The following is a 246,627-nucleotide window of genomic DNA, read 5'->3' on the forward strand; positions in this document are numbered from 1 at the left end:
ACACAGTTCTCTCCCATGGCCTTTACAGTCACAGCTTACTCAGCCCCTCCCCCAATGTCAGGTAACCAGTGATCTGCTCCTCGGTGTAGAGAATTCTAAGTCCCCTAAAGTTTCCTGTAAGTGTGCTGGCTTGAGTTTGTCTTTTCACTCTGTGTGTTTTTAAGATTCATTCTTGATTCACGTATCAGCAGTGACTGCCCTTTCTATGATTAGACCACCATTTCTCCATTTACTTGCTGTTCTTTCTTTTCAGCTTCTTTGCATTATGAATGTTCTTTTACAAGATTACATATGTGTGTTTGTTTTATATAATCTATATGGCTGCATACTTCACATGCCTATGCTTACATAATAACTGCGTATTTATTTGAAGGTGTGACTCAACCACAGAGCTCATGCTTGGCATGCTTGGGACACTGGATTCACTTTCCAACATAAAAACCATGAAAAGACTGCCAGAAACCCATGCCCTATCTAGTAGCTGAGGATATCCTGTACTGAGTTGTCAGTGCCCTGGCTGAGAAGCAGAAGTCAATATTAAATGTGAAGTACTTAAAGTAGATACAGAATTAGGCATGGTAGATCATACCTGTAGTCTAGCACTTGGGAAGCCAAAGCAGGAGGACTACCTTGAGGGCAGGGCCAGCCTAGGCTACATAGTGAGATCCTGTCTCAAATTAAATAAACCAGAACAAAACAAAAAAGTGAACACAGCATGATTTCCACACTGTAGAGAAGAACATCACTGATACCCTAGGAAACAAATTCTCATTGGAACATGTGACAACTTCTTTCAACAACCAAGCAGCCACAGTTATGATTAATGTAAAGCTATATACCCTGGGAGCTTTTGATGCTTCAGGGCAGATCATGACTACCAATGTCTCTAGATGTACAAATAGATGTTCTGCTGGTCTGTTCAGGTCAGTAGTCTCTCTACCCTCATTTGAAAGGTACAAGGAAAAGTAGTGACCTGAGCAAGCTCACTACTGTCCAAAGACTTGCTGTGGGGATGCAAAATGACTGAGAGACAACCCCCTCACTGGTGAGAAACTTGCCAAAATAAGCAGAAGTGACTGTTGCTGAGTTGGCAGGTGATCTGAAGTCTATCAGTATGTGGTCCTCTCTAGCCTGACACAGAAAGGCCTGAAGAACAACCGTGCCTTTGATTGACAAACCTTAGTGTTGCCCTGAAGCCTCTAGAAGCAAAGAGCTGCAGATGTGTACCTCTGTGAACGTTTCTCCAGAGCCCTGTCTGCACAGCTGGTGTTGACATCAGACTAAACGCACTGTTTAACTCAAAGGAAAGGTTAACAATTAAAATTCATTCCTGTTAAAATATGAATGCCCTGAACCACTCAATGGTGAGACCAGGGCCTGGGTGTGCAGCCTCCCTTTGCTGTCCTACTACTGGACAATTTTGAGTAACTATGTTTTCAAAAAGAGTTGACAGTGCTAAGTTCTTGCTTCTGAAAGAAAAATACTTTTGTTTGCTTAAAAGTGGGACCTGGGGGCTGGAGAGATGGCTTAGTGATTAGGAGCACTGGCTGCTCTTCCAGAGGCCCAGAGTTCAATTTCCAGCAACCACGTGGTGGCTCACAACCATCTGTAATGGGATCGGATGCCCTCTTCTGGTGTGTCTGAAGACAGCTACAATGTATTCATATAAATAAAATAAATAACCTTAAAAAAAAAAAGTGGGACTTGGTTGTGACAACTGGGCAGTAGATTAACTCCACCTTTTTTTTGTTTGGTTGGTTGGTTTTGATTTTTTGGGTTTTTTTGTTTTGTTTTGTTTTTTTAGTTTTTTTCGAGACAGGGTTTCTCTGTGTAGCCCTGGCTGTCCTGGAACTCACTCTGTAGACCAGGCTGGCCTCGAACTCAGAAATCCTCCTGCCTCTGCCTCTGCCTCTGCCTCCCAAGTGCTGGGATTAAAGGCGTGCGCCACCACCACCAGGCTAACTCCACCTGTTAAAGCTGCTCCCTGGTTTTACTTTTAGAGAGAAATCCAGGATCATTAAAATTCCCCCAGCCACTATACTTTTGAAGGAGTGGGGAGTTAAGTTTGTCATTTATTCATTTACTTTTAACTCATTAACCATTCAGCAGCTGTTGGGGAGGAAGCTACATTCCAATCCTTGGATCATTTACCAAAGATGCTCTCCACCTGGTGCTCTCTGGAAGAAGTGTGGAAATGCCTTATTGGAGAGCATACTCCACCCTTGAGGAGATCCAGTCTTTGAGGAAACCGAAAGGGTGATCGGAAGGTGTCTCTTTTCTAGGATGTACCCTATGCATGCTGGAGACTCTCATGGAAATGTTTGCATTTGTTGCTTTTAGGGGGTGGGAGGGAATTCCTAACTTCTTCCACTGATAACTGAAGAAACATTATATCTTTTGAAATGCACCAAATAGATTGCTTGTAACTTTATTTTAAAATTATGTGTAGTGTGTGTGTGTGTGTCTTATTTGTAACTATGTGTAGTGTGTATGTGTCTCTGTGTTCAGGAGTTCAGATGCTTGGAGCAAAGACATCCCTTCCCCCCTAGTTGGGAGCTACCTGCTTTGCGTGCTCTGGACAAGCAGCAGTCTTCCCAGCAGTCCTTGCTCAGCAGAGATCTGTACAGAAGTAGCATGTGGTGTACCTAGAGCCAGGCTGAAGACCTGGCAGTCAGAGAGAGGGACACTGAGAGTTAGCGCTTTACAAGTGTTTCCTCTTTCAGGTTAGGAAGGTCCAGGCCTGCTCAAACAAGAAGCAGGGGCTGTGATCATGAGAGGTCAGAAAGCCTTCCATCCTGTGGAGTCTGAGATGGAACTCAGCAGCTTTACTTGTTGAACAAGCTCACCTGCCCCACTTTTTCTTTGTAATCCATCTACTCATTGACGTGGGTAAGATGCTTCCGTTTTCAGGCTACTGTGATACTGCTTTCAATGTGGGAATCCAAAAATCCACTCAACATTCTCTTTTTGTTCTATTCCCTGGAGATGTAGAATTGCTGGCTCACATGGTAATTCTACAATTCATATTTTGGGGAAATCATTTTTCAGAGCAAAGATACAGAAATGGACTCACTAAAAAGATCTGCTGTGCCCCAGATTGGAACCACCCCTTTCAATGAGTCACCTCAGAATGTGGAGGTAACGTGGTAAGAGGGTCTGGAGTTTGCAGTTAGATCCTGGTGGCTAGAATCCAGTATGTATGTGGTCTCAGATAACGTTATAATCACAGCACATGGAAGGCAGAGATGGATTTCGGAGTTCCAGGGCAACCTGGTCTACATAGTTTCAGACTATGAAACCTAGTTTCAGGGTGTTATGGTGAAACCTTGTCTTTAAAAGGGGGTGAAAAAAAAACCCAACACCACTAGGGATGGAGAGGTGCTCTGTGGTTAAGAGCACTTGCTGCTCATCCAGAGGATGAGTGCAGTTCCCAGTACCCACATCCAGAGGCTCACAGCTGCCTGTGACTTTAGCTCCTGGGGATCTTATGTTCTCTTCTGCCTCCATAAGCACCTGCACACACATGGCATACATATGCACAGACGAACACATATACACAAAAACCACAACCACCCTGTAGAATACGTTGCAATAGTACCTTTCTCAGGGCTGTTAGGAGACTAAGGAAAAACTAAATGGGGTGACACTTGTAAGCATTAGGAGATGCCAGGCCATCCAAAGGCTCAAGTATTTTTTAAGGAAGTAACATAATCTTGAAGGTGGTAGGAAAGGTTTTAAGCAGGGGAATGACATAGATTAGTGTTGTGAAACGATCACTCCAGGGAAGACAAGGAAGATGGGCTACAGAAGATGGGCTATCACAGGCAAGTAGGCAAGTTACAGGGCTGGCACAACAAATGAGCCCAGCAAAGAGAAACGGCCTGTGCTATGCTAGAAGAGCCAGGGAGGCAGAGGAGACGCAGGCTTTCATCTGAGGAGGCGGCTCTCACCTGTATCCCAAGAGCTCAGGAGGCTGATACGGGGAATCACTTGAACCTGAGTTTGAGGACACCAGGGCAACATAAGATTCTACTGAATGACAACAAAGGAAACGCCCTGGTATTCATCTGGATGTGGATGATGGAGGAACATGGGTCCTAGGCTAGGACTCTTAGCACAGGCTAGATCAGTTTTCTTCCTCATCCTCCTATGTAGCTACTACCCCTTCTTCCCTGTCCAGTAACCCAAAGCCACCATAGCATCTTTCCATTTCAAGTTTTAATAAAGCTTAATGAAACATATTTTATCTCGTGTTTGTTTTAACCCCAGTACAAAAATACAGTTGGTGAATTGACAAAATGGCTTCATGTAGGGTTTGCAGGCTTGAGTTTCTCTAACAGCAACAGGGAAAGCATGCTTCCAGTAGGGGCTGAGTCTCTGTACACAGCCACTCTCCACACACATTCGTGCAAACAGGGGTGCCTGAGCAAAGAAGGAAGGGCACAGGGACTCAGGAAGACGTCCAGAAGTATTACCAAGACAAAGGGAGAATGCCTCCTTTAAACATTGATAATTCCCGCAATCTGTACACTATAGAAAACATACTTCCGGTTTGTTTCACTTCCGCTTGAGGACAGGAGGAGGAAATGGGTAAAGACTCAAATACTGACACGGAGTTAATAATCTCCAAGTGGCTCAAGTTTTGTATCAAATAGTTTCATTCTTTACATTCAAAGGAATGGATATTTAGGAGAGAGGGAGCAGATGACAGTCAGTCAGCCGTGCTGCTGGTCCACAGTCCAGCTTGTCAGCAGCTCTCTCCCACAGCGAGGGCTCCTTCCGGTGTAGGCAGAAGCATGGTTTCCGGTGGTTTAGCTGTTCTGGGTGGTTCTTCAGTATTCTCTCCCTGCTGCTTTTCTTCCAGAATACTCGCTCATGTCACAACTCGTCCTGAAAGTGTTTCTCTCTGAAGGCATCACCCGTCAGCCTCTCCTGAGCTTCCTTCATCCCTTGAACAACTGGAATAAAGGCAAAGGGGTGGGGTAAGTGTGGGGCATCTTTAATATCTGAAGTGTGACAACACAAACTTTAAATGTTTTAGGAGAAACAAGATAAAGATCTCCTTCTGGATTTCAGTCCTGGTGTCATAGATCTGCTTTTCCTCCTGGAGAGAATGCTACTGACATTGGATTGGTACAAAAATCAAGCAGAGAATGGATAATTCAAGTGTTTCATAAATACCAAGACACATAAAAATGCTAGTTGTTACTTTGGTTAACCTCTAGCACTCTTGCTGACTCCCGTCATGGCTGCACGTGCTCACTTGACACTCAGGGATGAGGGAACACCCTCCTGCTGCCCACTTTGGAATGTCTGGTCACACTGATCATGATGTGTGTGTAAACACGCACATATGTGCACACTGCAAGAGGAGATGATCTTTACTGAAGGGCTTAATCCTTTTTACTATTAACCAACAATAATGGAAAAAGTCAAGTTTTTTAGGAGGAAAAAAGAAGCTTAAGGAAAGAGAGTGGCAGATGAATATCTTATGAACTGACACACCCCATGTACTGACTTGTCCTTCCAGGAGGACAGTGATGTCAGTGTAAGCCTGGAAGAGGTAGCTCTAAAAAGGTAGGGGTGGCACTGGGCTGAGTCAGTCTGTCCTTGGAATCCTGCAGACCCCATATGCTTATAAAAGCACCTAACATGGTTAGTTTAGTTTTCCCCTTTATGTTTTACTTATGTTTTTGGTAAAGACAGGTTTGAATGTTTCCAGTCTCATGCCAACTAAGCCATGAGGACTCTGGGAAAAGCCTTGTGCTCACCTTTGGACTGTGTTAGTGTAGGGATGATAATAGCAAGAGTCTAAACAGAAGGTGAATCTTGAGAGACAAGTGTTTAGGACTGACAGCCCCACTGCCCTTCTCTGTGTGGAAAAGTCTGTATCTCTAGGAACCTGCATTAGGCCGGGGCAGATGCATCCTCCTGACCTGGGGCAGATATAACATCTCCGCATCCTCCCCGTTCCCATTTTAGGAATAAGAGTCCCAAGAATGGGAAACACAGAGTGACTTGGCAGGCTCACAATAGGTGACACGCGGCAACTTAGTAAGCGATTAACAGCGCAGGACATCTATTCCAACCCTGCTCTAGAATGACAGTGCTTCAAAAGCAAGAGACCAAAAAGCGAGGCAGATGTGTCAGCCTTCTTTCACCACTGGGCTAAGGCCATTCCCTCTGTCTGCAATGTGCCTTTCCCACTTTCACTAAAACTTACTCTTAGGGACTCGAGCTACATGTTTCTAGCAAGTCTTACCCTACACACACACTCTTTCATAGTGTGAAATGTCCTTGTACCTTTCTAGGGATAGATTATTATTTTGTATTACATTTTTACTGATTGTATGTGCGCGTGCAAAGCACTACTATGTGACAGCACCTATGTAGAGGTCGGAGTCAACTTGCAGGAGTCAGTTTTCTCCTTTTATTGGTGCTGGGGATTGAACTTAGGTCATCTGGTTTGGCAGCAGGTGCCTTTACCCACACAATCTTAGCAGAGCCAGAGCCAAGTTCTTGCATTGCCTGTCCATTTAGTTTAGTATCTATAAAAACTACTTTGGCTTCCTCAGCTAAGTTTGTATTCCTCTTCCTCTGGATTCTTACAGGAAGAACAGTATAGGTGTAATGGAAAAACAAATCAAATCCAATTCTGACTTACTGAGGCCAGAAGCCAGTAACTACCTGCATAAGCTCAGCCCTTTAGCTTCTAACCAGCCATCAGCATTTCCACTAGAGTTTAAGTAGCTGGAGAAAGGCTTGGTTTTAGCTGCCTGCCAATTGTATTCAATATAGGATCTAGCCAAGAGCTAGTCATGTGGACAATGTTCAGCCAACAGCTTATACAGCTAGGTTCTGTCACAGACCTTGCCCATGACCAACCATCCTTCCTCCTTTCTCTCAGAATGGTACCTTGCTCAGCACTGACGTAGAAATACTTGTAGCTGGGGTTTCCACTCTCATTGATGATCTCAGGACGCACCTTGCCACTGGGATCTATGGAAGACAAATGGTGTGAAGACCTTGGCAATCACAACAGGAAGGTATTCTGAACACGTGGCCCTCGGGAGATAAAGACCCACCTCTGCAGCCTATTATGTCACCACCCTACCTGTGAAGTTTCATGCTACAATCATAAGAAAGTACTTGTACTTCCTTGAACATAGCTCACCATCTCCACCCCATACCTTGGCAAATGCTATTCCCTTTCTGGACTGTTTGTTCCTTTTCTTCTTGATGATGATAGAATTTATACATTTCCTTATTTGTATCATCCATTAAATCTGGCCAAAAGTTTTTCTGTATATTAATTTGGGGGGGGGTTGTTTTTTGAGATAGGGTTTCATGTATTCTAGGATGGCCTCAAACTTCCTATATAATTGAGGCTGGCCTTGAACTCTTAACCTATCTTCCTGTCTTAGTTTCTAAGTGCTGGGATCATGGATGTGTGCTACCAGAGCTGGCTGCCCAAATGTTAAAATGTGAAAATGTGGTCATCCTATCTTATAAAAATTGTTGAAAGATGGCCAGGCAGTGGTGGTGCATGCCTTTAATTCCAGTGCTCAAGAGGCAGAGAGACAAGTATATCTCTGAGTTTGAGGCTAGCCTGGTCTTCAGAGCGAGCACCAGGACAGCCAGTTACACAGAGAAACCCTATCTTAAAACCAACCCCCGCCCCAAACTGTTGGAATATAAAGCTGAGTATGGTAGTGCACACCTTTAGTTCCAGCACTCCGGATGCAGTGTCAGGTGGATCTCTGAGTTTGAGGCTAGCCTGGTATAAAAGTGAGTGCCAGGATAGACAGGGTTATTATACAGAGAAACCCTGACTTGAAAACAAAACAAAACAAAGTAAGAAACTTGTTGAAAGACACATGTCTGGTTCTGTTATTCCATTGGGTTAGCTGCATACAGACCCAGGGGTAGTAACTGTTTATCTAGCCCAAGTAGTGTCTTAAATGGTGTTTGATAAATGGGTGGTGTCCAAATGACTATGAATGACTCAATGGAAGGTTGCATTCTTCATCTTGACAGATAAAAGCAGACATTTAATGGTAAAAGCATGTTCATTCTCATATTCAGATTCTTACCACCACCTCAGGATCTCTCTGTAGCCGGCCTCAAACACATGACCCTCTAGTGCTAGAATTGAGGGCACGTAGCACCTCCTTCCTGGTCCCTTCTTTTTGAATGTTTGGTTGTTGGACATGTCAGTTTGTCACCAGTAGAGTTCTAGTGCTTATCACTTCTCTCTCCCCACACCTGATCCTGTGTCACCTAACAAACTCTTTTGCCTTACCCAAGAAAAGGATGCGTGGGATATAACCCCCATCAGGACTGAAGTCTTCATCCCTGGGTTCCTCTTCATCCTGTTAAGATTAAATATAAACCATAGATAAGAACATATTCTTCCTCTCTTCAAAGCCTTTTCGTGGATTCCAGGCTTGCTCAGGCAAGGGGGCTCCATGTGATCTGCGCATGTCCCCCTGGCTATTCTCCAGCTTCATCTTCTATCTTGTTTAGGCATCTTTAGATACATGAACCTGCTTATTGTTACTGTCATTCATAAACTGGACACACTCACAACTTGGCTTCTGGACTGGCTCTGCCTGGACACACACTTCCCAATCATCTTTGGGTTCACTCCCTTTCCTGCTTCTAATTTTTGATCAGATATAATTTTCTTTTCTAGAAAGTTTTATAGTATCTTCTTTACCCTTAACTTTCGGCTGCAGAGTTCAACACCATCTTATGAATTCCATTTTACTGTTCCCCCATGCTAGAATGCTACTCTGACGAGAATGTGTTCTGTTCGCTGCTGCATGCCCAGTACCTCCATCACCTACTAGCACACAGGACCTCCTGAATGCATGAACAAGACCAACACTGTGGCTACACTTTCTTTCTTCTTTTTTTTAGTTATTTCTTTTATGTGTATGAGTATTTTGCTCCCATGTATGTCTGCACTATATGTGTGTCCGATACCCTTGGACATCAGAGGAGGGCATCAGATCCCCTGGAAATGGAGTTATAGATGATTCTTAGCCAACATTTGGGTGCTGAGACTTGAACTTGGGTCCTCTACAAAAACATCAAATGCTTTTAAACACTTAACCATCTCTCCAGCCTATGGCTATACTTTCTTACATTGGATTTCTTCACTGGAAACATCTTGTCCTCTGTGAATGGAAAATTCCAGTTTATCCCAGAAAGTAATGAGATCATGTTCATGGGAAATAAAAAGTAATTTTATAGCTTGTGGTGAGGTTCCCATTTCAGGGATTAAATAGGGTCACTTATTGAAATTGCTTTAATTAGCACTGGGGTACACTAGTTATACAGGCCAACATGTTTGATACCTCAGTGCTGACTGTTAATGTGTTCAGAAGATTCTTGGGTCTGTGTTTAAGCAAACAGTCTCTTTAAAGAACCTCAAGTCTAGAAACATCCCTGTGAGGTACTACATGATCCCACCCTTGAGGAGCATGGCCTGGAAAGGAGCACTGCTCCGTCAGGATATCTGCTTACTTACTAGGTTCTTAGGATTTTAATAAAAATCACATACTTGACTTCAGGCCTTTCTATAAAAATGGAAACAATACCAATGACCTAAAAAAATCCCTTCCAAGTCTAACTCTTGAGATTCTAAGATTCAAGACCACAAGAGCTGAACTCTGTGGTAAGTACATAAAAGATGCCTCCAAGAGCAATCAGGAAGGTTGCACATAAAAGTCTAACACAGCTGAGCATCTAGTTGAGCTCAACTGAATCACGATTTGCAGGAAGTTGTAGCCTCTATGACTGTCTATGACTGTCCATAGAACAACTATAGGAAGATATAAAACATATCATAACCAAAAGCTAAGGATGAAAAAACTCCAAATTTTAGTCACTTATTCAAATTCTACCTTCCTGATTCCTCTCCAATGCTGGACGGCTAATACATCTCTCCTGTAAACTTTAACATTAGAGGTTAAGAGAAAAACAACACACAAGTAGCCAGCTCTGTCCATTTTACTTTATATTAAATCTAAAACAATACCTTAAAATCACCCCCCCTTGGGGGGGGGTTCCTTTAAGTCTTACCTCCAGATTTACCATAACAAAATTATGGGACAGTTCTGAAATTTCTGTAGATTCTGCAAATTTGGGTTTTAAAGCTAAGGAGAGAGAGAGAGAAAAAAAAGATTTTGCAATGACAGAAACATACTCAAAAATTAATTAGTATAAACATCACTAACTCTCACTGATGGGTCAGGCATTAGCTAAATTACCATATAACTGAAACATTTTTAAGTCTAAATAACTAGGCCAGGCAGTGGTGGTGCACGCCTTTAATCCCAGCACTTGGGAGGCAGAGGCAGGCGAATTTCTGAGTTCTAGGCCAGCCTGGTCTACGGAGTGAGTTCCAGGACAGCCAGGGCTATACAGAGAAACCCTGTTTTGAAAAACAAAACAAAAAAACAAAACAAACAAACAAAACCCCCAAAACAAACAAACAAACAAAAAAAACATGGTAGAAACCAAATGGAAAAAGATATCCAAGGTTGATCTTCGATATGGCTGCCACATGAATACAAACATACATGTCCTTAACATGTATGATTAAAACAACAACTAAAACAGAAAAACAAAAATCTCCAAAATGCCTGGTGGCACACAGTTGCAGACCCGGTTCTGGGAGACTGAGGCAGAAGGGTAACTTGAACTTACTTGAGTTTAAGACCAACCTGTAAGACATAGCAAGACCTAGCTCAATTAAAAAAAAAAAAAAAAAAAAAAAAAAAAAAAGGCCAGGCATAGGGTGTGAGGCCAGCCAGGACTACATAAGACCTTGTCTCAAATAAGAATATGAAATAATAAGGACAAGTGTTTTTTATTTAAAAAATACAACCATAAAACCAGAACTGGGCACCTAGATTCTCATCCTGCTTTGGCGCTTACTTTGTTATGTGACTGCAACTTGCATCTAACTTAAGAAATAAGGACAATGGGGGGTGGGGGGTGGGGGGTGGGGCGCTGGGTGTGGCAGTACACGTCTTTAATAAGGGAGGTAACAGGAGGAGCTTGGTTAGGTTGAGGCCAGCCTGGTCTACACATTGAGTTCTGACACAGCCAGGACTACATAGTGAAACCCTGTTTCAAAAAAGAAAGGGAAACAAATTATTCCTGAGCTGAAGAGAGTAGATAAGGGTGTCCACTGCCACTCCTAATGACCTCAGTTCAATCCCTGTAACCTACATTACAGAATAGACTCCTACAAGTTGTCCTCTGACCTCCAAACACTATAAAAAAAATAAAAATGATAGCACGTGTGACTGCCACAGCACACATGGAGGTCAAAAGACAAGTGTGGAGTCTGTGCTTTCCTTTTACCTTCCTATGGGCTTCGGGAATCACTCATGCTAGACTTGCATAGCAAATGTCTTCACCCAATAAGCCATCCATCCCACTGCCCCCACTGTTTGCCTTTTATAGTTATGTTTCAGTCATTTCTACTGAAAAAGGAACCACAATGTTAGCAGTTGGTGGCAGAGAGCTGACCTTCACACTATAGTCCAGGCTGTCCCCAGACCTCACTGGAGTTCTCATGCTCCAGGCTCCCAAGTGCTGTAAGGAGGAACCCTAACTCCCCTTCTGCTTGTGTTTTTTTAAGGGGTCTCTTGGGCTGGGGGTGTAGCTCAGTTAGTAAAGTGCTTGTTCAGATGTACAGTGCTTAGATCCCCAGGACTCAGGTAGAGTGGTACATGCTAGTAACTCCAGCATTTGAGAGGTGGGAAGAGACAAGGTTTGAGGTCATCCTCCACTAAACAATGAATGTATGTTTAGCCTGGGCTACACAAGACACTGTCTCAAAACAAAACACTCATACAATAAATATAAACAAAATGCTAGGCTAAATAGATGGGTCAGTGGTTGAAAACACTTATTGCTCTTGCAGAAGACCTGAGTTTGAGTCCCAGGATCCACAGGGTGGTTCACAACTATCTGTAACTCCGATTCTAGGGGATCCACCCTCTTCTGCCCTCTGAAAGTATCAAGCATAAGTGTGGTACACATACACACATGCAGGCAAAAAAAAAAAAAAAAAACCACTCATACGAAAAATAAAATAAAAGTAAATAAAATGGGTACTAAAGCAACTAAAATTAAAAAATCCAGGTCATGTCTTTAATCCCTGTCTGGGGGAGCGGGGGGCGGGGGGGTAGTTTAAAAAAAGAAACAGGGTCTTGTAACATTTTTAAGAATTCTGGAATTTTGGTTAAGAACGTGCTTTCATTTTATTCCCAGGTGTGGAGATATGGGGCTGCTTCTCAGCAGCTAACTATGATTTGCTTTGTGCTCTAACAGAGGCATGGCTTTGCCAGGTGCAGATAATTTTGGCAATTGTGTGACTTTGGAATTCTGGGAACTTTTCAGAGGGTTCATAAAGGCTGCGGCCCTGAGAGGTGAGGTTGGTTGTGGTTTGTTAGTAGTTGTACTTAAAGAAGAAACAAAAGAGCTGGGCGGTGGTGGCGCACGCCTTTAACCCCACCACTTGGGAGGCAGAGGCAGGCGGATTTCTGAGTTTGAGGCCAGCCTGGTCTACAGAATGAGTTCCAGGACAACCAGGGCTACACAGAGAAACCCTGTCTCAAAAAACCAAAAAACCAAAAAAAAAAAAAAAAAAAAAAAAAAAAAAAAAAAAAAAAGAAAGAAACTAGATTCAGGGGTCTTTCTCTCCCTCCTTTGTCTCCTATCTAGAGATAGGAGGTAAAATTGGGGAGGAATAAAGGGTTTCAAAAAGACCTCCCACAAAGTAGCAAAGACCAGCTAAAGGGTCTCTCAGTGGAAACCATGATAGCCTTGAACTTCTGATCCTCCTGTCTCAGGTTCCCCAGTGCTGGGATTACAGGTATGCACTACAGTACCTGGCTATTACATTCCTCTTATTTATTTTTATTATGTGTATGTGTGTGGTTATGTGTATGTGTGTGGGGGTATGCACATGAATGTGAGTGCTCAAAGGTCAGAGGTGTCAAGATTCCCCTGGAGCTGGAGTCACAGCAGTTAGTTGTAAGTCGTCTGATATGGGTGCTGGGCGTTGCACTCAGGTCCTCAGGAGGAGCTGGTATGTGCTTGTAACCACTGAGTCATCTTTCTAGCCCCTTATTTATTTTTGAGACAGAGACTCACTCTGTTGTCGAAGTTGGCCTCAAACTTGTGCTCATGCTTCTGCTTTGACCTCCTGAGTGCTGGGATCACAGGCACGGGCTGCCATGCCCAACTGCACTTTTCAACTAGGGTTTTACTAGTTGTAGCATCCAGTGAAAAATAAAACCTGGAGGCCTGGCGGTGGTGGCGCACGCCTTTAGTTCCAGCACTTGGGAGGCAGAGGCAGGCGGATTTCTGAGTTCGAGGCCAGCCTGGTCTACAGAGTGAGTTTCAGGACAGCCAGGGCTACACAGAGAAACCGTCTCAAAAAACAAAAAAACAAAACAAAACAAAAACAAAAAAAAAAAAGAAAGAAAGAAAGAAAGAAAACCTGACTCGTATCACAACAGGCAGAATACAACCACAGTCAAAAATATCCCCTGGTTTTGACTGGTTCCCTCCCCTTCCCTAAACCATTTATGTCCCTCTGTACAGGATTCCAGTCTCTGCTAAGATGTATGGTCTATGACATTAAAAATTCCAGACTTGCCGGGTGGTGGTGGCGCACGCCTTTAATCCCAGCACTTGGGAGGCAGAGACAGGCGGATTTCTGAGTTCGAGGCCAGCCTGGTCTACAGAGTGAGTTCCAGGACAGCCAGGACTACACAGAGAAACCCTGTCTCGAAAAACCAAAAAAAAAAAAAAAAAAAAAAAAAAAAAAAAAAAAACAAACAAAAAACAAACAAACTCCATACTTGATAACTGTATCTTAATCTTCCCAACCCGATTCTAGCCCCCTGCAAAGACAACTGCAAACTTCATGAAGGGAGAATGTGTGGAGGATTTCGCTCAAGGCAATCCAGCATCGACACTAGCATGTCTAATACACTTGAAGCCTGACACTGGATGGAACACTACTCACCTTTGCAGGCTCCACACCAAGACTTATGGATGATTACCATCAGCGGCAAGCCACTTAAAAACAAAGAAATTACATTCTAGTAAAATCCTTCAAAAATACACTAACAAAATGATTGGTTCACAGCAAACACAGAACTGTTCTTTTTGTACATGCTTGCTGTATAAGCATGACAGGCTGAGTTTAGATCCCCAGGGCCGACAGTCACATTTTCAGTTGTCGTTACGTTCACTATGCCAACACATACAGTATTACTGACATCAAATACACAGTATTCACCACACACCACTGCTATCCTACATGATTAGCTTGCCAGGTAAGTTTTAGGTAAACTATTTAGCTATCTCACCTTAGGCCTACTAAGAGTCAGAAGAGACTGACTCATGACTGATACTGTTTGCTAACGGCTTATAAATCCCAAGTGTAAGATGAGAGGATCTAGGCGACCATAACTAAAATGCGTTGGATGTGACTATATGTTAAATACTTTGCATGCATTATACTACATACACAAATAACTCTAGTAACATTTTCTAAAAATTAGAGATATGGGCCATGCATAGTGACACACATCTTTAATGCCAGTAGTCTCAAGGCTGGTTTCTTAATTCAAGGCTAGCTTGCTCTAGTGAGTTGCTGGCTAGACAAGGTTATGTATCCCCATCCCCAATAAATAATTACATTTATTTGAGTGTGTGTGGACCCATGCACACTTCAGGGAGGGAGAGAACTAGCAAGAATGTGAGAGCATGTACACTGTGGAGCTCAGAGGTCCTCTCCTTTTATGGAGTATGTCCTGGGGATTGAACTCAGCTGGTTAGGCTTACAGGCAAGGAATCTTGGCATACCAGGACATCTCATCTGTCCTCCTTTGACTTTTGATGCAGGGTCTTTAGCTATGTAACCTAAACTAGTCTAACACTCGTGGCTACTCTCCTGCCTCAGCCTCCTGAATGCTGGAATTACAAGCATACACCATCACACTCATACAGGGTAGACACTATTAATGGGCTCATAGAAAAGAGAAAATTAATCTGTGATGCAGACCAATGGTAAAGTACTTGCTCAGCTTGCACAAGGTTTGGGTTCAATCTCCAGCCCAACTCAAAGAATCCCAAAAGATTAAGTATCTGACCACAGGGGCTGTAGAGATGGCAGCTAAAAGCAACTGACTACTCTTCCAGAGAACTCGGATTTAATTCCTGTGCCTGTATGGCAGCTTGCAGCAACTATAACTCCAGTTCCAGGGGATCTAACACTCTCATACAGACAAACATGTAGGCAAAATACCAATGCATACAAAATAAAAATACAAAAATCATTAAAAAAAAAAAAAACCCTGACTACATAAAATGTAACTTCTGCCATTGAGAACAAACAAACAAACAAACAAAAAAAGGCTGACTCGCAGACCAATGTTCTTTTTGGCCATGATAGTACCCTTTATTTAGAAGAGCCATCTAGATAAAAATATGTAGGTTTTTTTTTTAAAAAATATATTTTATGTATGAGTTCTCTATTTGCTGTATGCTTGCATGACAACAAGGCATCAAACATAAGAGGGCATCAGCATTAGAGATGTTGTGAGCCACGACCTGGTTGCTGGGAACTGAACTCAGGACCACTCGAAGAGCAGCCAATGCTCTTAATCGCTGAGCCACTATTGACAGTTCTACAACATGTAAGTTTAAACCCAAGTCAATCAATAACCAACTAGAGGAAAATCAGAAATGAAGGTTGGAAAAGGTTGTTGAGGTTGCCTAGTTCAAACCTACATTTCATACATGAATCCTTCCCGCCTTTCATATCAAAAAAGGTGGTAGATATTACCAAGGAAACAACATCAACCAAGGCAGCCCATAGTTTTCAGAGCATATATGCATATATATATATATATATATATATATGTATATGTATATGTATACGTATATGTATATATATATATATATTTAGAATGTCTTAGGCCTGTCAAACATCTATTAGTTATTCTAGAGTTAGCAAAAATAGTCTGTAGGCCAAAGTCAACCCACTGGTTGCTTCTCTACAGACAAAGACACACTTAAAACAACTTTTTTCTTCCTTTTTCTAAGATAGGATCTTACTCTGTAACTCAGGCTGACCTCAGATTTACAACAATCCTGTTATCACCTCCCAAGTGCTGGGATTACAGGTGTGAACATCATACCTAGTGAAAATTTTGATGGTTGAAAAGCAAATCTAAAATACTTTTGTGACACAACTATAATTCACACTTCTTAGAACACATTTATTTACTCTTTTCAAGTAGCAAGAGACTTCCAAGGTCTAGAACGTGTCTAAAAAGTTGCATTTGGTCCCGTGCAGACCACGATTCCACAGTGCTATTTCAAATATTAACTTTTCTACAGCTGTTCCTTCAACACCTCCTAACATCTGGTCAACAGTCAACAATCTTCACAGTCAACAATAACCACAGGTTATTCTGTGACGTCTAGCATTCATTCATTAAGCATGTTTGCACTTCACACAAACAATTTCTCCAGGTCAAAGCTAGGTCTGAAAACTGTATGGAAAATGAAAATCCAGTATTGTTTGCTTCCAACAAAACTAAGACTACAGTGATGTCTGCCTTAGACTATGCGATAAAGCACAATGCAGGTATCAGCCAAAGGTGTGTGATGATAAATGTATATATAAAATACTAAGTTGCAGGGGAAACATTAAATTACATCAAGAGTCCAGCAGACAATTTTAGAAGATTTTATTAGAGGAAATATCTTATGGTTGTCTTACACAAATATCAGTTTCCCAGAAACAGAAGATTTATCTGTGTTCGAGTTCCAGGAGAGATAGCAAGAGGCACTGTGCTCAAAAATACTTGTAGTATGAAAGGTACATCATAAATACAAAACTGTTATCTTCGGTTTTTACTTACAGTTGACTTAAAACAATTCTCCATCCCGATGGAAGGAAAACAGTGGTTTGTAGTATCCCTAAGTAGACTCCAACCGAAGGCACCTGGTATTTTTGGAGTTAGCACTCAATGCCTCAGCGTATGCGGCACACTCAAGATATAGCAGAGGCAGTTAAGAAAATGAGCCAAACTTAGCAATCGTAGTACTACAGTATGCTTTGCAGGCCTTCGCACTATTCTTTCTAGACGAAGTACAATGGAATTCTGATAAAAGCCATTGCTGCCACCCACTACCCCATTAGAGCAAACTCTGGTTCAGATACTGAAGAAACATGTTGGCCAACTGAGGCAGGTTCTCGTTGTTGGGATGCATTTTAGTATAGGAAATAAACTGGCGTCGGAGGCGACTCAATTCTGCCAAGGTCAAGGAACGGGTAAATCGGAGATGCTCTGTGGTGCCAGGAAGCTTTAATAAGTCTCCGGGTACAGCGCTCTTCTGTGCTTCCATCACAGCGGTCAACACCTGGCTGGTGGCCTGATCCAACTGGTGCAGAAAGCTGCCAGAGGCTAGGGGCTGGGACTGCGTAGACTGATGGGGTTGGGGAGCCCGATTCTCAAACAGTGCAGACCGGATCTCAGCCAGGGGCAATGGCTCTTCTAAACCCACCACGGTGAACAAGGGTCGATCCCAGCGGTTCCGGGAGTCGGGAGCCTCAAAGCGCAGCGCTAAGGACTCCAAAAGTTCTGGAGGAAAGGCACAGGCCGCCGGCTCTGCAGATTTCTCGGACTCCAGAGTCATTACAGCTGGAGGATTTGACGGCAGGATTTCCTCTGGATCCAGTTCCTTGGGGACAGCGGCCGGGACTCCCCAATTTGCTCCCGGGCTGGCGGCGGGCTGTTCCTCCACAGCGCCGGACGCCTGAGGCTTCTCTCCGTTCTCGGTGCGCGGCCTCCAGCTCACACTGACAGCCGGGTCCGGGTTCTCAGAGGCGGCAGCCACTTGGAGCCCGCGGCTCGGCCAGTACGGCCGTATGCAGTAAACTAAGCATAGCGTCGTGCGCGCGGCCCGCGCGAGGCAGTACAGTTCGTAGCGGAACCCCTTGATGTAGTTCAGGGAGTCTAGGATGACCACGTCCTGCCGGCTCAGGCGCCGCTCGACCGCCGCCCGCAGCGCAGCACGCAGCGCCTTCTCACCCGCAGAGTCGCCGTACACAGTCGAGTCCTGCGCGCCCAGCACCGAAGCATCGTCCACCACATACACCGTGCGACCCTCGCCGGTCAGTGCCCGACGTAGCTCCTCCGTACGCTGGCTCTTGCCGCTGCATGGCAGCCCGCAAACTACGACAAGCGGCATACTCTCGAGGGGTATTCACGTGCGGCTGCTTTGCGTCAACTTCCGGTATGAACCGGAAGAGAAACCCAAACTTCCTGTTTCTCTATACTCTAATAGGACCTTTTGTTTCTATGGGAAACGGGAACTCTTAACAACTAGATCAAGGACCAACATTCTCATAAAGGAAACTCAAGGATTATTGAATGGCATTAGTTATTTACACCAAACATTAAAAGCCTCAACTGAATAAGATTACCCTCCGTCAATGCACATCCCTATCTATTCATTAAATGGGATTTAATGGGCATTCAACAAAATTACTAACATTACATTTAGCATACAAAAGGCAATTTACAAATGATGTTTCTCTATTCAGGACTTCTCTTACACCTAGTAGCTCTCAGTAAATGTTTATTCATAACAACGATTTCAATCGTCAACATCCTTCCATGGTTGAGGTCAGAGATGAACAGAAAACTGTTTATTTCCCCTAAGAAAATCAAGGTTCTTACTAGGAAGCATCAAGTGTCCACACAAAGTAAACACTTCTATGAGTAGCTGTACGTTAGTGTGAAGAACAGAAGTGAAAAAGCTGCCTAGAAAACTCCTTGAAGACTTGACTGATGCTTGAATTTGTTTCTATTTGTTTAGTAGAGGGAGTGCTAGGCTAGAGTTTGTGTATGCACTCTGCTACTGCTCTAAACCCTTGGGTCAAATTATTTGATTTTGAACTTGAAAGACTAATTAAAATTTTCATCTTGGATAGGGTTGCCAAATACAATACAGGTTTTCCAATTAAATCTGATTTTGAGATTTTTTTTAAAGTTTTGTAAGCTACACGGACATTTAATTTTTCTTTGTGTAAAGTTTGAGTTTAGCTAAGTATCTTTTATTATTGTTCTTGTTGTTGTTATTATTATTAAACTTGGCAATTCTACTGCAGAAGGTTTAAAACCTCAGTGTCTTGAAACTTAGGATCTGTTTTACAACAGCAAGTACTAGTTTGGTAGGTGCAGAAGTGTAAATGTGAGTATTTCTGTGATATAATGATGATATAATATAGGACACACATGCTGGAGTAGAGTAAATCTCTAATACGGTACAGTAGACAAATGAAAGTCCACTTACTAGCAGTTTAAATACTGGAAAGTAATTTCACTTTTCTGTATTGCAATTCTCTTTTCGATAAAATGTAACAGTTATTTCATAGTTGTAGCAATCTCAGAGGCTATAAAGACTAAATAAACCAATCTTTGTAATAACACTGGCAGTTCCTTCCTTCTGTCTCCACCCTGACCCCTTAAGCTCTGGGTGTCTGTGCATAAACTAACCCTCTCTGAAACATTACACTATTTTAGCTTTAGCCTGGTAGGCAGTATATTCTGTTATGTACCGACTTGTGATCTGGGACAACTTAACTGTTGATTTATTTTTTAAAAAAGTAACAACAGTATTTCATAGAAATGTTGTGAAACTAAATATGTTAATCAGTTCAGATTATTTGACACCTGGTACACAGTGTGCTGAGTTTTTGTTATCAGGAAACTTACATAGCTCTTACGGGGCCGTGGCATGGCCCTTCATCTGAGAGCAATGCTAAGTTAATGGCTAGAAAGTTTTGTTACTATAAACAACCTGACACCATGCATGTTTGATACCTTGCAGCTGCTTCTTTCTTCCCATCTTCGAGAGTCCTCCAGTGAATATGATCTCCGAAACCTAGAAGGAAATAGCCTTATAAACATCCATAAAACAAACAAAGGACACACATACAAGAAAGAAAGGAGACATGTTTGTAATATAGCCATGAATAAAAAAAAAATTTTTTTTTCCCTCTGCTAAAAGGTTGGTGTTCAACGGCGAGCTCCACTGATTTCTGGGTAGACTGAACCATGGAATCACCTTCCCCAAGTCTGTTTTCATACCTCTAAATGAGAGAACACCATTTCATAAGGAGCTTAAATAATGATGAATCCTTTGTGAACTAACACACTATGCCAACAATATGGTGAGAATGAATGAGACTGTCCTACACAGTGAACAGGAGCATCATCACTGAAATAACAGATAGTGCAGCTTCAGACTCACAAAACCATGGATCGGTAACTCCACTTCCCATTAAGGCTGTGGAGTTTTGAATGAAGCCACCTAAGTCCCAGTCTCATCATCGATAAAAAGCAAGACATTAATTTCTACCTCAGGTAGAAATTATTGGTACAAGGATCTAATAAATGACATCAGGTGCATTAACTCTTGTTCACACAATTCAGCCAGAATGGTCTTTTTCATTTTAAAACTACATTGGTTTATTTATGTGGGCATGCATATGCCACAACCTCCATGTAGAAATCAGAGGACAACTTTCAAAAGCCAGCCCTCTCACCCAGCAGTGATGGAGCACGTCTTTAATTCCAGCAGACTAAGAGCAGGCAGGCTGATCTCTGTGAGATCCAAGGGCAGCCTGGTCTACATAGAGTAAACAGGACAGCCAGGGCTACGTGAGAGTTAAAAACAAAAACAATAAACAAACAAACGCGCACACGCTCTGCCCACTTCTGCAATCCCACTTCAGCCTTTTTCTAAGACTCAAGACACTTCTGTCTCTTTGTGCACCACAATCCTCTCCCCTTCGGGCTCCACCTCCACCTTTCTTCCCCACTCTTACACTTGGGTATAAATTTGCACAGAGGACATTTCTTCTGATAGGGGCCTGCTCTCAAACCACTCCATTCTTGTCCTAACACCACACTTCCCAGACAGAATCTTCAGACATTAGTGTGTCCATTTCCCTTACTCCAAGGAGAATTCTCTAAGTGCTGGGACCAAACCTCTTGTATCTTTCCCTGCTTCCCTAGCATTTAGCAAAACATATGTCTATTCCAAGTATTTCATAAGAGTTCTCAAAATCTTAGTAGACCAAATCACATAATCTTATGTTATATCCAGAAAATGTCAGTGATCAAAATGTTAGCTGCTATTTATTTAAATTGATTTATTCTTTCTAAATTTATGTATATATATATATACCTTTTATCCTTTCCTCTTTCACTGAGGCCTTTCTAATAAATAAATCTTACTATTTTCTTGTGTGTATGTCTATATAATTAGAGTTGTTTGCATGAGCCTGGCTGGATGGGAAATTATTGAATAGTTTTTTTTCTGCCAATGTAATAAGCCAATTCAAGCTAAATTTAAAATATAAAAGCAGATTTATTGGGGGCAGCTCTGGAGTGGGTTCACTGGTCTCAGAGAACAAAGTCAGGGAAATCTCCAGAGAGAGAGAGAGAGAGAGAGAGAGAGAGAGAGAGAGCGAGAGAGAGAGAGAGAGAGAGAGAGAGAGAGAGACAGACAGACAGACAGACAGACAGAGACAGAGACATGGATCTGAGGTGGTTGGGGTCCTTTTATCTGCAGCACACACCTGGTGTACCTGGGGGCAGCAGATGAGTGAGAGCAGGCCAGTAGAATTGCTTGTATATTAACAGGGTTAGGGGTTCCAGGTTTGGAGCCTAACATTATCTACTTGAGCTAGGGCAACTTACTAGTAGTTACACCACTGAGGAATGACTCCTTCTCCTCCAGAAACCGTTCATTAAGTTACATACCTATTGAAGGACTGAGCATGGCAAACATGGCACCAACAGGTTTTGCTTTTTATCTTTCTTCCCTTGCTAAACCATAGATACTGTTCCTAAAGCTGGTCCCCAAGGTCTACTCCCTTACTTAGTTACTTCCTCCCCCAGCTATCAAAGTATTTAAATTAAGTCGTCAGAAGCCCCCTTTGGCTATCTTAACTAACAATCAACACAGACCAACTCACCCTAGTGGGGCTTCTCCTTCCCATTATAAACTGCCTTTTGTCTGTGAGCCTTTGTCTCCTCTTTATCCAGGAGCAGTTCTTTGTCCCTCTAGGGTAGTATCCCTCTCTTGCCTTGGGCCCTTTCTCTTCTCTTTTGTCCTCATCTCCTTCCTGTCTTTGTCCCTTATTCCCCACCCTTTGTCCCTCTGGGGCAAATAGATCTCCTTTGTGCTGAGGGTGTGTCCAGTGTCAATTCTGGTCCTTTTACCCATAGCTCCTCATGGAGGATGAGGGCCTTGTGAAACCCTTGTGCAGGAGCCACAGCTGCTGTGAGTTCATTGTCACATCAACAGCTCTGTCACATCCAGAAGACAGCCATTCATAGCACTTCTTCCCATCCTCCGGGTTTTATTCGTTTTGCCACCTCTTCTGTGACATTCCTTATATCTGCTATTATTATATGAGTACAGCATATTATACAAGCCAACTCGGGTTACCTTAACAATAATTCCTCTCTCTAGATCTCCACTTTTTCAAGACTCAAATAGGTATAATAATTGTCTCTCAAAAGGTTACTGCTCAATAGCAAACAAAACAGAAAAATGTTAACGCAGTCTCAGGGTATGAACATCAGTATGGAGTAGCTTTTCTTTTCTTTACAGTTGAGGCTCCAAGAAACCAGTCAGCTACATCAGGTCTTCTCACTGCTAAAAAACTAACCTGGGGTTTAACATCTAGCCTTGTGCTCTCCTGCCCACCCTCCCTTCCTTCCTGCTTGTTTTTCAAGAGTTGGTTTCTCTGTGTAGCCCTGGCTATCCTAGAACTTGCTTTGTAGACCAGGCAGAGATCCGCTTTGCCTCTGCCTCCTGTGTGCTGGGATTAAAGGCATTGTGCCACCACAGCTTGACACCTTATGCTTTTTCAATCACTGTATTTGTCTTTCAGAAATTTATTTCCCCCACATGAACTAAAATCTAATTGTTATCAATGTTCTCTCAAAGGGAAATAAAAGCTCCCTCCTGTTAACACACAGGAGCAGTGTCCAAACCAACTACTACCATTTTTCAATCTCAACAGCATAGGCTGCTAGCAGCCATCAGGGAGGGGGTGTCATTTACCTAAGACCAAAGTTTGATTCTGAAGGGTGAATAACAGGGTGATGTTGGGAGGACCCAGGTGCCGGGTGACCGGAAGGTGCTCAACGTGTCTGTCATCACTTTATTCACAGGCCTAAAACCTGGACAACTGGCCACATGCCCAACTGAGAAGCCCACCCACAAAACAATGAAATCCCAGAGAAGCAGACTTTCAGGGTGGACTCACTACTATAGCAGAAATCCCTCCACAAACACAAAGGAAACCAACGTCAGATGAACAAGCAAAGGTGAGGTCACCCACCCCAAAAGCAAATAATCTGCTATCATGTGGCAAACTGGTGACAGTATTAGACTCTCCTGTTAAACCACTAGAGAAAAATAAAGGGTTCCAGGTCCCCAGTGCAGCTCACTCCCCAAACCTTCTTAGGGGGAAACATTCCCCATGTTTGGACTCCAAGGTAGTTAATGATGAATAATTACTGTGAGTTCACCACCACAGAGCCATAAACTGCTAAACAACAACAAAACAATTAATCAAAGTAAGATAGAAAATCATCAGAAGCAACAGAATTAGACCCTGAGGACTTTAGGGACAAGGCTTAACAACCACAGAATTAAAAAAACAAACAGAAACGACACTTGATGTGTTTAGAGAAATACCACTTAAATTCACAGAATCACAAATTAAACTGTCAAGTCTAAACCAGAAAAGGTGGCACACATTTGCAATCCCATCATTCAAGAAACAGAGATAAGAGGATCATGAGTTTAGGGCTATGCTTCGAGTCATACTAAGTTTTGAGTTTTGAGGACAGCCCAGGATTCATTCAATTCTCTTCTCAAATCAAACAACCAAACAAACAAAAGCAAGGGCAGGAGAGCCATCTCGGACAATAAAGTGCTTACATGAGGACTTGAGTTGAGCTCCAGAACCCACCTGACATGGGCTGTGATACCAGCAAGCTATTTTGTGATACTACAGCACTGACAGATGCAGGTTGTGAGAGTCTGAACTGTGCACAATGTCTCTCCCTGCAGATGCTGAGGTTCTCACACTCAGTACGGCTGTGTTTGAGGATGTCGTCTTTAAAGAGCTAATAAAGTTGGCCAGAATTAATATTAATATATTCTCTCTCTCTTTCTCTCTCTCTTTCTCTCTCTCTCCCATCCTCTTTCTCCCTGCATGTATGTCTATTTGAGGGTATCAGAAGCCCTAAAACTGGAGTTATACACAAGAGTGAGTGCCATGTGGTGCCTCCCATGTGCTGGGATTAAAGGCATTCACCATCACCATCCAGCTAGATTTTTTTTTTTTTTAAAAAACATAGCATTTTTTTTTACAATGTGTTTACAGGTATTAATTTATTTATCCTCAGAATAACCTTATGGTGTACTAACTCTATCCTTCCTCCTTACAGATAAGGAAACTGACGTTAAAGAGCTTGCCTAGGGATCCATTGCCCGTGAGAGGCAGAGCTAGAACTAGATCGGAGGTGGTTGCCTTTATAGTTAGACCCATTCACTACACTTCGCTGGGTCACTAACAACAGCTAAAGATGAAGGAAGGAGTACACCTTGAGAACCTGACTCCAGCTACAGAACACCCGGGGGTGGGGGTAGAGGTTGGGGGGGAAAGGTTGTTGCTTTGTTTTTGTTTTTCCCTTTCCTCTTGAACGATAACTTAGACAGGTAGTTTTAAGCACCTATTCTCCTGGCCACAGCTGCCCAGAACCTTTGCAGACAGTTCAGTTTCGTAAGGTGTCATCTGCAAGGCAGTTTATGCCAGCCAGCTGCAAAGGAAGCTAAAGGCTCCCACGTCAATAGCTCTCTATTCCTACCCAAGAAGATGTTTAAAATAGGAAAAGCCAGTTCTAAACACAGTATTTATGTCAATGTCCAAGTTCTTCTTCATAAAGATTATTTTAAAGATATCAGAGAAGCGTCACCCCCACGCTCCAGCTGGTGAAACCTAAATAAGGAAAGGTCAAATGTCAGAACTGGCAGCCAGGCCTGAGTTAGGCAACACTGTACCTGGAAGGTAGAGTAACAATGTAACCAAGTGATGTCTCTGTCAGAAAGTGGCCTTTCTACCATCTGTGCAAATGTTAAATATAGCTAACAAAAATATCTGTCTCATGAAGTGATGGTGGCTGTAAACAGGACATGGAGCGTAAGTGTTACTGTGCCAACTTTGAATTCCAGAGACTGAAGTCATCTATTTCTATTATAGGCAGGAGAGCACATGAATGGCCTCTTTCTAGATTCTGCATTGGAGGCCAGAGTATGCACTGGGTAAAGACATGGGCTCTGGGATTCATCTTCCTGCTCTCTACTTACTAGTTAACTCCCAATGTTTCATTTTAAACTCTTCATCTGTGAAATGGGATGATAATAAAAATATTACCCAACTCATAGTTACTATGTATGAAAAAGCCCACAGATCAGTGCCTGGAAGCTAGCAGAGCAGAAGTGAATGCTAGTGATCACACTTCTTTCCAGGTGATAAAGTTTAAACTTCTAGTCTACTGAGAACAATGAACATGTTTTCAGACACCGGAATGTTAGGGCTGCCAGGCTCTTAGGACGCATTTCTAGTTCAACTCTCACTTAGTAAATGGTCACCAGGGAAGACCAGAGCTGGCTAAATGGCCTGACCAAGATTAAAATCGAGGCCTAATAATTCCAGTCTAGTGCACACTACTCCATACCAATGTACTTCCTCTTCATAATGAAAACTGCTAGGGGAAGGTAGGAAAGGTTACTCATTGTTTCCTCTCTGCAAACAACCAAGGTATCTTCTGGAAAGAGTTAGAGCTACTTAGACATTTTGGAAGAACCATCACTCATCACAATTTTCAGAAATTCCTGACTCAGGTAGGACTTTTCACTTTTTTTAGGTGGGGTGAGTATATTTCATATGTCCAAAGAATACACACTCGATACATAAAACAAACACTTAAAATGACATTAATTCCCTTTTAGAAACAAGTATTCCTCAATGGGAGAAATAATAACAATATTTTACTTACTAGATATTTTTCAAGTGTGTGACGTGGTATTTGCTTCTTGACTTTTCATTCAATTATCACACACTAGCTCTCCCAATTGAGTTCCCTGGAATGCAGAGACACACTTGCCTGCTTCTACCTCAAGTCCTGGGATTCAAGTCTTCAATATATTTTGGAATTGTTTATTAGGCAATGATGCTAACTGAACAACATAGAACTTACTGCCTGACAAAGAACTGATTGATACTCACATAACACTTCATAATGTTATATGCACTCAACACAGTCGATTGAGCAGGGTATTTTACGTGTTGAGTGTCTGAGGTAACAATCATACCCATTTTGCAGCTGAGGAACCAAGGCTGTGAGAGATGAAGCTGTTTGTCACAGGCATCTTGTTTGGTCACTGGCAGAACACACTGAACCTCAGCTCTGCACACAGCCTAGCATCCCAGTCTCCCTCTGCCCATACAGTTGTATTCTACACATCCAGCGGCCTGTTCTACAGTCAGATCATTAGTATTTGGAATATTTTGACTTAATAGGACCCACTTTGCAGTTTTTAGCGCTTCCTTCACAGGCAGAAACCCACACATCACTTTAGAAAAACTTTTTCTCAAAAGAAAAAAGAAATAAAAGCTTTTTCTGATCTTCCTAATTCAAGTAAATGCCAGCTCCTTTCCCTCCTCAGCCTTTCTACTTCCCAGTCTACCACAGTATTATGTAAGCTGAAATTCTTTTATTAATTGGTCATGGATCTATGCTACTTTTCACTCTTTTTCTGACTTAAATATACGCCCAATGAAAGCAAGAACCTTGTCTCTAGTACAAGTCAATGATCAAAACATGGTTGATGATCAAAAATCAATACTGAACCGAGGTGACTCCATTAGGTCCATGGAATTTCCACTCAGTCTCATTGCCTACCAATGAACGTAAAAATAGAGCATTAAAAACAAACAAACAAAACAAACAAACTCTGGAGAAATAAATGGGCCAGTGGTTAAGAGAGCGCTGCTCTCTGGTAGACTCTAGTTCAGTTCCCGTGTTAGACAGCTCACAACTGCCTGTAACGCAAGCACCAGGGGCACTGACACCCTCTTCTGGCCTCCTCCGACCACACATTTACCTACACACACACACACACACACACACACACACACACACAGAGAGAGAGAGAGAGAGAGAGAGAGAGACACGTGCATATACACAAAACAATAAATCTTTGAAAAATAGAAACAGCATGATTGGACCTAGAGATGTCTCAGAAGATAAGAACAGTCGTGAAAACAACTTTAGTAACCACATAAAAGCCTGGCATGGCAACTCATGCATGTAACACTGAAAATTAGGGCTAGGGTCCCATGAGCTCACTGGCTAACTCCTCTAGCCTAAATGGTGAACTCAAATTCAATGAGACTGTTTTATAAGGTGGAGAACAAGCAGAAGAGGAAAACACCCAACATCCTCCTCTGGCCTAGTCATGTGTATCGTGCACCAAAACACACGTGGGCACATACCACACTTAAACACACACCAGCAGCAGCAGAAGAATCCCATACAGTAAGGTCAGAACACAAGATATTCAAAGCAGGGTTGGGATTCATTTAGACTCACCCAGTTAGTCAATTCGGCTGCCCCACCCCCCCAAAAAGAACTGATGAGAAGGTATTCAAGTTTAGAAAAAGGGAGGTAGGTAATACACGGAGTTGGGGTTCATACTTCCTAACCTTCATTCATAACCACACTAGCTGAGCCACACCAAAAACAACTGTTGATCTAGCAAAAGGTCTAGCCTTCATTTGGCTCTTTCTTCTGCATCTCTTGGGGGAATCGGGAACCGGGTCTTGAGGGATAGAGAGAAATGTGGTGAGATATCAGACTCAAGCGACTATCTAATACACGGGTCACCAGCGACCCTTTTTCTTCTGGAGAAAAGGTGACGGTTCCTGGAGGCGTCCCAAGCGCCTAACACGACACCTAAATGAATTCTTAAAACAACCTAGTCTTAATTTAAGGGCCATATCTTCCCAAACCCAAGAATTAAGAGCGCCCTCAAGTACAACTTCCTTGTACTCCCGACCCCAAGAAATCCCCAAAAGCAGTTGGGGAAGATAAAAAGGAATCTGAAGTGGCCTAAGGTACAGCGAAAAAAGAAAGAAAAGTGTTAAGACAAGGAGGAGGCCCGGGGTCCGAAAAGATGACAAGAACAAGGTCTGACCCTTTCCAAGCCCAGTGCGTCCGTCTGAAGAAGTGATGAGGAGCAGGAAACTGAAGCTCAGCAAACAGGTGGCTCCGAAACGACGCGACATCTCCACGGAGGTAGTTGCACAGAGCCACCGGATTGAGGGAACACAGGATTTCCAGCAGAAGCTCTGCTCTGCCCCCTTATCGCCGCTCAGCCCAACCCCTCGGATTCCCAGATTTTTTTTCTCTCCAAACACTGAAGGAAGTGATGTTAGACGGATGTGGGCGGTGCCTCGGGGGTCCGCTTAGGAATGGGGTAAGTTTAAAGGTGCAGATCACGTAGAGGGATGGGGGAGTACATTTCGAGTTTGCTTTCCCTAAATCATGGATGTTCAGGCCTAGGGACAAAGCCGGATGAGGTGGACCGAAGTGGTGGGGGCTGGGGAGAGATTCGGGAAAACCGTTGTTAATTACGTCTGACCTCCAGCCTAGCCCCTCCCTCCAATGGACCACTAACACTTAAATATTCAAAATGCAAATTATTATCTGTGAGATCAGCCTATCACAATAGAGGGCTTGGAATTTCCCGCCCCCTTGCACAAATTAAAATACCGGACAACAGTATTTCATTGTTAGATTTCTGTTTGGGATTCTGAAGACACCCGGTAAGCCCGTTTTACTGTGCGCGCGTCTGTGTCTTGCAGGCATGCACTTTGGAGGAGTGCTGGACCCTTTTTTCCCACTCGCATCCGCAGGTCTTTCACTCAGGCATGATGCAACCAACTGACATAAGCTCCAAGAAAATCATGCTTGGGGCCTTTTATTGCACAACTGACGAGGTAGTCCGGGGGAACTGGGACAAAAGTCACTGCAAACGGGTAAAGTGTAAAGCTTTCCGTTAAGGCTGTTGCGTTTTGCCGTGGGTCGAGTTACTACCTAACAAGTCAACATTCCCGACTTTCCCTCCTGACTGGAGTCCATTAGAGCTTAATGCTTAGTGAAGGACATCCAAAGTGTACACCCAAACTAGAGCCCACACCACCTTTCTGTTAAGTCCAAGACAAAAGGTAAGCGCAGACACAATGGGACGCAGAGGGGACCGCCACCTCCTCCAGGAAGCAGCGCAGGCCCCTCACCCGCCGCCAATCAGAATTATGGGGTGCGCGAGGCAGGCTGGGCTTTGTAGTTGGGAGGCGCGCGGTTGCCGTACCCACCCCCACCCCACCTCCCGCGGTCGAGGCGGGGCCGTGCGTCACGTGGGCCTCTCCCGCCGCCGCCGCTGCCGCCGCGGTCTTTCTCTGTCTCAGCTGAGGCAGCCATCTTGCTCTTGCCGCGTGCTGGTGTTGGAGGACCCTCCCCGCTGCAGGTGAGACCCCCGGCGGGCCCGCCACCCCACGGCCTCCGGCCGCTGCGCACGGTCTCCCCCCGCCCTCCCCTCTAGACACCCGCCGTCCGCTCCGGCTGCCACTTCCGCCGTGGCGCGGCGAGTGGGGGCGGAGGCGGCCGGCGGGGCCTGTCGGTTACGGGCGGCGCAGCTGGGGGTCGGCACCTGAGGGAAGGTCCCCAGCACCACCGCCCGCTGTGGAGGAACCGGGCCCGGGCTCTGGCCACGCAGGTCCAGACCCAGGAGGGTAGAACCCTCCTCGTCCCAGCACTCATTATTCACAACAACAGTGTCAGACGCTTTGAGCAGCAGATCTGTTGTCATCTCTTTTGCGCCTCCCCATCTTTAGATAGGGAAACTGAGGTTAACACCCGGCCACCAAGCTCTTGGGGCCGAACTAGGTTGCAGCGCTCTTCACTTTTTAATGGCAGTGTTTGTTTACAAGTCTCTTGATTTTTGAGACAGTTACCCATCCTTATAACCTCATCACCCTGCCTGATGACTGATCGCCAGGCACAGTGTTAACACAGCTGGTGAATGGCGGTTTCAACTTCCGTTCCCACGTTCTTTCATTATACCTAATTAGTGGTCCTCTGGAAGAATGGTAACAATAGTTACCAACTACTGAGGAGCTTACTTGAACTTGATAATCTATGCTTTAGCCTTCAACCCAGTAAAGTATGTGATAGTATGCTTTTCTTAATGCGGGAGAAACAAAACACAAGTACAAAGAAGTTAAATACCTTTCCAAAGCTCTAAGTGGTAAAACCTCACATAAAAAGTCAGGACTGAAAGTTCAAATTATTTTTATCTTTGTGTAAACATGATGTGTATGAAAGTACCTGGATGCTTATAACTTGGGCATTCAATAAATATTGATTCATTTCTTTATACTCTTTTCGGAAGTCCTTGAGAAAAGTGCAGAAAAGATTTCTTGGATATTCGACCCAGTGATCATGTGGCCCTTGAAAGTCATTTCTCCCTTAGGGACACAGAAAGGAACTTTCCAGTCCTTCATTTTCTGTTAAACTAGGTAGGCGACTAACAATTTTGTTTATAATAATTTATGCCCTGCTGCACTAACAGGTATCCCGAGATGACCTCACACATAAAACATGAATGACCGGTACATTAAAGATACCAAATAGGGATTAAACCAGGTGACCTTTGAGGTCACAGACTGAGTCTAAATTTCTTTCCTGTTTGAATCCTACACAGCCCAACTTGCTGTTGAACAAAAGGCCATATTTCTCCCCCATGCTGCTTTAAGCTTCTAGATTCCTTAAAATTACACCTTTTCCCTAAAGTACTCCTTAGGAATAAGATTTCTTAATTCTATTATACTGACCACCTGGAATGGAATTATTCCTTCATCTCCACCATAAGAAAGAGTTAATTTGGGTTTTGCTTTTGCTTCAAATAAGTCTGGACTTTTTGTCTTATCTTTCCAACTGCCATCTCTTTTCTTTAGGATTGTTACCTAAAATGCAGACTAGTCACAAAGGGCTTGTCCTGTGCTTAGTTTTAATATTCTCTCCTGACCTCCTTTTTGCAAGAAATTCCTTAAGTGGTGTGTTATTTCACTATAAGTTCATGGCTATAGTTCTTTGATGAAAATAAATATTAGTTCTTTTATGGATGTTTGAATGCAAGATTTAGGTTTATATCGGCATATTTAAGTCTACTGCACAGCTAAGATTGGCACTCACCTAAGACTGTTTGGATTCTGCACACCACTCCCATACAAGAGTTTTACCTGCTTGACCATTGTGATACAGTGTTGAACAAAGTGAGAAGCCATAGGTTCTAATTTTTATTTGTGAAATGGATTCAGCCTTACAGCAGTGATATATACAGGTCAGTTCCTTAAGTTCAATATCAGTACAAAATGGTTAGTAATTTACATGATTTTGATTCTTTTATTTTTCTTTCAAATGTAAAAAAAAAAGTATCCTCATCTGAATGATGCAATTACAAGGTTAGAATTAGCAAAAAAAAGTTTAGTAATAGCCTATTCCCTTTTTCCTTCCTTCATATCTCAGTAACGATCTGTTAAGCCACAGAACAAGTCAAACAAGATTGTTAAATTAACTTTTATTTGTTCTTAGAGCACGGTATGTTGTTTTCCACAACAGGAGTGTCACTGTCCAGGCTAGAATTCATGATTTTAGAATGTCCTTAGCATCTTCAAAAGTCAAAATTTGCATAGCTTATTTTTTTTTTGGCTTGCCCCACCAACTTAATGTAACCAAGATACATCTTTGTCAACTTGTACAGTGAGACATTTTACCTCAGATGCAATATCTTGTTAAGTGTGACATACTCTTTATCAGTACAAGGTCCAGAATGAACTGGATGCCGCAGAATCAGCAAGTATTTGGAAATCTGGTAGTTTCCCACTATTAGCATATCTGACCTTGAATAGAGGACGTGACTTACTTGTTTGTTGACAGCCTGGTAGCCCATTATTTACTTTCTTCTTTACCTAGCCTTTTTTTTGTGTGTCATATTTATTCTTTATAAGAAATATAGAATGTGATTCCAGAGAAAATGATCTATTTGAAGATTTTTGCTAATAACATTTGGTAACTGTTCTCTGCTGTGAAAGCTTTGCAAGAAAAAGCCTGCTTGCCTGAAGAGATTTCATAATTGGCTAGGTTTTTCTGAATGCCAGAGAACTGAGTCATGTATTAAGAATGGATCTTTAAGTAGGCAACTTTGAATCCCATTCATTTGCTATTTGTATATTTGGCTCCCATGTGGTATTTCATTTTTTTTTTTTTAAATAGGTTTGTGAAGCTAGAACAAGTTACCACTATATATTAAGAATAGAGACAGTATTGATATGACCATGATGTTAATGGATATTACATTAACTCAGTGAAGCAAAGGTATTGTTTGTATAAATAATTCTTTAACTTGGTAAAACAGTGAATTTAACAAATCTGTTTCCCCCCCCCCCCCCCAGATTTACCAGCAGCATGAATCAAGAAAAGTTAGCCAAACTTCAAGCTCAGGTCCGGATAGGGGGCAAGGTGAGTGTGGTGTAAGACAAACTAGTAGGAGAGCATGTGATTATGGGATAATGTCACTTCTGTGTACTTGTGGTTGTGGAGTCCAGAATCTTTTCAGTGATTAAAACTAGTCCACATTCCTGTTTGACAGGCATTTGTCTAGATCTAAAGCAGGTAACTAGAAGATGCTTCTCTCTGATGGTGCCATGAAAATAGACTCTTTTGTTTGAATCCTCACCTTGTTATTTTGGTGTGTGTGTCTTTGTGTGTACAAACGTATGTGGGCATTTGAGCATATGAAGTGCACATGCATGTGGAGGCCCAAGGTTGATGTGGGGTGGAGTTTTTGCCATTCATTCTCGTTATATATTAAGGCAGAATCTTGCCAGCTGCTTCCAAGGGTTTTTTCTGTTTTCCATCTCCCACATGCAGGGTTTACAGGGGCCACCACACCTGCCTGGCTCTTATGTGGGTTCTGGGGATCCAGACTGGCTCTCGTGCTTGTGCTTCTCTAACTGAGTCAACTCCCCAACCTCTAAGTCCTAATCTGGACCATCTGCTTATGTGACATGAATAAGTTTCCTAGTCATGGTAAACTTCCATTATTTTCCTCTGCAAAATACAAATAATCATAAAAGATGCTTCTAAAAATTAGAGCATTGTTTATAAACACCTAACATGGTATCTGACACAATGTGAATAGTTAATAAATGGTAGCAATTATGTCTCTCATTTAGGGAATGATAGATACTAGGGTTACCTTATCTTGATTAAATGTAGCTACCAAGTAGTTAGTTTCATAAGTAGTTTTAACTGGGAATGTTTGAAGTGAATATACAATATACATCTTGTAGATTGCCAGTTTTTCCTCCCAAATTCCTACTTTTTCTTTCATGCTGATGAACATGAACATAAGTTTTCGTATTCCACATACTTTAAAGCCTCATGAAGTTGTGAGCACCCAAACCTTTTGTTTTCCCTTTATTTGTGGCCCAAGGCTCAAGGAGAATACTGTACCCTCATCTTTGCACACTGCAATGTTTGCAAAAAGAGAAAGAACAATACTTACTTCATATATGGATTGATATGTAGAACGAGCAAATAGGACAATATGGAACAGGTTTTTACCATGCTTTACATTGATCATAACCACAGCTTTTGAGCTCTTGAGCGTAGACATAGAGGGAGAAGGAAAGAAGTGACTAGTACTTTTCCTCTGATAAAGTTGGATGATGACAGTATCAATGCATATTAACACTGTTAGCCACAGTGGTCACATTGTGGCACATGCAAAACTAGAGGTTTGTAACAACCAGATAAGACCTGGAAGGGACTGATGACCCCCATCACAATTAAATTTATTCATCTATTTAGTGTGTGTATGTGTGCATTTATATGTGTATATACATGTATGTATGCTTATAGACACATGGCATGTATGGGGGCCATAGGTAAGCATTATATATCTTCTGTTGCTCACTACCTTATATTTATTTGTGCATGCATACACACACACACACACACACATGATGTGTACACAGAGAGAGATCTGAGCACAACTTGCAGGAGTCAATTCTCACCTTCCACCATGTGGGTTGTGGGGATTGAACATGTGGGTTGTGGGGATTGAACTAAAGTTGACAGGCTTCAATTTGCTGAGCCATCTCACCAGACCCACCTTAAATTTTGAGATGGTTTCTCACTGAACCTGAAGCTTGCCCATTTAGCTAGACTGGCTGGTGAGTAAGCTTCTAGAATCCTTCTGTCTCCACCTTCTGATGTGGTTACTGGTGTACACTTACATCCCTACTTTTTATGTTGGTTGCCCATACTCAGTTCCGTATGTTTGACACAAGCACTTGACTTACTGAGTCATATCCTCAGCCCCATAATTATCTATTTTTAATGTAGTGGTTGGTACATGCATGAATTTATCTACTGTTAACTGGATACCTAATTTGTACCAGGCATAGTAAATAAACAAGTTTCTTGCTTTTGACATTGACGTAGTTCAACATAGAAGAGAGTCATGCTCATAAGTACAATGAAGAATAGCAAGTATTGTAATGAAGAACAAAGTGTTTTATTTAGGAGAGTCATGCGGGGATTTAAAGGATAAATAAGAATCTAATCACTAGACCAACAAATGAAAGGGTTAGTGAGAGGTAGGCTAACATGGGGAATATCATTTGCCTGTGTGCCTTTGCACATAGGGTGCTGAGAAAACAAAATTCCAGGGCTCTGCAGGCAGAGTCAGTTGGATCTCTGAGTTTGAGGCCAGCCTCACTGTTTTAGAACTGGTGGCAGTGTGAAAAATGGGATCAAATAGAGAACAGTTTCTATTTGACTGTTGCTTACAACTAAAGATGGGTGTGGGGAAATGAAGGGCATAGAGAAGAATTGAGGGTTTCCCGGGCTTTTATTTAATGTGGGACTGTGGTGTTGCCAACTATAAAATCTAGGAGATAAGGAAGATTTGTGGATTGTTATGTCTATAGACATGTTGAACTTTTTTTTTTGTTTGTTTGAGGTGGGGGACAGAATCTCACTCTAAAGTCCATGCCTCTCAGGAATTTGATGTTGACTAGACTAGCCTCAGACTTTTAAGCAGTCCTGCCTCTCTGCATTTTTGCATGCCGGGATTATAGTAACTTAGTTGAAGTACCTGAGGACCCTTTCAGTAGAGTAGCTCAGCATGGTGGCACACCCTGTAATCACAGCACTCTGGATTGCAGACTGCCTCACTAGATAGCAAGACACTGTCTCAAAACAGAAATGTAGAGCAAGCAATTAAACTAGCCCTGAGTTAGGAATGCTTCACAAGTAAATGACCATCGATGTAAATAATGATCTGTTACAACTGAATGTCACCAGAGCTTTTGTCTCCCAGTGAGATTGCTGAGAGAACCTCAGCTTCCTTCTGTAAGTTCCTGAGGACCTCTGCAGGAGCTATCAAGAGACTAAAGACCCTGTTGGCTCTTTGTCACTCCTTATTTCAGAAACTTAAACACTTTTGGTAGTATTTCAGCTCTAATGTTGGTTACATTTTTAAAAACTGACCCAGAAAATTAATCCATTTTTTAAAATAAATATATATATGTACACACACACATATGTATATATACATATATATATACACACGTGTATATATATACATGTGTATACACGTGTGTATATATATGTATATATACGTATACATACACATATATATTGTGTGTGTATGTCTCTGTGTCTGCTAGAAGACACAGAAACTAGAAAAGGACATTGGGTCCCCTGAAGCTGGAGTTCTGGGCAATTGTGAGTTGTCTGACATGGGTGCTAGGATTTGAACTGATTAGGATTTGAACAGCAACAAGTGTTCTTAACCACTGAGCAAAACACCACTCTATTTCTAGTTTCTAGTTATCAATAAAGAAGTGAACTTTTTCTGACTTAGTAAATAGTTATAATTTTTAACTTCAGGCCAAAATCCTGACTTATCATCATATATCACATCTAACTCATCCGAAGTTATTTTGTCTCATGACATTCTGACCATCCTCAGGTACTACCACAACTCTCACCATACTTGTGCACCAGCCCCCTGGCTGGTCTCATTATAGCCTCCATGTCCAATTTTCATGTAGCAATCTTAGATAGAAGTAAACAGGTCAGATAAAGTCCATGTCAGTAGTTTCCTATTGCAATGAGAATAAAATTGAGCATTGTGAGATTCTAATCTGTGGTGTGGCCCTTGTATGCCTGTCTGGTTTCATTTCCTTCTCCCTTCCTCTTTATTCACTCTGCTCTGGCCGCATGGGCACTCCTCTCTGTCTAGAAGACAAGTTCCATCTTGTTTGGTTCTGCTTGGATCCTTCCTTCCTAATTGTGGGTCTCATTTAATCTAGGAAGACAGCGCTTTGTTCTTTTAGCATTCTGATTTGTTTTGTGTTTTGTTTGTTTCATATCTTTACCCTGTTTGAAATGATCTAATTTTTTTAAGTACTTGTTGACATTTTTCTTTTGTTATAATATAGGAACTTAAGTAAAATCTTGATGCTTTCATTTTTGGATTTTTAGTCTCTGGAATACTCACTAATAGGGATTTAATTTTCAATATGTAATAGTTCCTGAGATTTTGGACCATCCTTAGATTTTATTGGCAGGGGCTGACAGGGAATCTATGAAAGTACACAATGCTTGAAAGTTGTTATAAGGCTTACAAGATGGTCTTAGGGTTATAAATTCTGTTCTATTAACAAACAGTATTTGAAACTATCATCTATTGAAATGATAAAATCTAGACATTGAAAAGAAGTAATAACTGACTACAACTGCCCTTTAGTTGTTGGCTATATATCACAACTCTGTGTGGTCTTGTTAATCACTGCCGTTTGGTTAGTTTTTCCAGTGTGGATTTTAGATTGTGGCCAGGAGGATATGGTTGCTGTAACCAGTTGTTACGTTCAGTAACACCTCTGTCTGATTATTTCCTAGGGGACAGCTCGCAGGAAGAAGAAGGTGGTACATAGGACAGCTACTGCTGATGACAAAAAGCTTCAGAGTTCACTAAAGAAACTGGCTGTGAACAATATAGCTGGTATTGAAGAGGTATGAGCACTTTGAAAACCCAAATTATAGAGAAATAGCATGTGCACAGTTCTTTTGACTTTTCACATTAAAACACCAGCTTGGAAGTCTCTAATACTTGATGTGCATGTCTCTGAAAGAGTGCAGTGGTTGGATCTGCTTTTGGATGATGACTTTAGAAGGCAGTTAAGGGCAGGTGTTTCTTCACTTTCAGGCCTAAGTATTTGCATGCATGACAGTTATGAAACTGCTCTTAAACTTCAGTGTAAATTAAGATTTCTTTTTCTGTTTTGCTTTGTTTCTGTGCACCACTCTGTATGCTGGGCTGGCCTCTAACTTATGATCTTGCCTCCTTAGTGTTGGTATTTAACAGAGTGTGTGGCCTGCTGCTTAGCGTGTTGTTTCAAGTTGTTTTTTTCTAATGATGTAGAGGTAAAGCCCAGTATTTCCTCAAGTGAGACTTTTATTTTTACCATAAATTCATCTTTCTGTACTATCAAGTCTCTATTACTTCATCCAAAAACATCTAGCAGTAGTTATATATGGATTTGATTCCCTCCTTGTCTTTCTTTCCTATTTTTATTATTTATTTTGGTATTTTCAAGACAGTGTCTCACTATGTAGCCTTAGCTGTCCTAGAACTCACTATGTAGACCGGGCTAGCCTTGAACTCAGAGATCTGCTGTCTTTGCCTCCCAAGTGCTGGCACTAAAGGCTATTTTTTTAAGCAATTGTCTCACTGGATAGTTGCTTGTTCCTCCATAGTTCTGTGATTACACTCATCTGGTTGGGTTTATTAAGATTCTTTCAAAAATGATAATTTTTAAAAGTCTATTATTTTTCTCATTGCTTTGACAAAATACTTGACCAAAGCATCATGAAGGAAGAGTTTATTTGGCTCCCAATTTGAGAGTGCAATCCATCATGGTGAGGAAAGCCAGGGCCATATTGACTGGGTCTCACTGTGTAGCCTTGGCTATCCTGGAACTTACTATGTAGACCAGGCTAGTCTTAAACTCAGAGATCTCCGTACCTCTCCCTCCAGAATGCTGGATTTAAGGCATGTATTATCCCACCTGACTATCACTGAGGTTCTTAGTAGATAAATGCTGATAATATTATCATCCCAGAGACAAGGCATGAAATGGCAGAATGCTCCACATGCATGCACATGCAAATGACTAAAATTAACTTCCTTTAAATCTACCTTCACAATCAGTATTGATAAAGTCATAGAAAATACACGACATATACATTTTCTCCTTTCAGCTCAAGGTGACAACATTCTTAGATTAAAAAAAATATGTATTCATGATAGAGAGCTGCTGATGTGGGAAATCAAAGGAAATGTTTTAAAAGTTGGTAATCTTCTACTGTGTGGATTCTAGGAGTCTTACTCAGGTCATTAGGCTTGGCAGCAAGCATCTTCACCTGCTGAGCTTTCTTACTGGCCCCAAAACTTTTATATATCTTCATTGACCTCAAATTTCAGAGAGGCTGGGTGTGGTGGTACATGCCTTTAATCTCAACGTTTGGTGGGGTAGAGGAGGGCAGAAACAAGCAGATCCCTGATTTTGAGGCTTGCCTGGTCTTCAGGGCAGCAAGGACTACACAGAGAAATCCTGTCTTTGAAAAAAAAAAAAAAAAATCAGATAGTCTCACTTATGGATATAGTAGAGAAAATAGACATCCCAAAACCTAATTTTGACTTCTCTTGGAGGATAAAGTACTTGCCAGTGTACCTGAGTCCTTGGGATTAATTGTAACAATACTAGGAATATTTATTACCCTAAGTAAGAGCCACAACTTAGTAGTAAGTTACAAGAGACACAAACTTGAGTAATACCAAAGCTAACATAATTTAAGTGTTTACGAAATGTATAGCTCTACTACTTTTCTATTCTCCAACCTATTCTTCTGTCCACCCTTAACCCTACTGAGATTTTGGAGCAGAGAGTCCTTTTTCAGTTCTCTAGTGCTCTGTGGGATGCGTCACAGTATCCCTGGCCTCTGTCCACTAATTGCTGGTAACACTCCCAACACTGTAGTGCTAACAGTCAAACATGTCCCTGAGCTGGCTGTCTTGGTCCATCCCTATAATTCCAGCCCTTGGGAGTTTGCACCCTAGTACAAGTTCATACCAGTTTTGGCTGAATGGAAAGACCCTGTCTCAAAAACAGTCACTGCCACGGTAAAAAAAAAAAAAAAAGAAAGAAAGAAAGAAAGAAAAAAGAAAAAAAATTACTTCTAAATATTGTGAGATGATTCTTTGAAGGAAAGAAAAAAATTACTGTTGGCTGAGAAACATTTGTATATAGAGAAAAAAAGTCTATTTTCCTTTTTGTATAGGTTAATTTGTGTGTGGGGGGGTTTTTTTTTTTTTTTTCATTTTTATTTTATGTAGATTAGTGTTTTGCCTACATGTGTGTCTGTTAGATTCCTCTGGAACTGGAGTTACAGGCAGTTATGAGCTGCCATGTGGTTGCTGGGAATTGAATGTAGGTCCTCTGGAAAAGCAGCCAGTGCTCTTAACCACTTAGCTATTTCTCCAGCCCCAATATTTTTTTAGAACATTTATTCATTTTTATTTTACATGTATGCATGTTTTGTCTGCAGCATCTCTGTTCACCACATGCATACCTGGTGCCCAGGGAGGTCTTAAGAGAGGGCATTAGATACCCCAAAACTAGATTTATGGGTGGTTGTGAGCCACAATGTGGATGCCGGGAACTGAACCCAGGTCTTCTGGTAGAGTAACAAGTGCTGTTAACCATTGAGCCATTTCCCCAGTCCATGTTTTGTTTTGTGAGATACGGTCTCATTATATAGCCCAGGTTAGCCTTAAGCTTTCAGTAGTCTTTCTACCTCAGCTTCCTCAGCTGGGATTTTAAGTGTAGACTACCGCATCCTGCTTTTTGTTGTTGACTTTATCCATGTAGTATCTTCAAGGACATGTATTTCTAAATGCTTGTTTTTGTTCAAATTTAGAAGAGTTTATAGATGTTTGTCTTATCTTAGCCTCCAGAGTGCTGTGTGTGTAATGTTATGTGTACATGTGTGTGGAGGTTCATGTGTTCTATCATTCTCTGCCTTACTCCTTTGAAACAGGGTATCTTACTGAATCTGGAGCTAGGCCAGCAGACAGCAAGCCCCTGCAATCCTCATGCCTCCCTCTTTCCCCCAAGTGTTAGGACTACAGGCAGCAGTGTACTTACTCCCAGCTTTCTCTACGGGTTTTGGGGATTTGAACTCAGGTTTTGCCGGGCGGTGGTGGCGCACGCCTTTAATCCCAGCACTTGGGAGGCAGAGGCAGGTGGATTTCTGAGTTCGAGGCCAGCCTGGTCTACAGAGTGAGTTCCAGGACAGCCAGGACTACACAGAGAAACCCTGTCTCGAAAAACCAAAAAAAAAAAAAAAAGAACTCAGGTTTTAATGCTTGTACAGTAAGTGATCTTCTCACCTAGCCATCTTTCTAGCTCCTGTGGTCCTTCAAATTACAAGTTATTAAAATAATTTTTCATAATGAAATAAGGACACAGTAATTTTTCTTTTTGGAGGTATTGGAAATTCAACCCTCTATTACTGAGCTACATCTTCAGACCTAGTTAGTAATTGTTAAACTACCATCATACTTACAATGCTGTGCTTTCTGTGGCCATGGTTCTGTTGCAGCTGACCTTGTCATACTGAAAGGGCTTAATGACAGTCAACACTTACTGCATGTCTACTGCATACTAACCATTTTGCCAGAGGTGGTACAGAAAGTATTATTCATAGCCTCTGTCATTTCTAAGTCACAGTCATGTGGGAAACTAATTAGACAGCTAGCCATATAAATACAAGTTACTCCATTTCAGCTTCATAGCACCTGATGAGCTGTTAGTTACAAATCAAAGAGCTAGTGCTAGAGTTTCACCAGCCCCTGGCGCCATACCTAACAAGGACTGAAATTCTAGATTTGAACTAAGGAATGTTAAAAACCAGAGATGATACTATGTTAAGATAGCTGGCTTTTGAGCTTGTCAGTTGTACTTTGTTAATTTAGCCTTTTCTCTCCTCTGTCCCTTCCACATTACCTCCCCACCCTTAAAACAGCTAATGCCCCCAAATAATGTCAGTTTCTCTTATGGCCTGGAAGAGAAGCCCAACAAGAAAGAATATTCATAAATGCATTGGTTTTGATCCTATGTTGGCTTCTTGTAGCCAGTGAGGTGTATATCCTCCACATAGCTATAATGTTTTTCTTTTCCATTTGACCTATATTCTGAGACAAGTAATTGATAAGCTTGCATAGAATTGGATTTTTCTAAACAAATGAATGTTTTTAAAAAAGAGAATGGCATAGTAGACAGGAAACCAAACAGTCGAGAAACTCTAGTTCAAGTATTTAGTTCATATTCAGTTCACACTTGGCCAGCTGTTTGTCCTTGAGTATATTGTTTACTCAATAATACTGTCCTCTATATTTACTTCTCTAGCATAAAGAACAATATAGATTTCAAATCAATTATGACATTAATGTTTATAAGTCAAGAATGTCTCAAATTCTCTAGTGTCACTTTTCATGCCCAGAAGTGTTTATAGAAATTCTTTATTGAGCCTTGTGATTTGGAGAACACCACCGAACAATTCTCCCTTTATTCTTGTCTCTTAGTAAACCCTGGGACTTGAGCAGATCCAAGGCACCCCCTTTCATACCCATTGCTAGCCTCCCAGACCTCCCTGGATTTTAGCCACTTTAACATTTAACTTTTCTACCAAAGCTGCAGTTATTTTCAGAATAATATAATTTATCTTCGAAAATTTGCTGTACATTGAGTTATGGTGCAGTTTGTTTAAAGCAGCAGTATTGAACCCTTACTGTGTATGATACACTTCAAAGAACCCAAAGAACCTTAAATACACATATTGCATAATATACAATTTTAATCCCGGCACTTCTGAGGCAGAGGCTAGTAGATTTCTGTAAATTCAAGGCCAGGAAAGACTACAAAGTGATATTGTCTCAGAACAAACAAAACAAAACATAAAAAGATCCTTAAGTATAATCCTTCTCCAGTGCTGAGAAAAGGAAGGATATAAGATTAAATAGTGATTTTTTTTTTTTGTCACACCCACACACCAAAAAAAAAAAAAAAAAAAAAAAAAAAAACAAACAACAAAAAAATAGAAGTGATTTGTGGAGTTATTTTATAATTTCCAGGAATCTATCTGTAATTTCTCTGCTTACAGTATTGCTGAAACTTTGAATCCCTTTCTCCCCTCCTTCCCTGTGCTGATGGTGGTGGTGACCCCTGTGAAGAAGAGAAGCCACTTGCCACTGACATTGAGAGCACAAAGACAAGGACAGTTCTGTACCTTTAATTAGTTAAGTGTTAACACTCCTGACCTTTTATATAATAAGCAGATAGTGCCAAGGTGACTTTTAGAATGGAATCAACCTCACGGTGAAATAACATTGTTTACACATTTAACTTGTGTAAATGAGACCATACCAACCATAAAAAAAAATGCAGAAAGGAAATACATGAGAGAGAAATAGCAGTTTAATTGCATGTATTCACTCTCCTGTTTCTGTAAGTCCCAAGACAGCAGAATAAATTAATATGAAATAATCAATTCAGATTGGTAAAAGCTAAAGAAATCATGGCAGGATGATGTTGAAGAACTCCCAGTTATTAACAAAACCTGTTCTGGTGGGTAAGTGTGTAGAACTTTGTCTGCAGAAATTAATGAAGGTGGCTGAGAAGAAATATTTAAGAATTAGAGGAAACTGTCAGGCCTGTTGGTGCAAATCTGTAGTCCCAGATACTTCAGAAGCCTGAGGCAGGAGGATCACAATTCAAGGCCAGCCTGGAAACTTAATTTATCTGAATAGCTCAGTGGTTAAGAGCACTGACTGCTCTTCCAGAGGATCTGAATTCAATTCCCAGAACCCAATGGCAGCCCACAACTGTCTGTAACTCCAGTTCCAGAGGACCTGACACCCTCACACAGACATTCATGCAAATAACAATGCACATAAAGTAAAAGTTTAAAAGGTTAAAAAAAAAATCAATCTCAAAAAGTAAAGAGCTGGGATGAACTCAGCTCAGCACCTGGAATAATACCCCAGAGGTACAAAACAAACCAGCAACACACCTTAGCCCCAGCTCACCTGAGAACAACATCACAAGATCCCCGTGTCTGATGTAAAAAGTGTGTGTGTGTGTGTGTGTATATTTATTAGAGTGGGCAAGATGCTCTTCAAAAGCCTAGTGACATGAGTTAGATCCTGAGAACCCCACAGGTAGAAGAAAGAAGAAGTGACTCTACAGTGCTGCTTTTGTGCACAGTGCTCCACATGTGCAGTCCCCATCCTGCCATGTGTGATGATAGAAATAATAAATAAAAGTTAAAAAGGAAGCTGGCAGTAGTGGTGCACACCTTTAATCTCAGCACTAAGGAAGCAGAGGCAGGCAGAGCTTGCCGCCAGCCTGGTCTACAAAGTGAGTTCTGGGAGAGCCAGGGCTACTCTGAGAAATTCTATCTTGAGAAATGGGGAGAGGGAGGAGAGGGAGGGGGAGGGGGAGGAGAAAGAGAGAGAGAGAGAGAGAGAGAGAGAGAGAGAGAGAGAGAGAGAGAGAGAGAACGAACGAACTGACAAGCTTCCTGTAAAGAATAACATGACAGGCTGGGAGAGGTGGTGGCTCAAGAGTTAGGAGTGCTTAGTGATTTTGCCAAAATCCAAGTTTGGTTCCCAGTATCCAGATAGTAGCTCACTGCTGTGCGGTGATGGCTTAAGCCTTTAATCCCAGCACTTGGAAAGCAGAGGCAGGTGGATTTCTGAGTTCGAGGCCAGCCTGGTCTACAGAGTGAGTTGTTTCAGTTCCAGGGCACCCAATGAGTTTTTTAAACCTCTGGCAGCTCCTATACACATGTAGTGCATATGTACAGGATTAAAACAAAACAAAAACCATTTTGACATATGCCTTTATTCCCAGCACTCAGAGACAAGCAGAGTTCTAGGCCAGGCAAAGATGCAGTGCGAGATTCTATTCAAAAGAAAAAAAAAAAAAGAATAACAGTAAAAACTAGGTTGAAATTTTGGTAAATTTAATGAGCATTCAAAGAAATAAAATGCTTGACTAATTAAATTTCTGTGTCATATTTGTGAATTTTTCGGTGGTTATTTTTACCACATACTTTTCCCGCCTTCCATTTTGTCTTGCTACCCCACTGATTTTGTTTTAGTAACTAATTAGTACTTTAGGATTGCTACTATGTAAGATGCCATAATTGATGCAACTGCTTTTTTTAGAGATGATTTTAGTTGAATCTAGCATATGAAATACATTGTTTTCTGTGCCCGTACAGGTGAACATGATTAAAGACGATGGAACAGTTATTCATTTCAACAATCCCAAAGTCCAAGCTTCACTCTCCGCTAACACCTTTGCAATTACTGGTCATGCAGAAGCCAAACCAATCACAGAAATGCTTCCTGGAATATTAAGTCAGCTTGGTGCAGACAGCTTGACGAGCCTTAGAAAGTTAGCTGAGCAGTTCCCACGACAAGGTATGTGTTTCAGTTCAGTACCTTTCCCTCTTCTCTGCTATTATTGAGAATAATTTTTAAAGCATCCCATCTGGAACTAGGGCTGTAGCTCACTTGACAGAGTCCTTGTACAATATGTATAACGTTCTGGTTCAATCCCCACCAGTACTGGGTGTGATGGCACACACTTGTATTTCCAGCAGAAGTTGAGGGTTATCCTCAGTTGTATAGGGAATTTGAGGTCAGCCTGTACCAGAGACTGTTTAAAAAATAAATAACAAAAGGTGTTTTACTTAAACTGAGAGTATTTTCCTCAGTAGGTAATTCTTTTAGTTTTTATAATACCATTTGTATGCTTCATAAAACTTGTAGTTTTCTACAGACTATTCAGATATAGTATTGTCAATTGCTACTATGCTTCTATGATTACCATCATAAATTTGGTAATCATCAATTCTGAATTTTCAGGTTGGTTTCGATTTCATGCATGTCTTATTGCCTCTAATCATCAGATCTCAGTAGTCGTGGTCATACTGCACAGCTAGATACTTAGATAAGTAGTAAAGAAGTCTCAAATATTTTTTTAGTTGGAAAATAATAAAGGATACCAAAGGAGAATATCTTTGTTCAGGCTTGTCAAATTCTACATTTTGCATGTAACTTTTACCTTTACTGCACATTGGAATTGCTAGCTATAGTTTATATATTTAATTCAAGTTAAAATTTTATTGTTTTTAGTGTTGGTTAAGCAAAAAAAAAAAATAGTGAATTTTATATTGGCTGTATTCAACAGCCGTATGAGGTTTAGACAAAGAGAAGATAAGTATTAGAGGTGTTTTGTGATGTTCTTTGTTCTCAGTGACTAATATTCAAATAAACTTTTTGTAGTATTGGATAGTAAAGCACCCAAACCAGAAGACATTGATGAAGAGGATGATGATGTTCCAGGTAAAGGACATTTTCTCGGTGTTAAAATTCATCTCAGACCAGTGAGACTATTCTAGTAAAGATGCTTGGTGCCAGGTCTGACATCTTGACCCTGGGACCCGTACAGTAGGAGAGAACCAGCAATGCAAGTTGTCCTCTGACATGCACATGCACACATATATACACAAATGGAACACACACATAAAATATAGTGTAACTTTTAAAACTAAGAAAAAATGATTTCTCTTCTTTCACTTACTGCATAGATGACTTTCAGAATTTTTTTTTTTTTTTTTGACTGAATTTCAATTGATTTAGAGTGAGATGGATAGTGCTAGGTTTCTAGCTAGGTATTAGCCGGCATAGAAGACCCTGGAGATGGACCCTAATCAGCCTATAAAACCAAGGACTGGAACTTCATGTCAGAAAAATGTCCCTTAAGTCCTATCTCTGCCATTACATAATACTATCTAAACCTGCTTCTAGGAATGCTAAACCTTATAAAGATTACTGTATAGCAGAGGCTGTCTGATAAAAGAACAAAGACATACTATTGCCTTCTATTTGTGTCAAACTAAACAGGCCTGTCACTCACCTGAACAGAACAAAGACCCTCAAGAAAAACTGTTTGTTCTGGGGACTTGAGAAATAGTAGACCGCCTGCCTAATATGCACTCTGGGTCACACTTACCCCTTGAGTGTATGCTCTACTTTATTACAAATGTATTTGCCTGTCTTTTATGCTCTTTCTTTGTGTTCTATCTAAATTCTTTAGACAGAGATTACAAAGACCAGGGAATCCAGTACAAAGACCAGGGAATCCAGACTGAGATCCCCATGATAGGATATACATGAATACAGAAGTCCCTTCTTCATTCAGAACTTAGGATCAGAAAATATTCCACAAAACTCTGTTGCTTGCATGTATTAAATTGAAATCACTATGATTATCAGTATATATTGTTATTGCTTAAAGTTTTTTTGCGGGGGGGTGGGGGGGGGCTAGAGAAATGACTCAGCAATTAAGAGCACTGGCTTCTTTTCCTGAGGACCTGGATTCAGTTTCCAGCATTCATATGATGGCTCAAAGCCTTCTGTAATACAAGTTCCAGGGGATCCAACACCCTCTCTTGGTCTTGAACTGCATGCTCACACACAGACATACATTCTAGCACAACACCTATATACATAGAATAATTTTTAAAAATTGTTGGCATTATAACTGACATAAAGTATTATTTACCTTAGTTATTTTTGCATACATTTTTAAAAGCCATTTCCTTAAGATTGCTGTTTTGTAGAAGTCATTATTGCTGAAATGCACTGGCTGTCATCTTTTCTGCTGTCTGACTGACTGTAGTTGCAACTGTTTTGACTCATTTGTATGTTATTTATTTTTTTTCTTTCTTCTTTTTGTCAGATCTTGTAGAAAATTTTGATGAAGCATCGAAAAATGAAGCTAACTAAAATCCTCTGGGTTTTGGAAGCTGGCATGGACTAGATTTAACAATCAGCTCTGTTGTTCCAAAGTTTTACAGACATGGAGAACATCACCTGTTATTAGTTCAGTAATATAAATATTTTGTATATTAATGATGCTGTTTGCTCAGCATTTCTCGGTCATTTGATTTTGCATTTTGCACTTCTTTCCAGGATCTATCTTCCCAGGATCTATTCTTTTGGTCAAAATATGAAGTATTGGTACAGTTTGAGGGTGGTTTTTGTTTTGGGGGGGGGGACTTTTGGTGTGTATGTATATGTATGTGTGTGGGTATGTGTGTACACAGTGGACAGCAGATTGGATAACAGTTATATCTATCCTATTCCTTCCCCCAATAGAAATAAAGCAAATCTTTACATTTGTTACTTTTTTTTTTTCTAACAAACACTGCACATAATTGATGAAAAGTGAGTATCTCTGATTTCAGAGCTGAGGAGATTCCTTCTGTTAGAAGTTTGGTGTTAATTTGTTGAATTAACTTCAATATTTTTATACATTTCTCTGGGTTGAAAATGTCCTGAAATATTTTGCCACAAGATCTGCCAGAGTCACAAGTCAGGCACCTTTGCGGCTACCTTAGACTCACTTCCCTAATCAGACCCATAAAATGTCCTTTTTTAGCTTTCTTCCTGGTGCCCTGCCTCCCTGCATATTGGTCTTTAAAGGACTGGTCAGCCTTTCATATTGCTCTTCTCTTCTGCCTAGCTTGAGACAGAAGTTTTCCATATAGAATTGAGAGCGTGCCTAATTCTTCTTTCTGTTCCTCACCTTGAGGAACAACGCCATCTTCAATGTTATATTTCCCTTCACATTTATAGTTGGTAGAGTTCAAACTGGACTTGCTAGCATGTGCTTGCTAAATAACTTTATACTCAGCTTATCCTGTTTCCTAGTTGTTCTTGGTAGCAGGTGCAGGAGTGCCTCTTTTTCAGTAAGGCTGAAGCTGGAAATGTCCTTTTGAATGAAAAGAACACGTAGGCCACATTATCTCCTGGCATAAATAGGCATTCTTTGAAATGGCACTGGCTGCAGGAGAATTTCTTCAGGCACTTTCCTATTCTTGGGCTTGAACTTACCTCTGAGTAGATCTAATTGATTGTAGCTGCTTTTAACACCCTCCTGCATGCTTAGACTAATGCTTCGAGGGAACAGTGGTAAAACACAGTATTTGTTTGTTTACCTTCTGTCAGAGAACTTGGAGGTAAGTTATATTCATTCACTCAGGTTTTCCTCTTGCTGTTCTGACAAAAGCTTGTGTTTTGACATATCAGCATTTATTATAGCCAATATTTTAGGATAAGTTTTAAAGAATCTGTTGTTTTCTGGCCCATCACCAAACTAACTGCAGCTTAATCTTGAGCATGCCAACTTTTGTTTCAAGCTAGATATCTTTCCTTAATTAAGATGCAAGACCAACAGTATATTGAGAGATCTGTAGACATGAAGGCAAATCTCCTGTTTTTTTTTCATCCAAACATTTTAATTTATTTTATAAATTTGTTGATTTTTTTCTGTTATGTTTTTATATAATATATGGACGTAACAAAATAAATAGCAGTAATAAAATAACAGTACGAAAGAGGAGATTATTTCCTCTAGTGCTTCTGTTAATTGTTGTCTACAGTTCCTTCTTTTCTATTTCTCCTCTACTCTCCATACTCAAATGAATTTTCATGTAGTTATTGTTTAATCTCATCCATTGTTAGGTCAGTATCTGTAGCTGGTCTACTTACTCCAGCATTTTGTTCCTCTGCCTGTCCAAAGGCACATATGATGAAGCAGAGGACAGCAGGCCATGCTGTAGATGAAAAGAGGGAGTATATCTAGAACTGAGAAAATTGGTGTTCTGGTTCAGATTCTGGCATTATGTTGCCTTGTCTATCCACATGACCCAGCTACTGTAAATTTCATCATCAATCCCATAAGATATTTCTGAGTGTAAACTTTGTTCTGCTCTTGCAGTTCTGTGAATCTCACTTGGGAATTCTGAAGGAGATTTTGTCATCTGTTTAAGGACGTCGTTATTTTTATTAGTACTAATAAACTTTATATACATATATCCCTTTGCATTTTGATCACATTTTAGCTTCTGAGAGTAATTCTGGTCAGTATCCCCTTATATCCTACTGTCAGCAACTCTCTATTCTGGTCTTCCTTTTGTATAAAGGATGCGTGGAGAGGTGACTCAGTGGTTAAGGGTGTACTGCCTGTGTAGAAGTTCCAGCACCAACATCAGATGGCTTACAACTGCTTGCAACTCAAGCTCCAGGCATCTGATAGACTCTTCTGGCTTCCTTGGTAACTTCACACACATTTTATAATAAAATTTAAAAAACAACTATTATTTTGTCTCATTTCTATACTTTCCCTTTTCTGAACAAAAATATACTGAAATGTTCAACAAAGAATTATATGTTTTTAAGGTAGGTAAGCATAAAATAAAGGTAAATATATGGGTGAAACTTTAGTAAACTATATAGCTCTTGGCATAAACATGAATTAGTTATATTTATAAATATATATATTTGTGTGTGTGTGTGTAGTTGCTAAATAAATGCTTTGGGTTTTTGTTGAGATAGGGTTTCTCTGTATAGCCTTGGCTGTTCTGTAATTCACTCTAGACTAGACTGGCATCAGACTCACAGAGATCTGCCTCTGACTCCTGAGCACTGTCATTAAAGATGTGCGCCACCACTGCCTGCCTTAAATATAGGCTTTTAAAATAAAGGCTAGATGTGAGTTTCCTAGGGATATAGTCCTTAAATTTTAAGAATAATTCAAGGAAATATAAGAAAGAAGAAGAAAGGAAGGAAGAAAGGGAGAAACAGTACAGACTGCAGGAAGTTGGTGTGCAGCCTGCTTTGTTTTGTTTTCAGACAGGTTTGTACTGTGTAGTCCTGGCTGGTGTGGAAGTCAGTTTGTAACTAGGCTGGCTTTAAATTCAGAGAGTTGTGCCTCCTGAATGCTGGAAGTAAAGGCATACACCACCACACCTGATTGTGTAGTCTTTTTATGATTAGTATTATTTAAGCATCTCATTTGTCTATCTGGCAGACACTCAAATAGTTGGACCCTTACCTTTATTTATTTTTCCTATCAGATGACAATTTAAGAACCAAGTACCTTAATTTATTGTTAAGTAATGAGTGCTTATAGGATTCCATTAAATTCATTTCAAGAAGCCTATGACACCAACAGAAAAAGCTATAGATGGGATCTGATTGTTTTATTCCAGTGGTTAACTCCAAGTATGGTGTGCACCCATGAAATTGTATCACAACAAGAGATAGTATGGTAGAATAGGGAAAGACAGGTTTAAGATAACCTTTCACAGAGATGCTGAAGAGGACAACTCCAAGAGCCATGGTTCATATTGCTATAGTCAGGGTACCATTTTTGAGCTACAGTATGAATTATGCCCTGTTCATAGTGATCTCTAAGCCTCTGTTTTCTCTGTAAAGAGTTTTAAGATTTAAGCAGAGGTCTTAGAATCTGCCTGAATGAGGTAAAGATGGATGATTAATGTGTATTATCTTCCAAACCATGGCAGAAAGTTATTTCCTAGGCTGTTAACTAGGCAGAACAAGGTTCTATTCTACATTGTTCTCAGCTTTGCTATTGGTTGCCTTGACACATAATTTGCCTGGGTTAATACAGCTTCCTTATTAGTATCTTTTGTGATTAATTTCCTCTACTATTCTACTCAGGCCAAGCTACCTAAACTTTTTGAGTATGTCACCCATACATTCATCTTCAGCATACCATACTGTTACTATAAAACAGTATCAAGATTATTTTTATGTATTATCATCCAGATTATAACATTGATAGATGTCATGTTGTACATCCGTTGTCTCCAACATCCAACATAGTACCCAACATTTACTCAAGAGCATAATAACTAACATACACCCACTACAAAATTATTTCATTTAATTCTCAATTTAGTAGGACAGGTATTGTCTATTTTAAAGGGGAACTAAAGAATACAGGAATTACCAAAGGTCAAACTAATTTGTAGAACTAATGTAGATCTTATATAGACATTAAATTCCAGACTCTAACTCCTTAACACCATTCCCTATTCTCTAAAAACTTTGTCTATTTGAAATACTGGGGATTGAACCTAGGGCCTCATGCATGCTATTTAAGGCCTCTACTGTTGACCTTATCCTTAATTTTAAATATTTATATTTTTATTTTATGTGTGTGGATGCTTTACCTGTATACCACATCTGTACAGTATCCACAGAGGTCAGAAGAGAGGGTCAGAATCTAGGGAATTGGAGTGAGAATGGTTGTGAGCTGCTGGTAGGGTGCTGGGAACAGAACCCAGATCTGCAAGAGCAAGTGCTTCAACGCTAAGCTCCCTCTCCAGACCAATTGTCTGTTTAAAGAAATGCTTAATAGATGGATCATCCAGGAGTTGGTAAGTGTGTCCTACCACAAGCACAGTTGTCCCAGGTGACTGGAAGAGTGGCCTTGACATCCAGCCATTCTCCAGGCCATGGTTTTGAGACCCTTGTGTTGGACTCTAAAGATCCAAAACCAGGGGACGTGCTCCTCCAGAGACACGGACGGGATTTGCTGCAATAACATGAGGTTTATTGATAAATGAATAAAAACAGTGCACTGGGGTTCCCTTGCCTGCCAGCAAGAAGAACCCCGAATGAAAGTTGGGAGCAGATTTTATACTATATTCACAGGGCTCATAAGAGCAGTTTTACCTCTTAATAACTACAAAGGCTGACTTTAACAGCCATTCCCAAGCTCATTCCCAGGCCTGGTTGCTAAGTAACTCAAATTTGCACCTTATCATTTTACAACAAAGAAGGTCAGCTTAAGTAGCTTCTGTTTACCCAGGTTTTACTGTGTTAAGGGCTCATAAACTCTTATCTTGGGTCTTCCTGGAATATTTATTTGAGTCTTTGAAACGTGCTTCTCCCAGGATGTGTCCCTGGGGGAAGTTAATATTTAAGTTTAAAACTGAAATCAGAGCTTTTTATTAATCTTCAGTTTCTACATGAGCAGATAGCTAAGCACCAAGTCCTATATCTCCATGGTGTCAAGTGTCACAAGTGCTAGAAAATAGCACATAAGTTTTTTTTTTTTTAGAAAGTATCCCAGATGAAGACAATAATCTTTATGTGTTCTAAACAAGATATGTTTCTAGTATATTGGCAAGTCCAGCTCATATCCACAGGACTTAGGCCTAGATAAGGGTTTAGGATATAGCTCAGTGGTGAAGTGCACACAGCATTCATAAGTCTGTGATGCCCTTGGTTTAATCCAAAGTAAGTATGCCTATCTGTGCAGATATACTATACTTAAGAATGTTACTTCACCTCAGCCATAGATGATCAAACCAAGGCGAGAATATCCAATCTATACAATAAGCTGGGTCAAATCATTTATTTCTGAGGATTTGTAGTTTTGTCTAAATTGAGTAAGATGATGTACCCTTGAGCTGAAACACTAATGTTGGGCTGTGTGAAAGCTGTTAAGAATATAACATAATCGGCAACCCTATCGAGAGAAGAGCCTCAGAAAATTACTATAGTTTCTGTTCCTATGATGTCAAGCTGTTCTTTTTTTCTGATTCTAAGTTGCTTACTAGCAGGATTTTTGTTTGTTTCATTTTTCCAAATAGGGTTTCTCTGTGTAGGCTGTCTGAGACGCTTTGTAGACTAGGTTGGCCTCAAACTTACAGAGATTCACTTGCGTCTGCCTCCCAAGTACTGGGGTAAAAGGCATGTGCCTGGCTACTAGCAGAATTTTTTTGTTCTTGAAAACACCTTCTGCCACTGTCACCAACAAAGCTAGCCTGAGAGACTGTTCCTGGCAACTAATGGTCCTAGAGTGAGGACATTCTAATATTCTCTACAGAATTTATTGAGGGGCATACTGTGGCATGTGGCTTGTAAATTCAAGGCCAGTCAGCTGCCCCCCACAGGGGTATATGTGGTATAGTAAAGCCACTTATCTAGCATGTGGGGGCTAGCCCTGGTCCTGAACAGATGGAAAATACTTCTTTGAAATGCTCATTGTCACTGGAGAGCCTCAAATGAGAATGGAGTTGGGATAGATCAAAGCAGTTTGTGAGTACAAAGAAAACTGCATGTAACTGTTTAGTGTGAGGAAAAACACACTTGGGGTGCCAGCAGTGGCCCTATATTTACACCTTAGTTCATTTTTCTTCCTTTAACATGTTGCAAGGATTTGGGGCAGGGAGAGAAACTCAATAACAACTAAAATATATATTGCAAACCAGGTATAGTGACATAATTTTGAGATTGAGGTGAGGGCAGAATGATCACAAATTCAAGCCCAGCCTGGACTACCTAGTGAGATCTGAGCTAGTAAAGATTGGAAGTTGAACTACAACCATTACCTGTTACTGATGAAAACACATAGTAATCACTCTTCACCAATAAAAACCTAGTATTTACTCACTTCCCCCTATGTGCCATGTTATTTCAGCAAATAAATCACCCAAGGCACATAAGGGGCAGTAGAGCTAAGGTGTAAATATAGGGCCACTGCTGGCACCCCAAGTTTGTTTGGAAGGGGGCATGGCCTTAGAGGCCAGTCCCACACCGCTGGGCAGTTCTCAGAGAGGGCTTTGGCAACTGGGAAGAGGACTGCTGTGGGCAGACGGGTGGTGTGCATCACATCTGTTAGTTTCCTAACTAGTAGGCACTTAAAGGCATTTCCTAATACCCCCACAAGCTTGACTAAAACCACACATGGCTCTTGTCTGTCTGTCTCTTCTCTGTCTGTCTTCCTTCCTTCCTTCCTTCCTTCCTTCCTTCCTTCCTTCCTTCCTTCCTTCCTTTCTCCTCTGCCCCTCTCCACTCTTAGACAGTCTATTTTGTAGCCCTGGCTGTCCTGAACTCACTATGTAGTTTTGAACTCACTAAGATCAGTCTGCCTCTGCCTCCAGAGTACTAGGATTAAAGGCATGCATCACCATGCTCAGCTTGACCCTTCTTGAAAAATAGGCGCTGAGCTGGGTAGTGGTAGTATATATGCCTTTAATTCCAGCACTTAGAAGGCAGAAGCAGTAGGATCTTTTGTGAGTTCCATGCCAGCCAGGGCCAGGGCTAGTGACACACACACATGCACACAAAGGGTTGGCATTTTCACTTTGTAGCTTTGTAAACTAAGCCTCTGAGAGGAGAATTAACCTGCCAAAAATCACATCATGTGATAGGTAGGACTTGAACCCTTTTCTAGAACTTTTTCTTTCTACTTTACATATAATCCTGACATAAGTCTTTTAAAACATCTTGTTGCTAAGTGAAGGTGAAATAAACATATACACAGAGAAAATTTGATGGGTGAAACATGATAGGAACCTCTGGCTTGATAGTCATGGGTGTATGCATGCAGTACCTTTTCCCTACATTTTTACAGGCTATACATAAGCAAGACTGTCTCTCTTTGTTAGTAAGACTTTGGTTGTCATAGCAAAACACCTGAGCAAAATCAGCAAGGAGAGGTTTGTTTTGGCTCATACAGGTTTCAGACCATCCTGGTGAGGTCTTACCTCATAGTGGCCAGGAAGCAGATGGTGAGGGAGGGAGGGGGAGGCAGTGCTGCACTACCAGGGCTTTCTCCTTTTCCTTTCTCCATCTTGGCCTCAACTTATATTTGGATGGCACCATTTACATTCAAGACAAATCTTACCCCCCCCCTTAGTTAATCCTTTCAGAAACACCTTTACACACACCCAGAGGGGTGCTTTATTAATTTCCTAGGTGCTTTTCAGACAGATCAAGTTGACAAGACTAATCATGGCCAAGGGAGATGGCTCAGCAGGTATAGGAGCTTGCCACTAAACCTAATGGCCTGAGGTTGGTTCCTGGGACTGTGGAAATAAAGACTAGAGAACTGATTCCCACAAGTTTTCCTTTGACATTCACACCCATGCATACAACAAATAACCTAAATGTAATCAAAAAAAGATTAGCTATCCCATCTCCTATTAGTCTGTTACCCAGTTAGAACCTGACCTCAATTAATGTATTTTTGTGGAATGATTCTCTTAACAATACTTCACGTTTCTATCATTGTGTAAAGACACCAGCATGACATGGAATCCCATTAGTTGTCTAACCTGAGCTGGGCCTCATCAATGACCTCCAAAGTACCTTTTCTCTACCTGCCTTATACATACATACATACATACATACATACATACATACATACATAATTCCTGTTTCTTCGGTCTGAAGTACTCTTTTCCTGTCTGATTATCCAAAGACTATGCAGAACTCAACTCAAATTGTCAGCACCTTTGTGTTCTTTGCTGTTTTTTGTTTTGTTTTTTGTTTTGTTTTGTTTGAAAGAGAGTCTCACCATGTAACTTTGGTTAACCTATAACTGACTATATAGACTAAGCTATCCTGGAAATCACAGAGATCCATCTGCCTCTGCCTCCCATGTGCTAGGATTAAAGGCGTGTATCACCATGCCCAGCTGCATTTTTAAAACATTATTTTTACTTATATTTATTTATGTTTATTTTGCCTGTGTGTATGTATCCTTTGTATCCTTATAACACTGTGTCCATAAGTCTACTTGAGCAAACAATAATGACTACCATGTGCATGCACACACTCATGAATGCTCATACTACTCTTTAGGGAAGGGATCATTAGCCCCTCTGTATAAAGAGACTAATGCAAAGATGTAAAAGGGCTTACCTAATCTCAAGGCTAGTTAATTTGTGGGTCAACTTTTCAAGCCCAGATCTATATAAATCCAAGTCATTGTAAATTTTGGGGAATGTGTATCTATAAAGATTACAATTTTTACTGGGTGGTAGAAGCATATGCCTTTAATCCCAGTACTCAGGAGAATTCCAATACTTGGGAGGTAGAAGCAGGCCAATCTCTGAGCTGGAGGCCAGCATGGGGGGTGGGGGGGAAGAGCAAGTTCCAAGATGATTACACAGAAAAAAACCCTGTCTCAAAACAAACAACAAAAAAAAAAACAACAAACCAAAAATCCAACAAAACAAACCCCAACTTTTTTGATTGTGTATATTCACTGTGAGACTGTTACGGAAGGGTGGTTTCATACACATATACTGTATATATTGAGCCTATGACCTCCCTATCCTTTGTTTTCCCCTTTCTCAGCCTATAATTGTTTTTTCTGTCTTCTCAGAGGCTGGGACTACTAATTGTGCTGTCTGTTTGTAAGGACCTATATTGAACCCAGTGAATAGTAGACAATAAATGTTTTCCTGTTGAAATAAACTGCTGTATGCAGAACACTGGATCCTATTTCCATGTTTTCACTTGAGTATTCTCCATGAGCAAGTTCCTACTTTCTATTTAAATTCTCCCCACCCTTCAGAATGCCTCTTCTGAATCCTCCCTTTACAGCCCACACAGAGCTTTCTTCCTTGTCTGAATAACACAAGCCCATGCATTCTAGCCATGGACCACAGTCCTCACTAAGTCAAACTTGTAGCGATTTACTCATGACTAACTTTTCAGGACCAGGGCAGGTCTTCTCTTGGAGACATCCCACAGCATGTCACAGGTCTAATCACATGGCTCGTGGAGTAGAAGGTTGCTTTTATCAGCCTGCACTACCGTTGGAAGGGTCCATTAGATTCTAGATGATTCTAAAAGTGACAACTACTCCTCTCTGCTTAGGAATCTCCTCTCATTGAATAGAAAGCTTTTTTTTTTTCTTTTTTCTTTTTTTTTCTTTTCTTTTTTTTTTTTTTTAATAAAGAGATACAACAAATCCACCTACTAACTCACAATGAAGATTGGAAACTGAGATGAAAATTAACCACAACAAGAGTCCACCATCATTATTCCAATTTCTTTATAAAAAAAATCAAACCAAAACATTTACTTATTAGTATAAAAGAGAAAGACAGACAGACAGAACACATGTATGGAGGTCAGAGGATACCTTGGGGGAGCTGGTTTTCTTCTTCTACCATGTGAGTACTAGGGATCAAACTCTGGTAGTCAGGTTTGTGGCTACCCATTGCCAACCTATAATTCCAAATTCTTGTTCAACTGGAACTTTTGATTATTCTACTGGAATACAACACAATTCTATTCTTGAATTCCTGGATCTAATCTGAGAATTCCTAATTCTATTAGCAATAGTTCATATTCCTCTACAAGTCTATGCAATTCATTCAATTGAGTTGTAGATGCCACTCTAGAAACACAGTCATTTATAATTAAACTCCAGATTCTATTTTGGAAGTCTTATATTCTCCCACTGAACAGATTTCACTATTTTTAAAATATCAAGTACAGATATTTTATACACATGGGTATTTTGTCTGTATGTGTGCATGTGCACTATGTGTTTACCTGATGCATGTGAAGGTCAGAGGCAGGCACTGGATGCCCTGCAACCAGATGCTTGGGTCAAGGAACTCTAAAAGATCAGCAAGTGCTCTTAATCACTGAGCCATCTCTCCAGTGCCCTACCCAAAGGCTCCACTCTTAAAGCCCAAGATGCTGCTTTTGGAATTACAACTTCTAGTTTGGCAAATCCAGATTCTTCTTTTTAAAACACTTTAGTTACATTTATTTGAATGGAGAATGCTATACGTGTGCCACAGCATTCGTGTGGTGGTCAGAAGACAAGTTGCTGGGAGTTGGCTCTCTCCTACCCTGTGGCCACAGGGATGAAACTCATCATCAGGCCTGGCAGTAAGATTCTGTGTCACTCGCTTGACGATCTCACCTGTCTCCAATTCAAACTCTATAACCTAAACTTTGAGTTTTTACTTTCTAATGACTTTAGGATCTGTTCTCCAGATCCTTAAACTTCTAACACTAGAGCTCCAGGCTCTATTCTTGGAATCACTTAACACTCTGCTTCTGTAGCCTTGCACCTTGTCTCTGTAGCCAGGATCCTATTATTGGAGTTTACATTCTACTACCACAATCCCATATTTCATTACTGGAATCCCAATTTTGAATCTTGAGGCTTGAGAACCTCAACAATTCCAGATTCAACAGTTAAAACCTTACTCTCCCAGAACTCACTATTAAAACTCAAGGATCTACTCTCAAAAGCTAAAATTTTGCTATAGGAATTAGACTTTACTCTAGAAAATATTCATTACATGACTGGAACTGGGTCTGAAGTTTCAGAATCAAGGCTAAAGTTTTAGTAACAGACTCTTGGATTGTAATTACTAAGATTAAACTGGGCTCTTCTTATTTCACAAATGAATATATTTTTTTAGATCTCCAGTTCCTCTTATGTGAGCTTTTCATTTTCACGGGAAGTATAGATTACATCACTAAAACCCAAGATGTTGCTACTGAGCTATTGTTCGTTTTATGGTAACTCCGGGTTTTACTTGATCAGCCCAATATTTACTAATGGAATCCAAGAATCAAGAAGTACTTATCACAGTGGCTAAAAGCTTGTGCTCTGGAACCAGACTACTTATGGTTGGATTCCATTTCTGTACTTCTCACAGGTATGACCTTTGGGAAGCTACTTAACCTCTCTCTGTATCTCAGTGTCCTCATCCACAAAATAGGGCTGATGATAGAACTCACCTGAGGTAGTAGTAACAAGAGTGCAAGTGAAGCATTTCAACTGATGTATGGCACATAGAAAGCAGTTAATAAATGTTAGGTGTGGTGTAATTACTATATTTTAATGACCCCCCCCACCCCAATACTTCAGACTGAGCTTGCAAGGATTCCTGTTTGAGACAGTGTCTTACTAAATTGTCTAGGCTGGCCTTGAACTTGTGATCCTCCTGAGTAGCTGAGATTACAGTCTGTGCCATTAGGCCTAACTAACATCATTACATTTTTTTTTTTTTTTTTAAGAGAGAGAGAGCAAGAAGACGGTTTATCTGTATAACCTTGGTCATCCTGGAACTCACTCTGTGGACCAGGCTGGCCTCAAACTCAGAGATTTGGTTGCCTCTCAAGTGCTGAGATTAAAGGTATGCACTATCACTACCTGGCATCCACGTTTGTCTTGAATTCTCTATGCAGCCAAGGCTGAGCTTGAATATTTTTGGGGGGGATGGGGATGGCGGTTGAGACAGGATTTTTCTGTGTAGCCCTTGGCTGTCCTGCTGTTCTAGAACTCTCTCTGTAGACAAGGCTGGCCTTGAAGTACTGGAATTAAAGGCAAAGACAATCATGCCCAGCTTTTTTTCCTTTAAATAGTTTACTTATGTTTACTTTTGTATACGCATCGGTGTTTTGCCTGCATGTATGCTTGTATGAAGATGTCAGATCCCCTGGAACTGGAGTTACAAACAGTCGTGGGCTGCCATGTGGGTGCTGGGAATTGAAACCAAGTCCCCTGGAAGAGCAGCCAGTTCTCTTAATTACTGAGCCATCTCCCTAGTCTGAACTTGAACTCTTGATCCTCCAACCTAAGCCTCTCAAGTAAAAAGAATTATAGGTGTGCACCACCACATCTGATTCGTACCATTTCTTTTTATGGCAAAGTTTAATATTAGTCTAATTATGTATTAATATACATAAATATTGTATCTCAAAAATCCACTATGACAACTCAAAGGTCTTTTCTGGAACTCAAGGTTATACTCTCTGAATCCCATATTGGTCCATATATTTCAGGTTAAACATTCAAACTACAACATTCTATTTTTGGAACTTAGGTTCCAATCTCAAAAGGCAGGATTCTAATAAGAATATTCTAAATCTAGTCTTATAATTCCAAATTCTACTCCAGGCTCTTCTGAGATTCTGGAGGTCTACTGTCAGATTTCCTGACGTTGCTCTTATCAACTAAAATTGTACTGAGATGAGAAGTCCAAATTGTAAACTCAGAGCCTGAGATTCTAGTACTCCCAAACCCTCCTCAAATTTAACTCACTGAATTAGTTTTCTCCCAGTAGAGTTCAGCAGCAGTTTGAAATCCACAAGTCTCATATTAAGAGAATAACTTTACTATATACTCAAACTCTAAGGTCAACTCAACAACCAGAACCAGGGATTCTACCTCAGGTATGTCAGTAATGGCAACTCAAGAGTTATATTTGGAATACCCCATTCTAATCTGTAAGCTCCAGATTTTAGGTTCTCGTTGAGACAGGATATTACTGTGTTTCCCAGGCTGGTTTTAAATCTCCTGCACTCAAGTGGTCCTCCTACCTCAACCTCTCAAGAGCTGGGATTATAGGTATATGCCACCAAACCTGGTGTCAATGGCAACAAAGCCTGAGATTTTTTTTTTCTTTTTTTTTAGTTTTGAGCTGTTGGCCTTTCTGATTGGATGGGAAGGTGTCCTGGGACTCAGAAGCCCAGGAACTACAACAGTTCTGAGGTATGACAGTGTCCCAGTGAACCATTTAGCTCTGAGAGGAAACCTCCTCGCAGAGATGTTGCAGCTTCAGGGGAGGGTATCCCCAGCTGAGCTCACGAGCCTCAGCCCTGCTTCTTTTCCCTTCTCTTCATTGCTTCTTGTCTTCTTCCAAAGAGAGAGTCACAACAGTCAACAATCTCATAAAAGAGATTTATTAGAATGTCCAGGGTAAGGAGGGATGAGTTCATGAGTGGATGGCTGCCTATTCTCCCAGGAGGAGCAGACAGCAGCAGGAAATTGGACAAAGTGAAGTGCTTATATATGAGTTTGGGGGAATGGAGCTTTCTAGGGTGGAGATTTCCAGGGTGAGGATTGGTAGGATTTCAAGTCCTGAGTTTGGGGGAGCTCAGGGATTGGTGGGTTTCTGTAGGAAGTTCAGGGATTGGTGTCATTTTTTTCCAGACTGTTCCCCCTAAAATTAGCATAATCTGGGAAGAGTCCTGCCGAGGGGCTGGAGATGACCTTTTGACAGTTATGACAGTTAGGGAGGCCTGGGGGTAGGGGCCTGGCTGCTGAAGTGCCTCAGATTGGGCTTAGCTACTTTCCTGCCTTGAGGGTTTACAAAGTTTACCAAGTATTCAAAGTTTATATCTGGAGTCCACAGCAAGGAAAACCTTTCCTACCACTTGAGTATGGTAAATATTTAACATGAGCTTTGAGACAAGGTCTCTTTACACAGCCCTGTCTGTCCTGGAATTCACTATGCAGGCCAGGCTGGCCTCAACTCTCAGAGATTTGCCTACCTCTTATGGAATTAAACATGTGCATCTCCACACCCAGCTCCAAAGTCTAAGATTCTAATACTGAACTTCTGATCACTAAATTTGGAATTGTAGATTTTATTATTTTACTCCTTTTTTTGGATTCTTTTTTTGTTTTTGTTTGTTTGTTTGTTTCTTTCTTTCTTTCTTCTTCTTCTTTTTTTTTTTTTTTTTTTTTTTTTTTTTTTTTGAGACAGGGTTTCTCTGTGTAGCTCTGGCTGTCCTGGAAGTCACTCTGTAGACCAGGCTGGCCTCAAACTCAGAAATCCCACCTGCCTCTGCCTCCCAAGTGCTGGGATTAAAGGCGTGCGCCACCACAGAGAAACCCTGTCTCGAAAAAAAAAAAAACTAAAAAAAAAAAAAAAAAAAAAAAGAATAACCCAAGCGTAATGCTCTCATAAACTATACTCTCAAATTCCTGGAATAACCAATCTCCTGATAAATGGAATTCCTTGGGAATAGCCATAGCCACAGGGAAGCAAACTGGCCTAAGGAACTTCTACAGTCTGTCCTTTTCCTCGCTGTTATCTTAGTGGCCCTTCTTCAGGTCCCTAGTGAGCACATGCACTCTCACTGTGCCCATCACAGGTCCCTAGTAATCACATGCACTCTCACTGTGCCCATCACAGGTCCCTAGTAATCACATGCACTCTCACTGTGCCCATCACAGGTCCCTAGTAATCACATGCACTCTCACTGTGCCCATCAAGCTTAATTAAGGTCAAGTGACCTCAAGAATATATACTCGAGACTATATATGTGGGGTGGGGTGGGGATGGAGCTCTGTTGTTTGTTTGTCTAGTATGAATAGAGCTCTGGGTTCTATCTCTAGCATCAAGATGAATTGGGTGTAGTAGCACATACCTGGAGTCCCAGCATTGGAGAAGTAGAGGAAAAGGGCCCAGGAGTTCAAGCTCATCCTTGGTTACAAAGAGAGTTTGAGGCCATCCTTGAATACATGAGACCCTGTCTGAAAATACCAAAAATAAAGAAGAATCTATCAGTGTGCATGATGGTGCATACCTTTGCTCCCAATGCTCAGGAGGCAGAGGCAGGTGATTCTCTGTGAGTCTGAGGTCAGCCTAGTCTACAGAACGAGTTCTAGGCCAGTCAGGGATACATAGTAAAACCTTGTCTTAAATAAATATTTGAGGCTTTTCATAGTGTCCCAGGTCTGTAGTCCTAGTTACCAGAAGACAAGAGGCAGGATTGCAAGTTATAGGAACCTGAGCTAAATGGTTAGCCACTGTTTCAAAAGCTCCGACTTCCAAAAGAACATATTTGGAACTTTTTTTTTTTTTTTTTTTTTTTTGGTTTTTCGAGACAGGGTTTCTCTGTTTAGTCCTGGCTGTCCTGGAACTCACTCTGTAGACCAGGCTGGCCTCGAACTCAGAAATCCACCTGCCTCTGCCTCCCAAGTGCTGGGATTAAAGGCGTGCGCCACCACCGCCCGGCCATATTTGGAACTTTTAATGCTAATATAAATACAAATTAAGATATTTCATATATCTCTCCCTAAATATTTAAGATTAGAAGGATTTATGGAATTAAAGTCTCAGTACCATAGTTCACACACACACTTGCAAGGAATGAGCTACCTAACTGTAAAGGGAAATCCAAGGCTTTTCTGTTGAACTTTTGAAATCAACTCAACTTGCCTGTTTTGAAAAGATTCTGATGTTTAAAAAAGTTTCTCATTTTCCTCCATTTGTAACATGTGGGTCAGAATGCCTGTGGGTAATATTGTGCAAATAGCTATTACAGTGTACCCCATGGGGCGGTTGTGATCATGATTGCTCCGCCATCTGCTGGACATAGCTTGAATTACACTGCTGTGTCCTGTGTCTCCATGAACAATCCCATTAAGGTTTTCCTTGGGACAATAGAGGATTCTGCTAATGGTTTCATGGAAATTTTTTTAGGAAAAAAGAGTTCAGAAATTATCTAGTAAATATGAACTAAATGGAGAGGAGCAGGGGACATGAGAAGTCATCATGCCTGCTCTTGAGAATGTGAGAGTCATGCTGTGTATTACAGAACCTCACTGGGAGGAGCAGGGACAAAAGAAGTCTTCATATCCACCCTTGAGAGGATGAGGGTATGTCATGTTACAGAACCTCACTGTGCAGATGGGACCTAATGATCTACCTGACTCTAGAAGAGGGAAGATACATAAGTGAGGAAATAAGAACACTTGGGACAGAAAATAACAATGTGGTTAAAAGCACAGCTCTGTACGTGCCTTTGTGAATGGTGCATTGTTGGGTAATCAGATCTTTGCATCCAAGGAAGAGGAGGTGATGACAGTGATTAGTAGCCAATTTTTACAGCTCTTTGGTGTGTGCAAAGTTCTCTTAAACACCTGCCCTCCGGGAGGTCTTATAGCACAATGTTAACACTGTGGGCTGAGCTAATTCAGGATCTAAGTCTGTTGTGTTTGATAACTGTTGTAATCGGCAGCTATTTAACTTCCCTCTGCTTAATATTTTTTTCATCTTAAAATAAAAACTACTTCACTGGGCTTTTGTAGCGATTAAATGTTTGTCAAGTGTCAACTTCTTATTCACTAACCAGCAGTTAATAACTGCAATAATCAGTAGCTATCATAAGCTACTATGTTATCTGTGAGGTAGAAATTACTGTAGTGCCACAGAGGAAGAAAACTGTTAAGTGCTTGAAATGGAATCCTAAACCCTATGCATTTTAAAGAGCTGCACCAGAAATTTCAGACTGAAAGGAGGCTGGGCCCTAAGAGTTAAGAGTCCTCAATTATAGCTTTATGTTTGGGCTTTATACAATGTAAGCAGTGGGAACTCACTGAAGATTGTTACGCTGGAGAGGCATTTGAATCAGAGTTGATTTTTGAGAGAATTTAGAACCTGCTTAGTTAATTCACACAACTCAATTGATGAGTATAATTATAATGACAATAAAGATGTGCTGAACACTTACCTGTGAAACATGTGGAAAGACTTTATACTGCATTTTGCTTTTTAAACTGTAGGGCTTGTGAGATGGTTCAGTGGGTAGAGTGCTTGCTGCCCGAGCCTCATGACCTGAGTTCAATGCCAGAATCCATGATGGACAGAGAGAACTGACTCCTGAAAGTGGTCCTCTGACTTCTACACAAGCTCTACAGCACATGTGTGCCCACCCACATACCACCCCCCTCTGTGTGTGTGTGTGAGACAGACAGAGAGAGGGAGAGAGAGAGAGAGAGAGAGAGAGAGAGAGAGAGAGAGAGAGAGAGAGAGAGAGAGAGAGAAAGGGAAGAGAAGAGAAGAGACTGTTGGAATCACATCATTTAAAAATTTATAACAAAGTATCCCTTAATATTTAATTTCTAATGTGCTTTAAATACAAGTTTATATGTTTTATTCCACAAGTACTTTCCAGACATTAATGTAATCGTCAGTGTTCAGTGGTTATTACACATGGAGCACCTTAAGATCTGAATGTAGAAGGACAAGATGCAAAAGGACACAAAGCTGCTGAAATGACAGGCTGAGATTGCAACTCTGTCTACCCAGAGCTCTTGCTCCTCCATCAACACCTCACTTCCTCCCAGTGGGTGGAGAAGATATTTTCAGACAGGAAGGTGCCTCTCTCAAATTATACTTAAACAGTAGTCTGTGAAGAGCTAGGGTGGGGCCCAGTGCTCTTCCCTTGAATGTTAGGAAGGAAATGATTCTAGTCCTGGGCACCTCTGGTCATCAGCTGACACTCTGGAAGAGCAAAGGAGGACAGGGTGGGAGGCAGGAAGAGCCCGGCAGATATTACATTCCACCTGAGAACTCCACCTCACCAGGCAACCAAGTGTTTGGGTGAGTCTACTCTGTGCCAGGGACCTGGAATTGTGCAACTAATCATTCTGATCCCACACGATCTTAAAAAGCAAGCCCCCTCAGAAGTGAGTGCCCACTGTCCTTCTCAAATAGATAAAGAAACAGACCTATACGAGAATAAAGATTTGCCTTGGGATCACACAGCAGCAAATGGCAATATTCAGGGCCTATGCCTTACTAGGATTTGACTCTAATTCATGTCATGGTAAAAGTGGTGGACAGAAAAATCTTTTCCCAAAATACAGAGTACACCTGGAAGAGGAAGTTCACAGAGGTGGGAGAATAATAGGCTTTTCAAATCCTGAGGGATGCTCTAAGTAGCTTCTCAGGGGCAGGCTGGCCATTGGGGAATTCATATCTTCTTTATATAAATGATACAGACCTTGTGTTTTGCAGGAGACCTCCCAGGAGCAGAAATGAGACCCACAGTTTCTACACCTAGAGTTTGTTTGATACAGAAAAGGACTTTTGAGTCAAATGATGCAGCAAAGTGCTGTGGGAACCAATGGCTAGGCATTAACAGACCTGGTGTCAGCCCACATCTGCCTCTCTCATTCTAATGCTTCTGGCAGCCCCCAGATCCTTTGGAACTTAGATTTTGTTTATTCATCTGTGATATGAGATGTTTGTGTCCAGTTATCTGGAAGAAATCGTTCCAGCTCAGGTAATCTACAGCTGTATCTTTTTATGGCCTGAGTTAAATTCTTTTTTTTTTTTTTTTTTTTTTCAGATTGTCCAGCTGTAAGAAGCTTCTAGTGCCTGGAATCCAGAGGAACTGGTGACCTAATGGTGTGCTAGGTTAAATACAGTGTTCTACCAGACTAACCTCTAACCACAGACACTCCCTATGGAGGCTGGTCTCTACATCTGGAGGGAGACAGGGTTTCCAGACAGGATTTTCCGTATGTCCATCAGCAGGACACCTACTTTAGGTTTTGAATAAGAGTTTTTCTACCCAAGAGATCACTATTAATTGAAGAAAGGGAAAATACAAAATATGGTCATTGAATCTCTCAGCCTCAGTTTCCTTATTTATAAAAGTCTGTAAAACAATTATATTACTAGTTTGTGAGTTTAAATAAGAAATTTGATAATACCCAGATACACCAGATATATATTTTGAATTTATCTGGAATATATTTCACATTTATCACTTACAGTTTTCCCTTTTCAACTGACATTGCTTTGGGCCTAGTCTAGGCCACCATCTCATCTGGCTTCTGAAAAAAAAAAAAAAAAACCAAACATCTTGTTACTATGTCTGCAATTTCATTCTTCTCAATAGAGTAATATTTTTAACATAAATTAGTTCATATTTCTCCCTTGATCGAAAACTCTTTAAGATTTCTCACTGAAAGAAAAACTCAAATCTCTCACACTGGGCACAGGTCCTTATGATCTGACTCTTGCCTGCCTCTCTGTGGCCTCATCTCTTCCATTCTCTGTGCTTAATCACACACTGTTCACTGCTTCATTGTGACTTGGATTCTGGTCTCAACTTATATATAAATATAACTTCCCCAAAGAGGACTTTCCTGGACTCTCCTGAGTCCTGAGTGTGTCGTTCTCTCTCTCTCTCTCTCTCTCTCTCTCTCTCTCTCTCTCTCTCTCTCTCAGATCTCCCTGTCCCCATTATTCTCTCTCCCAATGATCTCATAATATTCCAGGATTTACACAATTTATACTTAATCCTTTATATGCACTGCTACATCCATATATGTGTGTATACATACATACATACATATATATGCACTTTAAGAATGGAGATCTAGCCGGGCGGTGGTGGCGCACGCCTTTAATCCCAGCACTTGGGAGGCAGAGGCAGGTGGATTTCTGAGTTCGAGGCCAGCCTGGTCTACAGAGTGAGTTCCAGGACAGCCAGGGCTACACAGAGAAACCCTGTCTCAAAAAAAAAAAAAAAAAAAAAAAAATGGAGATCTAAGTAAATACAAAAAAAAAAAAAAAAAAAGAATGGAGATCTAATTGTTTTACTCCATTTTAGTCTATATATAGTACAATCTAAAGATGTGGTTCTTAGGGAAAATTTATTAACAACTGAATGAATGGTGGAAGCTCAGTTGGTTTATTTTTCTTTCTCCTTCCTTTATTAATGAAATAATTTATATCTAACAAAAATATCGTTTCATATGTTAGGGGCTAGCTATTTGATATGGGTGTAACACTGGGAACTGAGATCTGGATTTAAATCCCTGCTCTGATAGTTCTGCTGTGTGATCCAGGACAACTTCCTTAAATTTTCTCAACTTTGGTTTCTTATTCATTTAATGTGAAGTTTAGCATCAATTTCAAACACCTAATTTGGAGGTGCAATGAACGTGTATGAGATACAATTTTTATTGCAAATAACTATAATAATTCTGAGTACTTCTAGTTCTAGGGTATAATACTTTTGTTTCACAGAAGACAATGTGTTAGAATACCTTGGCTCCATGTCTCTGAGCCTTTTTTCTTATCAATAAATAGATTTACTAGCCCCTTCCAAACTCACCATACAAGGCCATTAGGGGCCTTACACATTTTGCATGGACACGGCTTTGTAAATTGGAAAGGGCTGTATGTGAAAAGCCCGTTTTTATTAATCCCTGGCTCACCTCCCAAGGAGATTCTGAGTAAATAAGATAAAGTTGGAGTAACATTCCAAGTGATTAAAGCCAGGAGAAAGAGCTTTGGACTGGAAGCCAAGTTCAGACCTGACTCTCTCATGGAGCCAAGTCTCTATTTAATTTCCAGCTAAAGACTATGCCCCAGGGAGTTGAGTGAGAGGAAAGAAAAATCCTAAAACAAGACAGGGCTTATTTGTCTGCTCTAGTGTCTGCCCATATAGAGAGAAGCACTTGGCAGGTCTTCCCTAGGCCTAATTTTCTCGACTCTTCTTCCCAGGCCAGGTGCACAGACTTACTAGAAGCCTCAAGAGAAGGACATTTTTATTAGCTAGTCTGGTTACAACTGGCTTCACACCTTTCACTACCTGTCCTTACTCTGGAATGTCATGGGAAACAAAATTGCCAGGGAGGCAGAGTTAAAGTGGAGAGGAACAGCTCATGATCTTGATATGACCATCCATTCATTTGCTTGTGACCTGGGTAAGCATCAAGCACAGAACATGTAAGATGATAAAGAGATGCTAGATTCTAGGATATTTGCTACCATTTCCAGCTAGTAGTATATTGTTGGTAAATGTTTAACCACTGGCTCTCCTAGTATAGTTCTGACACAAATGTTGGTTGATATTTTAGTATAAGTAACATGAAAATGAAACAACATAGGCATCTATTGAAATCTTGATTTATCTATGAACCATATAAGTGGTTTGTTGAAAATGTTTGTTTTCCAATACTGTAAAACTGTTTACTTGATAGTGTGCATGCGTGTGCACATGTACATGTGTACAATATGTGTGCTGAGTATGGGTGTCATCTGCCAAGGTTTGGGGCCGTAGAGGTCAGAGAACAACCTTGGGTGTTAGTCCTTACCTTTACCTTGGTTTGAGACAGGTCCTTTGCTGTTCACTGCTGTGGAAGGGCTAGCTGACCCACCAGTTTCTGGCAATTCTCTTGTCTCTGCCTCTCATATTCCTATAGGTATGCCCTGGAATCATACCGCATCTGGCTGCAGGTCAGCAGGCTTGTGTGACAAGCGCTTTGCCCACTAAACTTTCTTTTTCTATGTCATTTTCATAATGTAATAGCAGTAGACACAACACAAATTTACTCTATCACTTAATCTATGTCTAGATGATTAATGAAACAAGCCCTAAGTGTAACATTTGCCAGTTTCTGCTAGTACCAGTTTCATTACAGTTTTAAGTTTTGGAAGTCATTTTTATGTATTTTTGGTTAGTTTATACTTTTGTTATCATTGAAAAACATTTCATAATTCAAGGGAAAAAAGATTTACATCCATGGTCCTTCTAGGAATTTTATAATTTTAGTTTTTATACATAAGTCTGATTCATTTTGAGACTGGGTTTGGTAGATGTCCAGTATCACTATTTTGCCTGTAGAAATACAATTGTCCTGGCTCCAGTTGTTGAAAAAAATCATTCTTTTTCCATTAATATCACACATTATAACTGAAAACATCCAATTCAAAACATTAAAACTAAAGTATTTCTTTTTAGAAAATGATTGGCAGTATTTTGAACACTGATTGGTTTTTTTTGTGTGTGTAACTTATAGTAAGAATAGGCAACTGCTCTATGCTAAGAACACACTTCTATTTCTAAGCTTGGATTTATTTCCAACATCTTGTTCTTTTTTTTTTTTTTTTAGAGAATTATTTATTTTATGTATGAGTACACTGTAGCTATCCTCAAATACACCAGAAGAGGGCATCAGATCCTACTACAGATGGTTGTGAGCCACCATGTAGTTGCTGGGAATTGAACTCAGGACCTCTGGAAGAGCAGTCAGTGCTCTTAACCCCTAAGCCATCTCTCCAACCCCAACATCTTGTTCTTTGTTTTTTATACTTTCGATGTTGTGATGTGCAATACATCTTAGAATTGTTCTGATGGAACCTTTCTCCCCCCCCCCCCCCCAGTCTAACTTTCTCTAGGACTCATTCATGCTTTTTGTCACAATTCTGTCACTTAGATCAGTAAGTTTGTCTTCACTAAATTCCTCTGGCTAATATGTATAGTCTCCCAAATGGAAGGAATGTCAAAATTCCTATACTCAACTATTTTTAAATTCTTATTATTGATGTGTATGTGCATATGTGCATGCCATAGTATGTGTGGGGGTCAGAGAACAACTTTGTAGAGCTGCTTCTCTCCTTTCACCTTTATGTGTGTTCTAGGAACTGGACTTAGGTCATTAGGCTTTCTGGGTTTTGCCCAATGAGCTCCTATTTCTTCTGTAATAGCTTTTACATTAAAGTTTAATTTTGAGCCTGATTATTTTTTGTTCTTTGCTTCATTTCACTTTTTAACTTTTGCAGAATGGTATATTATATATACTACTGGTAGAAAATGAGGCAACACAAGATCTGCTTCGCTGTCTGTGCAAGACTCTAATAGCAGCTGTGCAGTGATTAATCCCTGATAGAATAACATGAGATACCTCATGACCAATCACAATGTGCTTCTATGACTTCTAGTGAATTCTAAAAAGCTAGCAGCAATGCTTATATTTTTGTATCTACTTTTAACTAATATACTATGAAAAATGAAATTTGAATTATGTTGCTGGAGTATTGATGTTAAATTAAACTGTGGAAACTAAAATTCATTCATCTCATAACTGCACAAAGCAAGCACTATCTGCATTTAATAATGTTCTTCTTCATATACTTTAGTTATATGTTTACACAATTTAAGGTTCTTAAAATATAACTTTTTTAAATGGCCACATTTAACCAGGTATTGTAGTATATGCCAGGAACCCCAGCATTTGGAAGGTATAGGCAGGAGAATTAGTAATTCAAGACCAGAAAGCCTCAGCTACATATTGCATTCAATGCCTCAATGCCAGGCTGGGCTACATGAGATCCTATCTAAAACAGAAATAAAAAAGAAAGATCTGTCGAGGACTGGATGTGACTCCCAATAACCATATAGTGGTTTACAACCATCTGTAAATCCAATGTCAGGGGATCCAATGCCCTCTTCTGACTTCATTAGGCATGAGACACACGTATGTTGCATATACATACATATAAACTGACAAAACACTCATAAACATAAAATAATTAAAAATTTTTTAAAAAATCTGAAGAGTTGGTGGATAGAAATCAATTTGGTTTAGTTTTGTGAAAATCTTATGGTAAACATTTAATCACTGAATAAGATACATTTTAATTCTCTCTAGAGCAGTGGATTTCAATCTGTGGATCATGACCCTTTTGGGAGTAGAATAATCCCCAAAAACCTTTCACAGTGGCTGCTTAAGGCCATTGGAAAACACAGATAGTTATATTATAATTCATAACAGATCTGTTCACTGTAAAGTGCTGTACTACCTTGCACACCATACTATCCACAATACTGTGCTATCTTTTTACACGTGAGTAGTGAAAAATAGGCTGGTGGGCTAAAGGAATCCTGACTGAACTGGATGTGCAGAAGTGAAACTCATAGACTCAATAACAACCTCTTCCACTGACCAATCCGTCTTTACATCATTAGAACTTCTATTTTCAGTCTCTATCCCCGAGATCTTTCCATTGCACCATATATGCCACACTGTTCTGTTTCACACACAATTCTCTCTCTCTCTCTCTCTCTCTCTCTCTCTCTCTCTCTCTCTCTCTCTCTCTCCCTCTCCCTCTCCCTCTCTGTCCCTCTCTCTCTCTCTCTCCCTCTCTCTCTCTCTCTTTCTTTTTTTCCAAGACTGGGTTTCTCTGTGTAGCTCTGGCTGTCATGAAACTCGATCTGTAGACCAGGCTGGGTTCTCTACCTGCCTCTGTTCCCCAAGGTGAATTCTAAAAAGCTAGCAGCAATGCTTATATTTCTGAGATTAAAGGTACATATTACCACTGCCTGGATCATAACTCTTTTTAAAAATGGTTTATTTTTACTTAATGTGCACTGGTGTTTTACCTGTAGGTATGTGTGAGGGTGCCAGATCTCCTAGAGCTGGAGTTATAGACAGTTGTGAGCTGCCATGTGCATGTTGAGACTTGAACCTGAGTCCCCTGGAAAAGCAGCCAGTTCTCTTAAACACTGTGCCATCTCTCCAGTCACATTTTCTTTTAATGAAAAAAAAAAACATATCATAAACATTCCCCAGTATCAGGCATTATCTTATGTGTGTATGTGTGTGGAGGGCTGGTTTTCAAGACAAGGTTTCTCTGTGTAACTTTGGTTTTCCTGGAATTTACTATATAGATCAGACTGGCCTTGAATCCAGAGATCTGCCAGCCTCTGCCTCCTGAGTGCTGGGACTAAAGGCATGCACCACCACCACAAGACATCAGGCGTATCTTAATGCATCTGCACTGCAACCAGATGATGCCCACAATGGGCACAATGCTAATAATAGTAATTATGATTGTGGAAATATTCTTATGTTATTAGTCAGGTGAATCTGACGTGTAAGAGAACATGTTACTCATATTGTAAGTGGTCCCCACCACCTGCCCATTCCTAGTGGTTGGTACACATTCCTACACCAAGTGTGGGAGGAGGTGTGGCAGTGCTGAGCAGCACAGAGATTTGTAGTCAGACAGACCTGGATTGGAATCTCAGCTCCGATGATTCCAGTCATCTTGGACATACAATGTCATCTATGTGAATTTTAGTTTCTTAATACGTTGGTATGGTGAAATAGTACTCTTTGTCTTTCTCATCAAGCCTGCTCCACCTCTTCTGCTCTTTGTCTAAAATAAACTCACCAAGTTTCCCAAGCTAGAAACTCAAGTGTCAACCTTGACTTCTCTTTTTCACTAGGTTCCTTTTTATTTTTTCCCACATGCCAACCCAATCATGAGTTTGAAGGCTTTGCCTCTTGAAACGACTATTCCAGCTCTACTCTAGTTTGTCTGGATTATTGTTGGCATTTTTGCAAATGTCTTTAAAGTAAGAAAAACTTTACATAAGATAGCTGGATTCTCACATTTGCTTCTGGACTCAGAAACTGGTTCTTTTAGATTGACACACCCTTTTTCCCCCTTTGGTCTTTCCAGACAGAGTTTTTCTGTATAACCCTAGCTACCCTGGGATCCTCCTGCCTCTGCTGGGATCAAATATATGGGCCACTGCCAGGCATTAATGTATGTTTAATTCCTGGAACCTAAAAAAGCATGCAGTAGCACACATGTGTAATTATGCATCCCTACAGAGACGTTAGAGACGAAACAGAGCTGCCTAGAAGCTTCTGGGCTGGTATGCAATACTTGGTGCCGTAGAAGGAAAAACAAAACATCCTGACGTAACAAGGATGAAGGTGAGAACCAACTCTTGAAAATTATCCTTTAACCTCTAACTAACACATACTATGCTATATATGTGCATGTTCATGTATGTACATACATGTATGTATGTGTACATGTATGTATGTGTACGCATGCAACCCAATAATTTAATTACTTAAAATGATGTTCAGGTCAAGGCGAGGTGTGAGTTTCTGCTCTAGGCTTGCTCACTGAAAGACCACATAAGAACAGAATCATAGAGGCAGTGAGGAATTCTACTTAGCATTTAGATCTGTTTGTTTAGCCAGGTTGGCCTTGCATTTACTATCCTCCTGCTTTAGACTCACAAGAACCTGGGATTACACTTGTGTGCCATCATGTCCTACCTCAGCATTTTTTTAAAAAAAAAAAAACATTCTCCACTAAATGGAACTAATGTTCTTAGGGAAACCAAATTATTCCAGTGCAAGGGTTAATACAGTTCAAAGTAAGCCTGACACACAGTGACAGAAAGCAGGGAAACCTAATAAACAAAGAAATAGTGAAGAAATGCCCAAGTCAGTCAGGGCTGAGAACAACGTGTGCATCAATGTGAATAATGGTAGGAGAGAGTACAGGTGTAAACTACCATGCACAGTGAAAATAAATGCAAATGGCGAGAACATCAATAAGACAACAAATACAGGGTAACCAAGAGGAATAATGGCAGAGTTAGATGACTGTTTGGTGACCTCTACAGGAATAATTGTTTCGAACAAGAATCATCAACCAATGTTAAAATTTGTGGGTATTCTCAACTAATCTTCCCCAAAAGAGATCTATTAATCACAGATCTAAAATAGTCAACCCCAGCTACTGTGGGGGCAGAGGGTTATTTGAGACCATAAGTTCGAGACAGTCCTAAGCAACACACATAAACCTGCATCTTAAAAACAAAAGGAAAAAAAAAAAAAAGAAACAACACAAAAAGCTATTTTTATGGTAGAGAAATCCAGTCAATAATATTTTGAACAAATGAACAAAGTTTCTGTCATCATGGGACAAAAAGGTACGTTACATCTGATGTAATTTACTGACAAGACATATCAGCTCTGTAATATTCTTACAAATATGCATACCTTGAATTTAATTATAAGAACCATCAAAAAAAACCTCAAAACAAAGGTTACAAAATAAACACATTCTTCAAAATTGTCAAGTCACAAAAGACAAGACCAAGAACCTGTTCTAGGTTAAAAAACAAAACAAAACAAAACAAAACAAACAAACAAAAAAAAAAAACAAAAAAAAAAAACATTAAACTATTTTAAAGACTTATTTCGCCGGGCGGTGGTGGCGCACGCCTTTAATCCCAGCACTTGGGAGGCAGAGACAGGCAGATTTCTGAGTTCGAGGCCAGCCTGATCTACAGAGTGAGTTCCAGGATAGCCAGGGCTATACAGAGAAACCCTGTCTCGAAAAACCAAAAAACAAAACAAACAAACAAAAAAAAGACTTATTTTTATTAAAATTCTTAAAAGATTTATTTTTATTTGTGTGTGTGCCTCAAGATGCCTGAGGAGACCAGAAGAGGGTGTTGGCTCCCTGAGACTTAAGAGTTACAGGTGGTTTTGAGCCTTCTGATGTTAGTTCATGGGAATCGACCTGGTTCTTCTGGAAGATCAGTAAACACATAATTAACTAAGCCATCTGTCTAGTTCCCCAACAACTACTTATAATGTGTGGTCCCATATTGTAGTCTATATTTTTTTGAGATATGGTCTCATTACTAGCCCTGTTTGGCTTGTAACTCACTTTGTAGTCCCAGGCTGGCTTTAAACTCATGGAGACCCACCGGCCTCTGCCTCCTGAGTGCTGGGATTAAAGGCGTGCACCACCATGCCCAGCAGTTACTTTCGTTTTCTATGAACATTAGTGAGACAATTGACAACATTCGAGTAAGTTTGCCGATTGGACCATAATAATGCCTCTAATCTTTATAATTACATTATGATATCTGTACCCCTTTGAGGAAATATAATAAAATATTTAGAAACAAAAGATTAAAAAAGAGTTACTACTAAGAACCAATGATCTGGGATGCTCAGTATCAACTGACACATCTCTAACATAATTCCTGTACCTAAGGCTCAGGGATCAGTACAGAAAAAGGGCAGAAAGACTGTAAGAGGCAGAGGACGAGGAAGCTGGGAGATTGTATCTCCTAGAAATCACAGGCAAGCTTCACCTCAACAGTATGGTTGCCTAAACAAGACCTAAAGAAACATACCATCAATTAGGGGCCCCACACATACACAAAGAACAACGGGCACCTAAAGAATTCTAAGGGTGGGAAAAACAGCCTTCTCCAGGGATAGGTTCCTTAATTGATCACTCAAAACCAATGCTCGGTCCTGAAATATACATACAAGTAACACTAATGGACTGAGCAGGCTATATTTATATATTTACATATATTTATGTATATGTTACAATAACAAAAAGAGGCTATCATTTTAGGGGGATATGTGGAAGGGGCTGGAGAGAGAAAAGGGAAGGGGGAGATGATGCAATTATAATTTAAAAAATTAAAAAAACAAAATAGTTACAATGGTATATACATGTATACATACATATTTCTATCTCTTATTGAGATAAAAAGAATAGAGAACAAGAAAAGCATGCTGAGGGAAGTGTGGTTAGATACAACTGAAACATACATGGGATTTGGAAGTACTATTTTTTTTCAACCTTTAAATCTGAAATTATTCCAAATTATAAAGTAAAAAATTCCCACAAGCACTCAACATTTTATTTATTCCTTTCTAAGTATATGCATATTGGAACTGGAGAGATGGCTCAGTAGTTAAAAGTTTGTACTGGTCTTGCTGAGGACTGAATTTGTTTCCTAGCATGCATGCCATTGGCTCACAACCACTTTTACCTCTTCCTTCAAGGGATCTGAAACCTCTGTCCCCTGAAGGCAACTATAATCCCAAGTATAGATTGGCACAAAGGCACATACATAGACACATTTATTAAGAATAACAAAAATGAATCTTTAAATATACTTTATATATACATATAAAATAATTCAATCACACATTCTTTTTTACTTTATACTTTTATTAATTTGGTATTGAATCATGAGCCGTTTTCAATGTCATTTAAAATAATTTAAAAACAATTAATGGGGGTTGGAGAGATGGCTCAGTGGTTTAGAATGCTTACTACTCTTGCAGAGGACCAGGGTTCATTTTGCAGCACTTACATGATGTGGTTCATAGCCACCTGTAACTCCAAGTCCAGGTGTCTGTGCCTTCTGGCCTTCTTGGGTACCAGTATGCATGTGTGTACATAAACTCACAGAGGCACACATATATATTACAAAAAGATTAATAGATGAACAATATTCTGTGGAAATAATGTAATTTATTTATTTTAGGTTATCTTCATATTTTTATGACAGTAACCAAACATAATAAACATTTTTATATATCTTTTATATATTTGCTACTTGTGTTCAATACTTATGCTAAAATTGCTTTTTTTTCTAAGATTTATTTATTTCATGTATGTGGGTTGCTATCTTCAGACACACTAGAAGACGGCACTAGATGCCCTTTACAGATGGTTGTGAGCCACCATGTGGTTGCTGGGAATTGAACTCAGGACCTCTGGAAGAGCAGTCAGTGCTCTTAACCACTGAGCCATCTCTCCAGGCCAATTGCTTTTTTTTTTTTTTTTAATTATTTATTTATTTTATTATTGAGTACACTGTAGCTGTCTTCAGACACATCAGATGAAGGCATCAGTTACCATTAAAGATGGTTGTGAGCCACCATGTGGTTGCTGGGAATTGAACTCAAGACCTCCAGAAGAGCATTCAGTGCTCTTAACCACTGAGCCTTCTCTCCAGCCTCATGACCATATTTGTGTGTGTGGTGGGGGCATCATGTGTGGAGGTCAGAACATGTGCAGGTCAGGGGACAATTTAAGGTCTTCCTTTCTACCACGTGGGTCCCAGAACATCAGGCTTGGAGGAAAGTAAGTATCTTTACCCACTGAGCCATCTTGTAGGCTCCTTTATTCTTTTTTTAGGGACTAGGATGGCCTAACAAGGCCCCAGATGTCCCCAGGTTCCCTCTTCAGCTTGGGATGCTTAGCTGACTTCTGGCCTGCTCGGGGCTTATCTGCTCTATCAGGCACTGGATTTGGGGTTTGACTCTGGGCAGCATTTGTTGAGGGAAGAAGGATGTGAGAGACCACAGCTGTCAGCAGCAAGGTAGGTTCAATTCTGGGCTACAACTCTCAAAGGGAATTCTTATTTTAGGTCCTGAAAATTGAAAGCAAGCCTTAAAAAGTCACTAAGCAGGTAAGATGTAAGCTATCTAGTTCAGCTTAAAGGTACCCATGCTGAGACCAGTTCTAGGGATTCAGAGAGGATTAAAACACAGCACCTGTCCCATGGGCTCACAATCTGATACGGGAGACATACAGGTAAATATGTACTGACCTTGTAGTGATGAAGAGTTATAAGTTGGGAAAGTACAGGGTTAAAAAGAACACAGATGAGATCTTATGTTTCGCTTTCAACAAAATTTATACAGTATATATTCTTGTCCACAAATATAAAATTTATTTATTTTTCTCTCTTCCCCTTTCCCTTCTGTAAACTTACAATTAATTCATCAAATATCCTAGATCAAAAGGTTTGTACTTTTGTGTTTGTGTGCAGGGAGATGTGTGAAGGAAGGAGGATAGTTTTTAAAAAAACAAAAACAAAAACCAAGAAGTAGAATTTATTAGGCTTTGTGACCAACTGTCCACTAGTGAGTACTAACATTTAAATATGATACCTAGAATTTGGATTAGGCACCTGGTGGATGATGATGTCACTGAATATCTTCCCTCCCTTTAAATTTTTGAGATGAAACTATTGATATGTTGCCTACATTGGCTCCTAACTCCTGGACAACAGTGATCCCTTTGCCTCAGCCTTTGAAGTAAACAGATATACAGGTGGATGAAGAGAGGCATGCCTGGCTTCACCCGAAGTTTAAAGAGAAAAAAAAAATCTATTAATGATGATCCTAAACTTCCTTGAAAACATTCTTCTAATATTGACTTTCTAAAGGATGTCAATGGTATACAAATGAAAGTGGGGAATTCTACCAGTAAGGGAGTATGATATACTTTAAAGTCATTAGAGAGTGGCAGAGCCAAGACAATTGACTACAAGTTGAAGTGGCTTGAAATAGAAAGAGATCCTCGGTAGAAGAAAGGAGGCAGGTGAGAGACAGGTCAGGAGCTGAGAGTAAAATGAGGAAGCAAGGGGGGAAACAGACTGGATGAAATGGGAGCAGGCAAAAGGAGACTGACTGACTGTGGGCGCTCGAATGCCTCCTATGTAGTTGGTTCTCTCTTTCTATCATGTGGGTTCCAGAGATAAAACTCAGATCACTGGGCTTGGCCCTTTACCCACTGAGCAATCTGGCCAGCATCTGACAAAAAGCTTTTAAGCAGGCTACTATCAGGCAGCCTCCCTCAGCAAGAGTTTGACTAGAAGAGAAGAAAGTGTGAGGCAAGAAGAAACTGGTCCTGGGAACAAATGAATCATCGTCATGCTGTAGCTACACCCTAAACGTCATGATTATTCACAAACAAATGTAGGTTTTCTGCAGTGGCAGTGAGCTAGGCTTGGAAAGGACAGTGCCAATGTCAGGGTTCCAAACTGATCTAAATTAAAGGGCTCCACTCTAAAGAGCATATGCTATCAATAGTAACTCACTAACAATGTCTTCTTAATACTTCAGAAGAGATTGCTATCAGACAGGAGACCCTATGGTTATAGGGTCTATTTGCAGCTTTTCTCTAGGTTGGATGTCCTGTGGTGGTACCAAGGTATTGAATTCACAGAGATGCTGTGAGGATGAGTCACTGCTTCCTTCTGCCGGTTTCTGTCATTACAAAAAGGGGATAGTGATTTTTTTTTGTAATGTGACTCAGAAGTATGTGGCAAAGGCAGACTTGGGACTGTGCAGGAACAGCTTTCATTGATGAGAAAAGAACTGCTAGGTTATATTTTCTCTGGATGGCTGCTCAATTATTACTTGAACAGTTCCTGAAGTCCTTATGTAATTTTCTCATATCTTGTTACTATTAGGCCATAACCTAAGGCAAGATTGCTTATAATATTTTTATGCAGAAAATTATTGCTTATTATTATTATGCAGAATATTATTGCTTATAATATTTTTATGCAGAAAAGTGTACTGGTTCTATTTTGATATCTGCTGTGCGGTAGAATGTCAAAGGATCTAGTATATTAGGTTCTCTTCTTCAGTGGAGGATGTTACATAAATGCACTAGTGAAATTCAGGGAAATTTCACTGAGACCAGGAATGATGAGAATGACCTTTTGATAGGAACACACACACACACACACACACACACACACACACACACACACACTGGGTGGGGGAGTGAGGTGGGACAAGCACACACAGATGGGTACAATCTCCAGATTAAGAATGACTAAGTGTTAGGGTGTTCTGGAATTAACAAAAATTGGAACTGTAGGCTCATCCTTCCATCCCTAACCTTCACAACCAGCTAGGCAGGCAGGAGAAAACAGAGGTTCAAAAATATTACATAACTTGCCACAGTCATAAAATTCTACATGATGTAACTGGAACCAGTAGTATCAGGATCTGCCTAACACCAAAGTCCTTGCTTGTTCCAATACAGCACCCAGAAACAAAACCAACCACTCAATCAAACAATCAAACACAGTATTTGGGAATTTGAGGGACCAGGGGATTAAAAAAAATTTTTTTTTTCCTATTTCCCTTCTGACAGTCTTTTGTTTTTGATTGTGACATTATGTTAGCATACTAGAGGCTGGGCAAGATCAAACAGGAGGCATCTGTAAACAAAATGACTGCATAGCCTTTAATATAACCACAACAATTTCCTTCTTTCAGAGTCTTACCTAGGATTTGGTAAGGGGTGGGTGGCACAGAAGTGGTGGCCAGGGTTAAGTTAGTAAAAGGATGATTCTTTTCTTACCTTTAAGTTGTTTATCAATTTCAGGACAACCCGTTGGTTATTCTCTTCTTTGTCAGCGTTTTTTGTTTGTTTGTTTGTTTGCTTGGTTTCTCCCTCCTATTATGTGGGGAAGGTTAGGGGTTAAAAGATTCTGTAGCAAATTTCTGTAGTGAATCTGCACAGTAGCCCCCAAAAAGTTGAGGTCAAAGATTATTCCTTTATCTGTTTTGGGAAGGTATTGTGCATGTGCTTAGAAAAAGAAAAAAGAGATTTGTTCTGGGTCACTCTCCTTTCATACTGACGCACTGAAGGGATTTAAAAGGGACCCCCTGTCTCCACGAGAAATGAACCGAGATTCCCTCACATTCCCGCTCTCGGATACGGGTACGAGTGACGAAAGCATTCACATACCTTCTAGAGGAAAGAAAAAGGTGCTGGGGTCTGAAGGGGGTGGGGTGGGGGGAGCCGACAGCTTCCGGCTCCCGGGAAGCCGCGTCAGGGGCGGGCCACCGGCCGCGGGCGGGCGGCGCAGGGCGCACAGGGCCCCGCCACCCCCAGGCCGCGTTCCCTGCCGCTCGTGCCCGGTGCGGCCGCCGCAGTCCCGGCGCCGTAGCGGGACGTGGGGTCCAGGGGGCGCTGTGGCCCAGCGGCGCGGGCGGCTGAAGCGGCCACCGCGGCGCCCGAGGCTTCACCGAGCCCGTCCGCCTGCAGCGCCTCGGTCGTCCCGCCGTAAGCTGCGCCCCCGGCCGCTTTCGGCCGCGCTTCCCCGGACCCCCGTGGCTGAGGCGGCTGGAGGGGCGCTGGGCCTCAGCCCCGGCCGCTGAGACCACAGCGCCCTCAGGAGTGCGAGGCTTCGCGGCGGAGCTCTACTGAGGAGGAGGCTCTCGGCTGAGTGACGACCCCCGGGCCATGGAGAGGCGGTGAGTGTGGCGCGCCGTGGTCTCGGGCTCGCCTGCTTGCGCCGCCCAGGGGTCCGGGCGCCAGCTATGGGGCCAGGCGGACGGAGCGTCCTGCTACTGCGGCCACCGTGGGCACCCCGGAGGTCTGGGGCCTCGGCCCTTTCTCCGTGGGTCTCCCGGGAGACTGAATGCGTGCGGGGGGCGACTAGGCCCCGAGCCGCCGGGAAGCCCTTAGCCGGGCCTGGGTTCCGGCGCGGCCCGGTACGTGAAGATCGGGCCGGCGGCCGCACCGGTGCCCTTCGCATTTGTCCCGGGCGGGGCCGAGCGTGCCTTCCTTCCAGGGCCCTGCGTGCACATCCCGGAGGGAGGTAGAGGACGCTTGTTTGCAAACAGCTTTGGCTTGCCTGCGCCGCATACTGAGTCTTGCGGAGCCACCTCCTGGGTGGGGAGTGGTGAGTACTGAGGTGCAGAGAGTGCGGGGCACTTGGAGCCCCTGATACTCCAGGAGTAGCATTCACGCCTCTCTTGCTGGAGACACAGCCTTTTGCGTCCTTTTTTGAGGTGAAATTTCATCACCTGCCGCTAGCTCATCCTTCCCTCCTTATGTTGTTACATCTCGTCTCTGAGCGAGGTCTGCCTTTGAGAAAGCCCCATTCCAATCTTTGCCATGCTAAGTTTCCTAGCTAACCACTCACAGTTTAAAAAAAAAATCTTTTATGAAGATGTCTTTTCCACCTTCAAAGAGACAGGAAATGTTTTAATGCCTCAGTCCTTGGTACAAAAATGTTCCACTCAAGTAGAGAACGGATGGCAAGATTTTAAATCGAACTAATTATCCTAATAGCAAGGACATGCCGAAAAAGGGATATAAACTCGGTTGTACAAGAACAGTGAGTGATTTGTTTTGTTCTGGTAATGATGTAAAGAAAAGTTAGTGATTGTACTTTGATATTACACGTCAGATATTGGGGTGCTTCTTGTTTATGATAAATGTTATTACAGGTTATTATTTTTCTACTATATAGGATTTATATGTACATCTAGAACTTCAATGCATGAAAATATGTATATATAGTAGAAAATTTGAATACACAGAGAGGTACTATATTGACTTCTAATATGTACTTAATAACTGGAGAGAGATTACTGGTAATGTCATAGTATGTTTGATGGTCATTCAAAGTTTACAGTGAGTGTATCAGTAGATGGTGATTTTAATTTTTTTTTTTTTTTTTTTTTTTTTGGTATTAGATTAAGAATGCCTGGCTGGTCCACTTTACAGCCAGGCATTTGTTTAAATTTTATTATTTATTTATTTATTTATTTGTTCATTTATTTTTGAGACAGGGTTTCTCTGTATAGCCCTGGCTGTCCTGGAACTCACTCTGTAGACCAGGCTGGCCTCGAACTCAGAAATCCACCTGCCTCTGCCTCCCAAGTGCTGGGTGTTTAAATTTTATAAAGTATGTTATTAATTACCAGAGTTAGAGCCATCAGTTAATATGGGTAGTTACCTGTAAGACTCCTGACTTACCTTTCCTGCAGAGTGTGGGAATCTCCTGAGGTCTAAAGAGGTTCATCATGTTGAAGAATTTTGAGGACTTTTTGAGAATTGTGTTTGTTGTAACCTTGCCTTTGTCAGATCTTGTGTAAGCATTTTTAACTGTAAAACATTGGCTTGAATAGGTATGTTGGTTAACTTAGGTTTTTAAAAGTCAAATTCTTTTCTCAGTGTGACCAGTATTAGAATCAGTTGGGAGTGCTGATTAAAATATGCAATTTCTGATCTCCTAAATCAGAATTGTAGGTACAACTGTAACTCAAAGATGCTGATTTTTATCAACCTTCCTGATTCTTAGTACTACTAAATTTGAACATCACTGATAAAAGTTAAAAGAGATTTGCTCAGGTGGACAAAAGTGTCCTCTCTCTACCAAAACTATCACTCTTAAGTGGCTTACAGATGGTTTTCATAGCAACAGATAATGGTTTTGTAATGCAGATAGAAAAACATCTGACAGTCAACAAACATGGTGAGCCTGTTGTGGGAATGTTAAGGAAAACTATGTGGTTATTCATTTTGGCAATGAATAAGCTTCAATGTTGTCTGTAAAATTCAGTTAGGTGTTATACTTAATTTGGAAGGCTTTTAGAAGACAGCATACAAAAATATTGTATAATTTTTTTAAAATATAATTTTAGGTGATAGTAATATCAGGTTCTGTCTTAGGTGTTCTGGGAAATACAAAAATGACCAAGGTTTCTGCTAGCAATTAGCTAATTGTGGAAGCAGGACAAGTTTAATTAACTGTTACAAGGCAGGGTCAGAAAAGTGTTGTAACTGAGTAAACTCTGCTTAGGGTTTCAGTGTCTCATCCAGGATCTTGCCCTTCAAGAGCACCCCTAAGGGATGGGAGGGCACTCTGGAAAAGAACTTGCTTAGAATGTGCAAGCCCCCTGGTTTAATTCTCAGAATTGAGAAAAAAAAAATCATATGCAGTGTTCCTTTCTTTATCAATTCCTGATTCAGTATTTTAAAGAAATAGTAGCATGTGTTTCCAGGGAAGTACTGGTGTTATATTAACTCCTTAGTGAAGAAAGAACAAATGAATGAGTAGGGATGAACTCATTTCTTTCTCTGTTGCTAAGCTGCCACTTTTATTCCATTCACTGAAGTTTATTTGGCTCCTCTTATGTGCTGGCAACAAACTGGTGGTTGCAAGGTACAAAGCTTGATTAAAAGATAATTGCCTAGATTTTAGTTCAGGTTCTTTTGTTTTTTAGAGGGCTATGTAAGTGTTTTGTGCTTATTAACTGCACTTCATGCTGTGGGGCAGAGTGTGGAGTCAGATATGCAGAGCAATGAGATGCTTGGGCTCTGAGCTCCTTATTCTTTCTTGTAGTAATAGTAGCTCTCCCCGGGAAGTAGAAAGTTTCTATGGGGTGCCAGTGATCATACACAGTAAAGAGAAATGTTCAGTTCCATTTTTCCTTTTGGAGAAAAGAAAAATAAAAACCAGATCTTGTATATTCTGTGTGACTTAAAGCTTGTCTCCCTCCCTCCCTTTCTTCCTTCCTTCCTTCCTTCCTTCCTTCCTTCCTTCCTTCCTTCCTTCCTTCCAGTTCTACTTTTAGATTAAAAAAAAAATTGATGGGAAAAATTTTTTCGTAATATGCACATTTTTAATTTCATATTTAGTTAAACTAATATCCCATATGCCTAGGATATACTTGTTAATTAACTTTCAGTTTTATATTGGTCTTTACTTTTACTTCATTCTTATATATTTGGCCTGCAGTGTGTGAGTTAGTATATAGAGTGACATTCTTGGTATGTACTTATCATTGGAAAATACTGTGTTGTAGTTGCTGAACAAAAATACTTCATGTACTTTCAGTTCTTAAACAGAACTGAAGACTGTTACTGAAAACATAGATTTTTAGACATAGTTCTTTGGTTTGTTAAGATTTACTTACCTATATGACTGCTCTATTTGCATGTATGTCTGCATGACAGAAGAGGGCATCAGATCCCATCATAGATGGTCGTGAGTCACCAAGTGGTTGGTGGGAATTGAACTCAGAACCTTTGGAAGAGCAGCCAGTGAGCCATCTGCTCACTGAGCCATCTTTCCAGTCCCAAGTTATAAGAATCAGAGTTCTTATAACTTATATACATATACATACATTTATGTATGTGTGTTTGTGTATGTCTTATAACCTTGAACAGTCTTGTTTCCACTCTTAGGTCTTAATTTGTTCTTCTATAAAATGAAGCTAATAGTATACATTTTATAGGATTATTGTGAGGATTAAGTGATATAATATGTAAATCAGAGCTTGTTCCATATGTAAGTAAGCATTACTCTAGAAATGGAAAATCTATTTCTTTGAGTTTTGAGAAAGGTTAAAGATTATTAATTATTCAGTTTTCTGTTAACAAATACAGCTAGCATGATCAGTTGCAAAGATTGCCAAATTGAGGATGAGACAAGTTCACAGAATTAGTATTTTTTTTGTTTGTTTGTTTTTCAAGACAGGGTTTCTCTGTATAGCCTTGACTGTCCTGGAAGTCACTCTGTAGACCAGGCTGGCCTCAAACTCAGAAATCCACCTGCCTCTGCCTCCCAAGTGCTGGGACTAAAGGCGTGCGCCTCCACTGCTTGGCTCAGAATTAGTATTTTGATTATGTAGTTAATAGAATGTCTCACACTTTATCATAAATTTTATTTAGTGAGATACTTTGAAAATGCTATTTATAAATTTTTCATTTTATAAATTAGGTAGTGCTTTAATTTCTTTTTCTTTCAGTAAGGTCTGAGCTAACTAAGGCTAGCTCAGGCTAGCCTAGGACTTGTGATTGTAGCTGGGGATGATCCTGAACTTTTGATCCTCTCATTCTACCTCCCTAGTGATGGGATTATAGCCATGAACCACTGTGCCTTGCTTAAATTATTTTAAATAGTCCAACTAAGAGAATTGTAGTATTGCAAAAATTTGAACAGTATGTATGTTTGTATTTATACCTTCTCAGAACTTTTTGGAAAATAAAGATAAAAATCTCTAAAGGTATTTATCAAAGTCAAGAAACAGTTTTTGTTACACAAGGGAAAAAGAATTTAATGCACATTGATAGGAATCTTTAAGCAATGAAGATTGTTTCCACAACATTAGCTATAGAAACTTTAAACTGCAAATGAATAGTACGTGTATTTCCACCAAATTTAGAATAATAGGGAAGGGTCTGTTTTTTATGGTCTATGTCTTGAGATATAAATTAATGTATATATAATTTACTCATCTAAATTATAAAATTTGATGGTTTTTACTGTAGTCATAGAGTTGTATAAATATACAACTAATTTGGAACATTTTCATCACCCCAAACTAGTATCTATTAGCCATCACCCTCAGTATCTTCCTAATTCCTCTAGCCCTGGGCAGACACTAATGTGTTTCTGTTCTAGAGACTTTCTTATCAATTCTGAACATTTAATATAATAGAATCATATGATGTTATTGGCTTATAGCAGTATAATTATGTTTTCAGGGCTCAATAATAATGAATCTATAGCTTATTTCTTATTGCTCAATCATATACCACATTTCATTTATTCATTCAGAAATTTGGGTATAGTTTTTTGGCTGTTATGAGTAATGTTAGAAAAATTCTTATGTACTTTCATTGCCTTTTGGATACACATAGGAGTGGAATTGTTCAGTCAATTTAAGCTTTTGAGGAACAACCTGGCTGTCTTACTAAATGGCTGTAACATTTTATGTTCTCACTAGCAAGTGTGTGAAGGTTCTAGTTTCTTCACATCCTTACTAACTCTTGTTTGTTATCTGCCTTTTGATTATAACCACCTGAGTAAGTGTAAGGTAGAAGGTAAGGATTTATTTTCTATTCATAACTTGTTACAGTCATTAGGCAAATTATTGAAGCTTTTACTTGGAGACAGATTGTGAAATTTTTTGATGATAAATGTTTTTGGCTTGAGGATAATGAGCTTAATAGTAAGCTCATTAAGTGTAACTGGTTAATTTATTAGGTGGTAGTGGAGATGGAATAGAGACACCAGATTTGTTTGTTTGTTTGAGAAAGAATGTTACACTGTAGCCCATGCTGGCCTGGAACTCACTATGTAGCTCAAACCTCCGGGCCTCCCTTGCTTCAGCCTGCAAAGTGCTTGGATTACAGGAAAGCACCGCCATGCCTAGTTTAAAGAACATTTATTAACAAAAGGCAGTTGTAAGCCCCAGGTTTGATTTTCCTTTAACTCTGCTAAAACATTTCTAAAAATTTAGAGTTCAGTTATATGTTAACATTTTTAAGTACCTAGGTCTGATAGATTTTTAATGATTGCTATTACCTAACTATGATACATACTTTTATATAAGTATAGATTAATTGCTAAAGATAGTGGTGGACACCTGTAATCTTAGCATTTGAGAGGATGAGCAGGAAAATTGTTGGAACTGAAGGCCAGTCTGGGATATATAGTGAGATGCCGTCTTAAACCAAACAAAACCTATTAGTTATTGTTCTTTAGTCTTATGCTTAGAATATTGCTCTATATTTTATTCTGTATTCAAGGTATTAAAACTTTTCTATGAGTTCTTTTTGCGGGGGACATAGTTTAACAAAGATTTGGCTGATATTTTTAAAGTTTTGGTTTTTTTTTTTTAAATAGGTTAGGAAACACTGCAGGGCACCATTGTTTTAGTATCAGAGTACAAGTTTGGAATTTTTATTATGCATTAGACATACTACTTTTCCATTGTAAGATTACTTTTGGGAAGTTTGGTAAGATGACACAAGCCTGTAATCCCAGACTGATGCAGGAGTATCATGAGTTCACTATCATCCAGGTCTCCATAGTGAGGCCCTGTTTCAAGAAGCTAAGGCTGGAGAGGTAGCTCAGTGGAATAGTGCTTTTCCAGTATGTGCAGGGCCTGGATGTGACTCCTAGCACTGAAAAGGAATCACATTAGAACACTGTTGCAGAATTTGAACTGCGTGAAAAGACTAGTACTGCTCTTTAGTTGCTTTGAATGCCAAAGGTTCTGTAAAGTTATAAAAAAGCATTTCCAGAGTCTTTTTTGGTAGGACACATGAAAAGCATTTAAAAATGTTCTTTTTGGGGAGGGGGGTGGCAGGGGAGAATAGTATCTCACACTGTAGTTAGTGTAGTATGGCCTTGAACTCCTGATCCTTTTTCAGCCTCAGGAATGGTAGGATTATGGATGTGAGCCACTAATACAGGCACAGTCATGTATTTTTGTGTATAATATGGTCTGGCTTTTATCTAACGTCTCATGGCTAAAGTATTTTTTTCTGCTAGTGTTTGTTTTACCAAAATAAGGAGTAAAAGTGTGTATTTTAATTTATTTTTATTATATTATTTATTATAGCATTAGTAATACTGTATTTACAGCATAATAGTCTGTGCTAAAATTTACATTACTTTAACACATTTTTTTACATTTATTTATTTGTGTGCTAATGCCTGTAGGTGTACATGTGCCATGTTTAGGGTTCAAAGGCTAATTTGTAGGAGTTGGTTCTCTCTTTATACCATGTGGGACCCAGTCATAAAACTCTGATCTTCAGGCTTGGCAACAGGTGACTTTATCCACTGAGCTACCTTACCATCCCTTTTTTGGTTTTATCTTGTTTTTGAGTCAGGGTCTCATATAGCCTTGGACTCAAAATATAGCTGAAAATAATCTTAACTTCTGATCTTCTTGCCTGTACCTTCCAAGTAACGGTATTACAGTCGTGGGCTTTTTATGACGCCTGGCTCACACAGTTCTAGGGAGCAAGTCCAGGGCTTTGCATATATATATCAGGCAAGAACTCTACCAACTGAACTACATCTTAGGCCAGAAGTTTAGTGTTCTTAGCCCACCTTTCACAATTTACTTACAACCTGATCATCACTCATTCCTGCTTCTATATTTAATTCTTCCAAAATAACAAATTTGTGAAGTTTTCCAACTTATGTAAGATTTTCTTGCAGTGTGCTATCTTTTTATTGGGTGTATCATTGTATTTTATTTCTAATTGTTAGAATGACCTTAGAATATCTGTAGCGTTATTTTCATCCAAGGAGATTGAGTCTTAGAGAGCTAATGGTTTTCATAAGCCTAAACTCACATTTCATGATTCAAACACATACATTTTTGACTTTGTAATGAAATACTATTTTAATCTTGTGTCTATGTCCTTTATCTAATAATTTTCCATAGTAATGTATTTCCAACTAAATTCACACTTAGTTGATTAATCTAGGTGGGTATTTGCCTTTGAAATATACTGACATATTATAAGCCTTGTATGTATTTTTGGAATTTCATATGCTATATTGAATAGATAAATGTCTTACAGTTTTTAGAAAAGTATAATAACTGATGAGGTCTCGGTTCTCTGTTCTGGAAATTAGTTGTATACTAGATAGATAGCAAGGCCTTACCCACATTAAATAGTCTATTTTTTGAAGGTGAATAGTATTTCTGAAGGTGAATGGATGGGTGGCCCCATCCCTCAACTTGGGGACCATTCCTATCTACTGGATATGGTCTCTACAGATTCTCTCTCCCCTTTATTGGATATTTTGACTAATGCCATCTCTGTTGGGTCTTGGGAACCTCTTGCTTCCCTGGTATCTGGAACTTTCTAGTGGCTACCCCTAGTTTCCCATCCCCTACTGCCTCATATTTCTGTTCAATTTCCTGACCCTCTCTGTACTTCTCCTGTCTCTTCCCATACCTGATCCTGCTCCCTCTTTTTTCCCCTCCCCCTTCTCTCTCCCTCCCAGATTCTTCCCTCTAACTTCCATGATTATTTTGTTCCCCCTTCTAAGTAGGACTGAGGCATCTACACTTTTATCTTCCTTCTTCTTAAGCTTCATATGATCTGTGAGTTGTATCGTGGGTATTCTGAGCTTTTGGGCTAATAGCCTCTTATCAGTGAGTGCATACCATGTGTCTGGGATACCTCACTCAGGATATTTTCTAGTTCCATTTATTTGCCTGTGAATTTCATGAAGTCATGTTTTTAATAGCTGAGTTATACTCCATTGTGTAAATCTATCACATTTTCTGTATTCATTCTTCCATTGAGGGACATCTGGGTTGTTTCCAGCATAACCCAGAATTGTTCATATCTAAAGGAAATACAGAGACAAAAAATGGAGCAGAGACTGAAGGAAAGGAATCCAGAGACTGCCCCACCTATAGACACCAAACCCTGACATGATTGCTGATGCCAAGAAGTGCTTGCTGACAGGAGCCTGGTATAGCTGTCCTCTTAGAGGTCTGCCAGCACCTGACCAATACAGATGCAGATACTCACAGCCAACCATCAGAATGAGCCCAGAAACCCAGTGAAAGAGTTAGGGGAAGAACTGAAAGAGCTGAAGGAAATTGCAACCCTATAGGAAAAACAGCAATATCAACTAACCTGACCACCCACAGCTCCCAGGGACTAAATCACCAACCAAAGAATACACATGGAAGAACCCATGGCTCCATCTACATATGTGGCAGAGGTTTGCTTTATTTGGAATCAATGGGAGGGGAGGCCCTTAGTCCTGTGGAGACTTGATACCTCAGCATAAGAGGGATGATAGAGTGATGAGGCAGGAATGGGGGTTGGGTGGAGAAGCACCCCTCATAAAGGCAAAGGGGTAGGGGAATAGAATGGGGGGATTGCGGAGGGGAAACCAGGAAGGGGGACAACATTTGAATGTAAATGAATGAAATAACCAATAAAAAAATTAAAGGTGAATGGAGTGAAAGATAGATGGCATTAGATGACCTGACTCAGGGCTATGGAGATAAACTGACATAGAGGAGTAAAGAATGGGAGTGGTAGGTAGTTGTGGTGACTGAGAAATATGCAAGTTCAAAACAGAGGAATTGTAATTTGTATTATATTTTATATTGTTTTTTTACAAGTTTTTCTTAATAATTGATAAGGCAGTATATATCTGAATAAAAGCCTTATAATTCTGAGCGTTCATTTGTGGCTGAGGCCTCTTATATCTCTAGCTTATATCCTCTTTCTTCTGCTTTTGTCTCTGACAGTGTACATGGTTTGAGAAAAATGCATCTAGAGCTGTGTTTTATGAAAATAGGCCACTCAGTAGCATGCTTGACATAGTGAAAGTTTCATATTTGCTTATAGTATGAGACTTTAATAATTGAAATATGTCTTTGTTACAGGTGTGCAAAGTTTGTTTATAAAGAAAAGGAGGACATGTACTGCATTTGAAAAGGATTATATATATATATATTGTTTGTTTGTTTGTTTTTTCGAGACAGGGTTTCTCTGTATTGCCCTGGCTGTCCTGGAACTCACTCTGTAGACCAGGCTGGCCTCGAACTCAGAAATCTGCCTGCCTCTGCCTCCCAAGTGCTGGGATTAAAGGCGTGTGCCACCACCGCCCGGCAAAATATATTTTTATAACAAGATTTATATAGCCTTCCCACTCTTAATGTATTAGAGAGACTAATATTGATAGAAACAGACAGGTGATGGTTTGGGAAACTGGGAAGTTAATTTTTTTTCCTTGTTAGCTTTTTAGATGCCTTGGTTAATTGACTATTGACTTCAGAAAGAAATTATCCCAGGCTAGGACTGCCTAAGTATATTCCCTGGGAACAAGGAAATGTTCTCTAATCATGTAAGTTTGGGTTTACAGCATTCTGTATTGATGAGGTACAGATTTGTAAAACATTAGTATTTCAGAGACTGAGGAGTGGCAATGAACTGAAGTTGTTCAGCCACGAGTTATCAAACTTGTCTGGCTGTTGGGACAACCAGGCTGTTCCTCAGAGGGTTAAACAGTGTTACAGTTTGGACCAGCAGTTCTATTCCTATATATATCCCAAAGGAAATGGAAGTATATGGGCACATAACAATTTGTACATAAACATTCCTAACATTATTCATAATAGCTCCAAATGAGAGGTGTTAATATACCTTTCACTGGCCCAAGTCAACTGTTATCTGTTTTAATAAAGCCTCATTGTCACAGTATTCATGAATATTTGAACTCCCAGTTGATAAGCTCTCATTATTTTTTTAGGGAATTCATTTTGTTGTTTATTGCTCATTATTAGGAAATTTTCTTTTATATTTAGCAAAATGTCTGCTTTTCTCTAGTGTACATCCTTTTGTTTTGCTTTCTGAAACTATGCAGAATAAATCATTACTCTGTTAATCTCTAAAGATGTCAAAATAATATCTCATCTCCTAGCATGGTAATTCAAAACACAGGCTCAGAAATTGGATTCAGTTATATTAGTTCTATGGTGTGTTGTTGGGCAGGTTAACAGTTTTCTGTGCCAAAGCTTTCCCACCTGTAAAATAGGACTAGCAGTAGTACTTCAGTGAGTTATGAGAGGATCCACCCTATGTAATTGTAGCCAGTCTTTGGTACTTTGTGGGATCTTTTTTCCCCACCCTTTATCCACCCCACACCCAGGTTTCACAACTATCACTAGATAGGAAGAAGGATAGAGGGGAGAGAGAGAGAGAGACAGAGAGAGAGACAGAGAGAGAGAGAGAGAGAGAGAGAGAGAGAGAGAGAGAGAGAGAGAGAGAGAGAGAGAGAGAGAGAAACAAGCAAGCAAGCAATCGAGGGCAAGAGTGAGCGCTCTTTGAATGTAATTTCTTTCCCTTTGTTTTTTCTTTGAACATGACTACTAACAAACTACAAACAACCACTAGATCTCTCTGGACCCTAGCATTTATATAGCCTCTGAAAAGTTCCAAACACTGCAGAAACCACACCTCTGTTAGAGCACAAGGCAAATCATAGATGCTGCAGGCAGTCCGAACAGCCCCATATCCCTACACCTGGGATTAAAACAAAACATATTCTTATAGTTATAATATTTCTGTGTGTTCAAAGAAACCATAATTCTAAATTGTCACTATGCGTAATTGATAGGTTTCTTAAAAGAGCAGGCACTGGAGTGGATTTGGTAGTATAAAAAGAAATTAGGGGGAAGAGGGTAGAGAGGACTGTGAAGGGAAAGGGGAAGGACATGTGTTTTGCTAGCTAGAGTGTTACACTAGGAAGTAGTGGACAGATTTTACTACCTTCCTCATGTTTAGGCACTGTTTAGGAATTGCCCTTGACAAGTGTAGCCTCGGTTGGGAAGGTGAGATTCAAACCTGCTGCAGTTGGAGGATGTTAGCTAACTATACTCCTTGCCCCTGCATGGCAGTTGTCTTTTTGAAGGAAGAGCCAAGTAAATGCTAAACTGATTCATGTATATAAACACTGTCTGAGAACAGCAACTCTTGCATCCATGGATTCTTCCTAGTGGGAAAGGTAGAAGGAAGGTGTTGATCAGTTTCAGCCCCCATTGCTATAACTGAGCTTGCTTGGTTTACAATAATTTTCACTGCCTTCTCTGCTATTCAGTCTAAATAAATAGTCTTTACTCTCAGCTGTCATTTTCCCTAGTCTTGGCTGCTTATATGTAGTGCGACCCAAACTTTTATTTCTGAGGGGTTGGAGAGCCATGCCTTCTCAGGTAGGAGTTGCTGCGTTTGTGAATTCATAAATAAAATTAGGCAGGAAATTATACAGTTGTCACTTTACTGAGTATCTAAGTTCTGTGATTACTTCTTGTTTCTATTATGTAACTGTAGCTATACTTCCTTCTGAATTGAGAATTAACTAAGGCTGCAGAGATTGTTACTCTTCCTTTGCCTCCTGAATACAGGGAGTCCCAATTGTAAGTTGTAGTTAATTGCAATCTTCCCTGTGTCTCTTAGTTTGCCTTAGTTTCTGTTGTTGTGATAAAACACTGATCAAAACTAAAAGGGACTCAAAAGCTCATAGTACCCAAGATTCGACTCACAGACCACATGAAGCTCATGAAAAAGGAAAACCAAAGTGTGTGTGATTTGGTCCTTCTTAGAAGGAGTAACAAAATACTCATGGGAGCAAATATAGAGACAAAGTGTGGAACAGAAACTGAAGGAGGGGCCGTCCGGAGACTGCCCCACTTAGGTACAAATCCCATGTGCAGTCATCAAAGGCAGATGCTGTTGTGGATGCCAGGAAGTGCATAGTGACAGGAGCCTGATATAGCTGTCTCTGTAGAGGCTCTGCCAGAGCCTGACATATACAGAGACAGATGCTCACAGCTAACCATTGATCTGATCAAGGAGTTCCCAGTGGAGGAGTTAGAAGACTGAAGGAGCTGAAGGAGTTTGGGGCTCCATAGGGAGAGAAATAATACCAATCAACCAGAGCGCTCAGGGTCTAAATCACCAGCCTGGGAGCACACAGGGAGGGACCCATGGCTCCAGCTGTATATGTAAGGGAGGATGGCCTTGTCAGGCATAGGTGGGAGAGAAGGTCATTGGTCCCATGAAGGCTGAATGCCCCAGTGTGGGGGAATTCAAGGGCGGGGAAGTGGAGTGGGTGGATGGGTGGGGGCACATCCTCATAGAAGCAGGAGGAGGGGAGATAGGATGGAGGTGTCTGGAGGGAGGATGGGGAAAGGGGATAACATTTGAAATGTAAATAAATAAAATATCCAATTAAAAAAACTAAAAAAAAAAAAAAAAAAACAAACCTAAATGGGAGAAAAGAGTGTGTTTTGCTTACTGCTTATAATCTATCATTGAGGGAAGCTAAGGTAGGAAATAGAATCAAATAGAGACCATGAAGGAATAGTATTTACTGGCTTGCTCCTCTTGGCTTGCTCAGTTTGCCTTCCTACACACTCCAGGACTACCTGCCCAGAGATGACGCTGCCCTCAGTAGAATGGACCCTTCTATACTAATCATCAATCAAGAAAAGCTCCACTGGCTTGCCTACAGTCTGATGGGGGTATGTTTTAAATTGAGTTTTATTTTTCTTCTCAGATGACTCTTGTTGTGTCAAGTTGACTAAAAACTAACTAGCATGGTCTCCTAGCAAGGAAAGAATGCCACTTTTGGCAGGAGACTCTAATTCTGTGGAACTCAGCATTGCATGAATGAAAAGCACAAAGTCTTCTAGTGGATCACTGGAAATTATGATGGTGGGAGTATTTCTTCTTCCACCTGTTTCTAAGAACATTTGATTCTACTAATGGGAATACAGCTCTGAATTAGTTTACTTGCCATGTACTAGAGCAGTGTTCCTAACCTGTAGGTTGCGTTCCCTTGGAGGAATGAATGACCCCTTCACAGGGATGCATATCAAATATTTACATTACAATTCATAACAGTAACAAAATTACAGTTAGCAACAAAATAATGTTATTTTGGAGATCACCACAGCATGAGGAACTGTATTAAAGGATTGCAGCATTAGGAAGGTTGAGAACCAATGTACTAGAGGATCTTACATGTTCTTACTTCTCTGAGCTGGTATTTTAGCTGTGCTTTCAGTAGGACATCCAGTACTCTGCTAGTTTGGGACTCTCTTGGGTTACGATTTTGTTTTGTATTGAGACAGGGTCTTACTGTGCAGCTCTGGGTATCCTAGAACTTTCTATGTAGACCAAGCTGACCTTGAACTCACAGGTATTTCTCTGCTTCTGCCTTTGCTTACAAGTTTCTGTTCCCCAATTACTTATAATGGAGATTAAATTTTACCACGTGGAACTTTGGGGAGCATGCTTAGACTGTATCCAAACCAGAGTAAGTACTATGCAAGCCCTATGGAGCGGTATTAGGTTGGGCTCTTACTGTCGGGAAAGGCAAACTCATACCAGTAATAATTGTGTTTCTGTGAGATTCAATCACTGGTTGTCATGGTTAGTTGTTGTTGTTATGTTGTTGTCATCATCGTTATTATCTAGACCCAAGCTAGAGTCATCTAGGAAGAGAGATCCTTAATTAAGAAAGTACATCTCTCAGATTGAGAGGTCTGAGGGCATTTTATTGATTAATGATTGATGTGGAAGGGCCCAGCCCACCTTAGGTGGTATGTCCCTGGGCAGGTGGTTGTGGGTTATATAAGAAAGCAGGCTGATAAAGCTATAGGAGCAAGCCAGAAAGTCTTTCTCCATGGTCTCTGCTTTAGGTTCTGCTTCCAGATTCCTGCCCTGACTTCCTTTCATGGTGGAACTGTAAGCTGTAAGGTAAAACAAACTCCTCTCCAAGCAATAGAAACCACACTGAGACACTAGTCCTGAGATAGGGTAGTCAGCCTGCCACCTAATAGCTTGTTGATTCAAGTTTAGTGCTATATTGGGAGCTTGGCAATATTTAGAATTGGGTGTGGTAAATGACCCTTAGTTTTTTCTCTTTCTCCATCTCTATTTATGCCATAGTGACCTATTCATTCATGTCTTCATTATGCTATTTCTGAGGTGGCATATGCCAGTTGAATAATTCTATACATTTGTTGGTTCAGTGACTCTTCTGCAGAAACTAGATGCTTTCTGCTGAGCATAACACAGGAAACAGATTTTCATGCTTTGTGCTCAGTTCTTTAAGGTCATTCAACTGTTTCTTTTTCTTAAAGTGTTTCTCTTTAAACCCCTCTGCCCAGTTGGCTAGTCTACTTGCTATTGTCTATGAATATGTGTGTTCTTATCTCACTTTTCTTTCTACAAAATTTCATAAGCACACACATCATTTAAAGCTCTTTTAGAGAAGTTTTCTTTTCCAGTGTCAAGGTCTTCCTTAAGTTTGGCTATACTGAATCTACTTTTGTCCTCAGTTTGTATTCATATACTAATCTTTAGTTTTTGTTTTGTTTTTCTTTTCCTTGTGTTGATTCTGTAGTGTCTCTAAACAACTGTAGATGTGAGCTGAGGAAGTGCTCCAATAATGGTGTCTGTCAGGGAAGTCTTGGCTGCCTGCTTATGTAGCTTGTGTCTTTTGGTTGTTTTATTTCAGTCTTTAGTATTACTGTTTCTATCTTAGAGTGGGTTGCTACTCAAATGTAAACTTAGCTCATTATGAGAAGTTCTGAACACATGGTGCCCAGTGATCAAGCATTCTTTCTTACTAGGATCCCAGGAGCTGTTGTACTAGTGGCATGGCTTTCCTGTAGAACTCGATCACTTGTATTAGAGTCTACCAAGTCATTACTATTATTTCCCATGTGTATTTGACAACTTAGCTGTGGTTCTCAACCTGTGGTTCTTGACCCTTGGTAAGGGGAGTCAGACAACCTTTCACTGGAATTGCCTAAGACCATTGGAAAACACAGATATTTACAACTCATAACAGTAGCAAAATTACAGTTATGAAGTAGCATCAAAAATAGTTTTATGGCCAGGCAGTGGTGGCGCATGCCTTTAGTCCCAGCACTTGGGAGGTGGATTTCTGAGTTTGAGACCAGCCTGGTCTACAGAGTGACTTCCAGGACAACCAGGGCTACACAGAGAAACCCTGTCTCGAAAAACCAAAAAAAAAAAAAAAAAAAAAGTTTTATGGTTGGGGACATACATAGGGAAAACATGAGGAACTGTATTAAGAAGTCTCAGCAGTAGGAAGGTTGAGATCCAGTGGCTTAGGGACTGTTTATAGGAAAGCCTGGAATTCTGCAGAATTCCAACCAGAGCTGTTTTCCAACCAAAGCTGGTAACCTGTCATGTCACTGTATAGGCCACAGCACTATCCTTTAGTTGCCTTTAGAATCTGAAGAAGTCCACTGATCTTTGTACGGGAATGCAAGCGGTAGCAGTTGGATTTGGAGGGGGAGCACTGGTGTGATTCTGACACTGGACTTCTACAATTTCACTGAAATGATAGAGCCCTGAATAGTGTCACCCCATGTATCTGTGAACTCTATATGCATAGATTAAACCGACTATCCATCGAAAATATTCAGAAAAAAATGTGTCTGCATTGAGCATGTATAGACTTATTTTCTTGCCATTATTCCTAAGACACAGACAGTATCACAGCTCTTTTCATATCATTTATATTGTACTAGGTATTAGAAATGATCTAAAGACAACTTAAGATATATGGGTGGTTTTTTTTTTTTTGTTTGTTTGTTTCTGTTTTTCTTATAAGGACAACATTTAATTGGGGCTGGCTTACAGGTTCAGAGGTTCAGTCCTTAATCATCAAGGCAGGAACATGGCAGTATCCAGATAGACATGGTACAGGAGGAACTGAGAGTTCTACATCTTCATCTGAAGGCTGCTAGCAGAATACTGACTTCCAGGCAGCTAGGATGATTGTTTTAAAGCCCATACCCACAGGGACACACATACTCCAACAGGGCCACACCTTCTAATAGTGCCACTCCCTGGGTTGAGCATATACAAACCATCACATTTCATTCCCTGGCCCCATAGGCTTGTCCAAGCATATGAGTCTATGGGGATCATACCTAAACATAGCATAATAAAAAATATGTTTAGTTCAACTTCCAAAGCCCCATAGTCTATAGCAGTCTCAACAGTGTTAAAAGTCCAAAGTTCAAGGTCTCTTCTGAAATTCATCCAGTCGCTTAACTGTATTCCCCAAAGCAAGACAGGAACCCAGCTGGGCAAACTTCAAACTCTGCATCTTTTCCAACTCTTTCACAGCTGAAACTTGGCTGTCCTGGATCTTGCTCTGTAGATTGACCTTGAACTCAGAGATCTGCATGCCTGTCTCCTGTTATTAAAAGTGTGACCTGTCCCCTGAACCTTTACCCAGCTGATACCCTGTTCTGAAAGATATCTGTACTCCCTCTGAACACCTATGCTCCTGTGTCATCCCCTTTCCCACATCTTGCATTTTTGTCTTTATAACCCCTGTGTTAAAAAGTAAAAATTATGATTTGATAATTAAAAGTGTGTACCATCATGCCTGGGTTTAAGCATTTTTTCATTTAGAACTTGCTCTGTCTCAGGCTAGCCTTGAACTCAGAGATCTGCATGGCTTTATCTCCTGGGATTAAAGGTGTGCACCACCATGTCTGGATCTAAATTTAGCTGGTTAGGATCTTGCCCCAAAGTCCCACTCCCTACTTTGTTATTTCCTTGATCACGGGATTCAGCTCCATTTTACTTCCTGGTGTCCCCTTAATACTCAAACCTTATATTTCATATTTTTCCTTTCTCAGCTTGCTACACTTGTTAAAAATGCTCTTCCTGAGACTTAACAAGAAAACAAAGTCTAGGATGGGTGTTTCTGAGACTTCCTTTGTCAGTGCAATTAATCTCTTTACCTTGGCCTCAGGCAGACTCTTCAGACAAAGGCAAAAAGTAGCCACATTCTTTACCAGAATACCACAAAAACAGTCTTTACTGCACTTACTGAAATTCTTCTCTTCTGAAATCTTTTGGGCCAGATCAGCACAGTTCAAATTACTCTCAGCAACAAAGTCTTCCATCTTCCTACTAGGATGGCCCATTAAGCCCCATTTAAAGCATTCCACTGATTTTCAAATCCAAAGTTCCCAAATCCATATTCTTCCAAACAAAAGCATGGTCAGGCCTATCATAGCAATACCCCAGTCCCTGGTACCAATTTCTGTCTTAGTTAGGGTTTTACTGCTGGGAACAGACACCATGACCTAGGCAACTCTTATAGTTAATTGGGGCTGGCTTACAGGTTCAGAGGTTCAGTCCATAATCATCAAGATGGGAACATGGCAGCATCCAGGCAGGCATGGTGCAGGAGGAGCTGAGAGTTCTACATCTTCATCTAAGGCTGCTAGCAGAATACTCAACAAGATATATGTAAATTATGTACAAATACTATACCATTTTATAGAAGAAATTTGAGTATTAAGAATTGGGCATCCATGGATTTTGTTGTCCCAAAAGAGTTGAAAGACTTGAATACCTCATTATGTGAAAAGTTTTCTCATTATTTTGAATATATTTATCTTTTAGCATGTTGGCCATGGCCGTGCCATTGACATATCACTGAGGTCATGGACAAATGTGTTCTAAGAATATTTCTTCAATAAGGATATATATGAATTAGTGGATCTGATCTGACAACTGGCTCAGGTTCAGGAATTGGCTAGGGGCTACTGGATCTTTACTGGGGCAGTCACCATCAGCCTCTAACTTGTTTTGAGCGTATATATTTAGCAGCACTGTAATTGACTGTCTACCCTTCTCCTAATGACACTGTCCCATTAATTATCTGCACAGGTCCCTGAGGATTTGGCTTATCAGTGTTACCCACCTGTCAGTCATTATGATAAATTCACTTCTACTGTTGCCACCTGGTTGCTATTGCTTCAGTGCCCTCATTCCTATTCTTATCAATGAGCCAGACCCTGGCATCAAGTATTGGAAGAAACCTATCATCTAACTTGTTAGTGATATTATTGCTTCTTTAACTGTGTTCTTGATGGCCTTGGTGAATGGGTATGACTTTCCATAATATATCCACTCTATTAACCTTTTTTTCTCATCCTGTCCTCCACCCTGACATGTCAATTTAGGCATTTCTCTTTTCTCCAGGCTTCTAAGAGCCATCCTAGCCACAAGGTTATACCATCATTTAGGTCTGTGTCACAGTTAATTCCCAAATCTTGAGAGTGTCTCTCCTGCACACCACCCTTTTCCTTCTTAAACTTTACTGCTTCTTTGATTAGTAATATTAAAAAAATAGCCCCACAAATATCCTGCATCCTGCTGGTTTATACTGGCTAGTCTTTGTTGTGTCTTTGGAATATATATTCTCTTTTCTTTTTTTTTCAGGCTCAACATATGCTTCTTAGAGGTAGCATTAACTACTATCATGGCACCCAGAGGTGGAAATGAGAGCAGATCTCAAGGGGAAAACTTAATTACCTTGGAGGAGGATGACTGTTGTGAGAATGCCTTGTCTGGGGAAATATGTAAACAAGTGATGTCAACAAATGTCTACTTCCGTATACAGTCCCAGTGACAAACCAGTTTTATTTGCTAAACCAGTGAGTTTATTTGACTTACTTACAGTACATGAGTGACCCCTAGTCCACCTGATGGTCTCACCCCAGCATGGATGATGACTGTTTGATAGCTGCATAAAGCTGCGTAGCCGCTTTTATACTGTGTACTCTAGTACCTCTTGAGACCATGGGGCAACATACACCTGACTTTAGAATCATATGCATGTTGCTTGGAGGAATAGGAGGGAGTGAATGAACTCTCAGGTGAGGGTTCAGTGACCCCTACCCTCTCCTATACGAAATGTAATCATATGCCTTGGGAAATGCTAACTCATTCCTGTAGGTTTGGAGGGTTCAAAGAATGACTGTCCTCAAGGGTCACCGTCTTAGGTATATCTATTCCATCTTTCAGGCTTCTGGTTTTCTTTTTTTTTGTTTTGTTTTGGTTTTTTTTTGTTTTTTTGTTTTTTGGGTTTTTTTTTTTTTTTTTTTTTTTTTGGTTTTTTTGGTTTTTTTGAGACAGGGTTTCTCTGTGTAGCCCAGGCTGTCCTGGAACTCACTCTGTAGACCAGGCTGGCCTCGAAGTCAGAAATCCGCCTGCCTCTGCCTCCCAAGTGCTGGGATTAAAGCCGTGCACCACCACAGCCCGGCGGCTTCTGGTTTTCTAAGCTAAGGTTTTGACCTTCTCATATTTGTCCATGGTTCACATTTAGTTATTTTTCAAACAATGGTCTTAACTGCCAAGAGTTCACTCTGTTTCACTGTTTTCCCACTGTAGTGATAGGGATCTCTGTGTGCTACCAAACAGTCCTTAGTTTTAAGTCATTTGTTAGTGGCTCTCTCTGGGGAGTCACTGCAACAGAATAGCTAAGCTCTTTCCATTGTTTTTGTAACTCACACTTTTCAGACTTTTCATTCTTTACACTAGTCAGAGAATTCCTTTCTGGGAACATTCTCTGAAGTCATATCTCTGAAAGTGTTATTACTTGGACCACTAGCTTGTGCCAAAGATTGTCCATGCATGTCTCATACCCCACATGGCATGAGGTTCTCATTGCCAGTAGGATTGTAAGTGATCTGTTCCCAAGCCCCATTTTATTTTACCTCCTGTTTTCTCAGTCCTTGTGTGCTATCAACTGTGTCTGTTTCCAGTCTTTTAGGAAGTAGTTACTGAGACAGAATTAGGAATATGACAAGTTTGTGCAGGAGGGGAAGCCTCCAGAGAAAAGGATTCCAGAGGTGGTAGAATTGTCATGGAGAGCTTCAAAGTGTCATGTAGATCTGTTTTCCATTAACCAAGTGAAGCTATGATGGGATAAAAAACTGCCTTGGGGGGGGGTGTATTATAAGAAATGGCCAGTTTTTGGTGCCCATACTGTCAATCAGTCATTGGCTGGGGCCGCCCTGAAAAAGCATGACCTCATCTTGAAAGCAGGGGATCCTGAAGGGAATGCAGCTGGAGGTATGTGACTGTGTATCTAATAGTTATTGGCAAGTTCTTCCATGAAGATTAATATAAGTGACATACCTCCATATATAAGTATTAAGCAGCTGTTAGGTACTAATGTTAGAATGATTGCCTGGCTATGTTTTCCTAAGTTGCTTTTGTATTTAATAACTAAAACTTTTTCTAGATACTCTCATTTTGACATTTTTTTTTTTTTGTGAATATGCTTATCAATATCTGACATGAGTTTTCTACTTGGAACTGAAAGCAGGTATTTCAGATGTGGCCTGGCACATAGTAAGTGCTTAGTGAATGTTGGTTGAAATGAAGTATTCCATTGATCAGCAGCGCACGCGCGCACACACACACACACACACTCTCTCTCTTACACCTTTTTTTCCTTCTAGTGCTTACGGTTGAACCTAGGACCTTTCATATGCCAAGGCAAGCACTTTACCAGTGAGCTTTATTACACCTCTCTTTTTAAGTGTTTTACTCTGAGATCATAGTTCACTAAGTTGCTTGGACTGACTTTGAACTCATTCTGGATAGGCAGGACTTTTATGATCATTTTACTTTGGCCCACTGAATAGCTGGGATTGCTGCTAGTAGGCTCCACTGTTCTACAAAGAATATAAAAGCATGTATCCAAGAGTTAAAATTTATTAAAGTTAATAATTATATTGCTCCATCAGTCAAGGAAAATGGACTCCCTCCACTCTTCCTCAGTTGAGCTTAGTGAAGAGACAATGAAAGCTGTAACTACTAGAATGCTCTGGTGTCACCTGCTTGATTTGTACTTACGTACAAGGAGTTGTACCCACTCTTGGTTTTGCACTTTTGTATACCCTAAGATGGAAATATCAAGGCATTTTTTTAGAGTGTTCTTATTAGACCTGTTAGCAAAAGCAGTTTTCCTAGTGGCCTGTAGGCTGTGCTTTAAGCTGTAATCTAAACTCACCACACTGTATGATGCTTTTTAGTTCACCAAAGATTGTTTTATGAGATTACCAACCTATTTGAAAATTTTTGTAAGTCAACAACTTAGGTTAAACTCTGTTGAATTTGTTTAAACTCTGTTTAAATTTAATTTGATAAATTGAGTTTATCAAAGTGGTCATTTAAAAAAATTAATTTTGCTTCATACATATGGGTATTTTGCCCACATGCATGTATGTACATCACATGGTGTCCTCAGAGGTCAGAAGAAGGCATCAGAGTCCTTGAAACTAGAGTCACAAATTGTTGTGAATTGTCTTATGGATGCTGAGAATTGAACTCAGCTCTTCTGGAAAAGCAGCAAGTGCTTGTAACTGCTGACTGAGCCATCTCTCCAGACAAGTTTGAAAATGTTTTAATAATACCATTTCTTTTGGGGGTGAATCCACAAATGTGTGTGGATGTTCTTGCATGTAGAAGACAGTTGGTTGAATTTAGAGCTCACTGATTGGTTAGGCTGGCTGGCCAGTGAGTACCAAGGATCCTATCCTCTGCTTCTTGGTGCTGCAATTATAGAAGTTGTGCAGCTTTTTATGTTGGGGATTCAAATTCATGCTTACACAGTAGGTACTTTACCCAGTGAACAAAATAATTTAATTTTAATATGGTAATAGAATTCTTAATCCTATACCTTTATTGTTTTTAGTCTGTATAGCTTACTGCTTGCTCATATATATTAACTCTATGTTAATAAACTTTAAAATTACAGTTTTTGAGACGGCAGATAAGGACTGAACCCATGTCTAGTATGTGCTATGCCACTGAGCTGTGGCCCTTGTCCCTCAAATGTAGTTTTAAGGCTTACATTCAATACATTTTACTCAGGACAAATCTTTAAGAAATATATATCAGTTATTTTTTGATATTAAATCCTAAGACTTTTGTTTATTTGTTGAAATAGAGTTTATTTGTGTAGCCTTGGCTGTCCCTGAACTAGCTTTGTAGACCAAGCTGGCCTTGAAATTAACAGAGATTCGACTGCTTCTGCCTCTGAAGTGCTGGATGTGTGCCGCCTTCACCTGGCACTTTTGACTTTCTTGAAACACAAATACTGGGTTGTTTGTTTGTTGTTTATTTTGTTTCATTTTTTGTTTTTGGTTTTGGTTTTTTTTGAGGTAGAGTTTCTCTGTGTAGCCATAGCTGTCTTGGAACTCACTCTGTAGACCAGGCTGGCCTTGAACTTAGAGATCCATCTGCCTCTGCCTCCTCTGCCTCGTGCTGGATTAAAAAGCCTGTACCACCACTACCAAGCTTTTTTGTTTTGTTTTTAATAATTATTTTTGAAACAGGCTTTTATGTAGCTTTGGCTGATCTTGAACTTGCTATGTATCTGAGATTGTCCTTGAACCCTGGATCCATCTACCTCCATATCTCAAGTGCTAGGATTATATACATGTGCCACAATACCCAACTTACAAAAATGTGTCTATGGCTCATTTTAGAAAATAGCAAATGAATTTAGGATTGGGAATATTTTTCTCAGGTTCTTGGAAGAAGTTCGAAATTATTTTTTGTATTGTCCCAGTGCATTTTGTCATCTCTTATTAGCATAGAGTGTTTTCTGTGTGAAATCTGGGACTAGTTCAGCAGTGAGAATGAGGATGGGTCATTTACATTTAATATAGTCCTTATTTAAGGAAAATTTAAAATCTGTCATAAATCCAGTGTGAAAAATAATGACAAAGTAAGTTTGTATTGCAGATTAGAGTCTTCAGTAGCAAATTCTAGACCAAATGTCAACATTCTTTTATGTTGACATTTTGTTGTATTAAGTATTGTAGAAAATAGTGCGTAGTTTGCCTAATTTGACCCCTCAATAAAGTCCTCCCTCTCATCTGCTACTCTCTTCCCTACTGTTTCTTGTCCTTGCAGTTTCTTCTGTTGGAGTTCTCTTTCCCAGATATTCACAGGGTTTCCTGACATTCATATCTTGAGACAAACATTATTCTTACCTGATTGCTAAATGTCACCTGGCTACCCATCTAAAATTTTAACTCCCAACCTCCTTTCTTTTTCTCTGTAGAACAGCATGGGAAATATTTTATATACTCATCTGTTTTTGTTGTTTTTTTCTTTTTTCTTTTTTAAAAACTGGATATTTTATGTATTTACATTTCAGATATCATCCCCTTTACTCATTTCCCTCCCCTTAGAAACCCCCTATCCCATCCCCCCTCCTCCTTTTTGCTTTTATACCATTTTAATTACATGCAAGTATTAAGGTTAGTTCTAGGTTAAAGAACTAGCAATACAATAGATGCAGATAGTCAAGGAACAAGCAAGACAATAAATACAGATAGTCAAAGAACAAGCAAGGCAATAAACAAAGGCCCACGATCACTCCCATGATCACTGTTTCTAAGGATTTATCAGGATGACCAAAATATCTGAGCCTACTTCCCTGTCCTAGCCCAAAGTCATTTCATGCCTAAAGCCTACTTTTTTGTTCTAGCCTAAGATTTAGATTTCTGCCTGAAATTATTTCTTTGTTTTAACTTAAAATTTAGATTCCTGCCTGAAATTACTTTGCTCTAGCCTAATGTCAGATTCCTGCCTAAAACCCATTTTCTTGTCCTTGGCCAGTGTCAGATTCCTGCCAAGCAACCCCAAAAGCTTTCTACATTTCCCTCTTTTTTATTTTATATACAAGACTGAGCCTGTCTTAGGTCATTCTGACAAGAATGCCTTCCTTATCTGTCATGGAATATGCATTATCAAAAAGCAATGCACTTATGTCTTAGGTTGGTAAGGCTCTGTGCAGAATCTTACCTGTCCTTGGCTTGCCAGCCTGTTAAATTAATAACTCTATCTGGGGTTCATACTCATCTGTTTATTTTCCATTTTCTTCCATTAAATTACCCTCACAAGGGTAATTGTTTTGCCTATTTACTTGACATTTTATTTCCAGTACTTAGATTTATGCTTATAATGCATAAATACCCAAGCATTGGGTTCATGGATAGGTATATAAATTACATTATGTAGAGGGTTTTACCATAATTATTTTATGAGAGTCAACTAAAAGCTTGTTATTCTAAAGTATATGTGCCCTGGCACCCTGAGAAACCCTTATACTATTTTTTAATGGGTTTGCCAACCAGAAAAAGCCCATTTTTTATTGTTGTTAATGGTAGAAGAATCTTGCTTTTTCTTTCACTGCTGATAATCCATCCCAGGGCATGTAGTCTACCTCTGAGCTATATCCTCAGCCCTACAAAAAAATTGATAATATATATAGAAACAGACAAGAATTAATGATGGGTATCTGTATGTGTACCTTTTCATGTGTGCAGGTATGTATGCACATGTGTGTGAAAGCCAGAAGACAGTTTCAGCTGCTACCTGTGGTGTGTGTACATGTGTGTGTGTACGAGTGTGTGTGTGTGTGTGTGTGTGTGTATTTATGTCTAGGCCTAGATGATTTGAGGATAAAGTGAAATGTTTAATTTGGAAAAAGGATGTATGAGATACTGTGAGGTTTTGGGGGATAAACTAGGTTTAGGGGGAATAATTAAAGCTATAGCAGATGAGGCCATCTAATGAGAAGATGAAGAGTGCAGAAAGTCTATGAGAGAACATGAGACTGTATAAAGAGTGGCGCAGACCTGTCAGCTACATGAGGTTGAGGCAGAAGACTTGTGTATCAGTTTCATTGCTGTGAAGAGCCAACATAGCCAAAGCAGTTCTTATAAGAGAAAGCATTTAATTGGATGCTTGCTTAACAGTTGCAGAGGTTTAGTCCGTTATCATCATGGCAGGGAGCATGACAGATACTCATGGCACACTGAAGCAGTAGCTGAGAGCTACATCCTTATCCACAGGCTGAAGTGAGTGTAACTGGGCCTGGCATGGGTTTTTGAAACCTGAACCCCCATCCCCAGTAACACACTTCCTCAAACAAGGCCACACCTATTCCAACAAGGCCATACCTCCTAGTCCTTCTCAAATAGTGCCTACAAATATATGAGCCTATGGGGAGCATTTTTACTTAGATCACCAGATCGTAAGTTCAAGATCTGCCTGGGCAACTTGGTTAAACCATTCCTCAAGAGTGAAAAAGGAGGCTGGGATTGTAGTGCAGTGATGGAGCCCTTGTTCTAGATTCAGTCCTCAGCTGAGAGGTGGGGAGGGAGGGAGACAGATAAGTAATCAAGTTTTGTAGAAACAAAGGAGAATTTTAGAAAGGAGTGGTCAGTTATGTTGGTATATACTATGTAGATCTGATTGATGAGCTTTTTAAAGTGTCTGTTAGACCTGAGAGCACAGGTGCATGCCTAGGATCTTATTGGTAGGGAGGCTGAAACAGGATTGTCATAAGTAAAGGCCATCCTGAGCTTCATGGCAAATACCAGGCCAGTGGGGCTACATAGCAAGATTTCATCTCAAAAATCAAACAGACCAGCAAATTTTTAAAGAAGAAGTTTGTCTTGAAAAACAAAAAACAAAAAGAGAACAGAAAAATTTTGTTAGATTCGGCATTTGGAAAGTATTGACAAGTTTGGCTGGAACAGTTCTAATAGATTGGAAATAAGAATGTGGATCAGGCCGGGAGGTGGTGGCACACGCCTTTAATCCCAGCACTTGGGAGGCAGAGGCAGGCGGATTTCTGAGTTTGAGGCCAGCCTGGTCTACAGAGTGAGTTCCAGGACAGCCAGGGCTACACAGAGAAACCCTATCTCGAAAAAAAAAAAAACAAAAAAAAACAAAAAACAAAAACAAAACAAAAAAAAAAAGAATGTGGATCAGTAAAAATGTTTTTATTTTAATTTTATTGTTTTTGATTAAAAATAATTGCATGTGGGTACGCATGAGGGGCGAAGGGCGCATAACACATGTGTGCAGGTGCCTGAGGAGGCCAGAAGAAAAAGCCAGAGTTATAGGTAATTGGTGAGCCATATGACATGGGTGCAGGGAAACAAATTCAGGTCCTCTGAGAAGCAGCAAGTGCTCTTAACTACTGAGTCATTTATCCAACCCCAGTAAAAAAAAAATAATTTTACATGCTTGGTTTAAAAAAAATTAAAAAGACAGCAACTAGAAATATGAAGTTGAAGTAAGTATTTGAATGTTTATTATCAAAAGATAACATGAGGGGCTGGAGAGATGGCTTAGTGGTTAAGAGCACTGACAGCTCTTCCAGAGGTCCTGAGTTCAATTCCCAACAACCACATGGTCACTCCCAACCATCTGTAATGGGATCTGATGCCCTCTTCTGGTGTTTTTGAAGACAGCTACAGTGTACTCATATACATAAAATAAATAATTCTTTAAAAAGAAAAGATCACATGATTGCAAATCTCTAAAGGAAGATGTTGAAGACAGGAGTGCCAAGTATGCAGTGCATGCCGGAAAGAAGATTGTTTCAGAATTGTTAATCTATGTATTGGAAGATGTAGTAATGAGTTAGGAATACATGGGATATATTTTTCTTATAACTTATTAGAACAGCACCCACCAATAAATAGAGCATACAAACTCAATTTTAGAAGTTTTTTGGAATTTGTAGTCTCTACTTTGGTTAGATGAGGGAATTAAGACTTGTGCTTTAGTGCTTTTTACTTTTTTAGTTATTAACTTTAGTTATATAAAATGATGTTAAACGCGTTAATTACTTGATTTTCTGTTTTTTTCAGGATCAGACTTTCATTGCATATATTCTGTTTTGATACAATAGCATCCAGTTTTTAAGATATTCCAATTGCATATTTGCATGCTGAATTAAATACTGTATCTCTGAGCACCCATTATTATGGACTATATTATATTGTCCCTTCTATTGGGGAGACAAATATACATATTTTTTTTTCAAAGCTTTCTATAACTTTCTTGTTTTCAAAGCTTTTACTATAGCTCTTGAGCATGCATAATAGATGATTATTAAATAAATGTCTGAGTAGACACATAGCTGGTTTAATTAATAAACTACATGAGATTTTCTCTCTAGGGGAAGGTGTAATGTTGCTCTCAATGAATTTCATTGATATCTGACTTAATTTGAGGTAATCCTCCTTCCTTAGCACTAAGATATAGGCATGGATAGTTTTAAAAGAAATAATTCATACAAACCAGTGCTTTCCTCGCCAGTTACAGGTAGTATTTGAGTCTGACAATTGATCAGAAAATATTTTTTAATTTTTGAAAATTGTGACTATCACTTGTGTCTTAGTTAAGGTTTTCATTGCTGAGAAAAGACAACATGGTCAAGGCAACTCTTATAAGGAAAACATTTAACTGGGGCTGGCTTACGGGTTCAGAGGTTCAGTCCATTATCATCATGGCAAGAAGCATGACAGCATCTGGGCAGACACAGAGAAAAAGACAAGTATTCTATATCTTGATCCAAAGGCAGTCAGAAGAAGACTGGCTTCTCAAAGCCCAAGCCAAAGTGACACACTTCTTCCAACAAGGCCACACCTCCTAATAGTGCCACTCTGTGGGCCAAGCATACTCAAACCACCACAACTTGTTATATGGTTAAGTGCTTTGTGTCCTTTCATTGCTATTTCAATGTTTTTAATAAGAGCTTATCACATTTTTTATCCTTATAAAAATAGTTTTTGAAAAATTAGGGGTGGAGGACATAGTGATGTTATGTTATAAATCCATACAACTGTCAAGTGTCACATTACCCTTGGGAATATGTACATTTTGAGCTAGCAGCTTTAAGTCAGCCCGTTTTGTGGTTCCATTTGTATTTCTGGCATTTCTTTTTTTCTTTTCTTTTTTTTTTTCTTTTTTCTTTTTTTTTTTTTACACTTTATCTGCATTTATTTTATACTGAATTTATTCCAGTGCCATGAGTTTTTGGGATATCTTTTTCTTCTCTGCAACCTCCTCTTCAGGCTTTGGAACAATCTATTCCTTCTCAGTGAGGATCATCTCAATGTGGCAGGGGGAGCTCATGTGTGGGTTAATCCGGCCATGAGCTCTGTAGGTTCGTCGGCGCATCTTAGGTGCCTTGTTCACCTGGATGTGTTCAATGACTAGAGAATTGACGTCATTGAACCCTTAAGTTCAGCATTACTCTCTGCATTTTTTAGCATGTGCAGCAAAAATTCAGCACTCTATTTCTGGCCACGGTCCCTGTGTCCAGCCCTACTGTTTGGCCTGGGCTCACCTACCAACTCCACCATTATACCAATGGAATGGCACACATTGCTTCTTTAAAGTGACATCCTTCAGATACTTGGTAGCTTTGCCGATTTGCATACCCTTGATGGCCTGGGCAGTTTCCCAGGTGTTCTTAAAGTGAACACGAAGGTTTGAACCTCGATTTGCATGATTTTGTGGGGTTTTCTGGATCAAGAGAATAGCTAACCATCTTTACAGGTCACCTCTGGCCACTTACAGGAAGAGCTGGCATTTCTTTAATGACAAGTAATGATGTTTCCTTGGAATGGTGTTCTTATTATAGTTTGGTAAGAATGGTGTCAGCAAAAATGTTACTTTTGTATAAGTATTATTTGTAGTATTTTAAAAATACCATTAGTCCAGTCAGCATGACATTTTTGTGACTTACTATTTAAAATGCTTTAAGGAAAATAGTTACAAAGTCCAATTTGGGGGAATAGGACTAGGAGTTTGAATCATGCATTTAACACATTAGTGTAAAACTAACTTCTTTTTTGACTGTCCAGGATGATTATTATGGGAACTAGCTTCTAAATACATACATTTTTTATGCACTGTTAGTTTTCTTGAAACAAGGTTTCACTATATAGTCCTGGTTGGCCTGGACTCAACGCCTGTAAACCAGGGTGGCCTTAAATCAGCAGCAGTCCTCCTACCTTATCCTCCATGGCTGGGATTATAGGTATGCACAACAAAACCTGATGGCTCAGTGCATCTTACTGTGAAGACCTGAGTTCAACTCCTGTCTTTGCTAGAGTTTATATAATTATGATGAAGCACCATGACCAAAAGCAATTTGGGGAGGAAGGGTTTTTAGTCTGTACTTTCCTCTAGTGCAGTGGTTTTCAACCTCCCTAATGCTGTGACCCGTTAATACAGTTCCTCATGTTGTGGTGACACCCCCCCCCCAACCACCATAAAATTATTTTGTTGCTACTTTATAATTTTGCTACTGTTAATGAATTGTAATGTGATATGTGACCCCCAAAAGGGTTTGGACCCACAGGCTGAGAACCACTCCTCTAAAACTTCACAAGCTGGGCCTCCATTGTCTACACTGCTCCATCATTCGTATCTTTCAAGCTCTCACAGAACAGCTTGCTGGGCTCTGAGTACTTACATGCTTTTCTAGCCCAAAGTTTGAAATGCCTTCCACAATCTTCCTCAAAATGACATGGTGAGGTCTGTCACAGCAATACCTCATGGTCATGGTAATAATCTCTGTCTTAGATAGGAATTCTGTAGTTGTGATGAAATACCATGACCAAAAGCAGTTTGGGGAGGAAAGGAGAATTGTTTTTGTTTTTGTTTTTCACTTACTCTATCATATCACAGTTCATCATTGAAGGAAGTCTGGGCAGGAACTCAAGGTTCCTGAAGGCAGAAACTGAAGCAGAAGCAATGGAAGATGCTGCTTACTGGCTTACTTTCTGTCTCCTCCTCCTGAGTGCTGGGATTAAAGGCATATGTCACCATGCGAGACTCAATCACAAATTCTTATGCTGATATAATTATAGGTACTTAGTATAGATGTTTTGATGATATTAAAAATAAAACTGTGACCCTATTAAATGGTAAGGAATGTCTAACATTCTGTTGCTTAGATCTTCTAGAGTATTCATGCTTGATTAATGAACCAAACAAACAAAATATGTTGCAAAACAAATGCAATACTACTTGTTGAGTTGGTAGTTTTAATATAAAGCTGTGCTAAGTACTTTAAATCCTTCTTTAAAAAGAAATTATGGAAACACACCCTGCACAATAAACAAATAATATAAAATATTGTGGTATAACTCTAATCAAGCAAGTGAAAGATCTGTATGTCAAGAACTTCAAGTCCCCGAAGAAAGAAATTGAAACGTATCAGAAGATGGAAAAATCTTCTATGTTCATGGATAAGTAGGATTAACATAGTGAAAATGGCCATGGTACCAAAAGCAGTCTACAGATTTAGTGCAACCCCCATCAAAATTCCAACACAGTTTTTATAGACCTTGAAAGAGCAATTCTCAACTTCATATGGAAAAACAAACAAACAAACAAACAAAAAACAGGATAACTAAAACAATTCTGAACAATAAAAGAACTTCTGGAGAAATCACCATCCCTAACCTCAAACTACTACAGAGCAATTAGTGATAAAAACTGAATGATATTGGTATATAAACAGGCAGGTTGATCAATGGAATCAAATCGAAGACCCAGAAGTAAGCCCACCCACCTATGGACACTTGATTTTTGACAAAGAAACCAAAACCATACAATAGAAAAAAAAGAAAGCATCTTCAACAAATGGTGCTGGTCTAACTGAATGTCTGCATGAAGAAGAATGCAAATTAGATCCAAATTTATCACCTGCACAAAACTCAAGGACCTAAACATAAAACTGGATACACTAAATCTAATAGAAGAGAAAGTGGGAAATATCCTTGAACGCACTGGTACAGGAAACAATTTCCTGAACAGAACACCAATGGCTCAGGCTCTAAGACCAACAATTGATAAATGGGACCTCATGAAACTGAAAAGCTTCTGTACGGCAAAGGACACTTAATAGGACAAAACAGGAGCCAACAGATTGGGAAAAGATCTTCACTAAGCCTACATCCGACAGAGGGCTAATATCCAAATATATAAAGAACTAAAGAAGTTAGACTCCTACAAACCAAATAACCCAATTTAAAAAAATGGGCTACCAAGCTAAACACAGAATTGTCAACAGGAAACTCAAATGGCTGAGAACCATTTAAAGAAATGCTCAGCATCCTTAGTCATTAGGGAAATGCAAATCAGAATGACCCTGAGATTCCACCTCACACCAGTCAGAACGGCTAAGATCAAAAATTCAAGCAACAGCAGATGCTGGTGAGGATATTGAGCAAGGGGAACACTCCTCTATTGCTGGTGGTACTGCAAATTTGTATACCCACTCTGGAAATAAATCTAGTGGTTTCTCAGAAATTTGGAAATAGTTGTTCCTGAAGACCCAGCTATATTACTCCTGGGCATATACCCAAAAGATGCTCCACCATATCATAAAGGACATGTGCTCTACTATGTTCATAGCAGCTTTATTTATAATAGCTAGACTCTGGAAACAACCCAGATGTCTCTTAACTGAATGGATACAGAAAATGTGGTTCATTTACACAATAGAATACTACACAGCTGTTAAAAATAAGGACATCATGAGTTTTGCAGGCAAATGGATGGAACTGAAAATATCATCCTGAGTGAGTTAACCTAGACCCAAAAGACATGCATGGTATTTACTCACTGATAAGTGGATATTAGCCATAAAGTACAGAATACCCATGATACACCCCACAGACCCAAAGAAATTAAACAAAGAAGACCTAACCGAGGATGTTGAATCACACTTAGAATGGGGAAAATAGTCATAGGAGGCAGAGGGAGGGAGGAAAGTGGGTGGAAGTCAGGGAGGAGAAGGGGAATCAGGGTCAGGATCAGATATGGAGAGAGACAGGAGAGAGACCCAGAGGGCTAGGAGAATGAATGCAATCTTCAGCTGTCAAGGGGTGGAGTGGTGTAGGGGGGGATCTTTAGGAAATCCCAGAGACCCCAGATAGGGGAGTCTACCAGGAATCAATGTGTGTGACCTTATCTGAGATGCCTAACAATGGAGACATGGAACCTGAAGAGGCCACCTCCTGTAGCAAAGGCAAGACCCCTAGTGGAGGAATAAGGACACCAACCCACCCACAGAACTTGCAACCTAAAATTTGTCCTGTCTAAAAGAAATGCAGGGACAAAGATGGGATGGAGATTGAAGGAATGGCTAACCAGTAACCAGCCCAACTTGAAGCCTATCCCATGGGCAAGCACTAATCCCTGCCATTATTAATGATACTCTGTTATACTTGCAGACAGGAGCCTAGTATAAGCGTCCTCTGAGAGGCTTTATCAAGTAGCTGACCAAAATAGATGCAGATACCCACAGCCAAACATTGGACAGAAGTCAGGGACTCTTATGGAAGAGTTGAGGAAAAGATTGAAGGCCCCAAAGGGGGTGGGAACCCCACAGTCAATTAACCTGGACCTCTGGGAGCTCTCAGAAACTGAGCCACCAACCAAAGAACACATATGGGCTGAAATGAGGCTCTCAGCACATATGCAGCAGGTGTGCAGTTCAGTCTCCATGTGGGTCCCCCATCAACTGGAGTGGAGATTCTCCCTAAAACTGTAGCCTGTCTGTGGTATCCATTCCCCAACAGGGCTGCCTTGTCTGGCCTCATTGGGAGAAGATGTGCCTGATCTGGCAGAGACTTGATGGGCCAGGTTGGGGCCCCTACTGGAGGAGAAGGGGGATGGGGGTGGGGGGAATATCTCAGGGGGGAGACTAAGAGGACACAGCACTTGGGAAATAAATAAATAAATAAATAAATAAATAAATAAATAAATAAATAATAGGAGCTGGAGAAATGGCTCTCTGGTAAAGAGCTGATATCTCACTTGAAGAGGATCTTAATTTGGTTCCCAGCTTTCATGTTCAGGTAACTCACAACCACCTATAATTCTAGCTCCATGGAGACCTGACTATTCTGGCTTCTGAAGGCACCTTCACTTACTTGTGTAATATATATATATATTTATATATTTACTGGAAAATAGATTTTTAAAAGCTTAGTTTATCAGTTAATCTCACATTTTATAAATATTTTTAAAATACATACTTTCCTTAAAATAATAGTTTTTTTTGTTTTGTTTTGTTTTAACTATTAAAATGAATTTATTTTGGGCCTGGCAAGATAGCTCAGTGTTTAACAGCACTTGTTCTTGCAAAAGACCTGTGTTCCAGTCTCACAACTACATGAGGGTTCACATGAGGGCTCACCTACATCAGGGCTTATCTGTAACTCAATTCCTTGGGATACTATGCTCTCTCTGACTGCTGTGGGCACAAGGCACACATGTGAATCACATAGATACATTTAGGCAAAACACAGAATCTCTAAAACATGAATTTATTGATTGTGAGAGGACCATTTGCTACTTTTTTCATCCTATAATGGAAGATTAATTGAAATGGTTTATATAGTAGGCTGATGGATATAGCATAACAAGCATATTACTATCAAGTAGGTTGAAATTTATAGCTTTAATTCTTGTTTCCAGAATAACTTTCTTAAGATATGTATATAACATAAAATTTGCCTCTTTGGAAGTGTACAGTTTAACAATTTTTATTATATTACAGAGTTATTCAGTGATCACTACTACAGTTTCTAAGTTTAGAGCAACTTCATCCCTGGAAGAAACTTTGTATTCACTGACAGGTTATTGGACCTTTTTCATTATTGCTTTTCAGTTTCTAATTCTTCTGTAGTTTCTCTGTGTAATTGTCTATCTTGTATGTTTCATGTTGATGGATCTAGCACCTGTTTTTTTTTTGTTTGTTTTTTGTTTTCTCTTTCCCTTCTCTTTCTCATTCCTTTTTCCTTTCCCCCTTCCACTAAGACAGGGTCTTATTGTATAGCCCAGCTGGCTTTGAACTCAGCATCTTCCTGCTGCTGCTATAATGGGATTTCTAGACGTGTACCACCACACCAAGACACCTAGCTTCACATGCTATTCTTATTTTTTCTTTACAATTTATTTTATTTTTAGTTATGTATATTTGTATGTGTGTATGTATGGGTTTGTGTGTATGTGTGCAGGTACCTGTGCAGGCCAGAAAGTTTGACCCATGGTGCTAGAGTTAACCGGTGTTTGTGAGCTGCCATGTAGTTGCTAGAAATGGAAGTTTATCAGTCTGCATACAGGAGGCTATCCGTGGAAACTTCTGGCCTGGTCTGGTGAGATGGTTCAAGGGGAGGGGAAGAGCGTGAGCAGGGAGGGGAAGTGCCTCCACTGCTGCTGCTGCAGCTGCTATTGCTCTGAGATGCTGCACTGACTGCTGAGCTGAGTGAGCAAAGCCAAGCTTAGCCAGCTGGGCGGTAGGCTGCGGCTGTGGGAGGGAGGTGTTGGGGGGTGGCTGGTTAGCAATCAGAGTACAGGGGAGCTTCTGGTGATGAATGCTTTGGGAGAGCGTTCTCTTCCCAGGCAGTGTTACAGCTTTATAACAGATGCTCTCAGATGACAGAGTAATTCTCTCACACCTTATTTCTTCTGCATAGGATTCTTATATACAGTTATGGGGTGAGTTGGGTCTGACAGCAGGTGCTTCCTATTGGCTTGGCCTGAGATGCCTCATCAACATGAGGGACTTGTGGGTACTGCCCCTATGTGACTGGTGAGTACAATCTCTCTGTGGGGACTGTGGCTCCGTGACAGGGGCCTGGAGTCGGGAGCAGGTGAAGCTCCAACTGTCCCTTCTGGGTCTCCAGGTCTTGAAGCCCTAGCTTGATCTTACCAGGCTTCCTCTTATGGTCCACTGCTCCACAGAAATTGGGTGCTTTGTAAAAGTAATATGCACTCTTAATTACTGAGTCATCTCTCTAGTACCTAACATGCTGTTTCAAGATTTATTTATATTGTAACATGTATGATTTTATTTTTTATCAGAAAATGATATGCAGTTATACTACATTTTATTCGTTGCTTAGTTAATAGACATTGTGATTTTTTTTCATTTTAGAATTATTTGAGTAATGCTGCTTAAAGTTTTTTTAAAGGCAGAGTCTTGTGTAGCCTACTTAAACTTGCTACCTGAAACTTGCTAGGTAGTAGAGGATGACTTTGAAGCTCTGATCCTCCTGCCTCCACCTCAGAAGTACTAAAATTACAGGCAACATGCATCACCATGCGCAACTTTTGAGTATGTATGCTTATGTGGAACTATTTCTTGGATATTTACTGAGAAGTAGAATTATTTGGTCAGATGGTAACTGTATATTTGCCATGTTTGCTGTGTTTGTGCTGCTAGGAGTCATACCCAGGGCCTGTGCATTCCAGACATCTGCTTTCCCATTGAACTGTACTTCTGGTTCTATGCTCTCCTTTGAAGGAACTGCCAGACTTTCTTACAAACATTTGCACCATTTTTTATTCCTCAGTGAGAATGTATATCAGCAGTCTAGGAGGATTCCAGTTTCCTCAGATCCTCACTGCCCTCATCTTTCTTTGCTCAGCCCTACAAAACTGGGTATTTCAGCTAGCTGGTCTTCTCTATAAGCTGGAATCCCAAAGAAGCAGACTCCAGTGGATGTGCTGGCAAAGTGAGTCAAGTGGGTGAGGAACAAACTAGTGAGCGCTTCCTCCACTGATCCATAAGCTCTCAGCAGAAGGTATGGCCCAGATTAAAGATGTGCGTCAAGATCTGGATTAAAGGCATGTGTCATTTCATTTCGGGATTCAGAGCAACAGCTTGTATCTTTCAACCTCAAGATCTGGATCATATTTGTGTTGTACATTTCTGGAGTTCATTCCAGATATAGTCAAGTTGACAACTGAGACTAGCCATCACAGGCTCACCTGGCTAGCCATCATGTTTAGGAAATTATTGCTTAATTCTAAGTCATAAAAATTTGTCTCGCATTTCCTTTTAAGAGCTTTAGGTCTTACATTTAGATATATAATCAATTTTGAGTTTATATTTTTAATCAAATGTGAGGTACAACTTGATGTGAAAATCCTCTTGGATATCCCAGTACTATTTTTTCTCATCAAATTGTTCTAGTGCCTGTAGTGGTTGAATGAGAAATGTCTTGGGCATGTGAACAATTTGTGCTGCTGTTTGGGGAGGCATAAGATGCATGGCTTTGCTAGATCAAGTATTTTAGAGGATGAGCTTTGAGAACTTAAGGCCTGACTCTGTTCCTAGTTCAGTGTCTCTGTTGGATGCTCACAGTTCAAGACATGTCTCAGCATCCATTTCCTGCACTGTACCTGATGCTTGCTGTCATACTTCCCACCATGACAGATTCTTTTAAATATATGTAATTTATTTTTTAGATTTATTTTACACATGTGTGTATTTGCTCCATGTATGCATGTGCAGCATGTGGGTACCTGGTATCAGAGGCCATCAGAGACCCTGGAACTGGAGTTATGGGTGGTTGTCAATCACTGTGTGGGTGCTGAGAATTGAACCTGGGTCCTCTATAGGAGCAACAGGTGCTTGTAACCACTGATCCATCTCTTGAGCCTGCCAAGACCGATTCTTATCTTTCTGGAACCATATGCCAAATAAACTTCCTTCTGCAAGTTGCCTCAGTCACGGTGCCTTATTACCATGACAGAAGAACAGTTAATATAGTAGTACCCTTGTTGAAAAATCAGTTGACCAGAAAAATTTGGTACCTGAACTCTCAATTATTTTCCGTTAATCTGTTTTCCTTTTGAATTTATGGCAGAGAGGCACATTGTCTAAATTAAACCAATTTTGTAGTAAGTTTGTTAATTAGGCCGTGTGAGCCCCTCAACTTTATTTGACATTTATGGTATGATTTTGGTTAATACTTCTATGTGAATTCTTTACATCTTCATGTTTTATAAGATATATTTTGGATTATTCTGACTGTTGACAACACAGAGTACCTGGGATTTGGATAAGGTTTATATTGAATCTGTAGTTCAGTTTGGGAATTATTTGAACTTATGGACATGGGTTTCAACTCATAGCAGTCTTCCCATTTAGATCATCTTTGACTCCTTTCCATGAAGCTTTATAGTTTTCCATTTATGAATACTGTACTCTCATTAAATGTCCTTTTGATGCTGTTGTAAATATATATAAAGCTTTTTTCTTAATTTCATTTCTGGATTGCTCATTAGTAATGTACAGAAATATGGTTGACTTTGTATATTCCTCTTGAATCTTTCATCCTTGTTGAATTTAGTACTTCTGTTTTTGTGGATGCATAAGGGTTTTCTGCATTCAAGTTCCTATCTCTTGGAAGTAGAGATAGTTTTACTTTTTTCCAGTCTGAATATGTTTTATTTCTCCTTTGTAATCATCTGTGTATCTGTTTTGAACAGAAGAAGCCAAAATGAATTTGTTGACTCTTCCTGCTGTTAGCAGGAAAGCATTAAGCATGTCACCAAAAGTGTGATCTAAGTCATAGGTTTGTTGTTAACAGCTTTTTTTCAGATTGTATTTATTTATGTGTATGTATGCATGCATATATACCACAGCACACATGGAGGTTAGAGAACAACTTGCAGTAGTCTCCTTTTACCATGTGGTCTCAGAGTTTGAACTCAGATTATCAGGTTTGGCTTCATGTGTCTTGCCAGCTGATCCATCTCATCAGACTCAGATTATCTATTTCTACTTGAGTCAGTTTTGAAGTTTATGTATTTCTAAGAATTTATTCATTTTACCTAGGTTCAATTATTTTTACTTCCATAAGGTTAATGATGATGTTCCTACTTTTTTTTTTTTTTTTTTTTGGTTTTTCCGAGACAGGGTTTCTCTATGTAGTCCTGGCTGTCCTGGAACTCACTCTGTAGACCAGGCTGGCCTCGAACTCAGAAATCCACCTGCCTCTGCCTCCCAAGTGCTGGGATTAAAGGCGTGCGCCACCACCAACTGGCGATATTCCTACTTTTACTTCTAATTTAATTAACTTGAGTCTTCTCTCTTTCTTATCAGTCTTAGTAAAGGCTTCCCCCTTTTAAAAATCCTTTAAATTTTGGTTCTTAATTTTCTTGTATTTTTCTATTTTATTTATTTTAATATTTATTAGTACATTATGTTTGCTTTGGTTTAGCTTCTTCGCCTTAATTTTTAAGGTAGAATAAATTAATATTTGAAGTCTTTTAAAACTGTAAGTAAACCACATGTGGTGCATGCCTGTAATTTCAGCATTTCATAGGCTCAGGCAGGAGTATTATGAGTTTGAGGCCAACCTAGGTTGGTCTGCATAGTAAAACTGTTTCACCTGCCCCTTCCCTGCCAGTATATTTTTAGCTATACTTTTTTTTAAAGTACAGCTTTGGGTGTACCCTATAAGTTTTAGGATTACTGCATTTGTTTGTTTGTATGCATATGTTTGTTTGTTTGTTTGTTTGTTCGTACATACACAGGCATGCTTGCAGTTAGTTAGGTTATTCAAGACAGTTTGTGTAACCCTGGCTGTCTTGGAATTGACTCTGTAAATCAAGCTGGCCTCCAAATCAGAGAGCCACCTGCCTCTTTTTACAAGTGCTGGAATTAAGGATATGTGCCACCACCACCCAGCCATAAATAAATTTTCAGTGCTTACTATTTTTTTTAAATATGCATTGATATTTTCCTTACATGTATGTCTTTGTGAGGGTATTAGATCCCCTGCAACTGGAGTTACAGACAAATGTGAGCCATCATGTAGGTGCTGGGAATTGAACCTGAGTCCTCTGGAAGAGAAACTAGTGTTCTACTGGGCCACCTCTCTAGCCCCTGCATTTGTACTTTCATTGTTATCAAAGTCTTTGATAATTTTCCATGTCACTTATTATTTGAAAACTTTTTTTTTAGATTTTTTTTATGTGTATGAATCTTTTGCCTGTATGTATGTATGTATGTACACCAAGTACATGCCTGGTACCTGTGGAGGACAAAAGAAGGTATTAATTAGCTCCCTTAACTGGAGTTAGGATGGTTGTGAACCACCATGTGGGTATTGGGAACCAAATCCATGTCATCTGCAAGAGTAGCAAGTGCTCTTAACTACTGAGCTATCTCTCTAGCTCCAAAATTGATTCTTTGACTATTTGGTTATTTGTATGTTGTTTAATTTTTATATGTTAGACTGGGGATTCTAGTTCAGTCAGTAGAGTCCTTATCTATGCACAAAGTCTGGGGTTTGATCCCTAGCACCACATAAATCAGCAGCCAGAATGGTCCACCCTTATAATCTCAGTACTCAGGATGTGGAATCAGGGACAGTTCAAGGTCATCCTCAGCTATGTAGTAAATTTGAAGCCAATCTGAAACACATAGAACTTTATGTCTCAAAAGCCAAAAAAAAAAAAAAAAAAAAAAAAAACCTCACAAGTTGGGAATTTCTCAGACCTTTATTTTTACTTCAGATTGTATTCTGCTATAATTTAAAAAAAAATGTATTTTATATGATTTTTAAATCTTTAAGGTATTCACAGCTTATCCTATGGCCTAACATAATTTCATGGGATTCATGTAGTCCTTGCAAACTGTTGACTTACTGAAAATAAAGTAAAGATGATAGTTTTTTGTCCCTGAAAGAATCTGAGTCGGTACCCATTGGTTTTTAACTATCAGCTATTTTTTTCAACCAATTTCTAAATAGACTTAGGGGAAGAAAGCAAGGAGAGAAGTATTCATTATATTGTATTCTGTGGGTATCATTCTCTCAGTCTCCACAGCAAACTTTAAGTGGGTGGTAGTTTACACCCTTTACAAAGAAGGAAATTGAAAGGTAGATGTTTCTGTATTTGGGTAAGGTCAATACTGAGTGCTCTTTTCATTTATTCTCATTCCTTTAGTTTTTCATTCATCAAATATGCCAGGCTTTGAGAGCAAAAGAGATGGTTCAGTGTTGAAGAGCACTGGCTGCACTTCCAGAGGACCCAGGTTCAATTCCTAGTACCTATATGGCAGCTCACAACTGTCTGTAACTCTAATTCCAGGGAATACAACACCCTCTCTGATCTGTTTGGGCATCAGGCATTCATGTGGCACATTGACATAAATTCAGAAAAAAACACCTATAAACATAAAAATTTAAAAAAAGAAAAAAGGAAAGAAAGAATGTGCCAGGCTGTGGAGAAGTAGCCATGATCCTGTGAGATATTCTGAATGTTCTTGTCATCATGAAGTGAATTGTCCTTTCATTTATACTGTCTTTGAGCCCCATTTCATATGGTAGTGGTTCATGTTTGTAGACGATTTTTATAAAGTATTTCTACATTGTCATCTAATTTTATAATAGTATTACAGTATTTTGATCCAGGTGGGTTAGATATTATTGATATTATCTTCATTTGAAAAGAAGAAAAAGAAAGAAATTGAGGTTTTGGAAATGTACTATCACATAGTTAGCTGATGGCTGAGCCCATGCATAAACTCAGGCCACTTGGCTCCTGGGATCCTGCACTGTTTGCCTTTCACCACATTGTCGCATTGTTTCCCGTGAGGCTGCAAGCCCAGATCCTGAGAAGATACCCTGGAAAGTAACCGGTCTAAAGCACTTAGCCCAGCAGGCATGGAAAAGGAGACCCAAAAGCTGTGTCTAGAGTGCTGAAGTGAACTCATTCTTAAATAATGTAGTGAGAGAGACCAGAGAGTGAAACATGAGCAGCCTAATGGGCACAGCCTCAGAAGCACCCCATGGGCTAAGGGCCCTGTAATTGTTCAGGGCAGATTTTATTTGGTTGGTTTGGTTTTTGCAGTCCCCACCGCCCATTTCTAGAACAAAGACTTGAAAGGGACAATGAATTTATGTTTATTGAGACCTAAACACCACCAGATTCTGCAGAGCTACCTTGAGTTGCAAATTAGAGTACAGTCTTTTTATGAGGAAGGGTTTGCATGTTTTATACCAATTACTTTAGATCCTTTCATGAATATTCAGAGATGGAAACTGAGTCAGTAAAACCATTTGAGAGCTTCTGTATAATAGCATTGTGAAGCCTTGCAGAAGTGATACCATGTATGGATGACATGGTCATTCCTATAAGGAGTCTGTGGCCTAGCAAGGAGAGTTCTGTGTTTGTTCCAACATAGCTATTCATCCAGAGTATAATATGCTGGACCCTTGACCAGTTACTGAAGGGAAAGAATTTGTAAATTCAAAATTGCTTTTAAGCATTTTGACTCATATTCCATTGGGAAACAGGGATAGAAGAGTCTTTGGAGCTCACTAGCCAGCTAATCTTTAAAAAAAAACTTTTTTACAGCTATTTATTTGTGTGTGTGTGTGTGTGTGTGTGTGTGTGTGTGTGTGTGTGTGTGTATGTATATATGTCTGTGTGCATACCACAGTGCACAGGTGGAAACCAGAGGATAATTTGCAGGACTCAGTTCTCTCCTTTGAATAGTTGGATCCCAGGGGATGCCAGGCTTGGTAGCATGTGCCTTTACTGTCTGAACCATCTCTCCAGCTTGAAACTCTATCTCTGTGTTCAACTCTGAGTATGCTAAGTTAGCTGACCTGGGAGCACCAGGAGAGCCTCCTATTTCTACCTTTCTTCTTGCTATAGGAACACTTGGGGTTACATAATCACATTATTGCTTCATCTGATTTTGCATTGTTTCTGGGAATGCAGACTTTGGCTCTCAAGCTTGTACAGCAGATGCTTCATCTACTAAGGATGCTTTTGATTAGTTCCTTATCAATACTTCATATTTGGAGCTTTTCTAGATATTTATAAATGTATTAGGTTGTTGTGAACAACATAGGTCCATTATGGTTTATGGAACTCAATAGAGTTTATTATTCCTTCTATCTGTACTTTGCTTGAATATACATTTTCTAACCATACTCCCCCCTGCTCTAGTCCTTCTCAGAGAAAATAGTTCTTTTTGAGAGTCTCACTTTGTTGTCCAGGCTGAACTTAAAACTCTGCTCAAGTGATCCTTCTGCACAGTCTCCCATGCAGCTAGGACCCAACTAAGAAAATTTTAGTTTTAACGAAGTCCAGATTATCAGTTCTTTCATAGTTACAATTTTGATATCCTGTCTAAAAAGTCATTGACAAATCTAAAGTCATCTCAGCTTTTCACATGCATTGTTCTAATAGTTTCAAAATGTGTATTGAATTTATAGATTATGTTGTGAAGAACTGTTACTTGACAGTACCAAGTCTTTCTGTCCATGAACATGAAATGTCTTTCTCCATTTATTTTGTTCTTTGATTTTGTTTCTTAGAGTTTTGTAGTTTTCTTAAAATTTTTAAAGCTTTTGCAAATGATACTGTTTTGAATTTAAATTCTACTTTCAAGACAGGGTTTCTCTGTGTAGCCCTGGCTGTCCTGGAACTCACTCTAGACCAGGCTGGCCTCGAATTCAGAAATCCGCCTGCCTCTGCCTCCCAAGTGCTGGGATTAAAGGCGTGCGCCACCACTGCCCAGCTACTTTTTTTCTCATTAGTATATAGGAAACAATTTACTTTTGTGTGATTACCTTGTAACTTATATAACATTGCTATAATTACTTAGTTTCTAGAATATTTTTGATCTTTTTGGCTCTGTACCTATGTCATGATGTATGTGAGCAAAGACAGTATTTCTTCTCTTTAATCTTCATGCCTTTTATTTTCTTTCCTCTTATATTGTATTAGCTAAAACTTTTAGTATGAGGAAATATCTTGTTCTTGTTGTTAGTAATAAAGCTTTGAATTTTCATAATCAGTTAAATATGATGTTAATTTTTCTTTGTAGATATTGTTTATCAAATAGATGATAATTCCTTCTATTCTTAGTTTTCTGAATTTTTAACATGAATGGCTGTTGGATTTTAGAAATAGATTTTCCTGCATCCACTGATATGACTGTGTCATTTTTTTCTTTAGATTGCTGATATGATGTTTACATGGATCAATTTTTAAATTTATTAAACTAGTTTTACATAGTAGTGATACATTTCTCTTGGTTGTTGTGTATAATTATTATACTATGTTGGATTTGGTTTGCTAATATTTTTTCCCAGCATCTTTTTCTTTCATTTATGTTGATGAGAGACACTGAACTAGGTTGGTTTTTTATTTATAATGTCTTTGGTTTAGGGGCTAGAGTAATATTAGCTGACCTCATAGAACAAATTAGAAAATATTCTTGTTGCATTTACTTTTGGAAAAAATATTGGAGAAAGGCAGTCTAGTTTAATTTCCACATGTTTAGTAGAATTTGCCAGCGTCTCTGGTACTTTCTGTTTTGGAAGATTAACTATTGTTATAAGTACTTTGTTAGATAACAGTCTAATCAGTCTATTCGTGTGTTTGGCAGATTCTGTCTTTCAAAAACTTGATCTGTTATGTTTTGGAACTTAAATTTTCCTTAAAAGTTAATGTGTTGAAAATGTAGTTTTTAGCAGACTGGAGTTAATGGGAAGTGTAGAATCTGGAAGAGCTGGAGCCTAATGAAAGTTTAGGTCACTGGGGGTGCACCTTGGAGAGTATGTTGGTGCCTTGAAGGCTTTAATATTGGTGCATTGACCCCCTCTCTAGTTTTGCTTTTTGGCATAGAAATGAGCAACTTTTTTCACCAATTTGGCTCTACCATAGTAATCTACTTTACACAGTGCTAAAGTGACAGGACCAAGCAATTGTGGGCTAAAATATCTCAGTGAATCTTTCTGCCTTATAAATTGATTATCTCAGATATTTTGCTACAGTGACAGAATGCTAACTAACCTGTGGCCCTTTTCATTTTGCTTATCTAGTTTGTGGACTTAGGGTTGCTAATAGTATTCATTTTTATGCCTTTAATTCCTATAGGATCCCTAATAGTGTCCCTTTTTCATTTCTGGTATTAGACATTTGCATGTTTTTTTCTTTCTTAATTAGTCTGGCTGGAGGCCTTCTAAAAATGTAGTTGCATGTTTGTATGCAAGTGTGTGTGCATACCATGGCACACATGTGGAGGTCAAAGGACAGCTCTCAGGATTCAGTTCTCTCATGATCTGGGGGGTTGAATTCAGGTTGTCAGATCTGTATGTAAGTGGGTCTGCCCACTGAGCCAATCCACTGATTTTTGATTGGTGCTTTTATAAAAACCAAATTTGATTGTTAATGTTGTTTTTATTACTTTTAGTGGAGAAATGTGTAGGGTATAGATTTCTATGTTGATTGGGTCCTACAACCAGCACTTTAAATATTCCATCCCTCTTTCTCATTTCCAGAAATTTTCAGGAAATTTTGGTTATAAGTCTATGTTTGCTTTTCTGTAAGATGTTTCCTCCCTCCTCTCTGTGACTTCTGTTTATATTTTCCTTTTTGTTTTTAAACTTCATTTATTATTATTTGTATGTGTGGGTATGATGTACCTGTGGAGGAAGGGGCAATTCTCAGAAGAGTTTTTCTACTTCAACTATAGGCTCTGAGGACTAAGGTCAAGTGCTCTTGCCTGCTGAGTCAGCTTACCTGTTCTTTGTTTTGTTTATTTTCAGACAGGATCTCTTGTAGCCAAGGCTGATCTAAAGTTTACTTCCAATTGGCCTTGAACTCCTGGTCATTCTGCCTCTATCTCTTGAACAATTCCATGCCTGGCTTGCATTTTTTTTTCTTTTCTTTTGAATCTCTGTAGTGTGAGTGTGATATGTTATAACACACATTCTCACACACTGCTGCTGCTCTTGCTTCTCATTTTAGCTGGCTTGGTGTTCTCTGAACTTCTAGGACTTATGGACTTAATATCTATCATTAATTAGAAGAAATTCTGTCATTACATTAATGCAAATATTTATTTTTTCCGTAATTCCTTTGAGGTTTTAAATATTTTTTTTCAGGTTTCTGGCTAAGAAATCCTCAAGTTTAGGAGAGTTTTTATTTAACTATGTCTTCTAATAAGTCTATTAAAGGCAGTTTTTGTTTCTGATAGAATGTTTGTGATTTCTAGCATTTCTTTCTTTCTTTTTTTTTTTTTTTTTGGTTTTTGGTTTTTGGTTTTTGGAGACAGGGTTTCTCTGTGTAGCCCTGGCTGTCCTGGAACTCACTCTGTAGACCAGGCTGGCCTCAAACTCAGAAATCCGCCTGCCTCTGCCTCCCAAGTGCTGGGATTAAAGGCGTGCGCCACCACTGCCCGGCTAATTTCTAGCATTTCTTCTGGCTCTTTTTAAATTTTATTTTACTGTTAACATTTTTCATATAATACATTTTGATCATATCCTTGCCCCTCACCAACTCCTTCCAGATTCTCAGGAACTCCCAACCCATCCAATTTTGTGCTCTTTCTCTCTCTTAAACACCCCCCCCCCCAAAAAAAAAAAAAAAAAAAAAAACCCATACATGGTAACTGGTTTGTGTTGGTAACCACTCTCTGAGCATGAATTCTGCCCTGGAGTGTGGTTAATATACTCGGTGTCACTTCATTAAGAAAACTGAACTTCCCTCTCCCAGCAGGTATCAATTGTGAATAGCTTCTTGGTTAGGAGTAGGACTTGGGACCCACTTCCTCTTTTCCATGCTGGGATTTTGTCTGGTGTGCTGGCTGGTTTTGTGTCAACTTGACACAAGCTGGAGTTATCACAGAGAAACGAGCCTCCCTTGAGGAAATGCCTCCATGAGATCCATTTTCTCAATTAGTGATCAAGGTAAGAGGGCCCATTGTGGGTGGTACCATCTCTGGGCTGATAGTCTTAGGTTCAATAATAAAGCAAGCTGAGGAAGCCAGGGGAAACAAGCCAGTAAGTAACATCCCTCCATGGCCTCTGCATCAGCTTTCTGACCTGCTTGAGTTCCAGTCCTGACTTCCTTTGGTGATGAACAGCAATGTGAATGTGTAAGCAAAATAGACCCTTTCCTCTCCAATTTGCTTCTTGGTCATGATGTTTGTGCAGGAATAGAAACCCTGACTAAGACATCTTGCTTGAACTTTTGCAGGTCTTGTGCATGTGTTACAGTGAAGTCTCTGTGACTTCATATGTCTATCAGCCCTGTTGTGTCTGGAAAAAATGGTTTCTTAGGAATCACACACCACCCCTGGCTTACATTTATCCCCCCTCCTCTTCTACATAGATCCCTGAGCCCTGTGGGGAGGGGTGACAAAGACATCCCATTTAGGGCTGAGTGCTCCATAGTCTCACTTTCTGCACATTGTTCAGTCTCCACATAATCACCATCTACTGCAAGAAAAAGTATCTCTGATGAGGGCTGAGTGATGCACTGATATGGGTCCTCACCAAGGGTGGCTTTTGGCTGTTATCTTCAGTTTCTAGGAGTTCTTTTGGGGCTGGTTATCTGTTTCTCTGTTTCTGTCTCTGTCTCTGTGTGTGCGTCTCTCTCTCTCTCTCTCTCTCTCTCTCTCTCTCTCTCTCTCTCTCTCTCTCTGTGTGTGTGTGTGTGTGTGTGTGTGTGTGTGTGGTGTATGTGTTGCACATATGGAAGTTGGAGGTCAACCTTGAGTATCATTCCTCAGGTGTGGACCACCTTGTTTTGTTTTTGAAATAGAATCTACAGCTCTGGCTGTCCTGGAACCCACTATGTAGATCAGACTGGACTTGAACTCAGATTTGTTTCCTCTGCTTCCAGCATGCTAGGATTAAAGGCATACACTGTAACACCTGTTTTACTGTTTGTTTTGTCTTGTTTTTAAGATTTATTTATATATTTTATGTATATGGATGCCTTGTCTGAGTATATGTCTGCACACCAGATGAGGGCATTGGATCCTATAATAAACAGTTGTGAGCTGCCATGTCATTACTGAGAATTGAATTCAGTACCTCTGGAAAAGCAGCCTTAACTGCTGAGGTATTTTTCCAGCCTTGTTTTTTAAGAGTATCTCCAGCTGGTCTAGATTTTACCATGTATGCTAGATTGGTTGTAGGCTAAACTAGCTGCCTGACAAGCTTCAGAGATCTGCCTTTCTCCTCTTCCCCTGCCCTGAATTACAGATGTGTGCCACCACACCTGGCTTTTTCACAGGGCTTCTGGGAATTAAACTCAATGTCCTCATACTTGTATGACAGACACTTCACTGACTAAGCCATCTTTCTAGCACATTTTTCTGAATTTCTCTCTTTTTTTTCTTGCCTTGCCTTTTTAAAAATACTTTGCCATTACATAGATCTTATATTAGTCATAATTGTTTTACATTCCCTGTCTGATAATTTCAGTATTTCTGCCACATTTAGTCTGGTTTCTGTGCTTGCTCTAACTCTTTAAATTGTGTTTGGTTTTGTTTTCACCTTTCAGTATGCTTTGTAATCTTTTCTTGGTAGCAGGACATGATGTACTTGGTAAAAGAAACAGCTATAAATAGATCTTTAGTAATATGATAAATTTGGGGTAGAGAAGGGAAACATTCTGTAGTCCTATGATTAAGTCACAGACTTTGAGCAAACCTGTTCCTTTGACCTGTTAACTTCACAAGTACTATTTGATATTTTTCCCTTGTTTTCAGGGGACAAGGTGGGTAAAATGGGTTAGAGTTGGGTATTTATGTTGCCTTGTCTCAGGTCAGTTAGGCTATGATATAACTCTAGCAGGTTGTGTTCTAATAATAGAATTTCTCCAGGGGACAGACCTTGTTAAGAATTGGCTTGTTTCAAAATAGTTCTATTTCTTTCCTTGCCAGAAGCTTTATGGGATTCTCCTATGATACTGACTGTAACTATTACAGTTTGAGCTCCTGGAGGGAAAACTCACTAAGAGTGTGGGGCTGTCCTTTAATTTAGAGTTTTTTACTCCAGAGGTATTCACACTAAGCCTCTAGCAATTTATCCATTACAACTCAGATTGTCCTACCCTAGAACTTAGCCCTTGCAGAGGCTTCTGCCTATGATTTTCTATTTATGTAATTTGTTACTTTTGTATTCACCTGACTTTCTCCAAATTTGGGAGCAGTTATTTTGCTTCTAATCTCACTTCTTTTATGGCTCTAAGAAGAGTTGTTAAGTTTTCAGTTTGCTTAGTGTTTTTCTTTGGTGTTAGGACTGCTGTAAGTCCAGCTTCTTATGTGCTGGGAACTGTTACTACATAAACTGTCTTTCTTATTTTTCTTTTCTTTATTTCTTTTTTTTTTAAAAAAACAAAAACAAAAACAAAAAAAAAACAGAGTGCCTTAGGGTTTTACTGCTGTGAACAGACACTATGACCAAGACAACTCTTAATAAAGGACAACATTTAATTGGGCCAGGCTTATAGGTTCAGAGGTTCAGTCCATTATCATCAAGGTGGGAGCATAGCAGCATCCAGGCAGACTTGGGGCTGGAGGAGCTGAGAGTTCTACATTTCATCCAAAGGCAGACTAGAGAAGACTAGCTTCCAGGCAGCTAGGAGGAGGGTCTCTAAGCCCACCCTCACAGTGACACACTTTTTCCAAAAAGGCTACACCTCCTAATAGTGCTACTCCTAGGCCAAGCATATTCAAATCACAATACAGAGTCTTACTAGGTATAGTAGCTTTGGGTGGCCTAGACTTTGCTGTATAAATCTACTGTCCTGCTGATGAATGTTTAAAGCCAAAAAAAAAAAAAAAAAAAAAAAAACCCTACTGTCCTGAACCTCGCTGCAGTTCTTTCTTGCTTGTCTCCTGAGTATGGAATTACAGTTGTGTACAACCATGTCAGGCCATATTTTTTCCCATATACTGTTCATTCTTTGATTCTCTGTGTACACAATTTATAGATTATAAATCCGTCACACTGTCACGTAGAATGTCGTAGAATGTTCCCAAATGTCAGACACTTCTATTCCCAGAGAGTCTTTCAGTCACTAACTTCTTTTGGTCACATAACATCAGAGTCAGTGACTCATCTTTTAAGTGTGCTGTTGAAATTGAAACTATGGCTTTTGATGGTCCATTTTTATTGTGCTATTAAAATATATTTGTTAAAAATTTTTAGAATTTAAGGCAACCCATTGGAACTAATGGGAAAAGGGAGGAATTTTTATAAAGATGCTGCTATCTCATAGATTTCAGAGGTTTAAATTTTAGCTCTATCTTCCAGGTTAGGGTACAGAGTCAACATAGTCTCTCTATAATTAATTTATTTTAGATCAGGATCTCACAGTGTGCTAATAGGTTAGATTCATGGACTTTACTTGAATGTGGCATTTATCTTAGAATACAAAGGTATAGATTGGAGTAGTTACCTAGCATGTACAAGACCCTGTGTTTGATCTCCTGGGTAGGGAGGTAGGGAGTGGGAGAGGAGGGGAAAGGAGGGGTGGAGAGAATGTATATATGGGGCAGTGATAGGCAATTTAGATAAGCTGCTGTCTAAAAATTCAAGGTATAGACTTGAATTACTGTGCTCATGATTATGGTTTAGTTATGAAGAGTTGTTTTATATATAACTTTGTGTTAGGATTCTCTGGATAAACAGAGCCAATAAAGAGGATAAAAAGAAACATAACCAGTCAGCAGATTGTGGACATATTACTTCATAATGCATGAGCCAAGGGCTTATAAAAATATTATAATGTATATGTGCATATATATATTGTGGGGAGGACAATGTTGTTTATTCAGACCAATGGAAACGCTAGTTTCTTCAAAGCACTCTTACAGACACAACAAGAAACAATCTTTAATCAAGATGCCTAGTCATCCATTGACTCAAATTGCCATGTAAAATTAACCATCCCAAGGATGTTATATATCTCAGTGATTTCTGACTCAGTATTATGTGTATGTAAATATATTTAAATAGTCTAGGGTTGTAGTACTCCAGACATGAGAATTAAACATTTTTTTTCTTTTAATAGTGATCTCAAATCAGTGGCTATACTAGGGACTTTGTGGGTTTTTTTTTTTTTTCAATATGTAAGTCTTTTATTGTCCCCAAAGAACCCAAATTGTACTTGTGATCAGAATCTTGTTTCTGGAGCTAGGAAACTGAAGTCTCACTCAGTCTGCTGCACGGTTCCCTTCTCAGACACATAGATGCCATCCAAAAACTTTCTGATATCTTTGTTTTTAACTGTTGTGGCTTGCTGAATTTGAAACAAGTTCAATATCATTTCCTTCAAAGATTAATTCATCCTTCTGAGCTTAAGAGACAGAACAAGCAACACCTGTCCTCATCCAAACCCTGTGGATGTATTTTTCACCCAGGAAATTTCAGATTTCAACCAAATACCCATTCTCCCAAATAATGATGTTGATGGGGAAGTGAGCATGCACAGACCTCATCTCATAACGGAAGCCTAACATAACACCCTTGATCATGTTCCAAACATGACTGCAGATGGTTCTGACAGTGGCCAGGTCCTTTCTGTTACCCCACCATTTGTCAACCTGGAACCTTTTCTTTTTCTTTCCAAGAAGACTCAGCTCTACATTATGTGATTGAAGTCCCTCCACAGAGTTCCCCTGGGGACCTTCACAATGACTGTGTGCCCCAACCCGAGTGACTTTTTCTAGAAAGTCCACAGTCTGACTGCTGAGAATAGACTTCATTCTTGCAGTAGATGGGTAAAGAGAGGGGACTTTGTTGTCTGTATATATTTAATACACCTGTTATACACTACATTTTCCAATATTCATTAGACTGTACTGTCTTGTTCTTAGTGTGTACTAGTTGAAAGCATTCATGCTCTTGACTAAGAATCTGATGGCTGTGAATGGTGCCAGACTGATAGCCTAGAAATTGAAGCCCTGGGAGATCATGGAGGAGCAACCGTGTCAGTCTTCCAGATTCTACTTCCTTAACGTATTTGATCTTGAGCTACAAGAATAAAGCTCTTCTCAGAGATTATCTCATGTTTCCTGTAGTACTGTGATTGAGAGTTTTGATATCTAAAAATGTGTCATTTTAGGATCAAATTTAGCCTTTTCTGAAAGTTGAACAATAAGGTTACCTTTTTGTTTGTCCTGACTTCAATTTAAGACTAAGGATCCTAATGGATTAAATGTATAAATGACCAATCCATTGGTTGGTTTCATAGTTCAGATTACCTCTGTCTTTCTGTTCTAAATATTTCACATAAATTACTTTTACTAAATAATAATTTGCTAAATAATAGCTACCATCTATCGAGCATTATGTATAAAGTCTCTGCAAGGCACTTCATGTAAAGTTCCTTTTACCAAGTAAAATTCTTCATTGTTAAAAATATACTATTACATAGCTGGGTGTTGGTGGTGCATGCCTTTAACCTCAGTACTCTGGAGGTAGATCTCTGAGTTTGAGGTCAGCTTGCTTTGTCTACAGAGTGAGTTCCAGGATGTCCAGGGCTACACAGAGAACCCTGTCTCAGGAAAAAAAAAAAGTGTGTGTGTGTGTGTACACATGTATCACATAATATACATATGTATATGTGCATGTATTATATATACATATATATGTATTACAAACTTTAGTTTCCCTATGTACTATAAATTATATACTATAAAGAAACTGAAGCTCAAAGTTCAGTGACTCAGTGAAAGTAACACCAACTCTTAACTACAAGAGCATGAGTGAAAGCTTGCATTGGCTAGATTTTTGTAATGTTATCTTTTATTATTATAAGTTTTGAGGTAGTGTCTTGCTCTCTGGCCTGTACTAGACTCAAACTCATGATCTTTTTTGTCTCAACTTTCCAGTTTCTGTGATTAGAGGCATGCACCAATGGGTTTTATTCCCAGCACTCTGTAATAGTACATTTCTGTAATCCCTGCACTTGGGAGGCAGAGGAAGGAAGATCAGGAGTTCAAAGTCATCCATGGAGTTCAAAGTCATCCATTCATCCATGGCTACATACACACACACACACACACACACACACACAGAGAGAGAGAGAGAGAGAGAGAGAAAATGCAGCATGTTAGATTTAGCATAATATCCTCAAGGCCTGTCCGTGCTGCGGTGTATCTATTGATATAAAACTCTGTTCTGGGGGGAGTGGAGATGGACGAGATAGACAGCTGAATGTTGACATTGATCAAGATCACTAGTACACAGAGTAAGAATTTGAGAAAATGAGGAGGTCTTATGCTTTATTTCATTTTGTAAATTATTCCTGCTTATTTGACTTTTAGATTTCCCTTTTTAATTATTTTAAACTTGAATCTAATAGTTAAATTATTATTATTATTATCTTTTATATTTATTCAAATACTTCTTTAAGACAAATGGGGGCCAGTGAGATCAATCAGAGGGTAATGGCACTGAAGTTCTATTGCTAGGGACCTGTAGTGGAAGAAATGCATTGACCCTTACAAGTTGTAAGTTGTTCTTTGAATCTCAATCTCAATCTCTCTCTCTCTCTCTCTCTCTCTCTCCCCCTCCCTCCCTACCTCCCTCTCTCTTCCTCTCTCTTCTTCTTTCCCTTTGTCCCTCCCTCCCGCCTTCCTTCCCTTTCTCCCACTTTCCTTCCCTCACTCCCTCTCTACACACATACACACACACTCTAAATGTTTATTGTTGATGTTTTTAATTTTTATTTTATGTTAGGTTTTTGTTGAGGTTCAGAAATTGCCACAAAAACCACTCAGACACCAATTTCAGTTAAACAGGGCTAACGGTTTATTGAACCCCAAGATCACTGCCATAGCTCCAGACTAGGGAGCTGGGAGCTGAGACGCCAAACATTTCTCAGGGCTAGCTTAAGAAAACACACACACACACCACAGTGAGCTCATGCACAGATGCTGAAAGCTCTGCAGTGTGGTCGGCCCTGACTCTAGCTATTTTAGACATGACAGTTCATATTGATCTTTAATTTGATGGGTCCTAAGTGAAACTTATGGTTGTAGAATTTAAGACTAGCAAACTTCAGAACATACAGAACATAACAGGGTATGAGGTCAATATGACCCTGCTCTGAGTCAAGTTATTCTTCTGCATCAATACTGACAGACATATTATAGCAACAATATGAAGTAGCTGGCGGTCATGGAACAAAATGACTACAGCTATGCTGAGAGTGTAGGGAGGCCTCACCAGTTTACATATATTTAACTTGTTTGTTCTTGTATTTCTTTTTCCCCTCCAATACACATGCTCTCAGAAGTATTAATCTTTTGGGACAGACAAAATATTTACCTTGAATTTGATTATTGAATATAGAGTCTTTAACTTTACTTGATTTCGTTATTCATATAGCATTTGCTAAGCACTGTGTCATGGCTTGGGTTACAAAGAATGAAGAAATCATGGGTCTTGCTCTTTTTTTGTTTGTGTTTTGAGACATGATCTCACTATGTAGTTCTGGCTGCCCTGGAAGACCAGACTAGCCTGAAACTCATAAAGATTTGCCTGTTTCTGCCTTCCAATTGCTAGGATTAAAGGTGTGTGCCACCACATCCAGTACATCATTCTTAATCAGTTCATCTTCCAGTGGGAGTGGGAGAGAGAAGCATATGAACAATGTAAATTCATTTGTAAGTGTTGTCATTAGACAAGAAACACATAAGTGTAATTTGACCCTTGTACCACAGATAATGGAAAATCAGGATCGACTAGATGAGTTGAGATAGTTTAACCAAGTAAATATGAGTCGGCTAAGCTATACTTTTTTTTTTTTTTTTTTTGGTTTTTGGTTTTTCGAGACAGGGTTTCTCTGTGTAGCCCTGGCTGTCCTGGAACTCACTCTGTAGACCCAGGCTGGCCTCGAATTTAGAAATCCACCTGCCTCTACCTCCCAAGTGCTGGGATTAAAGGCGTGCGCCACCACCGCTCGGCCAGCTAAGCTATACTAATTTAAGAACTCTATGATGTTCACACACCTAAGAAAACACAAGAAATCACCTAAGAAAACACTTGTTTAATGCATTTCCATCATTGAGTGATAAATGTTTGAATTCAAGACTACCCTGGGGCATATGGTGAATTTGAGGCCAGTCAATTTCCAAAAAAAAAAAGATGTATGTATATATAAATAAGGAATTGCTCATATGATTCTAGAAACTTAGAAGCCTCACAGTCTGATGTCTGCAATCTGAAAACCCAGGAAAGCTGGTAGTAATATAGTTCTGGGACTGGATGATAATTATGAAAGTCTCAGTTCAAAGCAGGAGAAGACAGCAAGGCAAGTTAGACACATACAGAGAATTCTTCTGTCCTCATCCTCTAGGTCCTCAGTGGCTTGGAAGAGACCTACTTGTGTGAGAGGGCAGTCTGCTTTACTTAACCAATTCAAAAGTTAACTCATCCTAGAACACCCTCAGAAACACCCAGAAGTAGTACAGGTGTCCTGTTTTCTTGTCAAGTAGCCATTGCAAACAAGAAATTAACCATTATGTAACTATACTGCCTCTTGTGTTAAAAAACCGTAGATATGCACATAGGCTCTGACAATTAATGTGGAATTAAATTTATTTAAGATCTTTAATCCCAGCACTTGGGAGGCAGAGGCAGGCGGATTTCTGAGTTCGAGGCCAGCCTGGTCTATAGAGTGAGTTCCAGGACAGCCAGGGCTACACAGAGAAACGCTGTCTCAAAAAACCAAAAAAAAAAAAAAAAAAAAAAAAAGAAAAAGAAAATAAAAATAACATGTACAAGCTTCTCAGTGTTTGTGCTGCTAGTAATCAAACCTTGAGCTTATGAGTGCTAGGTAAACTTGTGCCACTGAGTAACCTCAACTTCTTGAAAATAACAAAACCCATGACCAGTCTTCTTCACTCTTTATTGATCTCCAGAACTTCCATTTTTGGACTTTTTCTTTTTAAGCACATAATTTTCATATTGGATAATGTAATATTTAGGTATGTTTGCTAGATAATTTCCAAGAATTTTACCTATTTTGAAAATACCATGAATTTGATGTTCTTAGTCTTTATTTTTATTAATTACAGCAGTCAGTCCTGTACAAGGCTAAATTAGGCTCCTAAGAATATTCACAGGGCTAGAGAGATTGTTAAGAAGACTTGCTTCTTTTGCAAAGGACCCACGTTCAATCACCTGTAACTCCAGTGCCAGGAGATCCACCTTCTTCTGGCCTCAGTGGTGCTAGCTCTCCTGTGCACATACACTCATGCATACATAATTGAAAGTAGAATAAATCTTTTAAAAATTAAAAATTATTATCAATAAGAACTTATAGTCTTGCAAGTTGGACTATTCTAACTTTATGGATATTGTCTTTTTTTTTTTTTTCAGAGAAAAGAGGTTGTATTTGAGGAAGTTTTGCCTTTGATATACTATTAATAGTAATGTTAGTGGATCTACTATTTTTAGGCAGTGAGGGATGTCTGGGATACAGACACACGCCTTTTGGAGGGAAAACTGTTGTTTGGCAATAAAAATTTCAGCAGGAAACTTTTAAACTCAATTTAATAATTTTCTGTGGCACACACCTTTAATCTTAGCACTCGGAGGCAGGGCAGGTAGATCTCTTGTGAGTTCAAGGCCAGCTTGATTTACATAGTAAGTCCCAGGACAGCCAGAGATACACACAGAGGGTGAGAATGATATTTGAGGACATTCTTGTGAGGTAACAGTTTTCTTCTTAGCTCTGGATTTCAGAAGGACCTGTTGTTACAGAAAGTAAATGATGTCTTTTTTTTTTTTTTTTTTTTTTTTGGTTTTTCGAGACAGGGTTTCTCTGTGTAGCCCTGGCTGTCCTGGAACTCACTCTGTAGACCAGGCCAGCCTCTGCCTCCCAAGTGCTGGGATTAAAGGTGTGTGCCACCACTGCCCGGTGTAAATGATGTCTTTATGAATCAACATTTACAGTCATTGAAAAGAAATGGTTTTCTGTTCTTTTATTATATCTTATCTCCTGCAGTGAACATGCAGAGAAGTTTTTAATTCTTCCCTAACACTTAAGTTTTGCCTTCTTCAATAAATGTATGTGTGTCTGCCTTCCACACTGAGCAGGTCTTTGAATCTGAAGATGTAATTATAATTTATTGTTGAGACTTGTTGCTTTTATTTGTTTGGCTTTAGCAGGTTTATACTATGAAAATTAGAGCTTATTGTTTTAGCAAATGTAATAAAAACTCTGGTTTTTCTGTAGGATCAAAGAAGACATTCTGGGTCAGCAGTACTGGCTAGTAGTGCAGCAGGCATCATGAGCAAGCACAGAGAAGACTGCTTAAGGGGACAGGTACAGAAGCCATTGTTTTATTTCTCTTTTACAGTAAACTTGAGAAATGGATTACATCTGTGAATACAGATTGATGGACATACACTGCTTGCCTCGTTAACAGCATCTCTTGTTAAACTAACAGTACAACTTTTCAAAACGATTTTACTTTAATTCAGAGCAAGAAAGTAATTAATTAATTTGAGGCAAAATCTGGATAGCCCATCTAGTCTGGAGTTCACTCTGTGGTTCAAGATCACTTCCAATTTGTGATCCTCCTGCCTCTTTTTCCTAAACACTGAAATGACAGATTTAATCCAGAACAGTGTGTTGGATCCCATGGAACAGGCAATTGTGAGCCACCTGACATGGGTGCTAGGAACTGAATTAGAGTCCTCTGTGAGAGCAGTATGTACTCTTAGCTGCTATGTCATCTCACCAGCTCTGGTTTTTGTCTGTTTTTGAAGTAACTATTAAAGTATGTCATGACACTAATTTCTCTACTAGTACTGGCTTCTCCCTTTTATAATCAACTTATGTTAATCTTGATCATAGAAAGCTAATTTTAGCATGAAAAAGAGCATGGCTTTGAGCAATGGTGTTAGAAAAGAATAGTGATACATCTAACTCTTTCATAGTCATATATCAATTAGTACTAGCCATGGTATTTTAAGTTTTAAATTGACTCATTCTTTTTCCCCTGAGACCTAGGGCTTCTTAGGTCCAAGGCATAATCTTATTTGTCACTGTAATCTAGTGACTGGTACAATAGTAGTGCCTAGTAGATGTCCAGTGATATATGATGCATAAGTTTACACATGTTCACTGTGGCACAGAAGGGAAGGCCAAGGAAGAGGACATAAAAGCACGAATCAAATCAGTGCTATCAATGGGACCTCAAGGCCGAAATCAGGCAGAATTTCTAAAAGTCTTCTCGTCAGTAGAGACACTCTAGAGGTAAAAATGCCTTAAAAAAAAAAAAAAAAAAAAATCCAGGCCAGGCAGTGTTAGTGCATCCCTTTAATCCCAGCAGTTGGAAAGGCAGAGGCAGGCAGATCTCTGAGTTCCAGGCCATCCTAGTCTACAGAGTGAATTCCAGGTCACCAGGTCAGTCAGGGATACACAGAGAAACTCTTATTTCAAAAAACAAACAAACAAAAAAACAATCCAAAGTAATTATATTCCTCTACGAAATACACTTATGAATTTAATGAGCTCCTGATTTGCACAAAATGGACATTTTAATAAGAAGGCTAGCAAAGAATCCTGACATAAATCCTAACTTATGTAGGAAGAAGTCTACCTCTCCCTCAAGTCTTTAGGAAACCAAAGGTGTTTCCTTGAAAATGAAACCAATGTCTCAAGGCTTAAGACCTCAAACAGTTCCTAGAGACAGCAGGGATAAGGCTCCGTAGGGAAGGCAGGGGATAAAAGAATTAGTAAATAATTAGACTAACAAATTGATATTTATTATACATCTATTGTGTGTGAAACAGTATGGTCAAGCTTTAATTATTAACCCTTATATAAAAACCCTTATAATTTAGCCAATAGTAGACAATGTTAAGTAGAAAAATTAATAGCAAACAATTTTAATAACAACTCATCACAACTGATAAATCACCAGGTACTACTACTTCTTTAACGTGCTGAGGAGATAGTTCTGTGGGTAAAGTGCTTGCTGTGTAAAACTAGTATCTGAATTCAGATACCCAAAACCCACATAAAACCAGGTGTGGTGGTAAACATATGTAATCCTAGTGCTCATACTGTTAGAGGAAAGATACAGACAAGAATATCCTTGGACACTCCCGTGCCAGCTAGCTTTGTATACATAGCAGAAAACAACAGAGACCCTGCCTCAAACAGGGTGGCAATTAAAGACTAAGGTCGTCTCTGGTATGTATGTCATGACATTTGCACACCTGCACTCACACACACATATGCATATATGCACATCTCTCTCTCTCTCTCTCTCTCTCTCTCTCTCTCTCTCTCTCTCTCTCACACACACACACACACACACACACACACAGAATGGATAAATTATTGAGGAAGACACCCTGTGTTACCCTTTGGCCTCCACTTGAACTTGCTGCATATGCATGCATGCTCACATGAAGCTGTATATACACATATACACAAACACATGGACACATACCAAAAGAGAAGTTAGTTTAAAGGGATGGTCAAGGGTATTCTTCCCTTGGAACACATCCCTGTCTTGGGAACATTTCCTCACTTTTCATTAGTAAATCTAAATTTGATCTACTCAGAAAAGGAATAATCAGTAAGCCTAATGTGTCTTACAACAGTAATCCCAGCCCTCAGGAGTATGGACCAGCCTGGGCTCCAGTGTGGGACTTGACACTGTGAAAAATCCAAAACTTAAATAATAAAGGAGTGATCAGTAGCATTTAAAAACTCCTACTATGGTGTTACTCGGCACTCTGTTAAATTCAACAATTTAGGATATCCTGTATATATGGTTTTTGGTCAACCATATAGGAATTTTAACAATTATATTTTAAAAAGGAAAGATTTTTTAAAAATTGTCAGTCATCCTTAAAATTAAAACTAATATCCTTTACCTGTACTTGAACTTTCTTATCACTTTTTATTTATTTAACAGAAGCTATGAACATTTCATTTTCTTGGAGTAACAAACGTAACTTTATCCTAATGAAAATGATTCCTTCCCAACACTTGTACTTTATCTTTTGAAGTATAAGCTATTAAACAAGTCTGACTTCTAAGTTTATTATAGTTCTGCATTTGTCCTTCAGTATTCATGGAGAAGTGGCCCTAGTACCATTGTGAGCTTCAGAGTCCATGCAATATTTATATATAACTTGTTCATGCCATCCTGCATTCTGTAAACCATTGCTAGACTGCTAAGATAAAGTGCTAAAGAAATAGCTATTTATTCTGCTTAGGGACAAGTGACTGGAAAGATGCATATTTGGAACATACCCATTTTTTTTTCTGAATATTTTCCATCCATCGTTGGTTTAATCTGTAGACATGAATTTACAGATAGAGAGGCTGACTGCATTGTAGTAATTGTTAGCTTATAGGTTTCCAGACTTGGAGATCTTAATATTGTTTATCATTGTCCAAATAGATTTGTTGTTCTTCCTTGTATACCTAAGATCTGTAAATTACATTTTAATAATTCAAATTGTATCTCAATTTTTTTTTAACTTTTTAGGTTTAAATAAGTCTCTTCAGCAGTGTTTCCTCACTGATGGAGAATTACTTCCAAGCAGAAGCTTACAACCTGGACAAGGTATTAGATGAATTTGAACAAAATGAAGGTGAGGATTTACATTGGGAAATCTACTTGGGTTTATGATACAAAGTCTGTGAGAATTAGAGTATGAAGTTCTTTTTAAAAAAAAAAAAATGAAGGGTTTGGAAAGATGGCTGATCAGTTAAGAGCTGGCTGCTCTTACAGAGGACCCAGGTTCAATTCCCAGTACTCCTGTAGTGGCTCACAACTGTCTATAACACCAATCCCAGTGAACCTGATGCCTTCCTCTGGCCTCCTCAGGCACTAGGCATGCAAGTAATACATACACAGAGATACATGCAGGCAAAAACACCCATACATAAAATAAAATAAATCTTTAAAAAAAAAACAGATCTGATGATGTAATAATATGTAATATATTTAAAGGAGGAAATAACATCCCTTAGCATTATGTGCTAGATACTTAAATATTTTAAACTTAATGTTTAAAACAATTTCATGAAGGTAATTCCTCATTTCTTGTTCCTTTATTTCCTAATTTAAAGGAAAAATATATAGCAAATGTCCAGGCCTATAATCCTAGTACTTGAAAGCCAGGGGCAAGAGGATCATGACAAATTCAAGATTGGCCTAATTCATATAGTGAGTTACAGGTCAGCTAGGGCTACATAGATAAAATCTGTTTTACAATCTCCGCTCCCCCACTCCCCCAAATAAAACCCAGGTACGATGCATGCCTATAATTCCAGGTTAGTTGAAGGAGGCTGGAGATTAGGAGTTCAAAGCCAATCTTGGCTGGATAGTGAATGTGAGGCCAGTGTAAGCTATACATGAGACTTGTCAACAGAATGAAACACACACACCCTACATCACAGATGTACTACACTAGGTAACTAACATGTCTAGGTAGTAGGTAAAACCCAACCATTCCTATTTCAATAATATTATTAAACATTCTTGTAAGAAATATATTTCTTTTGGGATACTTATACCCTCTCCTTTAGGGGTATTTTTCAAGATTATTGTCCTGGAACTCACTCTGTAGACCTGAGTGGCCTTGAGCTCAGAGATCTGACTGCCTCTGCCTCTGGAGTGCTGGGATTAAAACTATGCTCCACCACCACTACCACCTGACTTTTTTTTAAAGACAGGCTTTCTTATAGCCTATGTTTGCCTTGAACTTGTCCTGTAGCTGAGGATTACTTTGAATTTCTGATCCTTCAGTCTCTGCCTCTATAATGCCTATTGATGGTGTGCCCCATGAGGCTCGATTTTTGTGTGGTATTTGGGATCAAACCCAGGCCTCATAAATGCTATATAAGCACTCTATCAACCAGTTATATCCCTATCTCTAAGCATACTTAAATAATCTGAACTTCTGTGGCTTTCACTATGTGCCTTGTATTACTTGGTTTCACTGTTCTATAGGCTTGTTATTTTCTTGGCCCAAACTGATTTATTTATTGTTCTCCAAAGTCTTATATTTGATATTGTGCTTTTCCTGGTTTCCCTGTTTGCATATCCTTTACTTTTGATAAAATGCTTGCAGTCTAGTCTAGTTCCTCTTTTTAGTGAACTCAGGCTCATTTACCCCACCCGAGGATCTATTTTGTATTCTTACAAAAATAATCATTTTTAATACATTACTAATTAGCTATTCATGTATATTTTATCTATCTTAGTTTCTCAACTAAACATTATATACTTTGTAGGGGCATAAAGTATTAGTTTTAATGCTACACAAACCACATATTTTTATTTATATTTGCTTTTGTACATTTATTACCTACTACATACTAGGCACTATGCAATGTAGACCTTCCACTGAAGGAATGAAATGGTTTCTGTCTTCAGAAATCATTCAGTGGGTGAAAGAGAAGGTAAATAACCTGTTATGTTAGAGTATAGTAAAACCCTTAATAAGGTCCATAGGTGCAATGATGATTAGTGTTAACAATTATAACTGTCTAATTTCAGCACCATGATTATTGTTTACTGAAGGGAGAAAGAAGACAAGGCACTATGTGTATTTGTTTTTATTTATTTAACTTACTTAGATACACAAAATAGCACTAAAACTTGAGAATAACTTAGCTTATCATAGTTATGATTTGTTACAAAAGAAACAAATGATGGATGAAATTATGTTTATTGATATACTAGAAATTGATTTAATAAATACTATTTCCTTAAATGTCCTTATGTAAGAATATAAATATGAGCTTAATTAGTAACATCATTTCAAGCAGAATTTTCACATGCTATATCAAACTTTAAAAAAAAAAACCTTATGTAAAAAAATTAAATATATACAAATTATACTGGATGTGGTGGCGTATGCCTTTAATCCCAGCACTTGAAAGGCAGAGGCAGGTGGATCTCTGTGAGTTTGAGGGCAGCCAGGTCTACATAGTGAGTTCTAGGACAACCAGGGCTATATAGAGAGACCCTGTTTCACACAAAACACACAAAACAAAACAGTCAGTGCACTATAACTCACCATCCACAGTGATCAGTACACTGCCTTTTTTTGTTTAATTTATACTTTTGTCTGCACCTCTATTTCATTTTTAACATTTTGGAGATTTTTGGTGTACACACCGGTGTATGCATCTGTGTGTGTGTGTGTGTGTGTGTGTGTGTGTGTGTGTGTGTGTGTGTGAGAGAGAGAGACAGAGAGACAGAGAGACACAGAGAGAGTGTGATCGAGTGCACGAAAGGAGTGCTCATGGAAGCTTATGAACATAGATGTTCTTGCCTGTGTGGATGCTTATAGAGGCCAGAGGTCAACATTTTATCACTTCCTCAGTGATCTCTATACTTTTTAAAAACAGATTTCTAATTGCTCGCAGAATTTGCTTTTTGCAGCTAGATTGGCTTATCAGCAGTCCTTTAGGATCTGCTTGTATGTACTCTCTACAGCACTGGGGTTACAGTTATATGCCACTGTACACAAACTTGTTCCTCTCTAGTCTTTCATAGAAGTGCTACATCTACATTTAGGTCTTCATGCTTACACAGTTACCCCTTTGTCCACGGAACCATTTCCCCAGACTTCTTTAAAATAGGTGGTGGTGGTGGGGGGGGTCTTCTGTATTGCGCAGGTTAGCTTCAAACTCAGGATATAGCCAAAGATGACCTTGAACTTCTGATCTTCCAGCTTTCTACTTCCTGCCTTCACCTCCCTAGGATTGTAGGTATTTGCCAAGACACTCCGTTTATGCAGCACAGGATGTCATACTGAGGGCTTAGTGAATGCTAGACACTGTTATAACGGAGCTAAATCTCTAGGCCCATTTTTTTTAAGCTTTTTTAGATAAACTTTACATTCTCTAAAATACCTAAATTTTATTATACAAGGTTAGTGGTTTTTTTGTTTGTTTTTGTCTTTGTTCTATTTTGAGACAGGGTCTCACTCTGCTTCCAAGATGGCTTGAAATCATTGACTCAGTTGTCCTCATACTTCAGGCTCACAAGACTACAAGGTTTAATGTATAGTTCAGCAAATGGAGCTATCCATGTAATCCACATCCCAATCCTGTACATTAGAAAGCATTTAGTCTACATAGAAAATTTCTCACTCAGTTACTAGACTCCACTGCTGTTCATAGTCTGTGCCTTGTCTTCTACACAAACAATCCAAAGTTGCTTCCCCAATACTGAGTACATAGGTCAGTTTAATTGTGTTATTATTTATCTCAATCTAATAACAAAATTAAATTGACATAAAATTCATTTGTTGTTTGTTTGTTTTTTAAGACAGGATTTCTCTGTGTAGTGCTGGCTGTCCTGGAACTCACAGAGATCACCCTGCCTCTGGCTCCCAAGCATTGAGATTAAAGGTGTGCACAACCACTGCCCAACTTTGTTATTTGAAATGTTCTGAGACATTACCATTTGTTGACAGATAATTATAGGGCATTGTCTTAAATCTATTTTTCTATTGTCTAGCTAAAGATTAAATACTGTCATATTCTGGGGACATTTTCTCCAAAGCATAGTTGGAAATATTTGTCAGGTAGCCCTAAGTAGCTTTTTACTGTTACCAGCAAACTTACTGTAATTACTTTTTTTTTTCTTCAGATGCAACAGTTTCTTCTACTTTATTGGATACAAAGTGGAATAAGATTTTAGATCCTTCTCACCCATTGTCTTTTAACCCTGCATTAGCCAATGTGAATGAGCCTACGGTTTCTAACGAGACAGGACCACAGCTGAAAGTCTTCTCTCTGACTGGCTCAGCTCCCCTTACAAGGGAGGGAAAAGATCCCTGTGCTAATGGACAGGACTGTAGTCTAAATCCAGAGATTGACACAATGTGGATTGATGAAAATGCTGTGGCAGAAGACCAGCTAATTAAGAGAAACTATAATCAGGATGATCAATTCAGTGCCGTTGAAGTGGGAGAGGAGAAATGTGGAAGCCTCACTTGTCTGCCAGATGAGAAGAATGTTCTGGTTGTAGCTGTCATGCATAACTGTGATAAAAGGACATTGCAAAGTGATTTGCAGGATTGTAATAATTATAATAGTCAATCCCTCATGGATTCTTTTAACTGTTCACTGGATAATGAAACTAGACAAACTGATCAATTTAGTTTTAGTATGAATGGGTCCACGGAAAAGGATATAAACTCAGAGAAACAAATTGATGCTTTGAATAAACCAAAACCAGAGAGGGATTCTCTTAATCATTGCTGTGCTGCTTCATCTAACAGTGCAACTGGTATCTCTTCCCCTTCACAATTAAAGGATGATGAAAATGTAGGTAGAGACCCATCTATATCTACAGTTACAAGCTTAGCAATTAATTCATCCCAGGGAATGGATGGAGGGCCTGCCATTAAAAAACAAGAGACTTATATGCCAGATGAGGACCTTTCTGGTGCAAACAGCTCTTCTAGGACAGATCTAGGGAGCTCAGACTCCTTTTCCCACTCAAGTGAGGAACTCTTAACAAAAACAGAGCCAGTAGAGGACAGGACAGCTGAAGACTCCCTCCCATCTGGTTTATCTTTGAATCTCAAGCCAGATACCCCTGCTTTATCTGGAAGGGACAATTTCGAACAGTCTTCAGACCACCTTGTAGTTAGTGAAACTAGAGCTGATGAAGATGAAGGTAATGACTCTCAGATGACTAATTGGAAATTAACGAAGCTAAATGAGATGAATGATAGCCAAGTAAATGAAGAAAATCAAAATGTTTTACAGATTAGCCAACCTGAGGACACTAATAGCGGAGGAGAGTGTGTTGGAGTGACAGATTCAGATCTAGATTTCAAAGGAACTTGCATGAATGAAAGTGAAGGATGTGATTTCTCCACTGTTAATGATGCACCAGCTGCAAATTCTTTATCTAATAGTTGTGATTCCTATGGAATGCAGAGCCCAATTATATCTTTTGTTCCAAAGACTTTGCCCTCCAAAGAAGATTCAGTGACAGAAGAGAAAGAAATAGAAGAGAGCAAGTCAGAATGCTACTCAAATATTTATGAACAGAGAGGAAATGAGAACACAGAAGGGAGTGGACTGCTTTTAAACAGCACTGGAAATGTAATGAAGAAAAATTATTTACATAATTTCTGTAGTCAAATCCCATCAGTACTCGGGCAATCTTCCCCCAAGATAGCAAACCTGCAATCTATTAGTGTTCCTTTTGGTGGTGCAAGACCCAAGCAACCTTCTAATCTTAAACTTCAGATTCCAAAGCCATTATCAGACCATTTACAAAATGACCTTCCTGCAAACAATGGAAATAATAGTAAAAACAAAAATGATGTTCTTGGGAAAGCAAAACTAGGGGAAAACTCAGCAGTCAATGCATGCAGTGCAAATTTGGGAAACATCTCTGTGACTGATACAAATGGGGAACATTTAGAAAGTTATGAGGCTGAGATCTCTAGTAGAACATGTCTTGCATTAGCTCCAGATAGTCCAGATAATGATCTCAGAGCTGGTCAATTTGGAATTTCTGCAAGAAAGCCATTTACCACCCTGGGTGAGGTGGCACCAGTATGGGTACCAGATTCCCAAGCTCCAAACTGCATGAAGTGTGAAGCTCGGTTTACATTCACCAAAAGGAGGCATCATTGCAGAGCATGTGGAAAGGTAAGTTGCATATCAGTTCAGGAACTTGGCATATTTTGTAATGCTGAACCAAAAATTAAAGCAGGATTAGGTGAATGTACTTCAAGTTTGAGATGACATTATAAATAGCCTTTGAAAGTCCAGTTTTATATCAACTTGCTGATTGTTTGTGGGGCTCTCTCTCTCTCTCTCTCTCTCTCTCTCTCTCTCTCTCCCTCCCTCTCTCCCTCCCTCCCTCCCTCCCTCCCTCTCTCTCTCATTGCTGTCAGAAAGTATACTGTCTCAGTTTTCTGTGGAGAAAGAGAATTGAGAATTAAGGAAGTGTCTACTTTGTGGTGTTTACATTAGTCGATAATTATAGATACACTGGGATGGTTTGAGATATGGACATTGTTCTTTCAACTTAGGACATATTTGTTGTTGTTGTTGTTGTTGTTGTTGTTGTTGTTATATCTTTGAGAAAGAGTGTGGCTATGTACCCCTGGCTGATCTGGAGCTCCCTTTGTGAGATGAAGCTGTCCTCAGACTTGTATCACATCTTCCACTTCTGCTTCCTGAGTGTATACAATTACAGGCATTCCAATCCCTGTGGTCAGTGGTTGATTTTATTATATACTTAAATTTTAACTTATAGTGAGAATTTATCCTGCACTCCTTTTTTTTTTTTTAAAAGATATGGTTATTTTTAATGAATGTTCTGACCACATGTATGCACACCTTGTTTGTCCTGGTGCCCACAGAGGTCAGAAGGAGGCTTTCAGTCCCTTGGAACTAGAGTTATAGATGATTGTGAGCCAGCATGTGGGTGCTGAGAACTGTTCTCTACAAGATCAGTTAGTGCTCTTACCTGCTGAGCCATCTCACAAGTCTGATCCTGTACTTGTTTTTACATAGAGTTTTTCATGTACCAAATGTTCTGAGGGTTTTTATAAATACATACACATATTTTCTCCTGTATAACGTTAATGCAAATATTTAAAGGCTATATAGATCTTTATTCTTATTAAGGATATAAGAATAATTTAATATTCCTTAGCTTTCTTCAAATTCTGTCAGTAACACAATTTGTTTTTGTTTTTTGTTTGTTTTCTGTTTTTGGTTTTTTTTTTTTTTGTTTTGTTTTGTTTTTTTTTTTTTTTTAAGGTTTTTCGAGACAGGGTTTCTCTGTGTAGAAAGGCGTGCGCCACCACTGTCCGGCCACAATTTGTTTTTTAAATACTTATTTTTATTTGTGTGTGTGTGTGTGTGTGTGTGTGTGTATGTATGTATGTGTATACATGCCTATGGGCTGTGGGCGCTAGAAGAGGCTATTAGATTCCCTATAACTGGAGTTACAAGTGTTTGTGAGCTGCCTGATCTGGGTTCTGGGAATTGGACTTGGATCCTCTGAAAGAGCAGCAAATACTTAGGGATAATCACTATTCTCCTAGCCTCCACAATTTGCTTTTTAATAAGAATTGTAAATATGAAGAAAATTTATGTGAGATTTAGATTCAAATCTTAGCTTTGTTTTTATTAATTATGTAATTTACTAAGCCTCAGTTTTATAATATGTAAAAACAAAGCTAGTTTAAATGCAAACTAGTATAAGTTATTTTCATTGGGCTATTGTGAAGATCATGAGGTTACAGAAGTAACAGGAAGTCTCAATAGTTTATCTCTACCTCCTTTCTCATCTGATTTATCTGGTCATATGCTTTTAATATCAAGAAAAAGAATATCGGCAGGGTGGTGGTGGCGCACGCCTTTGATCCCAGCACTTGGGAGGCAGAGGCAGGCGGATTTCTGAGTTCGAGAAACTGTCCTGGTCTACAGAGTGAGTTCCAGGACAGCCAAGGCTATACAGAGAAACCCTGTCTCAAAAAAACCCAAACCTTCCCCCCGCCCCCCAAAAAAAGAATATCTAAGCCTCAGTGATTTCAACAGACACAACATTGGTTTTACATAAGCTATAAGACATAGGTTTGTTTGCTACAAAATCAGGAATATGGAAGATCTCTTGAGCTCCTCCTGGTCTTGTATTAGTAGTTGAACTCCATCAAGTTCAACTGGGAAACTTCCTAAGGGAAAAGAAACTGGGTGAGGGTCAAGCAAGACTTTTTACTAGTTTCTTACTGCGGTGAAAAGAATCCTAGCATCTTCCATCAATTCATTGACCAGTTCCTGGGCAATGGGTCTTATATCAGTTACTGGATTAAACCATGATTAGCTTAATCATTATTTATTTCCTAGGTCTTAGCATAGTGTAGCCTGAACAAAAATTTGTTAACAGATAAAGGGGGAGAAATAGATCATATGTGGGCAGTTAAGAAGAATTACTTGGGGATGGGGAGATGACTCAGTAAGTAAAATGCTTGCTGTGCAAGTCACCATGACCTAATGTGGCCTCCAGTACTCATGAGGAAGAAAAGAAAGAAGGAAGGAAAGAAAAGAAAGAAGCCTGACATGGTGGAGCATACCTGTAATCTCAGTGCTGGGAAATAGGATAGTTCCTAAGGCTTGCTGCCATCCAGTCTAGCTCTGTCAGTGAGCTCCAGGTTCAGTGAGAAGACCCTCTCTCAAAAGAATAAGGTGATTGACTGGGGAAGACATTTGACATCATCCCTTGCTGCTGTACACACACAGGCTCACATACACACCCACGTGCACACATACACACATACATACCCATATGCATAAATACATACCTACGTGCTTATATATACACACCCACATACACACATACATACATGGAGGTAAATACACAAAAGGAAGGATTACTAGATGGTAACTAAATCAGTGATGGGGTGAAGTGGGAAGCAAGGAGAAGTTCAAGTTGAGAGTGACAGAGGAAGACACCAGAAGCCTTCCATTGACCTTTGTGTCCATACATGTATACTCACTTGAATGTAATACCACATACACACACTCTACACACACAGACACACACATACACACACACAATATATATGTATATACATACATATATATGTGTATATATATATTCATTCTTATGGAATTATAAAGTATGTAAGAAAAAGCATTGCTTGGGAGAAGTAAGAGTACTAAAAATAAAATAAATTTGTCAGAAGAGTAGGTCAAGATTAAAAATACATCTCAATATAGAAAGAGTTAGTAGGAAATTGTGAGAAGCTACTCAGCACAGTATGGGACTTACATCAGCCCTTTCTAAGTAGATAATCATTATAGTCTTCATCTTAGGTAGAATATAAAATAATTATGTTAGTGTATTAGTCTTCATCATGGTGACCAAGTATTTGAGAGAAACAGTTCATGATTTCAGAAGGCTTAGACCATGGTTGGCTGGCTCCATTACTTTGAGTCTGAGGCAAGGCTGAACATCACGATGGCAGAACTGTGTGGAGAAGGAAGCTATATCATAGCAGATTGGAAGCAGAACATAAAGGCCCCAAGGATCAGGTCTAGTGTTTAAAGGCTCTGAGTGCTTCCTCCAGCTAGGCCCTATCTCTTAAACTTTCTACCACCTCTCAAATTTGTGGTTTCATCTGGGAACATTTTTTTTAAAACCACATCAGCTATGCTTTAGGAATAAATGAAATGTAGCTGTATTTGTGTAAATTTTACTTTGCTTCTTTTGAATTACAGAGTAGTAAAAGAATGTCTTAATTACTTTTCTGTTGCTGTGATAAACACTTTGAGCCACCGTGTGGTTGCTGGGATTGTGATAAACACTTTGATCAAGGCAATTTATAGAAGAAAAGATAGATTTGACTTGTGGTTCCAAAGGAATAAGAGTTGGTGATGGCAGAGTGGAGACAGCAGCAGACAGTTGTCTGGAGCAGCACCTCAAACTGCAGACAGGAAGCAGAGAGTGCAAACTCAAAGGCCTAAGTCTATGTTCTCAAAACTATCCCAGTGACATGTCCTCCAGCAAGATCACAGCTCCTAAACTTCCTCAAACAGGTCACCAACTAAGAACCAAACATCCAGATGTCCAAGACAAATGGAGAAATGTATCATCCATATACCATAGTGTAGATACCAAGCGTCTTAGGGTTTCTATTTCTGTAATGAAATACCATGACCATAAAAAACGTGGGGAAGAAAGGATTTCTTTTACACTTCCACATCACAGTCCATCATCCAGGAAATTCAGGACAGAAACTCAAAAGAGCAGAAACCTGGAGGCAGGAATTAATTGACAAAGAGGACATGGAAGAATGCTGCTTACTGGCTTGCTCCTCATGGCTTGCTCTTCCTGCTTCCTTATAGCACCGAGGACTACCAGCCCAGGGCCGCACCACCCACAGTGAGCTAGACTCTCCCACATTTATCTTCAATCAAGTATAACTCAAACTAAATGAATTTTTAATTTACTTATTGCTAGCTTGACTGGATAGAGCCACAGTAGGACTATGTATGTAGATACTATGTTTCCTGTAGCACTAGGATACATATGAAAAGCTCTGGATCTCCTGTTTCCTTTTCTGTATAGTCTAAAAGAGCTTGTGTGAACCTCTGTGCCTGGGGAGTTGGGGTTGGGGCTTGACAGATGGCTCAGCAGGTGAAGGTGTTTGCTGCCAAACCTGATAACCTGAGTTGGATCTCCAGAACTCACATGGTGGAGAGGATGTACCCCTACAAGTTGTCTGCTGACTACCACATTTGCACTATGTCATGCACCTACCCTCTCTCTCAATAAAGTAAAAATAAGTTTAAATATATATGTATAGATTATATAAATATAAAATAATATTAAATAATTACAAATTATTATTTAAATATGAATATATATTTCCATATATATACATATATGGAAAGGGGAAAAAATTTGTGCTGTATGCTGACCACAGAGTTTACAGATTAGCTGAGATCACTCAGTGAGAAGAATAATTAAATACTTTAGTGTATTTTCTAGAAGCCATTCTGTTAACAGAAATGCTGTTAACTGTATTAGTTAAGAGGGCTACAGTTTAGGTTTTATTTTGCAATGAGCTTTCATTTCTGGTTAATTTGAAATACTAGCTTCTTCATCAGGATTTGTATAAGGCATTCATAATCCCCATTACTTACACTAAAAAAATAGTTTGGTGAGACATACAATATCAAAGTGGAATATTAAAACATGATCTAGATTTTTTTTTTTTTTTTTTTTTTTGGTTTTTTGGTTTTTTGGTTTTTCGAGACAGGGTTTCTCTGTGTAGCCCTGGCTGTCCTGGAACTCACTTTGTAGACCAGGCTGGCCTCGAACTCAGAAATCCGCCTGCCTCTGCCTCCCAAGTGCTGGGATTAAAGTCGTGTGCCACCACTGCCTGGCTTAGATTAATTTTTAATATGATTCTAGACAGGTTTCCTTCTCAAACATTTGAATTTATAGATAATTTGAAAGAGTGAATGTTTATAAATATAGTTATAAATTACCATGTCTTCTATATGCGTCTGAAATGGCAAACAACCAGTTTTTTTATTTTATGCATTTTTTCTAAATTTTATTTATGAATTTATACAAAATATTTTACATCAATGTGTTCTAAATCTCATCTTCCTCCTCCTCCTCTTCATCCTGGTTAATCTGAAACTCATGTAATTTATAACTATACTGTTAACAACTACAAGTAAACAATCATGTAGATTATTCATCACCAAAATATTTTTACTCATTCATTGATTCATTCATTCATTTTTGTTGTTTTGAGACAGGGTCTCTCTAGCTTTGACTCTCTGGGAACTCATTATGGAGATTAGGCTGGCCTTGATACACATAGATCCACCTGCCTTCACCTCCAAAGTACTAAGATTAAAGGATGCCACTATGTCCAGCAGGAAAAGGCACTGTAGAAGTTTCAGTGGTCCTGCTCCTGTTGCTTTCAGTGGTTAAAACCCAGCCACCAAGACTATTCCTGGAAGAACTGTTCAAAATTGTCATTATTTATGATTGCCATCTAAAAGATGGGTGCAGTTGAAGGTGGACTTCAAAACCTTCTTCCCCTCTTTTTCCTTCCTTCCTTCCTTCCTTCCTTCCTTCCTTCCTTCCTTCCTTCCTTCCTTTTTTCCTTCCTTCGAGACATGGTTTCTCTGTTAGCCCTAGCTCTTTTGGAACTCTCTGTGTAGACCAGGATGACTTGAAACTGAGAGATCTACCTGCCTCTGCCTCCTGAGTGCTGGGATTAAAGGCGTGTGACATCACTACCTGGCTACCACAAACTTTTACACAGATGCATGGTAGCAAAAAGACTAATTATATGTATTTAATTTGAATTAGTATTTTATAATAAATTAAAGTATATTGAAGGTTGGGTCTGAAATATACTGCATAGAAGAAGGGCCTTTGGGGGATTTTTGTATATATCTCTTTAAGGAAGTAGTTATTTTCTTAACATATCTTTAATTATACTCATTTTGCGCTTTGGCTTTGGTCTGGTGTTCTTGTAGTTATGAAACAGGATTTTCTTCACATTGCAGATTTCATGCCCTGCTTGGGTAAGGGAAGAAACTGCTATTTACATCACAAGAGTATTACTAGTCAGTGATCAAACCATTTGTGTGAGGGTATAGGGGTTACTGATCATCAACCATGCTATTTGTGTCAAAGGCTGTTAATATGTTTGTAGTCATATGTCTCAAAGAGGTCTCTCCAACATGGGAGAAAAGATATTTCTTGCAATGGAGCCTGCCATTTGTACCAGAGGAAACTGTCACACTCTATATTCTAAATGATGCCTGGGAAGCAACTGGCTGCCAATGGCCCTTTTCATTACCTTTCTTCCTGCCTAGCTTTCCGTCACTGATTCCTGAATCTTAGATAGTGTCTCTACCCAAGAACTTCCTACACATGGAATCTTTTCTCCAACAATTATTCAAGTTTAGTTCTTTTCTACAATATACTGTGTGTTGAAAATGGTGTCTGTGCTATCTTTTTTTGTTTTTGTTTTTGTTTTTTTGAGACAGGGTTTTTCTGTGTAGCCCTGGCTGTCCTGGAACTTACTCTGTAGACCAGGACAGTTTCTCGAACTCAGAAATCCGCCTGCCTCTGCCTCCCAAGTGCTGGGATTAAAGGCGTGCACCACCACCGCCCCACTGTACCTGTGCTGTCTTGACCTTTGCAATGTAACACTTGTGTACCTTATCTTCAGACTCCATACAACCTGTTGTGTCAGTCTTGATTGCTTCCTTTGACACATCCTTTAAAGGAGTCAATGGGTTAAGCCTCGTTTCTATATTCAAGAAGTCCAGAGACAGATTTTACAAAGTTACAAATTCAGCAGCTCAAAAAAATTTCCAAACCCAAGGTTTCCCTTCTTTCTCCTTCCTCATTGTTAATTCATAAAAACATCAGGCATCTTCCAGATTCCACTGAGAATGCATAGTTGCTTGTAGTGCAAATTGACCTGAGGCCTCTGCAATGCTGCTGCTGCTGCTGCTGCTCCTGAGGCCTCTGCAATGCTGCTGCTGCTGCTGCTGCTCCTGAGGCCTCTGCAATGCTGCTGCTGCTGCTGCTCCTGAGGCCTCTGCAATGCTGCTGCTGCTCCTGCTCCTGAGGCCTCTTCAATGCTGCTGCTGCTGCTGCTGCTGCTGCTGCTGCTGCTGCTGCTGCTGCTGCTGCTGCTGCTGCTGCTGCTGCTGCTGCTCCTGCCCCTGAGGCCTCTTCAGTGCTGCCACTGCTGCTCCTAGCTAGCATGGATGGGAAAGAAGCCAGGCTTCAATGGGGACTGAAATGAAAAGTGATTCAACGGCTGCATCTGAAAGGCCAGGTCCAGTTGTCACAATTAAGGTCATTATGGTCCTGGGAGTCATTCTGTCTGTTCCAATGGGGTTAGCTGAGGGTCCCAGAAAACAATGAATGTTTAACTTCATGAAATTGTTAATGATATATCCAGTCATGTGAATGGTAAGTTTTTGAAAAGACTAAATAAACCAAGGAAAAAGCTTGTGGCTACCAGGTGGTGGTAGCACATGCCTTTAATCTAGCACTCAGGAGGCAGAGGCAGGGGCAGGGGCAGGGGCAGGGGCAGGGGCAGGGGCAGGGGCAGGGGCAGGGGCAGGGGCAGGGGCAGGGGCAGGGGCAGGGGCAGGGGCAGGGGCAGGGGCAGGGGCAGGGGCAGGGGCAGGGGCAGGGGCAGGGGCAGAGGCAGAGGCAGAGGCAGAGGCAGGGGCAGGGGCAGGGGCAGGGGCAGGGGCAGGGGCAGGGGCAGGGGCAGAAGAGGCAGAGGCAGAAGAGGCAGAGGCAGAAGAGGCAGAGGCAGAAGAGGCAGAGGCAGAAGAGGCAGAGGCAGAAGAGGCAGAGGCAGAAGAGGCAGAGGCAGAAGAGGCAGAGGCAGAAGAGGCAGAGGCAGAAGAGGCAGAGGCAGAAGAGGCAGAGGCAGAAGAGGCAGAGGCAGAAGAGGCAGAGGCAGAGGCAGAAGAGGCAGAGGCAGAGGCAGAAGAGGCAGAGGCAGAGGCAGAGGCAGAGGCAGAGGCAGAGGCAGAGGCAGAGGCAGAGGCAGAGGCAGAGGCAGAGGCAGAGGCAGAGGCAGAGGCAGAGGCAGAGGCAGAGGCAGAGGCAGAGGCAGAGGCAGAGGCAGAGGCAGAGGCAGAGGCAGAGGCAGAGGCAGAGGCAGAGGCAGAGGCAGAGGCAGAGGCAGAGGCAGAGGCAGAGGCAGAGGCAGAGGCAGAGGCAGAGGCAGAGGCAGAGGCAGAGGCAGAGGCAGAGGCAGAGGCAGAGGCAGAGGCAGAGGCAGAGGCAGAGGCAGAGGCAGAGGCAGAGGCAGAGGCAGAGGCAGAGGCAGAGGCAGAGGCAGAGGCAGAGGCAGAGGCAGAGGCAGAGGCAGAGGCAGAGGCAGAGGCAGAGGCAGAGGCAGAGGCAGAGGCAGAGGCAGAGGCAGAGGCAGAGGCAGAGGCAGAGGCAGAGGCAGAGGCAGAGGCAGAGGCAGAGGCAGAGGCAGAGGCAGAGGCAGAGGCAGAGGCAGAGGCAGAGGCAGAGGCAGAGGCAGAGGCAGAGGCAGAGGCAGAGGCAGAGGCAGAGGCAGAGGCAGAGGCAGAGGCAGAGGCAGAGGCAGAGGCAGAGGCAGAGGCAGAGGCAGAGGCAGAGGCAGAGGCAGAGGCAGAGGCAGAGGCAGAGGCAGAGGCAGAGGCAGAGGCAGAGGCAGAGGCAGAGGCAGAGGCAGAGGCAGAGGCAGAGGCAGAGGCAGAGGCAGAGGCAGAGGCAGAGGCAGAGGCAGAGGCAGAGGCAGAGGCAGAGGCAGAGGCAGAGGCAGAGGCAGAGGCAGAGGCAGAGGCAGAGGCAGAGGCAGAGGCAGAGGCAGAGGCAGAGGCAGAGGCATCCTGCCTGGCCCTTTATGTGGTTGCTGAGACTTGGCACTCAGGTCCTTGTATTTGTGTAACATGTACTTTACCAGCTGAAACACACATACACTTGATGTTTAAAAAACAAAAGAAAAAACAGGCCCAGGCAGTAGAGGCACATACCTGTAATCCCAGCACTCAGGAGGTAGAGGCAGGAAGACTGAACTTGAGGCCATCTTAGTCTACAGAGTGAGTTCCAGACCAACCAAATCCAACCAACCTAACAATCAAAAAACAAAAACCAATTATTAACTACTTTCGTTATTGTAGTACATTTTAATATCAAGACATTATTTTTTGCTAAAATCTTATAAAAGAAATATGAAGGGCTATAATTTACATTATTGTTTATTTTGTAGCAGGCTTTAATAAGTATGTATTTATTTTATCACAGTGTCATCCAGCATAATTAGCATGATTTTTTATTTGCTATTCTATTGTATAGTCCTACTATGGAAATTGTGTTTAAAAGATATCTGAGCAATTTTAAATGTTCAGAAAGAATCAAAAGCAGCAAAGACAACATGCAACCTCATGTTGCCAAGAATTACTGTGTCCAGTGCAGTGTAGTTCAAGATGAGAGCCTTGAAGGTAAGTAGTTCAGGGTCTGTTCATCAGAAGTTGGTAACAATCATTTGAGAGCAATCATTTAAGCTGATTACCTCACAGCTGCACAAGAAGTTGCCAAATAGCTTAATGTAGACTGTTCAGTGATCATTGGACCACTCAGCTGGTCTAGCATTTCAGACAAATTAGAAAGGTAGAAAGAGCTTGATCAGTAGATGCCTCATGAGCTGACCAAAGCTGTCATCATCTCTTACTCTATGCAACAAGAAACCATTTCTTGATCAGATTGCAAGATATGAAAGAAAGTGGGTTGTATGAGAGAACGTAGTCATTGGACCAAAGAGTACCCTCATAGCATGTTCTAATTTACACTCATAAAACCATGACTACTGTTTTGTGGTCTGCTGTCGATCTGAACCACTGGAGCTTTCTTCCTCCCTGCACAACCATTACATCTCAGGACTCTGTTCAGCAGATCAGTGAGATGCACTGAGAATGTCTGCAACTGCTGTAAATCAACCAGCGGAGCCCAGTTCTTCACAGCAAGCTCAGCGTTTCGTGTGAATTGTTGCTCCCGTATTGACGTGGGAGTTCACCAGCTCTCTTCTTCAAGCATCTCACGACTTTTTTACAAAGAAAGCAGGTTCATAGTCAGCAGGGTGCAGAAACTACTTCCCAAGAAGGGCTTGTGGAATCCAGAAACATGGATCTTTATACTACAGTAATAAATTTACTTTTTGAAAAAATATGTTGATTGTAATAGTTCCTAGGTTGGTTAATAACGATGTGTTGGAACTTAGTTAAGATTTAAGATTCGCAGTCCAAAACCACAACTCTTTAACACCAACCCAAAGACTTTGATGTTTCTTTGTCTGTTTTTCTGATTATGATTTTCCTTACATATTTACTTGCTTATTTTTGTCCTCGAAATCCAAGCTTTTTGGAGGTACAGATCTTTCTAATTTAGTCACTGATGTATTCTCTCAGACCTAGCACATAAGAGATGCTTAGTTGGTATTTGTTAAACTAAAAAGTAAGTAAACAGTTTTGTATTGCTACAGTACTTTTTTTTTTTAACATAACACCTTCAGTTTTAGATAATGGTATCAAATTTAGATGTAGTAAATGCTAGAACTTGGGGGATAGTTTACTATTTTTTTCCTCAGTTTTTGAGACAGGGTCTTGTTATATATCTCTGGCTGGCCGAGAGCACACCACATGGACCACATGGTCTTCATATTCATGGTTAATTCTCCTGCCTCTGCTTTCCAGGTAGTGGAATTACAGTATGTGCTACCACACCAGAACTTTTTTGTTTGTTTGGGACAGAGTCTTCTGTAGCCCACGCTGCCTTCAATCTTGTTCTATAAGAGAGAATGGCCTTGAACTTCTGGTCCTCTTACCTCCATCTCCTAAATTATACGATTATAGATGTGTACACCTCACATTTCTTGTTTGTTTGAGACAGGAACTCATATAGCCCTGCCTGACCTCAAACTAGCTGTAGTTGAAGACAACCCTGAACTTTGTCTCTACTTCTGGCATTCTGAATTATTGGAGTGCTGGATTACAGGCCTGGACTACCAGGCAAGTAGTTTACCAACTGAGTTACATTCTTAGCCCAAGAAAGACTTGTATTTCTTAAGAAATAGTTGTATTTCTTAGATTTCTTATTTAATAATAATTTCAGACAAAAAAAATTATAGATTGGGACAAAGACAAGTTTGTCATTGTCATTGACAATGACAAACTTGACTTAGTTCCTGTCTTAGTAACTGACCTATTGCTGTGAGGATACACCATAATCAAGGCAGCTCAGAAAGGAAAGCATTGGCCGGGCGGTGGTGGCGCATGCCTTTAATCCCAGCACTTGGGAGGCAGAGGCAGGCGGATTTCTGAGTTCGAGGCCAGCCTGGTCTACAGAGTGAGTTCCAGGATAGCCAGGACTACACAGAGAAACCCTGTCTTGAAAAACCAAAAAAAAAAAAAAAAAAAAAAAAAAAAAAAAAAAAAAAAAAGGAAAGGAAAGTATTTAATTGGGGCCTTCATTACAGTTTTAGAGGGTCCATTAGCATGGTGGAAAGCAGTCAGACATGACACTGGGACAGTAGCTGAGAGCTTTACACAGGCAGCAGATAGAGCTTTTGACCTCAACGCCCACACCCAGTGATACATCTCCTCCAAGGACATACCTTCTATCCTTCTAAGCAGTTAATCAACTGCATACAAATACAGGCACCTGTGGAGGCCATACTCAATCAAACCTCCACAGATTCTTATTTATATACTGATGGGAATCAACAGATATAAGAGCAATAATTGCCTTCTTTAAATAGGATATTACATGCAATTTAGTTTCCCTTATACTCTACCTAAAAACCTGTCATCTTGCCTATAACCTATAATAATTATTATGATTTCAACCTTCTGGCATGATCAAATGAGACCAACAGTTAGGTTCAATGTGGTTTCTAATGAAGCTAAGGAAATATTTCCCATTACACACTCTCTAAAAGACTATGTTGATTAAAAGGAACCCTGACCTTTTATATCATATATCTTTTCTATAATTATTTTATATCTTTTCTATATCATAGAGCAATTATCACACAACCTTGTCTTTGTTTTCTATTGTACTAAACCCGGACATTTATTCTGGGTTTTATTTGCATTTCTAGTAAACAGCACAGTAACTGCAGCTTCAAAGTATTCAATAAACATTTGTTGACTAATGAATAAACAAGTCATAATTGGCTGATTGTGTTGATTATTCACTCATCTGTCTCTGTACCAAGTATTGAGTTTTATATCAACAGTAACTGTTATCCCTAATCCCATGTGCATATAAATATGCCATTGGCCAAAGCTAAGCATATATAAGTTGTGGTAAAAACTATGAATGAGATAAACAAGAAAGTTAATGTGAAAGGTAGTTATCTATAGGGTATTCTGTAAAGGCCTGTGTGAACCAACATTTGATATTCCAAAGAGAACAGCCTGAATGAAGACCTGAGGTAGGAAATGAGTCCCCCGTGGTAAAGTATAGTGAATGAGGAAATAGTCCCATAAGAAGAAGTTGTAGAGAAAACCAGGGAACAGGTCAGGTAGTGCTTTGCAGGTCATGTTAAGGGTTATGTTTTATCTGTGGAATAATATCCCATTGCATGAATGTACAACATTTTCTTTTTCCTTTTACCTGTTGATGGACATCTAGGCTGTTATGAACAGAAGAGCAGGAACATGGATGAGCAACTGTCTCTGTAGTAGGATATAGAGTCCTTTGAGTCATGCCCAAGAGCAAGAGGTTGCTATGGCTGGATCTTTAGGTAGATCTGTTCACAGCTTTCTGAGGAAACACCACATTGATGTCCATAGTGGATATATCATGATTTTCAAAGAAAAATTTGTTAATGTACTTCAAAAAAGAAAAGTAGGAAAACATCGGGTTTTGCATTTTATTTTAGGTGTTGATTTTTTTATTTTAAATAAAATTGCACATTGAATTTTTTGTTAAGGTACAGCCATTTCTGTTTTGCATTTGAGAATTTGAACAACAAATACAGAATAACCTTCATAAGAATCTCCATTGGCAGAACATTAAAGCAGATTATGTTTTGGTTTATACCTTCAGTGTTCAGTTACTTAAGACCCGCTTTTGTCTTCAAATGTTAATACCAGGTAAGGTCACTGCTTCTTAAAAAGCAAAGAGTAGTAAATTGTTTAAAAGTTGGTTGAAGTATGTTGGTAAGGTCATTGTGAAAATCAGAAGAGGTCAGTGTCTCTTTATTCACTGTGTGCAAATGATGTGTGTGTGCATAAGTGTAAGGCCTTGTGTGTGAAGATTAGAGGACAACTTTGTAGAGTAATCTCCTTCCACTTTCTACCTTTATATGGATTCTGGGGGTTAAACTCAGGTCACCAGTCATGTTTCATAGCACATTATTCACCAAGCCATTTTACCAGCCTCATGGGATCACTATATCTTAAACACTAGAAACATACTAGTTGATTACCTATTCAACCTTGAACTTTATTTAGAAATAATGTTATCCAAGGTTTGAATATCATTATAGCTGCTTACCTGCTGCTGTATTTTTAGGCAAGGCAGTTTGTTCATCTGTACAGTGGAAGGGATTATACTTTAACTTGCACATTTCCATACGGCTATTTATTGAGCCACTTGGTGGCTCACAGTTATATGTTAGCTGCAGCTCCAAGGAATCTAGTGCCCTCTTCTGGCCTCCATGGGTATCTACATGCACATGGTACATAAATAGCACATAGTCTCTCTTGGCTCCACTCAGTTTCTATATCTTTGCACACCAACATTTAGAATTAGATATCCTAGGTTTTACATTGTAATGTAGAATTTAACTTCTTGGCTTTGCACACAGCTTACTCAAGAGTTCCATGCAGAACCCAGCCAAAGTATCTCAATGTTGATACATTGTTGATTAGTCTCCTAATGACTCTTTGTTTGGCTCTTTAGTTTCTTAGCTGGATGTGGAGGTGTACACTTGTAGTCCTAGCAATTAGGATGTTGAGACAGGAAGAAGATTGCTGTAATTTCAAGGCCAGCCTTGGCTACAGAGTGAAACTGTCTCAAAAAAAAAAAAAAAAGTAGAAACAAAACCCTTAGTTTCTTCCTGGATAAAGTAAGTATAGCATACCTTCTCTATTCTGTATATCTTAGTTGATTTGAAAATGCAAAGTCCTTTATAACTAAATTATTAATAGTAGTTAAATATGTAAATTTTCCCAAATGGGAAGAAAACTACTATAGCTAATGTTAACTTTGATATGACTCTTCATCTCTTAGTTCAATTTTATGAGGTATAAGATAATTCCAGGCCATGAAAACTAGGGTAGAATTTATTTTACTGGGAACAGCTTTCTTCCTCTACAAAGCTATGTGGTAAGTGACTAAAGAATCCATGAAGGTAAATCTTAACAGGAACCTGAGGAATTGTTGTGTGGTGTGGAAAGGGAGAGGAAAGAAGGCTGCAGCTAAGCTCGGAAGGTGAGAATCAGACGTGAGAACTTGGCCTGCCTGACTTTGGCCGACTCTGACGCTCGATAGCTAGAGCTGTGCTGACTGACTTTGGCTGGCTCTGATGCTCTGTAGCTAGAGCTGTGCTGACTTTTATTATTGAGTTGTATGTTTTGATTTTATTATTCATAGCAAACTAGTGTGGTTATTAGGTACTAGAAAACAGAACTTGAAACTCAGAACTTGTCATCTTTGATCATTTCCTCCTCCTCTATAGACAAATTGGTGCAGTGATCTCTTAGGTCCTGGTGTTATGTGGAATTTGCCCAAGGGTAACTAAAATCTTGCTTTATTTTTTCCTTGCTATGTATTTTCTGTGTGACCATGGCCAATATTTTTATTTTCATCAAGCTTTATTGACTTCCTTATTGTTATCAAACTTGTAGATCTCACCCTTGGTTTTGAATTCCAGCTTTCTGAACTGCTGATTTTTGTTGTTATGTTTGTTTGTTTTTGATTCTGTAGTGTTCATGTGGTTCACTCTTGAACAGTGCTGGTCAATATTAGTTCACTTGTTTTGTACCATGATCCTGACGGTTCAGTATATTCTTTTTCTTCCCAGGTTTTCTGTGCTTCCTGCTGCAGCCTGAAATGCAAGCTGCTGTACATGGACAGAAAGGAAGCCAGAGTATGTGTGATCTGTCACTCAGTGCTGATGAATGGTAAGTATTGAAACTGCTTGATGCAGTCTCTGGGCAGTGAAGAGAATTCCTAGGAGAAAAGTCCTTTTTTCCCTGTTCACCTTCCCAAATGCTATAACTGTAACTGAAAATCCTGAGCTTATGTTTTGAAAGTATGTTAGCTTTTCACATTTCCTATGTCAGATTTAATGAGTTAATGTTAAAGCTGGGTAAGTTCTGTGGGAAGAATGAAGTCCTTTGAGAAAGTGGCAATGTGTAACTCTGCATGTCCCTCTCTGATGATAGAGAGGTGTGGGTTGGCATGTGTTGACAACATATCTATGAGATGTTAAGATTGGACCAAGGCTCTCCTTACCAGAACTTACTTTCTTAACAATATTAAATTTTTTAGAAATAAATGTTTTAGCATCAAGTGTCAAGTAGAAATTTGTGCATTTATTTGCCAGTTATTTCTGAAAAATATCTTTTACATGGGAAAAGAATATAGCCAAGGGAGGAAGATAAAACTTAATCATTATTCATCTTTTATGGGACTAGAAATTAATCCATGAACATTTTAGTTTAAAAAAAAAAAACAAAAAAATATCAAAACCAAAATTCTTGAATATTCTTGTGAATAAATACAGTAAAACTTACCATGTGATAGTGTTTTCTCTTTGAATGTGTCTTTATACAGTTACTAGAACAATTCCAAGCAGACATAGTGTTGAAACTGGACATTATTGCTAACTCTGTCCCTGGCATCCTGGAGACTGGAATTTATCTGCTCTTAGATCCCTCCTGCTCTGTCTGTCTGCATTGCTCATAGTGATGTTTTCCTGTTGCTGGCTTATTAACCTATTGCATGTCAGTTAATCTGATCTGTTCTAATATCCTATGATCTACCTAATTTCCTCCCATTTCTGAATTCTTAAAATTTGGTGAAACACGAATCATTCTCTTTATTCTTAAGGATCACTGTTTGGATGGTGGTTACTTCATTGAGTTGCTCAATTGATGTTTTTTATTCCATTGCTTTCATTTGTGGATACAAAGCCACGAATATACAGCTTCATCACAGCACCTAATACCTTTTTATTTGATGAGGTCTTCCAACTTGATAGCAATTTTTTTTTAACTTGGCATAGCTAAAGATGAAGGAAATGGCAGAGGATTCATATGGAATCACTTACATTTTGTTAAGCCAAGGAGGCCCTTAACAGGGGATCCTAAGGTAATTACTTCTGGTTTTGCCAGTGTCTTTCCTCCTGCATGGCTTAGCCTGGTCTCTTTCTCAATATTTAATTTGATGCTTTTCAGTGTTCCCTCTTTTCCCTTTTCCTATTCTCTTCCTTCCCTCTTCCTGCCAGTGCTTTCAAATGAACATAGCTTTTATTACTAGCCTTAGAGGAAATAACATATTTAAAATAAATATTCGAAATCTTTTGGATCATTCTTTGATGTTGAGTGGGGGTGTTCTGTTTTGTTTTTTAAGGTGCTCAAAAATAGGTTGGTTCCTGTTCCTAGCCATATATTACATGTACCTCAGAAATAAAACTTTGATGTCTTTGGTTTCTGTAACTCCATCCATCCTGTTTACTTTTAAAGACAACGTTGATATGTCGGTGTTTAGTTAACAACATTATAGCTATATAGACTCTTAATGTATTTATAGTCATTTAATAGTGGCACATTTTCATGTTCAAGTAAATCCTATGTTTTTGTGACACACCAAGACCATGCAACAGTTTACTGCTGGATACTTTTATACAAGTGTCTTCTGCACTAAAGCATAAACCATAGAAACACTGAGACACATACTCCTGACTGAGCTTTAAGCTTCTGAATTTTCCAAATGAGATTTTTATCTCAGCTAAAAAGAACCTGAAAATCTAAAAATAAGACTGAAGCAGTCATACATTGGAATTTTTTTTTTTTTTTGGTCCCTGATTTTGATTTTTTAATAGACAGTGTAAAGATTATCTTAGTTGCAGATCTGATGTTATTTTCCTCCCTCTTAAGAAATACAAGGTCTTCTTTAAACAAATAAACCTAACTAGCAGTCTATAGCAACAGTTCTGGAGTTATTATTTTTTCATCAAATAATTTGCTTAGCTAAGTGGTCTCTCTCATTGAATTAAAACCATCTAACCCTGACTGAGTACCTTCACTAGCTGGGAGAGAGACATGCTCTGAATGGTAATGAGAAGCTGCATTGTTTATCCAATACTGTCGAGGTCTTGATGTCCATATTTTACAATCCATTCACATTGATTGTGTCTGTATTTGCTTTAGCTCAAGCCTGGGAGAACATGATGAGTGCCTCAAGCCAGAGCCCTAACCCTAACAATCCTGCTGAATACTGTTCTACTATCCCTCCCTTGCAGCAAGCTCAGGCCTCAGGAGCCCTGAGCTCTCCACCTCCCACTGTGATGGTACCTGTGGGAGTTTTAAAGCACCCTGGAACAGAAGGTAGGGGATCATGTGCTGTTCTCTCCTTTTCTTCACCATGTTCCTCTGAGAGGTGCTGATTTGGCTTTACAGTAGCACTCTTTAAAACTCAACAGATAAGCCTCTGTGGGTGACTATTAAAGTAGAAGACCAAGATGAGAGATATGTCAAGATTCTATGTGGGCAAGTAAAAAAATACTGTATTGCCTGATATTTTGGAGGGACCTCTGAAAACATGCCCATTTCCCTCCAACTTAAGAATGAACTAATTTCAATCTTATACCTGAGAAGAGTTGTAGACTTTGAAACCATCCTATAAGGTCCTATATTCATACTTACTTAAATGTTCTTGGTAGGAGTTTGCCACGTGATAAAAATGAGCATTCTTCCTGCTGACCAGTCCATTCTGGTAGTGCTTTCAAAAATAGACATTGCCATGTTCTCTTTCATAATTAATTTGTCCATTATAAAAATATAAAATATTACCTCATATATAGACCTTTAAATCCAGGACTTTAATTCTGATTATGTCATATGATAGGTTGTAATCTCAACTTTTGGGGGTTGTCACTTCTTTATAGTTATGATAGTGTCAGATGAAAGACACTATAAATTTAGAAGAATATAAATTATAAAAATAACAATTATATATTTTCTTAAAATGACCTTGTCAAGATGTTTCCCTTGATATTTCAATCTATCTTTGTTAATGTTGTGTCTGTTCACCTAGCAGCACGCCTTTCCTTGTTAAGGTGCTCCTTCCCTTTGGAAGATCAGGTCTCTACTGAAACTATCATTCTTCCCCATCTCTCCTCTTTCAGATCATCCCTTAGAATATAATCCTTGTGTTTTTGTGAGTTCAGACTTTCTTAAAATCTTATTCTCTTTGCTTCATTTATTATTTTTGTTGTTCTTCCCTAGTCTCTTTGTTTTGACTGTTCAGACTGATTTCCAAACTGGATTTAAGGACATTGTTTCATCAAATGCTATTTTCCAGCTTTCCCCTGTCCCTTCACTAAACTATAGACTAGCACCTGATCAGTTCTTTTCCCCTTCAGCTATATTTAGCAGAAGATCTGGTCAGTTTGTGCCTCAATTTTTAGATGTCTGTGCCAAGTCTTCCTTGAGTAATCAGTGTTTCTTCAGTATTCTTCAGGGCATCTTTGCCTTTTAGAAGTACCAAAACCTTTTTCCAAATATTTAATTTCTCTGGATCTCATATTTTTAGGAACTGGGGATTTATTTTGCTAGATCCTCCCCACACACTATAAATCCATTTTCTGGGCATGTAAAACCCTTTCCATGGTTTCTGTCAGCAATGCAGAACAGACTGTAACATAGTTATAGAGGCATCTAAGAATTACTGTATTTTTACTTTCCATGGTTTCTGTCAGCAATGCAGAACAGACTGTGTAACATAGTCATAGAGGCGTCTAATTACTGTATCTTTAAAGCAAAGCATTTTAATCATTTGCCAATATAAGTAAAGAATATTTAAAGAAGAGTTTTTGTTAGTTACAGCTGCTGTCATTCAGCCACTGTTCTTTTGTATGTAGTCATAAGATGCTAATAAATAGGGACCTCTTTGAACTTCTGGAATTGGTGACCTCTTCTTTGCCATTAAAAACACTATCAATGTCACATTGATGCCTGTTTTATTTTCCTGGTCCCTCAAGTGCCTCAGCCCAGAGAGCAGAGGAGAGTCTGGTTTGCTGATGGGATCTTACCCAATGGAGAAGTTGCTGATGCAGCCAGATTAACAGTGAATGGGACTTCCTCTGCAGGAACTCTGGCTGTGTCACATGACCCAGTCAAGCCTGTGGCCACCAGTCCTCTACCAGCAGAGGTAAGAAAATAGGAGGGCAGCTAATAGTGACTGCAGCTTTGCTTGCATGGTACTGTCTGTTTCTGTCCTTTGTTAAGTTGAATAACTTCTGTGTGAAACCTTCTGTACTTTGGACCTAATCTAAAAGAGTAATTTCATTTGTGTCTGTGTCTAAGTAAAGGAAATATGGCAGAATTAGCTGCTCTTGTCTGTATTTGAAAGTTCTTTTCAAGAGAACAATTGTCAGGTAGGCTCAGGCTGGTTCTATAGGTAGAGGCCAGGCTTAGAAGGTATCAAGATCCCCAGATACTGGTTTTCAAATTATGTTCCTGGGTTCTCTAGTGACCTCAGAAGTATTGTGGAGGAAAGGATAGAGGGGCCTGAAAGTAGCTAAGGGATATTTTGCTTGCCCTTCTTCCAGCATCTCCAATTGTTTAACTTGTTTCCATTTAAAATTTTAAAATGATGCCAAAGTTTAAATTTAGTTGATAAGTCTTTTTCTCCTGGATGGAAGGCTCACCGTTTACCTTATGATACTGGCTCATAGTAGATTTTCATTTTCATATCTCTAGAAGTCAGTTACTATTTTGAAACTAATGGGATTTTCTTTCCTTAAACCTAATATTCAGCCGGGTGGTGGTGGCGCACGCCTTTAATCCCAGCACTTGGGAGGCAGAGGCAGGCGGATTTCTACAGAGTGAATTCCAGGACAGCCCGGGCTACACAGAGAAACCCTGTCTCGAAAAACCAAAAAAAAACAAAAAAAAAAACAAAAAAAACAACAACAACAACAAAAAAAAACTAATATTCAGGGCTGGAGAGATGGCTCAACAACTAAGAGCACTGACTGCTCTTCCAGAGGTCCTGAGTTCAATTCCCATTGGTGGCTCACAACCATCTGTAATGGGAGCTGATGCCACCTTCTGGCATGCACATGTACATGCAGATAGAGAACTCAAGACTTTTTTTTTTTTTTTTTAATCAAGATCTAATATTCAAAAACACAGAAAATACCCTCTCCTTTTTTATTTGTTTATTTGTCCTTGTTGAGGTTTAGAAGATTGGATCCAGGGCCTTGTAAATGGTAGATGAAGAAAGTTCTACCACTGAGAGATATATCCAGCCCCTTTAGAAGTCCTTATTCTGGAATGGGAGGATACTAAATTGCAAGCTGGTCTGATCTCTTTCTTAGCTGGGGCAGACCTTGAACATTCCATCTTCCTGCCTCAGCTTCTAGAATATTTGGGATTACATTCCTGTGCCACCAGTCCTGGCTTTCTACTTTTTAATTAAAGGATAAGAGTTTGGATACATTTTTTATGAAACCTTTGAGAGCAGTTTTTGACTCATGGCAAATTGGAAAGAATACTAAGTTGAGCATAGTGATGTACAGTTTTAATTCTAGCACTTGGGAGGCAAAGTCCAAGACAGCCTGGCCAACATAATGTGTTTCAGGACATCCAGGGCTACATACTAAGACTATGTCTCAAAACAAAACAACCCAAACAAACAACAAAGAAGACAGAGGTTTCTCACATACCCCTGTCCTCATACATATATGCTGTCCATCATTATTAGTGTCATCCCAGAATTAAGCAGTGGTGAACCTGCATCATGATCATCCAAAGATCACAGCTCACATTATTGGATAAAGTTTGTACTTCTGAAGTTTCCAGAAATTGTTATTGTTTAAATGTATGTTTAGAAATACTTGTTCAAATATTTATCTCCCTATTACTTGTGGACTTTGTAGTGATTGTAATTGCATGTTGTTAAGATTAACTTTACTGAGGCTGAGGCTGTAGCACAATTGGTAAAGTGCTTGCTTTGCATGCATAAAGCCCTGTTCAATTTTCACCAGTACATAAACTGAACATGCCTGTAATGGAGGTAGGAGAATCAGGAGTTAAAGTCATCCTTAGCTATGTAGAGAGTTTGAGGACATCCTGGGCTAGAGATTCTATCTCAGGAATTCAAGGGGCACCTGTTATGGTCCCCCACACCTTTAATCCCAGCACTTGGGAGGCAGAGGCGGGTGACCTTTTTGAGTTTGAGGCCAGCCTGGTCTATATAGTGACTTTCAGGACAGCCAAAGCTACATAGTGAGACCTTGTTTTTAATTTAAAAAAAAAAAAAAAGAATAAATTTTAAGTGTTTACCCAAATAGTTACTATTTTACTAGAGTCTTGCATACACTCTGATGTTCACATTGATGATTTGCTTGTCCTAGGCTGATATTTCTCTATTCTCTGGGAGCATTACTCAGGTAGGAAGTCCTGTTGGAAGTGCAATGAACCTTATTCCTGAAGATGGCCTTCCTCCCATCCTCATCTCCACTGGTGTGAAAGGAGGTATGTAGACTTCAGTGTTTGGACAGAATAGTTAATACATGCCACACATTGCTTTCTGTTTAAGGAAAGGATGATCAGTGATAGCCATTCTTCTGTCTGACAACAAATACAGCTTCCCCATTGCCATGAAAACATGGCTGTGACTATTCTAGTGTAAGTGTTTATGGTTTTTAGTATAATATCATTTTTAGTCTCTAGAAAGATATTTCAAATTTTACCAAGCTCTCAAGAGTTGCTTGTGGTTCTAGAATTCAGCCAGGTGCACTCGGGATGCTAATTTACCTTTCGTTTTGAAGTATGATAATACCTTCAAGAAAATACATCAGGAGGTCTTAAGGAGCAGTTTTGCTATTAAAAGTATCTTTTAGCTGGGTGTGGTAGCACAGGCTTATAATATGTTTTAATTAAATAGATATACAAACGTATTTGTTCTTTCTTGGTAGAAGATGGTATAAGCAGCTGAATTTAACAGATACAAGCCTTATTGAAAGAGAACCAGTATGTGATGTACTTTATTAATAAACCATTATAATTCCTTATTAAGCTAAAATTTATTAAAATAACCCAAATTTGTGGTTATATAGAACCATCTTAATAAAAAACACATAGGGAGTCCTAGTATAAAGGAGCAGAGACATGACAAAGCACAGAATGCTGAGCTGGCTGGTACAGTGGCCCTGATACGTGCACATCAGCATCCAGTCAGTCCATTTCCAGAGATGAATCACTAATATTAGTTTCATTTCTCCTTCATCTTAGTCTTTTCTCTGATCCTTGTAACTTCATATGCCCTGTCTTTTATCTTTTGTACTGTTGCCTTTAGAACATAGACACTACCACAAATTATAGAAATATTTAATGGACTGCCAGTATGCATTTTTTACTTTATGTGGTTGAGTATTTTGCATGCATGAATTTATGTGTACTACCTGCTTGCCCGGTAGCCACAGAGGCAAAAAGAGGGTCTCCTGGAAATAGAGATATAGACAGTTGTGAGCTGCCATTATGAATGCTGGGAACTGAACCCAGGTCTTCTGCAAGAGCAGCAAGTGCATCTGAACTCCAAGCCATCTTTCCAGGATAATTTATCTGAACATGCACAATTCCTTATAATGCTCTTTCAGCTCCTCCTGTCATTTCACTTCTAACACCTTACCTGTCATTTACAGATCATTTTTTATACTTGTATGTTTTTTTCCTTTGATATGTAGTAATGAACTTTATAGATGGCAAAACACTTATTCTTTTTTAACTATTTCTAAGTAAACTCTGGTCTATTTTTAAAAAACAAGGTACCTACACCTATTTAAATGTCATTGTGGGTATTAACTCAGATTACATACCCTTATGTCTATAGCAAAAAACTTATTAATTAAAAAAGTACTTATTAATTAAAAAGTACTTATTATTAAAACTTATTAATTAAAAAGTACTTATTAATGCAACAATTAAGTTGGCATTAATTAGTACTTTTTCTTTTCTCTGAAAGACTTGTGTATGCCAGACTTTGAGCTGCTTAGCCTTTCAGTTGTCTCTCAGCCTGTTCCTAGAATACCCGAAAAGTAGCACTGCTTTTTTTCCTCTATTCTGTTATTCTTTGTATCTGTATAAACACTTTTCTCATTTGTCATAAACTGTAAGTCCGATGGTTTCACTTAGACTGTGACGTCATTAGGTCTTGATTCATGTTTCTAAATGCTGCTGCTTCCATTGGGCTCATCCCAGTAAAGTTTGTGTGTTGTACCATCAGAGGCTGCTGTCCCAGCTAGCTCAGCACTCTTGGGTTCTGTCACCCCTGTGCTCCTTTACCAGGACTCCCTACAACACATTTTTTAAAGAAGGTTGCTGTGTAAGTGAAAATATTTGGGTTATTTTATTTATTTTTGAGACAGGCCTTGGGTGTCCTGAAACTCACTCTGTAGAGCAAGCTGGCCTTGAACTCATAGAGATCCACCTGCCTTTATCACCCTGATCTGCTTAAATTGAAGGTGTGTGTGGGTCCCAGTCCCACCCCGCCACTGGGGAGGTGAATCGTGGGAGTTTAATTGTGCTTATCCCATGCAGCTGGTGGGTGCTCTGTTTCCAGGAAGTGCAAGACACCAGGGGTGGGAAGGGGTAGGAAAGGGCAGTCTGAGAACCCAAAAGCTGGTATTCCCTGGCTTCTGGGCCTCCAGTTGCAGCTGGAGAACCACTCTGGCCCTTGAACGGGCTGGAAGGGGGTGGGGGGTGGGGGGTGGGGGGTGGCGTCCAAACTCCTAGACACTAGGTGTCATTTCTCAAGAAGTCTCAAGGAGGCGAGGAGTTGGAGTTGGGTGCCCTGCCAGCTGGGGATGGCATCTAGCCCAGGGCTGGGGGAAAGGGAAGCTCGGCTTAGCTCAGCAGTGATTGTTCTTAGCCTGGCTGCAGTTGTGGCTGGAAGCACAGAGAGGCCTTCTCCAAGAGGCTTAGGCTGCAGCTCCTTCATGCTCCCCACATCGATTCTTGATGAAAGAGATCGTCCATGGCTCTAAACTGTTTATTGACTGTTCATCGTGGACAGACCAAGATTAAATACTGTTTGCAAGGAGGAATGTCTGGAAAGGGCTAAACTCTTAGGGTTTCTATGTACCTGATTAGCATAAAAAACTCTATTCTGGGACTATGTGACCATAGTCCTTCCTTATATGAGGAGTGTGGCAGGTGTTCCAGGCCAGGAATTTGGCAGGAAGGAGGGAGGCACCTAAGTCTCAGGTGTGCACCCACTTGATTCTCCAGGTCTCAGACCCACTCTACCCTAGCTTCCTGGCATGGTTTACCACCCCACAGGTGTGTGCCACCACACCCAGGTATTTTAATAAGTCATGGTTTAATACAGAATTGAATAGTTTATTATTAAAAGAAAGTCATATTGCTTGGCTCTGCTTTTATACTACTATCTCTTTACTAGAATTTTGCAGTTTTTTATTTTACTAGGATAACCTATTTTTAAAAATTAAATCACCTTATATTTTTCTTTCAAACATATTTACATTGATAGGAAGGTCAAAAAATCAGTTTTTCATTTGATCAGTGAAAAATGGTATCTTTTTTTCATCCTGGCTATCCGTTTATGATATACTTTATGAGAATAGCACTGAAATTTCAATTTTTAATTCCTTGTCCTTATTTTTAAGTTCAAATCTCTGATTATTGTTCATGATTTTGACTTTATTCTGAGATGAACACCATTAAGAATGAAGTGGTCAAGTAGTACAGTTTGTGCTTGTGGAGTTAGGGGAGGAGTGCATTGGATTTCTCAAGTATTAACTTGTCAGTGCTTACGGTCTCAAGTGTGGCTTACTAATGACTTCAGTGATCTGTGTGGTAAGTTCTCAGATTTAGAGAAATTATTTTAAGAGAACAGTTACTTATATTTTTTAGTGCATTAAAAAAGTCTAATGCTTCATAAGTGTCAAAAATATTAAATAGATTAAAAGTATAGAATAAAAAATCAGGCTCCCTTTGTCCAAATTTCTAGACATCTTTTCCATGGGAACTTCTATATATAATCACCTTTTAATGTACTTTTGATTATTATAAATATTGGTCTTAAAACATTTCTTCTGTGACATTTTTGTTAAGATAGTTGAACATTTTTGTTAAATAAAGAGGTAGAGAGATGTGAAACAAACCACCTTTTAAAGGCGGAAGGTTTATACTTAGGACAGCTTTATTTTCATTCCACCAGGAAACACGGGGTACAAACCATGACCTGGGCCACCCTATTTATAAATCAAATGCTTGTCGCTGTCGTGTGACTAATCATCCCATTCTCCACCCGATTTCTTTCCCAGTTTATCCCTTTAACCAATCCACTACAATGTTTTTTTTTTCTCTTACAGATTATGCTGTGGAAGAGAAACCATCACAGATTTCAGTTATGCAGCAGCTGGAGGACGGTGGCCCTGACCCACTTGTCTTTGTTTTAAATGCAAACTTATTGTCAATGGTTAAAATTGTAAATTGTAAGTTAGAATTTTTTAATTAAAATAATTTAAGCATGTACTTTTTAGAGCCTTTATAATCTTCACACAAAAATATTTTAATATATAATTACATCCTACTGGAAACAGTTCTGAAAATGTTAGATCATATAAAATAGACAACTGTGAGGCTAACTGAACCGCTTACCTTTAGTCACAGAGATGAGATAGGTGAAGTCTCCATGGAGGAAAGTCAAATAAGTCTTGCAGTGATGAAATGAGTATGTTAAGTTACAACTAATGACTAGAATAATTGTGAGTAAGTTACCCAGGGGAGCAAACAGTTCATGGTAGATCTTAAGATCTAGAAGCATGTGGAGAATCATCTTATGTGCAGAATCTTATGTGGGAAAAAATGTTAACTACATGATATATACTCAAACTATGATACTTTGTAAATTACCAGAAGAAATTTGAATTCTTGGTGCTGGAAGTATGAGCATCAGAGTAAGGAAGAAGACAATAATATAAATCTTGATTCTTTCTGGTATATATTAGAACATAAAGACTACATTTATCCTGGAAGAGGCAGTTTGCAGGGAATGTCCTCCAGTCTCCACTGTGTGTTTGTTTTACGTTGACCTTAGAGACTAGAAACACCTACACTGCTTCCTTAGAAATTCTTCATTGATGAAATGGAGGTTTCTGCCTCAGTCATTAATTATACCTTTATATATTTGTATAATTAAGTATTAATTTAAGTATTAAGTATTGTTTTGCTTGAAATTTCAGTTTACCACATCCAGTTTATAAGTTACAATTAGAAATTAGCTAACCTCTTTATTTGAGGGCAGAAGCCATCAGTGCTTTTACCCAGTACAGTATCTTGCCCACAGAAGTTACCCATTAAATGATTATGGAACAAAAAAGAGAGAGAAATTAGCTAGCCTACAGTTCCTGAAGCACCTTAAAATAGTGGGTTAATTGAAGGACTGGGGGCCGTCTTAGTTGGTAAAGTGTTTGCCATGCAAGCATGGGAATCTGAGTTTGATCCCAGCACTCACATAAAAAACAACAACAAAAAATAACAACAAAAAAAAAAAATGAAGAAGAGGATGAGGAAGAAGAGACCAAGTGAACCAACATGTGTCTTCAATCCCAACATTGAAGAAGCAGGAGTGGGAATCTCTGGGGATTTCTGACTATCTACTTCACCTAGATTGGCAAGCTTTTATGTTCACTGAGAGAACCTGTCTCAGCAAACAAGGTGGAAAGCAATTAAAGACACCACACCCAATATCTCTGTAGCACATGGACATGTGCATATACACACATGAATAAAACTAGGTACTTCCTGATTAGGTACCCAAAGTAGTAATTGTCATACAAAAAAGAAAAGGATCTTTTATTAGTTTTTGATACACATTGCGGTATTCATTATTTTATTTCAATTCCTTTGAAAGTCCTGTTGTTAGGATCAAATGATAATGTGTCAAGGATGGAATGATATTTTTCTGCATATGCAAAAAAAAACACAGCCTTTGCTTGTGGGGTTTTTTTTTTGAACCCTTTCTAACCTAAAGTAAAAGTAGTCTTGACAAGCCATACTTTGTATAGTGTACAACCAAGTAAAGTTGTCTTCTGATTATCTAGTATTTTCTTCCAGAAAGGATTGTAATTAAGCTAGCTAGTACATAAAAATGTATTTTCTCTTGGCCACAGCCTGAACTCAAAGCTAAAATACTTGTTCCTAGTCTTACATAAGTAATGGTAAAGTGATACTATTTATGGGTATGATGTGCATGTAAGTGAACATACCCATGCATGTGTCTATGGAAGGCCGAGGTCAGTGGAAGGTCTCTTTGTGTATTGCTGCCCACCTGTTTGGTTTTTTGTTGTTGTGGGGTTTGTTTGTTTGTTTTTGAGAGAGAGAGAGAGAAAGAGAGAAAGAGAGAGAGGTATTAAGGGTTCCCCCACTAAACCTGGAGAGAGAGAGAGAGAGAGAGAGAGAGAGAGGTATTGAGGGTTCCCCCACTAAACCTGGATCTTACCAATCATCTACACTGGCTCACCAGTGGTCCCTGGGATCATTCTGTACTAAGGTTATAGGCAGGTGCTATCATGGCCAGCTTTTTCTGTAAGTGCCAGGGATCTGAACTCATGTCCTCAACCTTATACAGCAAGTACTTTACTCACAGAGCTGTCTTCCCAGTTCCCAGGAAAAGTAATTTTTTTTTTTTAAATAGTAACATGTAGGACTCTATCTTTGTTGTCTATTTAAGTCTTAAATATATTTTCATTTTTTGTTACTTCTTTTAGTTTCATTCAATTATTTTCTTAAGTATTGAGGGGAAAATAAACAAGCAAACAAAGGCATTGCCATATTTTATTTTCTACAGTGAGTCTTTGCTCTTCTAGTGGCCATTTAAAATTTAAAGTTGAATTATATGGGCTTACATGGTCTTTTTCTTTCATTTTATCTTTTTGCTTTTCTTTTTTCTTTCTGTATCCTTTTTTCTCTTTTTTCTTTTTTTTCTTTCTTTCTGTATCCTTTTAGGATCAATGATTAAGAAGAATGTATTTTTATTTCCCCTTTAGATGTGAACAGGAAGTGCTGGTGTTTTACAACCAAAGGAATGCACGCTGTGGGCCAATCTGAGATTGTAATTTTGTTACAGTGTCTACCAGATGAGAAATGTTTGCCCAAAGACATCTTTAATCACTTTGTGCAACTTTACCGGGATGCACTGGCAGGTAGGAATGCTTTATAACTTTGCACCATTGTAGATGATAAAAATTTGAACTCAAGATATAAAACAATCCTGTTAGATTTGGAAACATGACATTGAACTCTTTATATTTTTTTATAGTGCTGGGAATTGAACCCAGGTCCTTATTTGTGCTATGCAAACACTCTACCAGTGAACTATATCCCCAGCCCTTGGACTTTATATTAGAAACAAGTTAGAACTTTCCGTAGTTGGGAAAATTACATTATTATTTTCTGTGACTTTATTTTACAAAGGATGGACTCAAAATTATAAGAGAATCTGTGGGGAGCCGACATAAGGCGGCTATCATCCTTGCAGCCATCTTGAGCCATATACCCTGACAAAAGACTTGATTACAATAGCCTATAACAGCTGAGCACACTCTGATAACATCTTGTTTTAGATACCCAGGATCTTCCCTTGGGTGTGTGAGACTTAAAGGTGTTTGACTTAAGAGTGTGACTTAGAGATCAGATTTAGAGACAAGGCCTAAGGGCATGACTTAAAGGCATGACTAAAAGGCGTGGCTTAGAAGTGAGACATATAAAAGAGGCAGACAGAAGAATTCAGTACAACTTAGAGTACAACTTGGAACTAGGAATTAGGTTAGAGAGTACAACTTGGAGTAGGAATTAGGCAATGAGAGAGAAGACACTTGGACTAGAGAACTCGGAAAAAGGATTATTAGGTATTGGGCACTTGGAGGAAGAACTTGGAATTAGACATTAGGCACTTAGCACTTAGAAGAAGTAACTTGGAACTTGGAGGCACTAGAGACTAGGAACTAGGGACTGGGAACTCAAGACTTGAGACTTGAACTAGGAAGAGAGACTGAAGAATAAATGGGATTGAATCACACTCTGTCTGGTCTCCATTCCTCGAGTCCGTCCTTGCTCTCTCTCTTGCTGAACTCTGACCTGCAGACTGGAGCAGCTTGGGGCAGTGCGAGCTCTAACAGTTTAACCCCCAAGGCTTTTGGCAGTACGGGTTCCAACATTGATAGAGCGATCCTCAACATTTTGGCCCCCAAGCGTGGGGCAGTTTGGGCCGAAACAAGAATCCACTGACCTTGGGGTAAGAATGTTATTTGGAGTTACTAAGAGTCATAACGTTGGTATCTAGTAGAAGGAAGCATAATCATAAGTCAATCATCATACCCCCCTTGATGGCTGCTTCAGTCAGGAGAACTATCCTTGTTCCTGGCCTGTGCCAAGTGGGGAGAGCTGGCCCACCCCAACATGTACCTCATCATTGAACTTCTGGAGTGTGTGAAACGGCCTATTCTGCAGAACCAAAGCTGCAGGATCGCCATGACACAGGGCAACAACAGGCTATCCGAAAGAAGTCTGGGTGAAGATCCAGTATTGGTGCTGTAGCAGAAGCCAGAGGCCTCCAACCAGACCAGTGACTCATTACAAGTAAAGCTGTTTGGGCAAAGAGTATACTGAGCTTCCATGCAAGATGTTGGGGCAGAGAAAGGAGGATTTCTGGCCATCTTACACCAATTAGCCACAGTGAAAGAGCTTGTCTCAAAAACATGAGGAAGATGGCTCTTGAGGAATGACATCCAAGGTTGACTTCTGGCCTCTACACTCAAATGCACACATGTGCAAATACAAAATGAAATTTTTGCAAACATGGGTTTTTCACAGAGAAAGACTGGGAATTTGTGTTTGATTGTGTCTTGCTCAGTTTTGGGTAATAATTTAAAATATGATTGGTTTCTTGATAGAAAATAATGAACTTTTTGTTTTAGGGAATGTTGTGGGCAGCTTGGGACATTCTTTCTTCAGCCAAAGTTTCCTGGGCAGTAAAGAGCACGGTGGGTTCTTGTATGTGACATCTACCTACCAGTCACTGCAAGACCTGGTGCTTCCAACCCCCCCTTACCTGTTTGGGATTCTCATCCAGAAGTGGGAAACCCCTTGGGCCAAAGTGTTTCCCATTCGACTCATGTTAAGACTTGGAGCTGAATATCGACGTAAGTACAGATGTCTTTAAACTATACAGCCAGGGCATGTAATTAAATAAAGCATGAAATATTTTAATCCCCCTCTGGTGATACAATTCAATAAGAAATAACCTTTTGAAAACAGGTGTACTAAATATGATGATGTCTGAATGTACTTGGTGGTAATGAAAAGAGTGAGAATACCAAATGAGGATGTTCATTGTATTTCTTTCTTTGAAAATTTATTCTTTTATGGTTCACTGATAAAACATCATATTTAAGACAATTAATTTGAAAAGGTGTCATGTTTATAGTATATCTGTGCGCATATTTGTTATTACTTGGTTAGCAACATTTATAAATATTTGTTTTGCTTGACTCCATCTGATAATGGAAACTAGTGGTATTGTGATGACTCTCAACTTGGCAAGGTCTTTTCTGCCCATGATTGTAGCTGTGTGTGTGTGTGTGTGTGTGTGTGTGTGTGTGTGTGTGTGTGTGTGTGTCTGCCTGCCTGCCTGCCTGTGTGTGGGTCTATATGTGTGTCCTTTTTTAAGACATTATAGGTAAATGTAAACTTCAAGTTTCATACCTTCACTTACTTAAAGTGCTATGTCTAAGAATAAGAACCCTTGAGTAGGGTTGTCAGCACCACCATTTACTAGTTCTATGAAGTTTAGGAAAGTAAATTTTCTGATCATTAGCTTCTCAAATTGTCAGGGTTTTGTTTTATAAACTGGTGATCTAAATTCTTGCCTCATGTTATGTTACATTATATTGTTAAAGGAATAAAGTAAAACAATAAATGAAACACTGACATACATGCAGGCAAAGCACTCATACACATAAAAATAAAATAAACACATCTAAACAAATTAAAAGAAAAAAATAATCCAATCAGAGGCTGGGCATGGTAATTTACACCTTTAATCCTAGTACAGAGATGGCAAAGACGGGGTTCTCTGTGAGTTCAAGGCCAGCCTGGTCAATATAGCTCATTCTAGGCCACCCAGAGCTACATAGTGAAACACTGTCTCAAAAAAACAAAAACAAGCTGGAGGAAGGTGTTACCTGCTTTTAATCCCAGCACTCAAGAGGCAGAGGCAGATGGATCTTTGTGAGTTCAAGGCCAGTTTGGTCTACAGAGTGAGTGCCAGAACAGCCAACCAGAGAAACCTGTCTTGATAAAGCAAAAAAAACTAACCAAACAAAAACCATTTAATTAAAGCTTATGAAGTGTTTTGAATCCTGGAAATTCAGAAATGGCTAAGATATGATTATAGCATTTTAGGAATCTATTTAAGGAGAAAACTTAGGATTAAAGTGGTATATTGTGTTACAAACCCATGCTTATCTTTAAATTCTTTGGGAGCTCCAACACGATCTTGATCCTTTTTTAAAATGTTTTATTTGTTTGTTTGTCTATTTATATCTGCATTGGTGTTTTTGCCTACATGTGTATCTGTGTGAGGGTGTCATATCTGCCATGTGGGTGCTGGAAATTGAACCTTAGCCCTCTGGAAGAGCATTCAGTGAACTGTTGAGCCATCTCTCCAGCCCTGGTGATTCTGATCTCTATCAAGAATGAAGGAGTTGGTTAAAAACACTTCTTAGGCTGGGCAGTGGTGGCACACACCTTTAATCCCAGCATTTGGGGGGCAGAGGCAGGTGGATTTCTGAGTTTGAGGCCAGCCTAGTCTACAGAGTTCCAGAACAGCCAGGGCTACACAGAGAAACCCTGTCTGGAACCACCCCTCCCCCCCCCAAAAAAAACAACAACAACAAAAAAAACACTTCTTAGGTGAAGATGGAACTCTAAAGACAGATGAACAGCAGAAAGAAACAGGATTGTTTACAAAGAAAGCAACATGTTTTTTTGTCTTGTACTATCATTTCAAATAGGAAAACTTGGTCGGTCAGTGAGACAGCCAGGAGTGTCACTTGGTGTCTGGCCTTTCTAAGGAGGGTCTTGACTTTCTGAGAACAAGATGATTAGGGAGGAATTTGTTTTTCTGGATCAGGCTGCTTTATAGGACCTAGGGAGTCACATTTTGCTCCAAATTGCAGCAGAAGACTTTTCAGGTTATCAGAAGACTAACTGGCTCAGGAATTGTTTGTTACCATACTACTTTTTGAGCCCAACATTTGAAATGTCATAATGAACCATTATAATTATATTTAAAATTTTTTTTAACAATGGTGTCTCTTTTCCTAGAAATTTAAGCTTCTGAGTTTAATCTGATAATTTCTCGTTTCTATAGTTTACCCCTGTCCACTGTTCAGTGTCAGATTTCGGAAGCCATTGTTTGGAGAGACTGGGCATACCATCATGAATCTTCTAGCAGTAAGTTGGGAATTTTCCTTTTATCTTTCTTGTGCTTGTAGAGGAGAAAGGAGAGAGAGAGAGAGAGAGAGAGAGAGAGAGAGAGAGAGAGAGAGAATGAATATGAATGATTGATTTCATTATTCTGTTGACAGCTATGCCCCTGCTGATTTAGGCAGGTAAAGGTTTGTGCTGGAGAAGAACAGAACATACATCTGCTTTTAAGAACAGATAGAGCTCTTAGATGAAATAGTACAGATTTCCAATCCTATTTATACTTTCTAGGCAATGACCTTGGGGGATTCTTGTAAGGACTAGAACACTGTATAAGTAAAGACCTAGCATTTTGTCTTGTTTTCATTGTAATAATGACATCTGCCATACTTCACTACTGAGCCAAAAATTGATCTGTTATGCTCAAATAAATGCCAGTAAGGCAGCTTCTGCTCATGGATCTGTGTACTAACTAGAAGTTATATTTTTCCCCCGTCTGTTGATCTCTCTCATGTCTTTGCTGTATGTGTGCAGGCTGAATGTTTCAGACAAAATTTTGGTCAATTAAACTTGCTATATATTTCACTAAGATGAATCTTAGATATTTAGAGTGTTTGTGAAACTTCCTATACCAACCCCCAGAACTGCCTGTTAAACTCTGACTATGTTAAACTTCCATAGAAGTTGGCAACCTGCTGGTTGTGGTGGCGCACGACGGTAGGATTTGCTGAAGGAGGAGGCAGAGGCAGGAGGATCACGAGAAGTTGGCAACCTGAGGCTGACATTGATACTGACCCTCCCTCTGTGTGTGTGTGTGTGTGTGTGTGTGTGTGTGTGTGTGTGTGAAAGTGTGTGTGTGTGTGTGAGAGAGAGAGAGAGAGAGAGAGAGAGAGAGAGAGAGAGTGCAAGAGAGAGCATTCACTTGCAACAGTGTGTGTCAAAAGACAACCACAGGTGTCTATCTTTCCTTTAACCTGTTTTGAGTTAAACAGGAGTTTCTTGATATTCACCATTGCGTACAGACTTGCTGGCCCTTGAGTTTCCAGGGTTTCTTCTGCCTTTGCCTCCTGTCTCCATGGACAGATATTGGGATTACAAAGTATTATTCATGCCGGGGGTGGTGGCGCACGCCTTTAATCCCAGCACTTGGGAGGCAGAGGCAGGCGGATTTCTGAGTTCGAGGCCAGCCTGGTCTACAAAGTGAGTTCCAGGACAGCCAGGACTACATAGAGAAACCCTGTCTCGAAAAAAACAAAAACAAACAAACAAACAAAAAAAACCAAAGTAATTCATGCATACACCATGAGTCAATCTTTCTTGTAATTCATACTCAAGTTTTCATGCTTTCACAAGAAGCACTTTTATCCGTTGAACAATTCACCCAGCCCCATCATCCCTATTTATTAGCCAGTAAGATCATTGCATTATTATTATTATTATTGCCTTATTGTTGTTGTCCTCAGCCCCATTAAATTTTTAGTTTGAGGTGGTCTCATTTAGCTGTTCATGCTGACCTTATACTTGTGATCCTTCAAACTCAGCCTCTAGAGTAGTTGGGATTACAGGCATGAACCACTGGCTTGTTTTGTTTTTAACTGTGTGTGTTTGGGGGTGGGGGGGGTGAGTGTGTGCTGAAAGTTCTTTTTTAAGGGAGAGAGGATTTTTGTCCATCTCAGTGGGAAAGTCACAGAAGTAGGAATTAGAGGCAGCTGGCCATGCTGCATTTAGAAAAGCAGCGTGGCCAGTGCTGGTGCTCAGCCTGTTTTTTCCTTTTCACTGAGTCCAGGGCCTCCAATGGTTGAAAGATGCCTCCCACAGTTAAATTGGGTCTTCCCACCTCCATTAACTCAATCAAGATAATCCCTCACAGGCACACCCAGAGGCTAATCTAATCTAAAGAATCCCTTCCAGGTATTCCTAGAAGTTTGTCTCCTGTGTGAGTCTGGATCTGGTCAAGTTGACAGTATTAATCATCACACTCCTTTACTTTTTAAATCCAGCTGTCTTTTTAAAACATCTGAAAGCCAAGTTTTTGTGACTTGGGCTTGTGATCCTCAGCTGTTACAGTGCTGAGGCAGAAGGATCATCACAAGCTTAAGACCAAGCACTGTGATTTCAGAGTGTGAAGAGCTGGATAGTGTTGTTTTCCCATCGGTAGTCTTATGCTAGGTTGCAAGTAACACAGTTAAAGTACTTAGAAATACCCTCATTCTCCCATCCTAGGCTATATCTCTGCGATGTTGAGTTTCAGCTTTTGTTCCAGCTATTTATAAAATTCAGAGTCATTTAAAAATTCTTCTTCTTTGATCATATTCCATTTCCAATCCCATGGCAAATATTGTTGGTTTTTTTCTTAATCTGACAGACTTTTGCTCTCTTCTGAACTGATAACAGTTTGTGTTATCACTGTCTCTTCCCTGAATTATTTTTATTATGCATATCTCATCTCTCACTTTTTCTCACCACCTAGTCTTCATAAAGAAATAAAAACAGTCCAGAAACTTCCTCAGAATAAAGTCGAACATTTTGTGGTATCAAGCATTGTGACTCAGATCTGTAATCTTAGCACTGAAAAGGCTGAGGCCAAAGAACTATGAAATCAAGGCTATCCTGCAAACTTACTACATAGTAAGTTCCAAGTCAACCTGGGCTGCAAAACAAAACTGTGTCTAAAAAAACAATAAAAAGAAGAAAAATAATATCAAACCCTTTAGTGATGTCATATAAGAACCAATGGCATCCAGCTGTATATCCTGTCATCTTAGACTTGATTGATGTTTCTGTTGCTTCAGCTGTTGGATAGCCACAAGCACTGTGTGTGCCTGCAAATAGTCACTGGATATCTCACATGTTCTAGGCATGAGAGGCATAAGAACAAAGCAAGTTAGAGTCCTTACCTATTTGCAAATTAAAAGAAGACAACTAAAAAATAAATATAAAACTGTTAAGTGGCAATAAAACAGAGTATCATTTATTTAATGTTATGGATTAGGAACAAGGAAGCCCTCTGATTTATTGCCTTGTGGGCTTACAATTAGAGCTAGACTGCAGACAGTTAGGGCTTCCATTACACATCCTCTCATTGTTTAAATAAGCAAGTTCATCCAATAGTGACATCATTTCTGTGTGTGCTACTTTTATTACTATAAATCAAATCCTACCACTTTATAATTTTTTTTGTTCTACTTTATTCTGCTTTGCTCAGGACTTCCGAAATTACCAGTATACTTTGCCAGTTGTTCAAGGTTTGGTGGTTGATATGGAAGTTCGGAAAACAAGCATCAAAATTCCCAGCAACAGGTACAATGAGGTAAGATTTTTACCATGAAGGGGCATTTTTTTCATAATTGCAAATGTGAATAAAAATAAAAAGTGTAGGGCTGGAGAGATGGCCCAGTGGTTAAGAGTACTGACTGCTCTTCCAGAGGTCCTGATTTCAATTCCCAGCAACTACATGGTGGCTCACAAACATCTGTAACCGATTCCTTCTTTTGGTGTGTCTGACAGCTACAGTGTACTCATATAAATAAAATAAATAAATCTTTTTTAAAAAAAAGTAATAAGTGTATAATTGAATGTAAGTTTCATCTTCAATTGTAGTAAACTCAGTTTATATTAAATTTGACTTAGTTCATTTATGTAAAATGTTTTTGTGGAAAAGTAGAGTGATAAATTCCAGGCTTTTATAGTAATTGGTTATGTCATTTGATCTTTTAACATTGTGATAGTGTTACATTTTTATTAAAAAGTATAAAGTTAGCTATAGCATAGCTATACAATTTCTGGTGGAATTTATTTTTTTCTAGTATAATAAATGTTTTATTGTTCATTTGTTTTGGTTTTTTTAATTGAAAATAGACTTTTTTTTTTCATAAATATGTTCTGATTAAGGTTCCCCCTCCTCCCAGTTCCTTCCAGATCTTCTTCCATAACCACTCACTCAAATTCATAGCCTTTTCTTCTTTCTCTCTCATAGAATGCAAGCAGGAATCTAAAACTAATAAAGTAATGTAAGCTAACATAGGATAAAAATAAAGCCAGACAAACTGGAATAGAAAGAAACACACAAACTACTGGAGAAAAAGCCAAAGAAAAAGCATAAGAAGCACATATAAACGTAGAGGCACACAGATTTGCATACACAGAAATCCCATAAAAACACAAAACCAAAAATTATCAAATACACACATACACGCACACACACACACCTATAAGATAAAAGAATGAAAGAAAAAATAATAAAAGCGATTCCCAGAAAAAGCATTAAGAGATAACCTCCAGTAATACCATTGAGTTTGTTTCATGCTGTCCCCCTACTGTTGGCCATGGGGGTCTGTTCTTAAGGGTGGTTTATGTTCCCAGTGAGACTCCGTTGGAGAATACTAATGGTTTTCAGTTGGAGATAGCTTTTGAATTAGGGATGGAACTGTGTCCACTTCCCCTCTCTTGTTCCCATTGGTTGGGATATTCAGCTGTGGCAAGAGACATGCCTTGCCTAACATTCATGTCTTAATTTGCTAACAAGAGTGTCAATTAGATATCTATGTACATGTCTCTTTCTGCCAAGTAGGATGTCAAGTCCCAGGGACGTCTTGGGAACTTTACTGGACCCCTTCTCAAAATTGAAAACCTATTCCAAATGGCTTCTTATATTGGTGCAGTTGTCTCTTTTATGTTGCTGTGTATACCAGGGGCAGCTTATCATACACAGGTGCAGGAAGTGCTGCCAGGAGGTTGATTCAGGTCCAAGCTTATTGTGGCTAACTATACAAAGCAGTTCTAACTGACCTCTATTGTGATTGGTTTCTAAGAACACCAAAACACAAAACATAACAGAATATTCAGTCAACTTGGGCATGAGAAAGTTTCCTAGTAATAGCATATGAGAAAGTTTCCTTGTTAACAATAGTATCAGCATAAAATGGCCAGCTAGACAGGCAGTGATTACCCAGGCCTTAACAGCTATATCATCATAAGAATTAACCTTTCAATCTCTGAACTAAAAACAGCTATGTTCCCACTTACAAGATTGTTGTGACATTTGTATCAGTATATCACATAATTAGTGACAAAAAATGGTGCCTGGCATACTGTAGTTGTTCATTCATTATCATCATTCAGATTACTCATTTGTATAACACTTATTGAACTTACAAGCTTCTCATAGGCTTGTAGGTTGTGTCTTACTTTCCACTATAACTAAATCCATTTAGGACATGGATGATAACTGTATGAATGTATAGGAAAGCAATCAGTGGTGCAGACTCTGGAAATAATTTTATAAAGTATATAAGTTAACTATATGTTTGGTAGTTGTTGTTTTGGTTTTGTTTGTTTTGAGACAGTCTCGGCCTGAGATCACAAACATGCACCTCCATGTCTGGTTTATTATGACACTGGGGATTGAACTCAGGGCTTCATGCATGCTAAGCAAATGCTTTACCATCTGAACTACATTCCTAGTCCTTAGTTGTAGATATTGATTGATTGATTGATTGATTGATTTTTTTTTTTTTTTTTTTTTTTTTGGAACAGAGCCTCACTATACCTTCTTTTTGGTTTTTCGAGACAGGGTTTCTCTGTGTAGTCCTGGCTGTCCTGGAACTCACTCTGTAGACCAGGCTGGCCTCGAACTCAGAAATCCGCCTGCCTCTGCCTCCCAAGTGCTGGGATTAAAGGCGTGCGCCACCACCGCCCGGCCTCACTATACCTTCTTAGCTGGCCTGGAACTCACTGTAGAACAGGCTGACCTCAAACTCAAAGAGATTACCTGCCTGTGCCTCCCATGTGTGGGAACTAAAGGCATGCACCACCAGTCCAGCCCTAACTAGATTTTAATGTGAGAAATGGAAGGTAGTAAAAGTAGTAAAAGAAGCATGCAGCATTTTCCAGTAACCAGCCTAGGCTCTATTACATGTTGAATCCTGTGGGGACTCTGTAGTTATAAGGTAGACTTGGTCCATGGTTCTCATAGGCTATGGCATGTCACTCAGCACAATGTGAGATAGTGGTTTTTAGGATGTCCTTACAGCAGTTCATTCTATAGTGGGGATAACCAGTTGGGAGCATCTTTTTAGACCTTTCTCTAACCCAGGTTTTGCTGAAATACAGAAAGAAAAAGATTCACATAAGACAGTTGTGGGAACTGTCCTGTCTTAGACGCCTTATAGGTGTCAGCAGCTAGAAGTCTGAAGTTATGTTTAGCTGTCACTGTTCTTTGTACTCAGATATAGTTTATCAACTTTTATTTCTGGTCCTGATGGAATAAAATTTATCAGTTGCTAATGAGTTGACCTTATTTGAAAGTAGTGTCTATTCTACAGCACAGTTTAAATGAAGTAATTAGGGAAGCCATAATACCACATGACTAATACTATGAAGAGAAAATATAACTATAGATACATATGGAGGGAAGATGATAAAGATGTGGGGACAAAATAGTTGTTTTTTGTTTTGTTTTAGAATTATTTATTTGTTTTATGTATATGAGTGCACTGCAGCTATCTTCAGACACACACCAGTAGGGGGTATCAGGTCCCATTATAGATGGTTGTGAGCCACCCTGTGATTCCTGGGAATTGAACTCAGGACCTCTGAAAGAGCAGTCAGTGCTCTTTGCTGAGCCATCTCTCTAGCCCCAAAGTAGCTGTTTTTAATTCATATTAAGAGCACTAGAATCTTTCTTATGGCCCTTGGTGAAAGAATCTCTGATGACTTTAATACTGGACCTCTAACTTCCAGGACTGAAATAATCCACTTTTGTAGTTTGTGCCACCAAATCTGCGTTGCTGTGTTACAAGGATACTGGCTTACTAGCTACAAGTCTACTGTAAAGAGCTAATCAAGACCAATGTAAAGAAGCAAAGGCAGCAGGCAGTGGAGTGAAGAGAAGCTCATTATTACCTTAACTTATTGCCTGTATCTTCTGGGCCATAAGACAAATAGACAGAAGCTAAGCAGACCTGAGGTCTCCCCTAGTTGAGGAGATAGAGTTGAGAATACAGGGAACCTTAGATGGCTAGAATTTGCAGGCAGGTTTACCAGAAATGGAGAGCTCAGGAGATCCACAAGGATTTTACATTGAATGTATGTATATGAAGAAAATACTAGAAAGAAACAGGTAGAACAATTATCATAGTTCCTATTCCTGTTTTCTTACTAGCCATGTTATATATAAAATAATGTTACTAAGCCACCTTAACAAGTTGAAGAGAACTTCAAAAGATGAGTGTCATCGAGGTAGGTTAATGGGTAGAACTTGATGCCAAACCTGATGGATGACCTGAGTTCAGTCCCCAGAATCTGTCTATATGGTAGGTAGAGAAACCGACTCTGGCAAGTTGCCCTTTAATCTACATATGTGTATCATGGCACACAGGGGTACATACAAAAAATAAATAAATATTTTAAAAATAAACAAGTGAGCCTGTTAAGAGAAACATGCTTCATCTTAAAAAATCAAATTTCAAGAGAGAACAATAGGAAATTCTAGGGTGAGGTGACAGATTAGAAGCTTCTACTATGTAACATGATGAATGAGAAAACTATTCAGAAGTTAACTATTGCAGAGAAGTATGTGGGAACATCATAAATCACCTAGATGATAACACAGCTGAACAGTATGGAGAAACAGAAGGATACCACAATGAGAAAGAGCCCAACCTCCAGTGGCTGCCCAATGTGAAGAGGGAACAGAAGCTTCATCCAGAAGCCAGATAACCTTGGTGGGAAGAGACTGGCAGTCCTTGCTACAGAACAGTCCTGAGTCTTGTTGGACATTGTTATGAAGTAGTGACTCCTGAAGTAGGCTGGATCAGCAGTGGAGCTTTATTTTGTCACTCCCCCTATTTCAAGAAGCTGTGGCCAGACACTGTATCAAAGACTGAGGGCAGTAGTAAGAGGAAATCACAAGTCAGGGAGCCTGTGCCCAACCTGCCATAGCCCCAGCGTGGAGACTGCACAGGAGGTAGTTGTGGAGGTCAGGTACCAGCACACCAAAGAGGAGCCTTCACATGGTGCCTAGTAGCTAGGCCTGTTGCCTGAGGAGAACCACAGAGTCTGCTAGTACTAAGCTTTAGGTCAATCAGCCTTTGTGCCAACAGGCTCATTACCACAGGGACTGAGACTTTTGAGGCTGTAATGGATATTTGACATCTACAGCCTCATCTCCAACATGGTATTTAATTTGAGTACATTTTCAAACTTTTAGAAATTGATCTACTTATATAGATTCCATCCAATGCTGTGTTTACTTTTCCTGCTGCCAGTGTACTCAAGAGACATCCTGTGGCCAAGCATAAGCTACAGCATGCAGTACAAATTGGGGGCTCTTTGGAGCATGGGAGAACCTGCGTACCCCATAGTATACATACACAAAAGAAACTGCTGAAGTAGAGACAGGTCTGTCCAGTATCTGACTCTCTTCCTGTCCAGGATCAGCACCAGTGCAAATGATAAGAAAGGCAAGTCTCCAAGTTAGTTGGCACCAGCCCTGCACACCTCTCACCTGCAAGACTCCAGTGTTAGAGGTTCAGCAGAAGCTGCTCCAGCAGTCCATCTTTCTGTCCCCTAAAAGAGGCCCCCCTCTTTTAAATAGTCATTATTGAAAAAACAAAAAACAGCTTGGCAAATTGAAAAAAATAAAAACAAATATTTGTTATTAATATTTTGACATTTTAAACTCCCATGTTTTTATTTTAACCTCCATTGATTATGTAATTTTATTCACACATCATCGTTATTGTTGGGTAAGCAGACATAACATTTTTCTCCATATTTGTATTCTGCCTTTTATTTGCCTTGTTTCAGTTTTCTTTGTTCCCTCCTTGCTTCTGTCTTTCCTTCCATTCACTTATAGTTACTACATTTACCCCCACCACACACACACACACACAAACAATTTTTTAACTTCTAGTACATTCAAGATTATTTTTCTAGTTTCTATTCTTTGGTCATTAACAGTATATTAGTCGCTATTGATTTATTTTAAGTATGTTTTGGCAACTTGCTTGGTTTGATGTTATTCCTGTTATACAGTTTGTTTCTTTTTGGTGAAACTAAGATTGAGGTCTCAGATATAGGCTCCTACTAAGTAGACCTCCGAATAAAACCATACGAGATGGCCTGCCAGATGTGCAGATCATAACACAAACAAAAAGCAAGGCAACCTGTCACCTCTGAGAGGTCACAGTTACCCGATACCTGAATCAAAAAATACTGAACTGGTTGAACTGCCAAGGTAAGAAGGTAGGTAGGTAGGTAGGTAGACAGACAGACAGACAGACAGACAGACAGACAGACATGCTGAAATAAATAAGTAAATACACAAATAGCCTACTTCTGTAAATAACTGGTGACTTCAAAGAAAAAACAAACAACAAGATCATGGATCCGAAAGCCACCCAGAGTAAAAACCTAGCAGCGTAGACTAGAAATCTAGTAAGGAAATTGAGTTACCCAAACCAAATCAAACAATGACAACAACAAAATCAGGAAAGTTGGAAGTTACAATTTATCACATGTAAATACATAAATAGGCTAGATGGTTGTGATGCACACCTTTAATCCCAGCACTCAAGGGGGTAGAGGTTGGCAGATCTCTGAGTTCGAGGCCAGCCTGCTCTACAGAGTAAGTTTCAAGGCAGCCAGGGCTACACAGAGAAACCCTGTCTTGGAAAACCAAAAACTAAAAGTAAAAATTAAAAAATAAACAAAACCATAAAATCATCACTGAGGACCAGAGAGATGGCTTAGTTCAAAAGAACCTTTGCTGCTCTCTCACGTGAACTGAGTTCACTTCTCAGCACCCTCATCAATGGCTCACAATCACCTGGAACTCTAGCCTCAGAGCATCCAGTGCCCCCTCCCCCCCGTGACCTCTGGAAACATGCACACACAGTGCATATATACACATGCACAAAAAATAAACATTAAAAAGAGGAGCTGCAGAGTTGGCTCAGAATGTAAGAGCAGCATACCACTTTGACAAAGGACCCAAGTGTGTTTCCCAGATCTCACATAGTTTACAAACATCTGTAACTACAGTTCAAGGAGATCCAGTGCCCTCTTCTGACATCCATGGGCACCAGACATACTTGTAGACAGACATACATGTAGAAAATCACTCATACACATAAAATAAAAGTAAATAAGACTTTAAAACAGAAAGAAAGCATTAGCAATAGAATAAATCAAGCAGAAGACAAAATATTCAGGAATCAATGAAAAGTAAGCATTAGAAAAAAAGAGCATGACTACAACATCCAAGAACTCGAGCATGATCAGGTGCAAATTTAAGAATTCATGAAGTAGAAGAACAAACTAAGATTAAAAAACAAAACAAACAAACAAAAAACCCTAAAGACGAAAAGGGCCTGCTCAATGAAATTAGAGCAAAACATTTCCCAAGTCTAGAAAAAGAAATGGATATACAAATACAAGAGGCATTTAGAACACCCAGATAAAACCAAAGAACTTATTCCTAATGAGGTCAAGATGTCAAAACACAGAAACAACAGTAAAAGCTGTAAGAAAAAAAAAGACCATGTACAATGACAAACACAGAAGAACATCAGACCTCTGGCAGAAATTCCAAAAGCCTGGAAAAAATAGAATAATGTATTCAGGCTTTGAACAAAAATGATTACATACTGACATTGTCTTATCCAACAAACCTATGTAGGTAAGTTGTTTTTTATTGTTGGATACAGATATAAATAACCCAGGCTGACCTCAAACTTGACAGCAACCCTGTATTAGCCTCGTGAGTGCAGGACTACAGGTATGAAGCACATGACCAGGTCAAAGTCACTTTTTAAAATCAACAGAGAAAGACATTTCAAGATAAGCACAAATGAAAATAATTCATGACTACCTAGTCTGCGTTGCAGAAGATAATCATGGTGGCTAGCTTTTCTCATCACTGTGACCGAATACTGACAGAAGCAGCTTAAAGCAGTGGTGGCACATGCCTTTAATCCCAGCATTTGGGAGGCAGAGGCAGGTGGATTTCTGAGTTCGAGGCCAGCCTGGTCTACAGAGTGAGTTCCAGGACAGTCAGGGCTACACAGAAAAACCCTGTCTCAAAAAAAAAAAAAAAAAAAAAAAAAAAAAAAAAAAAAAACCCAAAAAAAAAGAAGCAGCTTAAGGGAAGGGAAGCTGGCTTTTGGAATACAGTCTTAGAGAGTACAGTTTATCATAGCAGGGATAGCAAGGAGGCTGAAGTGGCTTGGTCCATGAAGGTGGGTGTCTGTGCAACAACTTCGAGGGAGCACAGAGAGAGTGACCCTGGGTTTGTCTCCTGCCACTTTGTAAAACTGAGGGGAGAGAGCCAGGTGCTGGTGGTACGAACCTTTAATTCCAGAACTCAGTAGGCAGAATGAACTAAAGAATGAGATCCTGTCTTTAAAAAAAAAAAAAAAAAAAACTGTCTCGAAAAAACAAAAAATAAAAAAAAGGAAAGGGAGCCTGGGATCAAAGTTTTAGCAACTTTTGCTCAAAAGTAAAAAGACAGGAAAAGAGAACATTGTAATGGTTGTGATACAGTGAAGTCAAATACTTATATAGTCGTCCATTTTGAGTAAGTTAGACTGAACAAGTTAAGCTGAATGCACTCTTGAGATTGTTTCCTGCTCTGATTTAAAATAGGATTTTGAGTTATTTCAGATTGGAAGTACACATATTCAGGGAAGTGTGAAATTGCAAAATCATAATTTCAAAAGTTCTTTGTATTACTAGTGAGAACAGAGAGCTCTGAAATCTGAGGAATGTTTTGTCTTCTGTTCTTCAGGGAATACATCTTTCAGGGAAGGAGGAGTTAATAGTTCTGTTTTGGAAGGAATAAAATGAGGTGGTCAAAGGTGTTCTAGAGAATAGTGCATGTTAAGGTGGTGATAATTCTCTGATTATTGATGAAGCTGTTCTTAGTTTATACTGAAATATATATATGGTAAATCTCTTTATTATATATGTGTATGTATATAAAAAAAGAGATTTACCAGATTAGCTTATAGGACAGGGGTTGCATAGTCAGTCCAATAATGACTGTCTTCATGCCAGAATGCCCAAGAACCCAGTTCCTTTTATGAAACTGGATGCCCAGCAGTCCAAGTGTGGCATGGAAAGGTCTGAAAGACTCCCTGAGAGTTGTTGCTCTTCGGTCCAGTTCAAAAGACAAGGAAACTAGATTTTAATAACAACGGAATGGCAGAGGCAGCATAACAAGACAGTCATACTGACCAGCAAGAGAGTAAAAGCAGGCAGGTAGGCAGGCAAGACTGATTTACCTCTGTTTTGTTTCCCTGTTTTGTTTGTCTGCTTGCTTGTTTATATTATTATGTTATTTATTATATTATTTACATTATTACTATCATCATCTTGGTTTCCAACTGAGAAGGAGAAATAGGTGTGGATACCACCAATACAAGACACTGTCTGCAGTTGAAACCCCCTGGCAAGGAGAAAATAAGTGTTTTCCAGTGTAGTGTCTCTGGGTATATCATCCACTCTTCAGAGTGGCCCCATGCCTACAAGAAGTTAGCCAACACAAAATGAAATAGATGCTATTTTTGTAGACTTTTCATGTTCATAGAGAAGGAGAGTTTTGAACAGAAATACTCATAGGGAACTTCATTAGAAAAAGGGAAGAATTTTTGTTCCCCCTCCCCCAAAAAGGCTATATAGATAGAAACTCATGAAGAAGAAAAAGTGATCCTGACCCCAAATCTGGAAAAATCTTTGACCAGCACCTTCGACACTGAACTCTGTAATCTTGCAGCTGTCCTTGGTATAAACAGTTTACTCAAGCATCAGCATTTGATGGAGAAACAGCCAACATCAAAGATGGCAAGAGGCCTGTACAGAATGTGGTCACATGTAAAAAAGTGAAGCTAGTATTTGAGGACTATCATATCCCATACATGTGGAAGGAGAGTCTACAGTAAGACATCAAGAACATAACTGTGACCCTGAAGAAATTTGCAAAGACTCTGGTGACCAACAGTCACATAAAATTCAGCCTGACTTTACCTGTAGCAATGACCTTGCAGCCATTCCTTTTCAGATAGGCAGAAAGTAAACCAGATGATCAAAAGTCTCAACATAGAATCAGATGTATGGCCAGAAATTGAATTCTGGCTTTGATAGAGGCCCTGAGAGAAAAAAATGACATCTTGATAGAGAACAAGATTGACAATCAAGCCAAGCAGCAGTGGTGTACGTTTTTAATCCCAGCAGACAGAAGGCCAGCCTGGTCTACAGAGTGAGTTTCAAGACAGCCAGGGCTACTCAGAAAAACCCTGTCTTAAAAAACAAGACAATCCCAGCACTTCGGAGGCAGAGGCAGGCGGATTTCTGAGTTCGAGGCCAGCGTGGTCTACAGAGTCAGTTCCAGGACAGCCAGGGCTACACAGAGAAACCCTGTCTCGAAAGAAAAAACAAACAAACAAACCACACACACACACACACACACAGGATTGGAGGTCAAAGGCAGCAGTGAAGAATGGCTATTAGAGATAGAGATTGTCCAGGAGCTAGATAAGAACTTGAGGATCCTGGAGGTTGGATATCAATTTATCAAGCAAGGCATAGACAAGTGGGAGCTGCCATTACAAAGAATAATGATCTAGTTCATAAGAAGAAAGGTAAAGGATACTTGAGATAAAGTTTACTAGAAAGCTAAGGTTTTACCATGAAGCCATTAAAAACAATGATCCAAGCTCTCTTTCCCTTCTCCACAAATGTTCCCCACCCCCGTTTGTGTCTTTATCTGTGGGTCTGTGCCCCTGCCTGCAGGGATTCAACAAGACCTTAGGGAAGGGAGCAAACGAATGAAAGGACAAGAGACACAAAGAATGAGAGCAAGTCTGAGGTTCTGATCAAGCTTTGAAACTTTAATTGTGGGGGCAGGTTATAAAGACACAGCAAACCAGGAAGTTTGGGCGAGGGTCATTGCTTAGGGCTATCCTACTATGGAATCCTAATTGCCCTAGACCATCCCACTGTTATAACCTTATTGCCCTAGACCATCCCACTGTCATAACCAGCTCCAAGGAAATGCCAGACGTTCTTTAAGTTTCTGGGACCTGAGACCTGTGAACGTCCTTTCTTAACCTTGAACTGACTAGACTTTCTAGAACAGCAGGTAATTTCCTGGGTTTGGCTCCCGGCAGGTCTGTGTTAGAGAGAGGGTATGCATATGTACACAAGTGTGTGGGGTGTGCTCACAATCAGAGCTCAGAGGTCAACATGACATGTTTTCCTCTGCCATTCTCCACCTTGTATTCTGAGAAGGGTGTGTCAGCAAACCTGGAGCTCACTGATTGGCTAACTAGCCAGCCAGGAAAGGTAACAGGAAAAAAACCATAGCGAGTAGAAGTCAGGATGGATGGAGAGATGCAGGAAGTAGAAGGGAGGGACATCCAGTTTGAAAGAGCTTTGAGACAGTGAGAGCCACCTTTTTCACCCTCCAAGCACTAGGGTTACAGGGAAACACCATCACTCACACACGCCCAGCTTTTACATGGGTTCTGGGGATCCAAATGCAGACCCTTAGGTAACAGTCACTTTATCTTCTGTGTCATTGCTCCAGCTCTCATTGAACCATTTTATCTACAATTATTCACTTAAGTTAACCATCAAGCTAATAATTTGTTTTCCTTTTTTCCCCACTACTTTGTTATTTTTAAACAAAATCTCAATCATTCAATTTTACTAATGAAGATTTGGGAGCCAGATGCTCGGGTGAAAGCTTGCTTGCTCAAGAGAGGCAGAGAAAAGCACTCAGGTGACCTTCCTCCTCAGCCAACATTCAGCAGGAATGCCCCTCTCTCACTGTCTCAAATTTCCTTCAAACTGGGTGGTCTTCCCTTCTACTTCCTGTGTCTCTCCATCCATCCTGACTTTTTCTTACTCTCTATGGTTTTCTGTTACCTTCCTGTTGATTGGTTGCTTGTTCTGTCTCTTGACCTATGCTTAACTTTATTTAATCTTATTTACAATAAACAGAAAGCTCTTGGATTGAAGGTGTGTGCTAGGGCTGAGCCACGCCACAGCTAGAAACAGTCTCAGGGTTCACAGTGTGATCGGTTCTGCAACATTTCCCCCTTTTTGTCTAAATGAAAAGGAAAGATTTTCTAACATAGTAACACTGTTTACAATAATGAAGCTGTCTCTACCAAGCTTTTCACAGTGTCCAGCTTGGTTGTATTTGGCAGTCTTAGTTCAAAGTTCTGCAAGATGTTTATGTCATTCTATAAACTCAGCAATTTGTAGTCCAAGCTTATCGTTGGGTGGTGTTTGTCAGCTTAGTGGCAATCCTGGCTAGGTAGAAAGTGTCCTCTGTTTGGCAGAGTGTGGCAGAAGAGTCATGGGACTGTTTTGTCCCAGTGGTTAGCGTTACCAATCCAGGTGGATTTGTCATTGCAGAACCCCATCATCTTCTTGGAGACCTCTTGGTGTTAGGAATGGTCAGGGTTTATTGTAGAAAACGTAAACATTTTAAGTAGTATATTCAGTAGATATCCAAAAGGTTTGAGGACCATAATCCAAGGTACACGAACTTTGTTCCTAGAACCTGCTTCAGACTCAAACCTAAAGACATACAGGAAGACATACAGGAAGTTATATGGAGTTCATTTCTAGAATTAGGTCATACTCTGGATGACTACTAGTATCATGACTGGGTAAGTGAGGTGTGGGTGTGCATGTTAAATAGATTTTGAGGTAATATTTATACCTTAAGCAAAGTTTTAGAGAGTCAAATGAAAACTGAAAGATTATGAGACTAGAGGCAATTAGATTAATTCCTTATTTTTTTTCTCTGTCCCATACCAGGTGGCTTTTCTGATATGAGACAGAGATTCTGGATTTTCCTTTAACAAGCATGAATAACTTTAGAGGAGAGATCCATGCTCCAACCCCAAAGCCAGCTTTAATTTTTAATTGAATAGGGACCACATAAAGACCATTTGCCACTTATGTCTGGAGAGGGCAGCAGAGACAAGCATTTGGGAATCTGCTATGAATTGGCCAGCTGCTGACAGGAAGAAGCAAGGGCTTGCAGGGGTTGGGAGTGTGTGTGTGTGTGTGGGGGGGGTGTCCTTCCTTTGGCCCGCATCTGGTAGTTGCCCCTTCTAACATGTTTTCAGTGCTAATCCTGGTCTCCAAGCTGGGATTTCAGGCCAGTCAGCTGGAGGTGGGCAATACCACTTGGCCAGTTTACCCTTTTTCTTGGGAGATTGTTGAGTTGTCCTTTTTCTTCAAATCTTTTACTTGTCCAGTGGTCTCCAGCTTTCTTTCTTGGATGTTTTTATTCTCCTGGAAAGATCCTGTCCCAAGCCTAACTCTGGGGTGTTCCTTTTTGGCTGGTTATCTTTCCTACGGCAATTTTTTTTTTTTTTTGACAACAGATAAAGTATTATCTTTCAATTGAAAATTTAAAAACGCCTATTCTCTTTATATATAAATTCAAGGTTTAAGTGTATTTATATTCAGATCACAAAAAAAAAAACATTTACTTTAAATTTCAGCTTGCCTTTTGTAAAACAGCTTTTAAATTTAAATCACTATAATTCTTCTATGCTTGCCTCTGCCTCCCAAGTATTGAGACTAAAGGCATGTACCTCCAAACCACTGCTTAGCTATGAATTCCTTATGGTTGTCCTAGTTTAATTTAGTTCTCCATTTCCTGTTATTATTTAGTATTAGGGGTAAACTTTCAGGTTTTTAGAATACATAATCTATCATTCTTGCTAATTTATTCTGAATTTGTTCCCTGGTAAATTTTAATATTCAAGTCTTAATTAAAGATGATGCTAATTTGTTCACTATTTCATTGTTTTCATTTTGCTTGTATTCCCTATATGAGCTACATAAAACTGATGTCTTTGCTAAGTTTTATTAGGTTTTGTCATTTCCATTTCCATTAATGCCTCCCATGACCATGTATCTTTGCCATGTATCTGCCAGTTAGTGTTTTTCCATTGCACACACACCATGAATTAGAGAAATTAGAGAGTTTTCCTTTTGCTTTCCTAGTTGTCTGTCAGGTAGCCAGTAGGGCTACGCTGATTTTGTGGTCCCTTCCTTAGTACTGGCCATTCCATCCCCAGTCTATAGGCTGCTGCTTCCCATTAGTTTTGGTTCCATCAGTGGTGGATGAACCATCAGTAAACCAGGCATTAGCCAAACGTTGTAACCATTCTGTGGGTCCCCACAGTTCAATAGGTGCCTCTTTTGGAGGAGGGGTGAGCAGTTTAGACAACTGAGCTATTTCCTCAGTGAGGAAGGCACAAACCCCTTTGCTACCACATCCTATTCAGATAGGAATTCAGATAGGCACCAGTTCTGCTATAATACCTTTGCTTGTATGGCTAAGCCTACAAAGAACTCTGCCTTTGAAGTATCCAGTCTGTCATTGTATTGGCCACCCTTATGACATAAGACAATGACTGAATATAATGTTTTTCCATGCCTCATAAAATGTCCAGATTTGTTTCTCAAAGAGATACAGAGCAGGTGAGACCTTGTTTCCAGACAGGCATAAGAAGTGATAAGGCTGAATGAGCTCAAACTCCTGGAATCTCAAAAATGAGAATGGCAAGAGTAGACCTATTTCCTACTTCCTACCTGTCTCTACCTGCTCTGGAACACATAGCCATGACACCCCACTGAGAGAACCATCTCAGTCAGTCACATAGCATAAAAACCTGGAGTTCTCCATGCTAGTGAGTTATCTAGATAGGCCCCGAGTGTTCAGCCACTGAGCTTCCCTTCTTGGGTATTCCTTCTGCAAAAGGTATTTAATCCCTGGTTCACCCCCCCAAAAAGGATATGTGCATTCATATCCACCATCAAATAAACCAGTATGAACAAGCAAGGATCCTCTCTTCCTTAAGGAATGCAGCTGGGGGAGGGGGGAAGGTCTTCATCATAAAGAGCCACGCCCAAACCCCCCAGGGAAGGTCTTCTGTCCTCCATACTCTCATTACTCACTCTCAGTCAGATTGGGCTCTGTCCTTTCCCTTCTCCACCTGGCATGTAGATGCCTGGAGGGAAAGGTAGACCTTTGGATCCCCGGTTCCTGACTTCCTCTGTAGGTATTATACCAACAGCGCTCAGGTACCCAGAGAGGAGATTGGGAACCACTGTAAACTCCTCACACTGGACTTTGCCATGTCTTCTCCTGGCTGCAGAGGGAATAATTATTCTCCATATATGGAAAGTATATCCTTTTTGCTTTATGGTCTCCAGTTGCCAATTCAACAATAAATCTGATATCCGTAATTAGGGTATCACCTGGTTCAATATTGATCAGGGTTGTATGCACAGAAATGAGCTTACTGGCAGCTTGCAGAAGCTGCTCTTTGTTCTTATCCCCAACCCTTTAGAGGGTCTTTGTAATAATCTGTAAATATGGTATTTGATTTCTCTAATACACAAACATACCAATTAAGAACTGTATCTGAGTTTTGTCCCTGGGTGGTAGGATTAAAGGTGTGTACCACCACTGCCTTGTTCCCTGTAACTCCAGAATTTACAAAACAACTAATTTATAGAGATCAGCCTATCTTTGCTGGGACTAAAGACCAGGCCACCACTGCCCTGCTCAAATATTTTATCTTAGTTCCAGATCACTCCAACTCTTATAGATTTAGAAAACAAGTTGAAACTATAGTAACCCTTTGAATTTACTTAACACTATTTAAATGTCTTAACTGTGCTTTTAAATAGTAAACAACAAAAATAGTCTTCTCAAAAGCATTTCATGCCAATAAAGCAAGTGTGCCTTTGGTAAATTATTCAAAAGTACTATTTTTTTTTTCCTGCACGATCATATGAAAGGCATTTGTTAGTCTTTATAAGTTAGTTTGGACTGAATGACCAAACTGTCTAATGAACTATCTACTCTCTTTATTCAGTACATCTCTCTACTGTTCACATTTAGCTTTTATTGATCTTGATGGTACCCACAGCTTTTCTCCTCCTATGGAAACAAAGACAGAATCTCTTCTCCAACCTAACACATATCCTAGTTTCCATTCTGAGGGCAGCACATCTTTTTTTTTTTTTTTTTTTTTGGTTTTTCGAGACAGGGTTTCTCTGTGTAGCCCTGGCTGTCCTGGAACTCACTCTGTAGACCAGGCTGGCCTCAAACTCAGAAATCCGCCTGCCTCTGCCTCCCAAGTGCTGGGATTAAAGGCGTGTGACATCCTCCCAACTCTCCACAACATGGATGTCCTCCCAACTGTCAAACACAAGTCCTTCCCACTGTAAACAACAGGGACATCCTCCTCACTGTGCTCCAGAGGGACATCCTCCTGTTGGCCACCACAGCCAGGCTTCATTGTTTTTTCTTAATCTTATGCTCACTTCCTGTCAGCTGGTTGCTTGCTCTCACCTATTGACTTGTAGTTGACTTTATTTAATCCTGTGTATAATATTCAAGCAAAAGGTTCTTCAATTAAAGGAGTATGCTAAGGCTGAACCATACCACAACTGAAAACAGATTTTTTTCCAGTAAATAACACAATCCCAGAGATCACGGTGTGATCAAATCTCCTGCAACTTATCCATCAGAGATTCTTAAATATATGTACCTGCTTAGTTGTCAGGGACCACTACTGGCCACCTGTACAAGTGTGATGACACAGATTTTAGTGACAACACTAAAACTGATTCTGACTGAAGCACTATAAATGAGAACGGCCCCATGGGCTCACCTATTTGAATTCGTCATCCCCAGTTACAAGAACTGTTTGGAAAGAATTGGGATATGTGGCCTTGTTGGAGTAGGTGCCTCTGTTGGAGTTCTGTCACTGGAGCTGGGCTTGAGATTTCAAAGCCCATGCCAGGCTCAGTCTGTCTGTCTGTCTGTCTGTCTGTCTCTCTCTCTCTCTCTCTCTCTCTCTCTCTCTCTCTCTCTCTCTCTCTTGGCCTGTAACTTGTAGATCAGATGAGAGCTCTCAGCTACTTTTCCAGCACACCTGCCTGCTATGCTATCCACCATGATGATAGTGGACTAATCCTCTGAAATAGTAAACAAACCTCCAATTAAATGATTTCTTCTATAAATTGCCTTGGTCATGGTGTTTCTTCAAAGCAATAGAACAGTAACTAAGACACTGACCACTTTTATACTGCCTTGTCTTACTTTCCTACATGAACTATTTTTAACCACTAAAAAAGGATTTCGTATATATCTTTATAATTACATAGAGGCCAGTCTCTGTTTGCATGCATTGCTTAGAGTTAGGATAAGTATATGAGCTTACCACATAAGATGTTTATATTTACACTCTTTCACTGAGTAAGAAAATGTGACACTTTAGTAAAAATTCTCCATTAATTCCAGAGCAATCACTAAAATAGGTGGGGTGTTGGGGGAGTAGTCCTACATCCAGACATGCTTATACTTCCAACACTTGGGAGACTGAGGAAGAAGAATAATGAGTTCAGAATCAATCAGGACTCCATAGTAAGACCATGTCTCAAAAAATAAAAAATTAAAAAAAAGAAAGAGAAAGTGTATGAAGGAATGATACTCTTAAAAGTAAGAAGCATATTTGGGTACAGTTAGGAAGGGAGGGGAGGCAAGACAGGAAACTTAGTTTGGGGGGCTAGAACATCAGAATCATGATTCTAAGTAGTAGACAAGATAAAGTGTGACATCAGAGCTGGGCTTTGAATATTATATGGAAATAATCGAAGTGATTAAGATTACATGAAATCGGGCTGGAGAGACAGCTCAGTGGTTAAGAGCACTATTACTCTTCCAGAGGTCCTGAGTTCAGTTCCCAACAACCACATGGTGGCTCACAACCATCTGAAATAGGTTCCTATGCCCACTTCTGGTGTGTCTGAAGACAGCTACTGTAGAGTGAAAAATTATAAAGGCCATTTTATTAAATATGTGTAGATTTTTCGCCTTACAGAATTCGGAACTGAAAATAAGATTTCAGGCCTTCACATTCCAGGTGAAGGACACTTGCTGGATTACATTCCCCAAGCCTCGCCCAAGGCAGGAAGGCATTCCTGACTACAGATAAAGATGCTATCATTTGGGCTAGATTCTCTGAAATGTTCCACTGTTCTTGGTTACCCCTCCCTTGGTCTTCCCAGTGCTATGTTCAAAATTTGTAAAACAACCAATCATGTGTAAGCTCGTGAAAATGCCTTCCTCCCCCCACCCCATGCTATAAAAGACCCTTTAACCCACCACATGTGGCCAAAAACCCTGCTCTTGGAGCTAAAGAGCTTGTCGTTTTTGACTGCCGGCTCCTCCCCTAATAAACCTCTGCTGATTGCATCCAGGTATGGTTTCTTGTGATTTTTGGGTGGTCACGATCCGGAGGCTTGAGGAAGGGTCTCCCGAGTATGGGGGTCTTCATTTGGGGGCTCGTCCGGGATCAACATGGGCACAGGGCGTCCCCGCAGAAACATCTTCACAGACCCCTCCTCCATGCTGAAGATAACTTCTTTGGTTTTCCTGCCGGTCACAGTGTACTCAAATAAATAAAGTAAATCTTTTTAAAAAAAAAAAAAAGGTTACATGAAATCCAGGTATATCTGGAAAAAATATAATCAGGAGGTTACTGTGGAAAAAGTATATACATTAATATGAAGAAAGGGATAGATAGATATAGAATTTGAATTGCTGGAGTACAGAAATAACACAGGTAGACAGATTTAAACTCAGATACTCGTACTGAAGACCCCCAAACTCAGGGACCCTTCCTCAAGTCTCAAGAAATCACAACCACCCAAAGATCACAAGAAACCATACCTGGATGCAAACAGCAGAGGCTTTATTAGGGAAATTGGCCAGCCAAGGTCAAACCACACCACGAGCTCTCTCAAGAGCAGAGTTTTGACCTCGAGTGGTGGGCTAAGGGGTCTTTTATAGCATGGGGTGGGGAAAGGAAGGCATTTTCGCTCGGTTACATATGATTGGTTGTTTTACAAATTTTGAACATAGCACTAGGAAGACCAAGGGAGAGAGGGGTAACCAAGAACAGTGGAACATTTCAAAGGAATATAGCCCAAATGATCCAGAGTCATGTGAAAATCACTCTGCACACTCATTCTTCTCAAAAATGTGGTTTTACCATGTCACTGCCCTACCCTGTCATTTACCAACTATTGATTGACTATTTCTCACTTGTTTCAACCGTAGAGCCACAGCCTTGTCATCGTGTTTCGCCACCTGAATGACTTTCAGCCAGTTCCTGAAACTGGCCTGGCTTGCTTCAGAGAAAATTTTCCATGTCCCTAAAAGAACTTAAAAAGCATCTATATATGTATATATTCTATAAAAATGATCTTTATAATTTTTCACTCTTCAGTACTTGCCCAGTGAGTGCTCTGGGCAGCCACATCCCTAGCTCCCCATGTGCTTTTCCATTTATAATTACCATCTTTACTGTTTTGAAAAGAATACAGCTGAACATTAGAATTCATTAAAGAACTAAAATATACATTATTAAAATTAACTAAATGAATTTCATAAATGTGTAGATAAAAGTCTCAATTTTGATATTGAAGAAGGTGGAAGATGCAATTAAATTGGTACATTCTTTTAGAAATAGAATTGAAGGGGTGTGTCCTCACAGAATACAGTGAGTAGGAGAAACTGCTACATTTAACTAGTTTGTGTTAATTGAATTCAGTGCAACTCAAAAAAGACAAAACAGTTGGACATGGTGATGTATACCTTTAATCCTAGCACTCTGAAGACAGAGGCAAGTGGATATCAATGAATTAAAGGCCAGCCTGGTTTACATAGGAGTTCTAGGCTGTTTACATAGGGAGACCATGTCTCAAACAACAACAGACAAAATAAATGCAAAATATATATTGGTTATATGTCTAAATTGCATAGGGAACTTTTGTATTTCTAAACTAACTGTGATTGTCTTTGAGAAGGTTTACCATGTTAGAGAGTTGCAGATTAAGGTTAACCCTGCTCTTTGATTGCAGATGATGAAAGCCATGAACAAATCCAATGAACATGTCCTGGCAGGGGGTGCCTGCTTCAATGAGAAGGCAGATTCACATCTTGTGTGTGTTCAGAACGATGATGGAAACTATCAGACCCAAGCCATCAGTATTCACAATCAGCCCAGGAAAGGTAAACAGTTGAACTACCTGAGGAGTCATTCATATATTCATTCATTCATTTAAATGATCTATTATTATGCATGTATGGGTGGCTTACATTTATGTCTGATTCCAACAAAGTCCAAAAGAGTCCGTTGGATCCCCTGGGCCTAGAACTCCAGACATTGCAAGCCAGCCACTGTGGGTCCTCTTAACCACTGAGCCATCTCTCTAGCCCCTATTGTATTTTAATTATTAAAGTTTGTAGGAAGGTCCCACCATGTACTACCAGCTGGCCTGGAATTCATTATGTGCTGACCTCTGCCTAATGAGTTGCTGAGGTGAAAGTTGTATGCCACCACACCTGGCACAGTGGAGATTCTTTTTTTTTTTTTAAATTTTTCGAGACAGGGTTTCTCTGTATAGCATTGGCTGTCCTGGAACTCACTTGGTAGACCAGGCTGGCCTCATGGAGATTCTTTATAACAAAAGGTTCTTCTGTTGAAGTATTGGATGTCTCAGATCCATACCATCTACTTTCTAGTAGATAGGTGACCACAAATTAACTTTTTCAAGTATATTTTGAGGATGATTTTCCCTACTCAAGTAGCTATCTGGCTCTTTGAGTCTCTTTGCAAAAGGAATCTTTGTTATAGAGGAAATAATTAAAAAAACAAAAACAAAAACAAAAAAACAAAAACAAAAACAAAAAACCCTGCTGGGGCTGGAGAGCTGGAGAGCCCCTTATGTATGGTGCAGTTAAGCACCCATACATAATGAGCTCTTTTCATTTGCTCATTCTTTTATTTGTTTTCCAAGACAGGGTTTCTCTGTGTATTCCAGGCTGTCCTGGAAGTTGCTGGAGATCTGCCTGCCTCTGCCTCTGCCTCCACCTCCCAACTGTTAGGGTTAAAGAGAAGTGTCACCACGCCTAGCTCAGTACAGCTCCCTCAGAAGAAGTTTCCCTGCACCTACACAGGGCAGGTGGGCTGCCTGTGATCCAGCTCCAGGGGAATCCAGTGCCTCTGGGCTCTACATGTACTTGCAAGATCTCAAGTCTGCAGGCTGGCGCTCTCTCCCTCCCTCTTCCCCCACCCCTGTCTTTCTCTTTCTCTTTTTCTCTTTCTCACACACACAGAATTTAAATAATAAAGATAAATATTTTTAAAAGAAACTATAAGAGCTGTCTTTTTTGTTTTTTGTTTTTTTTTTTGGTTTTTTTTTTTTTTTTTTTGGTTTTTTGAGACAGGGTTTCTCTGTGTAGCCTTGGCTGTCCTGGAACTCACTCTGTAGATCAGGCTGGCCTTGAACTCAGAAATATGCCTGCCTCTGCCTCCCAAGTGCTGAGATTAAAGGCGTGTGCCAACACTGCCTGGCAAGAGCTGTCTTTAGATATTAACAAGCCAACATTAGTACCTGAAACTGAGATTAGCCTTTTACTGAGAATAAGTGTAGGTGCACTTGTTGTTCAGAGATGCAGATGAATCGGCTCATTTGCATCTGAAGGAGGACTTTTGGCTTTAAGTGCAGCTCACCACTTAAAAAAGAAGACTACTTTCAGATAAATCAAGAAAATGTCCCTCAGGTCCTGTGATTTGAAATGGTCACATTGTCAGGTCTGGTGCCATGTAGAGAGATCCTGCCTCAAAATGATAGATAGATAGATAGATAGATAGATAGATAGATAGATAGATAGATAGATAGATAGATAGATAGAGTAGATAGATACAGTGATAGAGTGATAGAATGATAGATAGAGAGATAGAGTGATAGGTAGAATGATATCTAGGTAGATGGAATATTTACATAAAGTCTTAAATCTGGGAAATCTGTGTTAAGTAAATTTAAGCCATTTGACACATTGCCTTCAGTTTTTTGACAGCTGATGCTTGTCTGGTTTTCTCAAGAGAAGGATGATGTCTAACTCTTCCCAAATTTTTTCAACTATAAACTTAATTTCCCTCCAAGTTCCTACTAAAACTGTTCCTTTTGTTCCTCCTGTGTTTTGTGAAGCATTCCTTGTGGAAAAAGATTAAAAATTAGCTACTTTTTTTTAAATGTGAAAATAAAGATGCAATTTATTCTCTAATAGCTACAAAATCTAGAACCATTAAGGAGGAAGGTAGCTAAAGATGCAAGTTAATTGTAGAGTAGTTATCTAACAGATATGAGGCCTTAGAAGTAATAATGTACAGAGCCAGATCTGATGAGCAAAAGTTACAGGAAGTCATATTTGGCTCAATTTGAGTCATGGTTTGTAATTCTGAGAGTCGTCCAGAGGTAGGATTCTTACTTTGTGTCTGCATCTGACAAAGACTGGATCACTACCTTATAGGATTAATCAGTAGGAAATTGGATTAGCTCTGTCCAGTTTAAGTTGTAGGAAAATAGCCAGGTAGTGATGGGACAAGCCTTTAATTCCAGCACTTGGGATGCAGAGGCAAGTGGATCTCCAAGTTTAAGGGCAGCCTGCTCTTCAGAGTGAGTTCCAGGACAGCCAGGACTATACAGAAAAACTCTGTTATGAAAAAGCCAAAAAAGAGGTAGGAAACTTAAGAGCAGTACAGTGAAGTTAATTTTTTTAAACTAAATATGATTGCATATTCTTTAGATTTTGAAGAGATAGTGGTAGTTCATGTAAATGTGTACATTATCCATGGAAATGTATATGGGCTTAACTTTGTACATTTCTATGTGGAAGCCAGGGGTCCGCATTAGGTCTCTTCTTTAATGGCTTGCTCAGTGTTTTTGTTTGTATGTTTTTAACATTTATTTATTATGCTTGTGTGTGGGTCAGAAAATAATTTGAGAGAATTGGTTTTTCTCCTTCCAACATATGGTTCCCAGAGATAAAAATCAAGATTGGTGGCAAGTGCCTTTACCTACTGAGTCAACTAACTAGCCCGCTCAGACATTATTTTTTTGAGATAGAATCTCTCATTGAACCTGGAGCCCACTGTTTGGCTAGACTAACTGGCCAGTGACTCCTGGGAGCCATTTGTCCCTATCCCCTAGCTGGAATTACAGATGAACACTGTTGCACCTTCAATTTTTATGGATACAGAGGAGCCAAACTCTGGTCCTCAAGGTTATAAAGCAAGTACTCTACCAACTAAGCTACCTTCCAGCCCTAAATAGTTATTCAAAATAGCCCTTTAAAATAAACTCTACTGGGGAAGTGGGGACACACCTTTAGTTCCAGCACTCAGGAGATGGAAGTAGGTGGATCTCTGTGAGTTTAAGACCAGCCTAGTCTACAAAGGGAATCCCAGGACAGCCAGGTCTACACAATGAGACCCTGTCTCAAAGAAGCACATAAAAACACCAAAACAAACAAACAAAATAATTCTACTTGGCAAGTAAAGTAGCTAACAGACCTCATTTTGCTTGTCAGTTGACATTTCTTTTTTTTTTTTTTTCCTTTTTTATCAACTTCAATATATACTCGATTATAAAATAGAAAATTTGGGAATTGGTAGATAAAGAGTTACAAACCTTTTCCATGAATAGCCAGGTGGTTAATATGTTAGACTTGACAGTGTTTCCCACCAGCTGTTCTCTTTAGAGTTATAGTACTGGACTGCCTTAGAAGATATGTAAGAAAATAGGCCTGGCTTTGTTCCAATAAACATTTATTTCAGAAATGTGCTGCAAGCCAAGCTAACCATAGGACCTGGCCATTAAATTTTTTCATAAAATTTATTAAAAAAAAATTGTTGAAAAAAATTGTGAAATATTTAAAGTTTTATAAAATTCTTTGATACTTGATTGAGACAGAGAGCATCAGGATAGAGGATTAACCTATTAATTGGTTAGTTGCACAGGGTCGTGTTTTGTTTTCTGTATAATGATACCAAGAATTCTCAGTTTATGTCTCTGTGTTCTCAATGCCTGTCTCAGCAGTCTGTCTTCACTAACCTATTTTCATGTCTGTTGTAGTGACTGGTGCCAGTTTCTTTGTGTTCAGTGGTGCACTGAAATCCTCTTCAGGATACCTTGCCAAGTCCAGTATTGTAGAAGGTAAAGGTGAATTGTTTATTCCGCATGCCTCAGTTTGATCCTGATTTTTACAGCTGAAAATGGACACCATTGAGAAGTGTGTGAGGGCTGTGAGTGTAGTTCAGGTGGGTAAAGTCTGCCTCAGGGTACAAACCAGATATGGTAGTACAAACCTGTAATCCAGCACTGGGGATGTGAAGGAATGAGTTTAAGTTTACCCTAGAGACTTCAGGTGTAGATGTCTAACCTGTATTTTTTTTTTTATTCAGAGATAGACCATTCTTCAGATTAAAACTGTCACAAGAGTTGGGTATGGTAGCATGTGCATGTACTGCCAGCTACTCAGGAGGCTGAGACAGGAAGCTTGCTCACTGGAACCCAGGAGTTCCAGAGCAGTCTAACCAACATAGCAAGAGAAACAGGGAAGCAAGCAAAAACCTGGCATGGATTACCTAGTTCTCCAATGGGGGGAATCCGTATAGGCACCACAGGCACTTGTGAAATGTTAGAGATGGCCACTTACACATCTGATATAGAATGCCAAGGGGTAATATTATACATACCATATTTCTGTATGGCGACAGTATAAATGATGTCACTCACACCTATTCACTGAAATATTGCCACTATCCCTGCAGTACAGAATGACGTGTGCTTGCTGCTATTAGACATGGCACCCCAGTAGAGGCTAGTTAACCCCTGGGAAGGCGGGCCAGCATGCTGCTTATTTTCCTTTTGTCCTTGTCCTTTACTGTACTCTGGTCTAGTTATTCCTTTTGGGTGTTTGAGACAAGGCTTCTCTGTGTCAAAGCCCTGACTGTTCGGGAAACTTGCTCTGTACAGTGTACTGTCCTCGGACTCACAGAGATCCACCTGCCAATCTTGGTCTAGTTATTCTTGTTGCATTACAAACCACCCCAAAATTTGATGGCATAAAGCAGTTCTTTTATCATGCTTGCTGACTCCTCTGGCTAAGGAATCTTGATACAGCACTGCAGTGAATTTGATACTGCTCCATGACATTTGGTGTGACTTAAAGGCACAAAATTATTGCCTGGAAATGAGATAAAATTCCCTGAAAAAATTTTCACATGTATGTCTAGGGGCTGGGATGATTTGGAGACCAGGAGTGATCACTAAACACAAGTGTCCCAGCAGCACAGCAGAAGCTGCATTGCCTTTGCGCCCTGCCTGGAAACTCATGTAGTGTCCCTTCACAGCACTCCAGCCAACAGGAGGGCGACAAGACTGCACTTTCTGATGAAGAATAAGGAAGTAGCATTGTAGGGGAGTGTGGGAGACAGGAAGTATTGTGCCTTTCGATGATAATTGGCTATATATGGCTATATATAATAGGCCTGGCTTTATTCCAATAAACATTTATTTCAGAAATGTGCTGCAAGCCAAGCTAACCATAGGAGTAGTACAGTTGGGTTATATTGCTATAGTGTTTTGTTTGTTTGTTTTCTGAGACAGTGTCTCACTATGTAGCTTTGGCTGACTTGGAACTTGACATGCAGACTGTCATACCCTGAACTCATAAAGCTCTACTTGATGGCTCAGCCACACTGCAACAGTTCTTAGACAGATCAAAATGATTTTAACATTAATGTTGACTTATGATTTAATACTGTACTAAGTAGAAAGCAGATTATTACTGGGAATGTGTGTGTTCTAATAAAATACATTGTTACTACCTTAAAATATACTAAACATTCCTGCTCTAAGCAACTATCAAGCTTGAAAAAACTAAGTTTACAGCACATTTTTAAAACTTACCTACTGATTGTAACATAACAAAGGGGAAAACTAAGCAAGATGAAACTACAGGGTCTCCTGTACTTTTTAGGTTGGCCTTGAATTCACTGTGTAGCCAAGGATGACCTTGGACCTCTGTATGGTTGTGTGGTCTTTCTGTCTCTACCTTCCAAATGCTGGGATTACAAGTACTGGCCAGCACCATGCCTAGTATGAGAGTTTCTTGGAATCAAACCCAAGGCATCATACATTCTAGAACGGCAGTCTGTGTGGCTGTTACAGAGCTGGAAAGTCTCTAGTCACTTTCAAACATCTCAGGTAAGGCACAGCATGAGCCTAGCTTTGCTGCTGTCAGGTATTGTAGGTCTCCAGCTCAGAGGAAGTGTTTCAGACTTTATTGTTATTATTTTATTCTTACTTCTTTTTTAAAGATTATTTATTTGTTTTACATGTGTGGGTGTCTTGCCTGTGTGTATGTTTGTGTACCATATGCATGCCTAGGGCCCAAAAACTTGATAAGAAAATGATAGATTTCCTGGATCTGGAGTTCCAGATGATTGTGAACTACTGTGTGGGCACTGGGAATTGAACCCAGCTCCTTTGGAAGAGCACTAAGTGTGCTTAACCATGGAACCACTCTCCGGCACTGTTATTGGAACTTGCTATGTAGCACAATTTAAATTGAACTCAAGGTCCTCAGTCCTCCTCAGCCTCCCAAGTGCTGGGCTCACAGGAGTGTGCCGCCATGCTTGGCTGATAGACGTTCATTTACACAGCTTACTCCAAGGCTTATCTAAAAACATCCCCGGGCCTGTGAGCTGGCTCCGTGTGTAAAGACACCTGCCGCTAAACCTGATGACCTGAGATCCATCCTTGGGACTCACATGGTAGAAGGAGGGAGAACTGACTCCTAGAAGTTGTCCTCTAACCTCAATTACACTCTGTCATTTGCATATATTCTCAAATAAATAGATGTAATTAATAGCATCCTTATTTTAAAAAGTATTTTTAAAATTTATGGGTTGACAATTCCATGCATATATATATATATATATATAAAATGTATCTTGAACAGAACCATTCCCCACTCTTCCCAGACCCCTCTCCTAACTTCAGTCATTTGAGACAAGATCTCATGTAACTCAGGCTGGCCTCAAGTTCAATATGTAGCTGAGGAAATCCTGAAAACCTGATCCTCCTGTCTTTGTTTCCTAAGTAAAGCATTCCTTTTTGAAAGATGGATTCCAGTAGGCAATCATAGATAATTTTACATATATTTATATATACTAGCTTTGATCTTTTTTGATAAGTTTAGTAAAACAGTGAGTGAAGAGCCACATATCTTAACACCACATCTCACAGTTCCAACTATACAGTAAAATGATATTTAGAGATTGTTGGGGGCAGAGCTGGAGAGGACATGTAACTGTAGATCCAGGAGATCCTGTGCCGCTGTCCACTGGGGGCACCAGGAATCATAGTCACAGGCATAGTACCCACCCAACACACGCATGCACATATTATACACATATATAAATATGCATGCATACACACCTAATACACCCAACACAAAACAACATGTATACCCAACACACACATAATTTAAATTTTTTTTAAATCTTTAAAAAAAGAGAGGAAAGAAATGGTTGGTCCAGTGAGAGGGCTGTGTGTACTGGCACTTGCAGTAAGCCTGGTGGCCTGAGTTCAAATCCTGGAACCCATGGTGCAGAGAGAGAACAAACTTCGCAGTTTCTTGTCTCTTGTCATACAAGTGCTGTTGCACACACTTGCTGCACTTGAACATGCATGTATCTTAGAAATGAGTTTGAAAGAGGACATTACTGGAGAGATGTCTTAGCAGTTTGGAGCACTGCCTGTTTTTGCAGAGGACCCATGTCTGTTCTCAGCCGCCGTCCCCACCCCCCCCCCCCCCCAGGGCCATTCTTATTCAAGCCACCACACTTAATTCATTTCCAGCATGGTGAGAAGGTAGGCTTGGTGGAGGTAGGCAGGCATGGGGCTGAGAGCATGCATACTGATCAGCAAGCAGACAGAGACAGAAAGATACACAGAGGCTGGCCCTGGCAGGGGCTTTGAAACCTCAGAGTCCACTCCTAGTGACACATTTCCTGCAATGAGAACACACCTGTTAATCATTAAAACAGTTGGGGGTGGGGGCCTGGAGAGATGGCTCAGTGGTTAAGAGCACTGACTGCTCTTCCAGAGGTCCTGAATTCAATTCCATCTGTAATGGGATCCAATTCACTCTTCTAGTGTATCTGAAGACAGTGACAGTGTACTCACATACATAAAAAACAAATTCTTAAAAAATTATATTTAAAAAAGCCAGTTTATCAGTAGGGGACTAAGCGTGCAAATATATGAGCCAGTGGGGGCCATTTTTATCCAAATCACCACAGTAATTTTTGTTTGCTTCGGTTTTTGTCATTTTTTACTCTGTTTTGTTTTTGAGAAAGAGGCTCATTATGTAGCCCTGGCTCTTTATGTATGTAGACTAGGCTACAAAGTAGATCCTCCTGCCTTTACAACCCAAATAGAGATATTAAAGGTCTGTACCATCAAACCTAGTCAAACTTTGTTTTGTTTTATTGTTGTTGTTATTCAGTAATTTTAAAACAAACATTTGCAGGACAGTCATATAACCGGCAGAAATTAAGAGCCAATACATACAGTCAGGGGTGGTAACTGCATGAAGGCAAGCAAACAGGAATAAAATGCTATGTGAGGCTATGTGGTCATGTGTAAGTTTTCCCTCTTGAGCAATCTCAGAAAATATACAAAATGGGGTCTGAAAAGAAGCCAGCAGTGCTAACTGTGAAGTGAGCCTCCATGTTTGCTCTCAGAGTTCCTTCAGTAAGAGTTTCAGCTCAAAACTGTGTCAGCTTTCAGAGCTTATATTTAGCACTAGAGAGTCTGCTAGACGCTGGCCACTGTGTCTCAGCCAGCTCCCCCTGGCTTCACACTGTTTCCATCTGAATGCCCTTCATGCTGATACTCTTAGATGGCGTTATGGTCCAGATCACTGCAGAGAACATGGATTCCTTGAGGCAGTCACTTCGGGAGATGAAGGACTTCACCGTCACTTGTGGGAAGGCAGATGCAGAGGACCCACAGGAGCAGATCCACATCCTGTGGGTGGATGATGACAAGACAGTTAACAAAGGGTAAGTGTAACCCTCAGAGCTGCTAGGAGTCAGCTCTAGGCTTTGTCTGCTTGTGCACACTGCTGCTTCAGAGTTTGGCTAAATGTCTGCCTTTGAAAAAGGAATTATAACACAGAATTTGTTTTTTGTTTTTGTTTTTTGGTTTTTTTTTTTTTGGTTTTTCAAGACAGAGTTTCTCTGTGTCCTGGCTGTCCTGGAACTCACTTTGTAGACCAGGCTGGCCTCCAACTCAGAAATCCGCCTGTCTCTGCCTCCCAAGTGCTGGGATTAAAGGCGTGCGCCACCACCGCCCAGCGTATAACACAGAATTTGTAATTTGGGGGTTTTTAACTTAATTTCTTTAAAAAAAAAAAAAAAAGATTTATTTATTTATTTATTAATTTATTTAATGTATGGGAGTACACTGCCACTGTCTTCAGACACAACAGAAGAAGGCATCAGATCCCATTACCGATTGTGAGCCTCCTGTGGTTGCTGGGAATTGAACTCAGGACCTGTGGAAGAGCAGCCAGTGCTCTTAACCACTGAGCCATCTCTCCAGACCTAGCTTAATTTCTTTAAAAAAAATTTTTTTAACATCTTTAAAAGTTATGCATCTGTGTGTATGACTGTACACATGACTATGCGTGCCCACAGACACACAGACTCCGATCCCCTGGATGTGGAATTACAGGTGGTTGGGAACTACCTATCCTGGATGCTGGGAACCAAACCCAGTTTCTCAGCAAGCGTATGCTTTGAGCCACTGAGCCACTTCTTCAGCCCACATAACTTGATCTGTGAAGGATTCACTGTGTATATTTTTGAGGGACAGCTCAGGCAGGTCTTCTACACTTGCTTGGCTAGAACCACGGCCTTTGGGTATCAAGCACCTTTGCTAATACACTTCCTCTGAATAAGTCAGCACCAAAAAACTAAGACTCAGCAAAACTCTCATATAAAACCATCTTCTTGGGCTTTATATCCAAATTCTTCCTTGGCTCATGGCAACTCTATGCTAATGTTTCACACCAAGACCTTGGATTTGTTTTTGATACTTTTCTTTCTCTCCTACCCCACAATTAACCTAACAATAAATCCTGTTTGCTGTGCTTCGGGATACATCTCAAACCACAGTGGCTTTCACCACCCTACTGCCACTGTCAGAGTTTTAAAAGCAACTTAACCATTTTAAATCACCTCAGTCTGGGCAACTGCAGTAGCCTCTGATGTGTCCCTTGTTTCTGGTTTCCTTCTCATTCTGATCAGCTTCTATTCTCTCCTAACACAGCTGCCACCATGATGTCACTTTCTGTTCAAACAATCAGTGGCATCTAGTGTATTTCAAGATAAAATTCAAAGTCACTTGTTACTTCTGAGAACCTACATTTCTTGCTGTTTTGAGACAGGGTCTTACTCTGTAGTCTAAGCTGGTCTGGAATTCTCTATGTACTCTAGGTTGAACTCAAAACTCAAAGCAGTCTTCCTGCCTCTGCCTCCCAAGTGCTCAGGAGGACACTGGCCTTCTTACTTGAGCACATCTGTGCACCTACCTGCCCCAGACCTTTGCACGTGCTGCCCTCAGCCTGCCCTCTTCCTCAAGATGCCCTGGGATCAGTTCTACTGCCTTCTTCACATAGTTCCCAATACCAGTTTGTGAGGTCAGATCTGGCCAACGTCTGTATTCTAACTCTGTTGTACATTCCCTCTTCATATACAGCAAAACTTCTGGTATTTCTTGCTCCCATTCCCTAGTTTCGATTTCTCTTTTAAAATGTTTATTACATTTGTTTATTTGGGGGATATAAGGGCCTTGCTCACCTGTAGATGACAACTCTGTGCAGTTGTTTCTAGCCAGACCTGCATACAAGTACCTTTACCTGCTGAGCCATCTTGCTAGCCCTTAATTTTATTTATTTATTTATTTATTTATTTATTTATTTATTTATTTGGTTTTTCGAGACAGGGTTTCTCTGTGTAGCCCGGGCTGTCCTGGAACTCACTCTATAGACCAGGCTGGCCTCCAACTCAGAAATCCACCTCTGCCTCCCAAGTCCTGGGATTAAAGGCATGTGCCACTACTGCTGGGCGCTAGCCCTTAATTTAACTCTGGATGTATGGAGAATTAAGAACAGGACCAGGCATGGTGATACACATCTTTAATCCCAGCACTCAGGAGGCAGAGGCAGGCCAGCCTCTGAAGTGAGGCCAGCCAGACTGTACAGTGAGATCCTGTGTTGAACAAACTAAAAAGAATCAAGAACATAAATAGGTTTAAACATTGCTGAGAGGAGTCTAGAATCTTTGTAGCAATCAGTGTCTGTCCTTTTCAGAGTAAATGTGTGTATCTACATGTTTAATTTACTTGTTACATTTTAAGAGAAATAACTGCCAAAAGTAACTTCTGTTTAGGAATCTAAGAGTGATAACATAGCACTGAAGAGAATGTGTGATGACGGACACTGGTCTTGCTTCACCCCAGCTCTCCAGCATTCACTCATTCATTCATTCATTCATTTGATGTCATTAGTGGAGAATGAACTTGAGATCTTCTGCTTTGTAAGCAAGCCCTGTTATCCCTGAGCCAGATCTGCAGCCTTAAATAGCTCTTAACAAGTGCTCATTAAATTCCTAAGTTCCAAGTACTGGTCAGCAGCTGAGATACAGCACCCAAGGATGACAGGTTAGACTCCCTTCCCTTCAAACTCATTTTCTAAGGCAGATATGCACAGAGGAGCATGGTGAACATCGTTCTAGAGTAGGAGCCAAGTGGGGAAGCAGACTGGGTACATAGCCATGTGTTTATTTCAGGAAGAAATGGTGGAAGAAGAGCAGAGGTGAGTGAGCAGCCTGGTACATTACAGTGAACTGAAAATGGGTGCCTGCAAGGTGGCTGCCTTTTGCTCTGTGTGCTTGAATTGTTTCAGTGCACAGCCCTTGCCATGAGCATTCTGTGTCTTGCCATGATATGCCGCAGATGTCTTCAGCAAGGCACTTCAAAATGTGACATGATATCACCTTCTCTTTTCTCTGTTGTAGTGTGGTGAGTCCTATAGATGGGAAGTCCATGGAATCTATAACAAACGTGAAAATATTCCATGGGTCAGAGTATAAAGCAAATGGAAAAGTCATCAGATGGACAGAGGTAAGGAAATGAGAACTTGGTGTCCTGTTCTCAGCGTAATCTTTGCTAAGCCAAAAGCCCATGCTGGGCTGACTCAGGAGGAACAAGAACCAGCAAGATGGGTCGGTAGGTAAAGGCATTTCCAACAAGCCTGGAGATCTGAATTGAGCCCTTGGGACCCATGTGGTGGAAGGAAAGAAACCACTCCCACAGATTGACCTCTTAATTCCGCACCTTGTAAGTGGCACTTATGTGACAAATACACATTAAAATAAATAAATATAAAAAAGTTTAAAGAAAAAAAATTCTCAGGCTGAAGAGATGGCTCAGTGGTTAAGAGCACTGACTGCTCTTCCAGGGGTCCTGAGTTCAATTCCCAGCAACCATGTGGTGGCTCACAACCATCTGTAATGGGATCTGACGCCCTCTGCAGATGTGTCTGAAGACAGCTACAGTGTACTCACATACATTAAATAAATAAATAAATAAATAAATAAATAAATATTAAAAAAAGAAATTCTCTTTGATGAAAAAAAAATTTTTCATCTATCTTTTCTATTTACTTCCCTGTGATCTGTCTTAGCTGACTGGGAAAGAAAGTCCAAAACTGCATCCTGCTGCACTCTGCAGTGTCTATGTACTCATTTTCATGTATTTGCTTTGCAATGCAAGAAGGATGTGTCTCTGAGTGGAGCGAGCCGTCCTTGCGTCTTTGCTCCATTCTTCAGAGAGCTGAGGATGCCATGCTGTACTCAGTTAAATCTCCTTTGAATAACGTGGTCTTAAATGATGTCCAATTCACAGTAAGATTTGTCAACAATTACAGGTAAACATGCAATGGCAAGTTCCCAGTTCAAAGCCAGATCTTGCCAGCTTTTAAGCTGCTAGCCAGATGTGCCTGCACATACCTGTAATCCCAGTACTTGGAAGGCTAAGGCAGGGAGATCACAAATTTGAGGCCAGCCAATACTACTAACATCCTGCATCAGTTAATTTTATTTTAAAGTCCTACAACACAACCCCGAGGACCATCACCTTTGTTGTGAGGTAATATCTTCTGTTTATGACAGGGGAGCTGTGCCCATGGAGTTTTAACAATATGGTTGTCTAAGCAAGACCCACATGATAACATCAGTTAACATGAGAAGTAGACAGGGAATTTTACAAGAAGGTCCTAGATGAGGAGCTTTAGGCAATTAATGGCTGCTGAGTGACGGAGACTCAGTCTCCTCCAGGGACCAGAGCCCCTTCTAAGTGATCCAGTTTTAGGTGGTCAGCCCTACGCACATATCAGCAACTGAAATGGACTCAGCAGGGTGTGTGTGTGTGTCCTGGAGTCTTGGAGTAAATGCTTCGTCTTGGAGCTACATTGTCAGCCCCATGTATTTAGCATAGCCCTCTTTGGACCAGCATACTAGAATTGGTATATAACAATATGTAAACATTATATAGTTATACTTATTTTTATTTTAAATTTTGTCTTTATATTGTTTATCCTTTATATCATCCAGAAAAGACAAGCTATTGCTTTCTGTATGCACAGAGGCACAGCAGATGTGAAATCTTTTGAAAGCCAGACACAGTGATGCATGTCTATAATCGAAGTACTCAGAGGCAGAGACATAAAGACTGTTGCCAGTCGACAGCCAGTCTAACCCCTACAGAGTATAGGAGTGTTCTCCAGGCCAGCCAGGGTTACATAGGGAGAGGAAGGAGGGAGAGAGGACGGAAAGCAGGTCCTTTGAGAATCATAATTTAACCTGTGAGCTGGTGAGATGTCTCAGTGGCAGAATGCCCTTACCATAAAGCCTGACAGTCTGAGTTTGGTTTCCAGAATGCATGAAAAGATGGAAGGAGAGAAGTGACTCCACAGGCACACCGTGTCACATGTGTGCCTATAAATATATGCACAATCTCAGGTGTCACCATCAGAAACATCATCTTGTTTGAAACACACTTTTTTTGTTGGCCTATGGCTCAAAAATTAAGCTAGACAGTGAGCCCCAGGCATCCTCCTGTCTCCAGCTCCCTCGTCCTGGGATTGCAAGAGCATACACCACACCCAGCATTTTTTTTTTTTCTTTCTGGGTTTTCAAGACAGGGTTTTTCTGTGTAGTCTTGGTGTCCTGGTAGTTACTCCTGTAGACCAAGCTGGCCTTGAATTCAAAGATCCACCTGCCTGTGTCTCCCAAATGCTGGCATTAAAGCCATGTGCCACTGCCACCAGGGGATCAAACTCAGGCCTTCATCAGATGAGGTAAGAACTTTATCAAGCCCAGAAAATTTTAAGTCCCTTGAAAGCTGGCCTGGTAGTATGACTGACCCCCGTAGAGTCAGTCATATAGTAAGGACATACTGTAGAGAGTAGTCACAGAGACCTGCCTGTTTCTGCCTCCTAAGTGCTAGGATCGAAAGCATGTACCGCCATGCCCCAGCTTTTTCCGTTTTCTCCTTTTGACACAAGGTCTTAAGCATGTAGTGCTGGCTGTCAGAGGTTTCCTATCTGAGGCTTCTTCAGTGCTAGGATTAAAGGCTTGTACCCTACACCCAGGCACTGCCCTCTGTCCTTATCCACTTGAATACTCTGTGAAGAGCTGGATTCCACAGTCTACAATGACTGTGCTTTTAGACTCTCATATCACTTCCTAAGAACACTGGCCACATGCTGCTTTGTCTTTTAGAGCACCGTTCATTGGCATATAGTGGCACATGGTAGCACAAGGCTGTAACCCCAGCATTTGGAATTGGGAAGATCAGGACCTTGATTACATGATAAATTTGGATAACATGAAGCCCTGTCTCAAAAAAAAAAAAAAAAAAAAAAAGTATGCAGTACAGAATGGGAGACTTTTAAAGATATGTCTGTGTGTGCCTGGCATGGCAGGCACACCTATCATGGCATGTTTATGAAGGTCAGAAGCCAACTTTATGGACTAGGTTCTTTCTGTCTTCACATGGATTCCATGGGTTAAACTCAAGCGGCTGGGTTGTGCAGGGTGTGCCCTTGTCTGCTAAGCCATCTCTCCTGCCCTTGGTGTAGTGCTTTCCCTGGCCCTGAGGACTCTTATCGGGTGCTCAGATAGAGGGGCTAACTGGCGTGTTCGCATCTAGGCACAAGGTAAAAAGCCTCTTTTGTTTGTGGATAGGTGTTTTTCCTTGAAAACGATGACCACCATAACTGCCTGAGTGACCCTGCAGATCACAGCAGGCTGACCGAGCATGTTGCCAAGGCATTCTGCCTCGCCCTCTGTCCCCACCTGAAGCTTTTAAAAGAAGATGGAATGACAAAACTGGGACTCCGAGTAACACTTGACTCAGATCAGGTAAGGTGCATTTTGGACAGGTTTTGTTCCTTTTATCTGTGAGTTTTCCTGAGCCCTCTAGACGTCACCCTCTCACCCGGCCTCCAGCAATAACACACTCACCCGTATGCATCCCCAGGCATTTCCTTCCTTCTCACTGGAGGGTTTGGGAGACACTGTGAGGTCTTGCTACCTGTGATGAGTATGTGTCACCCTTTGAAATTCCCCATTCCCATCTAGGACGCACTGTTCTACAGCCCCTTAGGGGCAGGTGCCAGGTGTCCCCAGTGTTGCCTTACTCACTCAGCTCTGCCAGGCTCCTGCTAACTGGCATCTACAGTTGCCACTGCCTAGTAAGAGTTTTCTTGCTGCCAGGATTTTCATTCAGTGAGTAGTTTGAGTTATCTCCCCAACAATTTTCTTGTCATTGGACTTGACAGGTTTTTGCTTTTGTTTAATTTTTTTTTGAGACAGGGTCTTACTATGTTGTCTTGACTGGCCTTGAACCCACAGAGATCCATCTGCCCCTGAGTGCTGAGATGAAAGGTGTGTGCCACCATGCCTGGCTTGATGTTTTTATGTGCTCTTTGTATTAATAATCCAGTCCTCAGCTGGGCAGTGGTGGCGCACGCCTTTAATCCCAGCACTTGGGAGGCAGAGGCAGTCGGATTTCTGAGTCTCGAAGAAAAAAAACAAAAAAACCCAAACCAACAACAACAACAACAAAAAAAATCCAGTCCTCACCTTCTAAACCCCAGTTCCTCCTAGTATTTCTCCCCTGTGTCCCTGCTCTCCACAGCAGGTCCCACTGGTCCTACATTGGATGCTTAATTTGCCAGCTGTCATTTTTACCCTCCGTCCTTGTGCTGAGTCATTGGAAATGAGTGTGGGAGGGGCTGGAGAGACTGCTTTGTACAGAGCACCTGCTGCTCTGCAAAGCACCATGGTTCAGTTCCCAGCACCCACAAGGGGGTTTATAAAACAGACACACATTTAAAAAATAAAGAATAAGCCAGGCGGTGGTGGCGCATGCCTTTAATCCCAGCACTTGGGAGGCAGAGGCAGGCAGATTTCTGAGTTCGAGGCCAGCCTGGTCTACAAAGTGAGTTCCAGGACAGCCAGGACTACACAGAGAAACCCTGTCTCGAAAAACAAAACAAAACAAAAAAACAAAACAAAATAAAGAATAAAATAAGTTTATTTTTTAAAGAAGAAATGTGTGTGGGTGAAAGACCCCCAAACGGGGACCCTCACCCAAGTCCGGACCTGCACGAACCCAAAGACACACGAGAAACCATCTTGATGCAATTGCAGAGGAGGTTTAATGACGAGGGCCCTCGGGCCGGAACATATCTCATGCAGGAGATAGAGGTTCTGACCTAGAACCCAGGAAACTTGGGATATTTATGGGTAGGGGTTGGGGAGAGCTGGAAAATTTGGCACGGTTACATATGATTGGTTGCACTTTTGCGCGGCTACACATGATTGGATATTTCAAACATCAGCAACTTGCAGAACTGGCAGAACTTGCAGAACCTCGGACCTCCCAGAAAGGGAGGGGGAGAAAAGTAAACACCAGATAGCCCATTACTCACTTGGGCTTGTTTGGACTTGTCTGGGCACGCCCTTGCATGCCTTTATTTTTGGTCACCCTGCCCCTGCAGGGACTTAATATTTTATTATGACTAAATCTAACAAATTGTTGGTGGTCTTTGCTGACCATAAATTTTTTGTTATTGTTTCAACGCTGCTTTCAAATTTTATTTTCACATGGGCTCTCAGGTCAATATTCCCTCTGAGCCAGTAATTAATTCTGCCACAGAGATGCTTTTCTGAGTACTTACTGGGAATGTCTGCTTTTCATTGCAGAATTTAATTACATATCTGACCAGGGCAGGGTAAAAGGTTCTCTATCTGGCTTCAGTTCCTCACTAGGCATCATCAGGTAGTATTTACTTTCACTTAAAGTCTTGTCCTGAGCTGCAAGAGGCTTCTCTGGGGCCGGGGATGTAGCTCAGTTTAGAGTGCCCACCTAGCATGAATGAAGCCCTGGGATCGATTCTCAGCACCACATAAACTGAGCATAGTGGGGTACCCTTGTAACTCAGTGTTTCAGAGGTGGAGACTGAGGAACAAAGGCTTAGGATCATCCTTGACTACCACATCTCAAGTTTGAGATGAGACTCTATTGCAAGACAACCACAACAAAACAACAATAATAAAAACCAGGCTGGCAAGATGGCTCAGTGGGTAAAGACATCCTACTGTCAAGCTTGACAAGTTGTCCCCATAACCATGTACCATATATGTACCATATAACCATGGAAGGAGGAGAGAACGGGCTCCTGAGACTGTCCTCTCATCTCCACTTGTATGCCATGGCACATGTACACACCTATACACATGCATAAAATGCAGAAAAAACAAAAGTCTGTCTGTGTAACACTCTTGAAGTACCATGCTTCCATCTCACATAGCACTGTAGCATCTGAGAGGCCTCTCACATGGAACAACTGGTCAGCAAGCATTTTTCTGCTAAATTTGTGACCCTCTTGAGGGAAAGGGCCTTTTATTTTTGAATTTCTGTTTTCGGTTGCTCACTATCACAGATATCAAGTGGCCCGAGTAGGTAGTAAATGATGATAAACCAGTAAAAAGAAGAGGAAGAATGTGCGCTGTCATCATGTCTACCTCATGGCAAAAGATGTGGTGTTTCCTGCTTGGCCTCTGTGGTTCAGCCCTCTGCAGAGATCTTCCCTGCCTGGTAACCTGTCATCGCTCTCTCTCTTTGGTAGGTTGGCTATCAAGCAGGGAGCAATGGCCAGCCCCTTCCCTCACAGTACATGAACGATCTGGACAGTGCCTTGGTGCCTGTCATCCATGGAGGAGCCTGCCAGCTCAGCGAAGGCCCCGTCGTCATGGAACTCATCTTTTATATTCTGGAAAACATCGCATAGATGAGGACTCCTGTTGCAGCAGCAGTCATATCCAAATCATTTGCACTTTAAAACTGGAAGATTAAGCTTTTGTTAACACTGTCTGTAGGGAGGGTATGGGGTGGGAGTAGGACTTAGGGGAAAAGGGGTGGGGAGGGTGGTGGGGGACAGATGTTCCATGATTCTAAGTCTTCTATGCATTCTCCAAGAAGACCCGGGCAGCTTCTTAATGCACAACAGATATGCTATCTTTGCAGCTAACTCCCTTCTGTTACTGTCTAGACAAGAATTCTGCTCCTCTCTTACAATTACTTCTGGTCATGTGCTCAGATGAATGCTCTTATGGGTGCAACCATCACCAAGGTCACGGTGGGGGGCAGAAAGGAAATAAACAATGAATCGTCACTTTTGCACTTCCTGTACAGAATTGACATAAAAAGAATGCTATACTGATCATCCTGGCTATACCTCAGCTCTTCATCAAGGAGAATTCATCTTTAGATTTGTATTTATTTGTTCAGATTACTAATTGAATCAAACCAAAGGGGTTTCTGGTCTGTTAGCAACAGAAGGTAACTCAGTATAAACCAGGGCATTTGGCTAGAGACACTGAGTGACAGCTGGCAGAGGACTCCCAGGGTATCCTTACTCACTGCATACTAGAAGTCTTATTAAAGGACAGTCTACTAGGAAAGCTCTTAAAACTCCAGGAAAGTTGTACATGTAAAAAAAAAGTGTCCTCTTTCCCACAACCCCATGTACACACGCTCACACACTAACACTTTGCTCATTTGGTTTGTCAGTGCTTATCTTTCCCCTCTATAAAATTGAGGTCTTTCAGATTAAGGTGCATACAACACAGCCCCTCACCCCCTTACAGTAAATGTTTATTCCTTGCTCAAATAGCACTCAAGTCAAGGCCAGTGTCTGGAGGCTCTAACCTCATGCCTGCCCAGAACCTTTGGGAACCTTTCTACAACAGGGAACTTTGCAGTCTAGGATTAGATGCTGCACAACGCTTTAGGCTTGGCTTTATCTTTTTGTGGCATGGATTTTTTTTTTTTTTTTTTTTTTTTTTTTTTGTGAGTATAGGCCCTCACGTCCTGGATTTTTGTTTGGTTTTAGCAGAAAATACCTCATTTGAGTTTGCATTCTCGGCCAGAATCACTTGCTATTCATCTGCTTTTCAGAGACAGTGGCAAGTCTCATTATAACCTGTTCAACATGTCTAGTTTCCCTACTGTGCATTTGCCCTTTTAGTAATAACTAATTTATGCAGAGCACTTTTCAATCTATGCAAATATCTTCTCAAAATTTCCCTTAGATTTCGCACCACTGATGTTTCTTGCCTGCACTGATCTTTTACTGTGACAGCTGTAAAATGGCTTTCTAGTTTAAGCATGCCCTTCCTTTACCAGCTGGATTTAATAATCTGGAAACAAAGAAACCCTTCCTTCCTTTGTCCTTTATTCATGTGGTTTTCATGTTGGTCCTGTGGAGTTCTGTCTTAGTCTTGTACTCAGGTGATCTCTGCTTTGGTTAAGTTGAACACCTTCAAGCTGGCTCCTGCATCCTTTTCATGACATCCTTGGGTTTAATTCTCCTGTCTAGCCTAACATGAAGCTCCAGGCTAATCGTGCAGTGACCCTGCTCCAAACTTGGAATCACTTTATCTCTAAGCAGCCCTTTAACTGGAGCTCAGAAAACAAAGGTCACGAAGATATATGTGAGACTGATTTTTTTTTTTTTTTCTTTTTTTGAGACAGGGTTTCCTTGTGTAGTCCTTAGTGTCCTGGACTGACTGGCCTTGAACTCACAGAGATCTGCCTGCCTCTGCCTCCCAAACACTGGGATTAAAGTTGTGTCCCATCATGCTAAGCTTTGTATACTTTTGATTTTCTTTGTTAATTTATTTTGATCACAGGCCAGATGCATTTCTATACTTAGTTTATAATATACTGCTTGAGGGTAACTGATACTGGAGTCAGTGGAGGCCAGGGTCACACAGGACTTAATCCCTCTACAGCAAAAGCAGTTTACTCACAACGCCCTGGGTTCAGATACAGGCCTGTGGGACAGTGGTAGGTGGCTGCCACCCCTCTCCTATGGTTAGGGCTGAGCTGGCCCTTGGAGAACGTGTGTGTGTCCATCCTGTGGGTGAAGGTTACACTGTATACCCACTCTCCAAAGGTGCTGATGAAAGTCACAGCCCCAAGACCTCAGAAGTGCCCTTGCACCCAGCACAGCACTAACGTGTAAGAACAGAGCTCCAGAGCTCCATCTGCAGACCAATAACAGGAAGCACCTGACTGAGGCACAGCTGGTGTTAATATTGAGCTTAGTTTGAATATACCTCAAAAGGTGGGCACTTTGCAGGAGCTGCCCAGTCCTCCTGCCCAGCTAACTGTACCTTGCTTTGGACATGGATCTTCTAGAACATGCAGAGTTTTTAATCTTCCCATAAAGGAACGAACTCTGGAGCCATACAGACAGCTTCATTCTTAACTCATAAAATATTCTTTAGGTATAGTAAAATCATCCGGGGAAATTGGGCTGAAGTCACCAAGGATAGTCACTTTTTTCTCTTTTTAGCTTTGGTTTTATATGTGCAGTGAAATTTATAAAGTGAAATGCTTAAGCATCTCATTCCTAACTAGAGGTTTTCTAGATTTAAACCTAAAAGATAACTAGGGGAGCTTCCATGCTCACAAACAGAACTGCATCCTGGTAATCTATTGTTTTTAAAAATTGTGTGTGCTTACCAAGCTATTTGTAAGCATATATTGTATAATGTGTTTCCTGGCATTTTGAGGTGGGTGCTCATGTAGCCCAGGCTGGCCTCAAACTCAGACTAATCAAAGACCTTCAATTCCTGATGTTCCTGCCTCCTGGGATTATAGGAATACGCTACTATACCTAGTACTCTTTTTTTTTTTTAATTTTTAATAATCAACTTCCTCAATACCTCCTGGACTCAAGGTGGTAGGATGCTGGGAGTGTCTAAGTTCCAGTCTCCGTCTTCATCTACACTGGGTCCTGCCGGTGGGCCTCAAATTTCAATTAGATTTCTCTATGGCCATCTGAAAGATAATTATGCATTTAATGTATTTCTCTTTTTTAAATTTATTTATCTATGTGAGTACACTGTCCCTCTCTTCACACACACCAGAAGAGGGCATCAGATCCATTACAGATGGTTGTGAGCCACCACCATGTGGTTGCAGGGAACTGAACTCAGGACCTCTGAAAGAGCTCTTTAACTGCTGAGTCATCTCTCCGGCACCCAAATTTAATGTATTTCTAACAATCTGTTCACCGTTGAGTCTAGAATTAACTATGACAGTGGGTTTTATTTTACTAATGCTAAAATTAAACAATAGTAATGGGATTTTTAAGTCTTATTCATAGGACCAAGGAATAGGAGACTGCTGATGTCCACCTTGGAGGCAGAGACGGAAGGGAAGAGCTAGAGCTAGTGCAGGCTTCCTGTCTGCCAGCCCCAGCCCCAGCCCCAGCCCAGGGGTTGGTTTTATACCCACAATAGCTGACCTCACTTAGTGCAAAGATCTTTTAGGGACTGCCACAAACACCCATGGGGGAAAAGCCTAAATGACTAGGAAAGGGATCCTACAGGTTTGGTTAGAGTGGTGCTACATAAGGGAAAAGCCACAAATCTTTACCTTCCATGAGCAAAATTTCCTGATTCTAAAACTCTATATTGTTTAGTTCAGTAATTCAAAAGGGCATGCAGTGCAATATTTAAAAAAGAATTTCTGTTGTTGCTGGTTCTGTTATATCTGTGAGTAATGTTTGGTGACTGTGGTTGATCAAATCTTACAAAATGAGGCTTTATGCAGGCCCCTCCCCCAGCCATGCATTCCTTGGCTACAACAAAGACCTTTTAAGAACCTCAGTCTCCGAGTCCAGTGGGTGGCTTTGTCGCCTCCCTCTGCCTTGAGGTTGTTTTTCTGTAAGCAGAACAATGAAGTGGACTGAAAGGGATTGACTTGTAAAGGGAAATCCTTGAAGTCAGAGAAAACTAGAACATTTCCAGCAGAGGGGTAAATGAGAAATGCAGGGTCTTTGAGAATAACCCCAGGGATTCTTCAGTCCTGAGTCAGATCAAACTGTAAGGAAAATAAATACAGTGGGACCAAAAACTCCTCAAGTCTGCCCTTTCTGCTCTAGGTCCCTTAATGAAGGCAGTCCCATTCATTCCAAATTACTGCTGGACACATGTGACTATAATTGTTAAATCTCTTACATATGAAAGATTGAGAGCTCACATTCACTAAGTTAAGATTGGCCAGAGAGTTCTGGAACATGACTTGTATGCAGTTTCCGCCTTGTTAACCACTAACAATCAAACAAGGAAGCATGGTCCAGCCCTGTTCTCTCCTACAGTCACAAACGTGCATCCCTGGGCTGCTTATGCAACAGTGTAGTGACAGGTACAGCAGCTGATGTATTTCCTTCACAGATCATCCTGAGGAAGCCAAGCATGGTGGCACGTGCTCATGTCTGTCATCCCAACACTAGGAAGGCCGAAGCAGGTGGACTGCTGTGAGCTAAACCAGCCTAAGATACCGAGGAAGACCCTGCCGCGTACAACCAAAAACATAGAATAGAGAATACATCTACAGGAATACGCTGTTGAGGTTAATGCTTTAAAATGGGAAAGAGTTGGGATGCTGATTTTTTAAAAATCTAAAATAATACATTTGTGAATATTAGCTTGCAACTATCTATCTCTTCATTTCTTTCCACTGGACAAACAGGGATTAGCCAGGTGATCAGCTCAATGACAAGCCTGCTCAAAAGAATGCACAGGTGAAGTGGATATATGGTATTACTGCTTCACCTTTTTAAGTGACAGGGAAGCTGGGTGTGGTTGCACACACCTTTAATCCCAGCATTCAGGAGACAGAGGTAGGTGGATCTCTGAATTTGAAGCTAGCCTGGACAGCCAGAGCAGTTACATAGAGAAACCCTGTCTTAAAATTTTAAATAAATAAATAAATAAATAAATAAATAAAGTGACAGAGAACAGGGCATTTGAGGACTTTGACAATTAATCAACACTGTTCAGAGTATAAAGTCCCTACAGTGAATTAGACCTAGTTTTAAAATAAAAATGGCTACATAAAACTGGTAGTTTTTCTTTTTCTTTTTTTTCTCCCCAATTAACAGTCTTTCATCTTAGATACATGGAGCAAACCAAAGAGAACTTTCCCCTTACTTCCCACCAATAGTACCAAAAGTAGTTTCCTGTGGAAGAGTCCTCTGGGAAGCAGGAGGGCTAGTGCAGCAGCTGTCAGGAACAAAGGCACAGGCAGAGGGGAAAACAGCTGAGCAGGACAGTCTGCCACTGGCTAGCTGGAGTCACGGATTCCTGTCCCGATCACCCTCAAGGTCTCCCATCCCTTACAGTTACATCTTTGAAAGGCACATTCAGAAATGGTGCAAATGGGGGCTGGGTTAAGCTGTACATAACTACTATGCAGAGGTTACTGGGCAATAGCACTGTATGGCACAGAGCAATGGGGGTATCCTTGTCTTCACCCACATTCGGGGAGGTGGGAGGCTGTATGAGAAGCTCCTAAGACGTGGCCTGCTTCCATAAAGGCCCAGGAGAGGCAGCACGAGGAGAGCCCAAGCCACGGTTAGTTCAACAGGTCTTTGGTGCGTGTGTAGCAGCGTCTCATGTACAAAGGCTCTTGCAGCCTGCACAGCTGGGGCAGTGAGCTGGGACCAAGGACGTCTACCTCACAAGGCAAAAGCACAAAGGAAAACAGTTTTAAAATATTCTGACGCCGGGCGGTGGTGGCGCACGCCTTTAATCCCAGCACTTGGGAGGCAGAGGCAGGCGGATTTCTGAGTTCCAGGCCAGCCTGGTCTACAGAGTGAGTTCCAGGACAGCCAAGGTTACACTGAGAAACCCTGTCTCGAAAAACCAAAAAAAAAAAAAAAAAAAAAAAATTCTGACAACAGTTAACTTTGAAAAGCTCCCTTCCTGCCCCAAGTCTACTGAGGAACTTCTGAAACAACTCACAAGTGTTTCCCAGCACTTTTGCATTTAGTCTCCTTCACACATGAGAAAAATCAAATGCTTTCTCCTCAGAAATGGTCGAAAAAGAAGTTTTAACAGGGTGACCTACCTCTTCACAGGCCCCTAGGCTCCAGGACCAGCCAGTTCTCAGTGACCATCTGTATATCCTGGCTGCTCAAAGGCTCCCGAAGCCTCACCTTCACCTCCAGCTTCCCTCCAGTAGGCTTTCTTCCATCCAGAACCTGTGGCAGCCACAGACAGACAGACAGTAATTGAGAGAACAGGCTGGGGCAGGTAGGTTCTCAGAGCAGCTAAAGTATGCAGGTGCCTGTCAGCTTCAGTACAGCCCGCCTTCTTCCTGCAATATGGGAAGTAGTGGACCACTTATTCTTAGTATCTTATAAATAACCCACAAGTGTCAGTGACTCTATCCTGGTTTTCCCTTGATCTTCCTAACTCCTAGAATTAACACTGGCCCCAAGGGGCAGCCTGCCCACACTCCCATGTGGCCCACAGAGAAATGGGTGGGTAGCAATCACAAGTGGAATACAGGCCATGGCCTCCTCTAGAGCAGATACACAGCTAGATGAACACAGCGTACCACAAAGCATGAGACTTTACCCTCCCTCAAGACAACTCAGAATAGGCCCCACTTTAGGACATCTCCAGAGGGAGAGGCAAGCTCTAGCTTCCAGAAGTATTGTAAAGGCCTGTCTGGACCTGGCTCTGCCAAGGACAAATTATATGAATTAACAAGTTCCTTCTCCTCTGGCTTGTTCTCCATTTGTCAGAAGCAGGTTCTTAAAGCTCCTCATCATATATAACCCTGTGAGGCTGTGGAAGCAATTTGCACATGTCACCGATCTAGAAATATTATCTCTATTTCCTGTTGGGAGCTTGTTCTCTTGTGTTTGACCCAAGCAAAACACAGCCCCAGAACAGAAATCTATACCATGCTTGGCAATGGTCAAATCCTCAAGGTCTTTTCCCAACTTCAACTCCTACTTCCCACCTGGCTGACTTTGAAAGCTGCTCAAACTTTCTTCTTCCATCTATGACCCGGGGATACCACCATCCTAACAGACAATTTTAAAATGCACATAGAACCCTCAATAGAATTCCAAGAATATTAGTTCATCTTGGCCCACCTCCATGATCTCTCTGATCTCACACTCTTTCTCCAGCCTTTCCAATTTCAGGTGTGCTGTGCCAACCAGCTTGTCACTTCTAAAAAAGGATCTGGGAAGGCAAGCAGAGGATTAGACTGGGCAGACAGGGCAGGAATGAACTGGCTGAATTCAGGGCAAGCAAATCGTGGTATGGAGAACAACAGATTTACTATCTCTTCCCTCCAGCCTTGCCAGTGGGAAGCCTCACCCTTTGTGGAAGATCTCAAATTTGATTCCTTTGCTCTGGATCACCCTCCTAAAGCCTCGGTGATTTCGATTGATGTTTAGTTTGAAAACTTGTTCAAATTCTACAAGGAGGAGAGCAGGCAAGGAAATGGTTAGGATTCTTTGGGGAAGTGGAAATGGAAGCCCAGGGCGGGCTTTTTCAGTTCAGGCTGTCACCACCAAAAGAAAGGCAGAGCATGGAGGTTCTGGCCTTGTAAACAGTTTGGTGCCCTGAGATACAGATTGTATATTGGAAAGGACTCGGAATCTGGAGTGTGAATTCCTGGATTTAAATATATGCCCTGCCCCCGGGCTCTAACACACACATTTAAGATAGGGTCTTACTATTTAAGATAGGGTGTGGGCCCTGGCTGGCCTAGAACTCACTATATTGACCACACTGGCATTAAGCTTGCTGTGATCTTCTTTCTTATGCCTTCAAAATGGTGGGATTATAACACACCCAGCCTTCAAGTCCATCTTTAACACTTCTTTGCTGTGAATCCCCTGACAAATCCCTCTACTCAACTACCTTCAAGCCTCAGGATTTGTATTGCTTTTTCGTATGGTCTTCTTTTTTTTTTTTTTTTTTCCAAGTGTGGTGGCACACACCTTTAATCCTAGCACTCAAGGAACAGTGAGATATGGATCCCTGTGAGTTTCATGCCAGGCAGAGCTAAAAGCTACATACTGAGATCCTGTTTCAAAAAAACTTTAAAAAGACCTTTATTATTTTGAATTGTGTTTATGTGCATACGTGTGTGCATGTGCCCATGAAAGCCAGAAGAATGGTCCCCCCTGGAGCTAGAGTTACAGGTGGGTGTGCACCCCTGTTTTAGGAGCTAGGAACCAGAAGCAGATCCTCTGCAAAAGCAGTATGCAGTTAACCACCAAGTCCCTAAGCCCTAGACCTCAGTCTTCACAACTGTCTAAGACAACTATTAATAACCTGACTTTATTTTTCAGTTGAGTGAACCAAATAAGAGTAGAATTTACCCAAAAAAAAAAAAAAAAAAAAAAGTAGAATTTAAACACTAGAAATTGGGCTGTCCACACAGGAAGTGAGAGCAGAAATGGCCTTACATTCCACTCACCTGGAGAGTTGGTATTTTTTACCACAGCTGTTTTGCTTTTTTGAGCCTGGTCCTATAGCAGAGAGATGAGAGAAGTTGAGATAGCTCAAAAAACCATGTATTTAAACATGTATTTAGGCACAACACTTTGGCTGAGTCAGGAAAGCAACCCAAGCAGGAAATGGGCCAGAAGGTCTTTAACCCCTCCCTGTGAGATGCCTATCAAAGATGGAGACAAATTAGGCAATCTTGTGGTTCAGAGAATCCCAGCCCCATCAGAACCTCACCGAGTTAGGGTAGTGAAACTCAAACCGTACAAAGGCATCCAAGTCATCTGGAGTCACTCCTGTAAGGAGCAAAGGGGGTCAGTGGGAAAGCATAGCCAGAGCTTGTTGCCCAGGCAGCAGGTGGAGTACATGGGCAAGGACATCCTTCAGTAAAGTGGCCGTGGGTCACCTGGTGGGGCTGGGAGGTTCATTCCCCGGACGATGATCAGATGCATTTCTGTGCTGTTGAGTTCTGAGAAGATTCTACAGACAGAATGAAGAAGGTAGAGAGGACAAGACAGTAGCAGAACAAGGGTGAGCACAGCTGCAGGGTGGATCGGTGCTGGCTGTCCTTGGTCTCTGACCCCTGTAACCCTGAGCTCCTCTCTGAAGGCAGCACAGCCATTTCCCCCACTCGAATCCCCATGACACTGGGGTGTCTCTCTAAAGACTGAAGAGTCTCCTGGCTCTGCTCCAAAACTTTTGCCCTCCCTAACCCTGCACAGAGCCAGTTTCCCTTAGACATTGGCACCTCACAGTCTGGAATGTCTTCAACTCAAAGTGATGACTGGGAGGGTCAAGGCCCTGGGCTTGGGCTAGCTGCAGGATCTCAAGCTGTTTCTTTCGGTCATCAGCAAGCTTCTCAAACCTGCCAAAGATGGATAACCAAGTCAGCAAGGGAGGATTTGGTATCTGATCCCTACCCAACAAGCCTAGCACAGTCCTGGCACTTACCGAGTAGTCTCAGCCACATTACCCTGGTGCATGAACTGCCTGGAGAACAGCAGGCACTTCTAGAAACAGAAGCCCAGAGTGACTGCACAGCAAGAGCAGGGCTTGCCAAGGATAGTATTCCAAGCCTGACCTCTCAAAGCTTCAAACAGTCCTCTTTAGCCTCACCTCTCCTCCTATAAAACAGACTCCTGGGGCACTCTTCCTAAAGCTCAACACACTTTCCTGCTTATGTGTGTTTTTCAGTGAGACAGGGTCTCCACTGCATGGCCCAGGCAGAGCTGGAACTCATGACAGTTCTCCTGCCCTGCCCTTCCAAGTGCTGCTGCTCATTGCAGGTGTGTCTCACCCACCACTCCCGGCTCTACCTACACTTTTCTGCTTGTTTTGAGAATAGCATTTCCCAAAAGTTCATTTAGCAAACTCTTTCCATAAAAGCAGTTCTAGAACAGCATGGAACAAAGCAAGACCCCATTTCAAAGATCACCACTGCCAAAGAAAACAAATTGAAGCATATACCTTAGAACACTGTCTTCTCAGAAAGACAGCACATCAGATCAGTTTCCTTACACAAAATTCATTCCCTATCCCTCTGTTTGAATGTCATAAAAAGGGGGCTGGAGAGCTGGCTCATCGGTTAAGAGCACTGGCTGCTCTCGCAGAGCGCCTGTATTTGGTTCCCACCACCTGTAACTCCAATTTCTTGTTCTGACCTCCATGAGCACAAGGCACACAAAGGCAAAACATACATGTAAAAAAAAAAAAAAACCCTGAAGTAAAATTAAAAGGGACAGCTCCATTTGGTAAATGGGGAAAGCTTGTCCAGGGTCACATTACACCAGTGAGAAGAGTTAGACTCAGCCCAGAACATGGAGAAGGCAGAAATACACAGGCTACTGACCTCATGCTGCTCCAGGAGCATTTTCTGTAGCTGGGCATACACCTCCTCGGCCTTCTGGGAGAGTCGCAGATCCTCATGGTGAATGAGAATGAAGTCACCCTCTTCATCTGTCAAGGGTGAAGGCACCTGCCCAGATCATAAGGCCCCTCGGGCCCCAAGAGTCAGATTACACCTTTGCTGAGCCCAACAAACACAAGAATCCATGCTAGACTTTTTTCAACTGCCACTCACCTCCAGTGACACTCGCTGCCTCCCATTCTATCCCTGTGGCATTGCTTCTACTAGACTGGCCCTGCTCTGTTAGCTGTGACCATTGCTACCACATTCCTTTCTCCTATCTCCCTAAAGGTCTATCTCAGCTACAAGAGGGAGACAAGCAAAAGGCTCCTTCCCTGCTGTCACAATTCTATACAAGTCCTACCTCCACCCAGAAGCCACTCCAGTTCATCCTCATCAACCAGCCCCCACCTCTGTGCTCCAGGCAGCCTCCTGCTTAACTAGGTGGGACTCACCTTGGAGAGGTCAATGGGTTGACCAGCTCGGGCCTGGATGATCTGAGCTTCAAGACTTTTAGCTACTCGTAAGTGGGCTTTGGCCTGCTCCAGATCCTGCCTGCGCTTGGCTTGCAGAGCAGCTCGCTGGTATTGTAGTTTCCGAGCCTCCAGCAGTGCCACCTGCTCCCGAGCTAAAAGAAGAGGGCCAATGGTTGGGGCCATGCCTATCTCACTGGACTACCACTCCTCTTGTCTTATTTGTCCCCAAATTACCAGATGGACTCAGTGACTCCTTAGAACTTGAGGCCTTGGGCTCAGTCAGAAGATGGGATGAAGGGACCAGAGGCTGCGCTGGTTTCTTGGCCAATGGGGCCTGTGCTGGGGTGTCACTCTGCAGGTGGCACCCAGTTAGGAGGCTATCAAATAGTTGTCATTCCCCATGCCTACACTTGGGCTATCACCTTCATGCTGCACCTTCACTGTGTGACCTTAGTGGAGCACCTTACCTCCAAAGCCCTACACCCCAAAGACAGAAGCTTCCTAGCCCAACTTCCAGGTAGGAAACACCATAGTCATAAAGAAAGTTGGAGTTTTGGGGGTCAAAAATACCCCGGTCTGAATTCTAGTTCTGCCTCTAGAAACTTTTTTCTCTAAAGTGGAGGAGAGGACCTCTATTTTATGAGGTTAATACACAACAGGATCTGGGTTTACTCCTCCTCTGCTGTCCCCACCCTGCCCCCACCCCTATAACCAAGCCCTGAAGTCCTGGGCCCATAGCCAGACCTCCTCATCTTCATCTACCAGGGCTGTGTCTTCTGAGGCCAGTTTTTGGGCAGTTGCCAAAGTTTCTGCCACTGAGTCCTCCTCAGTACCTTTACTGGGCTCCAGGCCAGGGATGGGCGGAAATCCTGAGGAGAGAATGGGGAGCGCGCAAGGTGATAGCATTAAGGACACAGGAGCCTGCTGTGGTCTTGCCTGGTGCTGGCATGGGTAACTCACAAGGTGGAGGCACACACATGGGGAACTTCTTTTTCCATTATGCTCAGAAACCTCATCAAGCTGACCAAGCATCACCTACCTGGAGGAACAGGTAACTCGGCAAAGTCAACTTTCCGTCCTGCTTGGTGAGCCCGAACAGCATCCTGGTATTGCTACATGGGAAGGAAGGGATTTCTAGCAGACTGCAGTCTGCAGGCTCTGCCCTCGCTGAGAGAGGCAGAGACAGGAGGTAGGGGAGGACTGCAGCCCTGGTAGAAGATGAGTCCCAAGCAGCAAGAACCCCATAAACAGACAAGGACTTGGAGACCTGGGCTCGTAGGGAAAGCAGACTGGTAGGGAGGAGCCAGGATAAGCTAACACAGGATAGGGCTACAGAGCAATGGGCTTACCTTGGCAATGCGATCATGCATCCTGGCCTTGCGCTCATCCCCTTTGGCCCGGGCCTGGATGCCTGCCTCACGATACCTGTTGAGCCTTTGCTGTAAAGCATCCAGCACTGTTTTTGGCTCTGCAGGGGCCACTATGAAGGTGATAAAGAAAGACTATCAGCTCATCCTGCCCCTTCCCAGGCCCCAACTCCATTATCCCATTGTGAAGTCCTACCTGGGGTGGCTGGGAGGTCAGAGGCCATCACTGGCTGCATTTGCTCCACTGCTGGGGACAGGACTTGGGTTGCTGTGGAGGTCTTAGAAGCCTGGGGCAGGGCCTTCAGATCTGAGAATCCAAATAGCAGGATAGGCAGAGTACCTGGCCAGCTCTGCACCTCACAACCCTCCCTAATCCCAGCCTAGGTAGATAGCCCCATTATTTGACTGACCCTCAGGTGCTGGGGGCATGCTACTCAGATCCACAGGCTGCCCCTTCTCCAGGGCCTCTAGGATAGTACCAAATCTCTGAAGAAGAAGAAAAGTTACAGGCATAAGTCAAGGAGCTCCAAGAGTGTGGACTGAAACAACTCCATGAGTCCACTGTCACCCAGGTGCTGGCTGGCTTCCTCTGAGCCTCTGCGTCCCCATCTACTAAACGAATGCAGGATGCCCTACCTTCCCAATCCTCATGAGCTCCCGAGCACGATCTAGATCTCCAGCCCGCTTGGCACTGAGAGCAGCTGCCTTGTACTCTCTCTGTCGGGCTAGCAGCAGGGCTTGTGGATCTGGGTCTGAATCAGGAAAGGGAGCAATGGCAGGGAGGCTGGGCTCAGGTGAGGAAAGGTTGCCTACATAAAACAAAAGGTACTCAGAGAACTCAGCTAGACATCAAAGGAGGAAGGTTGGGGGGCTCCAGTCTTACTGGTCTAGGAATTCTTGGAGCAACGACAGGCAGGCAGGTGGGGTAGGGCAGGCTATGGGAACCAGAAATAGCCTGTCTTCAGATACCTGGCTCCATGGCACAGGGACCTGGAGAGTCTATCTCAGAGTTCTCGTTGGCTCTTTCCTGCTGGGCTGGGGGCCTTTTGCCCAAGGCCACTGGAGGTGGAATCTCATCTTCACAGATCTTCCCGCCTTTCCTCACAGTGGCAAGCTGGGACTCGAGAGTCTAAGAGAAGGAGTTAGACTTGTAACCCAGGAAGTCGCCTGGGCCTGAGCCTGGGCCTTGCTCAGAGACAGACCAGTGATGACAGTGTTTATGATGCCTGTGTGGCCGTCCCTTTACTGTCACCTGACCCACAGTCTCACTCACCTTCAGGCCGCGCTCACAGCGCCGGGCTTTGGCAGCTTCACCAGCTCCCTTGGCACTGGCTGCAGCCTCCCGGTAGTTATGGATCCGTTCCTCCAGCAAAGCCTGCAGCCCCCGAGGCCCTCCAGCCTGCAGATACTTCAGCTCAGGGCTGGGCCACTCCATAGCCAGCTAGGCCCTTGCCATTCTCTCTCTGTGAGGAAGCTACCCCAGAAGATAGATCTCTGGGACTCCAGGAGAAAGAAGTGCCTAAGCCCCGAGTATGAGGCAAAGACCCACAAGAGAGGCCAGACATTATGTCAGGCAAACAGAGGCCCCCCAAATCAGTAGAGGCCAGGAAATGGTTCCAGGAGTGGCCTGGAGCAGGAAGGCCTTTGAAGTCAGCCAGCTATGGAGTCTCTCATGCTCGCTCGCTTTCTATGTGGGGAGCTTCTAGTTATTTGGCAACTTTGCTGTATAAGCCATGCTCCATGCATACAGGACATGTACACACAGGACAATAAAGGCACATAAGGGTCCCCCTGCAACACCTACCTGAGCCGCTGCAGGTAACGCCTGCTGGAAGGCTGCCTGCACCACAGGTTGTTCAGTGTCATCCCTCGTCTTCTCCTCAGACAGGTCTGGGCTTGCTGTCTCACTGCAATCTAGCAGCCCAGTTTCTTCATCCAAGACCTCCTGTAGCTCTGTCTGGGGAAACAGTCCAAGAACTCTGGGTGCACGGCCACATCATGACTGGAAAGAGTTAAATATTTCCCAATCCTCTTTACTATGTTCCTGAATCCACCCAAGGAAGACCTTGGAAAAACAAATGAAAGCTTCCAACTTGAGAATTCCAAACTGCAGAGCTCAGATCCAAAGTCAGAAGAGACCAATTTCTCAGTGTAAAGTCATGAGGACAAGCCTGGGAAGGGACAAGGAGGTTCAAACCCCAGTCTCCCTCAATAGCTCTCTCCTTGGACACCAGTCTGGCAAACATACCAGCAGGTCTGCATCTTCCTCCAGCCCTTCCTCTTCCTCTTCCTCCTCCTCTTCCACATCTCGCATACAGTCTGCTGCCAACTTCTCAATGTGGGCCATGGGCAATGGGGCTGAGGAAAGAGTCACAGATGGTCATGGCAACTCAAGTAAGGTGCTGGATAATAAACAGACGGTCTTTAATTCACTCCATTGGTTACTATACCAGGCAGAAATCCCCTTTCCCGTCCACAGCAAAGTCCAACTCAGAAAGGTACTCTCCTTTCATGACCCAGCTCCAAAGACCCTTGCCATGGGTGCTGCCTTCCTGGGTTCTCCAACAAGTAACAAGTTGCTCCTTGTCCCACATTTCTGTTTGTAGGTAGATGTACCATACACTGTAGTACACCCCCCTACGCCTTTCACATTTGTAAATGGCTCTGCCATCTACTCAGGTGATACAACAGTGTAAAACAAGTAACATTATCCACATTTTCTATACTGAACAAACCAAGACCCAGCAACATCCATTTCCCCAAATTCACAATCTCAGTAAGTGGCAATATCCAAACCCAGGCTTATGTAACCCCAAAGGAGGGCTGGAGCAGTGAGCCCTTGCCCAGTCATGTCTGACTCGGGACATCCAGGCTGCCCTAGTCTAAGGGTTCCTGCTCATTCTGATACCTAAGATTCCATCCTCTTCCAGGCTGTGAAGGGAGATTTCACTTACTCATTTGGTATCAGCTCTGTTTACTGCGCACACAATTCTGTCAGTGCTATTTTGAGCCCCTACTGTATAATACGAGGCTCTGCCTATGTAGGACCAAGGCCAGTGATCTGAGTCAGGCTGACAACTGGATCTGTCCTCAGAGAGGACAGAGCTCCAAACACAGGTACACAGCCGGCCTCCCTGTGGCTGAGCTCTGGAAGGAATATAATTATCAAAAAGAACGAGGGGAATTGGCCGATTCCAACAGGCTATCAGGTAAGGATCTGCTCCTTCATGGGCCTGCACCAGCCCATCGGCAGTGAAAGAAAACTCACCCCGCCCCTTGGGTGCTGGCTTCCTGCTTGTGCTCCCTGTTTCCCCAGTGAGCGCCAGTAACTCAGCCTCCAGGTCTCCATCATCTTCAGTCTCATCCACTCCTAGGAGCATCTCCTCAGGGCTGAATTCCACAAAAAGCCCCAGCTAAGAACAGAGAATGGGTTTTTTTTTTTAAAAGATTTTATGTGTAAGAATGTTTGACCTGCATGTATGGGTTGTACCATGTGTCTGACGCCCTCAAGAGGTCAGAAGGCAGATCCCCTGAATTTTTGTTTTGTTTTGTTTTCGAGACAGGGTTTCTCTGTGTAGTCCTGGCTGTCCTGGAACTCACTCTGTAGACCAGGCTGGCCTAGAACTCAGAAATCCACCTGTCTCTGCCTCCCAAGTGCTGGGATTAAAGGCATGCGCCACCACCGCCCGGCAGATCCCCTGAAATTGAAGTTATAGATTGTTTTTAAGCTTCTATATGGGTACTGGGATCCGCACCCAAGTGCTCTTTAAAAAAAAAAAAATCATCATAGGGGCAGTAGAGTTCCTCCTCCTCCAGAGGACCTGAGTTCAGTTCCTAGCACCACAGCAGGTGTTTCATAAATACCTGTATCTCCAGCTCCGGGGGACCTGATGATCTGACCCACACATGTGGCATACATTCACAGACATACAACCAAATAATTATTTTTTAAATTACATAACAAACCAGATCGTGAGAGGTCAAGACAGGAGAACCATCCCAAGTTTAAGGCCAATCTACATAGTGAGTTCCAGGCTAGAAACTAAGCCCATCTCACTAAATAATCACAAAAAAAAAGAGAAAAAAAAATCAAATAATGAAGCTTGGTATTATGGCACATGCTTGTAATTCCAGCACATGAGAGGTGAAGAAGGCAGGATAATCAGGGGTTCAAAGACAACCTAGGCTTTGCATGAGATCCTGTCTTTAAAAAAAAAAAGCAAATTATGTGTAGTAGCCCACGCTTATGACCCTAGCACTGGGGAGACAAGGCAGGAGGACTCCAGGTTTAAGACCTGCCAGGGATACAGAAAAGTTCAAAGTCAGCCTGGGCAACTTGGGAGAACTTGTGCCAAAATAAAAAGCAAAACAGAGCTGGGACCACAGCTCAGTGGAAGAGCAGTCGCCCGGCACACTAAAGCCCTGCGTTCCAGCCCCACTCAACCTGAGGCCCAGTGTATAGAGAAGGAAACACCTAAAATATGGAGAATTTTTTTAAAGAAGCCAGTAAGACTACAGTGCCACTATTATAACAAAGCCAGCAACAGCTGCTGGCCTCGAGGCTTGGCATTAGTCACGATGATATTGGTTAATTCTGACCATCTTTGTCGGGGAAGAAGGGTGTAATCTGAAAACTGCTTTCATTGTATAACCTAAGGTGGCCTTGAACTCGGCTGCTTCTGCCTCCTCAGTGCTGGGATCATGTACCACATTTAATTTTTTAAAATGATATATTTTTATTTTATGTGCACAATGTTTTGCCTGCATGTATGTCTGTGTGAGGGTGCTGGAGTCCCCTGGAACTGTATTTACAGATGGTTGTAAGCCACCATATGGGTCCTCTGAAGAGTAGCCAGTGCTCTTAACCACTAAACCATCTCTCCAGCCCCCCAGATTTAATTGTAGCAAACACATAGCATAAAATCTGCCATCCTACCTATGTTCAAGTATGAAGCTAAGGAACATTATACATTCCCATTGTTTTGCAACCATCACTCCAATCCACTCACAGAATTCATGTGCAAACCAGATCCTATGCCTCGGAAACACTAACCCATCGTCCCCTCTTTCCGCCTTCTTTTCTTTCTTCTTTTTTTTTTTTTTTTAAAGTATTTATTTTATATATGAGCACACTGTTGCTATCTTCAGACATACCTGAAGAGGGCACTGGATTCCATTACAGATGGTTGTGAGCCACCATGTGGTTGCTGGGAATTGAACTCAGGACCCCTGGAAGAGCAGCCAGTGCTCTTAACTGCTGAGCCATCTCTCCAGCCCCCGCCTTATTTTCTATGTCCATTATTTTGACTAATCATAGTCAACCCAACCTTAACTGATATTTTTTATTTGTTCTGGCTTGTTTTTAAGTTTTTTAAAAATGTGTATGACAGTTTTGCCCATATATATCTATGTATACCATGTGGCTGCAGTGTCCATGGAGGCCAAAAGGGGGTGTTGGATCCCCTAGAGCTGGAGTTACACGTGGTTTAAAGCCACTGAGTGGCAACTAGCACTCTTAACCACTGAGCCATTTCTTTAGCTACAAATGTCTAGAGATCTGTACTCCACGTCAACCCAGCGGTGAAGAAGGCCATGTCCATACCTGCTTGGCAGTTTCGGCACCCTGGCCACTGGTTTTAGGGCCCTTCCGAGGTCTTGGCCCTGGCATCTTGGCAGGCTAGATACCTATCAGGTGTAAAGTTGAAGAGACTCAGACTGGAGCAGATGATGACATGTGGCCCCCAACAATGGTACCGTGGTTAGGGAGCTTATTCCCACGAGCTAACACATCACTTTATAATTAAATCAGAGGCAAGGAGAGGCAGTGGATGAAAGGCAGGGGACCACTGTCAACAGACGGATATGGGGGGTGTGTACACAATTTCTGAACTGACTGGTGACCGCTGAAGGCAGATTTATGGTGGCAATTCGAGGTACAATGGTTTGGAAAGGCTTTTAAAAGCAGTGCTGTCTGTTCTGCAAATAATGTGTCTATTTACATTTAAGTTAAAAACACAGTTCCTCAGTCATACCAGACAAATTTTAAGTGCTCAGTAGCTGAACCTAAGGGGTACCACCAGGCAGCACACAGATTGCTTTTATCATCAGTTTCCTTGGGCACTCTGCACCTGATTCAGTATTCAGATCATCTGAAAGACGTCACAAGTGGTCAACGGGCACTGTAGCACAGCCTGTCCAGCACTGAAAGAAACTCAGTTGCTTCTACCTTAAGGAAACATACCCATGGGCAGACAACCACCACAGAGCAGCTGCAGGGACCATGGGTGGGAGAAGTGCCCCCTTATCGAGGACATAGAAAGGCATCTAAGAAAGGATGGTGCCTGTGCTGGGTCATTAAGTTTGGACACTGGGGAAAAGTAGAATTCCAAGCAAATCAAACGAACTGACACCAGTTCTAAGGTGAGAAATGGCTTGGCCCACACAAGGAAAAGAAACGGCATCCCTGAGGCATAAACCAAACCGTAAGGCTAGAAATGAAGGCATGAACCAGGGGAGAAAGAGAAACACCTTTAAGGCTTTAAAGGTACTTGGGCGTTACCCTGACAGTTCGTGGACGGATGCAGAAGGTGCACCGGGAAGTGGGAGATCATACAGGGCGGGAGACCTCAGTCCTGAGCATTTTACAAATCTTTGAAGGAGCGTGAGGTGGCATGGGGATTAAGAAACAGACACAATCCCGTGTCTGGAGCTGGAATCAACAGGGCTACGAGGTTCCCTGGTGTAAGCGCACAGGCATAAGTCACTCCAAGTGTCAGATTTCGACTGCAGTCAACAACGAAGCGTCAGCCGGGGTGGGGTGCGGGAGAATGAGATGCTCCGCTGCCGCAGGCCGGTCGGGGCTCAGGAGGGGCACGTCCGCGTCGAGGGCGACGCCGGGCTCCCCACACCCGCGCGTCCTCCCGCTGCCGGGCTCGGCCCGGCCCGACCCAAGCCGCCTCTATCTCCCCGGCCGCCCCCAGACTCCACACGCCGGGAAGCGGGCACGTGGCATACCTCGCGGCAGATCCGAACCAAAACCGGGCCTTCTCGAGCCCGGAACCGCCTAGCTTCCCGCGGCCCCCGGGCGGCGGCGGAGACGGCCACAGGAAGCACCCGCCCAGGAGGCGGTGGCTCGCGCCCGGCACGTGACACCACAGCCAGCGGCTCGCAGTGCGCATGTGCACGGGGAGCGGGCGGGGCGCGCTCACAGGTGACGCTGAGGGTGGGGCAGTCTGTGCGCAGGCATCTTCGAGCAGGTAACGCGGTACTGGCTGACTGCAGCGTTGTGAGGTTTGGTGTCCTTCGCACACAGTAGTCGTGCCCCATTTCTGGCGTAATTTCTCCGAGAGGCTCCCTTCCTGGTTCTCCTCGCGCCCCCCGATGCTTCCGCGTCCTAATGGGTACCACTAGGCAGCCGGGCCGCGTCCCTGTGTTGAGATCCTGGAGGATGCGGCTTCCTCACTGCCCACTTTGTGCAGCCTAGGCACGGAAAACCAGTTCTTCGGGAAATAGAGCTCCTTTCTAGTCAGCGGGCAGGACAAAACTTCAGATTAGAGGAACCAAAGCCCTCAGTAAACTGAGGCAGGAGCATCGCTGCAAGATGAAGGGCCGCCTCTACCTCAAGGAGCCCTGTTATATCCGGATTGATGGAACTTGCCTGCAGATGGACCAAACCCCAAGCATGATTCCTCACACCGCATGCGCACTCTGACTTTATGGAGAGACTGCAGGCTTCAGTTCTGATTGAAAGAACAGTTCTGCCGGGCGGTGGTAGTGCACACCTTTACTCCCAGCACTTGGGAGGCAGAGGCAGGAGGATTTCTGAGTTCGAGGCCAGCCTGGTCTACAGAGTGAGTTCCAGGGCTACACAAAGAAATCTTTTTTTTTTTTTTTTTTTTTTTTTTTGGTTTTTTTCTTTTGGTTTTTTTCGAGACAGGGTTTCTCTGAGTAGCCCTGGCTGTCCTGGAACTCACTCTGTAGACCAGGCTGGCCTCGAACTCAGAAATCCGCCTGCCTCTGCCTCCCAAGTGCTAGGATTAAAGGTGTGCGCCACCACCGCCCGGCTACACAAAGAAATCTTGTCTCACAAAAACAAACAAACAAAAAGAACAGTTCTTCAACCAGCGTGGTGGTGCATGCGTTGAATCTCAGCGCTCCAGAGGCAGTCGGAGCTACATAGCTCTGTCTCATAAACAAACTGCCTCAGTAAGGCAACTCCTAGAAGTTGTCCTCTGACCCTACACAGATGCAGGCCTGCCTGCACTCTGACATTCAAAATTAACACACACAAATAATACACAGTAGACATTGATTCCTATAGGTCTGGGGTTTTTCATTTGTTTGTCTTTTTTGTTGTTGTTGTTTTGTTTTTTGAGACGGCTTCTCTGTAACACTGTTGGTTGTTGTAGAACTTGCTTTGTAGACCTGGCTGGCCTTGAACTCACAGAGACCCGCTCACCTCTACCTCTAGAGTACTGGATTTAAGGAGTGCATCACCACCGCCTGGCTTGTTTGTGATTCTCCTGTCAGCATCTCCCAGTGCAGGCATTATACCTATGGGACTTTCTGAGGTGCTAGCGATGGGACCCAGAAATCTGTTCCTGCTAGAAGCACCCTACTAGTTCAGCTACCCCCCAGTCCTAGTAATACCTGTGTATGTAAATTAACACACGGTGTGGCCACTAACTCCATCTCCCATTCTGCAAAGGTTCCTTTTCAGTGAGTATCGTCTCACTCTGGCCTACCACAGGCTTCCAGATCTTCTGTTTTCCACATAACAGACTCAAATGAGACATAGAGTATAATGTAGAAGATAGTGTATAATGATAGGGCAAGGAAGGATAAGAGTGGATAACAGCCCCAGAGGGACCAGTGCAGAAAAAAAACTCCCTGAATATAAGTGGGTAATGGCAAAGAATCACCTTTGTGCCATTTTACATGTTAAACGTTACAGTTTTCTTAGGTCTCTACACAGTTTTCCTGGAGGCTGTTGTCTTGTGTAGATGATAGAAAAGTGGATTTGGAGTTGTATTTGTGAGCGAGTGTTGTATGTATGATGCCTAAAGGTATGCAGTACATATGCTCACTGAGGACCTCAATTTTCAGCTTCAGCTTCCTATTCTCCACCTTATTTCCTTGAGACAAGGTCTCTCACTGGTTAGTGAGCTCTTGGATTCCCCAGTCTCTTCTTCCCAATATTGGGGTTACAAACTCATGCAATCATGCCCAACTTTTATGTTTGTTGGTTTTAATGTGTTCTGTCTGCCTGTACACCTGCACACCAGAACAGAGCATCAGATCTCCCTCCTTTTAAATGTGTATTTAAAAGAATGGATGTGGGATGCACACCTTTAATCACAGTACTTGGGAGATGGAGGCATGTGGATCTGTGAGTTCAAGGCCAGCCAGGTCTACAGAGGGAGTTCTACAATAGCCAAGGCTATACAGAGAATCCCTGTCTCAAGAAAAGTAAGGCCGGGCAGTGGTGGCGCACACCTTTAATCCCAGCACTTGGGAGGCAGAGGCAGGAGGATTTCTGAGTTCGAGGCCAACCTGGTCTACAGAGTGAGTTCCAGGACAGCCAGGGCTACACAGAGAAACCCTGTCTCGAAAAACCAAAAAGTAACAAACAGTGTCTTGTGAGTTACCCTATGTGCTGAACCATCTTTGCAGCCTCCGTTTTTGTTTTCTATTGTTATTTGTGTGTCTGTGTGGTTTCTCTAAGCGTTTTGTTGCATTTATGTAAGTACACCATATATTCGCAGTGCCCATGGAGGGAGGCCAAGATCCCCTGAAACCAGAGTTACAGATGGTGGTAAGCTGCCACATGGGTGCTGGGAATTGGACCTGGATCCTCTGCAAGAGCTCCAAGTATCTCTAACCACTGAGCCACCTCCTCAGTCCCTGTATGCCCAGCTTTTTATGTCAGTTCTGGGGGTTCAGACTCACATCCTTATGCTTACAGAGCACTCTTAACTCTTAATCACTGAGCCATACCCCGCTCCCCAAGTTATTTTTGTTTTTGTTGTAAAACAAAACTGTTTTCGTTGTAAAAGGTTTTTGGCTTTGGAGGGGTTTTTTTGCTTTTTTTTTTTTTTTTTGTGAGATACTTTCACTATGTAATGAGTAAATAATTTAAAAGCTAGCATCTACATGAGTATGAAATACTACTTGCAGTATTTCACTTAATATCCATCCATTTTCCTGCAAATTTCCTAATTTCATTTTTCTTTACAGATGAGTAAACTTCCTTGTATATACATGTACCACATTGCATCTATTGATGGGCATAAATAATTTTGTGATAAGATATAGTTGTTTGGGTGTATACCCAGAAACAATGTTGGGTTATGTGACAGTTGTACTAGAATTATTTTAGAAACTTCTGTCAATGGAGGTTCCCAGAAAAAGTTGTAGTACATTTAACATTTTAGAAAGTAGGTCCAAGCCCAGGCTCTTACGCTCCTGCAGTAAACATTGTCTGCTGAGCTGTCTCCCCATCAAGTTTCATGATTTTTAAAAATTTTAAAAATTGCTGGGTGGTGGTGGTGGACGCCTTTAATCCCAGCACTTGGGAGGCAGAGGCAGGTGGAATTCTGAGTTCGAGGCCAGCCTGGTCTACAGAGTGAGTTCCAGGACAGCCAGGGCTACATAGAGAAACCCTGTCTCAAGCAAACAAACAAAAACAAAAATTTTTATTATGTATTTACATGTGGATCTACGTGTAGGCATACATGCATACAAGTGCCCTCAGAGTCATGAAGATGGTGGCAGATGCCCTGGAGCTAGAGTTACAGGCAGTTGTGAGCTGTCAGGTTTAAGTGCAAGGAGTTCAAATCAGGGTCTCTGCAAAAACAGTATGTGCTCTTAACCACAAAGCCATCTCTTCAGCCTGTGTCTTCTTTGGGCAGTTAAAACATCATTTATGTGTGTGTGCAGCAGCCCATGGAGTTAGAGTGGTGAACCACCTGGAGCTGGAGTTGTGAGCTGCTTGACCTCAGATCTGAAAGAACCCCACCTTAACCTTTACACTCATGTCTTTGATCCATTTCAACAGCTTTGTTTTATCATCTATTTTTCTTCTATAAAGGATGTCTTCACTCTTCCTTTGGTTAATTGTGGACACTATATATATAACACTATTCTGATACAGGGATGGAGAGGTGGCTCAGTAATTAGACCACTTGCTTTTTTGCAGTTTTAGTTACCAGCACCCACATGGCTGCTCACACCCATGTGTCACTAGGCTGTAGATCAGATGGCCTCTCCTGGTCTCTGAAGAGTGCACCTAGGTGGTACATACTCACTGATGCAGACAAAACATCACACATATAAAAATAATCCTTAAAAATATCCTGCTGGGATCATCAATTCAGTTTTATTAGGATATGTGTGTAATAAAATGGATATAGACCAGGGCTTCTAGCATGCCAAGTCAGTTTCTCTACCACAGAACTATATCCCCAGCCCACTTACATTTTCTTGTGCCAGGGTCTCACTAAGATGCTCAGGCTGACCTTGAGCTTACTCTGTTATAGTCTAGGCCTTATGTTTATAATCCTCTTAGCCTTTTGAGTAGCTAGGATTTCAGGCCATTGCCATCAAGTCTGGCTACAAATTCCTAAAACTGTTTAAAGACTAGTTGCAGACATCACAGTTCATTCATTTCATAAAGATCCTAAGCAGTATTCTTCTGTGTATCACTACACAGTAATGTGCAGTATGCAAAAGGTTCGTAAGCTTGTATTCCTTAGTGATGCAAAATGAACCGAGAACCGCCCATTTGTCAACAAGCCCTCTTCCACAGAACTATCTTTTTATTTATTTTTTTTCCCAATTTGGTCAAGGAATGGCACATGCCTTCAATTCCCACACTTAAGAGGCAGCGACAGGTAGAGCTGAGTTCTGAAGCTAACCTGGTCTACATAGCTAGTTCCAGGGCTTCCAGAGTTACTCAAGACACCATCTTAAAAGTTTTAGTTTAAGACAGGATCTTGCTAATCTACCCAGTTGCCTTGAATATGCTTTGTTTGTAACCCAGTCCACCCCCCACCTTTTTTCTTAACACCGGGCCTAGGTTGATGAGCTGTCGTCCCCCCCCCCGTCCCCCCCCGCCCCCCCCCCCCCCCCCCCCCCCCCCCGTAAGACTGTGACCAGAATAAATAAACCAAGCAAGTTTAAACCTTTTGCCCTGAAGCTGCTTTGGGCCATAGTGTCTTTGTTGCACCAACAGAAAGCAAACAGCTGGCCTGGAACTTGCTTTGCTGGGACAGCTTTTAATTTCTAATCTTTCTGCATCTAACTCCCAAGTTTGGGGACTGCAGGTGTGTACCACCATATCCAATTTATCGCAGTGCAGGGATGAACCAGATCTCAGCTCACCAATGAGCGGCATCTGCATTCCACAGCACATCTTTATTGGACTTATTCTTAACTAGCTTCTACTTCCTGTCAGCAAAATTTGTTTTCATAAGAGGTACCTTTGTTTAAAAAAAAAAAAATCAGTGTTTGCTTGCCTGCCTGCATGTATATGTGCCATGTACATGCTTGGGGTCATTGGAAGACAGGAGGAAGGTCTCAGATTCCCTGGAACTGGAGTTACAGATGGCTGTGAGCTGCTATTGGGTGCGAGGATCTAAACACAGGTTCTCTGCTAGAGCAAGTCCCCTTAACCACTCAGGCATGTGTGTTGCTCTGTAAGTGTTAAAATTTTTTTTTTTTAATATTATCTTGTAGGTGGCCCAGGCTAGCTAGCATCAGGCAGTAGTAGTAATCCTACTCCAGCCTCCCAAATTCTGATATTACATGATGTTCCCCATGAAGGGCTAAAGGCTTACATTTAGCATTGGGAAATGAACCCAGTGCCGCCTGCACGCAAGGAGCATTGTCAGTGTGATTTACCCCAAACCACACCAGTTCTTTTCCATAAAATCAATTTTACTTTGTATCATTCAAAATCTAACACATCATAGC

The 246,627-nt window shown here is 40.7% G+C and overlaps 4 protein-coding genes and 1 long non-coding RNA gene across 28 annotated transcripts; 3 read left to right on the forward strand and 2 right to left on the reverse strand.

Annotated features, from left to right (window-relative positions):
- Nucleotides 1-4,203: 4,203 nt before the first annotated feature.
- Nucleotides 4,204-81,512, reverse strand: Txndc12 (thioredoxin domain containing 12). Of its 12 annotated transcripts, none has more exons than XM_076934494.1 (9): nt 80,586-80,604; nt 80,196-80,291; nt 62,290-62,395; nt 19,941-20,001; nt 14,060-14,112; nt 10,090-10,163; nt 8,303-8,372; nt 6,916-6,999; nt 4,204-4,958 (listed from the first exon to the last, which is right to left on the reverse strand). In XM_076934494.1, exons 3-9 carry the CDS (start codon nt 62,342-62,344, stop codon nt 4,879-4,881), a joined length of 477 nt encoding a protein of 158 aa, XP_076790609.1. In that variant the 5' UTR covers nt 62,345-62,395; nt 80,196-80,291; nt 80,586-80,604; the 3' UTR covers nt 4,204-4,878. The 12 variants fall into 12 exon arrangements, 8 of the variants coding, with proteins under 8 accessions (XP_076790609.1, XP_076790610.1, XP_034357669.1 ...); XM_076934495.1 differs by lacking the exon at nt 80,586-80,604 and adding an exon at nt 66,429-66,490; XM_034501778.2 differs by lacking the exons at nt 62,290-62,395; nt 80,196-80,291; nt 80,586-80,604 and adding an exon at nt 28,408-28,546.
- Btf3l4 (basic transcription factor 3 like 4) lies at nt 28,668-47,666 on the forward strand. Of its 5 annotated transcripts, XM_076934497.1 has the most exons (7): nt 29,642-29,739; nt 30,664-30,790; nt 32,726-32,792; nt 37,248-37,361; nt 44,697-44,898; nt 45,766-45,825; nt 47,225-47,666. In XM_076934497.1, the coding sequence occupies exons 3-7, from the start codon at nt 32,739-32,741 to the stop codon at nt 47,269-47,271; spliced, it is 477 nt and encodes a 158-aa protein (XP_076790612.1). In that variant the 5' UTR covers nt 29,642-29,739; nt 30,664-30,790; nt 32,726-32,738; the 3' UTR covers nt 47,272-47,666. The 5 variants fall into 5 exon arrangements, with proteins under 5 accessions (XP_034357673.1, XP_034357676.1, XP_034357674.1 ...); XM_034501782.2 differs by lacking the exons at nt 29,642-29,739; nt 30,664-30,790 and adding an exon at nt 28,668-28,689; XM_034501785.2 differs by lacking the exons at nt 29,642-29,739; nt 30,664-30,790 and adding an exon at nt 28,989-29,038.
- LOC143442384 (uncharacterized) lies at nt 59,153-66,365 on the forward strand. Its single transcript, XR_013110524.1, has 3 exons — nt 59,153-59,267; nt 60,548-60,625; nt 66,001-66,365. It is a non-coding gene; the product is annotated as an uncharacterized LOC143442384 (long non-coding RNA).
- Zfyve9 (zinc finger FYVE-type containing 9) lies at nt 77,389-221,456 on the forward strand. Of its 6 annotated transcripts, XM_076934481.1 has the most exons (20): nt 80,957-81,094; nt 94,337-94,438; nt 137,430-137,519; nt 140,710-140,815; nt 144,835-146,858; nt 162,299-162,398; nt 164,652-164,828; nt 166,484-166,653; nt 168,863-168,983; nt 172,844-172,966; nt 175,523-175,678; nt 177,452-177,676; nt 179,908-179,990; nt 183,169-183,273; nt 202,938-203,088; nt 206,997-207,077; nt 211,837-211,999; nt 215,018-215,123; nt 218,249-218,425; nt 221,200-221,456. In XM_076934481.1, the coding sequence occupies exons 4-20, from the start codon at nt 140,746-140,748 to the stop codon at nt 221,359-221,361; spliced, it is 4,194 nt and encodes a 1,397-aa protein (XP_076790596.1). In that variant the 5' UTR covers nt 80,957-81,094; nt 94,337-94,438; nt 137,430-137,519; nt 140,710-140,745; the 3' UTR covers nt 221,362-221,456. The 6 variants fall into 6 exon arrangements, with proteins under 6 accessions (XP_076790597.1, XP_076790596.1, XP_034357666.1 ...); XM_076934482.1 differs by lacking the exons at nt 80,957-81,094; nt 94,337-94,438 and adding an exon at nt 77,389-77,409; XM_034501775.2 differs by lacking the exon at nt 94,337-94,438.
- A 5,036-nt stretch (nt 221,457-226,492) lies between these two features.
- On the reverse strand, nt 226,493-240,823 carry Cc2d1b (coiled-coil and C2 domain containing 1B). 4 transcript variants are annotated; one of them, XM_034501789.2, is made up of 25 exons: nt 240,670-240,823; nt 239,258-239,340; nt 236,924-237,068; nt 235,904-236,013; nt 235,460-235,612; nt 234,929-235,054; nt 234,625-234,784; nt 234,292-234,407; nt 234,066-234,141; nt 233,852-233,962; nt 233,638-233,768; nt 233,328-233,400; nt 233,033-233,157; nt 232,523-232,640; nt 232,268-232,440; nt 231,756-231,881; nt 230,858-230,916; nt 230,655-230,771; nt 230,313-230,386; nt 230,144-230,202; nt 229,878-229,929; nt 228,767-228,866; nt 228,538-228,628; nt 227,499-227,631; nt 226,493-227,101 (listed from the first exon to the last, which is right to left on the reverse strand). In XM_034501789.2, exons 2-24 carry the CDS (start codon nt 239,321-239,323, stop codon nt 227,503-227,505), a joined length of 2,490 nt encoding a protein of 829 aa, XP_034357680.1. In that variant the 5' UTR covers nt 239,324-239,340; nt 240,670-240,823; the 3' UTR covers nt 226,493-227,101; nt 227,499-227,502. The 4 variants fall into 4 exon arrangements, with proteins under 4 accessions (XP_034357680.1, XP_034357677.1, XP_076790601.1 ...); XM_034501786.2 differs by having other exon boundaries at nt 234,292-234,464; XM_076934486.1 differs by having other exon boundaries at nt 227,495-227,631; nt 234,292-234,464.
- Between the last annotated feature and the right edge of the window lie 5,804 nt (nt 240,824-246,627).

The sequence above is a fragment of the Arvicanthis niloticus genome, chromosome 5, assembly GCF_011762505.2.
Source record: "Arvicanthis niloticus isolate mArvNil1 chromosome 5, mArvNil1.pat.X, whole genome shotgun sequence".
NCBI classification, from domain to species: Eukaryota; Metazoa; Chordata; class Mammalia; order Rodentia; family Muridae; genus Arvicanthis; species Arvicanthis niloticus.

What these genes read in the sequence shown, in the direction of transcription:
- Zfyve9 (XM_076934482.1), top strand. Translation starts at nt 140,746, where the DNA reads ATGGAGAATTACTTCCAAGCAGAAGCTTACAACCTGGACAAGGTATTA. An exon ending in AATGGTTAAAATTGTAAATT is followed by an intron (nt 172,967 to 175,522) that starts GTAAGTTAGAAT and finishes TTTCCCCTTTAG; the next exon opens with ATGTGAACAGGAAGTGCTGG. An exon ending in TCACAATCAGCCCAGGAAAG is followed by an intron (nt 203,089 to 206,996) that starts GTAAACAGTTGA and finishes TGTCTGTTGTAG; the next exon opens with TGACTGGTGCCAGTTTCTTT.
- Btf3l4 (XM_034501782.2), top strand. An exon ending in ATATAGCTGGTATTGAAGAG is followed by an intron (nt 37,362 to 44,696) that starts GTATGAGCACTT and finishes GTGCCCGTACAG; the next exon opens with GTGAACATGATTAAAGACGA. An exon ending in TGAGCAGTTCCCACGACAAG is followed by an intron (nt 44,899 to 45,765) that starts GTATGTGTTTCA and finishes AACTTTTTGTAG; the next exon opens with TATTGGATAGTAAAGCACCC.
- Txndc12 (XM_076934488.1), bottom strand. An exon ending in AAGAAAGAAGCAGCTGCAAG is followed by an intron (nt 18,288 to 19,940) that starts GTATCAAACATG and finishes CGCTTGTCGTAG; the next exon opens with TTTGCGGGCTGCCATGCAGC.
- Cc2d1b (XM_034501786.2), bottom strand. Translation starts at nt 239,323, where the DNA reads ATGCCAGGGCCAAGACCTCGGAAGGGCCCTAAAACCAGTGGCCAGGGT. An exon ending in TGACCTCCCAGCCACCCCAG is followed by an intron (nt 233,769 to 233,851) that starts GTAGGACTTCAC and finishes TCACCTTCATAG; the next exon opens with TGGCCCCTGCAGAGCCAAAA. An exon ending in AGATCAGAGAGATCATGGAG is followed by an intron (nt 227,632 to 228,537) that starts GTGGGCCAAGAT and finishes TGGCTGCCACAG; the next exon opens with GTTCTGGATGGAAGAAAGCC.